The sequence below is a fragment of the Pelecanus crispus genome, chromosome 1, assembly GCF_030463565.1.
Source record: "Pelecanus crispus isolate bPelCri1 chromosome 1, bPelCri1.pri, whole genome shotgun sequence".
Taxonomy (NCBI): Eukaryota; Metazoa; Chordata; class Aves; order Pelecaniformes; family Pelecanidae; genus Pelecanus; species Pelecanus crispus.
In genome coordinates, this window is record NC_134643.1 from 80723297 (window position 1) to 80962595 (window position 239299).

General features: G+C 40.0%; 1 protein-coding gene across 1 annotated transcript; it reads left to right on the top strand.

Annotated features, from left to right (window-relative positions):
• The first annotated feature begins 40395 nt into the window (after positions 1–40395).
• Positions 40396–148445, top strand: ATXN10 (ataxin 10). Its single transcript, XM_075727012.1, has 12 exons — positions 40396–40428; positions 40471–40526; positions 45930–46118; positions 49105–49187; positions 72110–72206; positions 73133–73297; positions 85578–85658; positions 91489–91654; positions 96712–96820; positions 100825–100994; positions 131374–131437; positions 148240–148445. The coding sequence occupies exons 1-12, from the start codon at positions 40396–40398 to the stop codon at positions 148425–148427; spliced, it is 1401 nt and encodes a 466-aa protein (XP_075583127.1). The 3' UTR covers positions 148428–148445.
• The last annotated feature ends 90854 nt before the right edge of the window (positions 148446–239299 follow it).

The window sequence follows — 239299 nt, forward strand, 5'->3', positions numbered from 1 at the left end:
AGTTGCAGTGGAAAGAACTTTGGGACGGCAGAAATCTAATTTTAGGATCAAACTGATGAACAAACTAATTTATAAACTTCTTTCTGTAAAGGAGAAACCACACACCACCACACATGCACCCCCCTCTCCCCTTCTTCTGTCTGCATTTTTGAGTAAAAATAGGATAGAAGAAGGATTACCACTACTTCCTGGAAAACTGTTTTACTACATTGTCCCAAATAATCTTTGAAAATTGCAAGCAGCTTTTTAAATAGTCCTGATGTCATATGAGAACGTTGATCCAGTAGATGATTTCATGTTTTGTGTATAATAAAATTAAAGAGTGCTTAGTGCCATGGTCACTGTGACGTGTCTTAACTTTTAATAGATCAGCATAGAAAAACTAGATAACTCAGTAATGATAGGAAAGATTAAGTATTTCTCTCATCCAGACCTGTGACAATGAAGTTCCATTTGTTGCAAATGGGACAAAGTAAAACTATTTGTAATTTTTATTGGCAAATTGTTAAAGCTGTTCAAGTGGGAGAATGTGCTTATGAAATTGTCACTGAGATCCACTCACTTGGAGGGCTTTTCTTTTGCTGTGCTCTCTTTGGATTGATTAGATCTAAGTTCAAATCATTTTAATTGTGGGGAAACAGAATCACAAGTAAATAAGCATTTAGAAGAAAACGACGAGAACAAGTATAGACTGCCAAGTGTTCATTAGTCTGCTTTTTAAGAGACATCTGCTCAGTCATACACGGAATGATATCATGTGCCTTGGAAAAACAATCGCACACCATTAAAATAATGAGTAATAACAATACACAATTATAGATACTACATAGGATGAAATTACCTGATAAACTATCTTATTTGACACTAGATCAGTATGGAGAGACAAAAATCACTCAAACGAGCAAAGGCTCACAGATGCTGGCCAGATTCTTGACAGGCAGAGCAGCAGGTCTCAGGTTGTTCTGCCAAAACTCAGGCATCCTGCATAGATAGGAAGACTTCTTGTGTGCTACAGGGACTGCTTCCAGGACAAGCCTTATGGCAGGAAGAATGCCTCAGAGTTATTTCCAGTGGGATTAGGACAGTTTGCCCGAGTAAGCATTCAGTGTATGTAGATGGTTCTGAGTAATTGGGGCCATAGCCTTAGTCAAATAAAATAATAACAAACCAGGAATACTGCAGATCAATTTGCTTATAGACTGATGTACTTTCTACTTCTTCAGTTTAAAAATAATTTCTTGATGGATCTGTAATTTATTAGCAGATAGAGAAGGCAAAATAGCATAGTGTATGTAATCCTAGCATAGCTACTCCTTTTACAGAGGGAGGGCACGACAGCCAAGGAGAATAGCAATGAAGGACAAACAAGTTTCGTAACAGCGTTCAAATCAGTACATTCCATGTATGACGGCTGGATAAGCTTGTGCAGTGATGACAAAAGTTATTTCATGATTTGGAGAGAAATACCATGTGCCTTTCCAGGGTAGCTGTCCTAACTACAGTGTATGGTAACTCTTGGAAGCCGCTGGTGACTGACTGTAACACTCCAGCATGGCAAATTGCTGGTCAGCACTGTGAATACGTCCATTATTTGGAGCTCGTGCAGCATTAATGCGTTCCTGTCTAAACCACAAAATCACACTACGCCTCAGTTTGGCCCATGAAAAATATTACGGCATCCACTTCGCCCATGCAGTTCGTGACTGCTCCTGTGCCTGAACACATGCAATCAATCAGTTCTGCAAACATGGCCCTGGTGAAATCTCCTGCCTCGTACAATGCGGGGCGGGGTGAAGAGCATGGCCAAGCTGGCTTCTGGAGCAGAGTGACACCACCACGTGACAGACTGCACTTTTTACAGAAGCAGGTTCAATGCAGTTGTGTTCTCACATCCATGCCGGTACAAAGGAATTAAAACAGAGATGATTTCCAGATTAAATAAAGTAACTTTATAATGATCTGTGGTTCAATTAGCAAGTGTATGCGGATGACAGCCCATGTTTCAAACCAGTCAAAACCATACTTACTGGTAACTGAAGTGAATGTAATTATTATTTAATATCTAATTCTGAAGAGTGGCACAAAGCCACCAATTCAACACTGGCTGCCTTATATCATCTGGAATGTAGGTGCCCCTGTGAAGACAACTCCTTCAAGGAGAGAGATGTTTACATATGCTGTTTGTTCCACTGAACACAGAGAATACGCATCTGCTCATCATGATCTTGCTGCCTCTATTTTTTAAATGAGTATCTGTATTTTTGATCTGTTTGTGAAAATGTTATTGATGCAGGAAAAAGTAGGTGCCAGCGGAGGCAGAAAAAAAGAGCATGGGCTCTTAGAAACATTGTTTGCAAACGATAGCCTCTAGCAATCCTCTTGCAACATTTCGGCAGCTGGGATTTAGTATTCCATAACAGGCTTTTACAGGGATGCTGATGCATGACTTTTCTGTATTCTGTGGTGGAGTTAATCCATATTGCATAATAAAATTGTGTATATGTACGTATTAGGTGTAGCTTGCTAGGTAGGCTCTTCAGAACAACAAATCCGGATGCCTGAGGAGCAATTCACACCTGCTGGAATGGCGAAGATGTTCCTGCCGTGACCATATTGCCTTCATCTTAACCAGCTGAGCTTGGCGGCTTGTCTCCCAAGTCTCTCACTCTTGACCCTAGCAAGATCACTAATGCAGTTGGACAAGAAACCCACCCCAGGGATGCTGTCTATGGGATGGGCTTTCCCAGGTAGGTAGTCCTTCACAGAAGTTAAACAAAGGATCTGTTCCCTTTGCAATCAGGTATGTTATATATAGAACCATTTTAGTGTCACGTATTTTCCAAACTTCCTAGGAAATTGCAGCAAAGTCTACCCTGTGTCCAGTCAGGAGGAACTGCTATTAACAGATGAGCCAGGGGAAGCTCATTCTGAGTTTTTCCTGTTGAATTCCAGGTTTAGAGGCAACTGGGTAAAAATTTATTTCATCAGAAGTAAGGGTGACACACTTAGTACTGTCTCTGTTAAATATGCTGCTAGATTATATCCTTTTTGAGCAAGGCAATAATCTTAGTTGACAGCTTGATGCATTTACTGGCCAGCTGAATCCACGACATTAAAGCCTGGCCTGGAAAACCCCACATTGCTGCTGCTGGAAGCGCCGAGGCCAAGCCCAGGCCATGGGGAGGACTGGCGACGCTTGGCCATGGTTGACGTGGTCAGGCACAGGACACGTACAGCACAGCTCAGGCAAGGACCAAGGCTGAGGGCCCCAGTGCAGCTCCCAAATGGATGTGTGCAGGCCCCAGTTGAGGCTTCTGACAGCCCTTCCTCACACCACTTCCTCCACAGTGGCCGGCTCAGCGTCACCCAGCCACCCCACGTCAGAGCTGGCCTGGAGCACCGGTGGCCGAGCCCCCAGGAGGAGCGGGGGGAAGCGGCTGCAGGGGAGGGTCACAGAGAAAGGCCATTACAGGTTGGTCGTGCTAATTGGAGCCTGTTGGTGCATTCAGGGCTGGGGAGGGACTTGGTACCCTCGCAGCTGCCATTATGGGCAAATAAATCTGATGGTAATGGAGAAATTGAAAAGCAAGGAAAAATACGTGGAGGAGGTTATGAGAGACCAGGCAAGTTGGAGCAACTGCTTTTACAGGTTGCTGAGACAACAGCGACTTGCACCGTGGCAATAAATCGTTTACAAATACCCTGTGAGTGACCAGTGAATAGCACTACAAGGGTTTTGAGAAAGGAACGTCAACTGCTTTAGCTTACTTCAACATGAAGTCAAAACCCAGGTGTCCTGTGGGGATGTCCCTTGCATTTGTTATGCTGGGTGTCACACGGCATGAGTTCCCATGGCATTTGAGAGCCTCCACACAAGTGGGCAATGTGCACCAGTATCAGTGGCCAGATGCACCCTGTCTGGCTCCCCGTGGGCCCTTCACCCCTTGACAGCTGGGCTGCCTCCATGGGAAGTCCCAGGGCTCACAACTCACCACTGGCAGCAGCCTGTTTATGTACCGGGACTCAGGGTCCAGCCCTTCCGTACATGTCAGATGAGCACAGATTCCTCCACATCCTCTCCCGTAGTAATTCCACTTACATCATGTCACCATGCCTTATTTCAGAGAGCTTTTGTGAACATAAAATACTCCTCGCTCTTTCTCTACAGAAATGTCCGAAAGACCAAGGGATGTCGGCTTGCTTGCAGTCAGTAAGTGCCTTGTCTACATTTTGTCTTTGTCTGAATGAGATTGGAAAGTGTCTGGAAAATGATCTTGTCTCTTGTATATGATCCGTGTGCTGTATTAGGTCAGTACAAAAGTAAGAGTTAATGTAGAAAACTGTTTTTTTGGTCCCGTCCTCCTTCCGCCCCTGTATCTGTTTCATTTAATGTTTTTTTGCTAGTAAATTGTGAGGATACCATTTGTAAGAATAGCAGGAAAAATATTGACACAGTGGTAAACTCCACTTTTATCTATTTTTTGCATGATGATCCAGTGCATCTCAAAGTAAGCAAACGATGCTATGGACAGTAGAGTAACTTAAGTTTTGGGGGTTCAGAATGAATCCAAGGTAGTTCCAAGCAGAATTCAAGATGAGGCTGTCAGAATTCAGTAGAATCAAAATAAATAAATGTGCTCCTTAATATTATTTTCCTTTTGAGAAAATAAAAATCTACTATAAAAGCATTCTGCAATGTTTTTCTACTGTGGGCATACCTACTGTCTTGCTATGATGTCTTCTCATTTGAATGGTATTTGTTTTCCATAAGCAAGGTTCGAGTTTGATCCATTGTCTGCTGCTTTGCTTTTGTTTTTTAGTACGTTTAACACCCAGTCAGAACTATTTAAACACATTCCTTTCGACTTGTGAAAAAGGCCATTCTCTCTGAAAGGAAAAAAAAAAACCAAACTTCTCTTCCCTAAGTTCAGATTTTTGCTGGCTCTTTAAAAGATGTCAGCTGAGGTCTCCCAGGGATGCTCATTCCAAGGGTGTGCAGTCAGTTGCCCTCGAAAATAGCACTTGATTGTTCTCTCTTGGCCGAGCCTGAATCGAGCGCAGTTTTGATAAAAACTCCAGAGCCAGTTCTGGTTGGCCAGCACGCCCTTAGCCATTAGTTAAGAAATACCATTTTTCCTAAGGAGAAACAGCGAAAGGGACCAGAATCTGATTTATATCCCAGGGTCCCGAGTTTGGCTGAGGTTCCAAACCTGCCTGCAGGCAGTCCCGCACCCTCGCCTGCCCTCTGCGCACCTCAGCCTCTGCCCATGATGGCCGGGGCTCCCTGGGCGGCCCCGCGTGCCTGTGGAGGACGCCCTTCCCTCAAATTACCAGTCTGGTCTGATGCTGAACGGTCCTCCCCGCTCTGCAACGGCAAGGAATGCCAAAGCCCTTCCCAACATCACTTCTGCTTTCTGAGCTCCTTTGTTCCCTGCTGCCTGTGGTGAGCGCAGGAGGTGTGAGGCTGCGTGGAAATTGCTGCTACTAGACAAGAGAGACATAAAGTACACCCACCAAGTCTCCAAAATCATTGATCTGATGAAAGATTTTTCATTCCTGCTGTGGCTAAGAATGCACTATCTGTTCTCTAATGAGCCCTTTTTTTTGCTTTCACCTTATCCTATTTCATGTCTTTTTTTTCTCTCCTTTTCCCTTTATTGGATTCTCTTCTCCCTCTCCTTGTTTTCACTCCCCGCATCCATCTTTTTCTTTTTCTTCTACCACTGGCCGAGTGTTTACTTGTAACTAAACAATTGAAGTTAAACATGGCCACCAGACCCGGAACAGAGATCTTGAAGAGCTGCAGAAAGAAAACCTGTCCTGGGGTCACTGCAGACAGACAGAGGCACGCTGTGCTTTCATACCCCAAACATTTTACCATGGCACTCTGTATCGCATCTAGATTATGCCAGCATGGACACCTGCATGGGACAGTTTATGGCCACCCTCTTTTAAATTTATTTCTTACAATTAAACCCAGGTGCCCCATCCCTTCAAGGTGCAATAGTCAATGTGAAGCGTGAGGCAATATGGAAGACTCAAAAGCCCTTTTCTGTAAGTTATTCCCATTTGGAATGGTACTTTGTCACTCCGTATGGGAAGACAGGCCACATGGGGTCTCTGAGCTTCCTGCATCTGTGGCAAACACAGTACGTGAATCAATCATGCTTCATCTACGTTGGGTCAGAGGATCCAGATTAAATCCTTGCTGACCGTGGCTAATGCAGAGAAGCAATGGGAGCACCAGATATAAACATACTTTCTCCCTTCTGCTTCCAGATCTGTTTTTCTGAGGGTTTCTCTGTGTGTGCTGTAGATGAGAGAACTGGCTGGTATCTGTTGCTGTCCTTCAAGTGTGCGTGGCCATTTGGGGGACTCGCCACGCTCTTTGCAAGCTTCAGTCACGGGTGACACTTCTGCCAGGACTGCCGAAGCAAAGGGTCAGTCCCTCATCATGGGCCCAGATTAACGTATTGCAGCAAGCGGCACTGGGTCACGGGCATGGGGAGCCACCTCATGGAGTCTGAACCACTTGCAGACACAGGTTCCCCACACTAATTCCCATGTCCTACTGATAACATGTTCTCACTTGCCACAAGATGTCACGGCCCCTCCATGAACTCATGCTACAATCAGGTTCTTAGAAGACATTTGGGGTCTGCTTGTGTTAAAAGGCAACTGGCAGAGGTGGCTTGTCCCATTAGAAGACCTGGGACTTTGAACAACAGCAAGGGGGACGTTCCCTCCCCTCCTGCAACCAGTGCTTGTCACTCTCTGGGTAGATTGGGGTCCAGAAGCACAAGAACAGCTCTTCTCTGGAACTGTGCTTAATCACTGAACTAGGTTAACTAAACATCATGTAGGTAACTATGAACAACTTAGAAGTTTTACCATTATATTTATATATATTTACCAAATACCATATTACCATTGACATATGCCCCAGCTCATGCTGAAATGATGTCTGGTAGTGATAAAAAGCAAGGATTAAGGATCTGGGCTGTTTGATGCTATTCTGGTAACTGGGTATATCATATCCAGCCCCTCCATGCCTTCACTTACACATCTGCTAGTGGCTGTAGTAACCTCTTAACTTCCTGAGCTGACGACCATGAGGAGCAAGGAGCCAGGAGTCACGACTTGCTCCCCTTCGCTTCATCAGCAGCTGCTGGGCTACAGGAGTTCCTCTGCTCTGCGGCGGGAGGAGCAGGTCACCAGCTGGTGTCTGATGATTCATGTGGCATGGAGGTGCAATGTGGGATTTAATGGTACACAAGGCATTTAAGAACCCATGAGGGCCAAGCACTGTTATTTTATGATCACACCAAGCTTAAGTCTGGCATTGGTACTGCTCTGATGGAAATGGATTCCCTCACCCCATTTAAGTTAAAAAAAAAAGTCAAATGAAAGAAAAGCAGTTGTATCTGACGCCATGGGTGATAAATATCTTGGCCTGGCAATTCTCACAGAATGACCTTTGCAGGTTGATTCCTGAGATGGTTATTAGCTCTTCTGTTTTGCCGTTAGCTGATGGTTCTCACATGAGTGAGGTGTGGTGCAAGTAACACAGTGGTGGTGGGGGAGAGCTGATAAAAGAGAAATGCTTTTGCCTTCCCCTAGTCAGACTGACCCTGGCAAAGGCAAGAACAACTTTCTCTGAACTTGCCCTATCAGTGACCTCAGACCTGATCAGAGGGACCACCCTCAACTCTGGATGCAAGGTAAGTTAAATTACATGCTGCTGAATTGTCCTAATACTGCCAACATTTTGGGCAGAAGTTGTAATAATGATAAAAAAGCACCAGTGTAATGGATACCATCATAACTCCGTAACTACAGTTTAGGTTTTGAAAATTACAAATATATGTTTAAGTAAGGCTAACCAGAAAGTACTAGATGGTGCTTTAACTGTGGCCAGCTGTCTAGTATTTAGAAATTAGAAAAGAATGTTTTTTCCTTCCAAAGTGGAAAAATTGCTGTACATTTGTACATATTGAGCTGGTGACCATTTGTCCAGCTCTACCAGGAAGCATCAGGTTATCTGTTGTATCAATAGATGACAAAATACTTTGTAGAACAACTGCACCAAGCTTAAGGAAAAATGGACTATGTAGCCTTCAACTTACGATGCACTTCACCTCTTACGGATTAGAGACCTCATTTGCAGCCACTAAACTTCATAGGTTTCTTTTTTTTTTTTTTTTTTTAATCAGACCCCATCAGTTAATAGGTCATGGTGAACTTTGCATTCTTTAGTAACAGTGAGTTTCATTTTGTCTTAAATGTGTGACACTTATTTCAGTGATATTTCTTCAACTCATGTAGGCAACTCTGTTCTTTCCAACTCATGTACCTTTGGCTGCTGCTGTCTCTGTAAGCATTCATGATTATAATTCCTTTTTACCCCTACCCTTAGTAAGCTTCACACCTGACCCCTTGTTCCACCTCCTTAAGTTTCTCAGACATGGAACAGCTGGGCACATGGAAAGGGTATTTCAGCTCCTGATGTCTGCATCAGTCAAATTGAAATGAGATGTTCTGCCACTGCATTTGTAGAGCTGCTGGCTCCGTGTCAGACAGAGACCCAGTGAAGAAGGTTATATGGATGAGGTGGGCAGATAGATGCAGGAAAACATCTATGTTAACAAGCCAAGAAGCAGGCATTAATGCAGTCCGAAAATAATGTGGGCTTTCCTGAACTACTCCTGGGCAAAGGTTGTACTGAAATTGTCGGTGGTTCAGGCTTGACTTTGTTTTTGATGTCTGGCCAAACACAGTTAGCTGATAGGTGTGGGTGGCTGAAAGATTGCTCTTATTGAAAGGCATTGACAAAATGAGCTGCTTTTTTTTTTTTTTTTCCTAAACCCACAAGATTTCCCAGATCTGCAGACAAACAGTTTACTGAGACAGGGTTGGAGAGGAACTAAAATGGAGCTTCAAGTCTAGGGTAGAGATGGGCTTACCTAGGCAGCAGCAGCAGGACTCTGAACAGGCACAAATGAGTCAGCTGAGGTTGGATCTGGAGATTCTCTCTTCGGTGGTGGTTTTGTACTTGACACTTGGTCTAGAGGCTGCCTCTGCAGGAGCCTTTCCGTAAGGAGACTGGAGGAAGAATGAGCAGTTTAAAGAGCAGTTTGGTCAGCAGAGCCTCTCTGATATCTCTGCAGTGAAACTCAACACCCACTTTCTCTGAACCTCTGTCTCCTCTGAAACATGAAGGCAGTGGGTTGGCAAGATGGACTGGGAAACACCCGGTTCAACCTCTTTTCCATGGCATCAGTTATGTTCCAGTGAAATGGAGAAAACACTCCTACTGAAGCAAGGAGGAGGAAAAATACTAGCCAACAGGATTGATCTCCCAGCCAAGAAGTGCTGGACTGAGCTCCATGGACGGTTGTGTGCCAGTCGGAGCCGGGGTGTCCAGCAGCAGCTGAGGGGAGCTGCGTGAACCCATGAAGGGGAGGAATGCAACTGCAATTAATAGGAGGAAGGGCTCATTGTCTCTGCTCTCTACATAACACCAGGTGTACAGGGAAACCACACTGACTCTGCTTGTTTCCAACCGACTGTGCTTATTGTACCAGACCTGGCTTCCTATCTGCTCGACTGTTGTGGCAGGGGTCAGGAGGCCTGGTGCGGGGTTCCCGAGCTAGCTAAAGCAGTACTATCCAATTACTCTCCACAACTGTAGTAGGGTCAGGACATTTTGACTTTTATTTCATCTCCTGGCAATAATACTAAAAGCCTAAATTGGTGTCCACTGAGGGTAATGAAAAGTCCATGCTTTGTCAGGCACCCAGTATTATAAAGAGACCTTGGGCAAGTGTTTCATCTCTTCACACCATGTTTTACCCATTTCTTCTGTCTATGGAGACTATGTAGATGGGCACCTGAAAAATCCATATTTTGCTGTTTTGTTAATAAATGCGAGCTGTACTGAACCCTTGGGTGGCAGAGACTTCATGGGAGAACAAGAAAATTTTTTTAGTTGGTTAATAAAAATGTTATTAATTGGTTAATCTTAATAGGTAGATTTAACTATATAAAAATGTTAAGACAGTTTGTGGAAATATTTTAAATTCATAACCCAGAAACTTCACAGAAACAGTGGAAAGGCTAGCTGGGACCACTGCAAGGTGGTGATAGTAACTGGAGAGGCCAAAAAGAAAAGTACCTTCTGCAGTCCTGAGCTCTGTGCAGATATCCAGCTTGACACCCATGTTGCTGATGGGTGCTCACCACCATGTGCTAACAGCGTGGCTTTCATTGGCTCCTGCAGTCTGCAGGGAGATATCCTGAGTTGGGAGGGTCCCAAAGGGGTGGTTTGATCCTTCAGAGCCAGTCTAAGGTCTTAATGCCCCATAGTGCAGTACTGCCACCTGCAGCTCTTGGTCCCTGGGTCCCTCTTTCCTTGAACTGACTGAAGTCTTTAAAATGACATGAATACCTGCTTTTTGGAGTGGGAGAGGTAGTTTTCTCCTAGTGAGGGGGTGGGAAACAAAGGTCTACCAAGCAGCAGAGCCAGCTGGTTGAGCATGCAGGCAGGAGGGAGGAGAGGCAGCGGCAGCCTGGGAGACCAGAGACCACGTTGTCCAGCCACCTCCTAGGGAAACAGTGGCTCCCTGGAACAGCCACCTCTCTTCAGTCTGAAAACACCTACCGATGGAGGCACAGGTCTACCTGAAATGCAACTGTCTGAAGTAAAAGTGAGACAGGGCTGTTAATCTGTAAGGAGCAGTCTGGGGTCTCCAAGGAATTTGGTGAGTTGGTAGCTTGTGGTGCCCAGCTGCAGAGGCTCCTCCCCAACATACCAGTCCAACACACAGTATTAGCCCCCTGTGGCCTTCAGCTAGCCCACCCAGTCCTGCCACAATGACCCCAGGCAGACTGGTAAGCAAAAAGAGCCTTGTTTGAATTTGTCCTGCTCTCTCCCACATGGCTCCAAGACCACATGCTGTGAAGGGGGACTGCCAGTCAGAAATACCTCTGTCAGCAAGGACCCGACAGGTGGGATTCAGTTGCTTAACCATGGGGGCTTCTAGTGCCATTTTAGTGTCTCAGGGTGTCCAAGACCTCTGTGTGCAGCTTGGGATGTGACAGAGGAATTCCAGGAGACACATACCCTTCTGGAGGAGGATGGAGACCAGGGGGCACGTAGGTTGTCACTAACTGCCTGGATTTCAGCATCTGAACCCCGCCCCAGTGCCAGGTCCAGGGCACCCTAAAGCACTGAGCCCTCCTGGGGCATGCCCTGGTGGGGAGACACAGGGTGGGCCCAGCTGGCATGGCAGATCTAAACTGGTGGTGCCTTTCTCTCCCCACAATAGGCAAGAGCTGGCTTTATTCATGCAGGGCGGGATCCAGTCATTGGTGTTAACAGGAATTTCACCACTGAATTCAGCAGAATAAAAGCCAGCACAGCTTCATGCTGATGGGCTTTCATAACTATTTGTTGACAAGCCACTGTAAAAGGGAAAGTGAGGTTTAACCCAGCAGAGAGAATAGGAAGATACAGAATTGTGTAGACAAAAAAAAAAAAGCTGTTCTCTGTCATCTTGCCATGCTCCTCAGAGAGGAATAAGCAAAAGCAGATGCTATCAATAGAGGAAGGTGTCTATAAGCAATGAAACAAATCTGGAGGATATTGTTCGGTATTAACTTACTTAGCTGGAAGATGGAAAATGCAGACCAGGAAGCGACTGGGCAAAGAAACTGAAAATGCTCAACCAAGAACTGACCAAAATGGTAGAACAATGTAGGCAGAAAGAAAGATTGAACAAATAGCTGGGGAGAGTTGGAAGTTCATGGTTTTGCTTTTCCCTTTTTCATCTGATTAAAGTAATTTCAGCCCAATGGGTTTACATCTAAGTGGTTGAGTGGCTGCCAGATAGTATCAGTGTAACTGCTCAGATGAGAGAAGAGCATTTGATAGCTACCTGTATGTAAATCAGATAAGTTATTTATAGACCACAAACTCCAGTATATGAATGAGAGGTGCTATTACTTGGCTGGTTCTTATCAGAATAAAAATGAGACCTCCCAGTCTGCCAAAAGGTGTGCCCAGGGAAACCTCTGTGTGAAGTACCTCTGAGGGTCTTGTGGATCTATCAGTAGGAACTAGTAACAACAGACTAGGAAGTTTAAATCCTATTATTTTTCTATTTTGTATGAAAAAGCAGAGTTAAAATAATTTCCCACCCCCATTCACAGAAAGTGTGTAGAGATTATGGTTCAGCATGACTTATCGATGGAGCAGGAATGAAACAACTCCATCTTCTTTGAGATCACTCTCTATTGGTCTCCATTAACTTGCATCTTCTAACTAGTTTTTTTTGTGTAAATGTACATATAAAATATACATAGTCACATTTTACAAAAATAAAATATAATGAATAAAATCATATAGGAAACCACATAAACTGTACGCCATAAAGACCATCAATGTGTTGACACAGGAAACCGTCATTGAAGAAACTTGATCCTATCAACAATATTTGTTGCCCAATGAATCTTACCAGAGGGCCAGCAAGGGTCTGTAACTGAATCTACTTAAAAAGGCTGTTGAACTGAATTCACTTCAATATCAGGGACTTTTTGTGGAAACCGGTGGGAGGTTTAAATGCAAAACCCTAAATCACCCTGTTCTGCTCCATTTGACTAGAATTTGAGGACTTAGAGTCAAAAAGAGGAGTCTGAAAAAATAATCTTACTGTATTGACAGACTGGGAGGGAGGTTGCAGGCTTGATTTGACAGGGAAAGAGAGAGTTACAAATACTTGTTTTCCTATCTTTATTAATAGTGGATGGGAAATGGCTGGAAATCTAAATGGTTCTCTGTGCTCACAGCTCAGGTTAAGGTAACTTGAGGTAATCTGCTCCTGATCACAAACATTTGGAAAAGTAAACACAGGTGAGGTAAATGCAGTGAGGATAGTGCTCATTCTGAGAGAGAGGATGTCATAACAACAAAAAAAAGGAGACAAAACATAGCTATAATCAAATTAGCCATGACTAATTTACAATGCTGTATTGGGGACTATCAGATACAGATAAGTTCAACAAATCGGCTTCAAACCACAGGTGCCTTGCTCAAGGTTTTAAGCCCCACACATGTGAGATTAAAGGAAATTCAAGAATGTAATTATTTGCAGTATGTTAAAGAGTTTACATCAGATTTTTTTTTTTTTGAAGGAGGAGTTTGTAAAACAGGTATATTACAGCCTGTTTACAGGCTAAATACTAACTTGGCAATAATGGTCTGCTTATTTAATTTCCTTCGCAATTCTAATTGTGTACACGAGTCTTCTTCCTCCCTGCCCTTTACGGCTCTTCAGTACCTGCCATGGTCTTTGGCATTTCTCTGGAATATCGTGTAAGCCACTGTGTCGATATAAACAAGCACTGCTCTGTTCTGTGGCTAGTATTAAACTTAATTCAATTCAAGCTCAAACAAGAAGCGCTCAGGTAATTGCAGCCCTGGTTTGGCTCATAAATGCAACGTGCTAAAATAACTGAGTAGCATCTATGTCTGAACTTACACTGCACATATGTCTTGTACAGACAATATGCTTTTATTCTCTTCTTCCAATTGCAGTTCATGGCCTGAATTTGCTTTCTGGAAGTCAACGGAGCGTTGCTATTAGCTTTGACCAGAGAATTTCATTAGTGACTCAACCTCTTTGTCTGTCTGTCTCTCCCCACCCCCTGTTTTCTTTTTGTTTGATTCTTCTACAGTGCTGATGCATTAGACCTTCTATAACACATCAACCTTATTTTTTGCTTACCAAAAAAGAAACTCTTGGGGAGGGTGGGGGAACCAACAACAAATATTTGATAGGCTCTGTGGCTCTGAAACCATTTTCCACATGGTCAGATTTCTGAAGGTCTGCAGATGCCTAGTGAGATTGTCATAAGAGTCAAGACAGATTAGCTATGTGTCATATTTAGGTATGTTAATGCTTTTTTTTAATCTAGTCCTTATCTCCTCAAAATCTCGCTGTATAACAAATAAGAAAGTATGTGCTAAGGTATTTGCAGAAAGGCATTTTTTAAAGTACCATGCTTTCCTGACTAGAACATGAAAATAGAATATATTGGACTTGATAGAAAGTAATGTTGTGCTTTCCTACTGCCCACCCTTAAATTTAAACCAGAGATTATATAAATAAAACTTGAAGCAAATTGACTACAGTGTTGGCACTTCAACTGGGACTGAGGAAGAGAAATGCTGATATCCTATAAGATACTAAGGCAATATGATTCAACTAACTGTAAACCACCTACACAGCAGAGCAAATAATAATTTGTTAAACAGTGGAGGAAAGTTTACTGATGGAATGACTTGCAGCCTCTTCAGCTCACAGTCAATAAATCTCATTCGAAAAGTAATACTGCCCACTTACCCCTTCAGCACAAAGAGACTGTCATCACCATGCTATATTATTTCTGGCCTTGCAGTACTTACACTGCTGACCTATTATTAGTCAAGTTATATCACCATCCATGACTAAGTTGTTTTGTCAGAAGCCAGTAGGTCAAATTGTCCCAGGTCACTGTGATGCTAGCTGATGGAAATAAAAGCACTTTTCTGTGGGAAGAAAGATGAGAGGGACAGGCCCATGTGATGGGGGGCATCTTGTCTGGCTGCAGCTGGTGACAGATCAGATGTGCATCCTGATATGAGGCTATATGTGGCCCAAGATGTTTGGATGCAGTAGGTTATAACTGCCCACTTAATTGTGTTACATGTCTTGAAGAGGTAAGAAGCAGCTCAGGAGGGCTGAGCTTTATCTTCACACTGCCCTTGGTGTTCTCTGTGGCCTTGAGCAAATTGTGTAGGCTTTGTCTACACTAGCAAGCAGTGAAGCATAAAAGGATCAGATCTGGAAACTGAAATAGTGGAAGGCAAGGAGTTGATATTCACCCTCCACAAACACACAAACCCTATAGGTGGGGTTCCCCCCCTGAAAAAAGTCTGGTCTGATCCGTAGTACCAAAGATCCATGAGGCTGGAGCATATTAGGAGCCCTCTTGGTATGCATCTTGATTTAGTTTCATCCAGGCTGCATCCAGCTGTTACTCTATGACCTCTCCATAGTATAAACCAAAGCATAGTAGGTGGGGACAACAAGGAGATTAACTTCAGAAGTGCACTAACGGTGCAAACTGAGATGCCAACGCAGATAACCCTTTTACTCCTCCTGTCTTATAGGGATATTGCTATGCTAGGTTAATTTATGTGTGATCTGTTTAGCTACTATGATAATGATAGTAAATGTGATAGCATATTTTATTTCAGCATTCACTTGACAATATGTAAGCAAGGATTAAATGATGTTTAGTGGGTGCATAATCAGCAGAGGTTAGACTGAAAATGAACAAGGGGGTGGTTTTCACACAATTGGTAATTAAGGTGTGGGGTTCCTTGCTACAGGATATTGTAGAGACTAAAACTTCACAAGGCTACAGAAGTGGCTGCACAGATTCCCAGAAGTAAAATTCAGAGGGATATTTTTTCAAAGACTTTTCCCGTGTGTCAGGAACTCTGACCTGTGAATTGCTGGAGGATCAGAGTGTGTCCTTGGGAAGAATCACTATGTCCCTGCCCCAAGTACCCAGTATTGGCTGCTGCCAGAGATAGGGTAATGGAGTGAGACAGACCTCTGATCTAACATGTTATAACAATTCTTGAATTGATTGCTTCCTTCTTTAAAAGGCTTTGGACTTTTCAAATTTAATCATTCAAATAAAAACATTCAAATAATTTCAATTATTCAGGTTTTGAATTATTTTTATTTGAAATATATCTCTTTGGAAATGATATTGTGGTTCCCCAGGGAGAGGGAAACTGGATATTCCTTCTTCCAGAATAGCTGAGGTCCTTCTACAGACTCAGTCTCACAATAATGCCACAAGTCTTCCCGCAAAGTTGGGAAGTGGTCCGTGAAGGGAAAGGACACAAACTCTGTCTCAATGATGTTGTGGTAGAGTACTGAAAACTGAATATTGCTACTTCAGCCACAACATTTTGGAGACTGAGCATTCATGTTTTTACACAGAACTGTGATTTCCCCAGAACTGAGATGCTTTTTATGAAATCAAATCTGTTCAGTCCAAATCTCAGCATCCCACCAAACAACAGGCAAAAATTGCCTTACTGGCTCACATTGAAGCTTTTAATCTGCCACTGGTAGAAAGCCTCAGTGCACACATAGTGTGCAGTATAAATCTACAGCTTATATGGACACAAGCAACTAGTGTTGCTGTTGGCCAAGCTCAGACTTCTCCATATTCATCAGGGGATCAGATGTTCTGGTGGCTCAAACCAGGTCTGAGAGCAGCTCCGTAATACTCAGAGGGATTATATACCCTGTGACAGGTTTCCTTCTCAAAGCCATTTTGAGAATCTCCTGCTCCTCAGCAATTTTTCAAACCCTGCATGGTGCTTTGCTATCCCATCACTATGGCTGATGAACTCTTTAAGCACTTACATTGTAAAACAGGCCTTTTACATAGTCTGTATTAAAAAAAAGAAATCACTGCTTTGCTGTGTGTTTTAACCCAGGTGCTTTTAACAGTCCAGTATATAGGTCATTACCTTAAAAGATCACATAAGCACAACAAAGCAGCTATAAATAACAGCACAAGTGTGTAAAAAAAAAAAAAAAAAAAAAAAAAAAAACCCAACCAAAAAAACAAACAAACAAAAAAAACCCCAAAAAACCAACCCCCAAAAAACCCCCCAAAAATCCAAACCAACAAAACAAACAAAAAAACCCAACACCCCCCCCTCCCCCCGCAAAACCCCTTCATTTTATCATAGAAATAAGGTACACACATTTTGTGCCTATACTTGTAGGGACTGTAATTCCTTTGTCCAAATTTTGGCCTCAAAGCAAGCAGCCTTCCTCCACAGTCCCACACACAGTTATGTTCTTTGTGCAATTCAAAACGTGGGTAGAACCTGGTTGACATTGCAGGAAATACAGTTTAACCCCTTCTCCATAGACTGGGTGAGGTCTGGCACTTTTTTTCCTTTTGGGTCTGTCTGTCCCAAGCCATAAAACTTTTGCTAGAGTATGGCAATTAGGAAATCCCATCTATAGAAGTGAAGCAGCTGGTACTGATCTATTGCATCCTAGGGATTAATATGTTCTAAGAACAACAACAAAACAAATCATGTCATGTTGTGAGCCTCCTAGTTTGTAAAGCCTGAGTAAAGTTTTTTTAAAGTAGTTAATTTCTGCAGAAAATTCAGAGGTAAGTTAAACCACTTTCTAAAGTTACATGAAAGCACATTGGTTTTCTTTATCAGAGGTGTGTTTATAAGTATGGAGAATGTTGCACAGATCAAAAGCACCCTGTGCTGAAAAAAAGTAAGTATATGGTAATTGACAGTAAGAGGCAAACTCCCAGCTCCTCTTTTCTGCTTTATAGGAGGAGCTGGCAGTGCAGCCTACCATTACTTCTGCTCAACATTTCCTGTTAAATGATACTCTCTTCAGCGCCAGGATTTTGGCAAAATCTTAGAAAATTTCTGCCCAAACACTATGCTTCAGGCCAGTTTTTGTTTTTTAGTCAAAACAAGCCTGATGTTTTCAAGCACAAAGCTGTGGCAAATCAGAGTGACCATAGACCTGAGCGGGTGGGTGCCAAAAGAGGGGATGAACATGTAACCTGCTGCGGAGGAACATATGATGCGCTGCCTGTTGCTAATGAAAAGACTGAATTTGCAGTTTTCCTATATTAAAGTAAGCATGGATTTCTCTCTCTCTCTCTCTTTTTTTTTTTTTTTTTGGGGGGGGGGTGGGTGGTGGTGTGGGGGAAGGGTTTGTTTTTTTCCTGGCATGCTCTCAAGCTGCTGAGCAAGCGCTCCCTAGTTCCCAGGTGGGGTGGCCTTTCTTTCAGGCAGGCAACTTTTTTCCATCTCCAAGAAAATCTACAAATACAACTGAGAAACTTTTGAAAACCAGCAGCCTGCAAATACTCAGTCAATAGGGATTATGTTAGCCTTCAGCACCTAGCCACTACATCTTTTTAAGCAGGTAGAATTTACGTGCACATCTGTTATAGGTGAAACTCGGATCTCACCAAGGCTCTTTGGTATTGAATCATCTTAAGTTTTCACCACCAAGCGCACTAGAAGCTTAAATCTCTGCCATGGAGCACACCCTGAAGTGTCAATCTGACCTTTGAAATTCCTATCTCCTGCTTTAGGTCACAAGGGATTCATGGGTTGGGCATCTCTGCAGCCTCTCAGTTCCCTGGAAAACCCAGTTTGTCAGGTGTGCCAGACCCTTTTCTTCTCAGGCACCGGACTAGACTAATTATATGCCACCTCTAGGATAGGCCCAATATTCTGAAGGGGACCTAGTCATAATTGTTATATAAACTTTGAACAAAAAGAGGTGATAAAAAGATAAGAAGAAATCTTAGAATAGAGAATAGGGTTAGAAGGAAAAATGCCTGCAGCCAATGGGGTTAAAATACTGATGAAATTAACTGTTTATTTTTCAAGGAGAAACATTTATTTATATAAAATCTCCCAAACCCAAGGCAATTCTCAGTCCCAAAGGTTGTCATGTAATTGTGGTATGGCATTCAAGCTGTTCTGCTGCAAGAGTCTGCCTTTGGCTATATTGCTTGAGAAAGATTAAAGGTATCCTATCTAGCTGCAGCGGCACAGAGCTGTGACGATAAATACTGTGGTTACTTTAGCTTAAGCAATTATATTTTGAAATGGGAATAATGAATTCTGTGCAGAGCTGGAGAAAGCTTTGTGGTGACTTTAATTACTCAGTTCTAGTTGTGTAACTGGATTAAAATGGCATTGCAGAGTAGTATCTCTGTACTTGACATCCCAATTTTTCTTCCTTAAAGGGTTTTCCATGTCTTGAGCTGCTTAGTTTTTCCTTGCGATAAGATTCAGAATGCCAGTTTGGATGGGTTAGGTATGTTTCAGCAATATCAGGATTACTTTGTTTTTCTTTAGCTTTTATGTTATATTCATATATAAAATGTAAGACGCCAAAAAAATTACTTTAAAACCATAATACATGTTCTTTTTAGCAACAGATGTGTATGAAAAGCAGGATAGCGTGTTTGTTGTTAAGAGCTGCTTGTAAAGGGATGTACGCAAAAAGCTGTTTGCAATGCATGGAAGGAAGTTTGATCTGGTCCGGGAGAAATAAGTGCCATCTATTGGGATTTTATCCATCAGCAATTAGCATATCTCCGCACACATCTCCCTTCCAGGATGTATTACTATGCCAGTTTTCAATTTGAGGTTTACGTTTTGTGAAATGGAGCTGTGCAGTATGGGCAGAAAATGGCCAGATGTTCAAAGGAGTCAGCAGAAAGCAGAAAACAGTAAGATCTGTAATCTGGAGTAGAGTCCTGGGAGCACGGGAGGGGATGATGCTGTGGTACCATTGAGTTCAACTGCTACACTGCAGTGTATTTACCCATGCATTTATGCAGTATTTTCTCTCGCCAGTTTTGCAGGGCATACAAATGAAGGGCAGAAACAAGAGCCAGAGTATCCAGCCCAATCCCTTGCAGAGGTAATGTTCTTGCAATTAAGGAAATTCACTCTTACTCAGCCAAGGCAGGTAATGGAAACCAGGTTAAGCAGGTCACCATCTCTGCTTGTGGTCTCTGTATTGCAGCTGCTTTCCTGCTTTTAGCCTTCCTGCTTCCCCACTGCTCCCCCAGCCCCAAGGAGACGTTGGGTCTCTGCTTTGGGTATGCTAGCTCCTCAGCCTCTGCTTTCCAAGAATGGTACTTCCCTGGATCCTGGGCTGAGCTTACCTAAGCATTTCCCAGGTATCTGCTTACGCTCTGTGGCCCGAGATGGAGAGCTAGACCTTTGGTCTGACCCGCAGCTGCTGTGTTTGTTGCTGTCATCTGTCAATGAGCTCCTGAGCTGTCCCTGACAAAAAGTGGGATGCAGATGTGTGAAGAGGCATTCTTGGCTGGGGATGTGAGGCAGGTTTAGGAGTCTTGGTCCAGCCAAATTTCTCTAACAAGAAATTTCTCTTGCACACAAACAAAGTGTAGCTAATGCTAGAGTTTTCACTAAACCAAGAGCGGAAAGAATCCTAAAGTCAAAACAAGTCAAGGAACAAAGCTTCCCTTTCTCCTCTGAAGAGTTTAACCCACAGGCCAGTAGATTTAGTTGACAAAAGGATTGGAAAATCTGATACATGCAGACAGATGCAGACATGTATAAGATACATAGTTACCTGTAGGCATAAGGATTATAATACAAACATAGTGATGTTTGTCCTTGCAAAGGTGGGAATGTCAGTATAAATGCTGAAGTGCTGATTTCTATACCTTCATGTAATGATCCGTTTTTGACCCTTGATAATGTACAGGGCAAACTTACTTATCCATTCAGCTGATGAGCACAGAAGCAATCTGCTCCTCTGATGGCACAGTGTTGCCTGGACAGGCTGCAGGTGTCTGAAATCAGCTGAACTCTTTTCAGGACTGTATTGCAGGCTGCCTGGGCTCTGGCTGCCCCTCCAGAAAGGTGTGTACCTTCCATAGCTCCTACATCGCACCCGCCAGCCCGGTGCTGGTATCTCGGCTAGCCTAAATCATCTATTATGGTGCTGCACATCTGTGTTCAGGCACCTGAATTGCTCCCCTAAGGAGCTCTACTGGAGCCTGTGTTCAGAGAGAATTATGGCCAGGCAATAGTGGATTTTCACCATTGGGAAGACCAACACACTGTGGAAGGAAGAAAAAAATTATAATAGATTACATGGGGATTGGCTGACTAAAACGCTACCAGCTGTGCACGGGAGCAGGGAGTTTTGTTACTGCTAGCAGGAAAGGGAGTAAAATGCCCACTTTGTTAGTTGGGGGAGACCCAGTTTGTAAAGTTCAAATCTGCATTCAGACCAAAGTCCAGGGTTATTCTGATCAAAGGAACAAGTACAGCCTACTGCAGAGACAAAAACAATAGCCAGACTGGACTGGCAGAGAGCGAGCTGAAGCTTTCAGCCACCAGCTTCTCATTTCTTGGAGCATTAAGCCTGGATACAGCTGTCCAGGAGTGAATTAGTGCACAAAAACTGCATTTGGGAGCACTGAGGCTCTGTTAGGTAGATAAGACACTAGGAGTAGATTAGATTGCAGTGTGCTGAAGGAACATCTGTTTTGGGGAACAGCAGGAGTAACAGAAAGAAAAAGACAGTATAATGTACAGAAGTTAAGTTTTTGACAGTATTGTCAATTATTTGAATTACTGGATTTCCAATAAAGTTCCCCTTGTTCAGCTGCTGGTGAACTTTCCTGCTGCTCACTGCTGGCAAGGAGCTGTGTCACTGCAGGAGGTGCAAGGAGTTTGCATATAATGGATACTACAGCAAAGAAGGGCCAGTTCAATGGTCATGCTTGATTTAAAGTGGTGAACTGTACCAAAGACAGCATTTATGATGTTGTAAAAGAAGCATCTGCATTGCTCAGGGTTATTTAAGAACTATCTTTATTGAATCACTCATCGGGTCAGCAACATGAATTTAACAGCACAAACCCCTCCTGCTCACCGCCTTTATCTCTCTGCATGATGTACTTTTGTCCTGAAAAAATAAAAATAACTGGTCCTGACAACAACAGTCATTTGAAGAAATAAAAATGCTGACAGGACAGAATTGTTCAGAGGCAGATACCAGTTTTGCACTTAGGGTTGCAGAGGCTACAGAGAGCTCCAAGTGCTGCATTCCCAATGAGGATAACATCATTGATTTATTTCATAATTTCACCTGCCTCTCACTGATAGATGACTGCTTATTTTGATCCCTGGAAAACAGTTCTGCACAATAACATAGGTGCATTGAATGCTCCAAAGGTCAAGCAGCTTGAGCATGGGAAAATATTTGTGAATGAGGCCCAAAAAAAACTACTGAAAGAGGTGATTTCTGGCTCAAAGATTAGTCTTCATTTAGAGACTGAGAATTTATTGCTGCCCAAACCAGCATTATCAGCTTTCTGTCAGCAACAATCATCAGGATTTCCTTTCCCAATCAACGTGAGCTGTGACCTCATCGTTGCAAAGGTGAAACCCTGACAGGGATTAAAGGCTAATAGAGAGAAATGAGGTAGCAGGGCTAAACAAAGAGGAGATTGTTACATGGCAATAGCGAACTCGGGCAGAATGTTACAGCTGAAACATGAACCACTGAGCCAAAGGGGAAAAACAGAGTATTTTTAAGAAGGGCCTGAGTAATGCTGGGTCTCTCCGTCTTTCAGTGGAGAAGGAAGGCAGACTGCCATCCTTGCCATCAGAGATTTTTGAAGCCGGATTAGCATAGCCTTGTGGTTTGTCAAGTGTTTAATTGCAACTCTGCAGGGACGCAGCCTGAAAGACACTGGAAACCAATTTAACAATCATGCCTATCATTATATACACCAAATTGCTCCTGTGCACATATAATATTTAGTAGTCTGAAACGGAGATGCCGAGTCTGGGGGCAAGGTTTAGAACATGAAAAGTGATGAAAGGCAAATACATGTCTGATATTCATCAAAGCAATTCAATCCGCGGCTGAATAGTGAAAAGAGGTAAAAAGGATTTCATGTTGTTGATCTGTGAGTTATTAATTTTTTTTTCTCTCATTGCTTCACTTTCTGGAACCAACAAGTGAGTATATTTATTCTGAGGGGATTCTCATCTCTTAAAGGTTGCTCTTGGCCACCGCAATATCTTTTTATCTTAAAGATCACTGCAGACTTGATTCAAGTCCTAGTGGAAGCAGTCTGTGCCATAACTTCCAGTGGGCTCTGGATCAGTCCCTTTGGCAGTCTCCGACATACACCTGGTTTTTCCAGCAGAGGTAGACTTATGCTGTAGTCCAGATCCGGGTGTTTTGGAAGTTTGTGGCATCCAGGTTGCTTTCTGCATGTTTCAAATGTCTTCAGCCCACCAATACAGGGTAGCATCTTCTCCTCCTCCTGTGTGCTGGGCCCTCTTTAAAAGGGACCAGATAATTTGACCTCCCACTGGAGCACAGAAGTTACCTAACAGTGCTGAAGGTATTCAGCACATTACTGCATGAAGTCTCCAGGCTGCAATCATTTGTGAGCATGCAAGTGGAGGATTAGAAACCAAATCCAACTCAAATGTACAAGAATAGTATTGAATTTGATGTGGACCTGTTATATTTGACATGGCCTACTTGCATCACATCTCAATCTGGCACAATGGTTTCAAGTGAGTCTTAAGCAGAAAGGCCAGATGAAAATGTTCTGATGATGATTATCAGGGTCCTTGCTGATACTGAGCAGCCTTCAGGAACTACTCAGAATAAAAATATCTCCAGCCTAATGCATTTTAGGGCTTTCTGTGAGGAATCAATGCATCTTTAAAGCCTCCAAGGTGCTTTCTATTTCAGAGATTAATGTCAGCCACAAATACAACAAGGTTAAGTCCTTCTCTAGTAAAGAAATAACCAACTCGAGCAACCTGGTTGCTCCCCAGCTCCCAAAAGGTGGAGCTGCAGTAACAGCCTTCAGCTGCTTTTGAAATGTTTTTGAGCTTGCTCTGAAACTTGAAGTCATGTGCAGATAATCCCCAGCCCACAGGGAAGCATTAAGATGCAAGGTTCATATCTGCGGAGGGTAGCCCGACTGAAATTTGGTTCCTAACTAATGATAAAAACACACAGCAGCTTTCAGAGGCTGGGCAAAGTCAGTGCCCTTTCTGGGCTGAATTGAGTGGTTTTGGTATGGTTGAAACTTTTCACTCGAGGGCATTAAAATATTTAATTGTATGAAAAGCTTAGAAATATTAGGATTTAGCAATGCTATAGCTTGAGCTCTACTTTTTTTTTTTAGTGCTATCAGTCTAAGAAATATGAAGCCTACTGGGCTAGATGTATAAAGAGTTCTGTAGCAAACCCCAAAGCTATCCAACATCGAAAGGCAAGTGGCAGGCTTTAGATTTGTTGGACAACAGTTTTCAGAGAGGAAGACACATACATCATGCTGAACTGAAGGGGAAATTTAAGTAGGCACAATGTAATTACCTTATCTGGAATCAGGCCAGGAAACCAGACTGGGATCTTTATTCTCAATGAAAACTGCATGGATTTATGCTTGGCAAACTAATTGCCATGAATAATTTATTAATTTATATGGTCTCTTTTGTTTCAATTTAATTTTTAGTGACTGACCACCTGCAAAGAAAGTTAACTTTTCTCTTTTCTTTTTTTTTCTTCCTATCTTTAGTTGTGATCTAACACTCATTAGGATCCATTTCAGTTGCTGCTTTTCTTGCAAAGTTCTTGTCTTATTTTATTCATGCTATTTCTGCTTCATGGATGACTGGATCTCCAGGCGCAAGAAAACCGAAAAGGTTTCAAGATCTCAGTCTATTTAAATGTCAGGTTTGAACGTTTTTACCAACACCTGAGTTTGGGGGAGGTGGTTTTGCAGACTTTTACAACATGGGAATATTTTAAAGACAAAATCAACAAATATCATGTCACTTGTTAACATGTCTTTATCAGGAATGAACACTGGAGGCTTCATGGTGGCATAAAGCACCTGTATCTTCCTCAAATCATGGGGCGTGCTGGCACCTTAATTCCCACACAGTCCTGTGAAAACTCTTATCCTATAGAATTAAGGTATGTTCCTTTGAGATCTTTGGTCTGCTGTGTTTGAATACATTTTTATTGTATTATAATCAACTTTAAAGCATGCCAGCTAGGGAAAATAGCTGTGCTTTCCACAACATAACCTATTAAGGGCAGAGATCAGCATTACTCGGCTACAACTACCAGAGCCCTCCTCGTTTCCTCCCTCTCTCTGCAAACACACTCTAATTTGGAGTGAGCTGGAACTATTTTTTTTCCACTATATATATATTGAAGACAGATTCAGTGTTTGTATTGGCCCAGGGCCTGACATGGCATTTGTGAGGATGAACCACAAGCATACGTACTCCAGCTAAGCTGAGCTAAGAAAATGTGCGCTACAACCAGAAACTACCTTCTCCCCCACCCCATTTCCAAACTGATAAGGCAAGGAGGAAAGCGCCCTTCAAGCTTCTCCTTTCTAACTTGCAGCCATGGCTTCCTCTCTTCCATCCCACCACTCTGGACGGGCACACACTGAGACCACTTCGCAGCACTAGGGGTGGCCAGGGTTGCATGAGCAAGCTTTGTGAGATGGCTTTTGCAGGGGTGGGAGGGGAGGGACATGGAAGTGGTCATAAATGGATGGCTCTTTGGCTTTTTTTCCAGTAATTTGTGAGGCAACATAGCTGAGCTTCCTGGAGGAGAAGATAATATACCCCTAATATGGGTAGTAATTGAGCATGTTTGCAACTGGAATAAGGAGGAGAGAATACTCCAAGGAGGAGATTATAACTCTATATCCCAGTTTGATCCCTGGCCTGGATAGCTCTGCCCCTAGCCCCAGCTAGCAGTAACTCACATTCACACATTGCAGCAAGCAAAACTCCACTGCGTTACACAAAGACGAGTTCTATAGTAAGATTAGTCCGAAATGGTGTGATACAGCGGTTTGGCACATGAAGCAAATAGTTGAACTGCAGAACTTTGACTTGATGGCCATTGGTTCAGATCTCACCCAAGCTGGTAGCAGCCAAACTCCCCCAGACAGAGACTCTCCTGTTCTTGGGCGTCTTTCACAGAGAATCATGGCTTTCTCGCCGCTACCGCAACATCTAATACAAATAACACCTCCCTGCCTGGTAGCTTGCCTGAGATAGACTGGTCCTGCATGAACAGAGCCGATAACTGATTGTATTTCAACAGGCACCATCTTACGCTTCTACCTCTGCTGAGGGTTATCAATGGAAGTGCTAGAAACTGAATGCCAACCGAGACCCAGGTTATTTCTGTTCTCACTGGGAAAAGCTCCTGTGACACTACCCTGATAGTATTTATGCTATACTTATTCTAGGGGCAAACCCGGACATTATTTTCCAATCAATTCACAGACTGGTGTTAAGGAGGAGATGAAAATTGTGTTAGTATGCATGAATCAAGTCTGATTTAGAGTGTAAGGGCTTTCCAAGGACCAGTCACTATAAAGCAAACTAGCCCAGGTTCAGTCCCTGTGCATTAACTGCTGCTCGGAGCTGCAGGAAGCGATCGGATAGTAAGAAGGGAATGACATCCGTGCACAGTGGTCACAGAGACGCTTGTCCTTGTTTGAGGTCAATGGGAGCTTCTAGATGCCTGAGTAACTTCCATTTTCAAAACCATTTACTTTCCATCTGTGCTCAGCAGAAGGTTGTTCATCTCCTGGAGGTAACTCCTACAAAATACCTTCATTCGCAGTGTAACTGGAAAAAATACTGTCACTTAAGCTCATTAAGCTCATTTGACCAATTCATTCAGTGAAAGTATTTATTTTGCTAAACCAGCAAATTAATTCTGTACTTTTTTCCCCAATATTCCTTGAGATTGTATTGCTGGCACTTAGTATTTGCAGTTCCAGACCTACACGGTGATAATAAAAGTAGCTGTATGTTGTCAATTCTACCTAGATTATGCAGTCAAGGACAGATTAGGATGCAGTCTACTTTCTCTGGTTTTATCCAAACACTGCAAAGCTTTTAATGGAAGTTTCCTTCCTACTTCACATTAAAATGTTCATAAACATTTTTCATCCCCACCTTGAAACATGAATTCTCTGAGGAAAAAAAATCAGTTACTGTTTTTGGCAAAAATCTGAAAAACACTATTTCATCCAAATTAAAAATTTCAAGAGGATAACATCATCCAAAATTTGGAAAGCTTTGATCAGCTCTGAGACAGATAGATTTATAAACTGTCAAAAAGCGGGCATAGTCTGATTGGGTTTTTTCACAGTTGAAACAGATAAAACCTCTTTACGTTTAACATTAGCAAGAGGTAACTGAGATAGTCCACCTGAGCATCTCCTCTAAGTGAATTATTAAGAAAGCAAAGGTAGACACATCGAGAAACTGCAGTTAATGTTTCCCTGATACATTCCTCAGTCATTTACACATCCTCTTTTCGTTTAATCATTAAATCAGTCAATCTTTTCTTTTCTGCTTCACGTGAGTCTAACTTATATTGTTGTGTAGAAATCTCAGACTTCTTTTTCCTCAGAAACCTTGCAGTGATTAACAAGATGGTCTTATAAATCAAAGAAAAAAAATCAAGAAAAGAGTTTTTGTCTTTATACAAGCAGGCTGGCTTCACTTCTTTTGGAATATTTCCCCTTTATACCTGCCAAAAAAAAAAAAAAAATCTACCTACCTACCTCACAGTGAAGTCCTCTTAGCAAGATTCTTAAATGCAAAACACAAGTAGGACGGTGCTTTTAAGAGAGATTATTGGACACGGTATCTGTAGAAGTTGAAATACAACTTTAAAAAGAAGGTATTTTTGAGAACCTTGGCTTGAGGAAGGAAGGTGGAAGCTACTGTCAGCCCAACTCTTTGTTTGCCAGAGGTCAATGAGTGATGAGAGGAGATTACGCAGCAAGTAAATAATATTGAGTAACGTGCTTTGAAACTCTTCTGAAGCTTTAAGCTTGCATTTAAGTCTTTCATTTCTTCTGCATCAGTCTGAATAAGTCTTAATTAAAAAAATCAACATCTGGAACAAACATTGATTTCTCATGTAAACGACAGTGCTCAACAAGTCTTCTTGCTGTTTCTGGCATTAGCAGAGTGCTGTGGGTGAGCATGTGGCTGTGCCTGCACTGTACCTGCTCAGGAGACAGACTCTGTAAGGTTCTCTCCATCCACCCCTTCTCAGGAACATTCTCCCCTGGACCTAGTTCTCCAGAGCCTTCCATTGACTGGCATTTTTCTGTCCTTTCAGACAGGTGTGGGCAGCCCCATGCTACCCCGTGCCAGGAGGGGACAGAAGGGTTGTGGATGGCATTTTCAGGTTCAGGAGCTGCCTGTGGCTTGCTTGGGGTCTAGTTTGGGCTAGATCCGCTGTAGCTCTGGACTGTGTCACAGCACTACAGGTGGCTGGCTGCCCAGCACAAACTGCAAAGTTTATCTTCCTTTCCAGCTCTGACCTGTCTCCCCAAAATCACCTGCCCTGTCATGCTTTGTGGGAAGGATGGCAATGCCAGTCAGCACATCCTGCCCTCTCATGCTCCCTGTCCCTCATTCCTGCAGGTCCCCGTCTCCTCCCTTGTGTTAAGGTGATTGTTGAGCCACCACATGGTGGACCAGCATCAGGAACTAATGAAAATAATGACAAGAATATGAATATGAAGTGGCAAAAGCAGAACAGTCAGATCAGGTCACCAACCCAGACGGATGTGTGGCCACAGAAACGCTCGCACCAGCACAGCATGGGAGGCAGGGAGCTGTGGGACACCAGCAACCAAGAGCAGGCAAGAGGAAGGAGGGAAGAGACTCCTGGAGTCGGCTTTCAGCCTTTCTGCTGGATCAGCCCTCTGAATTGGCTCGTTCCTCCCCTGCTAGACCTCAAACAACAGAGTGAGGGTGGGAACCGGCACCCAGGGCAAAGCAGGACTGTTCCTTTCCGAGAGCTGTCAGCTCCAATATCAGTCTGCAGCCATCGCGTCCGCCTGGCTCAACAACCTGAGCTGGATCGTTGGCAATCACCACCAGCGCAGGAGGGAGGCCAGAAAATTTCAAGGCAGATGATTTAAGTCACCTCTGGCTTTTTAGAGGTACAGTCTCGCACAGGCAATAGCTCTTCCCCCCATCTTCATCTACCTGCGAGGGAATGCCATGGGGCAGAAGTGGGGCTGTGAGGCTCATTGGCAACCTCTTCTTGATATTTGCCACTACACCGAGGGCTGAAAGTCCCCTGAACACTAAGAAGGGCTGAAATATGCCCCAGTTAATGATACCCCAGTAAAATACCAGTGTATCAGAGCAGAGTTGCATTGCCCTTCTTTAAAGGAATATAGGAGATGCCAGACTGTTGAGAACCAAGGTATCCTCTAAAATAAGGAGAGGAATTTCTTAGAAAGGCTTTTTGTGGCATATCAATATGCATCGATATGGGAATAAAGCAGCCCAACACATTTAAGACTGAGAACGTTCTTAAACAGTGAACACAGTGGCTGAGTCTGCTGTTGTGTTTAAAGGGGAGGAAGAAAAGACAAAAAAAACCCAACCCAAACCTCAAAAAGATAAAAATGGCCCACTGACAACAAAACCAGACATTATTTCTTCCTTTACAAACAATGGGGGAAAAAGGGAAAAGTGCTCTCATGAGAACCTGTATGAATTTCCTTAAGAGGGTGTACTTTAGATGGAGAATAAGCTAAATTCTGTGAGATATTGGGGTTACCAAGGTAACAATGCACCGTTTTGAACACAAAAGCAAATAGATGTATAAGCCCAAAGTAAATCATTAATGTGCATCAGTATTTTTGAGATGGGTTGGAGTGACTTATATATTGTAGTCCCTCTTTATTTAATATTTCAAAAGTGGTCTTTGATTTAAAAGCAAACACTTAATAGGCCTCTTTTCAGACAATTATGCTCCCTTTTCTACACAGCACTCTGAGAAGAGACTGGTTATTGATGCCATCTAATAGAACAAACACACAAACCTGATGGAGTCAAACAGAACAGAGGGGCCTTGGTACACCAAGAAATTTAAACACAGGCGTTATTTTAAGGTTGCTAATCATCCCAAGACTGCTCAGTTTCTTGCAAACTTGCATTGGCTTCAGCATCCTGCTGAATTCAGGCTTACTCGGTCAATCTGCATTGTACTTTTTAATTGCAGCAAACAATTTTTGGTCACAGCATTTTTTAACTAAGCCTTTCTATAACAGCAAATGAAAAAGTGGATATAGATAGCTTGGGACTGCACACAACTTTTTCCCACACAATTCTTATCTTCTTAGTCATACCATTTTCCTTTTTTGATACAATTAATTCAGTCCAGGACACCCATTTGTAACTGCATGATGAATAACTCCTAAATTAAGTTAAACACTCAGTCGAGGAGATTTCTTACAGGATCATGACTTGGCCTTGAAAGGTACTGAAACTCTAGTTGCTAATGGTTGCTAGTAAGTGGGAATGATCATTTTTGTCCCCAAGATCCAACCATTGTTCCAACTTCTCTTCCCATTTTCATCGCTATTCTAGTAACAAGTTTGGGCTACATATTTAGCAGTGCTAAAACATGGTCATTTAAAAATGCTACTAAGATGGAACAAATAGAACTAGAGGTACTTAGCTGATCAAAGTTTAGGACCAACAACAGAGGATTATTTCCCAGAAGAAAGAAAATACACTGCACACCTAACATTATGGAAGGGAATTAAGCTATGATCTGTAGTTAGAAAATCTTTGTAATAACTTTCATTAGTCCAGTAGAGAAACAAAATTCTTCTCTGATATGGGAAGTGTTAAATCTGTAGTAATTTATTCAATGCTGGAGTTTTTACAGCTCATAATGCACATGAATGATTACAAAAAATAAGTTTTTAAGAATTTAAGTAGTATTTCTTCCCAGGATTATTTTTGGAAGCTCCCATTTGCTGTACATTATTTGTGTCCCTTCTGTCTTGAAGCATAAGTGACGGCGAGTTTGTAAGCAGCTTGTGTTGCAGGTCTGAAGAACTCCTCTGGTTTCTGCAACTCTGTTAATGGTCTAACAAAACATACCTTTTCGTGAAAATCTTGCCTCTTTTAGACCATCCTGACTACAGCAAACTCCCGCTACTTCCAGACGCAGAGGACAGCCTGCTACTGGGAGCGAGTTGGTTTCCCTGCAAAAGCACCACATTGGGATGCTTCTCTCTTGGGACATCCTGCTGACTGTGCTGTGAAGTGGTGTGCGGGTATAGAGAGCGGCTGCACGGCTAAGGCACGGCACAAAGAGGAGGGGGAATTCCACCGACCTTCCCTGGGAAGCTCCGAGCTGGGTGATGGTGCCACACCACATCACTGCTGACAGTTCCCTGAGCGGATTCCTTCCATGGGTAATTAGCCTTCACGAAGCATGAATGGACTAGTTTTCTATCAGGAGACTGAATTTTAGCTGACAAATTAGACAGATTCCCCGAGGCCAGAGTTATGCAGCTTTGCCAGTCTCACTAAAAATGTGATTTATAACAGATTCCTCGGTACAGGCACTCCTTGCTTCAGGAATGAAGGTGCACACCATGCTCAGACTCTTTGCCTAACATGATGGTCTTAGAAACCATTGTCTTCTGCTACGAAAAACTGACTCTGTTACCTGCTTTTGATTTACCAAGTGACTCCTCTTTTGCCCAACTGAATGCAAAGGTGCTGGGAAACTACAGCCTGTATTCAGAAGTCAGGGGTGCGCAGGTGTAAATCACATTTTAGGAGGTAAGGGGATATTAGTTTGGGAAGTTACACCAGATGTAGCTGGACAGAGTTTCTAGCTGGGAAAGCAACTCAACAGATTTTGTGTAAGATAAGTCTCTGGCTTTCGATGATGTTGGCATAAAACAGAAGCAGCAGAGCAGAGATTGTGGCCCACAGAGTTCAGGCCTCTTACCTTGCATTAATTATACAAGAAATATCTCACCCTGCTTTTGATCCTGCAGCCACCCTGCATGTTCCCCTGCACCGGGCGATGAACAGCATGATTCCCGATGCCTGTTATCTCTGAGCATAGCCCCGGGGGTGTGATGAGCCTGCTATACCAATTCACCCTGCAGGCAAAGATGGCTATTTGATCAGTGCGGGGCGAACACAAGTAAAGGACAGAAATGAAATCTAGCAGACATGAATGCCATATTCTGCTTTATTGCCCTTCTCATCCTGCCTCTAAACCAGACAACACATAAAGGGAGACAAACAAGATGATTTCCCAAAGAATAGCGGGAAGTCCCAGAGTTTTGTGCAATTGCAGAGTCCCACGTAACAAAAATGATGGGCAAGGAGAAAGGGGAAGAGAGAAGTCAGGAGGGGCTTCAGACTAACATAATCCCAGACCCAGTTCTTGCCAACCGAGGCTCCACCTCCGACTCACCACTGTGTTTTCTCCTTATTTACCACTCCAGTGAAACCGGTATTTGTATTCAGTGAGTATCAGCGTTTGCTCAGATCACAAAGCAGGCTCACCCATCCCTGACAGTGTCTTGAACGTGTCTGTGTTTGCACGGTATTAATAGTTAATGTTTATTTTAATTATTAATTTATATTACTTAATAACTGCATGCAGTGTTATTGAGGTACCAGGCACATCCAGAGGCTGGTAAATTATGTGTGGAGAGGCAACTAAAACCCATATAGTCTAGATCTAGTAAGTGGCTAATGTGTGGCAGACAGACGCAAGTACAGTGGGCTGATTTTATTTGTATGAGTTTTGGGCTTAGGGAGGACACTGCACGGTGAACAGATGGACAACCCCCTCCTTCAAAATTTGCTTTTATCTCCATGTGAGCTGGGAAATTCATAGCTCCATAGCATTACCGCTCCCAGGCATTAAAGAGTGTGGGGTTTTTAAATTTAGAAAATCAGAATCCTGTCATGTAAATACAAATAATGACTGCTGCTGAGGCCGAATCTGATAATGAGCACATGCAGGAGGAAACTATCTAATTTCATTTATATTTGTGGCTGCTTAAGGAAGTTAAGATGGTGGTTTAAAAAATAATAATCTATGTATCACTTAACCTTAGTCTACTGACATGATCTTGTGGGAAAAAAACATATAAAATACGAATGGATCAAAGCTTCCTTTCACATGGATAATTAGATGAACTTTTTGGACAGCCTTTACATACTGGTTTAAAAGAAACATAATTTTCTTTTTTCAGGTCCACAGGTATGACAGCAAAGTTTCATCAGATATTTCTTTGGTGTGTTAAGGTTTTGTAATTAAAAGGCAATAAAATATCCTCATATCCACAAATCTTCTGAAATCTTCTGAAGACATTACTTTAAGAGCAATATTTGTTCCCTTTTTTAAAGTTTAGATTGTATGTTTCTTTCAAAGGAATATAAAGCTGGCGTAGGACAATTCTAAGAAAATAAGATCTGAGATTTTTAACTATATCCTCATGAGGTTTCATATTATATCAAAATGAATACTCACTAATTTTCCCTACTCTTTTCTCATAAGTATTAAACTGCTCTTACATTTGCAAAAATTGACTAAAACCTAAAGAAAAAGATTCTGGAGACTTGAAGTTTGAACCCATTATTTCTCATTTCTGTACATGTCATTCAGTCTAACAGCTCCCTGTACATAATTGAATATATTTTATCTTTAGAGAGAGACAGAGAATGTATGTGGCAACTTCTGAATTACCAATAGCATTTTCTAAAATAGTATTTCTTAAGGTGATATAAGACCGGCTTTCATAAATGTTCCAAAACCAAACTTTGTAGGTATTTGTTTCCTAACACCTAAGATAAAAATCCCAGTCCTGTTGCCTCGTCTTATAAAGCTTACCTGCTGACACAGTATTGTAAGTACAGAAAATTTTTTAAGGCTTGTTTTTATTTGATTTAGTTAGATCCTAATCTTATTTCTGTGTAGGCTAAATGAAATGCTGCAAGTTACCTATCATCTCCTGTGATTTTAGTTTACAGTAAAGATTCATAGATTAACTCATGAAATTATTTTTTATTTCACAAATTGAATTAACAAATTAAATGAGCTGAACCTCTGCCCTGAGTAATGTGAACTCAGTATAGCCATTCAGGGGATGATTTTAGGTTGAGTTCTGCAGCCCATCATTTTACCTCCACTAGATGTCAGTCTGTTGACAGAGCTGGAGGGGTTTAATCCCTTTCAGGGTAAGGAGCATGGTCAGGATCACAGCTACAATTCTTCACTTCCAATCACCAGCAGTAACCCAAAATAGGAGATACTCTGAGTCACTATATTGGTTTTTCTTGTTCTTTGCTCTTTTAGCCCCTGTCTTTTCCCTCCAGCAAATTTCTCAGCATTGACAAGGTCCACCAATGCTGATAAATGGGAGCAGCGCCGAGTAACGCAGGATTCCCTGTGGGCATTTCCCTGCGTTCATCCATTCATAAGGGGCCAGGCTTGACACATCTACTCATGAGGACTACTTCGCTTGCAAGTTCCTCGAAAATATTTAAGTGCATGCCTTTTTACTTGCTGACAGCGACCAGGTGGTGAGGCGCTTTTTGGTTATTTCTGTTCCTTAGGAGGGATATTTATTTTTATTTTCTGGGAAGAAGATACAATTTCAGAAAGTATTCTCACCACTCCAATAGTATCTTTATAAGGCAGCTGAAGGAGCCAGGCTTGACTGCAAGCTTAGCAGATGAATTAAATTCCCCAAGCAGCAGAATCAGGATAATATTTCCAGGACCATATACAGGATTTTGGAGGATTTTGCGCACAAACCAGTGGCTTCTGCAGCCCCAAAAAGGTAAGTTTCCCATGTGCAGCTCCGCAAACATCATGCAAGACCAGCATGTCAGGTTTAATGTGCATGTGGAGAGTGACTACACACTGCATGCAAAGGCAGTGAGTGTGCTTGAACTCTCTGTCCTGTGACACCAAGTTACTCCATGTACGCACAAAAGCCTGGTGAGCTCAGTACAGAGCACAGGAGTGATTTATGTGCACATGCTTAATAGAAACTTTTTGGATGCTCAGCTGTCCAGGCTGCTGAAGTCCAGAAAAACTGTTGCTGCTATCAAAACACAGGAAAAGCCAAGATTTTCACATGAGAGATGAGATCCAATTGTGTTTGTATGGGAAATCTGCATGATATGGCACAACTTTCAAACTTAGCACCGCTCGTGGGAGCATTTTCACACGGGAGTCTAGGACTTAAAATAACACTGGATAGTTGGAAAGGTCAGAAGAGGGGACTAGTAACTGCACACTCTCACCTTCACAGTCCTCCTCAAGAATCCTCCTTTCCCACAAAACGTTACACAAAAATACTTGCAACTTTTTTCAGCTATCCTGTCTGTATGCAGCATGATCCATTTCTGGGCATGCCTTTCTGTAAACCTGCTCCTTACTGTCACCTTCCCCACATCCATCTTTTCTGCTTTATCCTCATGGTCAGTGTCAATGGCAGCCTGTCCTGTGGAGAGAGATGTCCTTCCCTGCTTTGTGTATTGCCTGGAACATCCCTGTCCTTTCCTACAGACATTAAACTGCAGTAACAGTATTTTTTCCTTGCCACAGTGTTAAACTATATGACTGTCAACTGACACCCAAAAAGAGGAAAAAATCAGTTGCTTTTTAAACGTTTAGTTTTATCCAAGTTTGCATTACCTCAGTGTACAGGAAGAAGAAAAATGTCATACAGAGCATCTGATGGAGAGTGAAGTAGACTGCATCCCACCTTCTCCTCTATGCACCCATTTCCTATTTTGGCCACGCTCACCTCCCTAGTCATCCTAATCCATACTTACCCTGGCTCTCGCAAAAAATGAGAATGTCACTCCCCATGTGCCGATTTGAGTCGTGATTTAGTGTATACTGTACAATAACACAGACTAACTCCCCATGCTTTTTACACGTTTTTCTGTCTCTGATGAGCCACAGTATTATATATGCAAGCAGGTGCAAACACACATGCAGGCACGCACAAACTGAACCAGGAGTCCACTTCTGTAGCAGTGGGATGCCATGAGCTGCAGACAAAAGGGATCCTGTCATGCCCGTCAGACGCTGGGGTTTTAGGCAGGCAAGCCCTGTACGTGATGCTGCTCCTGCAACACAGAAGTCAGTATGGATCTTGCCACTGGGCTCCTCCCAAGCAGGATGGTAATTAAATTCCAAACTCTCTGTCAAACTCTGCAATAGGGGGATTCTCTATCTGTGAGAATACATTTCTAAACAGAAGGAGGCCTCGCCCTAGCCAAGGTTTTTGCTTTGCTTGTGCCCTGGCAGCATGGGAATTGTTTCTTGTCACAACTACAACAAAATAACAGGAGGTAAGAGGTCTCTGCAGCAGGGGAGAGAGCCAGGAGAAAGTGGAAAGGCAGGTGGAGAGAGGCACTCGTTAGCATCTCCAGAGGATGCCTGGCCAGCTCACATCCGAGTTCAAGCAGCCCTAGAGGTACTTTCAGCTGGAGAATGGGAGAGGTGGCAGCTGGGAAATGCGTGCAAGGTGTGTGGACAGAGTCATGCACCGCACATATGGGTCAGGATGGGGAAAAGGAGGAGGTGGTAAAATAGCACGAGCTTTTCTTCTGTCCTTGGAGGCAGCTGTTGCCAAGGGAAAAGCCAATGACAAGCAGAGAAAAAAAAATGACCCTTCCCTGGGTGTTTCCTGGTCGATATTGTTTAAAATGAGACCAATGGAGAAGTGCAGAGGCAATGAGCCAGGGTGGATGCAGCCCTCACGCTCCCAGGGCTGGCACGTACTCTACTGATGTGTAAAACAATGCGTCCCTTACGCCGATAAAACTGCAGAACTATGTAAGTTAGCGTACACATAGCCTCCTTTAACTTAGCACCGGCCTTCTTACAGTTCAGCTGCATTTTTTGCCATACCAGGCCAAAACCCGACATTAAATTCTACATAATATAAATCAACTGGTACATGAATGAGGTGAAATTCATGTACCGTGAAATTCCCCAGGTTATGAAGGAACTAGACTTTGGGTACCAGATATCCTAAGCAGCATCTCTCCAATCCAGCTGGATAGGGCAAGGACTGTGTCCTTCCATATGCTCATGCAGTTGCCCAACATGATGAGGATAATGCTGATCCCGACAAAAACACTCTGTGCAGATGTAGCATAAAAACTTTGTGAAGGGCAGATGACAGTTAATGAAATTCCTCATTCACTCTGGAAATTGAACTGCATCTAACAAATGAGGGGAGAGCATCTGCAGTGACTCTGAGCCTGACAACTGCACAGCGGACAGCATTTGATCCGTATTTACTTCTTGGAAGACACTATTCATTTCCATGACAAATTGCAAGCACTTTGAACATCTCCTCCAGGGCCTTGCAGGCTTTTTTTCCAGATGGAGGGATCTCTTTCTTATAAAGAATTAAATTTATTTCTGCTATTACATAACAAAGGAGTGACACGTACATCTCAACATCAAATGCGACTGCACTTTTATGGCCCTCGGACACATGTGTAACATCTCATCTGAAGCCAAATAACCTCTTGAGTTGCTGGCTTGGGACTGCAATGGCTATTCTTGGGATTAAGACAGTCTGCAGTATCTGTTTCATATGAATTCTTCGTTGCTCTTGAGTACCTCCAAAAACCATAAAAGCTGTTTTGTGTTCCACCTCTGGTGGTTAAGAAGATGGTGCCATTTCTTCTCAGATGTGCTCTTCATCTTCTTAACAAAGGTGTTCAGAATTCCTCAGGTAATTACTGTAATTTGCCTGGTACAAGTAGGAAACTGAGGACCAGCATGAGGGTACAGCGTGCTCCATGGCTTGGTGGATCTGCCGTGGGACTCACTGCTCAGCAACAAGGGCTAATCAAAAGCATTTTCCCAAGTGCATCAATCAGTTTCACTGGATCCTATTAAATACTAGACTAAAAATAAAAGCTTTGGTCTATAGCTTCAAAGCTTCGTGGCCCAAGTCATACTTAATCTAATACAGGCCCAAAATAAGAGACAGAAAACTAATATTTATGCCGGAAATATAACATGCTGTGGGATTTGCTTCTTTAGTGTAAAGTAACTTTTTCCAGAGCCCAAATTTTCTCTTCTGATGGAAGTTACCTCAAATAAAAAAAAAGGCAAGGCTAGTATACATCTTTTGATTAAACTGAGTGACCATCTCTCAGTATTTGAGACGTGAGAGATTCAAAGTCTTTGACCTGCTTTGCCTCCTGCAGAGGCCAGCGTTTGCTGAAGCGGGAGAACTGTCTCCCTCCAAAGTCTCAGCTGTGACAGATCTCTCTCTGTGTCCAGCTTCAAACACCGGTGCCTCAAGAGGACTGGTCTACCTCTTAATTTGATGCAGAACTCTTAAAAATAGGTTCTGCATCATTTTATTTTCAGACAGAGTTGTCAGCTCTAGGTGGATTGTTTCCCTCCTTGTAGTTGTCTAAATCTATGCTAAGAAAAACGAACATTATTTAGATTGTAAGCTCTTTGGGGGGAAAAAACGGATCTTTAAGGCATCTGCCTGTGTTCACAGAATCAGGCAGATCAGATGAGCTCAAGATATAACATCTGTGAGTAATCTGGCAAAAATTACTAAATTCTATAATTGATATCCCTGAGACCCTGCAAAACTCCCTTATGAGAAGTCGATTTCAATGTATTGCATGGCCTTGTGATAAAGGTGGTTTTGAGTATGTTGTTGAGAATGAATGAAAGCATGGAAAGACTAACATGAGGAAAACCAAAAACACTGTGGCTGTTTAAGGCAGAAAAAAAATTTCAAAAGAAACTACATGCATAGGCAAAACTATTTTTCACATGAGTAATAATCAGTAATAACAATTCAAGAGGCATTTGATGAAACAGGCAGCAAATCTAAACAGGATAAAGCTGGCCTATGGAAATTGTTGGAAGAAGATATCACCAAGATCAGGACTCTGTTAAAGGTGCCAGAAAAAAAGACTTTTCTGTTTTGCGTTGCTTTCTAAGTGTTCTTAAAAAGAAAATATTTATACATGGAGCTGCTGTATGCTATCTATCTAACCTTGCCCCAGGGTAAGCACGAGTTACTTTTGTCTTCCTTTATGTCAGCCGGGGTTAAGTCAAAGCCTTAACAATGTACTAGTTTGAATTAGAAAACTAATGCATCCCCATAGATGTCCTGGACATCTATGGTCTAGTCTATATTTTCAGCTATTTGATCTGAAATATTTTGCAATGTAATTCACCAGTACGCTACATGAAAAATCTGTGTACTTAACGGAGTAAAAGCTGGTTAACAGTCACCTTAAGATATCAGATGTCATTGCAAAAATCCCCAAAGAGAAAAGTTTATAAGGGGTAAAGAAGAAATTCTTGCTTAGAAGATTTGTGTTTGACAAAAGACAGGCAAAATGGCAAGTAAAAGATGATGAAGGTTGAACAAAATTGGACTGCTGGGCACACTGTGTCCCTTCCCAAACAAGGCAGGATAAAACCAAACACACAATTACATATTTGCATGTAATTTTCACAGAGCACATGTGACTATCTTACTGGATTTCAGTGTACTCTACTACTTCCTTCATCGAAGTTGTGATCTGCTGGTTGCCCAGACCTCCTGAATCTGCAGTCACCGCCAACGCGCAGAACAATGTTGTTATGCGCCGCAGCCGTATCTTCCGTGGAGCCACCACCATCAGGCACAACATACTGAGCTGCAGCCAGGACACTTCTGATGCTTCACTATTCTTAGTCTCGAGTTTCACTGCAGTTGAAACAAATTACTCTTTACTTATGAACAGACAATTCTTAAAAGTAATAGGAACTGTTAAAAGGAAGAACTTGCAGGATTGCCAGGGGTCTTGCCCGGCATCTTTTACTTACTTAGTTTCTACTTGTTATTTGAAGCTGTTTTCGCTATAGAGCCGTCAAGAACTGGTTGGTTGTGCATTAGTAATACACAATAATTACCAGGAAGAGGCCTGGAAATGGCACTTACTAACGTACGAGCAAGTTTGACAGCGGACATGAGGAAAAGTCTGCCCCAGTGGTAACCCAAGACACGCCAGTTTATTTCTAAAAGGGGGGTACTGCCTTCAGGCACCAGCCGTGTAGGGACTAGCTCTGGGGTGGCAGCGAGGTCCCCTCTGCTCCCCGCAGCGCCAGGCACCGCTTACGTGGCCTCAGGTACCAGGGACGTGTGGGGAAACTCGGAGGAAGGCGTGAATGGGGAGAAGAGAATCACCCCTGGGTTTTTCTGCCATACGCTTTCTGTCAGAGGTGTTGCTTCCAGATTCCTTCAACTATCTTTGGTAAATTCAATTTAGTACCAGTCTAACAAGGCTTTCTAGAGTATTTCGCCACAATTTGTCCTTTTATCCATGGGAAGCTTGCTTTTTCTCTCCAATGCGTACAAGGTAACTTTTCATACGTACGTTTAGAACACGCTGAAATATTCATTCGCACCGTTTAGAGGCAGGCATCTCTGAAAGCAAAACGGACAAGGGGAAGGATGAGGAGATGAGCCAGGTCTGTGGCGCGCAGCCTTCACCCGGCTCCCCGAGGAGAGCCGAGGGGCCGCCCCGAGGGCCGCCGTGAGCCCACGGAAGGAGACGGAACTGAACGCTGTCCCCACGGTTAGTTTTTCACGGGGGGGGGGAGGCAAGGTTTTACGCCCCTCGACCCCCCGCAGGGCGCGACGCCGAGCGCCCGCCCGCACTCCCCAGGCGGCGCGGCCATTTTACCGCCGGGCCCCGGGGCCGGCCCCGCGGGGCGCCGCTGCCGCGCGCACCGCCCGTCCGCCGGGGCCGGGCCGCCGCCATTTCCGCACGGCGGGGGGCGGAGCTGGGCCGGGCCGGGCCGGGCCGCGGCGGGGCAGGCGATGGCGGCGGCGGGAGCGGGAGCGCTGCCCGCTGCGGCGGCGCGGCTGGGGCGCGCCGTGGCGGCCGCGCCGGAGGCCCGCCTGGAGAGCGTGCGGGCGCTGGCCGGCCTGTTCCGGGAGGCGCAGCCCAGGTAGCGGGGAGGAGGAGGGGCCGCCCGCGGCCACGTGGGCCGGGGGAGGGAGCTCCGGCCGCGGGAAGCGGCGGTGCTGGCGGGCCTGGGTGGTCCTTGCGGAGCCGTGTGCCGGCGGGCAGGGCTCGTCTCGGCTCCGAGCGCAGTCCTGCCCCTCGGGGTGTCGGTGGCGGGCCGGGGGCTCCGCAGTGAAAAGGGCCCTCGGTGCCCACAGAGGGGCGGCCGGGTGCCGCCGGTTCCTGGCTGTGAAGTCTCTGCCCCCCGGGGGCTGTTGGTGTGGAGCCCCGGGGGTCACCTGTGGGGCCCGGGGCCAGCGGGGGTCACCTGTCCCTTCTCCCCTCCTTTCCCTTGGGGTCCCATGAGGAGCTGGCAGCCTGCTTGTGTCCCTGTGCCTGTAGCAGGCCCAGGGCAGGGAGGAAAGCTGTGTGTCTCCCAGTCGCAGGTTACAACAGTTGCCCTCCTAGGCAGGTGTGCGCCGATGGGTGGTAGCTGTGGGAGTAGCCGCTGATGGGGCAAAAAGCTATGGTGAGCCCCGCGGGGTGGCCAGAAATGGGTAAGATGTGCCCAAGACAGGCTCTGCTGGGTGCAGTTTCGTGCTTGCGTGAGGGCGAGGGCATTGGGCCGAGGGTGGCGGCTGTGGGCCTTGGCGGCTGAGGGCATGTGTTGTGCAGCAGGATGGGCTGCAGTGGCTTCAGTGGGAAGAAAGGTTGGATGCCCCTTAGTAGCTTTAAGAATGGGAGAGAAAGCATGGGGTTACTGGAGAAAGCGAGGGGTTGGTATGGAGCATTGCTGTTCCTGTAAAGTCAGGGGGACCTCTGCAACATTGCACAACACTATTGGCTTTGGCAAAAGTTGGGCATACAGAGGTTCAGCTGCACGACTGCGCTTACAGTAAGGGTTTCCACTCTTCCTGGAAGGTGGGAGGCGGCATAGGTTGGTGTGAAGCTCGTGCTTGCTCCTCCTAACAGTAGCTGTTTGAAGATTATAACACATAAAAAAGAAGAAACCAAACTTTTTAGCTTACCATGAAACTGTGGTGGTGGTGGTGGTTGTTCTTTTTTTTTAAATTCCCAATGCTATTTTTGTTAATTAGGTTGACGTTGATAAGTCGGGGTGGGGGGACACAGGGGAAAGATGTACTTACACACAAAGACCACAAGACAATATTTGACCAGGAGACCTTCTGGTGTTCATCTCAATTTCTCTAGGAAGAGAGGAGGACCTGTGCAACTTTTGGGCTTACATGCCGATGCTTTCTCTGCCTGTTTCTTGCCTTCCTCCCTGAAACCTCTGCCACTGTGTTTGACAGAGGAGTAGATATTCCCCAAAATAGCCAAGTTTTGTGGGTGCAGGTGGGCTGGAAGAGAGACACTGTGATTGCCCTTCAGAAGGCTATAGTATTAGCTTACATCCTATAGGATGTGACAGAATGGATCTGAGAGCGACTTTGGCAATAAATTTGTCGACTGTGGAAAATACTGTTGTTGGTGCTGTTGAACCAGAAGACACAACTCAACGTATGTTTGGTATTTGAAGTTGTGATATTCAGTGGCAATTCTTTTGTTATTACATGATTGTTCAATGCTTGTGGAAACAAAATAATTTAAAAACATGAGTTCTAGTGGTCTGTAATTCAGAAGCAAATGAGGTGACAAAAAAATGCCCCAACTGCAAGACTGTGGCATGGAATTTGGGAGGCTTGAATTCAGCTGTGTGCTTTACTCAAGGCTTCCAGTGCTTTTGAGCAGATGACCTGATTTCTTTATGCTTCCATTACTAATCTACAAAAGGAAGAAAATGGCTTTATTCTATTTCCAGGAATATTGTGAAGATAAATACTTCAAAGGCTTTTTAGGGTCTCTGCTTACAGGAGTGGAATTGTGTAAGTACCTAAAACATAGAGTAGCAATACAGAATTGTAAACTCCTGGATTGTTTGCATAATTCCTGGCTAATTTCTTTATTATTGGAGCCCTGGTCTTTTGAACAGGGTTGCATTAATGTTTTTAACATTGTGTTCACTAGGATGTTATCTTGTACAGTTTCTATTTTTAACAGTCAAGGACTTGGATCTTACAAGGAGTGGCAGTAATCTTCCTTTTGGCACGGATACATGAATTCTGACTCTTTGTTTTGACTTAACAAGAAATTGTGCATGTCTTCCTTGTCTGAGAGCTCGGCTGCTGTACCCTTTGCTTTTGCTTCCTTTTGTATTTCTGCAGAATACTTGATGATGAAATCAAGGGCAGGTGGCAGTAGCAAATGTGGCAGTAGCAAATTGTGAAGGTCCTCTTTTAGGTAACAAAACATAGGAAACAGAAGTTTGTGGAATATCCATAGACCAGTTCCGAATGAATGTCAAGGCCTGTTTACCACAGAAGATTTTTTTTTTTTTAATCTAAAAGCTACTTAACAGGCTCTTTGCTAGTTTTATAGATTAATATTTAAAGATTAGGAAAAAGTTATGGAAGGAAAATATTTTCCTTTTCAAGAATACATTTTAAATAATTGTAGCTGCTATTTTTTTCTGTATGTGAATCTTTGTCATACCACTGGAAGAAGTTTATTTTTTCAAAAAGTGGTTTTAAGCATTGCTGTGGAAGTTACCTGAATTCACTCTTGACTGATTTCTTAAAGTTAGCTAAATGCTTCCTGCTGTCCTCACTAATTTGAGAATTTTGGGGTTTGTGCAGAAGGATGATTTTAATTAAAATTCCTTTGTAGTACACAGTCAAATTGCAATGATGTATAATGCTGAAGTACAAGAGTTGCATTTAGATTTTCTCTGAATAGAATCCTGCTTTACCAAACAGCCTTTAAGTCATTCCTTGTTCGTTTGGAATAACTTTTGCTTGTTCACTTAGCTTTTTCTTTTCTGTTGTAAGAAGAGATTTGATTTCTGCCCAGAAGCATCTGGCTTGAGCACATTAGTTTTCTTTCATAGTGTGCAAGAGAGAGATTTGGAGTTCTTTCTCTCCTCACTGATATGTAAACCCCTATATCTGCTTCCATATTCACAGTGAGGACAGGCACTTCCTTGTGTACCTCATATTTGCTCTGTTAAGACAGGCAAGAGTTTAATCTTTGTATTTTACTGGAAACAGTCTTCGGTGGTTTGTTTTGTTTTGTTTTTTTTTACTTTCAATCTAATATTAAAAGTTGTCATAACGGTCCAGTATGTTTGTGATACAGTAGCTGACTAAAACCTCTGTTCTGCTGCATAACTCTGTAATAAGAGTAGAAACTTTTCCAGCATAACTTTAAGGTGTGCCTTTAATGGCAGAGTCACAAGAATGCGCACAAAAGTACTTGCAGCTTTTTTCATTTCTGTTTTACCAATTTCAAATAATTGAATGTTGTACAGTAGTACCTGTCTTGCACTGACCAATGATTTCTGTATTTTGAAGTTGGGTCAGGAAATGACCGGTTTCGTGTAATAATCCAACACATGGCATAGGCAAATATAAAGGAAACTGCAGTTGGACTCAGAGTTTTCCTATTTTATAATAATTTCAGTGTTCAAAAATTCAGCTGACTAACAGCTAATGGTTCTGTATGGCATCTTCACTCAACAGAGAAAACACAGCTTTTGCGTGTCTGGGACAGGGCCTGGCTGGGCGTTCCTTTACCAGACCTTAGCTCTTCCAATGTTTAGAAAAACTTGTGTCTGGATGCATTTACCATGTGTACTGTGGTATGTCCGCCACTGAATCTTCTTTGGCATGCATGCCTGTGATGAAGTGGCAGGAGCCACACCACTTCTTGTAAGTGGACGGTTCAAGTCCCATGGACGTCTTTTCTTATGTTGTAAAAACAAAACGAAATTCCAAACCTTCTTCTGGTTATCTAAGGCTCACTGGTTTCTTTATGATAGTGGACCAGGTCTGCTTTTGGTCTTTCTTCTGCCACTTTGGTATTTTCCCCTCAGCATTACACCACTGTAAAATATAGCTGTTCCCCCCACTCCCATCGATAATTCTCACTGATGGTGTGGTGTTTTATTTTAATGTACCTCGAGAGTGTGTAAGTGTATAGGTCTTGATCAGCTGTGAGGTTGTAGAATAAAATACATATTCCCTGGAGATCTGAAATCTTAAGTTGTAGTAATTTAATGACCTTTGTGTACATGGTTTGTTTTATGGACGTGTGATCGCTTATGATAAAGAATAGGTAGAATTTCTAATTGTGCAAATGTTTAGACATTTGAGGGAGCAGCAGAACACAGGTAGTACTGTATTGTCCACTAATGTTTCATCAAGAAATGTTAAATTTCTCCTTTAGGAAGAGTTTTCTGTGTGAACATATTTTGTTTAATAATACTTTCCATTTCATCTCACTTTCTTTTATTCACAGCTTAGGAGGTCTTTCTCAACGTTATGTCTCAGCTCCTCACTTTCCTGTTTGATCTTGAGTATACAATGAGTCTGTTTAAGGTTCGAGGAAGCTGTATCTGGATTTTCCTTTTTTTGGCTCTGGTCAGAAGTATTGGATGAGTAAATCTATTGAGCTTTCCTGTAGCAATGCCATAAACACTCTTTTGTGTGTCTTTTTTTCACCAGTGTGTAGTATCAAAACTGAGTTAGCAGTATTTGTAATGTGTTGCCCTCATCTGCTTTCGAATATAAAATCAGGGGAGAGAGTATGGTGAATAGCTGTAGTTTGGAAACATTGTGTATAACTGTGTGACACATCATTTGCAGATGTGCACACTGACCCTAGGGAGTTTGGTGAATCTACGTGATGCATCAGCTCTCTCATCCATTCATATAGTATCTCTCTGTGTGCTTATGGTTTTGTACTGTTGTTTTCCTAGGTCTTGGTACTCTAAGAAGTGGCATGGTATTTTATGTGTTGGGGTAGTTGTCTGCTGAAGTAGACAAGAGTTGACTTTTTCCCTTGGCTTTGATTCATGCATTTCAGAATGATGGTAGTGCAGCCACCGGCATCCTTCTCAACTCTTTCTCCCTCTGGTGAAATTTGTGGCAGGCTATGTTATAATGGAGCCTCTGATACCTCCTTCTGAAACATCTAGTCTAAGACATCTAAGCTGTGTTCATTAATTAAATAAATTCCTAATTCTTAAAACAACATGCAGTGTCATGTATAATCATGGCAGCTATATGCATTGGGGAGATTTTTTTTTTAAGATTCCAAAGAGCTGTTGGAAAGCTGTGGGAATGCTGTGGCAACACAACTCCCTCAGCCCATTTTCTGAAAAGGCTGGTGGGACAACTCTGTGCGTGTATTTTGCCCTTTCTAGTTGAGAGACCTTATATACTAAAGATAGTTACGGATTGATGCAGAAACATCTTTGGGTTTACAATAAGAAGCGTAACTGTAATAATATGATGCTTTTTGATAGTGGCACTTTTTTCTTTGTTCACTACAAATTTATTTATTTCAGAGAAATGGCAGAAGAAAGTATATTTCAGAATCTCCTGGAAATCCTGATGAGCGCCTCAAGTGAAATTGAGCAGGCCTACAAGAACTGTGAATTGGTAGATCTAGACACCTGCCTGCTGCTCATAGCAGAGTGTTTCAGATGTCTGAGGAATGCCTGTGTTGAGTGTGCCAAGAATCAACATGTCATGAGGTATAGTTATGATCCGTTTTAACCCATATAAAAATAAAACCTTCTGATGTTTGTGTGGTTTTATATAGAGATTCTTACTTTACACTGCTCTGTTAGTTGATTTATTAACTGGTATTTCCTGCTTGATGCAATCACTCAAAATGAAGTATACAAGGAACAAAAATAGCTGACCTGCTTGTAGGTCAGAGTTTGGGGCACTGATGAATAATAGAACAAAGTGTTTGTGTCCTTAAGTATGAGTTGATTATGCAAATGATATAAGCCTTTTGGAAGTCTGACTGTAGAACTGTCCTTTTTTTCTCTTTAATTTCTTTAATTTTTTGGATAACATAACAAATAAGTAAATAGTCTTAATTATCATTAATGCACGTGTCTGGCACTGACGGCAAGGTATAGCGTGTAGAACTGTGCATGTCAACCCTGATACATGTACGGGTAAATTGATATTAATGGATAATAAGAAGTCAGTCTGGCTCCTTTAGTTATTCAGGCTCTCTTTTTTTCGCCTGTGTCTGTTGCAACATTGAGGGGGATGCTTGGGACACAACCAGCTGTAGTTACTGAAAACCTGGTAGTCTACCTGCTGTTTTTAAAACAAAACAAAACACACACATGCCCACACACGCCCTCCCCCAAATAACCCAAAACCAAACAAAAAACCCCAATCTGTTACCAGTTTGTTAGATCATGAAGAATTGTTTTGGGATACAATCTTAAAATTTTGTTTCTTGGAACTTCTCAAATTTGGTTTATTGAACTAAATAAAATTTTGGCATGGGACAAAGTTCCAGCTTCTGCAACGGGGCAGAATATTGTTAGTGCCACAAAAGTTGCAGGATTTTTCATAGAAGGCTTTAGTTTTGGAATAAGTTAAATTTCAGTTCAGTCTCCTACCTGTTTGTTCCTGGCAGCGCTAGCAATCCTGATCATGTTGTGGGTCAAGGACCTAATCTGAGAGAAAATTTATATACTTGTTCATAGATTTTTGCTGGGTGGGTATTTGGCCAGGCTGGGTTCCTTGTTGTAACTTACTGTAGCTCCATAGTTACTCATGTTAACAAAAGAGGGGGGAACAGAATTGCGTGGCTGACAGTTGGAAGGATTGCCCTTTTCAGTAGCATGACAAATACAACCCAGTTATGGGTCCTAATTTTTCCTTTCTAATGGAATTCAGATAGCCAGCCTGCTTCTGAACAAAAATGGGCTCTGCACTGGTTATGGTTACGCTGCGTACTAGCCCTCACTAGGCAGTTAGCATAGACTTGCTCATTTAGGAAGCTGGATGCTAATAATTGTGCTTTCCTTTAGGCTGGAGGCAGAAGGCCTGTGTGGATAGAAAGTTCTGACCACATTTGTAACAGAGAAGGACTCTGTGGGTCACTCATCAGATACTGTTTTGGCTTTGTAGCAGCATAACAATTTATGCTCTTTTTAATACAGCACTGTGCTTTGAGCCAGCTGTGTATTTTCCATATGTTTGTGTTGATTTTAAACAGTTGCAATTGCACAGCTTGTTTAGGGATTAAATGTCCTGAATGATCACAATTTGTGAATGGAGGGAGAATTATGTGCCTTTGATGTTGGTTTGAAGTGTGCAACATTCACATGTTTAAAAAAAACCCAACAAAACACAAAGTACAAATTGTTTGATCAAAATCAAAACTGATCATTCCTAGGAAAGAATGCAAAGATTGTAAACATGTGGATTGTGTAACAGCTTTTCAACTATTGGGGCACATGAAGCTTTGTTCCTTCCAGGGCCAGTTTTTCTGCTTTGTGTGCTGTGAAGAAATTTGGGGTCTGATGGGAAACGTTTTGATTTTAATAGGTTGTATGTATACTAATGTGCATGTGTATGTTATATATTTATAAATGTATTTTTGGCTTCTCTTCTGTGTTAGAACTTAGTGAGAAAAAGCATATGTTTGTCTAGCAAACATCTGCAGAAGACAATAATTCAGCATTCAATAATTTTTTTAAGTAACTCATGCATGGGAGTGGAGGTTTGGTATTGCCATGTTCTAAAGTTTCAGCCCTTCTATCCTGGCTGATCACTTTTCAAAAAGCTTGGCTACTGAAGTACAAACAAGTTAAAAGCTGAAAACTTCATCTGTTTATACTGTATTCTTTGACTTTCATTTTTTACTCCTGGTCTGTGTGTATCCTGGTATGTATGTTGTCTACCTCCAGAATTGCGGATCTTTGTCTGCAGAATTATTTTGGTGTTTTTGATTCCAAATGGCTTCACTGGTTTATCTTCATTATCACCATGTTTTTCCATGTCTGGAAGTGTTTACAGTCAGGTTGGATGGGGCCTTCAGCTACCTGGTCTAGTGGAAAATGTCCCAGCCCATGGCGGAAGGGTTGGACTAGATGATCTTTTAAAGGTGCCTTCCAACCCAAACAATTCTGAGATTCTACCTGTGATTCCTTCTCACTGGAGAAACGATAAATGATTACTTGAGCTTCCCTGCTTCCCTCTGAGAATTTTGTACCTTTTCCTTTGAACGGACCCTGTTGTTCCTTTGATGGCAGTCACTAATCACTTTGGTATTTAAAATCCTCAATGTATATTACTAAGTAACATGCATTGATGGTATTCCTGAACACTTGAACTTGAAACAAAGCAGAGTTTTTACACAAATAAAGCTGTTTAAATTACAGGAATAATCTGCTAATTTTTAGCATCTGATTTAGCAGAATAACAAAAAGAGAGGAAAGGATACTTAGCTCTGAAGGTACTGTGTCCAAAAGTGTTAATATGCAGGCTGATGCAGTCATCCTGTTCCTTTTGCTTCTGATAGCGGTAGTATTGCTGTCCATGGTCAGGCACAGTTAAGTAGGAGAAACTGCTTTTTATTTTACAGTTTCTGAAGACACTAAAGACTTGCTGTTAACTTTAGTGGAAAGCCTTTTTGCTTTATTTGAGTGTATTTCATATCAAGTGATTTTTTAATTTTTTTTTTTTCCTCCAATTTAATAATAGGAACTTGCGTCTCATCTCTACATCTGTCAATTTGATCAAATTGCTTCATGGAATACAAATCAAAGAAGAATTGTCATTGACTGGTAAGGCTGTGGATTTTGTTAAATATATACACTGCACTATATTTTTTTACATGGAAAGTCTTGTAGTATGATGTCACCTTACTGATGCATTTTTTTCATAAAAAAACTTAATTATTTCTTGAATTGCAGGTAAGAATTGTGGGCCTTCTCTTATACTGCTTGAAAAAAATCTCAGTCCCAAATCTAATCCAATTGTGTTTTCCCTTAACTGTTCCCTGTAGATTGTTAAAGGAAAGATATGTGGAAACTTGTTTAAAATTAACCAGGATATTTGAACTGCTAAAAGGAAAAGTTCCCTCTCTCCATTCAAAATATGTTCTGCTCTTTTACTGTCTTTTTATTTGATCTGTGAACATAGTGAAATGAAGAAATACTCCTTTTTTATTTTGATGACACTTGAAATAATTTATCAGATTCCAGGAAACAAATTTTGGCTGTGACTTTTTTTAAAATTATTTTTTAATTTTCATTGCTGTACTGTGGTTGCTGGCCAGTGATATCTGCCAAGAACTAAGTACTGATTTGAGTAGTGTTCACATTTCCTTAGTGGAAGAGTTTTTTTTCTTTTCATGCAGTAAAGAGAAAATCTGACTATAGTATCCTCCTCCTTAATGGCAGTTATTGCTACTGATTTCTACCAAACTAATTTCACTGGGTATTAAAGCATTTTCAGTAATTCTTTTCACAATCTGCGTTTCCCTGTGTGTGCACGTGGAGCTTGATACAGGGCATTGGACCCCACTCTTTACCATATGTTGTTGCATAGAGTAGGGAACATTTGGTTTCTCTTGCTACTTCTATTTCTTTTCATTCCCGTTACTTGGATGAGGTTTTTACTGGGTTCCTGTTGCTGCTTTTCTATCCTTTTGTGAAAGCAAGTGAAACTACTGTCATACAGTAACTTACCCTCAAACACCTTTATGAAGCTGGGAAAGAGCAGTGAAGTCCAGGATACTGTTTTTCTTTTTGCTGCTATATTTGGCTCAAAATGAAGCCTTTCAGGCATGTGACGGTGTTATGCTTAAGCCACATTCAGTTCTTCACCCGCTGCTCGAATCCTTCTTCCAGGGAAGGATCGGTGATACTAGCACCGCCCTTCAGTGTGTGAGGACCAGAGCTAAACCTTGTGGGTGGCAAAAAGAGGGCTTGCTCAATGACCATAAAGGGCAGGAATTGATAGCACACAGGAGTGACTCTCAAGCTGTGTCACAGGGTCAGACAGGGAGGACTGGGAAAAAGCATGGAGGGCAAAAATGTCCTGCCCCACAGCTGTGAGCCCCTTTGTAGACCAGCAAGAGAAAAGAAAAAGCGATGGGAACTGAAATGCTGGTTTTGTCCAGCCTGACATTGTCTCTACTAGGGTCCTTGACAGCAGTAGGCTCTAAAGGCTGTCCTGGGGAAGTGGACTTCCCACCTTCAGCTTATTCAAAGCATCAGGAATTGCAGTGTGAGAATACCACCTTTCAGTGGTGCACCCCAGCATCTGCAGGAGAGTGAGCAGGATGTACCCCTTGTTAGTGACATGCATGGCCTCAGATTTCCCCCTCAGTCTTGTGGCTGCTGACCCCTCCTTGATAGGTTGTCATATGCATGTGTGCTGCTGTTCTGCTGCTGGGATCTGAAGCAGCAGCAGTGAGTGTTACTCAAAAGAAAGGAGGGGGTGGAACCCAGTAATTTGATTAACTGCTTCAGACTCCTTTTCCTAGCCAGAGGATGTTGTAAAATCTCTTCTTATCACCATTGAAAATTAAGGGGGGCATTGACCATAGAATCATAGAATCGTTTAGGTTGGAAAAGACCTTTAAGATCATCCAGTCCAACCATTAACCTACACTACCAAGTCCACACTAAACCAATCAAGGGTAGACTAGACTAAACCATGTCCCAAAGTGCCACATCTACCCGTTTTTTGAACACTTCCAGGGATGGTGACTCCACCACCTCTCTGGGCAGCCTGTTCCAATGCTTCATCACTCTTTCTGTGAAGAAATTTTTCCTAATATCCAACCTAAACCTCCCCTGGCACAGCTTGAGCCCATTTCCTCTTGTCCTATTGCTAACTACTTGGGAGAAGAGACCAACACCCACCTCACTACAACCTCCTTTCAGGTAGTTGTAGAGAGTGATAAGGTCTCCCCTCAACCTTCTCTTCTCCAGACTAAACAACCCCAGTTTCTTCAACTGCTCCTCGTAACACCTGTGCTCCAGACCTTTCACCAGCTTCATTGCCCTTCTCTGAACACGCCCCAGCACCTCAATGTCCTTCTTGTAGTGAGGGGCCCAAAACTGGACACAGTATTCCGGGTGCGGCCTCACCAGTGCTGAGTACAGGGGGATGATTGCCTCCCTGCTCCTGCTGGCCACACTATTCCTGATCCAAGCCAGGATGCTGTTGGCCTTCTTGGCCACCTGGGCACACTGCTGGCTCATGTTCAGCCGGCTGTCAGCCAGCACCCCCAGGTCCTTTTCCTCCAGGCAGCTTTCCAGCCACTCTTCCCCAAGCCGGTAGTGTTGCATGGGGTTGTTGTGACCCAAGTGCAGGACCCAGCACTTGGCCTTGTTAAACCTCATACATTTGGCCTCGGCCCATCGGTCCAGCCTGTCCAGGTCCCTCTGCAGCACCATCCTACCCTCCAGCAGATCGACACTCCCACCCAACTTGGTGTCATCTGCAAACTTACTGAGGGTGCACTCAATACCCTCATCCAGATGGTTGATAAAGATATTAAACAAGGCTGGCCCCAAAACAGAGCCCTGGGGAACACCGCTCGTGTCTGGCCGCCAACTGGACTTAACTCCATTCACCACTGCTCTCTGGGCTTGGCCACCCAGCTAGCTTTTTACCCAGCAAAGACTACGCCCATCCAAGCCATGAGCTGCCAGCTTCCCTAGGAGAATGTTATGGAAGACTGTGTCAAAGGCTTTGCTAAAGTCCAGGTAAATGACATCCACAGCCTTTCCATCATCTACCAGGTGGGTCACCAGGTCATAAAAGGAGATCAGGATGATCAAGCAGGACCTGCCTTTCATGGACCCATGCTGGCTGGGCCTGGTCCCCTGGTTGATCTGCACTTGCCTGTTGAGTTCACTCAATATGAACCGCTCCATAATCTTTCCCGGCACTGAGGTCAGGCTGACAGGCCTGTAGTTCCCTGGGTCCTCCTTCCAGCCCTTCTTGTAGATGGGCGTCACATTGGTAAGCCTCCAGCCATCAGGGACCTCCCCTGTTAACCAGGACTGCTGATAGATGATGGAGAATGGGTTGGCAAGCTCCTCTGCCAGCTCCCTCAGTACTCTCGGGTGGATCCCATCTGGCCCCATAGACTTGTGAGTGTCCAGGTGCTGTAGCAGGTTGTTAACTGCTTCCTCCCAGATTATGGGGGCTTCATTCTGCTCCCCGTCCCTATCTTCTAGCTCAGGGGGCTGAGTACCCTGGGGATGACTGGTCTGGCTGTTAAACACAGAGGCAAAGAAGGCGTTAAGTACCTCAGCCTTTTCCTTGTCCTCGGTGACGATGTTCCCCCCCACATCCAGCAAAGGATGTAGATCCTCCTTGGCTCTCCTTTTATTGCTGATGTACTTATAAAAGCATTTTTTATTATCTTTTACAGCATTGGCCAGACTGAGTTCTTGCTTGGCTTTTGCTTTTCTAATTTCCTCCCTGCATGACCTAACAAAATCCCTGTACTCCTCCTGAGTTGCCCCCCCCTTCTTCCAAAGGTGGTAGGCTCTCCTTTTTTCCCTGAGTCCCTGCAAAAGCTCCCTATTCAGCCAGGCCGGTCGTCTTCCCTGCCGGTTGGTCTTACAGCACATGGGGACAGCCCACTCCTGTGCCCTTAAGACTTCCTTCTCGAAGAAGGCCCAGCCTTCCTGGACCCCTTTGCCTTTCAGGACTGCCTCCCAAGGGACTTTCCCAACCAGCTCCTGAACAGGCCAGAAAGTTTTTAGCAATATTTCAATAAAAAGTATTTTGTGGCTGTTAACCTACGTAGCCATTCAACAAATGAGTTCGAGTTATAACTAAAATTTGATGTAATGACCCAGGATAGATGGTTTGTTTGATACTGTATGTACTATTGATCTCATTGGGAAACATCTGTGATTAGCATGGCTTAGGTATTCCATTTATGTTACTACAACAAAAAAAATTTCTAGACAAGCAAGTGTTGCTAATTCCTTGCTGAGTGATCTGATGACCGTTGTTCTAAGTGAAAATTAAGCTAGTGCCTAGAGCACCAGCTCCTTCTACAGGGTATACCTCAGAAGTTAACAGTTACATTCAACTGTGGATTATTAGTCATACTTTCAAAAGCAAGGCAGATTGCTAAATTGGACTTGGATATCACTGCTGAAACACAAGAAACCCATGAAATTAGTACGTGTTACTGTGTTTATTAACTATATTTCTGGTTCATGATTCTCCTCCTCATATTTCATATAGGAAATCGGGTCACAGGGCTAGAATAGCATGTATATTTTGTTCTAGCAGATAATTAGGTGTTAAGTGGAATATTTCAAGTTGTTCATTTGGATATGTGTCCCATTTCCTCCTTTAAATGGCTCCTTGGATTTGATGATCCCTCTAGGTGCCTGTTTATATCCTTAAGGTATTTTGAATACCTTCATGTTGCTTCCATAGCAACAAAATACAAGGATAAAGAGGTCATGCTGTATTGCAGAGTGAACAACACTAAATAATGTTTCAGTTTATGTCCCTGTGAAAAATTCCCAGAGCAAATCACTGTAGGCTAAATAAATTTGAAGTTCCAACATTACTGTATTTATGAAGAAGAGAGATTGAAAATTGTTTATACCGACTGAAAGATTATTTCAGCCTGATCTGTGATATGTTTTCACTCTTTTATTCATGGGTAACTGTTAAGACTTCTAAGTCTTGGAATGGTATAGTAATTTTTGTAGGAAAGTTCAGTGTAGTACAATTTGTAATGGAGAAAACGGGAAATGAAATAAAGTATATATTCTCTGGCCACTACTGTGACCAGTGTGGTGGTTCTAAGGGAGGGGTGAACTGTCTGTTCTAACAATATATTAGTGATCAAAGCAGCAAAAAAGGAGGTGCTGTGCAAAGTGGTGGGATTAAAAACTGTTGCTAAGATTCATTCAATTAAATCGAGTCCTTTGCATCCTCTCTAGGAGAAATACTTTTTTTAATAGTTTATCTTAGGCTCAGGTGTTATATACGTAGTTAATTTGGCTTCTCACTTAAGTATGTTTGCTGAAACAACTCTACTGCAAGTTTTCAGCATCTCTCTCTTTTTTTTTTTTTTTTTTTTTTTTAAATGCTATAAAAAGTTAGATAAATTCCTGTATACTTGTAATGTACTTGTCCCAGCCAGCTCTGGAAAAAGCTGTTGTTTTGAGTACATGATGTGCCACTAAGGCAATGGGCCAGAAAACCTGAAGGTGACTTAGTATGTCTGTCCTGGAATAGCTCTTTAAGGCTTCAGATAGGTTTAAAAATAACTAGTTAATTCATACATATGGCATATAAAGATTGTCCAACCCCACCTGCAAGCCAGCCATCCCTGTAATAATAATCTTCTTTCTTTTTAATACATATATTAAAGGAATATTTTTAGGTCTTTCCCGTATGGTGTTGCTACAGATAGCTGTTTGTCCCTGCTCTTCCTCCCTTCTTAACTCCCAAGTTAGTTTTAGTTGCATTCTGTACCCTAGTTTCTCTTCTTGTAATTGCTTACAACACATAGTAGTAATTTGTCTTGAGCAATTCATATTTTGTAGTACTTAGAGCAGGGAACCTGCTCTAAGGAGTTGCACATTGAAAGCCAACAGCTAGATGAGTGCAGGGGGTTGATGAGCAATGATGCTAAACAAGTGTTTAACAATTTGTAGCCCTTCTAGGCAGCCAGCGTCAAGACTGATTTGTGTCAGATAAGTCACACATACTTGTAAATGTGCTCTTTTTTCCTACTGCTCCAGCAGTCCTCCCTCCTTTTCTCTGCAAGAGATAGAACTTACCAGTCAAGCAGAGAAAAATTCAAGTGCTACACTTCTTGGACAGTATCTGAAAACTGGACTTCACCTCAGTGTTCTTAAAACTATACGTTGAAAGTCTAGGAAGGGGGTGACTATGTAAGGAGGTACTTAACCTTTTAGATTACAGAGCTTGGATATTCCTGGTTGGAAGACGGAGAAGATGACAAATGCTGCACCCCTCTCCCCAGTTCAGAATTAACTTGAATAAGGATTGAAGATGCAGGAACTGTACCTACTCATGCGGAAATGCTACATGCAAGAAGGTCCATTACATTTCTTCGTTAACTGATTTGAGACCACAGTCTTCCAACAAATAGCTAATAAGGTACTCAAATTTTTACTTTGAGTCTTAGGAAAAAAATTAAGTTTCTGCAGAATATAGATTTAATGGAATTTTCATAGTACCCTCTCCACATCCCTTTTCTTTTAGTTACTTTTTCAATTTAAAAAGAAAAAAGCCTCATCATAGCAAGCTTTTTTTTTTCCTCCTGCTTGTGGGTACAAAGACAAAGAATACTTGCCAGAGGAGCAGGCTGATGAAGCTGCCAGATGAACTTTAACTGAACTTAAAGCAGACCCAGATCTTTTAAGAGCTAAGAAGTAGTTCAGTATGTTAGGGATTGCAGCAGACATAGGAAATATCCTTGTCAGAAGCCCAAGTAGAAAATCTCCTTCACTTCATAGCATGTGTCTTGGTTTGGTTGTGGGGTTTGGGTTTTTTTTTTTTTCCTTTTTCCTATGGCAAATCTTAAGCTTTCCAGCAGAATCTAGCAGACCTTTGGGAAGGTACGCTGAAGTTTGTCAAGATGATGGATCTTTAGATTCCAGAGTGTGAGATCTGGATTTAGGATTCATCTCTGAAATCTGGAAAAAGCTTTGTTTCTCCTTAATAAATTGCAGTGAGGGCATGCATGTTTTGAAGCAAGCTTATGTTCAATAGGCTGTGTCCTGTTTGATCCTTTCATTGATTCCCACCCCATCCCGGACAGAAGGAGCTTTAATCTTTTTGTTTGTAAACAGATCTTCTCGAACCTTTCACCACTTCAAAATATTGCCGATGCTGAAGAATGTGCTTTGAATGCCAATATAATTGCTTAAAAAGTATTTACCTGCCAAAATACTTTTTTCTTTGCTAGGATGAAAAGGCATTGAATACCTGATAGCTGCCCTGCATGGGACAGTTTGTTGTGCAAGTTCTCTGAATGAGTTGATTGTACTCTCTGAGCACAACTGAGTGCAACTGCACCGTATCAGCCACAGAGCAATACCGTGTTGTTCATGTGTGCCTCAGAGAGGTGCTTTGAGCATCACGCCAGCATTCCTCAGTTCCACGCTGCTGGTGACACTCGAGTTTGCTTTAAACCAAGTAACATGGGTATTGTTATTGTTATGCTGTGCTGATGCCATGCTTCTGAAGTTTTTAGGGGTTTTAACCAACCAGGGTAAGCAGCATACATGGGAGAATGTTAACAGCATATGTTCATGTCATGGGTACTCCTGGAGATCTCGGTCAAAATCAGGGTGCATATGTGCTAACTGTTGTACAAAGGTTTAGGTCGTTCGCTGCTCTTAACGTCATGAAGTCCAGAAAAGTTGAGTAAATTATAGTGGATGATAAGCTTTGAATCCTTGAACAGGAATTTGACTTGCTTCCAATTTTCTGAAAAGTGTTCAGGTATAGTTAAACTGCTACAGATACTCTATTCAGAACAGAACTTAAAACATTCCTTTACAAGCAGTGATGAAAGATGACTCTATGTAGATTTTTAATACTGTGCTTATTATAGTAACTTGAGCATTTTCTGGTAGGATGTTCAGCAACATGAATATCATATGTCTAACACCTGTTCACACCTCCTTTCTTGAGGGAGGATGTGTGGGAAAATACAGAATATCTTGTTTTAAACACTTTTAAAATACTCCAAATGCCATGTACTTACAAGGGAGCTATAAAGAAATGTTTCTTGCTTTGAGCAGAAGAGGAGAAAGCCTGTGATGCGGTTCAGGTAAAGAACGACCACAACGAATCTGAAACTTCTTCAGTGCTTCCTGCTGCGCGCCCGCCCCTGCCACCTGCCAGCAGCATTAATAATAACTGGGGTTCAGCTTCAGTCAGTGTTCTTTAAGTACTCAAACTGATTTGGACCTAATCAGCTATCGTGTGTATTTTCCTATAGTTAATGAAAAAACAATTGCTCTTGACCCATTGTTGCCTTATGGGTTGACTGCGGTCTAGGAAGAAAGTGCATTGGAAAGTACTTTTTAGTCTTTCAGTGTGGAAGAGAAGTACTCTGCAGAAGAAATGGCAATAAGTAACCTTGAAATTCAGAATTCTGTAAAAATAAAAACAACTTCACTCCTTCATAGAGAATAAAAAAAAAAAAAAGCATAAGGGTATACGTGTGCTGCAAAAATAAGAGGTAAGGAACCTAGGCTATATATAGCTTCCAGAGATATTATTTCTTTCAAAAGCCAGATGGGATGGAAGCATTTCATCTTTGATGAAATAACAAGACAAAAACTTTCTCCTGAGGTCTGCGGAAGAACATCACATGATTGAGCAAAGAAGGATACTTGATTTCTTTGTAAACTCTTGAAGGTGAAGGCATGCTGTGTTAAACCACTGAGTTACAAGCTGTAGGAGTTCATGTAGTACTAGAAAGTCATGTTGATGTTTTGTTCTGAGAGTTTCCGGAAAAGAAATGGGGAAGAGGAGATCAGAAATTCCCAGGAGCTGCATTGGGTAGCTTATCCCTTCTAAAAAGTTGTTAATTCAAAGTAATTTTCAAGGGTTTACAGAAAAGGAGATGTGTAATCAAATGTTTTTGTTTTCCTGAAGAAGAATCTGAGTAAAACAGGGAGCTTTGAGTTGTTATGTTTGCACAAGTATTCCTGAAAACAAAAATGAGTGAATACCAGTTAAGTGATTCAAATGATTTCTAGAGGCTAGGAGAAATAAACCTTTCGGTTCTGTCCTCGCTCAGTGAAACAAAACATGAGATGTTTCTTTGTTCTGACCGGTTCCTAGTTCTGCACTCAACCATTTGCAAATTGGAATTGCACTGGAAAACTGAGACTGACTAATTTTAAGGGTATGGAAAAGCAGGAGAAGGTGACATTCTCAAACCTGCCAAAGAACACTAGATTGACTTTCCTTTAGTCTTTTTTAAATGGGCAGCCGTGTGTCCTTAACCATTTCTTGATTCCTGTCAATATTTATTTATCTATCTGTTTGTTTATTTTCTTCCCCCAGAAGGCAATGGCGACAGCAGTGCTGTTACTTTTGGTCCTGTTAAAAAGGCTATGTCTTGGCAATAGGAAAATGAGCTAGAAGTAAATCCTCAGACCTTTTCAGAATGCATCTGAATGTTACCTTTGCAGAACCAGTTAGTTTGAAAATCAGGGCATTTAGGGCTTGCTTACTGGCACAGGAGTCTAACTATCTGTGGCCTATTTTTGATACTTTCTTTTTTTTTCTGTACCTTATCATTTGGAATGACTGGTCATTCAGCAATGTATTTTAAATTAACGGGAAAGAGAAACAGAGTAATCAACTATGGAACCAAAATATTCTTTAATGAATGCCCATATTGACCAAAGGAGTCTGCCTCTTATCTTTTGTTCATCTCTCTTATTTCCTGTTCGGTATCTTTCATGTCTCTGTTTTATTCTTTGAAAAATTTGCATTCTGCTTTTACTGCTTTTTGTTGATTTCTAATCATGTTTCACTGAATGGTTTCATTTCCAAATTATTGCTTGTGCTTTATATATAAAAAATAAATATTTTAAAATATGCCTGGAAAGTGTGATGGAACAGTAAATTTTTACTAGACAGACCTAGCAGAGCAAATATCCAGACCTTAGCCAATGCATTTGGGAAACCATTGCCAACTTTTATTGCCTATAAACAGAGGTCTTTTTGCTGTCGAACAACAAGTGTGTCCACACAGGGTTGGTTATATGGATTTGATTGTAATGTGACTACAGTTGGAGAAGATGTAACTTTTAAATTGTATCCTGGAGACTCTCAAACACCATGGCTACTAAATTTAAACCAACAGAACTAAGGAAGGAAAGTTAATCCTTCCTCTCTTCCCACATCAGTGCCCTCTATATTTATCTCTGGAGGAGGAGGCAAACTGTTTTGCTGGTGTTTTTTTGTTTGGTTTTGTTGTTGTTGTTGCTTTGTTTTGGGGTTTTTTTTGTGAGCAAATACTGTAAATTATTATGCTGCAGATTTGTTGTGCGAGTCATATAGAATCATAGAATCATTTAGGTTGGAAAAGACCTTTAAGATCATCGAGTCCAACTGTTAACATACCACTGCCAAATCTACCACTAAACCATGTCCCTAAGCACCACATCTACAGGTCTTTTAAATACCTCCAGAATGGTGACTCAGCCACTTCCCTGAGCAGCTTGTTCCAGTGCTTAATGACCCTTGAGGTGAAGAAATTTTTCCTAATATCCAATCTAAACCTCCCCTGATGCAGCTTGAGGCCATTTCCTCTTGTCCTATCGCTAACTCCTTGGGAGAAGAGACCAACACCCACCTCACTACAACCTCCTTTCAGGTAGTTGCAGAGAGCGCTAAGGTCTCCCCTCAGCCTCCTCTTCTCCAGACTAAACAACCCCAGTTCCCTCAGCCGCTCCTCATAAGGCCTGTGCTCCAGACCCTTCACCAGCTTTATTGCCCTTCTCTGAACACACTCCAGCACCTCAATGTCCTTCTTGTATTGAGGGGCCCAAAACTGGACACAGTATTCCAGGTGCGGCCTCACCAGTGCTGAGTACAGGGGGATGATCACTTTCCTGCTCCTGCTGGCCACGCTATTCCTGATCCAAGCCAGGATGCTGTTGGCCTTCTTGGCCACCCGGGCACACTGCTGGCTCATGTTCAGCCAGCTGTCAGCCAGCACCCCCAGGTCCTTTTCAGCCAGGCAGCTTTCCAGCCACTCTTCCCCAAGCCGGTAGTGTTGCATGGGGTTGTTGTGATCCAAGTGCAGGACAGTTGGCCTTGGCCCATCGATCCAGCCTGTCCAGGTCCCTTTGTAGAGCCTTCCTACCCTTGAGCAGATCAACACTCCTGCCCAACTTGGTGTCATCTGCAATGGTATGTGCTGATTTATGTGGAATGGCAGAGTAAGTGGTTATAAAACTTGAACCATTTTACTTGTCGTACAGAGTCAAAACATCATGAACTGTTAATAGGTGACATTTGTCAGTTTAAGTTCATATTCATGTTAGCTTTTCTTCCAAGGGAGAGGAAGTGGGAGAGAGTGTTTTTTTGAATGGACCCACAGTTCTTGGGGTTAATTCCCAAAAAGCAGTGTGAAAGGAGCATGCATCAGTTGCTTGGAGGAAAAGAGAATTTAAAAATCTTCACCTCCGTTTGTTTTTGTATTTGGCTTTACTTTTGCTTACTGTTAGTGTGATTAAACTACTTGTGTTTTACAGCTTAAATAAACCAGATACTAATTTAAACAGACTTTTTTTAGCCATATAAATAAGGGACAGCCCTGATCCTAAGAGTTGCCAGTTTCCATGTGTGATCTTTGCTTTGTCTGTCTAGGCTTTTTGTATGGGGGATTGGTGCCAGTACTTTGCTGCCACTGTTAAAGTAAGAACTATAATTACATTGTCAAAATAATATTTATAGTATTTTCGGGGAATAATTGTGGGAGTGTGACGAATATATTATACTCATCAAAGTTTTATGTAAACATAAGCATGAGTTTTTTATTTGAGTTATTGGTGTTGTTTTTGGCCTTTGTGTTTTTCCAATCTGTAAAAATAATATTGGGATTTTCATGGTCTTTGTAGCATTTGCAGAGTGTATGCCCTAACAATCAGTTGATACACTATCTGGTAGAAGTAAACTGCTATTTGCACTTGTATTGGGATTTTGGTTTCATGTTTCCATAGCTTAAGAAAATCCTGTGTTTTTTTGAGTTTTGCTATCCCCTAATTATTATAGCTGAGAGCATTTTACTACTTTACCAAACAGGAAAGTTTTAAGTAATTGGTTTGTTCTCTTGGTACCATTTGGGGTTGTTTGGGGTTTTTTTTGTTCCTTTGTGTTTAGCTTATTAGTTTTTTAATTTTTTTTTTTTTTTTATTTGAAAGTGAGTCTGAGTGCTGTTGGAAGGTGACTGTGAGCATCTCCCAGAAACATCTATGGTAGAAAGCAAGTACTAGGTTTTCTGACAGTAGACAGTTGCCCCTTTGCTAGTTAATGGTATAGACAGGACTTAGGCATTCTTGCTCCTGGGTGATGGCAAATTACCAGGTGTAAAAATACTTCAATCCTGCCCTATACTGTGGTTTTAACTTTACAGCTGCTCGCTCTGTGCTGTGTTTTGGTGAATATTGCCACAGCTCTTTAATGAACTGTCTGTCTTCACAACATCTACAGTGAGGATTACAGCTGTGTAAGCTTCACCTTTCCTAAGTATGTCAACTTGATGCCACCTTCTGTGGATGAGAAGGCTCGTTTGGTCCAAAATCCATTGAAGGCCATGGAAGGACTCTGATTTGGGTGGGCTTTGTTCCAGGTCTTTGTTCCAGGCCTTTGTTCTTTGGCCATTTTTCAGAAACTGCAATATAGGGAGCCAGCTTTTACAGCTCTTTCAGCTGTCCACAGAAGGAAAAGAGACAAACCTGGACTAAGGCGAGTCAAACCGATGAATTGTCCTGAGTTTGCAAACACTGAATTCTCTTTAGGTCTTGTGTGTGTAGTATTGCCCCTGTCTGCAGTGGTTAACTCTTGCCCCACGTACTGAGACTCCCACACTTTGAATCTTGTGCAGTGCATACAGGCACAACTAACTGTGCACTGCTGCCGTTCTCCTGGAGTGGTTGGTTTTTTCATAACTGTGCTCTGCATGGCTAGTAGAGTAAACCATATTTATGTAATAGAGCAGTAGCTGTTGTTTTAAGTAAATGCTGGTGTTAACTATTGTTTTCAGCCTGACACATCTGTGTTTGTGCACATGGCTTGACTGCAACTTCTGGTATTAATACGGAAACTTTATGCATGCCTTAATTTCTTTTTCTCATTTCATAGCATCAGGAGTGGAATGCGGTTTAAGGAGATCAAGTTCAGATCCATTAAAGAAGGGCAGCTTTAGGACCAGGGACGCTATTTAAATGCAACATATTCTTCTGTTAATGGGGAGAGGGAAAGGGGAGATGGGCGTAGTAGTGGGGCTTCCAACTTGAGAATAAAAGCTTGAGGAGGGCCTGCGTAATCATTACTAGACCCTTGATACCACAGGCAAATGTAGGATCTTATGTCTGAATACAGTAAGCTCCAGCTTTCTCTGTTTACCCCTTGTTAGTGCTATGGAAGATTGTTACACTCCCCTCTTATTTCAAAACCTTTTCCTAACTCTGGTCAAAACATCCTACCAAGCTGGAATCCAGTAGTTCGTGATAGTATTTTTTTCCTTGGGCTTTATTGCCTATTTGAGTCGTATTGTTTCTGCAGTGACTGACTGATTTAAGGTGTGCTGAGCTGAATTACTTTATTTACCATGAGCTCTGAGTATAAAAGTGTATCATTGCAGTGGCTTGTTGAGGTACAGTTTGAACTAGAGACCATATCCTGCCTAGTGACGTTCACTTGTCTGATGCTGTTGACATGGATGGCATTGGAAGCAGACTTTGGAATAGCAACAAACAGCTTTCCAACAGTTTGGTATTTGTTGCACTGATGATCAAAACTGTCCTTTCCATAATGCTCATGTGCAAATTTTTTGATTGCTGTACTGGGAGACAGAGGCTGTGACTGTCTCGGAGTCAATGTAAATCATTCTGCTCCTTCTAGGAGAGAGGCTAACCTGAGCTAATGTCCTTAGGTTGTAACAATTAGGAGATCAATGGGCTGCCTTGTAGGGTTCCCTTTTCTAGTTGCTGATACTGCTTTTAGGCAGTGTGTATAGCTGTTTTGGTTTTTTTCCTGCTTCTGCAATTTGGAGGCTTTCTAGTACAGCCTGCCAAGATGTTGCTGATTTATGACACATGCATAGTGGTTTTATAATGTGGACTGATAACCACTTGGAGCACAAAGGAAATAGGAGTTTGCTGATGTCTATTTAATTAGAATGGTTTCTGGTTACTTTGGTTGAGGCTTGAAATTAACAGTAATGCCTATATTTCTGTGGACCTTTAAATACAGTGTTCTGTAAGCCCTTTCCTTCCTTCCTTCCTTCCTTGCTCTTTACTGTCCCCTAGCCTACCGGCAAATAATGTCAACAAGATTCATCATGAGGCAGGTTTCTAATCTACATAAATACATGTGAATCAAAACTTGCAGAAATGTCTATAGATTTAAGATGGTCGCCATTGGTTGACTGTGAAGTTTTGGGGGAAAAAAAATTCTGTTCTATTATGGATGGAAATTTTTTGCCTGCCTTTTTCTTTTGATGTGAAGGCTGTGGCATTTTCACTTTGCTCTGACATTTTGTGCACAGGGCAGCTCTGGTGTGAGCAGGGCCATCATAATTCTGATCACCTTAACTCACAGCAGCTGCTCCGTGGCTGTTTCTAGCTTCCCTCTACATCAAAGGCAGGAAGAGGAACCGGTCTTTATCTCATAACCTTCTGCTAGACTTTGGCCAGAAAAGGGCAGGTATCAGTCGGGTTTGCCAATTATTTACTGTCCATAATAGCTCCTGTGGTTATTGGCAATGATGGGCATAGTTTTTCTGTGTCTTATGGCTGTGATGGAGAAGGAGGAGAGGAGATAAAGGATAAATAATTGTAAAGATTACGTTATGTTCTTATGGGATATGACCCAGATTCAGGTTGTTTTTGTTTTCCGCGGCAGGGGCACTGGGATTGTAAGATCAAGGTTGGGAAGAATGGGGCAAATAAACGTTTTAATGCAGAGAGCTTCCTTAAAGACAGAACATCCTAAATTTAATGTAGGGAGAAGCAGCTTAGCTATTTTCACATGTACCGATAGGAAATGCCCCTACTAAAGAGTCTCCCATGGAGGCCCAAGAGTGCTATAGTTCTTCCTCCAGGGAAAGTGGAAGTTGGAAGGGGGTGGAAAGGAACTGGAGGAAGACCCAGGCAAAGAGAATAATGTGAGGCATCTGCTTGTCTTCAGGTAAACCATTGCCTGTTTGGATCAAAATCCAAGTAGTTATGATTATGTAGAAGTTCACCATGGCATACTTCCAACCTTTTGATTATCATTGCTGTGATGCAACTTCCAGACTATCCAGTTACATGAGCATTGTTCTGATGAAAAAGGAGGGGACTATCTGTAACTGTGGCTTTCCAGACACAAGCTACAAGACTTTCTTTCCATTCTGCAGTATCCTTTTTGCTAGCAGGTTTGAGCTGGGAGAGAAATGCCTCGTGCCTATTCTTCACTTTTCAGTGAGAATTTTATGGAATATTGCCAGTGTAGAAAGGAAAAGTTATATGATTTGTGCCAGGAGACATCAAGGTCTTACCATTTCTTCCATCCTCTGGACATACATCACATGTGACACGGAAGGGACCATAACAAGGCAATGAGAAGAGGCAAGCTGCCTTTATAGATATAAAAAAATAAATTAAAAAAAATGGTAATGCCCAAAAACATGGATGCTAAAACTGTTGCTGTATATTAATGTGGATATACAAGTAAAATACTAAATGTAAGTTTGCTTGTTGATCTCTGTCTATTGCAAAAGGACCACAATCCATTATTAGCCAGATACAGAATATAAATGGTCCAAGGGGGGAAAAAAGTCTGATATCCTTTCCACAGACTTACAGAAAAAGATCATTTAGTTTTTCTAGGCACTTCAGTGGAAATTTTGGTTTAAATGAAACAACATCCACAGTATGCCATCAAAAATAATTGGAGAAATTTGCTCATAATCTTGGTTAGTATTTTACATGTTAATAATTCTCCCCCCGCCCTCCTCTTTTTTTTTTAAGACCTGTACAAGGTATCATGTAGTAGTGTGTCATATGGCTAGATACCACGAATAATGCATAGTGGGTGGCCAGTCCTTTTTGTTATTTTTCTTGGTTTCCTGGCATGGTTTAAGTCCAGGTTGAGACTCCCCAGTACTTCAAACTTGCTGATTTTGCTAGAGCAGGGTCTTTAAGGAGACATTGTCTGTTAGATTTAGGCTCAACTTTTAGGTGGATTCAAGAAAAAGATTTTACATCCTAACGCATGCAGGAAGCTTATAAATGCAGTTCCCAAGTCTGCAAGCACTTACATGTGTTTTACTTCACATAGGAGAGTAATCTCAGGCATGTGTTTTTGCTACTTGTGGGGATATAACAGGAGTCCCATTTATTACGCCTTTGGACTTTAATAGATAATTTATTAAAGAAATGAACACACTTATGATGTTTACTTTCTAAAAATAAAACAATGCAATTAAAATACCAGAAGATAAAGAGAATGGCCCTGTTACTGTATTTAATAAGCATTGCTAATGCGGTATGAATCTGAATCAGTATGAAACTGATCTCATGTCAGGCAGTGGGCTGTCAAACTGACTCTTTTCCTAGTAAATGCACAAGTAATTTTTTTTTAATCTACCATTATGAGATCTCATTAGAACTTGATTTGCATCAGAGGTTAATTTGATGAGTGGTCTGATGATTTCTTCCAGCTTCCTTCTAATTCACTTGTAACGCCACATTTTTAACAGTGTGGTGGGGATTTTTCTTGTCTTTGAGTAAAATTCTTCTTTTTAGTACGAACAAAGTGTTGATATTTTGCCTAGACGTTTATCTTCCAAGGACAGAATCATTGTCCAGTCACTGCACATAATGTTCTGTTAATATTAGAGTTGGCATTTCTGAAGGGAAAGAAAAAAAAAAAATTAAGAGTGTTACTTTCTTTTAGAGGTGGAGGAGATGAGGAGTGGGAACAGAAACTTATTAAACGCAACATTCTTGGTATTCCACAGATGGTAAAAATGGGTTACTAGTCTGCACTGCAGCAAGTGCAGTATGATCAAGGCGGAAATATAATCGGTAGCTAGACGTTCATTTTATTTACAGAAATAAAATACTAAGCACTATTTTAATAACTTTAAATGACAGAGCCCATATATGTATTGTACATTCAATTTGAGTAGTCTAGACAGACTGTTTTCCAAGGAAAATACATTTTCATCAGTATTTGTGGTATGATTCATGGTGGTGAAGAGGCAAATAACTCTTTTTATGACTGGAAGTTGCTTTAACTTGCAGCCACAAGGAAACAAGTCAATGACCGGATGATAGTGGTGGAAACTAACATTTTATAGTAATAGAGGTCTACACCTTATGCTGAGTTGAAGGTTTTATTTTTCCAGGGATGGCAATATATCATAAAACGTTCTGCCATTGTTTACAAACAACCAAAGGTGGTCTGTGTAATGGCTCACAGTCCGCCATTTGGATTTGCAAAGCTTGCAGGTGACTTAAAAGGTGTACAGGCTATTGGGAAGCTGTGATTTGGTCTGAGCAGTTGTAAACCTTTGTGCATGCCCCCAGTGTAGAGGGGGCACACCAGCTATACCTTTCATGCATAGTTAATGGTTAGCAAAGCATTAAAGAGAGATATGTAAGTTTGCTAGCCTTATGTTTGCAGTCTGGCAAGTGATGTTGTACAGCTTCATACATGCTTGGGTTGGATTTATTTTATATCTCTATGTAACTCCAGTAAAGGCAAAGGATTGTACTTATAACTACCTTTGTGCTGTCTGCCCCAAGTAAAAAGAATGGAAATATCTTCTTATGACTGTTTTAAGCCTCTGCAGCTGAGGTCAAGGTTTTTCAAAGTGATTGGTGAGCAAGTTCATGGGCTCCTGTTCTTGACTAGAGAAATTGTAGTAGGAATTTGAAAGATAAGTCTGGTTGTCCACCAGGAAAAAAACTCCTGTTCTGTAAGGAAGATGTAAAAATGTGCATGAATATAAACATTTAAATAATATACCCTACAGCAAAATATGTTGTGTCATAACGGTTGTGTGTAGCAGTTTAATCAGGAAAGACATTGGGGGGGAGAAATTGCAGTTAATCTCTTCTAACTTTAGTATTGAAACTTTAATAAATTTTTTGGAAATATTGTCCCTTAACCATGTGGAGCAGAAGGAAGCAATGTATTACATTTTTAAATCATAATGCTTAAAATCTTTGCCCTAATAACTTCAGGAATTTAAGTTTTCATCTAATACACAATCTGATTCTGCAAATGACACTGTGTGAAATGACGTCTGCATGAGGAGCATGATGCAGGATTAGGCCTGTGAAAGATTTATGTGTGTCCTTCAGACCATCTGAGTAGTACCGCAATATAATCGTTAAATGAAAAGTGTGTGTTAGAGCTTGGTTCAGTTAGTGTGTGATCATAAGAGACTGAAAGGAACAAATGGAGCTGTGGTCTTGAAGGTACTGAACTGCTGGAGTGCATTTAAGCAATCCTTATGAAGGGTCATAAAGTAATATTGGTTGCCTCACCTTTTGCACGGGTGGCATTAAGCAACTTTAAAAGATCAGTTTACATGTAGACAAACATTTAGGTACCAAAATTCATTAGAAGAGCCGGTATTTCCTTTTGTGTATGTTGCCCTGCTGTATAAAGAGGTTATTTTTGTAGAACCTAGAAAATTCTCCATAACCCATTGCAGGCTGGTTGTGAAAGTAACTTGTAATCCGAGTATTTGCATTTGCTAAAGAACATCCTGCTTTTATAGGAAACGTTGAAATCTCAATGGGGGGAAAAATTTCTTCAGCTCTAGGGTCGATCTGTGTATCAGAAGTTACATCTTAGTACATGTAATTTCACAGCGGTTGACCATCAGGTTAAAAATAGTCTTGTTGACCACACACAGCGTAACATTTTTTAAATTAAAATTTAGCTGGGCCGATAGCTACAGAATTATTTATTCAAGTCAGTGCTTGCAGACACCAGCAGCTAGGGGGGTTAAAGATGTTAAATAAATGAGTCCTATGGAAAAGACATACTTTTTTATAATTGTATTTCCCAAATGCTAGCTAATGCAGCTGGAAGGAGTGGTTGACAATTATTTTTAGCTTCATAAAGATCTGTAAGTTTTCAGGGAAAAAGTGAAATAGTCTTGTTGTCTTCTTTTATTCCTTTCTTTTCTTTTTTCTGCTTTTCAGAAAGCACATGGCTTATTGAATGGATGGCAAAATTGTTTCAGCTGGTATACTGTGCAATGAAGTCTGTCTTAATCAGCTTCTAGATTTTCTTGCTTTTGCTGTAAGGACAGTGAAATTGTTGGACAGGAGAAAAGCAGTATCTGTATTCTACAGATTTCTAAGCATAGTTGAATCATATGTTGCAGCAGTCAAGTCCAATAGAGGTAAAACAAAAAAAGAGAAACATGGAAATTGAATGCTAAGAAGAGACTTCCATAGTTGGGAATGCAATGCTTTGCTTCTATTGTAGCATTTGCATTTTTTAACACATGCATACCTTGCTGTGAATTAACAGCTCTAGTTGGATTTTTTTGGGGTTTCTTTTGTAAAGCATAAATACCAAAATGTATGTTTCCAGTGCTCATATCAAAATTCACTGTCTCTTGGTAGCTTGGTGCTAGGCTAGTACATTTTATCTGGAATCATCTTTGGAGAGAAACACTGTGTATGAGACATTTGCATACTCCAGGACCACCAGGTGCACCTGTGGGGTTTTGGGGGGAGAGTTCGTTTGGTTTTTTAAGCGTAACCACACAGATACTACTGTGATGTGATTCAGAGAACATGCTGTGATGAGCCAGTTGTGGTGCTATAATGACTTTTAATGCTGTTTGCCCTCTTCATCATTGACTTTCCATCTGTGACTGCTGGACATGGCACATAGAATCATAGCATGGTTTGAGTTGCAAGGGACCTTTAAAGATCACCTAGTCCAACCTGCCTGCCATGTGCAGGGATGTTTTCCACTAAACCAAGTTGCTCAAAGCCCCATCCAACTTGACTTTGAACACTTAATGATTTGGCATCCACAGCTTCCCTGGGCAACCTGTTTCAGTGTCTCACCACCCTCATCATAAAAAGTTTCTTCCTTATATCCAATCTAACCGTATCCTCTTTCAGTATAAAACTGTTGTCCCTTGCCCTGTCACTACAGGCCCTGAAAATTCTCCCTCCGTCATTTTTATAAGCCCCCTTTTATTTATTGAAAGTCTGTGATGTGGTCTTTCGGGAGCCGTCTCTTCTCCAGGCTGAACAACCCCAACCCTCTCAGCCTTTTTTCACAGGAGAGGTGTTTCAGCCCTCTGATCATTTTCATGGCCCTCCTCTGGACCCACTCTAATGGGTCCGTGTCTTTCCTGTGCTGAGGATCCCAGAGCTGCATGCAGTGCTCCAGGTGGTGTCTCACCGTGTAAGTCTGTGCAGCTTGTTGGTGAAGACCCTGTTGTCCCACTTGATCAGGTGAATCTCATCCGCTGCAGCAGACCTGGCTTCTCAAAGGTAGATCCATGATCATAGAAGCCAAAACATAAGTATTCACACTCCAGTACACAAACCATATTTGGCATATGTCATTGACCTGGCATCGCAGTAAATACTGTGAAATGAGCTTTATTTTTTTGTAATATGAGTTACTTTTTTTAGGGAAAAGTAGTTCAGGCACTGCAGAAGCAGCACAGCAGTTGCAGTGTAGTCGTGACAGAGCACATGAATTGATTGGAGAGATTGTGAGCTAGGTCCTGTTGTGTATAATCTGTACTCCTCAGATTACATAGCTCAATTACCTCAGGTGCTTGTAGAATCACATCTTTCTTTGAATTGCTGAGATTACTTGCATGGGGAAATGCTGCATTATCAAGACATACTCTTTCTGCTTAGTTGTGAATAGATACAGTCGCTTTTGTCTCACAGATTATCTGCTTGCCCATATATTGATTTATGTCCTCTAATGAAAAGCAAAATGTTAATTGTTACTGGTTAAAAACAAGCACTTAACAAATAAAACTGTTTTTTCCATGGTACACGCACTGAATCATGGCCTTTTCCTGGATCCTTCTTGCTTGTTCGGGGTATCGCAATGTAACAAGGACAGTGTTGGCTGCTTTCATAAATGTTGACTCCATTGTATGATTAATGGCGAATTTGTAGGTATTTATTATTGTACTGCAAATGTGTTCGTAGCATTTCGTCACTGTTACAGTAAGAATGGCAACTTTTAAAACATTTTTAACTTTTTTTTTTTTTCCCTAGTCTATAGTATTTTTCTGACAGCTTTGTCTCTAATGACCAAAGTGTAATTGATAGCTGAAAAGGGTCAAGAAAATTTCAGGTACAGATTTGAGTATAAACAACCAATCTCATGCCTCTTTGAGAGATCTTTCTCAATATAGAGTAGGTAAGGAGTTCACCAGGAGAATTAATACCTTATTCGTAGGATTTACTGCCTTGTTAGTTTTTTTTTAGCAGTAGAAGTATTTCCATAAAATGTCTGCTAGAAAAGTAGCGTGCCCATACTTGCTGTCCTTCAGAAAAATTCTGAGTCGGCAGGGTGGGAACCAGATGGATGGGAGAAGCAGAAGTGTAATGATGGGCAGAAAATAATAAAAAAGTGCACATGTACAGGGAGAGAGAACAGAGATCTTGAGAGCTAAAGCATAAAGGAGAAGATAATTCAAAATGCATTATGGAGAGGACATAAATATTTTGGGCTTAAAAAATCTATATGGAAAAAAAAGTACTATTCCCTAAGCTCAAGTGACCTCATTTTGGACTTGCTTTCTTTTTGTTCTTGAGAGGACATATGCCCAGACCTCTAAAGAAAATCTGGCTGCCACCTGGCACAGCACCTTTCAAAGAAACGTAACTTTATATTTTCAGAACCTGGCAATATCAGCCACTTCCATCTGTAATAAGCTGCTGTTTGTCATATCTGTTGAACTGCATTTTAACATTTAATTTTAAGTTTCTTTGCCAACCTATTAATAAAGGCCAGGCTATTAAGACCTGTCAATAAAGCCAAAAAAAAGTGTTTTAATTTTGTGAGATCTGTGGGTTCATGCTTTTGTTTTTCATGAATCTACATCTTTTGGTGGGCTCTAGGATATTAACTTGTATGGTGAAATATCATCTCCCCATATTTTAAGTCTGTATTGAGAGGAGGCTGGAATAAATCCTTTGTAGTGATAGCAGAAATCTGCCATATTAAATTCAGTGTTAAAATTGGAGGCAAAGTTACTTGGAGTACTGGCTTTAATTTTTCTGGGATAGGAATCAGGAGGTATTGAGCACATCATCATATTATATAATTATTTGTCCAGCTAAATAGAATTTAATGTGGGTAGCGAGGGAACAGATTCAGTTCTCTTGCTCTGTCTCTACCTGCTGCAACAAAACTTTCAAGCCGTCTCTGGCCAGCTTGGGGACGGTGCCTGGGGAGATCTCCTAGTAGCAGGCAGAGCTGCTCTTGCAGAGTTCAGGTGATGACAGGTGGCCTATTTGTGTTAATTTAATACAAGGAAGACAGCCACCTCAGATCCGGAAGAGGCAAAATGGCCACTGCTATGTGGCAGCCACTGGTTCAGCATGGGTCTGCTTCAGTTTGTGCTAACTGTAGCTCCAAGCTTTCATTGATTTCACTCTGTGTTAAACCTTGGCAGAGTCAATTAGTTCTTGTAATCACTAGTAACCAATGTTTGATATTCATATAAGTCTAACTGAGGAAAAAAATTTGATTTTTTTTTTTTTTTAATAATTCTGGACTACTTTGTAAAATTATTTGCATTAGAAGGGAAAACAAATTTTTATGTACAGTAACAGTGAAATACTGCACCCAAAGCTTAATTGAGATGGATTCTGTAGTGTATGGCTGTAATGTTGAAAAGTTTGTAATTTATATGAAATTTATTAGTGTTTCTTTGAATTCCTGTTAATATATTTTCTGGGTTTTTTTTCAGCTCTTCGTTGTAGCCTCCAGTTTCTTGGAAACATTGCAGCAGGAAACAGAGATTCCCAGAATAGCATTTGGAAGTGTGCTTTCCCAGATCTCTTCTTGTAAGCATGGATGCGGGTTTTTTTTTATAATGTAATTTCTGTGGTTATATTCAAATCTTTTGTACATGATAGTTGTGCCTCTACTAGCACCATGAAGCTTTGAAAAATAACTTTGGGGAGAATGGGATGGTTGAGACCATATCCTGTAGATGTTTTTTTTGTTAGTCAACCGCAAGGGTCAGGACCTTTAAAAACCTGCTTGTTCTAAACTAACAGTAAATCGATTTTAACAGAAACTGGAAGAAAACTGTGTTTCAAATGATGAGGTTCAAACATAAGCTTTATTTCAGAAGTGTTTCCAAGTAGTTATACTCATTTCCAAGAACATAGCTTTTTCTTTATTCACTTTGCTGCTGTGCAGACCTGTCAGTATTTGTGGATCAGATAGAATCTACAAAAGTGAATTAATCTTAGCATCTTTCAATCCTTTTGCCCTCCTCCTAACCTCACCAAAATATCTTCCTGGAGGTTTGATGACATATGTGTAATGAAATATTATATAAATTGTTTTGTGCAGACTCATGACAATATTGTTGATGTATTTGGCCACATTTTTTGTAGTGAGCTAGTAACGAAGGCACATTCATTCAATTTGATACTCATTCTGAGTGTGTTTTTGGAGTCCACTTGTCAGCACTGGATGTAGAAAGACCTTATGATAATAGAAGCAGATAATTATTATTGTTTCACCCAATTCCTAGATCTCCAATTTAGCATTAGTTTTGTAAATTGCCTGTAAGTTCGACCTTCAGCTAGGAGTTGGATGTTTTTCTTTGCCGATGACTTCTATCCCACTTAGGCAATGACAAACTCATGATTCTCTAACAGACAGTGAAGAACAACAACTTGATGAGCTGAATGCCACTAGTCTGTTTTTCCAGGGTCGGTTTTAACTTACTCTCTTAACTCCTTATTTTCTCTTGAAGAATATGCCTAACATACAATGATGAGAAAATTGTTGCCTATTGTTGTATGGTCCTGTTCACCTGCCTTAATTCAGAGAAAGTGAGAGAACTGCTGGATCCTGGGAACTTGACTGTGGCTCTCCATGTCCTGAAAGTCTACAAAGAGCAGTTGGAGTCTGAGTGGTCGTATGTATCTTTAGATTGTTTTTCTCCCCTCTTAATTAGGTGCTTTTCTAGTGTAAATCCCTGTATTAAAATGTCTAAATTTGTGACACTGCTAAGTAGTGAATGAAGATCTATTTAGAAGTTAGTTATTTGGTATAGAGATAATTTTCATGATACTTTCACTGACTGTTTTGATTTCTTCTAAAACAAGAATACATTTTTGTTAAGGATATAGGCAGGAATTTTAAAATCATGGTCTTTTTTTAATGAAACAGGGTTCTAGAATGCAAACTAATGTATATTTGTGTGCTGGTTTGTTGAGATTTTTGAAATAAAGTTGATGTAGAATATAGTCTTACAGACTTCAGTTATTGGGGCATGCTAGGAAGACTTGTATGACTAATGCTTGTGAGTACTACATAAAACATGGAGGTTTTTTGTTTGGTTGGTTTTTTGTGATAAATCTGTTGTCTAGTGCAACATGTAATCATTTTCATACCAAAACGGAGCAGGCATTTTGTTTGTGAATCTTGTACATTGCATTTTCATACTTCAAGAGCTCCTAATCAGTGGCTTTATTCCATTGAGCTGTTATGTTTTTTTGCTAATGGCCATTCTTGTAAACATTGTTGTCAATTTGAGAAATGTTGCATTTGAGAAATGTTCTGCCCTGCATCACCAAGGATACACGTTCAGTTAATTGCTATATGATGCATTTCAAGGGGAAAAAAAAGGATAGTTTGTATGTTTTTTGTAGCATTCTTTTGAAGGTCATGTTTAAATTCAAAATTTAATTAGGAAGAATTGTCAGGGTTTTACTAGTTATTTGGAAAGTCTCTAAACAGAGTTAAGATGATTGAAAAGTGAATGTCATTTAATAATTTGCTTTTGTACTGAAAAAATTACTTCAAAATTAGTTTGTGGCTGGGCTTTTTTTCATAACCAGGTCAATTTGCTTAGGACATAAATAGCTTTCAGAAAGCAAACTTAAAGTTTCAGGTCAGGCGAGCGGACTTCTATTTCAAAAGTGACAAACTGAGTCTTTAGTTTTGGCATCTGTCAGTATAAACACATGTGAAAGATTGCTTTTCAGATCATTATCTTGATTATCCTTCATTTTCTTTATGTATTGAAGATATGCTGAAATGTATTTTGACTGAGATGTGAAAGCCAGGGAGAGGTGGAAGAGGTTGTCATGCTGTTAAATTTGTATTTTGAAGGTCACTGCAGAATAAATGCAGCATCAAAATAAATGCCCAGGTATCAATTTCCCTGATCTTTGTAGTCTGAAGTGCATTCTGTTGATGTTGATCAATGAAAATGTCTTACTTCCACTATGGATGTTTGATGTGGGTGGGAAATGGTCTCTCTTCAGAGTAGTCTTGAAATTAAAAGGTGGCAAACTTCTATACAAGATATAAGACCGTGATGAAGGAAAAGAGATGGGTAGAAAAGAGTAATCCTACTCCTGCCGTAAGGCAGTTGCAGAATGTTTGCCCTCTAATTCCTCTCAGAATCCTGAGTTCCTCATGCAGTAAATACACAAAAAGCATTGGAATATCTTCCAGGTGTTAAGAAAATAATACATTTATTTGTTTTTCATAGTACTCTAACATTGGCTAGTTAAGTCTCAAAGCTTATCCTCAGTTTTCCCAACTGAAAGAAAAAGTAATGAGTTTGTAGTACAAGTTTCTTGGCATTTTATACAGTCATCTTGAACTGAATTATAAATGGAAATCTTTCAATAATGTCAGCACTGTTTTCAAGTCAAGACAGGTAAAGTGCATTCACAATTGCAAAATCTAAACCAGAAAGTGTATTACAACAGTGCAGTATCGAGCATTGAATAGGTATTCAAACAGCATTACTTTGAAAGTGAAAAAGGTAATTCCTTGCTAGAAAGGAACCGATTTTTCTGTCTCTAGAGCCTTTTTGTTATTTGTGTTGTACCTATTTCCCCCTGTTTCTTGATCCTCATTTAATTTGTTCTTCTAATACTCCATTTCTTATGTCTCCCATCTCAAGTAACACATTTACTCTCTGATTCTCCCTTGTGTTCATCTGTTCGTATTTGTGAGATAATATTTGGCATGGTTAAGGGTAATTTAAATGGAAAAATAAGTTCTTTCTTCATATTAGACTTAAAAAAAAAAAAATCCATCCTGAAAGAAACTATGATATTTCTGTATTAGAATACATGTAGTATCGTTGGTCTACTTGGTGCGGAGAAGGAGGTAGGAAAGTAACATTTTCACATCCAAAAAAGCAAAACGTTGGTGTAAGAGGTTTGTTTTTCATATTTTCAATTGAAATCTGCTAGTGTGTACCTTTCCTTATGCAACACTGATTTAAACAAAGACTTTTTTTTCTGGTTTTGGTTATGATTTTTTTTTTCTTTTTTCTCCCCTCTTCCAGTTAGCCATAGGTCAGTGTGTAAACTAATGTAAAGCTTTTATCTTAGACCATACATGCCTGTACTACATGGTGTATTTCTGTGTAGTTAAAGGTTTGGAAGAGCCTACAAAGTTAGTAGTCTTGTTTCAAGTAGAACAATCATTGTAAAGTCTTGCAATATCTTTTTTTTTTCCAAATTATAGAGTTTTTTTTCCTGTTATCTTGGCAGCATGTATTTCATAGGTAACAAGTTGTTCTTACTTTAGCTTTAATTACAGAGGATATTTGCTTAATCCTATGAATAAGTGACTACATTGTCACAAGTTACCTGCAGCTTGTATCTCTGATTCTTCTTTGCATTTTCCTATCATTTTTCCATTTGTAAAGCACCTACTGTAAGAGTGTTTACAAATATGACACCTGATGTCACACAGCTGAACCTCCCAGTCTAAATAGTTTTCTCTTTTTCCTAGAATATTAGAATTGGTTTGTTTTGAGGGTAGTCTTGAGCTGGGTCTGAAAGCCTGTTTCTTTTATTAGCACTAATCCCTTCTACTGTGAGATAAATGTGGATGGATACAATTGTGTAGTGCAATGGTGATACCTTCTGTTGCTTGCTTGCTTTCTTTGCTTTTTTCCTATTGCTGAGCAGCAGGAAGCAAGCTAGGCAGCTCTTGTGCTGACTTTCTTGTGTCCGGCCTACTCCATCAGTTTTCTCTGCTGGTTCTCCAAATTCAGGGGAAAGCTCTACTGATGCCAGCCATGTTGCATCTATTTTCCATAGGAAACTCTTGTGAACTTCTCACTGCTCTCCATTTACTAGCATAAAGCCCTGGTCTGTTCCTGTGATCAGACAGAGCAAGCAGTGTCCAGAAATGGCTTCCTAACATGTACTACACTGTGAACAGAAAAGCTGAACAGTAAACAAGATTTCTTATTTTGGTAGAAGTAATGTTATTTACTTTGGCTGATGAAAGCTGAAGATTTTTGTCTTGAATATGAGAACATTCTTTGACAATGATAAGTGAAAAGCTAAGCTTTGTTCTTGGGTCAGTGTTGTTCCTTACATGTAGTTCCTTACATGTAGTAATGCTGTCTCTTTAGGACAGCTTTTGAAATGTGTAGGTTTGCATGTGCCTTATGCCAGTATTAGCTATTCTTTCTTTAGAGCCTTCTGTTTCTAAAACATTTTTGGGTATTAAATGAATTTAATTTTTTGCAATTAGGCATGTGAAAGGCAGAGCCATTGTTTGGAGGATATGTTTGGAATAAGTTTGGACTCTGGTGTATTGCTGCTTTTGCTTTGGTGTCCATTTTTATCATTGCATATAATCTTCCTGGTTTGAACTAATTCTTGGTTCATTACTAAAGCACTTTCTCCCCTCCCCCGCCCCATTCAGGAACTATGTTACTTTCTGATATGGAAGAGTATGTGTGAGATATAATCATGTAAAAGTGCATAAAAAGATTTCTGTCCCTTTTCTTATGAAGTCAAAGCTAAGCTTTGGATGCATCTCTGGCTGGACTGTAGAAAAAATATTTTGTCAGCAATTCATTGAAAATTTGGAGCTGTACTTCAGCTCTCACTGAAGTACATACCACTAGGATTGCTTAAACGAATTTACATAGCCGCGGTATTTGCAACACAGCCAGTACTCTGTTGTAAAGATTTCGGTCCCTTGCACCAGAGCTAACAAAGTGCACAGCAACCATTTTTAAGCGGCTTTTACGGCACTATATAGCTTAACCGAGATACAAACTATTCTTCTTCCAGGAGGTTATGCTCACTGCTGGACTAGCAAATGGCTGCAATTAAGATGTTCTTACTTTTAAAGTTAAAAATATTACTTAATTCCTCCCTACCTTCTTGTGTCTCAGCTAGAGCATTTGGTTTCGTATTACGCCGAATAAAAAGTGAATGCCACGTGTGTTTGTTCTTCTTGGCTGGGCTTTCTTGTTGTCAAATGCTGCTTTTAGGTATTGAAAATCTTTCTTTGAATAACCGGGTGAGTTTTGGTTACAGGCAAAAATTTACTCACTATTTTATTCCCTTTTGTTTTATTGTGCACTGAAATTTATGACTTAATGTTCCTCTAAGTTAGTATCCAGTGAATTCCACAAATAAACACTTACGATGCTCATGTTATTTTTGCAGTTGCTGCCATGAACCGTTAGGACAGAGAGAGGACATCCAGGACAAATATTTGGATTTAAGGCCATTGGCTGAACTGTAGTCTCTCCCATGGGGTCCTCACTACTCCATTCAGCTAGCACATGTTGGGTTTTCTACTCTTCACCCATCACAGGAGGGCAAGCACATCTTTCAAATCTTTTTTTGGTAAATTTGCAATTCTTCCTCTGTTCGTGATCCCACATTCATGTTTAGAGTCCACTTTTCCATCTCCAAGCTGAAAAAGTCCTTAGGGAACATTCAGGAGGAACCTCTTTCAAAGTGTGATACCTTTGGCTTCTCCCTCCAGTCTTGCAGCAGTTCTACAGGGAGAAGCCTTTGTCAGAAGAAATCTGAGATTATTCTGAGCAGTTCCTCAGAGCTCCTTTTTTAGAAGCAGCTGTTTGTACCAGACATTTTGACATTCCTCTTCTGTCTGCCATAAACCCCTCTCCCAGTTAAAGAGAGCAGAGGAAGCATCTTTACAGGCAGAACGTAGCCTTCTGGAATTTTCCTGTCACATTTGCCTACTTCTTGAGTCATGAAATGTTTGGTAGAAGACAAGGATCTCCCACTGGGGAAGAGGGAATGTCTGAAGTGTTGGCTATGCTTCCTGAGAGGGGTTGGTTATGGGAGATGAGGCCTCAGTTTAGTGACTTCTGAATCTAATCAGTGATAGAAAGCCAAGCCATCCACTTTCTAACCAGTTTTTGAAGCAGAGGAGAGCTATTTTGCAGATCACCATAGTGAGATTTTGAGACTGTAAGCACTGGTACTTTTTTAAAGTGTTTGTAGATTGACAACATAACAAAAATTGCCTCAGAACTTGGAAGAAAGGGAGGTAACACTTAATGTGTGCATCACAGCACTGTGGCTTCATGAGTGATACACTTGTTCTTAAGTATTTTCTGTGGCATGCTATGAGCTAAGAAATAGTTAATGAATTTAAGAAGGAAGTCAGTTCTATAAGGAATGCCCTGGTCAAATTTTGTATTCAGTCCTTGTATGATCATACCTGTTTATCCAGACCAGATGGTCTGAAGGCTCATATCATTAAGCTTGCGGTTACTTGTAAGCATCAGAAATGTTTCTATCTCTGAAATCTGTGAAGTAGCAGAATGTAATTCACACATTTAATAAATACTTTCTTGATTTAAGAACTGATAGTTCTTCCTCTTTCTCTTTTCGAAGCTTCATCCTCTAAACAGCTCCAAGATTATTTTTTTTAATGTTGTTACCTTTGCTGCCTTTAACACTAGATGCTGAGTGGCATTTTAAAATAGTATTAATTAACCTATATTAGACAATGTATTTTTAAACTGCCTCTACACTTCCAGTCAACACAGCTCCTGAACTTGTTTCAGGCTAGTAATCCTGTAATCTTGAATACTAGGAGCTCTTCCGAGGTTGCTGCTGCTGGTCTCACTCCCAAGAGCAATGATCTGAGGAGGCAGATTGTGTATCTCCAACTGAGGTTCTTCAAAACATTGTCTGACTGGCTGTATACCCCTTTGTTTTGTAGCTTTTGGCTAAAATCTTAGAGCAAGAAGAAACTGGAAGTTTTCAGGACTGAAAGCCGTTGAAACTTACCTGTCTTGTCCTGAATGTTTGGATCTGTAGTTGGGCTTGTGAAGATTGCCCAGAGCCTGCTCTCTCTGAAAGTTTCAAGGAGTATGATGTTACAGAATATACTTCAAAGCGTATGTCTTTGCAGAGACACTGGCTCTGCAGAAACAAGTTAGTTTCCTTTCTTTGGTTTGATTTATGGCATACACTAATTAAATGATCCTATCTCCTTGATGGTTCTTTGCTGTGCAGTTGTGTTCTAGAAAACATGTTGTTCTTTGCAACATGCAGCTACTAAGTAGGCTATTAGCATAACAATTAATACCCTCTTACTTCGGTGAAAAACTTCCATGCTGCTACAGCCTGGTGCATGAGTGACCGTTCCTGTCCTATCTTTAGTCCTGAGACCTTGTCCTTTAATGCAGGCTCCCCCTTTCAGGGGTTGGTTATGATCTGTTGCTTCCAGCTTGCTCTGGTCATGATCACAGTTGTGGGATTAGCATTCACTCTCAAATGCTTCCTTGCCCATGGAAAGCTTTTAAAACTCTCAACTTCAGTTCTGTTGCTTCCAGCCTCTTGTGATATTTTTTTTTCTTTTAGTATTACTTAGTTCTTTTCTATGTTTCCTAAGAGCAGAAGATCTGTCTCTTAAACTGTGATAGGTCTTTCTGCAGTATGCATCTTTTGGTTCTGCTTCCTCCACCCCTATGTTCCATCTTCTGTTTCTATTCAAAGGGAGGAGCATGGTTTTCAAGCCCTTGTGAGACAATAATTTATTTTATGTGTATCTTCCATCTTTCCAATATACCTCTGTAATGGTATGCTGATTTAATTCTTCTGAAGTGTTGACATATTAAGTTGAACATGTTTTAAACACGTAAGCAAATACATTTACTCCATAAGCTAATACTCTTTTTCCAGTGCTCCTTTCTTTCAACAGCTGCTGCCTACCAAAGGATGCTATCTGGGAATTGGACATATTCTTCCTTTAGGAAACAAAGCTGGAATATACACTGTTCAGTATCTGAAATGTATTTCCTACTCACTCTATTTCTATGTGATTATTACCAAGGTCTGAAGAGTCCTCTGTAACAAACTCCCTTGCAGTTCCAAGGGAAGAAGAAAGCACAAGCAGTATCCCCTATCATAGGTGCAGTATGCTGAAAAGGCTTGCCAAGCGCTGCCTTTTTTTTTTTTAGTAAAAGGTTTTTCTTAAAACATGCAAAGAGCTATGCCTTAGGCTCTGGAAAATTGTGGAGGTTTTAAAAAGTCATTCCTCTGTGTTTCCCCACACATCCACATCCACTCCCTTTCGGGTTTGTATTGATCAACAGCAGCAAAGTGTGTCACACAGTTTAGAAGCTACTGTATTTAGAAGAGAAACCAGCACAGAATGCCACGAAATCTATTTTAGAATATTGAACCTGCAAACATATGTGTTTTGTAAAATAATTAGGAAAAAGTAGTACAAAATTACATTATAATTTATGCTAACCGAGACCAATGTGTATTCTAAAAGCTGTTTATTTTAGAAATACTTTGGTGGTTCCATTAGAGATGAGAGTATAGCTTGTGTCATCAGTTTTTCCAAGTGTGTGCATGGGGCAGTGTAGCTACTATGGAAAGAAAAAACAGGTTGTATTTTTTGATTCCTGAAGAGCAAGGAACAAAAATCCTCCATTTTAAAATAAGAGGCGTAATATGCCTTTTGGCTTCCAGAAAAATGATATTAAGAGTGTGGTCAGCTGTTTGGCATTAGAAGTAAGATTTTCTGAACATCCACTTTCTCTTTTTGAAACCACAGCTCAATGATGACTGTAAAGATTAGGATGTGGGGCTCCCCCTCCCCATTTTTTGCTTTTGGTTATTTTGTCCTGGCTTATGGAAAGAAGAAGTGTGGACAGAAACTAGTGCTCCTGTGGCAAGGAGTCTCGCCCATGGGCACAGATTTAAAGGCAAAGATGGAACTCCTCAGTAGAACGCTTGTTGCTTAATTGGTATGCATGTGGTGCAGAAACCAGAAAATGTTATCTTTTTTTTTTTTTTTTCATTTTGGGCTGGCAACTCTGTCTCTTCTCTCTGACAGTTTAGGGTGTCCCCCACCCCCTTCTTCTACTCTCCAGAAAGTAATTCTTATTTTTAATTCCAGGAAAGTTGGAGTTATGTTGCAGGTTCCAAGTTCAACTGTGGTTTTAAATAGTACTGACAATTGGAAAAGTTTCCTTAATTGTAGAGATCTGAGTAGCTTCTACTTTCTATTTGCAGTAGCAGTGTATTGGCACAGATTTCCCCAATCTTTCAAAGCCCAGCCTCACACGTTTATTTATCTTGTCACCTCTTTCTTCTTGTATATTTTGTGGAAAGGGGGGAGCAGGAAGTGATTATATATTGCTAATCATCTTCCAGTTTTTTCTTGTAGCTCCTCAGAAAAAAATGATTCCAACTCTGCATGTAAGTAAAAATAAACCTCTTTTTAGCGCCTTTCAGATGTAGCTATCAAATTGAATGAGAGTGTCTTCTGAATCAGAGAAATATTACAGGCAATCTGAACTCAGTTTTCTAGACCTGCGAGTTAACTTGGTGGACAGTATCATGGCCAGTAAGGAGGATGCATTCATTATGGGTAATGCCTTTTGAAGATGGAAGGATGTTCACTGTTGTGCTTGATTCAGCTCAGGAGAGGAGTATTGTGGTGCTTGATACTTGGGGTTGAGCCTTAAATGTGGAAATGTGTTTCTTTATTCTTCTTTTGAGTGAGAAGTGCTGGTGGTTGAGTGGGATGAGTTACCTAGTTTCTAGAGGTCTTTTTGACAGCACATGTGTTCCACTTGTTATTAAGTAGCTTTATACTTGTAATTGTTTTTTAAATAGTTTTGATAGGATGCTTATATTCTTGTGCAAAGACAAAAAATACTTCTGCTTCTAAAACATGTTCCAGTCCCAAACAGTTCCTCATGAGGCATATTGCTTTTTTAGCATCTAAAAAGACTGGTGACATGGCTTTGAAAGGTTAGCTGTCTAAATTTTCATCTTTTTTTTTTCCTCAAAATTTGGATGATTTGTTACACTTTTTTGTTAAACTACAGTAAAAATAGCTATTTCATTCTTACTAAATATTTTGGATAGAGTAGCATTATTGTAGAATGATGGAAAATGCTTTTGATTTTGAGATCGGAAGAGAAGTTTGCTGATCAAATAGAGAATAGCCATGTCTTTTTCTTCTTTCTTCTAAAACATTTGTGGGGGTTTCTACCTCATTTTCCGAGACCGAGGACACTGTTTTCTAAACTTGCTAATGGGATCAAATCAACTTAATATGGAGCATGACATTTGATGATAAAGTTGATTGCTTATACCCGGCTTTGATTGGAGCAATCTTAGTGGTCATTTGGAATATACTGAGCACAAATGTGGCTTATACCATTTTATCTTGGCTGCTTCTCAAGTTCAGTTTGGTACAATGCAGCCCTTGTGCTATTGTGAAGTCTTTGAACTGAACATCTCCTGCTGTATTTATCTGCTATGTAAGCACTTGATTTTTTTAGGATTTTAGCCAAACAATTTTTAAAGTCAAGAAAATTGGCATATTTAACACTGTTCATTTGTTACTGTGTTACGCTTGCATAACAACTTTAATTTTCACTATTTCCTTCACTAAATTACAGTGGTCCTCAGTTTATCCCAGTGGTTCTGCTGTTGGCCCCCAAAGAGAGTTTAAATCTCCTACCAAAGCCTTTTGTGTGCATCTGAAATGCCATATTCAGTCAGTAACCCAAAACTGAATGTCTTTTTATTTCAGAGTTGTGGATGGTCTTACTTTTCTTACTCTTCTCTCCTGCCCCAAATGAAAAACAGGAGAGCTGAGGAATAAAGATACTAGATTTAATTTGCTGCATCCTTGCTTAACTACCATCAAAATTTCTGGCCATCGTAGCAAGAGTTGAAAGTGCTTTATTCCACTACTAATTCTTCTGTTATCTCTTGGTGATGCTCTTGTACAATATGCTACTGCTCTATTCTTTATGATACAGTAATGTGGGAAGTGGATGAGCAAAAGAGAAACTTAAATATAGAAGTAGAAATTTCTGAGGTGTTACGTCACATCATGAAATTAAAAGGGTAAAAGCATATACAGAAGTTTATGCTCCTTTATAAGCAGAAACTTTATTCTGAAATACTGCAAGCTCCTCAAGCGTTAGCCGTCTAGTCCACAGAGCATGAAAGATGTGTGTGAATAAATACAAGAGTGTAGACCCAAGTAATGGCTGAAATACAGACCTTTGCAATAGTAATCACTAATGTGCACCTATTAGCATTAGATCTTTCTGTGATAATTATTGGTCACTTTTTAACTACAAGGCAAATAGTCAAGATTTCCTCAAAGTAATGTTAATCATGAAAATTAAGATTTAATTCATAGTCCCAACTGCAAAATTGAAAAATCAGGCTTCAGATTGTCTCCTTCTACCATTATTCATTATCAGCTGAAATTCGTACTTTATGAGGCTAAGTACTGTGTTCTGCACAACTCTGATTATTATGCTTTTTTCTTTCACAGCTCCAGATAAAAGCGTTTGTTTCTACTCAAATCCTTAAAAAAAATAAAGTCAGTTGTTACCATTCTGAAGGTTTAACTGTGGGTGGCTCATATGCCATGTATTGTTGGTTCAGGAACTGTAGAAGTGTTCCCTTTGCCCTGCTGATAGCTTGATTCAGTTGTTATGGCTGAGTCTGTGCTGCTCAGTTGGAACACATTTGTGCTCTTGACTTTGGGGAAGTCTGTAGGTTCAGATTTGTGTTGAGAAACTCTTGAATCAATGCTACACTGCTCAGAATGCCAGTTTTAAGTTGATGATTCCCTACGCCTATACTGTTTTTTTCCTTGAATGTGTGTACAAATAAGAGTAAAAAAAAAAAAAAGCACAGCATCACAGCATAAAATAGCTTTTCTTCCTCCCCCTCTTTAAAAACGTCTATTTTACAGTAACTGAACCAGATGCTGGCTAAGTCCACAGTTACCATTAGAAATAGAATAGCTGTTAATCTTTTGGACCTCTTGTTCTCCTATTCCCCCAATTGTCATTGAATATTTGTCCAAAAAATACTTTGTTGCAACTGCAAGGCTTCTATGTGATCTTCCTGTTGGCTATGTAGTGGATTACAGATATACAAAATAAAAGGCTGGTCAGCAAAGTGAAAAGTAGGGAGGAGGTAGAGGGATTGTTGAAATTGCTTGGTTTTCATATTATTTTAGCTATTCTTTCTCAGTAGCTTCATCAGCTCAGAGGATGCTCTGAGATTTGACCTGTAATTATTTTATATTTCAGTAGATGGACACGCTGCTTTAAAAATACATATTTTAGTATGCATATACCTGTGCAGCATATATAACATTGCCAATACTCCTAGGAATGTAATTTGAGGAGAAAAATATTTTTACATACTTTGTTTTTTCCCATTATGTTGAGAGTATGTGTCTGGGTTGACATGAAATGACTAGCATCTGCTGTTGACTGCTGTGAATGGTGCTTGGGAAAGTGATCAGTGTAAATATTGGCATTAGCACAAGGGTGGACTGACCATACCTACCTGACTTGTAGAGCAAGAAGTTAGATTTGGTTATCAGCTTAGGTTCCTATTACGCAAGGAGGGTATTTTTTTGTAAGCTGAGGACAGTATTTTGCTGCCTTCCATCTGACAAAGAAGTTTCCATTTGCTTCGAAGCTTTGTTAGAATTTCTTTAAAAGAGAATTTATTTGGGCACTTTTTGGACTGTTTGGTGGGCTAAAAACAGTATTATGATGAGTAGCATAATAGTTTCGAAGTTTGAACTTAGGCTTTTTGCTGAGATACTTAAACAATTGGATGAGTGTTTTATTATTTGAATTGTGGTGTGCCTTTTGTATAACTGGCAAAAGACTCTAACCAGCTTTCCTTCAGGCATGTGAGTAAAAGTGCACTGAATTGATGAGAAATGGCCATTGCTGTATTAGGAAAAATACTGCAGAACAATGTGCATTTATTTTGTGACAATCTGTATCTATTAGCAAATAGGAACAGAAGCATGCCACGTGGTCATCAACAAGTAAAAATAACCAGCACCATTTGGAGTAAATGTGCTGGTTTTGTAGCACCAGTAACACTTTTTTTTCTTTTTCTTTCTTTCTTTAGGTTCTTGATTGTTACAGACCATTTGCTGAAATGTCCAGAGTTGGTAAAAGCCCTCTATGCCAAACTGAGCAATCAAGAAAGGTAACCCCAAAAACCAGTGTGGCTTTTAGTATTTAGCATTCCATATAGAGTATCCTGTTCACATGATTGAAAAACTGTGTGGTTTCATAGTTGGCACAAAATCTCTAAATACATGTTTCTATGTCAGTAATGGTTTTAAATTGGTTGGTTAACATTACAGCTTAGCCACAACTGGCAGTGATTTATGTAGGGTTGCAGAATCCAGGTTGGCGCCATTACTCGGTAAAGAAATACTTCAAAAAAAAAAAAAAAGACAAGATTTCATGCCTGTGTCTTGATTTCGTAAGAGCACCACACCCTGCAGTGTTTTACAGCTGTATTTGAAATATCCTCAGCTGTTCATACTCCTGTTGTAATTACAAGAAATTAAAAGGAAGCCTTTACTAAAGTTGGAAGTGTATCTAATACTGGTTACCAGAACCTAAAAAACATAGATGTGTAGATGCCCATGATTACTTAATCTTTTACTAAGTCCACTATTGAAAATATAAAATGCTTCAACAAACCTTCACCATGGAAGAAACTAGCTAGTTTTCCTTCAAGCGTTTGAGTAAATGTATGCTGAATTGATGGGAAATGGCCATTGCTGTAATCAGGCAAATGCTCATTTATAATTGCTTTAATAAAGAATCAGGGAAGATAAAAAATTATTTTGTTAGAATAATCAACTTTGGGAAATCCTGTACTATAATTTTACAGCTCCTCCAACTGCTTGAAGATCTTGTGATCTGGTTATGTATTCAGCATGGCTACTTTGTTCCCCATTTGCCCAGGGAAACTGCAAGTTCCCCTTACAGTTTTTGCAGGTGAAAGACAAAGCAGTAAACAAAGCAGTCCCTTAATGTTTTTTTTTTCCTGTGTTTTTTGCTGTGACTAAAGCCACAGTATTACTACAAATGGGGGTACACACGCTATCAGAGATTATAAAGAAACAAAAGGGATGGCAGGCAAAGAAAGAGTATATGATAGGTTGAGAACCATAGATAAAATATCATTAATGTATAGGTATGGGATGGAAAACAAGGGATGGGAATGATAAGGAGGGAAATACTGTCATTTTCCTTTATTCAGGCTGACCAAATGGGAACAAATATGAGCTGTGTGCTTACTGTGCCTGGAGGTAGGGCCTCCTTAACCAGTTAGCAGGAAAGACTGTTTTATGTGAATGAGCTAGATTTAATTCTTGCGGGGGATGTAGTGAATGACTGTTTGTTTGTATGTTTTCATAATCCCTTTGAGGACAGCCAGGACTGGGTTAGGTTGTTCAATTGTACTTAAAGCAATGGATGTAATCAGTTTCTAGAAAGGTCTCAGATGGATTTGTTGCATGCACTGTGGTACAGATGGTGATTGGCTACCTTAACTAAAAGGCTTTTGGTGTGGGCATCATATGGATGATCACATGCGGGATGGCTAGTCACAGCATATTCGCTGAATTTATTATCAATCCCAAGAGTTCTGCAAATCAAGTAAACTCAGTTAAGTTTTTGAAAAACATAATCACAATACAGTTTATTATGAATTTGATACTGCTTAATTTGCTGTCAAACATATGGAAGTAAGCAGTATAGAAGTAGTCCTTTTGCATCCGAGCTATAGAAGAAAACCATGCCATGGCATCTTCCTATATAACGTTAGCATATTTAAGAATGCATTCTTTTGAGATATATGAGGAGACAAATCCAATTCAGATAAAAACATTTTGACTGTCATTAACTGGAGAAAAAAGTAACCGTATAAACCAAAGCATAGGGAATTCATTGTTTCAAAATGAGACAAGAAGCCTTCACCGCAAGAGTTGCCGCATTGGGTGTCCAATAGGGCTGACTAAGTCATAGAAATGAAGAAAGGACAGATGTGGTATTGAGGTGTCTGGGGAAAGCAGCTTGAGCTCATGAATATACAGTATTCTCCATCATGCACATTAAATACACTTACTTTAAATGTATTTACTGAAACGAAATTAAATATGCTAAGAAAGTTTGCGAATACATACGTTAGTGGTGACTCTTAAAGTTGGCAGTTGCCTTAGATAACCAAAGTATATGCAATTGCATAACCGCAGTTATTTGCGCTATTCACAGTATTTGCACTATTCAAAGTATTTCCTGTAATTGAAATCTAGTGCATTTGTGATACTGTGGCCATGGTGCATGCCATGAAGCAGTTCTTGTTGTAGAAGTGGATCTGGAATCTGAATTTCCAATTAAAAGACAAATTCCTAACTTCCGGACAACTTTCTCTTTCATTTCCAAACACGTTTAAGCACTTTGGGGTTGCATGTCTGAGTTTGCAAATGGCCTGAAATAAATACTGTGATAATGTGATCAGCTTTTTTAATGGTATTCTGGCTTTGAAAAGTGTATGATGATGTGACAATGCCTGCTGTTTCTCTGCAAGTGATTATTGCAGAAACATATGGCTACGGTATTGAGCCAAAAGATTGTAGATTCTTGAATTCTTTGCCAGATTTGAGATTTCCCTGCACATGTGTGCAAGTATTTGGCAGAAGTATTTAGAAAAAGCCTGCTTTGCTTTAATCCAGGTTAGCCTTGAGCATGGACAATGTGAGTTAATGCCTTGATAGTCTTAATTACATTGTAAAATCTTCAAAATGAGTACATCTGTGTTGTCACTTTTATGAAGGGGTCTTGCTTTAATTAACAGCAACAAAAATGCAACTGAATAGCTTCAGGTGTTTTTAAGATGCTCAACTACTTGCATCTTTAGTTTTGATTTTTGTGTTATTTCATGTGAATTGTTCTCAGTGAATGATGTAGCCATTGATCAAATTACCAGCAGGGAAACGGGCGCTCAAGTAGTGTAAGTGGTACCGCTTCTTGCTTATGTTCAGCTACAGGGCTGCTAATGTCAGTGTTGTGGTGGGTTTTTCTTGGTAATACTCACAGACACAGGATAGATGAAGGTAGCATTGGACTGTAGTCCTTCACCACAAATCTACCAATTTTCATTTAATAGGATGCTTAAAACTATCGTTCGAAGATGAAAGACTTGGAAAATTTTGAGGAAGGATCTAATTTGTCTCATAGAACCATCGCTGTCAGTGAAGTGTTTCAGGAAAGAAGTCCCAGTCACAGAGAAAGAATGTCCCAGGTGCCTGGCACTTGCTAAGAGGTTATAAACCAAGCACGCTTGATACAAAAATTGTTTGGCGGTGATAAAACTGATAGAATTTTACAATACTATTTTTAGACAGGCTTAGCAGAACTTCACTTTAATTTGCAATAATGAGCTTCCAGATTTAAATTGCACTTAAATTGCACTTTAATGCTGTGGTTTATTTGCAGACCATAGGAGACAGCAATGTGTTTTACTGATGATTGCAAATACTTTATAGTAGTTGTTCTAAGTTCTTGCAAATTTGGTCAGCTTCAGGAAGAACTGGTTTAAATTTGGCTAGGAGAAACAAAAGGCAAGAGATTGACAAAAAGTCTTCCGAAGTGGTGCCTAAAGAAAATGAAGATGACATGGCATAATCATTTCCGAATAGAAATATAATCATAAATATAATATACAAAATTATATTTTAGGTACTGAACTGAGTGTTGCAAAAATTCACGATGAGACATGCTAAAACTGGTACTAACATTTGTCATATCTGTTGTACTTAGCTATAGGCAAACATGTAGGAACCAACTTTGTCATCTGAATGGCTAAACAGTTGTGAGATCGTTTGAAAGAAATGAGCAAATTGCATTGTGTGGGAGAACTAACTTGGAAAAATTGGGGTGAGTCTTGGAAGAAAAATGAGAGAAACAATAGAAGAAAGGAGTGTAAGGGAACTTGCACCAGAACAAAAAGCATTGCTCTCAGGAAATTGTTGGCTGAATGGCAAGACTTGCTTGAAATTCACGGGAAAGATGGGCATGTCCTGAATGACTGTGCCTGGAAGAAAACTCAGGAAAATGGTTTTGACATGAATGCCTAAAGAGAACAGAAAACTTTAAAAGAACTTAGGCACAGGTGGTGTTTTAATGTCACTCCTGTTTCTCCAAAAGGATTATGGTTGTCTAAAAGGGCACCCAATTATATTGCAAGAGGAAGAGTAATGCAAAAAATTCCCCTATAGGCAATAATTTAATCTCACTAATGCAGTTTATGCAAGTATGTGGTGACCCTCTAACTTCTTTAAAGAAGGATTCCTTGTCGTCATTAAATGTGTATTATTTGGACTATTGGTGCAACAATAGCTGACTGGAATTCTGTTATGCAGGAGATAGTCTTGTATTGGAATAATTCCTGTAATCATAAAGTCTGTGAGCAGCCTGTTTACTGAGCGTATGCTTGAAAGGCTCTAAACTTGGTAAAAACTGGCATGTAAAAATGTAAAATGTCTTAGGGATGAATGACATGTCTGTGTACTTAACTTGATTTTTGTATAGTACGCCAAATCCGAAAGCCTTCATTCAGTCAGGGACATTGGGTAACTGGACTCTGGTAGTTTGTAGATGGGCAAACGTGTGGTACCCAGCTGTAACCTGCAGAACAAACAGAACGACTGTTCTGTGTCGGTGCTCCATCACATACATAAGTGAAGCCTGTGAGAGAGGTTACCAGTGTTTGACAGCCTTCTGTCTGGAGTCCACCCTTTCCCAAATGTGCTGAGCGCATTTCTGTGCTACCGTGTTGAAAAAGCATTTTGTCCTCATTCAGATAATTGTTTAATGCAGCTGTATTAATGACATTGAGGGTTGAGTTTAGTAAGAACTGAGTAGCTGTTATGTGATTAATAGGGGTGGGTTCTTGGAGGTTAATAAAGCAGTGACCGTGCTTTTTCCACAGAAAAAGACATTTCTCTTCCCCTTGTGACAACCTGCTTGGTAAATTTAAAAAAAAGAAAAAGCATTTGAACTATTCCACATGTTTAAATGTCAGTCCTTCCATCTGAATTGCAAATATTTTAGTGAAAGAAAACCCTGAGCCTGCTCTTGAATTCATTCAATAAATAGCGCTCTTTCAGGTTGAGAGAATTACAGTGGGACTTCACTAACCCATGGGCTCCTCTGCGCTGGAGTTGAACAGGGAAGCTGTAGGAGGGCCTCTGCCATGATAAAGTCCTGCTTCCACAAAATACTCCCAGTCTGCCCTAACATGAAGGGGTATCGGAAATAAAACGACATTAAAGCTGTTAAAATAAATGACCCAAGTACATTTTATAGAGCAGCTTCGCTATGTATCCACTTACTTGCTGGTTTAATACACTGAATAACTTTTACTGGGTATATGAGTAATTAACCTGGATTTACTGTAGTCTGTCTAGTGGCAATTATAAAACAGCTGTAAAGAACCGAGTGTGCATATCAATTTTTATTTCCCCTGTTCCTGCTCAGAATTGCTTTGGGGTTGGGGAGGAGAATTAGTGAAGGAGCGCGTGCAAGGCAAGGGCTGTGAAAAGCTGGTATTTTCAAACGGAAGCTGTCAAATAGTCTGTGTTTATTTTGCTGAACTTAACAACAGCTTTTAAGAGCTGCTTTGGTGGAAATTTTAGACATACGGAATATGCAGTCACAGTAATGTTATGTTAGGACATAAGAAATTAGAAATTGAAATAGACTTGAGAAAAATATTGACTTGACTGTCTGGCCAGATTGTATTAATTGAATGATGAATTAAATTAATGGTGTGCAGAAATAAACCAGCGAACAGGAACTGATTGTCAGTGTTCATAAGACTTCTTAATTTTTAAAAATCAGCTCTGGTACTAGCATGTTAGTGGTTTGTATCATTTTTAACAACTGTATCTGCTTATTCTACTGATAATTCTCTATGGCTTAGTGAATTTGATTAACACGTTGTTTTCTGATTCTAGAGTTACTTTGTTAGAGCTGATAATGGCGACAGTAAGTGAGAAGAACCCAGTCACCAGTGAAGAAATGGATGTGTTCATGAGACATGCTGACTTCCTTTCTGGCTGTTTCCAAGAGAAATGTGAAGCTGTGCTCAAGTTAACTTCTGCAGCAGATGCAGAAGATGAGGTATGACTGATAAAAAACATTATAGTACTAGAATCTGAAGTGGTGAGTCTTTATTGCCACTATTACCCAAGTGGCACTTGTGTACATTCCCAGTTTACTTTATATTGGGAAAACAGTGACAGAGTTCACAGGAGAATCTGTAAGACAGCAGCCCAGTTTTGCTTTTAATTTGAGGATGACAAAGAATATGGTACTTTGAGATAGAAATAAATCTACCATATTGTTAAAGATCTCAAAATTTAAAAAATGGTCAAGTTGTCACATGTTTGGATGTTTTATTATGTTCTTACTAAGGATCACTTCTATAATTTATTTGGGTTGTGAATTATATTTTATTCAAATAGGAATAAAAAATTAAAATATTTATTTAATTTATAGGTGGGAAGCGGCATCTCCCCCCCCCCCCCCCCCCCCCTTAAAATTGGGGTAAAAATGGAGTAAATGCTTTTTCTTCCTAGTAGTACTAAAGTAAGTAAATCTTGGGGGGTGGGGTGGGTGTTAAACTTCAATAACTGATGATAATTTGATAACTAATACATCATTAAGGTCCCAAATACTAGTTCTTTGAAAATGCATTTGGCTACTTGTAAGACAGGTATTCCTGATCTCTGTTTGGGCCCTGGAGCATCAAGTTCTGATCATGGAGAGCTGTGGCGTGTGTGTGATTGGCTCAGCGCAGGGGAGCTGTCTGAAATGTGTAGTGATCCTCCCTGCAAGCGAGGGCTTTTGTTACTGACTCTTCCCCATTTCCCCATGATTTGGGGCTCTTTGGTGGACCTTGGATGGCTCTGAGAAGGCGACACTCCTGAGGCCCGCTAGCATCCACAGCATCAAGTTGCAGAGCTTGCTGGGCTCTTAGTGACAGAGGGCTCCTGTCTCCTGAGCACCCAGACACTTGCCCCAACTCCAGTCCACTTGGAAGAAATCTGTTATTGCTTCAGACTTAATGAACTGGTTCTGTTGAGGATGGCCACAATGAAGTCCATTTGCAAGCTAAATAGGAAGGCTTTTATGGGTCAGAGATGGTTTGTGGGTTGCACTTTGGGAACCTCTGATGCAGTCCTGCATGGCCTTATTTTATTTCTTCTTTATGAAGTATCCAAGAGTTGCTGGCTACTTGCCACACCATGTGGTGCAGCAGGGAGGTTTAGGCCATCTAAGGGTAGAGGTCTTTTCAAATAATCTGGTGTTCTATTTTTCCTCTTACTTTCAACAAGCTGCTTGAAGATCTAACAACGCCTTTGGGAATACAGAAAGCAACTTGCACCATAACTTGCAGTGACCTTATTTGTGCTGTGTTAGGTCACTGTACTGTGAGCAGGCACTGCCAGGTTATATTAGTCTCAGTTCTTGATCCCTCTCATATAGATAAAGTTTTAATGTTTTCAGCTGATTTGGGGGCGAGTTTTGTTCTGTTTTGTTTTTTTAAGACAACTAGCCAGAAAACTAAAAGCTTAAGAAATTTAATACGTTTTACTCAAACATAGAATTAGTTAATCACTGATTCTGATTCACTAATCACTGATTAGTTAATCACTGATTAATCATGCTTAGTTTCAGAAGTGTAATTAACATATTTTCTTAATATCTTAAAAGGATATTGAAAAGTCACATCTAGCTTGCCAAGGGACCACAGTGGTATGTTGAAATTGTGTTACCCAATACATGTGTAGTCAGAAGCATTTTATTGTTAAAACAAAACTAACCTGAATAGTTTCATTTGTAGAAACTCTTGAGAACGGCTGTCACAACTAATTTACTATCAAAGTGAAAAAAATACTGATTTTTAAATGCTTTTATATGATAATGTTACACAATGCTGTACTTGACTTTGTTTGTTTGTTTAAATGGGCACAAGAATTTTAAATGTATGTTGAGAGGTGTTATGGGAAGGTATTAAAAATCACTTTATGAGGAGGTGATAGTTGGATGCATTAAAAAAAAAAAACAACCACACAGCAATCTCTTCTTATCTGTCCAAGAAGCACAGCTTTCCCACACACACTCCCAACTGCTTAGTCTAAGTTATGTTAAAAAACTTAATTGACTACTTCTGGAAAAGGTATCAGCTTGGCAGGAAGAGGACACATACTGAGACAATTCCATCTTCCCCCGCCCCCTTCTCTCTCCATTGCTCTCTTTTTTCTGCCCTTCCCCTCTCCCCCTGCTTTTTTTTAATCCTGTGTGGTTACTTTCCAAGTATTCTGTGGTTTCAGTTCTTGGAAAAAAACATTTGTTTGCGCCTAGCAGAAGGAGGTCTCTGTCCAACTTGAAGGTGCTGGGACAGCAGTATTGAGAATATTACTGTGTAACTTGCCCTGCTTGACACTGACTTTTTATCCTTCTCTCACATAAACTTGATGTGTGATAAGTTGAGTATCACTGGTGGGAAACATGAATCGTTTAACAAGCGCAAAATATAAGTCGTAATAGCTGAATAAATGGAGAGCAATGACAAGAATAGTTTTTAAAAAGCGTGGGTATATGCATATTGTGTGTATACATTTATTCATAACATATGCTTGCCATGGGAAAAGAAATTCCAGCTTAAATTCATAAACCAGTTTCTTTTCTTACTAGAAATGGTCAAAAATTGTACCGATTTCTCCTTGATTATATAAATATTTTAGTTTTTGCATAAGAGTTGTACTTAACTGAAAAAAATGCAATTGTGCATGTAGAGTCTGTCATTAAAAATGCTTTAGGCAACATCTGTGATATTAAACTAAACTCTTCCTGGACTTTTCTGTGGCCCTGAAGCCAAGTGCCTTGGTCAGGCTATGTCTGTACTAGTAAGCTGTCTTAGCCTCCAAAACTGGGAGGCCACATTTGAAAACTGTCTTTTGGGAACAGTCCTTGAACTGGCCTGACTCCCAAAATGTTGTCTGGGTGCCCCATCCGCTGTTTAATTTATTATATGTGGACACTGCCTTTTTTCCCTAGGGAACCTCAGGTCTTGTCGCTTCCATCTCAAACCAATGAAAAGCTAATCATATGCTTCTGCAGTGCTTAAACCAATGTTTAAAATAGCTTTTCCATTATAAGCCTGACTTCAACATCAGTTTGCTTTCACTAACTTTGAAGCATACTTGCAAACTAAAACCCTTCCCTGGATTCTAAGTTCTTATTTCATCTCTTTGTAAGGAACATCTTTTCTGAGTCTCTCTTGAAGTATGTTTAGTTAAAAACTCTTCAATTATTTCCTTATTTCCTTATCAGATTATATCCACATCAAGATGTCTGTCAGATTTCAGAATATTTTGGGGTTTGAACAGCATCTTGTTGCTGAACTTAAAAAGGAAGTATTCTGCTTTATTGCCTTTCTTTTGTACAGGTGGAGGCAAAAAAAAAAAAAATTGTAAAGTTGGGGCATGGGGGTGTACCCAACCAGAGATATTTAAACAGTTTTTGAAAGTATCAAGTTTCAAATATAGATAAGAATTTGGGGGTTCTTTTGTGCATTTTACATAATCTGTTCCTCTTCTCAAATCTAGATGGAGCATTTGCTGAACTGAGCCAGGTGATGGGATAAGAGAAAAGGAGAGGTGGTAGTATAGCACCCTGGGAAGAAATATGTAGAGGACAGTGAAGAAGGGCATTTAAAGAAAAAGGTGGTGGGGGGAGGTGAAAAAGGATAAGGCTGAGAAAAGAAAAAAACACACCTCAAAGTGTCTGCTGCTACAGAGCTTGCATTATGTGTGTGGGTAATGGGGTACACATGGGCAGCAAGAGCTGTTGTACCTTCCTGGTGTGATTTATAGTTGCCTATTGATACGTGTTCGCTTGACAGTTGTAAAGCGTGTAACCTTTTCTTGTGCAAAGGTGTTAAGTGAAGGAGCTGAAGAGGCTTTTGGTTAAGCTGCTGTCTTGCGACAATGCAAAATGGCTTAAAAATTGTGAATACCTGCTTACTGTCTGTGAAATACAGTTGGGGTATTCTTACTTTATAACAGGACAATGACCAATGTATTCAGAGGCTGGTTTTGTGCTGTTGAAAGGAATTTATTTAATAACTTATTGAATTATTTATTGAATAACTTAGGGCAAGACCTGCACCTTCCTGTATGAGGAAAAGAGTGAAAATACAGCTTTAGGATCTGGACCTTCTATCAATTTGTTATCTTCCAGGAGCATAGGAAGGAACAAAGAATAGATATAATCGTAGTACTTAATTACTGAACACTATTGTTGATGAGTTCAATTATGTTATATTGATTATATGGATTCAAAAATATACTGTTGGTAAGAAAATGTCTCTCTTTCCTGGACCAGACAAGGCAGGAATAGTTACTGTGACCTGTGTCAGAGCCTTTTCAAGGCTACTTGCAGTTTATGTACCACACCTTGTGTGGAATCATCTTGTTCTTGAGCAGTATGTGGTGTTCCAAATTATGCCATATGCTCTTCAGGTAGTTTCTGTAAGTGCTGGATTGTCATTATAAGCACGCATCAACATAGTCTGTGAGAAAAAATAGTTCTCTGGCTGAATAAATAATATGCAAATAAAATTCTGTGTCTCATAGCTAACCAAAATGCTGCATCTATGATCCCAATCCTATTTACCCAAGAATAATGTAAATTCTCGCAGCCAAAGTTCATTTGACCACAGAACTTTACAGAATTCCTGCGGATAACAAATTGGTGTCTTGCAGGCGGTGTTTGTGTCTTTAAAGTGGGACGCTCCTACTGAATAAACTCAAAGAAAACATTTATACAGAAATAATTTTCTCAGCTAGTAATTTTCTGCATTTCTGCTTTTGGAAGCTACTCTGTTTTTGTTAAAATTTTATCCCTTATGGCTCTGTTTTGGTTTCCCCATGATTTTTCAGGGCACATATAACACTGTTTGGCTGTAGAAAAGAAATTATTGCAGTGTAATACATTATTGTTATTGTAGAAAGATGTCCTCATTTTATATAAATTTATTCTTGGCAGTTTAGAAGACCTGCAAAGAACCTGAGGTGCTGAGAGTTCCTGTCCTCTGTTTAGATCGTCAGTTTTATGTTCTTCTGGTTTCCTTCATAAGCCATTTCCAGAAATGTAATTTTCATTTACAGGAAGCACTGGTTACAATTCGTCTTCTTGACGTTCTTTGTGAAATGACATCAAACAATGGACAGCTAGAACATCTACAGGCTTTGCCTGGTTTGCTTGAAACAGCCACAGGTGAGTGAAAGCCACAAGGTTTATTAACTGTTGGCTTGCTCCAAATCATGTTGCTCAGTGAATGAAAACATGTTTTTCGCAACTGGTGGTAATTATGATTCTGACCTTTTAATAAAATAAGTAAATAGGAGATTGAGTTAATCTACATTTTCAAATATTTGATTTGTTCCTGGAATTTTTCTGCTTCTCTACTTGCTCTGTTGGCTCCTATTACCCAACAGAGCCTTGATTCAACTGTCAGCAATGTGCTATTTATACAGTAAGAGTTGTGCAAAGGACAGCTGCTTCTTACGTTCTTCCACTGGCTGAATATGTGTGGAAGAATTTCCTCAAGAAGTAGAAAAAGGACTTTTCCATGCCTGTTCCTTCTGTTTCCCAAATTCCTGTAAACTGAAACTAAGTACAGTTTGAATGTTCTTAACTAAAGTCAGCTACTTTTAAAGGTCAGTTTGAAAGAAGCTTTCTTCTGCTAAGAAACAACAAGCAAAGGCCTGTACACAAAGAAAAGTAAGCCAGGATGGTCCAGAGAGACCCTATATATTTGGGAAGGAAGGAGGAAGAGACTTTCTGAGACTGATGCATGCCACCATTTTCTGAGAAAATTGTGAAAGTTTATGGATTTTAAAGAGAAATGTGTAGTATTTTGGCTAAAAAAAAAAAGAAAAAGGCTGAAACAGCTGTTAACTATGACTATTTTGAGATGTTTGGAGGGTCCTTGACATTAAAAAAAACCCCAAATCCCAAAAAAAACAAAAAAACCCAAACCAAAAAACAACCCAACCTCCATTTTTTATGATAAGTTCAGAGCTTTATTGTTTACAGTAAGATGACTAACAACAAAAACTATTTTGTGCATGCGTGTGTTTTTTGAGGAAACTCAAAGTTATGCATTGTGTTGTCTGAAAGCTTGTATAAGTCTTCCAACTTAAATGGGAATTTCGAGGAGCTGCAGATCAGTTAAGTTTAGCAGCCTATAGGCCAGTCCTTCTTTCCCTAGCTGTGCACAGACTGACTTTTCTCCCCAGCTGCCTCCAGGCTGATGAAACATGGGTGCAGGCTAGAACGTTGTTACCACGTGCATCCTATGTATTTCCCACAAGCCCTCAGCCAACAGGAATTTATCAACTCGTGTAGTTTCTCTTTAAGACTACCTTTTGGCTACAAGACTCCTTCAAGCCTGGATTAGCAAAAAGGAAAAAAACTGTATTGATGTGTTATATCAACTTCAGTATTTAGTTCTGAAGACCAGAAGAATAAGGATAGATAGTGCAAAAGATTTTCATCTAATAGATCTTTTGATAAAGCAGTTCTTCTCTTCAGTTTATATCATGAGAAATTTCTATTGGAAATTACTAAAAGATTGATTGAAAGAGCTGAAAAATATGTGAATGATCATTTAAGTATCAACTAAGGAGTGTGTTTTGCTATTTTCATTAATTGTTGGATTAAGTTAGACAGTAATACTGCAGTGTTAATATCTTTAGCACTGTTAGCAGCTTGATTGCACAGTGTTTGGGGAATATCATCAGGGAGGTAAATGGTCTTTTGGATTGAGGGGCATTTTGGAAGAGTTGCTCTTTGGGATAATGAGAGAACGGCAGACTGAGGTGTCCTTTAGTTGAGAGCATGGGTGACATCCCGGGAGCAGTTGCTGTGTTGTGTTGATGTGCAATGTTTGAGAGGAGCACTGTTCTCTCTGGGTTGGCATCATGCATGGAAGGTGGCTGCTTTTCTTCCACCTTTTCCTGTACCTCTCTTTCCAGGTAGGTGCATTGCTTATTGCATTTTTGTCTGCACTGTAATAAAATTTGAAGAGTTTTGTTTACTGTTTTGAGGGTCTTCTGTTTTATTTTTTGGTTTCAATCCTTTTGTTCAGGGCTTCCTCTTAAGGGCAGGCAGAAGGTTTGGGAAGACCATGGAATTCCCTGTTATGTGTTTATGTGGGGGGAAAATACCATGACTATCAGGCAAGGAAGCACACAAAGTGAATGCCATGAGAAGGAATAGTATGGCCAGCAGGAGCAGGAAAGTGATTGTCCCCCTGTACTCAGCACTGGTGAGGCCGCACCTGGAATACTGTGTCCGGTTTTGGGCCCCTCAGTACAAGAAGGACATTGAGGTGCTGGAGCGTGTTCAGAGAAGAGCGATGAAGCTGGTGAAGGGTCTGGAGCACAGGCCTTATGAGGAGCGGCTGAGGGAACTGGGGTTGTTTAGTCTGGAGAAGAGGAGGCTGAGGGGAGACCTTATGGCTCTCTACAGCTACCTGAAAGGAGGTTGTAGTGAGGTGGGTATTGGTCTCTTCTCCCAAGTAGATAACGATAGGATGAGAGGAAATGGCCTCAAGCTGTGTCAGGGGAGGTTTAGATTGGATATTAGGAAAAATTTCTTCACGGAAAGAGTGATGAAGCATTGGAACAGGCTGCCCAGAGAGGTGGTGGAGTCACCATCCCTGGAAGTGTTCAAAAAATGGGTAGATGTGGCACTCTGGGACATGGTTTAGTGGGCATGGTGGTGTTGAGTTGATGGTTGGACTGATGATCTTAGAGGCCCCTTCCAACCTTAATGTTTCCTAGTTTTTACTTTCATTAAAAAATAATCCAGCCACGAAGCCAGGAAACATGAAATTTCTACTCTACCCTTAATTGGTTTAGTGATGGACTTGGTAATGTTAGGTTAATGGTTGGACTGGATGATCTTAAAGGTCTTTTCCCACCTAAACGATTCTATGATTCTATTCTATGATTCTATGATGTGAGACACTGCTGATTTTTATGAATTTACAAAAGCAAATAAATTTCTATGAAAGAAGATTGTTAAAAGCTATTTTGTGATGACATTTTTTAGGGGCAGTCAGGAGATTGATTGTATTTTCCTAGTTTAAAATATAAACAAATAGAAGTGGTAGCTCTCATACGGGAGGCCTCTAGGCCCTGTTACAATTTTATATTTAAAAAAAAAAACCTACCAAAAATGTAGTTACCTCCTTATCAGCACAGAGATTTTTTTCTTCTGTATCAGCCATCTGGGAGTGAAACTATAATATGAGGACCTATGAAGTTACTTCTAATTTAAATCCAGGAAATCTAGTGCCTATTCCACTACGCATGTTGTCACATCTGGAGCAGAAGAAGCATAGGGCTTAATTACTGCCCTGTGCTACAACCTGGGTTTGCTACATCTTTATTGTTCCAGTGTAAGTTGCATGAAGCATCCTGAGGATGATGGCATGCGAGGCCATTTATTAGTATTGCAGGTCACTTAGAGGAGAAATACTTCATAATTTTTAAATACAGGCACAGCCTTTAGTGAATTGGCTTCTCAGCTGTATGGGCTCTCAGGTGTTCACATGATTTCAGCTTTTCTTCTGGGTGTGGTCTCTTTGTGGAATGTCTTTTTTCACAGATTTTGGTTTTCCTTCTCCCTGATTTCTCTCTGGAGCATTGTAGAAAAAATCCTAGTTGCTGTCAACTAGCATTTACCATACAGGAACACTAGTATTTCTCAGCTGACAAGATTATGGCACTGAAGGATTTGTAAAGATGTGTCAAGGTGCTAGATGTACTCAAAATCTTTTCTTATACTACAGAGCTAGGAAAGGACTGGAGAAGGGAGAAAAAAGGAGTTCTGTGATTAGTATGTGTTGCTGTGACAAGTTTGAACTGAAGGAAGTTTTCTAAAAAACTTGGGTTTAGAAATATATTTACAGTGCCAGAATCATCAACAGCCTACAAATTCTGACTCTTCAGGTAGAGACCTATACCACCAGACTTCAGACTTAATGTCTGAACTATGTAAGTGTGTAAAAAGGATGCAAAAATACATTCTGACCTTGGGATGGCCTTTTATGGTTATACTACCACAAATTAAGAAATTAAGAAAACTTTCAAAGTTCTTTTGACATATTGCTGAATGTCTGAAATTATGTTGATTAACTTTGAACCTAAGAATTAGTAGTAAAGCTCTGTACAAAGTGATACTAATTAAAATATTCTTGTTTTCTGTAGATACCCTGAGATTAACTCATATTGCTGGGAAACAGGCTGTAAATATTTTCACTGCCACACATGCTATGACAGGGCAGGAAGAAATTTCACATCCAGCTGTGGGTTTTAAATCTCATCTCATTCGTTTGATTGGAAATTTGTGTTACAAAAATAAGGAAAACCAAGACAAGGTAAGTTTATACATTTTTTGTCTGGCAGAACTCTGATGTGTGAACAGATGTGTATGCCTGACCATGACTTTACTGATGAAAATATATTGTTGATCTATGAATAGAGATTAGAATTGGTCATGTAAAGGAGGTAAATTTTTTTTAGTGTCTTTGAGTTTCTGTAACAGGTATGCTAACTTTTTAATAACAATGTGATATGTGCCTGTCTACCTTTTACTTCAGTCCTAAAGAATGCAAGCCGGTGCCTAATTCCTTTATTGTTTTCACATTTGCACTTTCTTTGGAAAGAAAATGTCTGAGACTAAACCTCGACTTCACTTTGAAGGGAAATGGATGGGAATTGTTGTGTGAACTTTATTTTAAATCCTTGAATTAGTCTCTAATGCTTTTTCCCTTCTCCCTCCTTAAATTTTTTCATGCCACTTCAAAAATGTAGGTCTGCTTCCATCAAATAACTTTGAACCCTTTATCTTCAGAATTCATGTATGGAAAATTAGTTTTGTTTCCACAAGAGGAAAAAGAGGAAACAGCAGCATGTTTTTAAATATGAAACCTTTTTTTTCTTAGAGTGATAAAAGATGTGGCTTTCCTCCAGGACTTGTTAGACTAACCTGATTTCAGCAAGAAAAGCAGTCATGAAATAATGTTGTCTTACGGTTCATCTGAGCACTTCCAAAACTCAAGTAGCTTACTTTTCTCATTTGGCCTAAGCAACTATGTAGTGTATTACAGTAGCTTCAGCTTAGTGAAAGCTTTCTGTTTCTCTTGTTCTTCCTTGTGAGTTTCTTGTTGTAGAGAAACCCTCTGTTGATTCCCATATCTTTCTTTTCTCTTATAAGTGTCTTTCCTTATGGCAGCCTTGTCCTGGAAGGAAATGATCATCCACGTCCCACGTAGTTAGCGATAGGATGAGAGGAAATGGTCTTAAGCTGCGCCAGGGGAGGTTTAGGTTGGAAATTAGGAAAAATTTCTTTACGGAAAGGGTGGTCAAGAATTGGAACAGGCTGCCCAGAGAGGTGGTGGAGTCACCATCCCTGGAAGTATTTAAAAAACGGGTAGATGTGTCACTTCAGGACATGGTTTAGTCTAGTCTACCCTTGATTGGCTTAGAGTAGACTTGGTAGTGTGGGTTGATGGTTGGACTGGATGATCTTAAAGGTCTTTTCCAACCTAAATGATTCTATGATTCTATGATTCTATGATCTTAAGTAGCTACCACGACAGTAGCCTTTGTTATTGATATTTGTTATTGAACAGGGAAATTTGGGATTGTTTTCCTTTCTTTACTTCATTAATTTGAATCAATGTTTTCTCAAAGCAGCAATTTATAGGCTGGAAAATGAAAAACATAGAACAAAGGCTGTATTGAAGGAGTAACGGGGATAATGGAGTATTTTTACTTCTCTCTTATGATGTCAAATGAGGCCCATGTCAGCAAGTACCAAAAATACAGTAATTAATACTAGTTACTCTGCAGGAAGTTACATATGATGACATACTCTGAGTCTGATTCTGTGTTGCCAAGGAGCTGTTGAGACATTGAGTCCTGCAAAATCAATCTCTGTTAGAAGCTTGTTTCATAAATATTTTTGTTGTTGTTGATTACTTCATTTTACAAAGATAATAGATTCTTTTCTACTGATGCCATCAAATCTGGTTTCAACTGCTGCAGTGTCTACCAGTTAGACTTTTATAATGGTAGGAGGCATTTTCATAGTGTATGAGGGGTGCGCTCCCATTTCCTTTGTTTTTTTTTCGGCAGGGTAAAGAAGTGGAAAATCTGAGGAATGCTACCCTCTTTGTCTGACAAATGCTAATAGTGTGGGCATATAGATGGACAATATGGTAATGATCCTCCCTTTCCCCATTCATATTACAGTATATAATAAAAGATTTCAATATTTCTGAAAAAATATTATGAATCCTATTAATCACTCTTGCATAGCTCTGGCTCTGACCCATTATGATGTAATATGTGTTTATGTAAGTGAAATACATTTTTGTGGAATACCTTATGATAGTGAAGGGGAGGGGGTTGCTTTCATTTTGAAAGGGTTGATTTACTGCTTATTGTTCATTTTCACTGGGATTTTCAAAGGCCCCTGGAGCAATTAGGCATGCAGGCTTAGTGCTTTCAATGGAAGTTGGGTATTAACTTGCCTTAAACTGCCTGCAAATATTACTGCTTTATGCTGTCTTGAAAATTACTTAGATTCTTGTGTGTGATATCATGGAACATTATTTAGGTGCCGTTGAAACTTCAGAAATGCCAATAACATGATATCCTGTCTGTACCGTCAGTTTATTTCGTACATTTAAATTGGTTCTAATAAATGCACTTGTCATTTTTAAGGCAGTTTGCATACATAAACACATGCTTGTGAGGACAGGGTAAGCAGCTCATATCATTGCACAGATAAGAAAAACTGAAGTTTTGAGATGGGAGTGAATTGTTCAAAGTGGTGCATGTGTCAGACCTAAAACTAAATGAAAATGGGGTTAGTTCCTGGGTTCCCATGTCTCTCTTGAGAGTAGTATCTCACAACATAGGTCTTATTTTATATCTGTTATTGGATTTCCACAGTGTTTACTTTATTCAGTCAAAAGTAATGTAATACAGGGTAGATTGTGTTTTTTATATAACAAGCCAACTGACCAATACATCTGAGAGACCTTGCCATTACCATGGGCTGTTGCTTTTGTGTGACTTACCGTCTGAATTGTAGGCACAGGCTGGGTAAGTGGCTTTCTCTTCAGTCAGTTTAGCTGGTTGCCTGGCATGGGGGGGCTGCACATCACTTACCAAAGCCTCTTGAACAGCACTGTTAGTATTCCAATTCTTTAATGAACTTAGGCTTTCACACTTGTTTTCTCTAATATTTTTCTGTAATTTCCAGTCCCAGTAGAGCTCTTTTCCCAGTAACAATGATAACACATTAGTAAAGTGAATAAGAGCACACTACTGCTAATAAATAATAAAAAATCAAAAATATAGCCCCTATTTTTATAATATAACCTTAGTGCTTGGTGTTGGTCTGAAAACTTGTTCTGAAAACATAAGTAGTCCCCACAGACTTGGGGCTTGAACAGTGACTTGGGCTGAGCCCTCTGAGTGGACACAGTTGCATCACTGTCTTCAGGTTCTTCTTCAAGAGTTGACTGACAATGTGCTTGTTCTCTGGGAGGTGGGTCTTGAGCAGCCTACACCTCATGCGGCGTGTGTCTCCTGAAGTATGATGGTGCAGCCCTACTCCATGGGGTGCTAGTGACAGATTAAAACAACAGAGAATGCCTGGAGTGAGAGGATAATTGCTCTGCAAAGGCTGCTTCTCTGTCTCTGTTTATGGTCTCCACCTGCTATAAGAACAATAATTGCAGGGGATTAGTGCACTGGTTTATTGGCAGTGGTGAAAAATCTTGTAATGCTTTGGAACAGAGAAATATCTTACTAGTGCTTTATTGCTCCTTCACTTTCTGTTTAATGCCATTCTTTGTTTTTAAAAAGCATTCTTTAGTTTGTACTCAGTTAGCATTAGGAATGCATTCTTTACATCTTTTCTTCCTTGTAGTTTTATTTACACTATAGTGATAAGTTCTTAAGATATAAGGAAGTTGGCAGACATTTAAGCCGTAAACTGAGATGCAGTTATTAAGATGGGTCTTGCCAGGCTTACTGCCCACTTGCATGTTTTGTGAAGCTGGATGGGTTGGTATTTGTAAGAAAAGTGTCTGATAAAATGTTCATTTTGGACTGATAAATGTTGGGTACATGCGTGTCCTGAGTTGCATACACTCTTGCATGAAGAGGAGAGAACAACAAGTGCTGTACTTAGGACACCAAATGTTGAGCTGGTTCTGTGTTGAACCTGCTGAGAGCCTACAATGGATATGCAGTTCTGTGCTTTCTCTCTCTGTAGGAGGAAGAGCTGTCAAGAGTGGTTGTCATACATGTGGGGCAGTCCTGTGGCTTGTATTTTGTTATGTTTCCTTCACAAAGATGCATTGTATGTTTTTATCAAGTATACTGGAAGAAAGAGCGTGGGTTCTCAGGCTGAGCAAGGAGTGGAGGTTTTGGCTGGTAGTTGATGAATGAAGCTATCGGAAGGAAGAAGTGAAAATTCCTCCATACTCCCCTCACTTTGTTTTACTTGCCTTCTAAACACCTCAGTTTTATCATCTGGACAGAATTTATACTGTTTTCCTTGGGGGGAGGCTTTAGGCACTTATTTTCCACTCTCGCTTTTAAAGCTATGAAGCGATGGATGCAGTGTAGCTCTTTCTGCTGGTTTAGTATAGTAGGACAGTTTTAATAAAGAATAAAGCTTATGGAAAAAACCCTAATGAATGAAGTATAGAGGATATAATCCCTTGTTACCTTTCCCTAGAACTGTTGTTTATGTTGTGAGGTGTTTATGCAGTATGACTTGTTTAAAATACTTGATTTCATTGCAAGTGTCATCAGTACTTGAATAAGCAATGGAATAAGGTAGACCTTATTTGGCATTGTTTCCCTTCCTCTCTCGTAAAGAGAGGAGTTGCATAGACTTCAATCACATAACCTTGCTGGAGTTAGTAAATAGGGAACTGAAAGGAAGTAGAAAGCTTGACAAAGTTTAATTGCAGTCTTTATTCACTGTTTGCTTTAGTTCACTATTACCTCTGAGATCAAACAGGGGAATCTGAATTGCCTGGGGGTTCTGTCCTGAGAAAACTATTCCCGAAGGATGCAGCATTGTGTGGAACAAGCTAGATGCGAGGCATGAGCTGTGTTCCTTGCAACGGGGGAGCAGCCAGCTGGCAGAACATTGGCGTGCTGAGATCATGCTGTACTGTTGGCTTTTGAGAGAGATCCTGAAGGGAGAAATCGTGACGTTTCTGAATGTGAAGTTAAGCCTAACTTAGTAAGAACAAAGCACTTAGCTTGGGTTTGGTGCTGTAATTTGGTTGCATTGGCTTTGCCGTCTTTAACTGACTCTTGTTACTTATAGGATAAGGTAGTTTATTGCTACCTGCTTACTTTGTCTAGCAATACAATTAGTATGCTGGGACAGTTTGATACACACTGAGGGATCTCTGTCCCCTGCAGAACAGTGAATAAGCACAAGTATATTTTTGAGATGTCTCTCTTTCTTAATCAGCCTGTTAAAACCAAACCTGATCCTCTCAGGTAAAGAAAGCAATCCATACCTTATGCCAAGGACATTTGAGATACTGGGACCCAGTGATAGGATATTAATGGCAGTATGTGTATGTTTTATTGGTAAGTTGTTTATGTAGGGGAAAAATTTTAAATACAGAGTTGTCTTTGGTACTAGTACCTGGCACCTTCTTAGCTAAATGGAATCACTCTAAATAGGTGAACAATTTAGGAGGGAAATTTTTTCATATGCCTGTTTTTTTTTTTTATTTGAGGTGGCAGCAGTGCTTCCTCTAATGCGATTACATTGGGGTTTGTCAATGCAGAGTTGAGAAAGGAAGTCTTCTGGGAGAACAGGGAAAAAAAAAAGCTTCTACAGTTAATCTTAATAAAAGTAGCAAGTAAAACGTCTGAATGCTGGTTAATGTGTTTAATGTAACTTGGGGGTTTTTTTTGTATACGTCTAAGCCAAATTGTTTTATATAAGACTAGCTCCCTAATTTGAAGACTGTTCTGCCTGAAAGTATGAACAAGATTTGACTTGTTTGGAATTCAGTTTTCTGTTCTTTTTTTCACTTGGGCAGGGTGTGCAATGAATCCAGTTAGAATACAGTTAGAAAAAGGTGCCAGCATATATAGATCAAATTGTCACCATTCAGATCCTTAACTTAATCTTCTTGCTGTAGTGATTATAAAATAGAAAATTTCAAACTAAAGACAAATACTTTGTTTTATTTAACAATTGGCTCTTTCTCACCTAAGGTTTTCAGAAAGACTGTATGAGCGTATATGTTCTTTTTCTTCAGGATTAGTTTAACTTCTTAAAGTAATTACACTCTTCCTGGCGCAGCAGGATTTGGAGTTACTTGCAATGAAGAGCATCCCACATTTATCTGCATATGCTGTTGAGAGAGAGAGAGGAAAGAAATAAACCACTTTGATTCCTTCATTAGAAACCTACATAATTGAGATTATTTTCTTTTCCTAATGTTAAACATAAATGTGAAATGGAAGAGATTCTTGGTTTAGAGTTAAGCAAAAAAGGATGAGCCTTTTGGATCTGGATGCTCTGAAGTGGTGAGCTCCTGTATACCTAACTGTGAAGTTCTGCATCGTTCCACTGTTTGGATGGGGCTATTTTAATGTTGTAGCTATCTGTATGTTTTAATGCTTTGCTAGATAGGGATGAAACATTCAGGGTGTTGCAGAACTGAGCCCCTTAATTGTTAAGTCTTGTCTAGGTATAGCACTGTAAAAGTCAGCAGTAAAGCTTAAAATGGACTTTCTCACAGAAGTGCTTTAAAAGCCTAGGTTTTGCTGTGGAAACGAGATCTCTGCCTAACTAGTACAGAGTTACCCCAAGTAGAAAAGCATCTGTGGCTCAAGAGCATCTTTAAAATTATCTGTTGCATATAGGGTAACTCTGTCTAGTCCTGGTCCCATACGGATTTTATGTTAGTCTTCAGCTCTGTTGCAATCGTGAATCCTTAGTGAAGTGCCAAGATTTTCATCAACATGCTAGAGACTGTTAAACAAGAATCATGAGATCTCTAAGTGGTGGGACAATATGAGTGACAAAGGGTTGGTGTGGAGTTCGTTTGCCCTGAGGTCAGAGATGCATGCCTAATGCAGTATAGTTTGTAAAGCGCTGAATTATTTTTGTAACAATGTGATTCGTTTGTTGTTAGAGAATAATACAAAACTTTATTCTGTTGTGCTGCCCCTCTATAGGCAACAAGTTAATGTTCCCTCCTGTCCTGCTCCTATTCCCCCTTCTGCCCCACAAATTTTGGCAATTGATCCAGTTGTTCCTTGTGACTTGTTCAGTTTGACCAATTTCACTTGAAGCCTTGATCATACAATGCATAGAAAGCTATCTCTTGCAAGGAACTCAGAGGCACTTAGGTACAGTCAAAGTTTCATATTAAAGGTGATTTTGATAGTGTATAAGCTCTTTTTTTGTTTTTCTTTAGGTTTTATTTTAAACAGTTTCCATTTGATATTTAAATTGCATACTATATAGAGACATCTTCACATATTGTCTGGATATCAGTGATTAGGTGAAGGCTGACATATGCACAGTATCATACTTCCCTTCTAGTACATTAGTGGCCTGTGGAGGATTACCGTAATTACCATCTAACAGATAAAGGGGTATAAAGATCAATCTGTATATTATTATGTTCTTGTGAATCACAGGCTGAGACTTTGACCAAACCTTGAAAATACATAAATGTAAACTACATTGGCTTCTGCCAGAATGAAGATGTCTACAGAATGATGATTTTATGCAACATACGTTTGCCAAAAGCAAGAACAGGACTTGGGTGTTTTGGAATATAAGAAGGATTGTGGGAGGAGGATTATTCTTGTGAAGTTCATAGTGTTTTAAATTAAGATGTCGGATAGCTCTAGAAATTAAATTAATTGCTTTGATTTATAGTGAGAGGGAAGATAGGAAAGACTAAGATGACTAGATGTCTTCTAACATTCAAAATTAAAACAAGCTGGCTCTGCATACATTTCCAAACAGTCAGTACCAACTTATAGGCTTGTTGGCCTCTTCTTGACTCTGAGCAGTTTTTTGAACCCTATTTGGTGTTGAACCATATTACCATTGCGGCACAGCACAGGACCCTAGCCCTTTTTAAAGGAAAGCTCAGCATGCTCTTGTCAGCCATTTCCAGACCTTTTTCAAATTCATAATAAGCACTTGTTCTAAGTGTTGAAACTGCATCTATAGCATTGATATTTAATGCACCAGTTTAAGATGAGCAGCTCATGTAAAATACTCATTTAAAGCCAGACTGAAATCTAAGAATAAGGTATTGACCTTTATATGGAAGAATTCTCAGGGGTTCCTGTGACTTCTTTCCTGGTCCGATGGGCTGAGTAGTAGTTATCATACATGTAGCAGACATGAATTAAACTTAGTGTTCATCAGAGAGTGTTTTGTGCTGTTGCAGGCTTTTTAGACTTGCTGGTTTGCAGAATGGTCTGATGTACTATTTACCTGAAAGGTGTATTGTGTGGCAGTCCTCGCTGCTTGGAGTCACTTCTGTAATGAACCAGTGCCTGTACAATGAGGGGGTTAGAGCTGTGCTGCAAATATCGCAGGTGGTTCTTCATGCGTTATCTCCTTTGTAAAACAGAGGAGTGTTCTCCTGGGCTTTGCAGGCGCTTTCTCTCTTCAAGAATAGCCTCAGCATCTGTTGGGCAAATAACCTGGTTTAAAGTCCACTGAAATCAGAAAATGTCTTTGCTTTCCTCAGCAATCTTGATCAGCCTCGTCATTTCTTTTTCCGGATGTATATTTTGAGGCCTGTAAAGATGGGAGGTGATGTGGCCTAGCTTCTAGAAAAAGGAGTCTAGGAGTCATGACAAATTTATTTTCCTTTCTCCAGCTTGGATTCAGATGCTTTAGTAACACATGGGATGTTGAAGTTCTAGTAGCTTGCAAAATATTCTGAGGTATGAAGAGATTTTTGTTGTTGTTGTTCCATATATCATTATCAGTTAAGAGCACCGTATCAACCAAAAAAGTTTATTTCTAATTTACTAGGTGGTGAAGAACTGAATTTGTTTGGGGTACTCAATGTTAGGAATACTGTTACTAAAATAGTCACCTTCTGATGTAACTAATATAATATTAAAAAAAGGCTCAGAAGACATACAGTACCCTGTATTGCAGGAAGGGCGTTAGTCTGTGTTTCCTGCTTTTTGCCAGCGTTATTGATTGCTGGGGGCAAGACCACTATATGTGGAAGAATGTCTACCTTTCTGAATACTTTTTCTCCAGCTCAGATCTGAGCTGTTAATCCAAATTCTTTCCACTTTTACTGGTGTCAGATACAAGTGACGTATATTTTCCATTACTATAACAATGAATTTCATTAGTTTTCTATGTTGTTTTTCATGTTGTAACCTCAGCACGAACTTGGGAGTTTCCCTGTCTTTTCTTAACTGCCATCCCACATACAATTTCTCTTTTTTTTTTTTTTCTTTTTTTTAAAGCTGCACCAGACTTCACAATGGGCTGATGTTATAATGCTGTGAGTGTTGAACGTAATCCCTTTTGGATACTAAAACTTTCTCTTCCTTTCCACTTACAAGAGATTGTGTTTGCTCTTTTAATTACCCTGCAAGGCACAGGAATCAGTCACCTTTTCATGTTTCCTGGGTAGTCACTAAGTTTTAGTTACGGTGAGATACTAAAGTTTCTCAGCTTGTATTTTTATGACAATCCTAAAGTTTGTAAACATAGGTACAGGCAAAAAAAGTGAAGATTTTCTGTTTTGTTGGGTGCTGAGATTTGGCCATCACTACTTGTGATCTGTCAGTTCAGTTCACATTTTGGAAGCACCAGTAAAATAGTTTCATTGAGGAAATAATGAAACATGACATTTGTGATAGACTACATTTTGTGATTAATTTACTGCAGTAACTCTTGGGTTTAGTGTACTACTATGTAGTACATTCAGGGTGAGGAGGGCATGAAGAAGACTTTGTGTGAAGGCTTGTGGAAGTGGGTGGTAGAAGATCCCTTACCATTGATCAGCAAACAGGATGCTGAATGCATGCCACTGAGTCCTGATACTAACTTTCTCACCAAAATCAGAGAAGCATCGAGCTAGACAGAAGCTTACAAATGTGCTTACAGAAGTCTGGTGTCCAGTTTCTGCTTCATCGAAGCGGGGTTCAGTTACTTAACTCCCTCTGCTCCTGTGGCAGCCCATAATCAGGTTCAATACAGGTGTAATATCTTGCAGGCTTCAGCCTGGCTTTGCCTTATCAAAACAGCAGCTGTGAGCCTTCAGTTCTCTTTGCCTGTGTGCCTTCGAGCCAGCATAACTTCTGTTACCAGCCCTGAAAATTGGTTGCTAAAACTCCTGTTGAACCACATGAGGCCATATCAGAGTACCAAGTCTTCAGATAGAGACTGAGCATTTGGTTTTCTTAGGTTTTATTTTTTCACCCTTTCTCCTGTTTTATTTTGTGTCTTTGGGAAGAGGAAGGAAACTGCAGTGACTGTCATCTGCCGTTTTGAATTTCTGCCATTGGGTGATGCTGTTTGTTCTAAATTGTAGACCTGCATTATTCTGCTCCTTGCTGTTCAGTGTGGCAATGCTTGAGCAAAGTTTGGTGATGACGGTGCCCAAAGGGAACCAAAGTACTTGAATGGTCTCATTTTTAAAGGCCGCAGAACCAGAAGGGTGGGGAGAGGGAGAGGCAGGTGGAAATCCCCGTTTTTTTTTTTTCTTTTTTTAATTGTGCTCTGTTAGACAGTGAGGGTCTACCTGTTTGAGTGGTAAGCTTGTTTTTTCCTGCATGTCATAATCATGTTAGGTCATAGAGGAAATGAGTCTGGTGAAATTGTGCACCATTTCCAACATAAACAATCCTCTCCAGGATTGTTTTCTTTTCACTTACTTGTTACCAAGCTTCTAAATATGTCCCCAAAAACGGGTGCCTCACTTATTGTAGAGGGTGTTGATATTAAAATGTCCAGATACTGGAGCTTGACTTTTCCTGTTACTTTGGAAGTTTCAAAGTTTTCTGTAGAGCTCCTACATTGTTCAGATTTGTAAAAGGAAAAATACCTATTTCAGACCTGGAAAATAGTTCCAATCCTACATAAGCAAATGGGGACATTAAATGACTGTGTAGTGGCTTGATTTTTCTACATTTATTGTGTTTTGCTGGTAGTAGCAGTAACATAAAATTAAAGAGTGAGAGATACAATGCTAAAAAAGCCTTCTTTTTTTTCTCCTAAGTGAGCAATTACACCAACAGTTCATGTGCTGTATTTGTCTTGTTCTGGTGAAAAATTAATTTATAATCTACTTGGTAAGTCAAAAATAGCAACAAAAAATTTTTCATTGTAGGCATTTGAGAAGTTTATGCACCTCAAATCTTTTTTATGTGTGTGTATTGTAGTATTTAAAATTTGAATCTGTTGGCCATGATTTACATTTGAGAAATATTAAAGAATGAAAACGGGTGGTTTGTTTTGATACTTGCTGAAATGAATTGATATACTGATGTCACATTACTGTTACAGTATATAATTTCTTTAGCACATGGGCAGACAGGACAGACTGTGATTAATGGCTGTAAATTTACACTCTTTGGATCATGATTATATAAGTAGGAAAAAAACCCCACACCTCACTTTTGTCTGTCTGGGCTTCCTGACCCTTTTGGGGCAAGGGAGCAGTGGGAATGGAAAGATGGAAATGCCTAGGACTGTGCAGGTGACACACTTTCCTCCTTTGCATCCTTGAACAGGTTAGTGAGTTCACGTGATTTCTGTGATTTCTCCATGTCAGGATAATTGCTGGAAGCAGGGAGTAGAGCAAGCTGCCCCTCTGGTGCTGAGCTCTTGGTGCAACTTGTAGACCTCTTAGATGCATAGCTCTGGAGGGAGGAATGTCTCGCCCGTCATGGAGCGCAGGCTGCTCAAACTGTCTGTCCACTTAAGGTATATTCAGCAGGACAACAGCAGTTAAATAGATCTAAAAAAATTACTCAGTTGGGATTTATGTTAAATGTGGAATGACGTTCTAGTATTTGAGATGCAGGTAGCCTGTTTGTCCTGCTATCTGTAATCTGTATCATTCTTTTATATATATATATGTAGGCATGTGTGTATGTGTATATTTAAATATATATAGAGAGGCACCTGTGTATATATAATATACAAATATGTACATGAATAGAAATATATAATATATAAATATATACATGAAAAAGAAGCATGGCCAGCAAGTCAGGGGAGGTGATTCTTCCTCTCTGCTCCATTCTCCTGAGACCCCACCTGGAGTACTGTGTCCAGCTTTGGAGCCCCCAAGGTAAGAATTTAGATTGGATATTAGGAAAAATTTCTTCATGGAAAGAGTAGTCAGGCATTGGAACAGGCTGCCCAGAGAGGTGGTGGAGTCACCATCCCTGGAAGTGTTCAAAAAACGGGTAGACGTGGCACTTTGGGACATGGTTTTAGTCTACTCTACCCTTAATTGGTTTTATTGGTTTAGTGTGGACTTGGTAATGATAGGTTAATGGTTGGACTGGATGATCTTAAAGGTCTTTTCCAACCTAAACAATTCTGTGATTCTAAGAAAGACATGGGCCTCTTAGAGTGAGTCCAGAGGAGGACCACAAAGGTGATCAGAGGGCTGGAACAACTCTCCTATGAGGACAGACTGAGAGAAGCTCTGGGGAGACCTTATTGTGGCCTTTCAATACTTAAAGGAGACTTACAGGAAAGATGGAGAGAGAATTTTTACCAGGGTCTTTAGTGAAAGGACAAGGGGTAACTGTTTTAAACTGAAAGAGAGTAAGTTTAGATTGGACATAAGGAAGAAATTCTTTACTGTGAGGGTGGTGAGACACTGGAACAGGTTGCCCAGAGGAGTTGTGGATGCCCTATCAAGGAAATGTACAGCGTTGGGTTGGACGAGGCTTTGAGCAACCTGGTCCTGGTCTAGTGGAAGATGTCCCTGCCCGTGGCAGGGAGATTGGACTAGATGATCTTTAAAAGGTCCCTTCCAACCCAAACCATGCTATGATTCTATATACATGCATACATACATAGGTATATGTGTATACATATACATGCACAAACTGATCAGTTGTCTCAGTATACTACTGTGTGTGGGTTTCTTTGGAAAAAATACAGAAGAGGGGTGTTATTTTTGGTTGAAACTAATTGCATTTACATCTTTGATTTACTAATCTTCCTACAAGCAGTGTTTAGATCATATTACTCATATATACTGTGAAAGAGATGTTCAAATATAAGACTAATTAATCTCTTGAGTAAGAATTGTAACTTCTGTTGCATTCCTGGGAAAAAAGTTGAAGTGTTAAATTAAAAAAAAAAAAAAAAAATAGAATAAGTTCTGTGTACCTTGTTAGATAGATCTTTTTTCATTGGTGGCAAGATGTTGTCTTTTGGCATCTCTCAATGAAGTTAAAAATGAGCTATGGAGCAGTCTTAATGATGTGAAAAGGAAAAAAAGAAAAACAACACTGATACTTGAAAACATGAAAAATTTTGTATGAACGTAAATTATATGAATTTACAGAGGCTGAAAAATCTTACTTTGCAAGGCAGCAGTACTTTGAAAACTATGAATGCCAAAAATGTGCGAGCCTTGAACAATGCATGTATCCCACTGTGCAATTTAGATATGATACAAACCATGGAAATTATATTCCCCTGATGATGGTTTCCTGAGGAACAGAACACCCAGTGTAAGGGACCTATTTGCAATATGAATGGGTATAACCAAGGCTGTTGCAGTATTTTGAGTTTGAGATACATTCTGCTTGTATAACTTCAGAAATATAATTTGGCTGCTTTTAAGTGTAAGAAAAAATTCTAGTTGACTGCCTCTCAAGTAAAAATACCCAGTGTGCTTCATTTCAGTCTAATAATTTTTGAGGCAGTATGTGCAATATTTCAGATTGCTTTAATATTTTTAAGTTATTACAGTCTGACTGATAGTTCAAGTGAAATATTGAAACTGGATTTACTCTTAGGATTAGCTTCATCTTAAGAAAATAAAAGTTTCTGTGTTCTTCACAAACTGAAATAAGCATTGAGTTGCTTGCTTTTTTTGTTTATTTTAGCATTACAGTCTGCTCTGGTTTGACAGTAATCTTACCTATGACAAAATAAGGATTTAGATTTTGGTCTAGAAATTATTGTCTAGAATTTACTTCTAGAAATTACTAGAGCACAATTATGGAGCTCAATGAATTCATATTGGAGTTGGTGACATTTCTGTTGAGCTTTAGTAAGGCTAAACTGCAACATTTACCTCCAAATCGACTGTTTTCCTGCCTTTTTAGAAAAGGAGGGGTGCTACCCATGGAGCTGTTCAGGGCTTGGAATTTTCCATAGGACAGTTTCCAACTTTTCTAAAAACCCTTTCGCCCTTTAGTCCAGCAAAGTTAAGGTTGTGCATTTGGCTTTGGAAATATTGAAAAGCATTATTTCAGGCAATTGTTCAGTAGTGGAGTTAAAAAAAAAAAAAAAAAAAGCAGTGTTTTGCCTGCAAGAAAAATGGAAACAGTTCAGTGAAAGCCGAAGTGGACGTGTTGGTCGACAGCTGGCTGAACATCAGCCAGCAGTGTGCCCAGATGGCCAAGGCGGCCAACAGTATCCTGGCTTGGATCAGGAATAGTGTGGCCAGCAGGAGCAGGAAAGTGATCGTCCCCCTGTACTCAGCACTGGTGAGGCTGCACCTTTAATACTGTGTCCAGTTTTGGGCCCCTCAATACAAGAAGGACACTGAGGTGCTGGAGTGTGTTCAGAGAAGGGCAGCAAAGCTGGTGAAGGGTCTGGAGCACAGGTCTTATGAGGAGCAGCTGAGGAAGCTGGGCTTGTTTAGCCTGGAGAAAAGGCAGCTCAGGGGAGACCTTGTGGCTCTCTACAACTACCTGAAAGGAGGTTGTAGTGAGGTGGGTGTTGGTCTCTTCTCCCTAGTAAGTAGCGATAGGGCAAGAGGAAATGGCCTCAAGCTGTGTCAGGGGAGGTTTAGATTGCATATTAGGAAAAATTTCTTCCCCAAAAGGGTCATTAAGCACTGGAGCAGGCTGCCCAGGGAAGTGGTTGAGTTGCCATCCCTGGAGATTTTTAAAAGACGTGAAGATGTGGTGCTTAGAGACATGGTTTAATGGTGGACTTGGCAGTGCTAGGTTAATGGTTGGACTTCATGATCATAAAGGTCTTTTCCAACCTGAACAATCCTATGATTCTATGAAATTAATAATAAACTGGTAAGTTCCCTTGAACTTGCATCTAACTTATGTTCCCTTAAACTTACTTAGACATCACTACCTTGGTATTTTCCAACCAGCTCTGTTTAGTTGTCTGATTTCTGCCTGTTCCCCACAGCTCGTCATGAGAAGCTGACACAATTTGAGAGGACATTACTACTGCCAGTTCTTCTGGAACTTGCAATCCAGTTGGAGTATTTGGTGGTTGGGAGTATCTTCTTCTAATTCCATCTCCTGAGTCATAAAATTTCATGAGCACCTCACCATTTAATGCATTTTTTGAAAGTGCTTTTAGAATTTGTAGCTGCTGAGGAAAAAGCTTAAAAAAACTGTCTTAATTTCAAAAGTAAAAACATAATTTTTAATGCCCCTACAATAGATCAATCTGGTGGCAGCTATTCAGGTTCTGATGCAACGCTTTGTCTCCTCTCACCTTCTGACCCACCATTACTGTCAAGCTGCTCCTGCAGGCTTTTCTATAAAAGCGTCGACCTGTGCCTTTGAAAATCAACTTCAAAGAAGAGTGTTTATTAATAAACTCCTATAGAAGTTTTCTTTGTTCTTTAAAAACAAGTAATAAAAAGAGTGACTTGTCGATCTTAAGAATTTTTAAAAAGTGTTTCTAATTTTATGATTTCATTTATTTTGGTACAAATTTCAGCTACTGAAATGCACCCTCCAGCTCTGTTCGTATGAGATCTTTTTTTCTTTAATGGACTTGCTAGGAAGAGTTGCTGTGCATGTGTAGGTTTCCTTTAATGAAGTTTTAATAACATGGTGTGTATATATATATTTAATGTAGAGTAACAAAACTGTGTCTTGAAACAAGAACTCTTTCTAGTTTTCAGTTAGAACCTGCAGTCTTGACTTTAGGGGTAAAGACCTGTAATCAAATTAATGATCTGTTGCAAGAAAGGAAATAACAGTATAAATAAAGCTAAACTGAATATTTAAAATTTTATAAACAGTTGGCTCAGTGCCTGAGGATATATGTACATGTCTTGTTCTGCACGATAATATTTTCATGTAAATTGACCATATGAAAGGATACATTTATTACGGAATTTTTAAAACAATTTGAACAACGCCTTTACAAATTTAAAGAATTAGAATTCTGTTCATCATGGATATATGAGTGCAGCTAGAAGCTGGGAATTTTCCTTTCATGGTACCTGCAGTTGTTATTACCAGACAGCAAGACACATTACCAGTTAGAGACACAAATACTCAAAAAAGCCCTCTGGTAGTTGTAATTTAGAGGTAAATTAAGAAACTAGTATGCAATCTCCTTATGTACAGCTTCATGTATCATCTCGCTCAGTAGCCTGAGGCATTAGCAAGCTTTCAGCATGAAATTTAGTGTTAGAGCATGCATACCTGAGTTATTGTATAGCATGCATACTAAATATATGGCTTTTATAGACAAATAAATCACAACATCAGGATTCTTGTGTTTTCTAAATGTAAAGTTGATCTTAATCTCAACAAGGTGGCTAAATTTATCTTAATAAGAGAATCTGATCCTGTGCAAAGGTTATGCTTGGTGAATCATTGAAAGAAAATGTGTATTCTTAGAATTTCAGGTAAATGTAGAGAATAATTGCTCAACTTTCTGTAAGTCTGGATTGTCAGCAAAGAAACACAGTCAATGTCATGTGAGGACTGAGCCAGTCCCTAGTGGGTGCAGCAGTTAAAACGTGTTAGGGACCATTTCTAACCTTGAGGGCAAGTTGCAGAGTTTGGCATGGCTCACATCTGCATGATAGAGTTCTCCATTATGGGCTTCTCTTCCTTCACCTTTGTCTTCCTCCACCAAAATCAAATCACAGAACTGCCTTTCTCATACCTCTCCTTGGGAAGAACCCATAGCCTACACTATATACCCAGCCATTCCTGAATGTCCAGAGGAGTGCTAGTTGTCATGAGCCAGCAGCCCCTCAGGGACCATCCAAAAAGTACAGCAAGAAAGGGCAACTGCAAGCCAGTGCTGAAGCTCGGCATCCCAGCTCTGCTAATCTCTTACTAATGCAATTAGAAGCTCTGCTGAAATGAGTTGGAATTACCCAATTTGTTGCAGCTTTCAGACTTCACTAGTGTAGTGTTCACCTAAGATGAGGTTGATGATTCTTTTCCTTCCTCCCACGCTATGTTCTGCATCTCCTGTAATGATTCCTGTACTTATTTTGATCACAATAAGAGGCATTAGACCTTGGGTCCCATTGGCTTGGGCCATGGAGATCCCCACGTCAAGACGTTCTGTGTAGGTAAACCTTTGACAACTCATTGCTAGTTCATTTGCAGATCCCTTGAATTGCAGCACATGGTTTTGAAGCTGCTATGCCCTGCTCCTGTATTAACCTCATGACATTCTCTAGTTCTTAACCTTTTCGGTGGTTTGTTTTCCTTGAGAATAGTTTTCAAAACACAGATAGCTCTCAACCTGCAGGAGAGGTTTGTTAAGTATTGTAATTATCTGTCAAAGGATGCTCTAGGGGATAGGTATTTGGAGTCAGCAGTGGCATTTCAGAATGCAGTTGAGCTGGGTTATGAAGCAAGTGGACTATGTCATTTGATAACTGATTTCCTCAGCTGTCGTGGAGGTATAGTGTAAGGTGCAAGGATTTCTCTGCTCTTAACGTATTGTTATATTTGTAGATAACTGCTGGAAGGGGCCAAGTGTTCAGAGAAGGGCAACGAAGCTGGTGAAGGGTCTGGAGCACTGGTCTTATGAGGAGCGGTTGAGGGAACTGGGGTTGTTTAGCCTGGAGAAGAGGAGGCTGAGGGGAGACCTTATGGCTCTCTGCAACTACCTGAAAGGAGGTTGTAGTGAGGTGGGTGTTGGTCTCTTCTCCCAAGTAGATAACGATAGGATGAGAGGAAATGGCCTCAAGCTGCGCCAGGGGAGGTTTAGATTGCATATTAGGAAAAAATTTCTTCATGGAAAGGGTAGTCAAGCATTGGGACAGGCTGCCCAGAGAGGTGGTGGAGTCACCATCCCTGGAAGAGTTCAAAAAACAGGTAGACGTGGCACTTTGGGACATGGTTTAGTGGGCATGGTGGTGTTGGGTTGATGATTGGACTGATGATCTTAGAGATCCTTTCCAATCTTAATGATTCCTAGTTTTTACTTTCATTATATATGATACAGCCACCAAGCCAGGAGGCGTGGGGTTGCTACTCTACCCTTAATTGGTTTGGTGTTGGACTTGGTAATGTTAGCTTAATGGTTGGACTGGATAATCTTAAGGGTCTTTTCCAACCTAAATGATTCTATGATTCTATGATTAAACTAATGTAACCTAGAGTATAATTTGGCTTGCTTTCTGAATCCTTTTGTGGTTTGCCATTGGCAATTTGGGAATTTCCAAAACTATAATGGAAAAGTTATAAAAACTTTATGCCACCAGAATCACACTTTGTAATGACTGTCAGTAGGAAGACTCTCTAGCAGTTATTTTTATCTGCAGTTACATTAGCAAAAGGGGTTGCAAGTATCAAGAACGATGAACAGTCATAAAAGGATCAACATTCAGATTTCTTTTTCAGTTAAGAATGAAACACCATTACTAGCAAAATCCTGGAATTGTTGAGGATTTGGTTCTGTTTGTATAAAAGCTGTAAAAAAGACCCCAAACCAAAGTAAAACTGTTTTTGTTCTGCAATGTGAGGAACATTAAGTGCTTGAATAGCATGTGTGCACAGGGAGTTCCCCCACTTATTTAGTTAAGCTAGTAAGAATAACACTTTAATGCAACTATACTGGTTTACAAACCTTAGGTTAATATTTTTCTCTTTAAACAACAGAAAAGGCAGGTTTGTCATCTTCCCATACATTGATATTTTCAAGTTTCATATTAGCATACAGTGCTGCTAGCCACTCCATAATAGGTTGGCAGTTCGAAACACCTTCATTAGTACATCCCTACTTCTCATTAAATGACTAGTTATATAAGACACAGCTTATGAGAAGTCAAACCAAAATGGATTTTAAAAAAAATCAGAATTATAAAACAACATTTGTTGAAATAGTCATTGCTTTTTGCAGGGTGCCATAAAGTGAGAAGAATGGACACACCATATTACTGATTGTTAACTTGAATATAGCCTCTCTTAATGTATTTGAACACTTTTTCCATAGAAAAGTGTTTCTCTCATGCCACAGCTTCTCTTGCATTAATATTATGAAATCTTTTAAATACATCAATGAAAGTCTTCTGTTTTCATTTAATGTTCAGTTTCAGTGTGTGTGCGAAATCATTTAGTCTGTCTGGGATACTCTGCTTTCAAGAGAGTATCTTCGGGCAAAGTTCTTAACCACAGGATTTTTTATTCATAAAATGTGCGACTATCATTGTCTTAGTAAAGATGTGGCTGTGGCATTACTTCAGTCATGAAGAAGTAAATTCAGTCTGACCTGTAAACAATGCTAAACTGAACCAAAAGTTACTCTGTACATTTTATAATCACTTAATTTATGGTAATTTCTTATTTTTGACACTGCTCACAATTTGTTTTACTTTGCAGTAGGTGCTTTCTACAAAAGCACAATACCAAAAAGAGGCATAAGAAACTTAAATATGTGAACCCCAGCACCTGTTAGTCAGTCTGTTATTGCTATGTATGAAGCAAATGTGGTAGGTTTTAATCGCTGTTCTTCTGGGTAATATGGGCAGAAACTGATAGCTGAATATATAGAGCTTGTGAGAGAGGATTGAAGACAACTTGGTGTTTGATCATGTTTAAAAGAGGACGTAGTCTTCGTTATGAAGTTAAGCTGAACACTTCAACCTTCTCTTACCCTTCCTGCATGTTCCAGTGAAAGTTGTTGGGATTTATTTGTGTACTAAGCATTAAATAAATAAAAATTGTACTGACTTTGGTTATAAAATTACTTGGAGGAAGAAATGAAAGGGCTTTACAGGGAAGTACTTAGACCAGGATTGATATTTTGTACAGGATTATAAAATAAAAAGGAAGCCAGCAAATTACTTTTGAAAAATTAAAGAAAGCATGCTTGCTTGGCTTTGTATTTGAAATGATGTGCCACCTGTTCTATTTGGGATGAAGAATGCTTTGTGACTTGAAGGTATCATAAAGGAAAAATTTATTTGGTCTCAGCAGACCAGTGTATATCTAAAGCTTCTTTCCTCCCAACTCAAGACTTGATTTGCATCTGCATTAACCTCCGTTTGAAACCATCACCAGTAAGCTGTATATATTGCTCTGCGGTAAATTAAGACCACATCTGTTAGTCCTGAAACAAAGCAATTATTGTAATTGCAAGATTTGGGTTTTTTTTCTTTCGAAAGGACTGTAGTTCTGTTATTTATATGTTTCTTGGAAAATGTAACATTTCATATAAAATGGAGCGTGAAATTAGCATTGCTCAGTGAGAAGTAGTATTTACTGTGGTGTTAAGTGATGGAGTTGTATAGCTGGCTGCAGACTTCTGAAGGCTTCCCTGACTGGTCTGATTTAAAACACAAGCAGCAAACACCATTAAACTGTCTTCCGGCTTTAGGAGTCAGCCAGGTCCCGCAGTCTACCATTTACACTTTCTATAGAGTTCTAGAAAGGCATTTTACAGTCCTTTCCTGAAACACTTGCTTTATTTTACTATGCTTTAACCTAGTGAAAAATGTAATTATCAAGAATAGCTTTATACTTAACATGTAATGGAGTGCATGTCCTTTACACACATGCTAGAAAATTAATGGTTTGTTCTTTGACCCATCACTAAAATCTTGGAAACTCTGCATATGAGGGAATGTGGAAACAGAGAATAGTGAATGCCATTAATAATGTCTATGTGCTGTTTACAATCTTCAAGCCCACTAGCTTTCTCCTTTTTTCATTTCTCCCCACCCTCCTTGGCTGTGAATTTTGGGGTGATAAAAATATACTCAATAACTTACTCTTTACAGTTCCTTAAAAAAATTTATCACTACTAAAGTCACTTCAGAATTGCAGTAGGAAACTCTGGGGAATTATGGGAAACTGCCACCACTTGGGTGGTTGTAGTACTTTGCTTTTAGTCTTGAGTCTGCCAGTGCGCTCCAAGTCCTGCAGTTCAGTGTGGCATGCTGTTGTATTTAGCTGCAGAATTTTACCATGAAATGCAGCAATCACCAGCACAAATCACTGTAGGTTTTGAAATCATCCTAGATCTTTTCTCACACATTATTTTCATCGTTAGAGTATTGTGTGTTGCTGTCTTTGCCGCAGATGAATTTATATGTCTGACATTGAATTTTTTGAAACGCTTTGTTCAGAGTGAAATAAAAGGAGAATACTAAGTAATGCTGGACACAACAAAAGTCATCATTAGAGCACAGAACGTCTGATTGGCATTTATTTTTGCTTGCTGAATTCAGAAGTTTCCAAGGAAGGGTTGCAATCCCTGATGTTGGGAGTGGAAACAATTTTGGAATACAGTAGTAATGTGGGAGAGTGATGACACATGTGGCCTCAGTGAGGGTGTGTATTCATCAAAAGAGGGTATGAATTTGAATTGCTTTTTCTCCTTTTCCATTCCCACTCGCTCTAAGTTTTAAGCAGCTGGCTGTTTTGGGGGATATTTCAGCTGAACTGGCTTTCAAGTAGCAATTGGAATATTGAGAGTAGGTAGCAGCAAAGCAGGTGTGCAGGCTGTTGGTGGAGAAATGAATTAAGTACCAAAGCTGGCATGAGTAGTAGAGTGAAGAGGTTAATAGAGTCACAAGACTGTTGTGCTGATTTTTGGCTAGAAGAGTGTGTGATCACGTATAGAACAGTAATGAGGAAATCTTCAACAGAAGCATTCTGTGGTAATCTATTTTTCTCTCAATGTCAATGATTTTCAGAATTGGGATATTTTATGGAATGCCTGGAATTTTGATCCAGAAAGCAAGCTATTCCAACATAATATAAAATGTGAAACTGAAAAGAAAAAAACCCAAACACCTCCCCCCCGCCAAAAGACAGTACTTGCAAACAACAAAACAAAGTGCCTCATTTTAATTGAGATATGCTTAAAATGCTTTGTTAAGCTTGACATGGAAAACAAAAATACTGTAGCCACCAAAACAGTGGCAGTTTGCCAGAATGACTTGGAACTTCCTATTGCAATGGTGATTATAATGGCTGAAATGAATCATGTGACTTATCCAACCTTTATTTCTGTATTTTTTCAGAACTTTGGAGTAATTTGAAGTCTTCGGTTTTCACACTGCTTTGGAACAAAATACAATTTTGAAATTTTGATTATCTTACATAAGTTGTGTCCTCAGCCCAGTTCTAGTCACACAGCTAATTCTTACATTTAAGTCCCTTTAACTTTCTGCTTTTGTTGTGGTGAAAGAAAAAAATTAAGAGAACCTCTATAATAGCAATGATTTGAAAATAGCAAATTAAGACCGTCTGATTACTGGTTTTAGTGGACTGAGAATAAGGTAGTGAGTGACTAGAAGTAGAGAAACAAATACTCTGTTGTTGATGCAAATTTGTACAAATTCAGCTGACCTGAAGCACAGGGTCTTAATAATGGATGATGCTTAGCACCATTGTTTTCTCTTACTGCTGCTGCCAGGGTAGGTGAAGACCAGACTAACAAATATTGGGTGCTTCAAGCAAAATCCATCTTGTGTTGGACCTTACTTTATCCATCTTAAGAAGCAGATCTAAACCTAAAAAGAGCTGAGAGCCTGTTCCTCATAGCAGCATCTGTTTGTTACTGAAAAGTGGTTTCTGTTTCAGGAACTGTAAATAAGTGAATGATGAAAGCTGAATTGTTTAAAAAACAAATGAACCAATTGTGTTACTGTCTCTTGCGGGAACCTATTCTGAATTCTCAAGTGTTTATATTATCATCTCAATGGCTGGAAACTCCTATGTTTTGCTCTTGGAAAGACTAGTGGAAAAAACTATTCAGCAACTGAGATGGCTTGTTACCCTCTCCTAGTAGCTGGACACTCTAGCTTCTGCTTGTTTTGGCTCAGTCTTGATTGTGTGCTTGGTACCTTCATGTACTCTTCCCTTCCCCCTCAGCAAGGCCAAAACCTTCACCTTCTAAACCAGTTCTCTTTGGAGAGTTTTAGGACATCACAAAGGAATCCCACTTTTAGATTCTAAGATTTTTTTTTTTAACTTGTTTGTTTGTTTGTTTATCTCCCAGAAAGGAGTAAGTGTCACCTCTTTGGGGAGAGTTGATGTAAACATCATGTCTCTCTGGGAAGTAATACTAAAAGAGGGAGAATGTATTTGAAATTAATGTAGCAGGACCAACAAGTTTTGTTGCCGTGATTTCTGAATTTCAAACATTAAAATGTTAAATACATGCTTACCTAAACAGTGTAGTAGGTGGAAGAGTATTCTGGGGAAATTACTAAAATGGACCTAAAGATCTCTCTTAGCTCTCAAAGTCATTCACACTGGTGCAAGGAGCTCTCAAACTAGCTAAGCAAGTCTGCTGTGATGTCCTGGAGAAAGGAGCCTGTGTCCACAAGTATTTCAGTAGATCTGCAGGATGTGGTGAACTCCAATAATAGACTTGATTGCCGCAAGCCACAGCTGCCTCTATTCTAAGCCAAAGTGCCTGTAGTCTGCAGTAGACCTAGGAATCCACTAGCACTAAGGGATTAAAGTGTTCTTTTGTCCTTTTGAAGTAGAATCTCCTGTGTATCTCCTGTCACTTCTGCTGCTTGGAAAAACAAACAAACAACCTCAAACCCAAGATTCACAGATGAACAAAATGAAGTAATATTTTTCAGTACCACCATAGCTGCAGAGGAGCCAATTAGTGAACCTAACCAGTTAATATATTCCTACTCTTATTAAGCGGCTCTGTTATTCAAATCAAATGCTGGATTCTGCCCAGATGTCTAATTAGTAATTACCTATCTTGTTGAGCAGGTCTTCGAGGAAAACTGACTCCTGTTGGTCAGCCTGTTTGGTGGCAGGGCCTGAAGGATATATTTTTCATTACATAGTCATTATGTAGTCCTCATGTGGTACATTCAGAAGGAATAAGACTTAAACATATCTTTAATGATGACCAAAGATTGGCAACAAATCCCCAATGTGTATTTCATTGGATCACTTTTCTTTGGCATGATTTATTCTAGTATGATTTTCTGTCTAAGTCATGCAGACTTAGAAACAGAAAGGACTCAAAGGGTCATAACCATTCACCTGTCCAGAGCACGACTGGTTAGAGTATTCATGATTAAGATTTGTCAGGTCATTTTTGGAGACTTGGAATATTGGAGACTGCTCCAGGAGTCTTTGAGACCCATGTTTCAGTGTATTGCAGTGCTTGACTAACCATTACTGTGAAAAATATTTTCTGAATGTGTAATGTGAATGTTCGGTTCATTAGGCCCATTACTTCTCGTCCTCCTGGATGTAGATAATAGATCATACTTTATTCCTTGAAGCTGTTTTTTTCTAGAACTCTTTCTGTTTGTTACATACTCTGATAAATTGTTTCTGACAACTTTCTCCAGCTTTATAACCAAGAAAAGGTCGTATTAGGGTAGAAAGAATCTGGTCTTGAACTAATGTGAGGAAAAGAATGGACTTATGCTTCTTTCCATGGTCTTAGCCCTTCCATTTTTGTTGGAGTGAGATGGAAAAGTCTTAGACTCGCACAGTCATTCAGGTGGGAAGGGATTTCGGGAGGTCTACAGTCCAACCTCATGCTCAAAGCTGAATTCAGAGCAGGTTGCTCAGGGCTTTATCTAGACAAGTCTTGAAGACCTCCAAGATGCCCACAGTATCTGTGGGCAACCTGCTTCATATCCTCATAGTAAAAAATTTTTCCTTCTATCCACTCAGTAGCTGCTCAGTTTAATTTTTATGACCATATTTTCTCTATTTAAACTACTGTGAACCCAAGTCAGGAGCGCAGCTCTGTCTTCTTAGTAAGCTCCTTGTAGGTATGGGAAGGCTGCCATCAGGTTCTCCTGAAGCCACCTTCTCTCCAGGCTAAAAAAATCAGGTTCCCTTAGCCTCTCTTTGCATGGCATAGCTTCAGCCCCTTGAGTAGGTTGCAGCCTAATGAGTACCAGGGAGAATAATTGCTTCCCTTGATCTACTGGCTATGCTCCTGTTGATACATCTTAGGATGCTGTCGTTGCATGTAAGATGGATGTTAATAGCTTGATGATTCAGCTCTTGAGAAGTATGTTGAAAGATAATTTCAGTAATCTACGGTACTAAGAGCATATAGAAAATATATTCAATAGGTTTGTTTTCTGCGACCTCAGTATGTTCTTTAGGTTTTCTGTGGTCATACCATCCCAGCTGTGTTATTCTTCCCCTTATGCCTTACTTTATTTACCTCCTCCAGCCTTAACATCAATTAGCCAGTTTAAATCAAATTTGTCAGAGAAATGTCAGTATCAGAAATATTGTTATACTCCTACTTTTTGCCTCATGAGAATCAGCAAACAGGTAAATGAGAAACCCAAAGTAGCGCTCCTGAGAGGGGAAGTTGGATAGCGGCAGCTTAATCCCTGATCCACTGCAAACTAAGGCTGATGTTTGGCAACCAGTCAGCACACCTGTACTGATGAGCCGTGTGCTGCTACTTGTGTGTTTTTTGACACTTTCAGTTGTGTGACAGAACTAGGAGCACTGCAAAGAGTAAAGGAGCCAACTCCATAAAAATGTGCAGTTTGCCAGTTTTGTTGCTCACAGAAACCTTTTTTCTTTTAAGTTCCATAATGTGAATTGAAATTTAATACTCTGGAGCTAAACATGGTTGGAGACAGACTTTTTCTTTGGTAGGAAACTGGTGATCTGTAAAGAATGTCGTATTTGGAATTTTTCCACATAAATGGTTCCTGCTTGTTTCAATTTTTTGACTTGTTTCTAGAGTATGTGTTTCCCCCCCCAACTGCTTTTTAAAGTAGAAATATGTCTTTTCCATATGTCAATGTACTTGTCAGTAACATGTAAAAAGAAGAAAAGTGTTAGCATGGATTACTCAAACTGTTAGTAGTCCATTTCTGTTTCTAAGAACGCTTTTCCTTTTGCTTATCTATCATTACACCAAACAAAACTTCTAAGAAATAGAAGTATTTCTCTGGCTGAAACAAATATATTTCTCATTCCGCCTTCTGCATCGATTGGAGGCTGAGAATCAGTTGCATTCTGGTAGAAGAACAAGAAGAAGTTCAAGCTGTTATTATCTAAAGGCATAAATGCACCTTTTGCATAATACTATTCTTTTAGTTGACTAGGTGATGTTTCTAATGCCTGAAGTGTTAATGATTCTTTGAAGAGAGTATTTTTGCTGGAGGCTTTCTGTTACTGTCTGTATAGTTGCTGGACCTGGAGACTGTAGTTGCATTTTGCTAGATCTATGCAGATTTTTTGTTCAGCAACAAGCAGCGTCATGCTTGGAGAATTTGCATTCTTACCCCCAAGCTTGGCTCCATTGCTGCTAGAGGGAAAGATTCAAGAAACCATCTACAGTTAATTTCTACTTTCTCTGGGCTCTGCTGTGAATGATTATGTTAATGATAATTACTTCTGTGAACTTCATAAGAAAATACTGGGAGATTATAGGAGGTAGTTCTATTCAGGCAGATGTCCTTAATTATGCTAGTGACCTTATTTATATATTGGTCAATAAATGTGAATTCTGTAAGATAATATAAAAGCTTTAATTTGGTCTGAATATTTTTGTTGGTTATCAAGAGAAAAAGCATAGCTTTTTTCCTCAGGACTGACACGTCCCAAACCATCTGAATAAAACACTGTATTGTTCCTTGGCCATGAGAGCAGTGGTGGGTGTATATGGTCCGGGCTGGTCACTTTCGTGAGCTCTTATTTAGTATTTATATAGCATCTCTGCCTACATGGGCTTCTCTTTAGTGTCTGGTTTAAGTAATTGAAATAGATTATTAAATTCCAGGTACAGAGAAAGAGAAATAACCTAGTACTCACTTTGTGACTGGGAAGGCATTTTCTTTTAAGTGTAATACATTTAAATGTCTCACTGGCATGATACCGATCTTCATTATGTTTCAAAGGCAAGTACAGAAAACAAGTGGGACAGCAATATAAAGCTGTGTTGTGAAAGATATCTTTCTTAACTGGCGGAGGCAGACACCTGCCTTTGAATGCTGGAAGTTCTGTTTTTCTGCTTTTTAGAAAACAGCTTCAGAAACTGACACAATAACATTAGGTCAAAATTTTTGGTACTGACTTGACTGAAGCACTAGAGATGACTAGTGCAGAGCTATATGTTTTTAATTTTTAACTTGTCTTAAGTAACCTTTGTAATTAACTTAAATGTGGTCGAGATTTCAGCCTACACATAGGTTGCAGCTTTCTTTATTGTTTCAGTGTAGTTCAGAATAAAGTATTGTAGTTCATAATAAAATAACCTAGTAGGTTTTTTACAGTCCAGTGCAGTTCCATGTTACTGGTCAGCTATGCTGTCAGTAATGTAAATGGAGAATAGGTTTGGTGATCTTTTGTAACACAGGCCAGTATGAGCAATTATGTTTATAAGACAGACACCAGAACTGTCCTGTTCCTTAGTTTCTGTCTCTCATTTCTTCCAAATCCGGATGGATTACAGCCAGTTTCACACCAGCCACTACCTGTTTTCTTCCCAGGATATTTTTGTACCTTATTTAAAGTGAGATTTAAGGCTTGTGCAATGTTGACTCTTTTCCCAAGCCCTGCAGAAGATCCCTGCCAAAGGTTCACTGCCTTACTCTGTACTGTGCATTTCACAGACATGTCTCTTCAAAGGAAAAACTCTGAGGCCAATAATTAGTTGGAAAAATTCACTAACCTCTTTGTGTTGGGCAGTATAGTTCCAGTAAATCTGTGTAAGAGGTTGAGACCTAGGATGATGGTTCCTCGATATTTAAAAAAAATCTGCTGGTGTGGGAGATTACAGGTAGATGAGAGTGAGAAGATTTGAGACACGCTCAGCATGCAGGTGAGACAACCTGGCAAGGGACAGTGATTCCTTCCTTTGACTATCTGTGGCACTCTGATTGCAGAAATGGCTCACTTTGCAGCCCAGATTATTACAGTACACTGGCATGGATTTTAGGTTACCACAAAATGCTGTTTTGGTGGATCACTGGTGGTTCACAAACAGCTGGCATGGACTGGAACTTCTCTAGCAGTGGTTGCTCAGGAATCGGAGCTCTTTGCCTCCCGAGTCTTCAGAGAAGTGTATAGATTTGTCTTGGGTGGGTACATTGTAAGGTTTCTTTTCCTTGCTTCATTTCACTGTGTGGTAAGTAACAGGGGACATACTAAAGCTGGCGTACTGGTGACAAAAGCTATAGCTAACTTGGTCAAATTATACATACAGTTTAATTGTATGCTGTTGAAGAGACTCTCAGCAGGTGTGAGGCAGTGGTAGTTAGCAACTGGTGTTTACATTAAGGTATCACTAAGGCTGTGGTTTGCTGCTTCTGTTCCTGCTTAACTTTGAAGGAATCTCATTATATTCCCACAGTAACTTTTTCAAGCAGGTCTGGATTTTAATTAAAATTTTACTTTCCCCAAATACTTACTCCTGAACGTCTCATTTGAATCGAACTGGAACAGATCGCATAGTTTATTTCAGTTGACAGCACTTAATTTGATTAATTTGTACTGTTCAGCATTTCACTGATGGAAAATAAAAGGTAACATTGTAGGCATATCAGAGTTTGGCTACAGCGTAAAAATCATAGAACTAACATTTCCCAAGCATACGCAAGTACTATGTTACGGAAAGGTCCCTGTTTGTTCAAGCTTTGAAGTGTGACATCATACATGATACATGACCTTTGGAAAACACACAAAAGTTCTGTGGAAAGAATGGATATTTTAAAACTTGCCTTATTAACTGTAGTTCATTTAGGTATAGTTATGCATGTTAGCACAGACGTGCCAGTTAGGTCTCAAGAGCTAGCAATGTTCTTTGCTTTTCTTACATGTAAGCCTTGCCTGTTTGTATATCTGTCTCTGTTACTGTTAACTTTCTCACATTATAGCTTGAGACTCTGCAGTAAGATATCCAAAAGGAACTTTTAAGAGGGATGTGCTCAAATTAGTCTCTGAATTCAGATAGTCTGTTTTGCACTTCACATCTAAATCTCCTCCTGCCTTTCCTCTCTTACCATAGAACTTGCATTTCAGAAAGCTGAGCCATCGTGCAGCGTGAACTTTGTGATTTGTTGTTTTACATGTTACATAAAAATACGTCTTATTTTGGACAAAAAAGATGGAAGAGAGAATCCCATCATCAAGCCACAACCAAAATTGACATTCTCTCTGAATTCCTTGACCTGCCAGTTCTTGGTTTGAAATTAAATTTTAAGGGATTAAAGAATTTAAGATTTGGACAAGTACGGTTTGGCTGTCACAGAATCACAGAACAGTTGAGGTTGGAAGGGTCTTCTGGAGGAACCTCTTGTTCAACCTCCCTGTTTAAATGCAGCTCAGGTTGCCCAGGACCATGTCCAGATGGCTTAAAGAATATGAATAATATAGGGATATAAGAATATAAACAATTTATCTTCAAGCTCTCAGGTCTTTTTAAAACTACTTTTGTAATTTTAAAAAATGCTTATATGTCCTAAGAAGGTATTTCCAAGGCTGAAATTTTGCAGATAATTTAGAACAGATTTTCATTTAAATAACACTTTCTAAAGCTTGATGATGTATGGTGTTACTGTGTACCTTAGAAGTCTAGATAAATTTCTTATGGAATATACTTTTCTTAAGATAATTATGCTACATATTTATTGTTAACATCAGCTTGTCCTGAGTTCTTGGTAGTGTGGGTGTGTATGTATGTATGAGTCTATTAGGATTATACCTTATTGTCTCATCCACACACACAAATATATTAGTGTAATTTGTGAATTCACATGTGTATGTATATATAGAAAATAAAAAATGACAGACATCGTCTTTGCTGGTTTGCTAATAACATAATGAACACCTTATCAAAAGATAAAGTCAGTGGCTATTACTTGACATAAAGAATTCGTGCTTAGGTACATACAGGTAATACATTGCTTTTGAAGGTTGCACAGATACAGAAGACAGAAGTCACATGGCCCCATGCTAACTTGTATGCATGTGTATATGTATTTTTCAACTTTTTTTTTCCTATTTTTTTCACTCAGTAGTTTTTCATGGTGGTTCCTTCTGGAATCAAGAATGAGCTGTCAATAAGCATAGCTTTTCTGGCTCAGTGTGAGAAGCACAACACAGAAAAAACCTCTAGTCAAACAGATGCTCAATGAAGGAAGCATGTGAAATTTGTGCCTGCTTGTGTTACTATTTTGTGATACTTACTGTTTATAATACCAGATTTGCTCTGCAGTTTATGTTAATGTTTAATATTTTTGATGAAACAAACATCCCTGTTATGTTTTTACATATTTCTAACTAACATCATTAATATTGTTGAGACATCTGTTAAATTAAACTTTTGTTTTTATTTAGGTTTATGAGTTAGATGGCATCCCCTTGATCCTGGACAGCTGCAGCATTGATGACAACAATCCTTGTATCCTTTACAAAAGAATTCTAATTATTGAATATGATTCATAAGAAAAGGTGTGGGGGTTTAATATATTTGTGCCAGCATTGTTTTCACTTGGTACCTAAGTCTAACCGGCCTCATGAGTTTTCTAGGATATATTTAAATGCTTGGTTCAGAAGTGAGCAAACTTACAAATATGCTTTCATGAACTGGATTCTAAGTTGAATGGTGGTTCTCTTCTGTTTCCTAAAATAATAAATATTACTGGTTTACAAATGTCAACTCAGAGAGCAAACTGTGATAGAAATCTGAATTAAGACTATGTTTGGTCATAGTACACTGAAGTAAGTACCCCATCAATTCTGTATTAAATTATTAAATCTGTCTGGAGAACTTATTCTAAGCACAGAGGCTAGCAGGCTGTAATGAAAATGTGTATAATTGAGAGACTTAATGATACAGCTTACTGAAATGTTGGGGAAATTTTAGTATACATGGCATTGTGCTTCATATTGGAGATTTTTTTCCTGGGGTTTAAGAGCAGAGACTTTCCAAGATAGATTGCTGTTAGAGGGAAATAACTTTATATTGAAGATAAACAGTTGTTAAGCAGGCTTATCCATCTCTTCATGAACTGCATAGTAATCCTGGTTTGTTCAGTGGGTGGGCTATTATTTTCTGTCGTCTAATCATTAGCTCCTTGTAGGTTTCTGATATGTGCATCTGGAAATCAAATGCCTTTCCTGTCTAGAGTAATGTCAGCTTTCTTATACTGAATACGAAACAGGTTTTTTAAATTGTCAGAATAAAGCTCACTTTTTAACAAGTGTCATAAAAACAAAAAGAATTTGTTGAAATGTTACATATTCTCATAATTGTGTGCTGTAGAACATCATCTACCTATAAGTATATCTTAAAAGGATGAAATAGTGTAGGGACAGGTGATAGTAAAATGTTAACAAGCTGGGTGGAGAAGCAATGGGTGTTAAGTATCCTGTGAGTTACTCACTTTGTTGCTTTATATGCAAGGTTTTTACATTCATCACTATTCCTGTAGTTGGAGACCTGACAGCGTGTCTCTTGACAGTGCATCGAGTAGCAGAGTTGTACTTCCACGGTCCTGGTAAGGGACACTGCTGGATGCGATGGGAAGGGCAGGGAAAGTTTCCTGAAACAGAAGCGCAGCCCTGAGAAAACTTAGTAAGGAGTTTTGATCCCGAGTTACTCTGTCTTTGCTGGAAAGCCCAGCTATGCAATGACTTTTATAATTTCTTTCTAGGATTAATCCTTCATTTTAGCTGTTAGTAATAGAGGATAGAGTTTGAGGCCTTCAAAGGGTAGAGTTGTAATTTACTATCTTGAATGAAATGAAAATAAAATACCATGGGAGCCTTTACTGCATTTTGGGCAATGTGGAACTTCTTACACCTTTTGGTACAGGCTGACATTTTATGGTTGAACTATAAACTTCTTACCAGAAGATAAAACTCTGCTTACTTGGTTTTAAAGACTTACTAGACACCTCTTAATATGAGCTTTCACCACTGATCCACCACTGATAGTGTAGAATATTCAGGTATACGAAAAAGTGGTAGCACTTGGGCGGAGCGGGGACCAGCATGCTGTGATGAAGTTTGATGTGTCAGCTTTTGGAGCACAGCTTCTGGCTACTACTCTATTTATCATTTTTGACCTAGAGCTATTCCAGGTGCTCTTGTGCTACATGAAGTTAATGCCGCCATGCTTCTCTCCTGCCTGTAACAGTTCCTCACCTGCTGCATTCTCAGCATGTCTTATACAGGGAAGCAGAAGAGGAGTTTGCACGTTGTATCTGTCTCTACTTTCATCTGCTTTGCAGCATATTCTACTACTTCTAGACACCACAAACCAAGTCCTTAGTAGCGTGTAGGTGCCTGACTCCATTGCATAACATTCTGTTGAAGAGGTTCGACTGTTTCTCTCCTCCATCTGTGTACCCAGTCCTGTCTGGCACAAATATGTTTTGTGAAGCTTGTAAACCAGAGCAATGCTCTTACTAAGATTTGAAAGCCTACTTGCTTAAAATTGAAACATTCGAAAACTGCATTGTAGCTTTGTGATCCAGAGTGAATATACTTCATCTCTTTTCAAGGAAGATTAATTAAAAGGAAGTATTTAGGCAGCTCTTGAGCTGGGTTTTGAGAGAGTTGCCGAAATTCAAATATGATCACTCAGTGGTGCTGCAGTTTGCCAAGGTGATGTAGAAAACTGTGAGGGACAGCTTGGTGTAGCTCTTCAGCCAGGGTTCTTCTGGGGAGTCTTGTCCAGAAACTTCTCTTCACATTCTTGTTTCTAATGCCTGCTTTTGTGGTTTCAGGCTGTGTTACTCGGATTTCTCCTTGGATAAAGCTGACTGGAAAAAGTTTCATCCAGATTCCTTTTATATAAGAACTTCTTAGATTTCTTAATAAAGTCTTTGTAGATGCACATTTTTGTTTGAGCTTTATCTGCTTTGGAGACACCCAAGCTCTACAGTTAAGATGTTGTTATGTTTTCTACTGAAAACAGAGTTGATATACTGATTTTCTGCATTTTAGCAACTAAGTTCTCCCTCCAAATTACAAATTTTCCAAAGAAAAATGTAACTTTTGTGGTAAAAGTGATGGGATTTTTTTTTCTGGATGGGAAAAAAAAATAATTTCCCTAAAGTATGCAATTCATCAGGAGAGCTGGACTGCCATGTTAGATGTTAAAAGAGCTCTTTATTACCTTTGAGAGGAGAAATCCTTTGATAATCTTTTTATTTGTAGCGTATGGAAGCATACTGAAAGAGGAAATGGGTCTGCTCTTATCCTAAAATAAATTCCTTTGTAAACTTGTCATTACCTTAAAATTGCATCCTTTGAGATCTTGAACAGTTCTGTAATGTGCGTAGAAATATCAGGAGGTTTATCGCTTTTGAGATTGCTAGCTGAAGTTCAACTGACATATTTGCATTGCTTTAGCTTTTTTGCTTTGAATTCATCTTTCAGTGCTCAGTTTGGGAGAACTCTTACCTTGTCTAATTACATCTCAGGTGGACTTGTATCTTTTACATTTTTACTAACAAATAGTACCTTTTCCTTCAGGATATTTAATGAGTAAAAGCAACAAAAAAAACCCCTCGTTAGTAACATACATGAAGGTGATTATCAACAGTTAAGAATAAATTTTCTGTATCTCTTGCAAAGATTATTTGAATTGTATTTTAAATTTTCAGTTACTGTAACTTTCCATGGTTCCAAATACATTCAATGGACAAATACTGAAAGATGCCAGATTTTCAACTGTTAACTCTCAGGCTTTTAGCACAGGGGAAAAGGTAAATAGAGTAAGACTGGGGAGATGGAGTTCATTATAGACCTTGGGGTCTGAAGAGTTAAACTTCAGAGAAGGTTGAATGTCACGTCAACTTTTTCTATACCATTTAAATCTTACATCTTGAATTGGCTGCATCCTAATCATAACTGTCCTTCTGTATTCAAAAGAAAAAAGTGTGTTTCAAAATTCAAGTGGACTTGTTTGCCTTTAGATTAAGGAGAGGTTCTTCCATGAGATAAATTTTTAGTTTTGAAAATTTAGTTCCTTGTTCTGCTTCTGAAAAGCTGGGAGTGTTGTGCTTTACATATGTAACCTGTGTTCAAAAACAGATAAATTAAACCTGCCACAGAATAGCAGAGTGGGTTGGAGATGACTATCTGGGCAATACCAGTAAAAAATTTACTCCAGATCCTGCTTTTCAGGTTATTTGGGCTGAAAAGGTGTTCTAAATTAAAATATCTTCTATTGTGCTCTCTGAGCCACCATCTTCCTCATCTCTGACAGGTTCTAGCATCAGACAAGAGCCTGTCTTTTTGTTCTTGTCTTTTACCTCATCCTAAGCTCTTATTGCTCCTTCCAGCTTCATTTCTGACCTTTCACAGATTCCACTTGCTTAGGGCAAACATAAGGAGGGAAGCCAGCCCATTCTGATGGAAAGACTATTGACCCTAATCATACAGAAAAAGTACTTATGAAAGACTGTAAACAAACTAACCTGTTTATTATTGAAGACTTTTTAGTTTACCTTAACTAAGTTGTCTGTTTTTTGACTCCTTCCTAACATTTAGGCTCATGAGTAACACAAAGATGTGCCTTCTCTCTCTCTCTCTCTCTCTCTCTAATTTAATGGCTGTCCTTAAAATTATTTATTACTATTTTAGGAAAAAACACGTTATCCAAAGTACTACAATGTAATAGCTGTTAATTAAACTGGTAAAACTTGAAAATCAGAAGTGAAATGCAGTTTTGAAGATGGAATATTCTTGTTTTTTTCAGGATGCTCGCCAAGCCTACCCTTTTGAGATTCTTATAGTAAATTGATTTTGTGAATGTCTGAATTTAATTGGAATGACTGTATGTAAGTGTCTATATTATATTAACCCCTAATCAGGCATGTTTTTCTGTTAGCCGACATACTTCAAGAAAAAATATCCTGCTGTGTAGTGCATTTGTGTATGTACACACACATATATATGTTTATATATATGAGTAAACACTCAGCTGGCTATGTTTTAGGGGTAAGAATTTTCAGCATTTGTGACAGGAAAACATGTGCTTGCTGTGGATTTCCATATATAGGCCCCTTAGTTTGAATAATGGATGAAAATGTTGAAAATATAAGTTAATTTTCAGATACTCCTTCCCTAAGCTTCTTCTATTGTATTCAGTCTGAAAGTCATCTGAGAGGTAGATTGAAAATACTTTTGACTTCATGGCAGCAGCAAGTATAATTGTGGTTCATGAAACTTCTGGCTAAAGCTAGAAGAAATCAAGTTGCTATGGTCTACAACAATGGCAGTTTGTTTTTGTGAGATGCCAGCAAAGACTTTTGGGGGAGCTGACAGACATTTTATTTCTAAGTTACAGAGTGCAACCTAAAACAGGCCACATACTGTAAAAAAGCCTCACAGCTGAATAGAAGCCAGTAGAAAGCAAAAATAGGAGTGTGAGTTAACTTTTTAGAGTAAACCATTGTACAGTTGAACATTTTCACGTAAATGTGGCTATCTCATGTGTGTTGGCAAGAAAATACAGCATAATGTTACATCAATAATGGTTGCCTTTCTTTGGAAGGCTCACTTTAGGCACTGCCAATGCATTTAGCAGTTTGATGACCTATTTGATCCTGTGTTTTCATAAGCATACATAAAATCATGTTATTTCAGTGGATATGGTCAGTGCAAAAGACCTAGACCACTGAGGAAAACAGCAATGACCTTCTCATGCCCAGTCAAGTTCTGCCCGCTTGGAAAAAATTAGCCTTTTCCTCATCCCATTGATAGTTGCCCTGCTGCACAAGTAAGTCCAAAGTCTACCTGGGCTGAATGGAAGTGTATTCTTTGGTAGATGGCTAAAGTTTTGCATTATCACAGGTTGCTGTTGCTGCAGCCCTTATCCTCGGACATAGAGCACTATTAGAATCTTATTTTCTGTAAACCAGTACTGATTGTCACTATGACTTTAACAAAAATGTAGATAGTAAGCTTTTAGTGACCCAGCAGCGGTTGAGGATGGCAGTGGAAGAATGGGGCTTGTCAGTGCAGGTAAAGAACAGGAATTTCTTGGCCTGAACCTTTAGGTTCCTAGTGCCAAAGACAACATAAAATGCCAACTGAGTGGCAGCCAACTACCATAGATGGAACTAGAATGAAAAAAAATGGTCAAGCAAGAAGAAATCACTATGTTGCCATACTCCAGTCCAATTAAACTCCTACGTGCTGAGAATTCTTGTCTAAAACCCTGGAGAGATTGGAGGATTTCTGATTTGTGGCATATGTGCAAACCTTACCTCCTGCCCTATCCTACAGTTACGCTCAGATGAACTGGTCAGACTAGAAACTGGAACAGGTAAAAGTGTGGTTATTCATTGAGCAAGAACAGTCTCTGAGAGGGGCTTATTTCTGTCACCTTATTCAGCAGACCAAATCCTATCCTGTTCCTGCAAGTTGCTGTGAATTCTTTATAGCTATATTTTGTTAGATACTAATGGAGCCTAGGGGTCTGTGTGGCTCACAAGGGAATCCCTCAGTGTTGTATGATAAGGGGTCTTTTTAGCTGCAGTAGTGAGCCAGTTTCCCAAATGATTCCCAAGCAGCTTCCGCATTCTTGTTATTTCTCATGGTGAAACGGGAAAAACACAGCTATTCCCAAACACTGCTTTTGGTTTTATTTGGGAAGGTCATTTGCCCACGAGTGCCTATTTCTGTCACTACGCATCAGATCGTCTTCACACTCTTAAAAGAAGCATTGGAAGTAACCGGTTTTGTTCTTACAGAAGCATTAATGGACTAAAGAGGTCTGGATTTCATTCTAAGTAGGATTTTTCTATACGATATTGAGTAAGGTCTCCAAAGTGGGATTATTGTAAAGCTCTGGAGGGAGAGGAACTAGGTGCGTGGTCCCTGTTGAAAAGGGTACAGGAGGCATTCGTGTAACCTAATCCTATTTTAAATCACTCTTGATACTGGCTTCACATCTGAAGAGTTGGGATAATACAACTTCCATGTCTTAACCCATTGTTTATCTTTTCTGTATGTTGCAAACTCTTTGGAACAGAACTCACCTAAAGGTGAAGAACCAGGAAAAAAACCTACCACATCAGGATTAAGCATATTTGGTAGATTTAACTTCTGACTCAGACTGCACTTCTGAAATGTTTGTTGTAAGAAAATGTTTACTTTAGAACGAAAACAAAAATGTCAAGTTTTCTTGTGAGTTGTTCTACATCTACTAGTTATATCAGTAACTCACACTGTTCCCCAAGAACAAATTTTCTCTTGTCAAATGCAAAGTTAACATGAAAAAGTCTAAGACCACAGGAGGAATGCACTGTGCAGTACAGGAAAAGATACTCTGGGAAATGAAAGCACTGTCCCTTTTTTTCTTCCAGAAATGACCACAGATTTAATTTTGTGTTTGGACATTTAACAAAATTGAAATTCCTAATGGTATATTTCAGGTTGCTGATGCCATAATTTCAGGATGCAATTTATTTAGTGCATTTGCAGAATGACTTAAAATACTGAAATTCAGAGTTTGGGGGTGGGAGGGAAGTATTCATTTTCTTGAGAGTATGTGAATTACTAAAGCAGATTTGCAGAGATGTAAATGTGAATTCTGTTCTTCAGCATCTCACTTCTACCCAGCTCTAGTAAGTGACAACTACCATCATTAAGAAACCTGTGTGATGTACAGGGTCCCTCTTAGAGCTGGAGAAAGTTTGAGAGGTATACAGAATGCAAGAAGGCTCTTTCAAATGTTACATTATAATATTTCTAATCCCTTGAGAAGAGTAATCTCTGTAGGCACCAACTCATGCATGTAAAAGTGAGGAATTAAAGTTAATAACTCTATTTCTAAACCAAATATTGTCATATTTGTCCTCTGCCCTAATCCTCTTGGTGGATTTAAATCCATGACAGGCTTGAATTCTTGAAAGAAAGCAGATCTTTAGTTACCAGAAGCACCAAAAAAAAAAAAGAAAAGAAAAAAGAAAAAAGAAAAGAAACAGAGAAAATATAATATTTCACTGCTTTTATAGCTCAAACAGCTTGCTTGATTTTTCTGTAGACTTTCTTTTGAAAAATTCCCCTCTGGGCTGAGACAGAGCACTAGAAATTTGAGACCCAAAGGTTTTTGTTTTTTTTAAATAAAGCTAGGAGTGGTTCAAAAATATTGTTGAGAATGGAATGCCTTCTACAACTGCCTTATCATATTTCAGTCTGTCTTCTTGACATTGTTTCTTGCATGCCTCCAAAGAATATTCAGATGTCATATGGCCAATGCTTTGCATTATGTCTTTATACTGACATTTTTCTGTTGTCCCATTTTCAGTCACTATTATTAAAACAACCTGTAACGTTAGCTGGCAAATGCATTGTCCTATGTAGCTCCTTCCTGACCCTTAAATCGTTTTCCCTCACTTCCCCAGACCTTTGTTTAGACTTTGTTCTTTCTATTTCCAAAATGGTTTCCAAAATCTAACCTTTCCTTTCTCACTAAGGACATGTTTGCAGTCCATTCCACTGGCCTTGTTGATTTGTTCTTGTCTCTTGGTGTTCTGAGATTTCTTCAAGGAGATGCAACCATTTCCTGAAATTGTAGCAGATATAATTGTGGTTAATGGCTATTCTGCAAAACATGGGAGAAAAACCTTAGCTGGTTATAATTTAGCTGCATCTTTGAAGTCACCCATTTATTTAACCGTTGTTGGTTTTGGATGCACACTGGACATCATCTGGTGTCTGTGAGACTGGAACTGGAATTTCATTTACCTTCATTGTTTTGATTATTTGTCATAAAGTGACGTTTGAAATTACCAAAAGCAGCAGGGGGGAGGGAGTTATGCCACGTAAGTTATTCAGAGACTGTGAATCAATAAAATACTCAAGTACAATGCCGATAGATAAGATGGCATACAGATCCTTGTTCAATCTATATAAATAGATTAATCTCCAGAGATTATAAATAGAAAAAGAGCTTCTGTCCAAATTGTGAGTCAGCTTATCTTGTCATCTACCTTAGAGTGATAAATTATAATTAGCTTGACCACTTCTCAGGTATTAACTAGGTTGGATTTTTGAGTCTAGTGCCAATTTTTTGGAGGTTTTATTTGACTTCTGTAATTTCTGTTTTAAAGCATTTTAGAAAAACTGTTTATTTCTACATGTATGCATATAATTCTTTACATGTCCAAGGAAATTTAAAATGCCTACAGTCTGCCTGATATTTAATCAGTTTGTGAACACAATTACCATCCCCCTATGCTTTAGTGCTTTACATCTCAATGTTTGTGGTAGGTTTTAATAGTAATTTGATACATGAGTTTCAACTTAATGGAATTTTGCATTTTTTTCTGTACCTGGGAAAAGAAGATAAGCTAAGGCATTTTTAAGTTAGGTAACAGCAATTGAAGCTTTTTCTTTTTAATGCAACAACCTGCTAACTCTGTGGTACCTCTTACAGATAACTAACAGATTTAGTTGTCATGAATTCTTAAAATGGGATTAGTGTAATAGAAGGGACTGTAAGAACAGAATATTGTAACTGTGGAGCATTAGCTTGAGATTGATCAAGAGTGCGATTCTTTCTGTTTTAAAGCCAGATGATTTATAGTTACTCATAAATTATGGGTTTCTATTAAAAATGTAAGTCATAATTTTAAAAAAATTGGCAGCCTAAGCAGCAAAAATGAATGTGTCATATTCATGGTTTTAAGCTAGTATTACAAGTCTGAGTATAGGAAAAAGTAAAACAAACTAGAGGTTATGGCTTAATTTTTTTTTTTAAGTTCTGTAAGTTTTGGCATAAGAGACATTATAATAAAAATAGCCTGACATAGCTGAACATGTGCTATGGCTTTTGTAGCTCTGGAGTACTTGACTGAAATTTTGTGTTTAATTTCATAGTATACTAAGGTGTGTTGGCACTGTGCTTTTAAGTCCCACAGAGCATGAAGGGAGGCATATAGAATATGGGTTAAATATGTAGCTGGCAGGCATTAGACTAATAGCAATCTGGGTATATAATACTGTTCAGTGCTGTCTTGTGTCATCTGTTAACCTAGAAATACTAGTGATCTGGGGAGAAAAATCCCCACATTGCTCTACGTAAGACATGTCTTAGTAACCCAAATTGCTGAAGTAGTAAACAGCACTTGAATGAACATTGGGTAGTATTTATCTGGAAGTCGTGGAAGTGAGTATGTAGTTAAAAGCAGTCAAGCCTTGGAACTAAGAATGAGCCTCATGATTTGGGTCTGGGTGTCAGAATTGGACAGTGTTGAAAATGTGTTTCTGAATAAGCTGGAGAAAGAGCTTGGACTCTTCTTGTGGGAGCGTAGGTAGGCGTGAGAGGGCAGCTGAATGTTGTGAGCTTTTGTTTTTCACTTTTTCTGAATTATTAATAGCCAGAAGGAGCAGGCGACTGCGTTGCATCTGTAATCAGCCACATAGCAAACTTTGGCAGAATTTGTTACATAGCTCTGGTGCCTGTGCTTCAAAAGGGATGCTGAAAAACACAAATGGAGGGAAGAGGTACAAAAATTATGCAACGCTTGGAATATCTCCCTCAGTTTCTCTCTTTAGTTCATGCAAAAGATGCTTACCGAGTGCCTTGATTATGATCTGTGATTTTATTTTATTTTTTTTTTTAATCTGTAATGAAAATCAGTGTTTGGAAACAATTCTAAACAAATCTAAACCAGAAATAATCACAGGCTGTAATGAATGAGAACCCACTGGAACAGTTTATTTAGGGACACAGTGAAATCTTCCGGTCAGGATTGGATGTCTTTCAGAAAAAGGCATGAAAATATTTTGTACATGAAACAGAAGTGAGGGGCTTGATTTAAAGAGTGACTGACCTTTGGTTGTCTCTGTTCTGTGCAGAACTATTGGGCAAAAGAGGTATAATTGTCCATTCTAGTATTAAAGTATATTTGTTGGCCATAGATACTTAAATGGGTGAACTTTCACTGAAAGTTATACATGAGATATGACATGCCTGTCTGATTACACAGAAGATATCAGTCCCATTTTAAAGAAACCTGTACCCACAAGGCACACTGTAAGAAAAGGATTCATCATTACAGATGATAGGTAGGATGTTCAGAGACTGGTATAAATACAGGTAGCCAGAAAGATGGTGTTTGTCTGCTGGAGGAAGAGATAGCTATTGGCATGGGACGTGAGTGAAGGCATGGGAACTAGAAAAAAAAAAAAAATTAATGTGTAATTATTTTCTGCTACGGATGTTGCCTAATTTCTGTAGGCTGTGAATTACAGAGAATGTTGCCTTAGTATTGAAACTGGTTTGATTACTTATAACTGAGTAGTTTTGCCCATTTCTTTATTCTGAGATGGTATCATTTGAGATCTTTCTCTGGCAAAGCAATGTTCTTCTACAGAGTGGAATTTGAGCTGCAAACCCTGGTTCAGGTTTTTGGGGATAGGCTTTCTGTCTTTACCAAATAATTTTGTGGAGGCAAATTTGTATGGGGCGTGCTTGCAGTAAGCATCAGCAGCCCACCCTGCTCTTCCTGTCCCAGTAAGGAGTAGGAAAGGGCTGGCTGCAGGCATCTTATTTCATGCACGTCCAGTGAAGCTTTGCTGCCACGTAGTGGTGGAGATTGAAGCTTGTTTGGCGGTGGATGGTCCAACCTGCCTACTGATCTCTTCGACCAGGTGAGAGTTACCTGTAGCAGAAATGAACCTCTGCTTTAGGTTCCACAGTGTTACAAATCTTATCCCTGAAAAGTGTGATCAGGAATAAATGCCTCTTCCAGCATCCAGTGGTGCCTCTCCACCTTAGAGGCTTCTAGGTGAGTTGTGCTTTGTCTGCTCTGCAAGAGCCAGGTCAAGCAGGGGAAGGAAGAACATTCCCGGCTGGTACGACACTGCCTGTTTCTAGCCTTTAAACCCAGAATGTGCTGACTGCAATAATAGATTATAACAACAGATATGGAATAAATACAAATACAGGCAACCGAAATATTTTAGACCTTTTTATTCTAGCTTCTAGGCAGAGTATTTTAAGCTTGTATAGGCTGAATTTCTGAAGTTTTCTGATGCTGATAATTTAATGTCAGGAATAAATAGAATCCAAAATATTAATTCTAAAAGTATGAATTAGCTTCTTTAAAAAAAGGGAACTAAATAAGGAAATAAAGATAATACCTTTAGTTCTTTACATTTGCTGTGATTAGTTTTTTAGTGACATCTAAAACAGAGGTAAAAGTTACGGAAAAAACGTAAAGGAGGAGTTGTAAGGAATTGCTATCATTTTATACAGCTTCTAGGACTTCATAAAACTGCTAAAAACCCCCAATGAGAAGAAACTGGTAGAGCTTTGTAGGCACTTTGGCTGACTGTGAGGGACCAAAAATCCTGACTGTCCACTATGTATAGTCAATCACAACACATTTATCTGAACTGTGATTAACAGTTGTGGTAGCTGTCTGGAGACCTCTTTTAGCAGTGAGAAGAATTATCTTCAAGTTTCTGTGAAACAAAAGTACTTAAAAGGACTGAAAGACTTGAAGGGGAAGTGGTTTGTCTTTTCAGTGTGGTCCAGTCAGGTCTGTAAGTGGAAGTGATTCTTCTAACGTGACGCTTTAGTATTTCATTCCTGTCTACTGAAGTTTTAGTGATAACTGGATTACTTGTTGAAGACCAGAAAGAAATATAATTAACAAGAATTGTATTTCATGATCTCTGTTTTTTAGCCCTATAGACCTGTTCCAGAAAAGCTCTTAGAGAAGTTGGGTGGCTTTAGCTGTTGCATAAACACCCCGTTTGACTAGGGTTCCAACCCATGTGCGTTGTCTTTCTTGCTAAGGTTTTGTATCTCTTCCTATGTTTGATTGAAATTAAGTTAATATTTAAATAGTCAAGAATCTGATTTAAATGAGGTAATAGAAATGGGCAAAGAATATCCTCTTTTTCTCATTAGGCCAAATGACTCTTAAGGAAGAGAGTTTCCTAAGTAATCATTTAATTATTGAAAATCAACTGTAGTGCAGGAAATGGTCTAACTAAAAAAAAGTATCTACAGTATGTAATAAATCAAACTCTTCACCAAGCATGTTATATTTAGAAATTCCTCAGTATTAAGAAATATCAAAGGGACTTAAGAAAAGAGATGTACATATTTCATTCTTCTTGTCATCACTCTTCAGTATCCTATATTAGTTAATGATAACAACTATTAAAACTTACTACTTGCCTTTCTCAAGCAACATGCTTTCAACGTTACTTACATGTTGCTGTATATCAACCTCATCAGATTCAAACCTCTAATAATTGTCTAGTGTCTTTCATCCATAGAATCCAAATTGTTTTATAGAACAATTCATAGAGGTCCTGATGGCTGCAATAGACTTCAATAACATTTAGTCCAAATTGGACCTACTGATATGAGAATGAAAAGCTGGAATACTGTCTTTGAGAAATGGTTTGTAAGTCCTCCTCTCCAGTAATAGGATATTGGTTAGCGACTCCTGACAGTATGCGGTTGTATTTTCACACACCGTTAAACTTACAAAACAGTCACTGTACTATTGCTAGCACTGACTCTAGCAACCTCTTGTAGCAGAATCCATATGAAAAGAAACAAGAGAATTGTGAAAAGTTCCCTTTGCAGTCAATGGCAAAACTTCCACAGGATTTAGAGGCATAGATTTTCATGGTTTATGTTGATTCCAGATAGTAAAATTTTTCATCTTTTAGGGCAGATGGCTAGAACATTTTCTCCACCTCTTTTCCTTTCTCCCTGTGTTCCCCCCTCCCTTACAATTGAAGTTACAACCCAGAGGAGTTTAGATGATAAATTTTAAATTGTTGTATGAAGATGTTACACAAGTATGGAATACGGGGCAAGTTGATTCAGTTTTGTTATTGCTTGTGTAAGTCAAAATAACACAGGAATCCCATAGCATACAGTACTGAAAGATTTTGAAAAAGAGTTGCTATAAATGTGTACAAATGTTTGCTTTCATTTGCTGAACAGAGGTAGTCTAGTAATGAAGCTCCTGCAAAATAAAGTTAACTTTTTTTCTTTCTTTTGTATGCCCTCTGTACTGTGACAGATACTGTAATCTTCACTTGTCTATAATATTAGTTAATTTGAGAGTGCAGTATGTCCTGGTGGAAAAATGTAGACAAGTCCATGCAATCAGACCTACCGTGCTTGCTGCATTTCTTTTCTTTTATGCAGTTTCACAACAAATAGGCTCATGCTCTTATTTGTAGTAACTATGGAAACTTTAGAAGCTCTCTTTCTAAAGCTGAGCATACAATAAAGTGCTTAAAGTGTTGGTAGGATTAGAGACTCTAGAATATGTTTAATTTTCTCTCTGTCTCTATCTTTGGAGAGGAGCAAGAGGGTAATGTGAATATTAGCTGGGGACTAGCTTTAATCTCTGCTGACACTTAAGTCTGTCTAGGTCTGCACACAGCCATCCAAAGGTCTTAGCCTCACACAGCATGCGAACAAGAGCAATCATGCATATTCATGACTGAATTTACAATGGAAAACCTACATACAGAAAGGAGTTTTTGAATGAGTGAAAACGTTATTGAAACCATTTTGCAGCTTCAGCTACAGTAGTCAATAATGATAAATGCCATAATGATGATAGAGTTCATAAGATAATGGGGATGTCTTAGATATTATGTAAGCATGAATGGTTATGATAATAGGAAAACATCATTTGCTGTGGGGTATAGCAGTGTTTTTGTGTTGAAGGACATAAAGATGATGGTAACAGGATTATTCCCAAGGCTAATACACACAAAAAATTTTTTGAGAGTACTTTTTTCTCTGTGTGGGACTTTGCGTGATTGAGAACTGTCACTCTTTGAAAATTACTTTTATTTTTTTTAGGAGGTGCTCTTTTATGCAAGTGCTGTATTTTATGCAGAGCAGTATTTTAGCAACACAACAAGAGAAGTCTGCTCCTCATCCCAGGAGCAGAGCCAGGGAGGGTGGTAGCATGTTTCTCACAGCCATTGAGAGAACATCATGTTACTTTTTGGCACTTGTGAAATGCCCTAAATCAGACCTCGGAAAGACCTGCCTAGGTATCAGCCTTTGTTCGTCTGCATTCATCAGCTTGCATACTTTACTATTCTGAAATTTATTCTCACCGTTGGAACTGATGAGTGAGATTCTACTCATATATGATTTTATTTCTTTGGTATTTAATTGTTGTTTTATATGCTCAAATGTACTCTTCAATTGAAATATTCAGTTTATGTAACTTAAATGTAGCTTGGCACTTGTCTTTTCACTTAACTATAAAGTAGTGATGCACTGACAGAAGAGAATACATTGATATTCTGTCATGTTCACGTATTAAGGCTTTGATGTGATACATAATTATTTTTTATTTCCTCTGTCATTACCTCACACCAGAATTTTTTAAATGAGGGAGGTGTGCAGCATGTTTCCTGACAAAGTCTGAAGAACTCTGTCAGAAAAAAAAGCCCTATAGTTGTTACTGTTTTGCCATTTTTGATTTTCAGTTCTGGGCTGCTTGAATGTGAAAATAAATATAAACCGCTATTAAAAGGCGGGGGGCTGTTTCACTGATGCATGCCAATACAGGATTGTTCCCTAGCATGTGTGTTTCCTGTGATGTTTGTCCAAGCTACTTTTCATCTGAACCCGTCTTTCTCTGTTGAGGATTCCGCGTATGCTTTTTATTTCAGTCCCTTCTCTATTCTCTTTTGGCATCTAAGTAGCACTGTGGTTAGGTGTGGTCATAAACTCTTTTTTTTTGGTCTCCCGTATTCTCAGTTTATCGATTCCCCTCTCTTAAAATGTAAGCTTGTGAAGGCAGGACCTGGTCTTACCTTAAGAAAACTGCTTCTGGTACATGCTGTTGTTCATCCACATTGCCTGGTGCATCCAACAACCCAGAATGAAAGACTGCCTCTGCTGCAAGTGTATACGCCTAAGGGGTAGTTGGAGGTGGCAGCAAGGTAGGCACAACAGTCAGTGCAAGGTGTGCAGAGAAAATGGCAAGACTGCTATTGTAAGAATGTGCATGCAGTGGTGCTGGATTTTCCAAATGCTGTCATGATAGATTGTGTAAGAAAGTCCAGTTCCTGTATTTTACTGTTTTGGCTGAAGTTCCCGTCTTCCACAACTAAGGAGTTTTCCCCTCCAGTCACCCCCTGGCATTTGCCCGTAAGAACACTGTCTTATCTCTGTGCTTCGACACTGTCCAACCCAAAAGACGTCAAGGAGATGAGTAAATTATGCATATTCTTCTGCTGGATGTGAAGCTACATGTAGTAAATAATTGGTGCCCTGCAGGCAAACCACTTTGGTGTGATTCAGAATGGCTTGCCTCCCATATGGGTAACTTGGGAAAGATTATATCATAGCTTTTCAGCTGCAGAATTGGGGCTAACATCTCTGACGCTTCATAAAATGAACACTGTACTTCACTTGGAAGATGCCTGACTGATAATCCTGGGAGTTTAAATCCTTTGTCTACGGCCCTGACATGTGCCTCAATCCTGGCCTCAAGGGACCACCTTAGAAGGTGAATGAGTTGCAGCTTGTGCCCATTTAAACACGAGCAGGAGCTACCTGCTCGTGATCTTAGTGTCTGTGCTGTTGGCAAGTTCGTAAAAGCACCCAGGCACAAAGAAACGAGTTTAGATAACAGTAGAAGTTAAATATTTTTAAGTGTCTCCCACATTATTTGTGCTATTTTCAGTTGTTAACCTGGATAAGATGTGTTTTTCTCTTTCTACATTTCTTCAACTTGTACAGTGAAAATAATAGTTGTCTTCTTTCTTGTACCTGATTTACAGTTCATTTTGTTTGCCAGTTCTTGGAAGTGTAGTGTTGAAGTGTTCACATTGTAAACACAGTGACTGACTTTTTTTTTTTAATCTCCCTAGGAAGATCATTGGAACATTTCAATTAACTGTAATTTTGGGTTTAAAACAATATGTCCTTTTAATTTGTGCAGTTCCTTTGTCTTTTTTTCTTTTTAATTCAAGATAAAACCTAGTAAACTTGCCTGAAGTTAATGGACATACCTCATTTAAACTTAAATTACCTCATCTGCAAGTATTTGCAGGTTCAGAGTCATTGCCTGTAAATGTCTTACTTTTTCTAACCCTGGATTTCTACTGTTTTTCTGGGTTTGAGGGATTGGGGGTGGTAGGGGGAGGGGAATGCAGTAATAAATTAGAATAAGTGTTGTTTCATCTTTAAATAAATAAATGATCCTTAACTTTGTCCAACAGTTGTGAACCAGTGGGCAGTATATGCTATCCGAAATCTCACTGAACAGAATGAGAGAAACCAACAGCTTATTGCACAGATGGAGGACAAGGGGCTGGCAGACAATTCTGCCCTTGAGAGTATGGGTTTAGAGATAGAGAAACGCGATGACAAGTTAATTCTGAGATCTGTCAGGAAAAAGCCCTCATGAACAAAATAATTAAGAACAGTCAGATCATTAAAAGATGATTTCTCTTTTAAAATATATTTTCCCTGCTCAGGCAATCAAGATTTCTTCAGTTTTAGTTCCAGTCTGCTGGAAGTGTTACATTCATTCTCAGAAAAACTGCCAAATGATACTTTTGCCTCACTGTTGTAAACAGAAGGACACCTACACATTTTCTAAATACCTAGGTAAATTAATCTATGGAAAAAGATTCTTCTTTTCAGATGGTTGAAATTTCATTACTTACTTGTTTCGTTAGTAGAAAGATGTCATGCGTGCAGTATCGAGTTGTTATGATTTCCATTGTTGAACCTGGAGAATAACTATCATTAAAAACTCAACAAAGAAATAACTGCTTTGCAGTCTGCCTTCTCTGTTTAAAAGATCTTTGCCGAGTCAGGGCTAAACAATGAAAGTTACTAATTTTAAATCATAGTGCTTAAGTATCTCTGTTTATATAAGGATCAGTGGAACATTGGATGTACATAAATATTTAGTGAATTAAACACAACATGCCTTCTGTGTATTTAAATTATTGGTAAATTGTCTTTTCTACCTTGTTACCTTTCAGTCTTCATGACAAGTGTATTAAAAACAAAGCTGAAGCTGTTGTGGCAACAGATGCTACATTCCTTTGCACTGGGGCATGTCTCTGTTTTGGAGACTTGGGTGTTTGTTTGAATTTTATTTGTTCCTTTGGATGGTAAGTCAGCCCACTTTCCTTTTATTTTGCACTTCTCATGGGTTTTCTGAACTCTGGCAGACTGCTGAAGAGGTAGTTTCTCACTGTGATTAATTCTAGCAGTTTCTTTTCACCCCTCTGCCTTTCCAAAACATTGACAAAACTCATTTCCAGTTAATTAATTCAAGAGAGGCAGAAGAATGGAAGGCCCTGCCTCTTCATTTTGGGTACCCTCCTATATTGTTGTTGGACCCTGCCACTGTGGAATGTGGCATGAATGAGATGGAGAAGAAGGGGGGGTGAAGAAGGCGGGGGGGGGGGGGGGGGGGGGGGGGGGGCACGGTTAACTCCGTGTGTGCCATAGCTTTGCCCTGGTAGCCAAGAAATGTAATCCTCCATGCCTAAGCAAAACAAGAATTGCAGCTTAATATTACTAGCATTTGTATATCCTTGCTGTCATTTGGTTATCTTCAGTTGTGTCTAACAGGAAGGTCAAGAAAAGTTAAATTGTTCATGTTGTTGTCATAATTGAATGCCATTCTTAAATGGAAAGGCAGGTTTATGTCCTAAAACTACATGTACATGTAATGGACACTCAGTCAAGTGCATCAGCTTTTGCTCCTCCAATTTGTTTCTTGATTTAAAAATGAAAAAAAACACGTGGTACTTTGAACTATGAGAAATATATAGTAATGCTTAAAACTGATGGGGAGTATAGCCGGACTACTAAGATCTTTTGAGGTTAACCGTAAGACTTCAGTGTCTACCATGCTGACCAGGTGGGACTAAATTGACCTAGTGGGATTTTAGTCACCTGTTGGTTTTAAAGGCAATGATATAAAACTTCTGCCTTTAACTGTTTATTAAGTAAAGGATGTATGTAAAGGGATAATGGCAATAGGAACAAAGACTGTAACTTTTGTTGCTTGTGGTGACTTCTTACTTTAAAAACAAATGGGGGCGAAAAGTGTTCTTTGAGCAAAGAATAAATATGCATATAAGCAAAGTGCTTTATTTACAGTTTTAAAATAATTTGACAGGAACATTTCAGAGGATATTAAAAACTGTTGTGTTTAAATGCTGGTTTATAAAGTTATTGCTTATACAGGTAGGTGCCTTTTGCTAGCTGAATGGAAAAGGGTGTGTTTTAGGTTCTTCTTGAGTACATGCTCTATCAGATTGTGGTTTCTCAATGGTTTCCATAAGCCTTAATGCTTGTGTTTAGGCCAGGATTCATTTAGCAGCTTAATTACTGTGTCACATAAGATTTACAGCTGGTTTTGTTTGGGTTTTTTAATCTTTACCTCCATAACACAATGGAAAATTCCTACTTCTAGCACCTAAATGGCAAAAAATAGAATTCTACTCTTAAAGATTTATTTGGAAGGCTACATCATTCAACTTTAAAAGGAAAGAATTACATTTTTGCTAACAAAGGAGCATCAAATATAATAGCACTTAGAAATAAAGTGAAGTAGTTTTCAATTGAGTAGTTATAAAACCTCGAACATTTTTATTTTAGCACCACTACTTAGGAAACTCATGTTAGATAATTTAACAAAGTGAGAAAAAAAAAAAAAACATAATTATCCTGAAAAGAAAATTAACTTTGTTTAAGGAAAAAATGCAAAGAATTTCCTTCTATTGAGGCTAATAAAGAGTTAAAATCCTGTTCACAAAGCAAATCCAGAAAGAACTTTGGTTGTGGAAAAAGCAGTGGGAGTCCCTTTTTCCTTTTAAGCAGTTGGGAATAGACGGGTTGGGTTTTTTTTTTAACTTGATGGTTGTGTACCCACCAATGGAATATGCACAAACCCATAAATATAAGCCAAATAATAACAAACACAAATAAATAAAAGGGTTTTGTGTGTTTCAGTACATAATGGACTAATAGTTGTGTTTTCTAAATGGGAAATGTAGGGCTTTCACAGTGGAGAACATGCTGATTACTGTATTGTGAGTGGCTGGCTTTTGATTTTCCTAGATGGATTAATTCTCAGAACACAACAGCCTCCCTGTCCTCCCCCAGTGGCGTCGCAGTCTCCAATAGGCTTGTTTTATATGCTAGGGGATTAATACAGCGCAGCAATCAGTCATAAAAAGCAAGCTTTATTGAGTTTGTAAAAGGGCAGAACAGTCAGATCAAGTCTTGTGACCATCTTATTGCTTTCGAGTGCTTTCAAACAATAGTGATCAGATCTTTTTTTTTAAGGCCTATTTGATAATAAAAGGGAATAGGGAGTTGGTTTTTCATCATAAGTGGATGGATTTTTAGAGAGCTTTCTTGCCAATTGTGAGAAATAAGCTTAAATGTTTGCAAAGTTCTGAATTTTTACTGCTTCCAATACTTTAGGTTTGTTTTGCCTAAAGCACGTGTAAAATACATTTTTAAATGCAACCAACAAAAAATAAAATCCCAGGTAGTTAATGCCATTGTCACAATCTTTATATAGCGGTTGATTTTGTATTTTGAGGTTGGTGTGTTTGCATAGCGAGACTCTGAAAAACTGCCCTTTATTTGCAAATGAAAAAGTATTAAAAACGTGAGGCTGTACCCAAAATTACCTTCAGTCGTTGTTTGTGCCTAGCCTTGTCTATGGCATTGTTTTATGTTGACTTAGAATGCGCTGTCTTCTTACAGTACTCGAAGTAGACTTCTTCGTTATTGAATGTCGAGGAGCGGGGCAGCGGGGGCGGGGGGGGCGGGGGGGTGGAAATGATGAAGTAGTGCGGAAGAACAGAATTTCCCTTCCTTTTTTGCTTCCTTCTTAAAATCCCCAAGGCCTCCTTATGCAGCATACACCGCTCTGGTGTGTGAAGGCAGGGGTGGCAGCCGGGGTGGGGCGGCAAGGTGTGCTGGCTGTGCTGGGGGCCAGGACGTGAGTGGCCGTGGCCGTGGCCGTGGCCGTGGCCGTGGCCGGCGCGGCGGAGCGCGGCGCTGGGGGAGCCCCGCAGTGCTGTCCAAGGTTCTGACAAAAGTGCCCACGGCTCTGCGGGAGGAGAGCTCTGCAAACCTCCGGTGCCCTTCGCCTGGAAAGCAGTTTCATACTTGCGTTGCCACCGTTTCCCTAATTCCCTCTAGAGTTTCTCTACAGTGTGCTGAGGTCACAGCTGGGTAACAGTGTGCGTGCTGGTTTTAAAGTATACCGGCAGGCAAATGTTTCGTACGGTGTTACACGTGGAAGATATTTAGGTCTTCGTTGTTTACAGGCAGACCTGTTAGCCCTGTCTCTGTTTAGTGTTAAGTGATGCTTTCCGTGTTAAGGTCCCCTTCCAGTTGCTTGTAGCTTGGCCAAAGCGTAACCATTCAAGTGGAAATTTTCCATGCTGCTTTAGGCTTAACTGGTTTCTGTACGGGAACTTTCTCTCACAGCGATTTGTGATAAGATCCAGTAATTTATGAGGATGAGAAACTGGCATTGTTTTTTTTGTATATGGTAATCGTATCTCTAAAATAATTGTTTTAAAGACTAACTATTCCTGATATAGATTAGGGTTATGCATTTTCCACTGTCATAATCCAGTCCAAATTCGGCCACATTGTAAGCTCTGGAAATCCTTAGTTTATACATTGTAAGTAGAGACTTGTGAGAGCTGAGCTGCTAAATTTGCTGAATTTGCTTCTACATTGTCTTTGTCCCAGTCATGAATCCAGGGTCTGTACAGGGCATTTTCAACAACTATTGCTCCTCACTAGTGTGGTGCTGGCAAAAGAAATCAAGAACCGAGAGATTCTCTGCGCTTCTCTGTGAGCTGCCTGCTGATGTGCATCTAACATGGAGTAAGGAACTGCTTAGACTGGAGATGGCAGCAACAAATAAAAATGGATCTCGGAGGGTGAGAGAGTGGGGTAGTTCAGGTCCAAGAGAGAACTTCTGGCTGAAGGGGAACACTTTATCAGTCTGTCTGTAAAACAAACAAGGGAGTATGATTATTTAGCATCATTTCTCCTGGAGTCTGACAGTTGCAGAAGTTTGCTATCCAAAAGGTATCCATTAGGAAGAGCCGCCCCTCTCCAGACTAAGATCGAAGCAATGTCTACTTTCACCTCAAATTTATTTTGGACAGGATTGGCTCTGTACTGCATTTAATTGCCTTATTGGAATCAAGGATGCTCTGCTATCTGGCTCAGCATTTTCTGCAGCCTTAAAAGTAGTATATAATTCAGAAAATACTTAAATACTTAAAATATTTCAATCGAAAACAGAAAATATATAAATAATCAGAGAATTCTAATTTTTCATGTCTTTTCATAGGAAAGGAAAAGCAGCTGGAGGTAGAGACAGGTGGAAGTCCAAAGCACTTAGAATCAACCTCATCCTCTTTTTGCTGCATGGCACCTCACCTCTGCTTAGAAGCACAGCTAACGCCTCACCAATAGTGATGTGGAGACATCACTGAAGCTCCATTAGTAAGATGCGCTGTAATTTGCACTTGGTCTTATTTAAACTTCAGGTGACTTCCATAACATATTTATGCCAAACTTAAAATTTCCTATCATTTTTTAGTACAAGCAAACATAAGTTTAGAGACACAATAGCACAAAAGGGATTTCTGTTTGAATTTTTACTTTGGCATTCAAGAAGTATTTGAACCTGTCGGTACACTTGTGGAGTTGTTATGCAATGCCTTTAGTTTTTTGGTGGGTTGTTTGGTTATTATTATTCGAGAGTGCTGAACATCTTAACACATTTTGACATTCATAGTCAATATTTGTTAGAAGATGAACAGTCCAGTCTCTAATCTTTTTTTTTTGGTGGGGTTGTTTTTAAGAGGTTTTCTTCTCATGGGGTTTTGAAAATGTGATCAAAGTAGGCACAAAAGCTATGCTGCGTAAGGAAAAAAATCTCAAAAATACATCTGAAATGTGTGAGCTGAACAGGCCTCTCAGTGGTAATGTTAGCTCTAAAACATAAGCATGGCAAATGTTAGTGATGATTGCTATTCTACTGTTGACCACTTTTTCAGAAATACATGTTTATGTTGTATTCACAGCACAATAATAAGGAAAAAAATATGGATTATGTAATTTATCTTAAATATCAAGTCCTGACTCTGGGTATAGAGGGGATTTTCAGCTGTTAGCCTGGGCAAATTGGGTTTTGAAATTGTGTTTACTAAAAGTTATTATAAAGCATAATCCTTCTATTATTACATACCTTTTAATATCTGTTCTTCATAAGCATTTAATGAATGCTTATAAAAGCATTTTCTTGCTTTTTCATGATAAATCCTTTGTATATTGCTTGTTTTAAATATATTTAAACAACTTTAATGAGAAATTAAATGAGTTTAAAACTGAGCATTAGCATGTAATGTGTTGTTTGACACATTTCTCACAGAACAGATCATGCAAAAGCCCCAGTATGTGGGCTTTTGTAAGATAAATCACTTATGGGCAAATTGGAAAAAAATGAGGGAAGTATGCATTCATGACAAAGGACTTTCTTGTAGCTAATCACTTATATAATTCACAGCTTGACTAGCTAAACAATAAGTGATGATCCCTTCCCAGTAATTTCTGTAAATATTTTGTTATTGGGAAATGTCAGGAAGTGATACTGAATTTGGGTAGAGCAACGCCTAGGAAGAACAGTGGGAAGAGTGGTAAGAACCTATCATGTTCTGTCTGGAGTGCATGGGCTTACACTCTCACTTTGCAAGGTCAGTGTCTTGTGCTGGGCTTTGCAATGGATTTTTTTTATTTGTGGGTTGGGGGTTTTGGGGGAGGGGAGGAAGGATGTGTTTGCTGCTTCAGGTTACCTGTTCATTAACTGTGGATGAAGTTGCCTACATTTGCTACAGAACTTTTTCAGCTGTTAATGTTACATGTAAGAATTAAAGTAGAGGAGGGCAAGCGCATGCAGGAAGAATATATGAGACAGGCTGACTAAAAAAGGTTAGATCTAAAAATACAGATCTAAACAGTCTAAGTTGTCTGTGTTTAAAAAAAAAAGTGAAGACAAGCCTTGCAGATCAAAGCCCTCTGACAGGGCAAAAGTAGCTTATTACTTTGGGGGTGATTTTAAAAGGAAAGAAACAAATTTTTGATAAACCAATTTAGAAAAATCATATTTTCCCAGACATAGGTTGTAGAGCAGGTGATACTTCAGCTCACTTCCTTACCCCCCTTTATTCTGCACCATGCATTTCTTTTCTTCTGCACATCATAGACTGTTCCTACTTTTGATTAAAAGTGAGGTTCAGTAGGCTGATTTATATGAACAAGGGAAAAAAAAATGCAGTATTGTGTGTGCATGAATAAATGGGAAAACATAGGGCCAACAATATTAATGAAAAGAAACATACAACTGTCTTCTATTACCCCGTGTTCCCCTTCAAACTCCTGGGGCAACCCTCCTGTTCTGCTTTTTAAAGCACATCATGATAGCTTCTGCCAGAAGTGTTAGTTTGTCAACAAGACTGAGCATCAAAGGCAGCCTTCCAGCCTTGCTCAGAATACTTAAGATAAAAGATTTAAACCCAGGTTCTCTGTGAGATATATGTATTCCCCCTGTCTGTGTTTTCCCTCAGTTCAGTTTGAGATTTGTTTTCTCAAAATGTTTTAAGAAGTCTTGGCACAAATGTCAACAAAACCACTTTGTAAGAGAATAATGGATGAAAATGCCTAGCATTTTCATATTATTATATATTATATATATTATTATATGAATATTATTATATTGGGGAAAAAAGCACCTTACTGACTAATACCCGTGAGGAGCCTCATCCTTAATGTCAAGTCTTCTCAGCTGAACCAACAGGCTTGAGTACATAATTTTTACCACTCGCTGAGGGCAAAGTGCATGCATAACACTGTTAAAATCACCAAGGGATTTTACTAATACTGTCATTAAAATTACAGCACATTCTTTGTCGTTCAAAACATTTGTGTATTGTCCAAGTCTTTGCAGGGTGGCTTCACTCTTTTTCTTGCCTTGTAAATTCTTTGTTACAGGAGTTGTTCATTACTGCATTTAGACAGACCTTGGCACCTGCTCTCTACTCTTGACTGCTCTCTGGACCAACATTAAATATTATTTAATAAGCAGGGTTTTTTTAGCCACGTACTTTATAAAGTGGTGCATCTTCCAATCTTTGGCCCAAGCCCATGTCTATTTAATGATACCAAGATGTGCCTGAAGAGTGTCCTCCTCAATTCTGTGGATTTTGCATTGTCAGTGCTTGATTCTAAATTGCAGCCATCCGTTGTGAGCCTGCACTCCATGGGTTAAAGTGTATTTTGATATTAGAACAAGCTCTCATTATGTTTTCCCTCTTTCTCCCCTCTCACTGCCCGCCCACCCCCCACCCCCCCAATTTGGAACTTTAAGCTTTCTAGTTAAGCTATTATGGTGGCCATAAACAGGTGCGTGCTTTACAGAGGGTCTCATTCTGTGGTTTCCACTGGCATCCCTGGCCTTCTGAACTCCCCTTTGCTACCTCCTTCCCCCTCAATAATTTTTTATGAATGATAGCTTTTCAACACCCTGGGAACAGCTTGTTGGGAAAAACACTCTTCATGGGGTGCAGTCAAATCCTACACATTTCTTCAAGGGAGTTTCATGAAAGGAATGGTACTGTGCTGCAGGTATGACGTATGCGTGGACCCCCCCTCCGCGCTTGCTCCCCTACCCCCTGCCTCTGTGATTCACTGTGATAAATTTGCTTTTTAATAATGCTAGTAGACTCTCTCACCACAGGTGCTTCTCAATTAAAATCCACTTTGTTTAAAAACTGGAGGCTTGTTTAACTGAGCCCCTGGTGAGAGTTGTCAGATCCCAGGATAGGTGACAAAAATAGATTGGTGGACCTCTGGAGTTGCATTGAAAATACCATATCCCAGGGTACCAGAGGGCAGCGTCGCTCTTAAAAACAAATCTGCAAGTTTGAGAAGCCCTGGGTGGAATCCCTGGGAGTTGTTTTCAGCGTGGGGCTTTTTTTAATCCATCTTTTAGCATTTTGTTTTGTTCCTGCTACCCTTCTCACACCCCCACCCTCAAGTGCTTTCCTCTTCTTTCTGCTATCGATTTGGCTATTCAGAAAATACAAAGGTAAAAGGAATATTACTTTTTTTTTTCCAAGAACAGTCTCTCTTTTTGTAGTATTCTAATGGTATTTGCAAAAAATGAATTGAAATGGGAAAGCTGGGTAGGGGTAGGCCTTTTTTTTTAAAAAAAAAAAAGCAAGCTTAAAGTGTTAGAATTGTGATTTTTTTTTTTCTTTTTTTCCTTTATTTTCTTTTTAAACAGAAAGGAAAATTTACTTTTGGCTGATCTGATCTTTTCCCTGCCCTCTTAGACGTGTATTTTTAGCATTTTGAACACATGTAATGTCCTCAGATATTGCTTACCAAAGCGCTTTGAAATAACTATAGAGGGTGGATGGGATGACTCAGGGGACTGGTAATTGAATATGGAGCCTTTTCACCTCGAAGTCACTAGTTTGAATCTAACCCAAGTTGCTAGCGACCTAGTGGTTACCCTCAGATGGCTGTTTAGTGGCCTGTCTGAAGTGAGTTGGTGGTCTCAGTCCAGCTTTTCGCAAACAGCTGTCCACATCACAGAAACCACTGTCACAGTTAGTACTAATTAGCAGCCTTGTTGGCAGTATCGGTAAGTGAGGCGAAGGACTGAATTAGCCATCAAGCTGTCTTCTGCTGTTAGAGGTGGTCTCTCCAAAACAGAGCCAAGGCACCCTGCTCTTGAAGTCTTGCAGCAGCTTAGTTTTGACACTGTCTGGATTGTGTGTACATGTGTGTTTTCTCCCTCTGGGGAGACTGCAACTTTTCCTACTCCCGCGATATCAATCTGTCAGTCGTGTCCCCATTTTGGTTTGGCTTTTCTTTGTCCTCTGCAGTTTATCGATTCCTGGGTTCAAGGGCATCTCCATACCTGGTGGTTGGACTTCCCCACGCACCCTTTATCAGTTAGATTAGTCCCCTAATATCTCTGCTAAATCTACCACAAGTAAGATTCTTCACATTTCAGTCCATTTGTTTCATAATAGCAAGCGCACCGGTAGTAGCTGTCAGTTGCAAAAGTTTCCATACATACATACCCATCATTTTGCAGTCCTCTTTCTGAAGCATTTTTACATTTTATCTCTGCAAGAAGTTTTGTTCTTTTCTGAAGCTAAACCAAAATGTAGCTATTTTGAAGGTGTGAGGAGAAAATAGATAATTCTGACCTTTTAAAATATGTGATAGCTTAAAAAAAGAATCTTGCAATAAATGTCCTGTATTTTGGGGGTTTTAGAATACAATCCTCATATGTACTCTGAATGGTGCGTTAATGGATTCCAAGAACCACAGAGGATCCCTCTGCTGGTAGTAAGATTTTGGGTCAATGCATAGGTCTGTATCTGTGGTAATCCATTTGCAAGATCATGAAAATTTCCACATTTAAAAAAAGTTGAAGTAAATGTGGTTCACAGCATTTTAAGCTGTAGGCAATTCTTTCTGAAAATGGGGAATTCAGCATGCATACTCCAAATTCTGTGCAGGGGAACAATAGTAACAGAAGTCTAATCAAAACACAGTGTTTTTCTTCCCAAGTACTAAACTAAGACCTGTAGGAACCCATTTCTGATTTTTTCCCTGAGTTCTAATGTTAACAGTGGTTTCTGCAAAAATAAACATTCCCTCAAACTATTGGCAGCCCAAATACGAAAGCTGAAACTGAAGGTAACAATAATGTCCTTATTAGTTTTTCTTCTCTAACTTGAAAGAAATGGCTAAAGTGAAGAGCACAAGTGGAAACAGGTAATGTAGATTTTTAAGCTTTTGATTCCTGGTGTTGGTAAAAGGGTAAGGAAGAATCTGTATAATAGGGGATTTATGCATTGCCTTTTGAGGTGGAGGACAGGGTCACAGCTTTTGGCATCTGTGGTTTAGGTTAGCGGTATCATCGTGCTACATGCTTCCAGTAACCAGTTAGGGTGACTACCATTTCATGGTTTCTATTCGTGCACTGATAGATGATTAGGTCAGACTTCACTGGGACTGGATCTATGTTGTGTATCTTTCTGGAATATGGGGTTTTTTTTAGCCGGCAGGAAGATACAAGGCAGGCTGGTGGAGAGCAGTGCTCTAGCTGGGAGCAGCACGACTGGAGGCAAAGGGAAGCCTAGCTCAGGGCTTTCTCTTACATTTCAGATGAGCTTGGGAAATTAACTCTCAAAAGCTGATTGGAAGGGTCCAGGAGAATCCCACACTGGCTGGTATCTTGAGCAGTCTGGAAAAAGAGGCAAAAACGGTTGCTGTTTACAAGTTGGGAAAAGTGAATTAAGCCAAGAGGGTGTTTGAAGTGATTTGCCTCAGCTGTGAAACAGATGTAGAACTAATCAGCTGACAGGGGTAGAGCATTCCCTCTTTAAAGCTCAGGCAGGAAAGAAGACTGTACACAACGCCCTGAAAATGTGTTTTTGAATAAGTGTTCATAGTAGAAGTACTGCAAGTCTGGAGGAGATGAAGTCTTCTAAATAATGATGGTGTTATGGAGGAGGTCATGCTCTCTTCTCAAGAAGGAAGGAGATGGAAAGAACTGAAGTGGAAACAGTTGGCAAGGCCACTCTGTCTTGTTGTCACAAGAGTGGCAGGAAGGAGGCCTCCAAACAAACCGAAGCCCTGGGAGTGAGGCAATTACCGTTTCTTCCTGCTCACATCAAATTCTTGTTCAAGACATTTCCAAATAAGGATTAGGAACTGAGCGCTGCAACCGCAAGATGACAGTGCAACGCTGTTAAAACCAAGACTCCTTTTTCCTTCTACTTAAAATAATCTATGTCCAGCCATGAATCAAAGCGCCTCTGTAACCTGCCATGCTCTAAAATAGACTGACAGAAACCTATACAAATCCTCCTGAAAAAATAAATGATGAAAGCAGCTTTAGCTGGCAATTCCAGAGTAAGAATGATTAGCAAATTGCACTGTTGAGTTAACAGATTTTAATCATGTGCTGCTTGTTAATCTCAAAAATGCCATGATGTGTCTGTTGGGTGAGCAGAAGGCACACAAAAATCACATGACAAAAGTAATTTTTGCGTAATGGTACCAGTAAAAACAAAAAAGAAAAAGAGAATGAGGAGCAAAATTTGCTGGCTAATGAGTTAGCCTGAGATCAGTGGAGCTTTACTCATCTGCGCCAGCAAAAGTCTGCTTTGTTACCCATTCCCTTGAAGCCCTCCCCTTTAGCTTGCCAACGTTACAGCAGCAAAGAGCCATGGAATAGTTGTTGAGATGCCTTGCTAAAGTAAAAAGCAAACCAATATGATACTGAGGAAAAGAAGGAAAGGGCAACTTCAGCATTTAAGACTAGGAGAGTGCTATCAGGACTGGAGCAGCTTTGAGTTGCCAGTACTTGAGCCCACTTTCACTTTGTATGAACTTTTAAATATTTGGGAAACCTTTCAGTGATGTTTTGATTTCAGAAGCTATCTGGTGGCCTACATGTGCATACCCAACAATTAAATCAATAAATTCAGAGGCTAGTCTTTAAAGTTATGAGCTTCAAATGCTGCCACTAGTGCATTATTCATGGATTTGTTTTTTAACTTCGATATCTCTCTGTGGTGTGATCTATATAGCAGAAAAGAACCCACATCTGTCTGTTTACACCACCCTGGAAATTCCTGTGGGCAACCAAAAAAGTCAACCACAAATAACTGCTGGGCGACCAACAAACATAGGATCTGGAGCGCCTCCACCCACCTGCCTTGGGCAGATTTTTAAATCTTATTTGAAAATGAGGAAAATCAGATTGGGATGGTGGGAAGAATAGATGGAGGGCTAGGGGAAAGGACCCATTTGAAAAACTAACCTGAAATTAGCTAAACTAGTATAATTGTTGTTTGTGGGAGGAAGGGGCTAAGTGTAGTAGGTTACATATGGGCCCTGAGCTGAGCGTCACATCATGACACAGTGCATCACATTGAATCAGATCAGTTGACTTGTGAGGTTTGGGGTTGAACTCTTTGTGCTAAGGGTGGGCAGGTTCTTCTGAGCTGTGTCTTGAGGAAAGGTGGACAGAAAACATTCCGTAAACCATTTTGAAAACTCAGGAAAAATTCTCCAGTTGGATGTTGGGAGAGGCTTTAAATTCCAGTTCTGCCCTAGCCAATGGGGGCTGTCTGGTCATTCTCATTTTAACCACAGGGTCTCTTTACATTATTATGGGTCTCACTGGAGTTACAATTTCCATGGGTTTGAGAAGCTTCTAAACACATCCAAAGGTGAATTCCTAATCAAGACCTTCATTCACCCAGTTTTTTTTATGCATGTACCCATACTAAAGCAATTGGGTAGCCTTCTCAAAAATCAGTGAAAGGAGTTACGTATTTAGAAGTAGGCATCCAACACGCTGAATCTCATCCTATGACTCTTTGCATCCTTGAGAAGTATGGAAAATATTCCCTTTTATTGAGTTGATCCTGCATTGTGCTACTTGATTTGCAATATTCAGTGAGCTCTTAACTCTGCTCTTGACTTTTTTATCTCACACCAGTATTCAATCAGTCAGATGTTCCACTTTAACTTGATACATGATTGAAAAAATAAAGCCACAGTGCAGACGGTACGAAGATTTCATTGTCCGTAAACAATTCTTCAGTCAGGTGTTGTATCTGGTTTTGAGCCTTTAATTCTTGGTGATGTAATTTCTCTCTGATGCAGATCATCTTATGTACTGGATTATACTGCACTTATGTTGACTTGTCCCCTTCGAAGTTTATTACTCTTCAGCTTTTATTTCCTGCATCTGGGTAACAGTTTTTCCCTTCTAGTTGTGTTCAATTTTCTGAGAAATACGTTTTTCTTTTTTTTTTTATGAGGAGACATTTACATTTGCTAGGATCTTAAGGCTAGGTGGCAATACTCTCTACATCCTGGGCCCCTTAAAAAATAAAAATGAATACTTTTTAAAAAGTTTTTTTTTAATTTGATGTTTTTTCTTACTCTTTCTTTTAAATCAGAAACTTAAAAACTTGATTTTTTTTTTTTTTTAAATCACTAAACCTCCAATTTATTCATGTCAACTGAAAGTCTAACAAATTTTTGGATTTGGGGTGCCTTTTTAGCTCTTCCTGACTTTCTCCCTTGTTCTGTTTATCCTTATTGTGGAAGATGGCCACAATTTCTCCATTTCGTGCAAATTAGAGGTAGTGCTGGGGTCCCTGGCAAGTTCCCAATACAGGTCTCAGATGACTTAAATCCTTCCCATGGGTACATCGACACATTATTGAGCAATTACATTCTCTTGTGGCAGTCATCTGTGGAATAAGTAAACTCCCTCTGTTAGCCACACAATGGTATCATGCACCATAAATGCATGCTTGGCCTCCATTGTGTCAACAATCAGTTACATTCTCAAAGGAAGAAATGCGAATATAATTCTAAAACTACACTGACTAATAAACAGGTTAGTTTTATTACTTGTTTCTACCTTGAATGGCAAGATTAAATTTAATTTAAAAGACTACCATAGAAGGAGAAGGCATACAGGTAAGCATGAAGTTATTATTTATTCACTGTAAATATATTATTAATTTTTGGCTTGGGGGTGGAAAGGGAGGCCAAAAGAGGAGAGTGACTTACATTTAGATCTTTTTTTTTTCCCAGTGACTGAATGAAAGCTAGTCATAATTTTCTCATCAATAACTTTTGCAAGACTGTGACATACATTACTGATCATTCATGGATCTGCTTGCACAAGCAGAATATTTATGCAACAAGATGTCAAGTAATGCTTGCTTGAAAATTAGGACATCTCTGATTACGCAGTATAGTATGCAATTAATACTGTAATGAGTCTCTTTTTTTTTTTCCCCTCCCTTTTAAAAACACATATGTAAATATTTTGTAAAGCTTTGAAAACTTCCAAGGGCAGAGTGTATCTAAAAGTTGACCTAACTTTCTGGGTACCCTTTAATAGCATGCACTAGCTATCATTAATCAGATAACCTGTGCTTGGATGGTTTCTTCAGCCTTTGTGTGTCTGTGTGTCATTTGGTGATGTAGTTGAGGCTGATCACTCTCACTGATATGGTATTCTAATTTGCTACCCTGTGAAACTGCATCTGGTGATGCCTACATAATGTGAAGACTGGCTTCCTATACACATTCTAGATGGGATGAGGCTAGCAAGTATTTTTACAAGGGAGGGAATTGGGAAGGTTTTAAAGCTTCATACTGTCCTCAGATAAATTTAATGGCCACCAGGTGGGTTGGGACCTCTGAAAGGGAGAAGCCCAACACTCCTTCCTGCCTGGATCACCCTGAAGATGGAGGTGGGCAGCGCTGGGTGTCCTACATGCAAGGCCAATCAGGGTTTCTTTCCCATGCATCTTGTGTTCTGGCCAGGGGCAGAGCAGAGATCCCAGTGTGCTTTTCAAGGTTTTGAAGTATTTTTCAGTGTGGATGAATGACTACCCCTTGCTTTGTCATCAGAGAATATTTATGACCATCGAAGCAAGGCTGAGTTCCTGGAGACGGGATAACGCGTGGCTTTATGCTGCCAGACACAGAGTTCCTTTCGGTGGTCACACCAATGTTTTTTCATACTCCCACGGACACCACAACTTTTTTGGATAAGGAAGAAGATGATGGAACACAGATGAGGGAAAGAAATGGCCTCAGAGAACTTGGATACGTGGGGGTATTTTTACCCTTTGGGGTTTTTTCTTCCTGAATTTCAATGAGTGACTTATTGGAAACTTCTTTGGGTTTGAAGTGTTTTGTTCTTGTTCCACACACACAAAACAGTTTTGGGTTGTTTTGTTTGTTTATAATGCAGCTGAGATAGAGTGACTTGATATTTTTAAAATAGAAAACTGATGCTTTCTGAGGGGATGGGGGGAACAGAGGAGGGCTTTACTAGCTGGAAGCGTGGGTCATGCCAAGGACAACTTGTTGCTGTGAAGGGATGTGTTGGAGATGGGGGGGGAGGATTGTGTGGAAGCTGGTATGGAGGGAAGAGTAGTGCTGCTTCTCCTTGAGTACCCAGTCCACTGACTGTCCTCCAAATCATAGATGCTGGACGCCAAGGGTTCCTCCACCACAGTCACATATCTCCTTTTATTTATTACCCTTTTTTTTTTCTCTCTTTCTTTTAAGGCAAATCCTAAATTAAATTCTTCCAACCCATGACATTAGCAAGTATCAAGCACTGAATGTGAAACAGGTACCTTCTATTTCATTCACTGCTGTCCTGCTATCTCCTATCACTCCCTAAATAAAAAAAAAACCACTAAAAAAAAAAAAAATCCAGTACCTCATACTTTGTTGAGGTAACAAAATTAATGGGATTACAAATCTAATTGTGTGAATTGCTACACAGGAGAACCCTCACAGGAAATGTTCAGTATCTTGTCCCTTCTCATTTCAATCATTACTGGAGCTTATGAGGCACTGTGAATTTAGGAGCATGCTGTTTTGGAGCCTGCTACAGACTGGAGGCTGCCCAGTGCACCCAGGTGTAAGAGCAAATTGTGAGAGAAATAAATTGTTAATAAATTGTCAGATGTGTTGCGGAACAGGAGGATAATATGCCAATGGCAGAGTGTCTTCCAGGGATTACTGATCAAATTAACAACATGAGTCTCCACACAAGACCTGTTTGTTTCCACTTTATGCTTGTTAGGAAGAGTGCTGTCCTGTTTTCCATGTTGTGCAACTAAATTCATGAGTAGCACGAGTAAGGTATTCTATTTTTTCAAAATGATCACCCCTGGAATAACTTAATAGTTTCAAATTAATATTTCCTTGGCTTTTCTATGTCTATATTATAAAGAATATGGCAAATGCTATGATAATGGAAGGCATAACTAAAATATTGACAAATGATCACTGTAAGGGAAGTCTCTTTGATAATCATCTTTTCCTTATCTGCTGTCATTGCTATTCCACAGCATCCTCACTTTTCTATGGGAACTGGTCAAACTGGAGACAGGGACCAGAAATTAGTGGTACTATTGAAATAAACTCCATTGTTCTGAGATTTCTGAAACACATTCCCACTGGTGCTGGTAGGGTTCAAATGCAAATTCAGACAGGCTTTGCTAGCTCCTGCTGGTGGGCTAAGAGGGAGAGAGAAGGTGGCATTGGCTTTGCATATCCATTATCACCTAATTTTGATTCTGTTTTTCAGAAGTAGTTGAGATTTCATATATTTTGAGAAGTTTAGCAAAGGTACACTTTGTGCAGATTCACTTCAAACATCAGCAGATGCTGAGAGAGCCAGGAAATAATGTTGGATGGGGCAGTATTACAGTCATTCTTTCTACCACTTCCTTTCTAACTGATGTAAACAAATGCATGTTTTTATGTTCTTTCCCTTGGGAAAGGGAGAACGCTGAACTCAAATGATCAATATGTGGTTTTTCCATGGTTACTCAGGAAACTTCATCCCAAAAATCTTTTTTAATCACAAGTTGTCTGGCATCCATTGACAGGATCCAGCTTTTCATTTTTGGTTCACTGTAAATTATGGAATCTGGCTAATAGGAACAAATCTGGATGAACTGGTTTATGGAACAATAAACCCAGGTATGTGTTTGTGAAAATTAGAGGATTTTTTTTAAAGGGAAATGATCACTCTTTTTAAAATGGTGATTAATTTTAAATTTTATATGCACTGTAGACTTCCATATTCATTTATTGCTCTATACAAACATTCTTCGTGTTTGTTTCTTTTTTTTCCTTAGCATTTTTAGCAGATTTGTGGAAGCTGGATTTGATGGCTTCTGAACCACTGTGATTTCTTTTCACTTAGCAAGAACCTGAGGCAGTCCACGTGTGAACACGAGGTGCAGTGAGCCGTTTTGTGGTGATCAGTGCCAGGACACAATGGTATGCAGTTCCTGGATTGTATTTCTGGTGTGTGCTTTGCAGCTCTAGACAAATCACATCAGAGGGGCTTTCAAAGATACACGTCTGGTATTTATTTCCCATTGACACGCAATAACATGAAGCGGTTAACAGCCAGTTGTATTTTTCTGAATCCCTCCCATACAGTCTTTCTGTTTCCAGGTTCTCGGTTATCCCAAATAAAAGGTGAACATTTTGGGATTTTGTTCCCTGGAATTTAAGTTCTTCAAAAACATACTTGCAGAGGTGACATTTACCGTATGGTCCTTCCAAGAGCACTGGCACTTACTTCTGCGGCTGGAGCTGGCTGGTTGAAACTGCTGGGCACCAGGGTGAGCGTGGACCTCCCAGACAAGAGAGGAAAGGGATTTCTGAACCACAAATACGTTCAAGACACTAATGGACAGAGAAGACTCACATACTATGCTTAGTTGGGCAGCTATGCTGCCAGATTTGCAGGTTTAGCAAATAGATTGTGAGGTAGATTGCGTTCGAGAGGTGGGGAGGAGGTGGGATGTCTGTGGGAAAGTGTTCATAGGACTGGCGAGAGGTGGGCTGTCAGTGCTGTGTGTCTGGGAACAGTGGTGGAAGGGCTCCTGGACCTCCATCCAGGTTTGAGGGGGGGTTAGGGCTTGTAAGGCTGAACATGGGGGTTATCGGAGATAAGAACGGGTGTTTTCTAATGGTATCAAGAGCTCTTTTAGTAGAACATGGTGAGGGAAAACAATATATACAGGTACAAAATAATAATACAAGTTGGAAGACACGATAGTCTTGTGGTTCAGGCAGTGGATAGGAATCAGGAGTTCTTGGATCAGTTTTTGACTTTGCCACAAACTTCCTGTGTTACTTTAAGCCAGTCACTTAATCTCTGCATCCACCATCTGTGAAACAGCAAGGCTTGGAACAGTTTGTGTCTCTGAAAGCATGTATCTAATTTAACTGTTATTATAAAAGTTAAATATTAAGGAACTGTTACATTATTGTACGATAAGACCATGCCACATCTATATTCACTGCGACCTTTGTTCTTTTTCACTACGTAAAAATAAGTTAAGCAGGAATTCATGATACATGCCGTGAGAGCCGTACTTGTAGATCTGATGTCTGACACTGAAATAAGAGATGCACATTAAATGCCACTGGAAAGACTTCAGAGCTGATTGTTCAGTAAAATGAAGCACAGGTCTGGACACTGAAAGTAAACAAATAACATCAGGCTCCGTAGAGATCAGTCTCCCAAAGATGTTCAGAAAGTTCATTCACTTGTGCCTAAATGTAGACGCTCCTCATCCGCATGTCGACAGGCATGCTGCTCTGAATTCTTTGTTCAAATTTCCATTAATACTCTGTGTCAGAGAAGAGAAATGACTTAGATAAGATCAATTTTCAAACATGTTTCTTCAGGAAGGAACTAAAGAGCGATCCTGAAAACTACCACCTGGAATGTTAAAATTCTGATCTTTGGTAAAATAAAGGAACTTCTGTGTGAGATTAAAATATATAAATTTGGAGGACAGGTGAGTTTGTTTGCCAAACTTGACTTATTTGCAAACTTCAAGTCTGTCTTTTAATGCGTGTAGTCAGTTTGTGAGGAGGTGCTTCCACATGTAGGAAGCACTGATTAAAGTCAAAGCAATTTATGCTATTCACATTATGAAACATGGAAGCCTCCTGTGATGGCTGGCCATGTGTCTGTGTAGGGGAGATAATGACAGACACTTTTGAAAAGGTCAGTATGGGTTTAATTCTATTTTTCATTATTAATTAATACTATGGGAAGAGGTAATTACTTAGTAGAAGACTGGGCTAGTATATCTACCCAGCAGAGCTGAAGGAACATCTGTAGCACAATTACAGTGCCTAAACTGGTAGGGAAGCAGGCAAAGTGTGGCCATACATGTGCCATTCAAAACCAGCGGTCCAACCAAGCCAGCTCTATCGGTGTCTTTGTTCTAACTGATAAGAAATGTCACAGCATAAAGGCAGCTTCCAAAGGATGTAACCCTGAAAGGCACATCTCTTCTCACCTGCCCCTCCCAGCCCCAACCTAGCAGTGCAAGCCTAGTAATAATGACCTTAGCGTTTTACAGAATTTCAAATATTTTACCTGTGTTGTGTCTACATTGTCACACGCACTGATGTCTCATCCCCAAAGCATTTGTATTGCTGTATTAAGTACCCTGTCTCAGCTATGTCAGCTTGTTCTCTGGATTTTTTTTGTGTGAAATAGTCCTTGGAAAAAGGCCTCACCGTTTTTCTCCACTGAGTATTTAATATGGTTCACAGACTATTTCAGACTGGTTATGAACAACTCCAGAGCAATGCTTTTGAGAACTTTTGCTCTGAGATCTGTAATGTAGGTCTCTTTCCAAAAAATCCAGAAAGCATGCCTAGAACCATCAAATCAGGGAGGTATTCAGTTGGAAAATCATTTACCTTTAGTGGAAAAAAAATCATCCGTATTCTTTGGATGGCCTTTTGTAATGCAGGGACTGTTACAAACCTCAAAACCAGATTGCTCCTTCAGCTTCTGAAACTGCTGCAGATTTGCACAGTTTTGTTCTTGGATGGTTTGGCACAGCTTTAGCAACGCGGAGCCCTGCTCCAAGACGTCTTTGTATCCCTGCGTTTTCTGCTGGGACAGATGTGTTTGGTGATGTCTTGAACCCACCGTGAATTACTTGTGTGCCTTGCTGCAGTAGCATCTTCCACAACATAGGTTACGTTACTTCTGCTAATAGAGGTTATATTTTGTATCACTGGAGTTCAGTGATGGCAGATCATAGCAGATCTGGCCGCTGCTTGTATCATTCTGTGCAAACTTGAGTCTCCAGCATCTAAAATGCTTGGGATTTTTTTTTTCTTCCTTTCTGTGGAAATGTCAGGAACCAAACATGGTTAGAAAGCAGGCATAGTTTGAAGCTAATTAAATTAAAGACTTCAGATGGAGGTCTGCTACACCTCATGACTCCACTTGGAGTTGCACAGTTGGAGCCTTTTAGGTGCCCAGAGCCCTGCAACAGTAGACAAGGGGCACAGAGATCCCCCCTGCAGGAGTCCCATTGCCAGTAACAGCTTGATTTGTGCAGTAATCTTCCAAAGAAGTAGCAGAAGTCATTGCTTGGAAGGGCCGACTAGACTTTATACATTACTAGTGTCATATACTTTGGAAAGACATATTCTAATGGATCACGTATGATCTAATAGATCCTTTCTACCTGTTTTCTCCGAGACATGTGCTGAACCTTAAACACCATATGACACTAAATCCACACTATAAGGCAAAAGGCTTCATTTTACATTATTCATTCAAAGATCAAACAAATTCTGGGCCTGATGATGTCTCTGACAGTGGAAGGCAACAGAATATTTTAATTAAAAAGCTAAAGCAAAGTACTAATAATACATGTTATCTCACCAAAACCACAGTCATCTCCCCTGCAGCTACCGGATTTGCCAAAAAAATAAAAAGCCGTAGAATAATGGATTAAAGATGCTTTCCAGCCTGAAAGCTTTAGACAATACATTACCAAAATATGATTCTCAATAGGAATATTGTGATGAGCATCATCATTTAGAAACCTAGCCATCAAGCATCAGATTCATCCTTTTTTTTCTTTTTTTTTCTTTTTTTTTTTTTTATCATTGCAGTCTGGCAGTACTTCTCTCCAGATGTACCATTTGGCACATTAAGCAATTCTTTTCTTAGAAGGGGAACCTATGGTTTTGCCATGTAATGCAAAACACCAATGGAATCACTACATAAGCAAAATGCCAGTAATGGTATAGTGGTCCAGCCACAAACATCGGTATGTTAATTTTGTTTTATTTTTCCCAGTGTGTCATCTGTAGTACTGTATTTTGTATCAGGACTATGGCTGGGCTGTTTAGTATCAGATTTTACAGTGCATTTTCAGCAAGAGATTTAAGCTAGGAAACTAAAGGTTTTGATACTTAAAAAAAAAAAAAAAAAAAAAAAAAAAAAAAAGCTGTACTTAATATGGATCTAACTATCATTTTAGCCTGATTTTAGAGACTAGGCCAAATTTTCCCCTCAATTATAGCTGTTCAACCTTTCAGCTGCATGCATGCACTTTTGATAATGGTATCCAAATACACTGGAAAGCAAGTAGTTTACGCTAAGGCTGTGGCTTATACTTGCCATTGCTTCCTAAGACTAACTAGGCCTTCAAATAAAATTTTGATTTATTTGTAAGAAAGAAGTTGAAAATAATGATAGCATAGTCAGTTTGCATATGGAAGGCAGTGACTGGCCTCTCTATCCTCTCTGCTATCTTAGTTCTATAATGGATCATCTCATTGTTTAGTTCTTGCAAATGCAGCAGCAGTAGCTTATATGTTGTATCTGTTGTATTTCAGCTTAATTTCCAAATTTGTTCTATGCTATTGATGTTGTATGGAAAGGAAAAAAAATTGCAAAGAAATTGTTTTCAGTTCCTTTGTTTTTCTGGCAGCAGAAAAAGTGGGGAGGGATTACATAGTGAGGGATTTTATCTATTATCTCTCTGTTTTTGCATGCAGAAGCAGAATGAGTTGTTCCTTTTTTCATTTGACTTTTCTAGGTGAAGATGGGATTTAACTTACAGATTCTTCTGTAGACCTTGTTGAGGGCCATCCAAGACGAGGGCTTGTTCATATTAAGTGCTGTTCATGTGTACTGCAAGGCAGCCCTTGCCCAGGTGTGCTTCAATCTAAAGAGCAGCAAAAAAGGGTTGGGGGAAGGAGGGCGAGCCAGGGTAGGCACAAAAGGATGGTGGTTTGCACAGGTCCATGAAGCACATCAGCAGGAGTATGATCTGGTTTTTTTCTACATCCCGCCCTGTAATACTCAGGTTTGCTGGAAGCTTGAGAGGGAATATCTCAAGGAGGATTGTTTTATTCTTGCTATGTTTCTGATACACCTACCCTAGGTATCCGCTGCTGGATACCATCAGAGGCAGGATACTGGGTTAGGCAGTGGTTTAGTCTAACCTGGCATGCTCTTATATAGTAGTTTCCTAAGCTAGGAGCTGTTTTCTCACCCATCTTATGTCAAGTAATCATAGAGCTTCTTCCCTTTTCCTAGTGCCTTTGTCCTGCTGTGATACTTCTGATGCTGTTAGTCTTGTTTCTGGTTTGTATGTTGTAAGAGAATTGTGGCCATAATCCCTCATCAGCTGACCACAAAGTACGGCAGACGATAGGCTGAATTCCAGGGATTGAGTGCATACCCTGCAGTCCCATGGCAATCCTGCTTCTTGCTGCGTTAGACCAGTCCTGGGTGTGCATGGAGTCCTGAGTTTCCCAGCTTCCTCTGGTAAGGACCTTTGTGTTGGTCATTGGGAAGCATTCTCTGGATGATTAGACACTCCGGATGGTAAGAAATGCTTTTTCACCTTGCACAAATGGTGACAGCATTACTATAATTTCTTTCTCTTGCGAGTGAAGGACAGCAGACGAGCAGGGACATTCCCAACTCCTTCTGTCACTATATGCTGACTTTCTATGTGTATTAAGAATATTTCTTCCCATCAACAGGCCTGCCCTTTCCCCTGTCTGAAGCTTTTTGAAGAATCTCTGCACTTCACACAAAACATTTTATTTTCAGTTCCCTATATGAGGAGGGAGCAGAACTTCCCATAGGACCATAACCATGAACAGCAGGACAACTGCCTCCTCCTAGCCTTGGGGCCAAGGGAGAAAAAGGAGGCTGGCTATGCAAATAATAAATTCTTCCTTGGCAAGGCTGCTCTTTGCAATGGGGAGAGAGCAGCAACATACTGCCCAGCCTGACTGCTGGCTTGGGTTCCCTAGTATTTTTCTGTTTGTTATAACAAATATCCTGTAATTCAAGCTCTCCATAGGTGGGGTCAGACTCTGCTCAGTAGAGTTTCGGTAGATAGCAGGTTTCTTTCTATTTAATATGACAGGTGTTTAGTTTTTAACTGGCTCCTGCCATTCACCATAAATCTCACCTTTTCTCCTCCCAAGTTAAATATGTCAGTTCTGGCTTTTGCCTGTCCACGCAGTCTGAAAATGACAGCTGCTGATTACCCACACATACAAAGAGGTGGAAGATCAACAGTAAAAAGAGTGATTTCTGTCCAAGTTTCTGCTTAAATTAGGTTGTGTGGCCTTTCCAGTTTGATTAACTATGTAATTAATAATGACCAGGTGTGGCAGGGTAGGCACTTTATTCTGGCTTTTTTTTCTGTCCTGTGAATGCTGGGAAAGAATGCAAGGAAGGCATTTAGTTGTGAGAACACTTTCCCTCTCCTGTTGGTTCAATTCCTAAAATCTCGTCATGTTTTAAACTCCCAGGAAGAGGAACAAGCAAAATTTCATTATTTCTCTTCAGGCCTGTAAAGGCTAAAGGCTAGAGGATTTCTGAAAGGAGGCTAATCCTCACTCCTGGTCAGCTGCAGGAGTGAAAAGGACAGTGCTAATGCTGTGCCCTGTTTTGCTTTTTCTATTTTCTTTTTTTCTTTTCTCTTTGAAGCAACCCAGGGCAAAATATGATTGTGAAGGTTTACAACTACCCTTGGAGTTGAAGTGGAGAGAGTCACCACCGTGTTGCTGTGAGCTCTGCCATGCTGATAGAGCATGGGGGGGGAAACGGGATACGTATTCAAGGTAAATTATTTTTTAAAAAGTTGCTAGCTAAATGTTTCAAATCATATTTAGGCTTTTCTCACTCCCATTTATGTTGCAGAAAGTGATCCCCTCCCAGTTGTAGGGTGCCTAGGGTGGGGGGATTGAGGTAGACCGTGAGATTACTATGGGACTGTTTCTTCTTTGAGGCAAATATGTTAACTACAGTTAAAGATTGAATTGGCGTATGAATGTAACTGAAAGCACAGGCACTGCTTTACTCACTGGTATGCTATGAGTGAGAGTGCATCCATGAAAGAAATGTTGATTAGGCAATCAACCTGTGTAAGACTTTTCCCTGTGCACACCATCTAATCTTAATGTTTGCTATATTTTCATAAGACTTGGGTAACTGAACTTACATATTCTCCATTCCAAAGTCCATTCCATTTTTTAATACTTTTCAGTTAGAGGTGGCTGTTCATGCCTGGCTGACATCCAAATTGCATGTTGAAGGCATTTTTGAGGAAACTTGAATTTTTAGAGTGTTAATAAAGTGTTGCCTGCTAAAATAAAGCCAGATTGGTTCAACATTAATGCTAAAGAGTATGTAAATAGTAAAGGCTGAAATGTCAAAACAAATAAAGATAATTAAAAAATATCACCCTGTGCTCAAGGTATGTTGGTGACATTTCATGAGCTATTTTAGTGAAGACTATTAAAAATGATGCATTGCCATATGCTGAATGTGTCAAGCTTCCCTTCTCTACTGCTGCTATTCGTATGTCACAGGATTCTTCTGTAGTCATACAAAATCACATATTATGCTGTTTTCCTTCAAAATCCTCCTTGAGCCTGCACTGCAAGAGTGCCTACAAGGGAAGTATTGTCTACAGCTTGTTACATGTACTTTTACAAGGCTGTTTGCCTCCTTTGTCCCTGGGCATCTTCTGTCCTTTACCTGTCTGCCTGAATCTACACCTTCTTTTGACCTCTTTATCTGGAAGTTCTCTGAGGCAAGAACCAAATTTACTTTCTAGGTGCGTACAGCACTTAGATCCTTGCCCATAATTAATGCTTACTCTCCATACATCCAACAGCACATGGTACTTCCTAAGAAGAATGAGTCCTTTCCTTAAGAGAGGAGTTAGGTTAGTCTTTTATAAGGTTAGTCTTTTAGGTTAGTTATTTATTTTGTATGTTATTACAGCTTTGGTACAAAAGCAGTGGTCCCTTTACATGAGGTTTCACCTAGAAGAGATGGCGAGCTCATTAGCAGAACATAACTCTGCGGGTTTTCCCCTTTACCTCTGCCCCACACTCTTCCACATGCTTTTGTCCAAAAACCTTGGGGCTGTGGGTGCAATGTGCAAAATGGGGTTGTTGGTGCTTTGTCTTCCTGAGTTCTTTGGGATTATGCCAGGCCATTCCATGGAGACTAGCAGAGACATCAAGAGGAGAATGATTCTGGTGCTGATTCCTGACCGACTGAGATCCAGTGGGTACATTTTCATTTGGTTTACATGATTCACTGACAAGTATTATGCTACTATGTTGTTGCTTTCCAGATGAATGAAACCTTTAAAGTCTTTTCATGTATTAGCAAAGAAACTGGGTTCCAATAACATCCAAGACAACCTTTACCACTTTTTAAAGATGCCTTGAAGAGCATGTAAAATGAAATTTTACATCAGTTTTAATATTCTTTCATACTACTAGGCTCCACTTTAATATCAAAAGCAACTATTGAGTGAGGTTGGATTTGATGTAAAGAATAGCATTATGTCATCAGAAAGGAAGGTGCTGCTTAACCACTAAAATCTTTTTAAAATATTTTTCTGAGTAGATTTGTTACTGATTATACTATATAAATTTAAGAGTGGAAATTTGGTTTCTCCATCATCGTAACTTGCCTGTCTAATATTTTGCACTGAGCTTTGGAGTGCAGCCGAAGTGCAACTCTCCCTGGAAATTTGTTTTTAATATAATCCCATTTTCTAGTTAAACATTTCAAATCAAATATACTGAGCAAGAAAAAGAGGGCTACTTTGTTTGGAGTACTCTATAGGCAGAAGATTGCCTGAGGACTTCCTTATTGAATGTACCTTATCTTGCTATGTATCCAGTAACAGATCAAGTTGGAGTGTAAGGTACCTCAAGCTCTGTTTGATTTTCTTTTTTTCTCTTTTTTTTTTTCATCTCCAACTACATGGAATAGAGCTATTAAGATGTTGGTCTAAGTCACAGGAGTTTTGGAGACCGGAAATACTTGATTTCAGTAGTTGAATTTAAAGTTATCTGAAGGTAAATATCCCTTATCTAGACGGTGTGTAAATTGTGTATTCATCTGATTTCCTTTCCTTACTGGATATCATTTTCCCTTGGTGAGTGGTTCATTTGGCTTCCTAAGCAGAACTACACAAACTCCCAAATCACTTCATGCTTTCAGTGAGCTGTGTCACCTTTCTTTTTTTTATTTTCTTTTATCATTCTTTTCATGCTTCCGGAATGATTGAGCTGCAGTATTGCAAAAGTTTTACTATCATCTTCTGTGTGCTTGTCTCAAACTTCATATCTTAAAATTAGTGTGTTTGCTATTCAGCTACCATCTCTCTAATAATGCATGCTTTGGGGTTTGTGATTTCTATACGTGACTGCAAACATTACCTTTCTAATGATACCTGGTGTTGGATTAAAGGATGAAAACACTAGAATTGTGAATACTAAAGTTAGGTACCCTTACCAGTCTGGGCAGCTGCAACCTACTGCTGTAAGTTCTTATTCAAGTTTCCTAAAGTTAATGCCTTGCCCAAATCCTTTATTAAATGGCTGTTGTCTATTGTTAAATAGTTTGTGGAAGTCCAAAGCTAAATTCCAATGATAGTCCAAGTTTTCAAAAAGGATATGTGTGATGGATACTATACTTGTATGGGCATTTTTACAAGTTCCGTGTGTGGATACACATGCATATTTGTTCTAATAACAAAGTAATTATCAGCAATATCAATAAGTACCAGTAATATATTAGTTAACCCAATGCTTTCCAGGGGACACTTCTACTTTAAAAAATCATTCTGAAAAAATTTCACCTTTCCTCCATACCATTATTGCTTCATTACATACCATTGTCGCTCCATAACACACCATTATCAGCAAATACCTGATAACATATCCCTATATGCTTGCTGTTGTGAAAGAAATTAATATTTACTACTTTTATTACTGCAAGCATTGCCAAAGTGTGCAGCTGTCTCAGTTTTGGAATAAGTCTTGGCGTTGTTAACTATTTTGCTACTGTGGATGCATATCCTGCTTTTCATTTACCCTTGTACCTTATTGGAAACAGGGAGTTGTCCACATTGAGTTGAGGGCAGAGTTTGGCTCCAGGAATCTCTGTTACTGGTGGTGCTATGTAGGCCAAATGAAAACCAGCTTGACTTCAGTCAGAGTCCAGGGTAACTTTTCTCAGCTGGCAACCAAGTACCATGCTGCTCAATAAAATGGTATGAGGAAGGATTGATGCACTAATGTTGCTAGGTTGACTGTATACTTTATGGTTATACAATTAAAATTGCTAAAAAACCAAAAATTCTCACAGCAGCGCTAACTGGATCTTCTTGCAGTCCCTGCCTGATCTCTGCATGTGCAAAGCTGCTGATTCTGTGTTTACTAGGATAAGGAGCATAGAAAGTACTGCATGGAGACCCTTGTTCTCATCACAATTCTTGATGCCCTTTCAGAACTATGAAATGAAGAGGCTGACATGTCCTCCTTTGAAATCCCAACGGAGGGATGGAGGTTAGAGGTGGAAGTCCGGTACCACCCACATACATCTCAAACCATTTAAAAGCAACAGGAATTTGGAGGGACTATAGCAGCACAGAATGTAGGTACAGTCTCAAAATCACGTGAAGCTGCCACTGCTTTAAGGATCTGTCTTAAAACTCTGACTATGCCAATGTATTAATTTACCAGCTGATGGACTTTGAAAAGCCTCATTTTCAATGTCAGTCATATGGAAAAAACAGGGTCAATACTCCAGTTCTGTGGCCTTTTGTACTATTTTTTCCTGCATGATGTCAGGGATGGTCTCCACTGCTGCATGGCCTTCCTGAATAGGAATATTGATAAACTTCCAGTTAGGCTGAGACAGTGATTCACTTTTTGGTGGCATTTGTGCAGCTTCCCCTGCCCAAGTTGTGCAGCTGCTTTGTATTTCATCTTGGGAGTAGCATTTCCTTGAAACCAGTCTTCAGGAATCCAGTGTGTAACTTGGAGGTGGGGAGGGTATCCTCAGTTTCATTAAAATCATATCCAGGACTTCTGTGGAGGAAAAGGCTTGGAGAAAGGGAAGAAGCCAGTGTGCTATTAATGAAAACATTAGATTCCTTGCAGAACACCCCTTTCCTCGCAAGGCAAACACCAAAAAGAGGAAGAAGTGATTCCTGGGTTTCTGATTTCTGTGGCCCTTTGAGCTGATTTGCAGCCATGAGAAAGGTGCCAATATCCTTGTATTGTTTGGCAGGGAAAAGATTACCTTGTAACTCATCTTGTCTGGCTATGGCCTGGCACTGGATCATGACCAGGTTGATGGCAGCCTGACAGTTTTAAAAGAATATGTTGGCATTTTATGAAAAGGGAAGTTATTACACTTGAAAGGAAGTAAAAACAAAAACAGAAAACCTACGCTTGTCAGTTTTATGGCAGAGAGGCAGTAAAAATTCTGGCATGTTACTTCAGTCAATCCCTGCAACAAATTAGTGAACTAAATTGATTACAAAATCAAAGATGAATTTACATAAGCATTTGTGTTTTAGTTACCCTGCTCCTACAGTGTGTCAGACACTCAAGAGAGTCAACCCCATGCCCCTTACAGTTAAAATTAGTTTACAGCCTAAATTTAGATGTGTGGCAGCAAGAAGGGAGCATGGAAAGAAAAGAAGAGCATGGGAAGGGATGGGACCTCCTGGGTGACTGGCTCCAGTCCCTCCCAGTCTCAGGAAACCACATTGTGTTACCCTCTTTCAGACTGTGTTACGATCTTGACATACCGTTAGATGATACAAAAGATGGGGGTTTAAATTTACAGATTTGTCCCAGTCCAGTATAGTTTTCCTCTGTCTCCATTAGCTGTGGGATTGGACCCACGCTGATGCTTATCACAAGTTTCTACTGGTGGCTGTGTTCTACAATGGGGCAATGTGCCAGGGAGCTGGGGACTGTGGAGGGGAAAGGCAGCGACGTTAACGAGCAGAGCATGAAGAATGAGGAGGATTCAGGGTAGCTGTTCCAGCAGCCAGGAGGAGCATGGAGTCGGAAAATAAGGTTTCCAAACATTATTTCTCTTTCTGTTCCCAGCCTGCTGTCAGAGGAGTGAAAGCAGATCGCCTACCCTGCAGTGCAGCGTAGGGTGAGCCAAGGAGGCTTGGGTGCTGGGGACAGCGTGCAGTGGTGCCTGGGGAGCCCCACACTGTGCCGGCTGGGTGGTTTTCCATTCCCGTGCTAGCTCGAGTATCCCTACATTGTGCACTATGCCATCCTTGGAAACTCTTTCTCATACCATCCTTCAAAATCCTTCAATGAGTATATTCACCTTCATGCTCGTGTGGGACTTCAGTGTACAAATAAGGCGTACAAAGAAGGGTTCTTCAGCGAGTGCCATGGCCTCAAAAGTGGTTGTGAATTATTTTGCTTTGTCAGTCAGAACTGTAAACTGCAACCGTATGGCTTTAGCTCCGGAGAGGGCTGAGTGGAGTTCCTAGCATTATAGCGTGTTTTTACTCAGGCAACGTAGCCAAAGCAAACGATGAAACCAGACTTCTTCTTGTGGTCAGAAAGAAACAAACAATTTGTTTTGATTGAAGGCTCGGTGCTGTGGAGAGGCCTAGAGTTATGAGCAGCTGCATAGGAAGCACAATGATATGGGCTGGTGGTTGCCAATACGAGTTACATCCGTCGCAACTGAACCTACGGCGTGATGAGTGGCTGGAGTGCTGAGAGCAAGGCTTGCAGCTGAGGGAGAAAGAGATCTGTCACTTCTGGCAAGAGGGAGGACTTGGCCGAAGCGATCTGCTTTTCTTAATGCCAATCAAGATTTTTGAATATTGAATGTAATTGCCTGAGTAGATGCATATAATCTTCAGAGTGGCAGTAATTTTCTACAAGAGTAATGTGTCCTGTTTTGGAAAGGAACAGCACAACAAGGAGTACATTGAGTCAGTAACACATGCTATTACACCTTCCTGTGGCCAGAGAATTGGTATTGCTTATGCCTCCATCCCTACAGTGCCTGCATCCTCTGGATAATGCAGCCTTGTGCTGTCTGAGGCTGGCAGCTTTTTATGCTTGTTTATTCTTCTGTGGGACGGGACTTTGTGCCTGCAGCTCAAAGCAGTCATTGCCCCATCTCAGTTCTGCCCAAATGGCACTGGTGTCTCCTGTTCAGCTAAACCTATGGAAGATGCGACATACATTTGCATTTAAGAACAACTTTAGCTCAGTTTAGAGGATTTAGGTAAGGCAGAGGTCTTAGTGAAGGAGTTCCTGCCTTTGTGTTTCACTTCCAGTTGCTTTCTGCTCTCCTGTAATATGCTATTGGACCAAAGGGTGAACATTTGTCCAACCTCAGTGAACTCAGTCTGCAAAGTTTCGCATGATAGTATAAACTGCAGTGAGTCGGGTGAATAAAGCTAACTAAAATGCCACAGTAGTAGTTGGGCCTCCAACACTGGGAATGCACTTCAGCTTCTCTTTTAATGCTGTAGATCCCCTTTTACTTGTTTATCATTGCCTTTTTTGCAATATGAACTTGATATCAAAATGCTCTTGCAGTGGATTTCTGTTGTACTTGACAAGGGCATACTGAGCATAAAAGTTCCTTAATGGTTAATGGTATAGGTGGAACCTGAAGCACGTTAAGTGAATACTTTTTATTTATGGCATGTGTGCAGAAGACAGAGCTGTGATTTTAAGGCATTCTGTTGTAAAATTTCCTGGGAGTTTCTACCAGAAATACTTGTGAGCTCAGAGCAGGGAGATGTGCCCCTGTATATTGGCAATGTTCTGTGGGAAGGTCACCATTGTTCCTCTCTGAATGCACCTTTGAGATTGAACTTTGTTGTTTTTATGTTGTAATCTACTCTGAATCCTGTCACATTTAGAAATCATCTCTGTTGTCATTTGTTTTGAAGGTGGATTTCATCTAAAGCTTTGTTCAGGTGATTCAGACTTGCTAATTTATCTATGGTTTCATTTTGGAGGGTTTACCAGATGTGAATATGTTTTCTTTAGATGCTAAAAACAAAGTCTGTTGTGTTTGGTATTAAGCATGTTTGGGTATGCTCAGATTCCTTAAAGGATGTTAGGCCTAAGGAGTCCTCCTAACTTGCAATTCCCAAACAGGCTTTTGCATGAGATGAGAATAAAGACTCCTTTTTCTGACAAGAAGGTTGCAGTCCTGTGCAAGCACAGTGGAAAACTTAAGGTACTTAAAAATATTTTTTCTACTGACAAAAGTTTTGTTTAGGCAGTGTGTTAGTGAAAGATGTGCTCAGATTTTGAGAGTCCAAATTTCATCTCAAACACATTAGATGCTTATGTTCAGACTTCGTCTTTTATCTTGGGGTTGGTGGGAAAGGAGGGGAGTATCTGGCCCTTAACATCTCTGTGCCTATTTTACAGATGGGAAATTAATAACACTTCTTAACCATTCAGGGGTATTGTTAAGACAAATATTTGAGCAAACAAATAGCATGGTAATATAGACGTCGTACATATGGTGAAATACAGCGAGCACCTAAGCTTCTATCTGTCATAATCTCTAGTTGTTTCATGAAAGCGTAGGTGAGTAAAAGAATCAGAGCTGCCATTTAAAAATAAGATTTGCATAAATCTGTGTTGAAATTGCTTCCTGGGAATTTTGGCAAAAGGAATTTCTGCAGAGCTTGTTGTTAAGGAAATCATGTTAGAAAATGTGCTAATTTTTGCTTTGAAGCTCCTACCAAGAACTAAAACATGAATAAGTGAAGTTTAGACTCCACACTTACTTGCAGAGCTCTACTACCCACCAGTTGTCTATTTGTAAGTTAGATGTTTGTCTGTCCCTGTAAATCTGCGTGATGAAATATGGCCGAGACCAGCAAGAGCCGTGTATCAGGTTGGGAATTGCTTGGCAGGCCGCCTTGCTGCTCCAGAATACCATCAAGCTGTTCAAATAAAGATGAGCCAGGACAATGTAACAGCTGGCTGAGATGAGCATGGGAAAGAAAAATATGGTGACAAGAGATGCAGAAGTGACTCGGTGTGTTGGCATTCCTTTCTTTTCAGGGCAAGGATGTGTGAAAGGGCTTGTCACTGACAGAAAGACCCTCTCACGTTCTATTGTGGTGAAACCTTCAGCCTCCAAATAATACCACAAGTTTTGTGTTTCCAGATGTAATTGGCATACATGTGTTCTCACACTGCAGGACTTTGTCTTCTCACACCGCAGCCTTGGTGACTCAAAGATCTGCTGTTTTGCTCTGGCAGAGGGTTGGTGGATTGCTTATTTTATATTTTCAAATGCGCATTTCTGGTAAGTTGCTTCTCCTTTTAGCATTAAATTATATGCAGGCTGAGATCCTTCTCTTGTGATTGATTAACTGAAGCTCGTTGGTAATCTTTAAAATGAGGTTTTCCAATTTCCATAGGTTGACTGCACTATGGGATGAAGAGACTCACCTTGCACCTCTAAGTGTCTAAGCTCAAACTTTTAGTTTAGTGTAAGCAAAGCTAATTCCAGGGAAAAGTGGAACAAAGGATGAAAATAATAGTATTTCTAAGGAAAAAAAAAATGTAATATGCAAAAGGGGTTTTTATCCATCTCTATTTAACATGAAAGCCTGTGTTGATTAGGGGCTTTGTGAAAAGTTGATTTTCCAGTTCAGCAAAACTTTTAGAAAAAACACTTGCTTCAGATCAACTGCAGCTAGTTTCCCTCCCCCTCACTCATTAAAATGAAAAGCAAGTGTTCCCACCTCATTCAGCCTTGAATGACCTGTTTGATCTAAAGCAGAGCTTCTCCCAGAGCTAGGTCCTGGTCACCCGAGGAGGATTCTTAATTTCTGTGGTTTCGAGGGGTCTTTAGGTCACACATAATTAGGCCCGAAAACAACGAATGCAGTCCAGGGTCCCACCCCTAGATGGATGTCTAACCACTGGGACATCAGGGCTTGTGGGATGTTTTCATCAGCCTCTCCTGAGGAGCAGCTTCACTTTATATCAGATATCTGTTGAGCCAGAGAGTTAGACAGGATGTCGATCTGTAGCTGATGGAAAGGGAAGGTCGAGAAAACAAATCCTCCAACAATTACATAAAGCAGAACATTGCCAAGTAGTATTAAGATGCTGTCTTAGAGCACAGAGTGACGTTAGCACCTGAATGGGTAGAAAGGGTCACTAGATTAGATTCACTGTTTGTGGAATAACTTTTCCAGATGGCCATAAATTGACCGTTTAATTACGATGTTAAGGAAGGTTTATTTTTTCAGTAGTAATTTTGGTTAATTTTATTACAACATGTTTCACTTTTCAGTCTAGTGATCCTCAATGCTAGTAGAGTAGCTTCAAAAATAGAAGGGAGAAGGGGCACTTTATCAAGGAGGGTGTCCAACCCTTAGCCTTAGGAATAGTGTCACAGAGTGTGAGAGCTTACAGAGCAGGCAAGACAACATTTTTATGAACTTATTTGAAAAACCTGCCTTCTACAAGTCTGGAAAGAGAGCTCTGCTCCTCTTCATGATGAAGCAGTGGTGCTGAGGTGCTCTTGTCACATCCAGATCGTTTACTCTAGATGCTTCGGGTGTGATCACATGGGTTTGATATTGTGCCCAAGAAGGTATGAGATCATACCCTGATCTCATACCATCTGTTTAACAGATGGATTTGTATAGTAAGGCTAACGGTTAAGAACCTGGCTCCACTTAGGTCAGTGGTATCAAGATTTTACCCATGATTGGAGGGGGAGGAGAAAAAAAAGTGCCCAAAGATAGGTTTCCTAAATCACTGCTGGGAAAGCCTGTAGGCTTCAGAGCCTCACTTATTTACTGTTCTGTCATTTGGCTGATAGTTATTTATGCTCGGCCCTTGGGCAAAGTATTTGATCTTTATGCCTAAATCTGAATGTTTGTTGATACAGACTGTTAAAATACAGACACATATGTGACTGTTGAAAGATATGGAGGAAATACAGCTCTTATTTCTTATGAAACTGTGATTATTATTGACTTGGCTGGTATTGATCAGAATCCTGTTTGTACATATCTGTTCTGTAATGAATCTAACACAAGTATCAATCACATATATTGATAAGTTTAGATGTTCTGTTTGCAGCACTAGACCAGATGGTTAGGTTATTTTCTTGTCAGCTGAATTTGCCTGTTTTCTTTTCTCCTCTTTAAACTCCCAACAACACATAAATCTTCCCTGGATTTCTTTAACCCACGGAATACAATTGTTCTACCCTCGCTGAAATGTTAGAAGTAGTTTGTGGACTGGAGCATGACTGGGTGGGGCACTATTCAGTTTCCAGCCTAAAACCCAGCAATGGGTTCTAAAATACAGTCCTCGATAGATTAAGTCCAGCTGTTGCACAGGTGCACTGAGGCTGTGCAGCAAGGAAGTTTACCCATTTATAAACTTCTGCCTATGTGCATCATTAAACCAAGATATTTTTGGTTCTCAAATATATACTTTTTGGTTTTTTGATTAGGCAAGGCAAGTTGTCTTCATTAAAGCCACAGACAGCAGAACGGTTTCATCTACACTCATCTCTCTAATTGCAGAAAGACAAATACAAGTATCCTAATGCTCTGATTCCTCCCCATCCTGCTCATTCAGCCATTCTTATCATTGGAAGTGAAGCCTACAAAATCTTAATTGTTTGTCTAATTTTACACTTTAACATCCAGTCTGCACTCAAATAGTTTATATGGAGTTACTTTTTACACATTTTTGCCATTGACTCTGAAAAATCCGTGATATCACATTAGGAAATGGCCTAGGGAGTCAAATTAGTAGAAATGTTGTTTGGAAGAAGTAGGACAGTGTATTTATCTGAGTGATTTTATGTGCAGATCCAGACTTCTCTGGCCTCTGAAGTGTTCTGTTGGATAAATAATGTGTACAATAAAGAGAATTGTTTTATAGCCAGGAAATACTGACTACAGTGTATAACTTGCCCATGTTTACTGCATGTGTGATTTTTCCAACACTGCAGACATGGCATATCCTCCTCTATACTCTTAATTATTGAGAGATACACAGACATATCTTAATGCACCTTGGAACACAACGTTACTGAATTTATCCTCCAGGAGATTCTTTCTGAAGCTGAACTGATCATCAGCACTGAGGCTTCTCTCTACCCTGTCCCATGTCCTGTGAAATTACCTCCTATCTTTCTGAGCAGTGAAAGAGGGGCCTGCTCAGGAAACCCACGTAGTTGCAACCCTGTTTTTTCTTACTGACTCTAGCTGGAGGTGTGGCTCATTAGCAAGGGGAAGGAAAAGCCAATTAGATCCCATACCTTTTTTTTAAAAGATAACTGTTCCAACGTGTGTAGTGGCTGTGGACTGTGCAGCAAATAATGGTGAGGCTAATTGTAAGTTTTGCCATACCTGGCTTGAAGACAAAGCTTGTCACATGCAATGGCTCTTCCATGGGTTGCAGCTACAGTCTGGAGGCATAAAGCTTAGCACTTTCATAATGACTAAGGATGGAGAGAGATTGCAGTTTTATGCAACTATCTATTTTCATGCCACTACTTGCTGCCTTTCTGATTATCAGCTTGCCCCTGAAGAGCACAGGAGGAAAAAGCACATGCCTGTGAACAGGGATCCCCTAGAAATTGCATATTTTCCTTTAGATACTTGTTTTGCTGCTTCTTTAAGGTTATTTATATTAACAACAACATCTCGTATTGGTTGTCCTTACTATATATGTAAGGCTTTTTCACTGGAGAATCCTTGTTTCAGTTCTCTTACTAGCCATAACAATTTCCATGCTGAGTCACACCACATGTCCTTCTGGCCCAGTATCTTGTTTCAAGCATGGGCATTAATGGGTGCTAGTTGTAGCACTGTACTTTTCCACAACACCCTCCCAGGTTCCAGCTGTCAGGGGCATAGGTACTTTCTCAGCCACAGGTTCAGTCTGTACTACTGTTTTTACAGCTGCTGACAGATGTATTGTCCGTGGGTTTATCTGAAGTCTTTTTTATCTCAATCCCAAAACCTCTTGTATCAGTGAGGTCTACAATTTAATTATGTGTTCTGTGAGAAAGTACTTCCTCTGTTTTTTAAACTTACTGTCTGATAATTGCATTGGATATACATTTATACTGTATTTAGAAGCAGGCTATTCTAATAAGATTGAATTTAATGGGATCCAAATAGAAGTAAAAGTTTACCATGCTGATTCAATTACATGTCTAGGATCTACGTGCTACAGATTGTTGAAGATCCTGAACATGCTCAAGAACATTTTACAGTCACTGAAATGCATCTACTTCTAAGTTGAAAATGACAGCATGGCAAGACCTTGGCAATAACAAAGACATATCGAACCAAAAGTGCATGTAGGTCTTCATCAGGCTGTCATTGTCTGAATTGGAATTTGGTGCAGAAATCCCATCTGGTAATTTATATTCTTGCAAAAAAAAATTATGAGGAATTTAATGCTCCAAAAGAATCAAGGTTTCTGATTAATTTTCATCAAAAAACAAAAAAAAAGCTTTCAACTGGAGTATGAATGGAGGAGCGGGAGCTTGCTAGTGGGGCCAGTACTCTCCTTGAAGGCATTACAGCATGAGGCCTGCTTAGATTCAGACGCTTACATTGTGCACACACTCTATATAACAGTCAATGGGATTGTGATCAGCTGCTTCAGACACATTGAGCTGATACCTGATGTTTCTGAGGTGGGCATCAGCAAACACGCAACTTAAACTATGTAGAACCTTTGCTCTTGCAGCAAAGAGGCTTTTAAGAGCCTTTTGTTTTAAAGACATTTTACTTGTTTACCATGCGCTGCTTTCTTATGTTCCCATTTTAAAATAGAATAATGTATGGGTTTTAACTTTCATTACATATACATTAATTCTTATTTCACTGTTTCCAGGTAATCAAGCCCATAATTTGTTAGATCATTTTCAGAAAAATGTAAATCCTGGTACCTGAGCCTCATGAGCAGTGACAGCAAATAGTGATGGATGTGAAAGGCTGGTCTCAACTGTGGTTTTGGTCCTACTCTGGATCAAATTATTAAATGATAATAGCATAGTTCATAAGTGACTCTATTATCTCCTACTCATATTTTCCAGTTCATGAGATCTCCCTATTCCTGGACAGGTTCATAGGCTAGCTGTGCATCAGTTGTCCTTCTGACTGTCCTCTCACCTACAGAAGTCAGGTGTGCTTTTTCTGAGTCCTTTTTCAGTGCAGGTACTTTGAGGGTATTTCTTTGTTTCTGATTTGTTTCCACCCTTTTATTTTCTAACTCTGTGGAGAAGTTGTTTTCCCACTGTAACTTATCTTCCCTCCTGTTCTAGGAGCACTAGAGTGAAGACTCTGTGGGGTATTTTCCTGGCAGTGCTTGTGGCTTTTGAACAGATTCCGTTTTCTGTCAGGTCTTTTGTTTCTATTATAATATTTTCCTGTGATTTTACCTTTGAGTAAATCCTTTAATTTTTTTCCACCGTGAAAACTATTGCCCCCTTTATAAGGGGCTGGAGAGCTGGATTTTGATCCAGCTCCGCAAGTGACATTTTGCTGTAGGCTGTAGATATTAATATTGTGAAATTAAATTAAGCTGTTGTAGGGACATGTTCTTTAGGTTCCTGTATTATGCAATAGATTTCACTGCATGGGAAAGCTGTCATCAAGGTGTCATATACCTTGAACTTGAATTCTTCAGAAAACTACCTATAGATGAAGTTGTGATAGTATCAGAGAAATAAATGTTTTAAATTTACTTTTGTGAATGAGTGATAAAATCAGTGCCACAGTCCTTATGTGGGTTGTTTCTTTGTTTTTATTAAATTTTGTTTGAGCATGGGAGTGGGGACCCTCTTTTTAAGATGGTGTGGGTCACTCCATTGTCCTCCTTTTTCTTCATGGCTGATGTTCTGCTGAGGTGCATGTAACATTTTGCATGACTCCAGTCTTGCTTAAGGCAGACCACAAAGTCAGGAAAACAAATTTTGTATTAATTTAGGTAGCCCTCCAAAATACAAGCCTACTATTGCAACCGTGGCAGAGGCGGGTGTGTGTGTGTGTAGTGATTGTTCTGGTTTTATTTAATAAAAGCTGAGATTTTGGAGCAAAACCTGTAGCCAGTGATGAATTGTGCTGCAAACGCCAGCACTACAAATGATTGAATTCACAGCGTTCTGCGTGTAGCTGAAGCGACATCAACTCTCAGAGCAAAACTCTGTTCGTTCCCATTCCAGTTTTCCTTAAATTCTCATATGGGGAAAAAATCTTTTCATTTCTAGTCTAAAACCATATGTGAACTTTTTCGGAAGGTTGGTGGAAAACACTTTCAGTGCCTTGAGTTACAGCAAAGCGCTCTCTTTTGCTGTTGTCATTTGCAGCTTTGGAATACCTGAACCAAGAAACTCGTGCTTAGCATCTGTCTCCATATGAGAGTGTTTCTACTTCATTATGTGTCTATGTGTCTACTGTCTAGCTGAGAATATCTTTTTTTTTTTTTTTTTTTTTTTTTGGTGTCTGTGTCTGTGATTGAAGGAGAAAAGAGCAACAGGAGTGAAAGATCAGGAAGACGTTATTTGCATTTTGTCATTTTACTTAAGGCTTGGAGTTTTTTTAGTGTGGTAAATGTAAAATCCATACTCTGATCAAAAACTTGCCATTATCTCTGACTTTCCTTATTTTCTGCATTTCCCTTGAGGTCAACAGCATCAAACTTTTTAATATACCTTCATACAGAAATATTTTTGTACAACAAATCATTTCCCTAACAGCTATTTTTTGTGGGGATGATGGTAAAACATATTGCTAACCATTTAATTTAATTTAAAATACAGTGTCAGAGATCGGTTTCTCTGTCATCATTGCTCGTTATGAGGTTCTCATCAGATTTTTTGGAACAATATGTGAAGGTACTCATCAAAAATTTATGAGTTTGGACAAATAATAAATGTGTCCCTGTTGAGCTAGCAGTTAATTTATATTGCTTGTCACTGGACTTCTTTGTGTCAGGTGATGTTCAAAATTCTCAATGAAGCTATAACATTACACTTCTGTCTCAACTTGTAATGACCTCTGGTATTCCAGTCCAGGCTTTTTTTTAAGCAAAAATTTCCAGTTGTGCAAGATTGTATGGTGGTTTTTCAATGTTGACAGGAGTCCACTAGGATGCAAACCACCAAATTCATTTTCACTGTGACCTAAACCAGGATTTAAGCTGAAGTCTCTGGAGGTGAAAAGCTAGACTACTAACAAGTGACAGGCGAACTTCAAATAGCTTGGTTCAGATAAGAATCTAAAAGTTTAACTTTTCTGAAACCATTCTGGTCCAGAAATCAGCCTCCTAGTCCCATGAGATTAGTCTGCCTTTTCTGATTTATTTCATACCCAGATTAGGACTGGATTTCTGAGACACCATAAAGACAGCTTTTTTCATAATGCTTTTGACTAAAACTAGTAAGTGAAGACGTGCATTAAAACAAAGCAAAAAAATATCTCATGTTTTGAAATCTCAAGTACTGGATTTATTTTTTTTAAAAAAATCAGGTTTCCTTTTATTCAAAATTTTGTCTTCCATAATAGTAAGTGGCAATGGTAGAAGGAGAACTGTGGTCCTCACACTAATGGTGGTTAGGACAAGAAGGACTGGGTTTAAATAGACATTAGAAGCAGAAATTAGTAGTAAGAATAGTGAATCACTGGGACAAGAATGCCTGGGAAAATGATTTCATTTCCATCACTGAGAATGAGAAAGGCTAGATAAAAATTTTGAAGTACTGACAAATTTAGGGCTGGTCCTGTCCCAGGGTGGGAGTGTGCGTTGCATGATGTCCTCAGATGTCTTCCAGGTCTATGATTCTGTGATTACTTGTCTCATGCAACAAAACTTCCAGGTATATTAATGTTCATGTGAAAAATTCTCAGTGAAAAGAAATTGGTCTCTTAAAGATCACTCATAGTTTATTTAGAATAGTTTAGCAAAGACTTCTCTGGTGAAAACATGGCAGCTTTTGCTTGCTGGGGCTTCTCTTTGTGTCTTCCACAGCACCTTTGCACAAAGCAGTTGGGAGATGCTAACAGACTAGTATCTATATTGTGCAACCGCTTTTCAGATTTTAACCCCAAAACAGTGGTTTATTTTGCCTGCTGGAATGAATAAGGTGTTCCCACTTCCCTTATTCTTGATACTTGAAAATTGAAATATGTGTGGGAGAGACATTCAGAGGAAGAACTGATGATGTGAGAAGTATAAGATATGACTACTGGAAATGATGGTTCCAGTAGATGAGACCCACTCAGATAATAAAAATGTGAGTCAGCTCTCACTCATGTGCTAACATGGTAAAAGTAAAATTTTCTCTGACCAACTGTTTTTAAATTTTCTACATAAACACCATGATGCATCAGGATATGCCTAAAAATAATTTTTCCTCCCCCCGGCGGATATATCCACAAACCCTGTGCAAAACCACTCATGCTTCTCAAACACAACTACTCTGCTATGAAGCTGTGGGTGAGTGAATGCACTTGGCTAAGACGAGTTTTAATCAAACCTTAGCTAAAGATGAGGAAAAAAAATAGTTTCTAGAATGCCGGTTCCAAAAGGGAAGCAAAGAGCTGAACGTGCCACTGTGGCTGCTTCTCACTACCATTCAAATACAGTTTTGTCAAGTCTCACACTGTTCATCAATGTGATGTATTTCCCTGAGCTTCTCCTATTTTTGCTAGTTGCTGGATGTGCTGTATCACTCTTAGCACTGCTGTTTGGCTTTTCAAGAACTATTAAAAGTGCCCCTCATCTGGGCTGGGTAGTTTCATGCAAAAATTTCATTCAGCTGAATCGGCACCTGGCAATAAGGTCACAACACATGTGTTTTGCTGTGGTCAGCTCTGGTGGGAGCTGGGTGAAAGGAGGCTGGAGGATAAGATTTGGAGCTGAATGTGGTGGAGGGAAAATGGTGTTACGCTGGAAACCAGGAAACAGGCTGTTTTTTCCATTTGTGGTTTTTCTTATTAGTAACCCACTTATAAACTTTTGTTGACCTAATATTGATCTGTTGATCTATTGCTGTTTAGTTCCTTGAGATGAAAGACATTCTGACTGTCCACTTTGCGTTGCCATGTTAGACGTGACTCGTTGAAGTGTGCACAGATGGTGGTGCTTCTACTGGGGACTGTATGGCTGGGGGTTTGGGGTTGGCTGTGGTGCTGGCTATACACAGAGCGGGAAGAAGGATGTGGAAGATGGAACAGGGCAGCTTTGAAGTTTGTCATTGCATGGAAAACCTGCTCTCTTTGAACCACTGCAGTCAGTGACAGGCTTTCCACTGACCTCTGTAGGAGTTGCTCCTGAGGACCATCAGGATGGCGAAAGGTACCAGCTGCTATTGAATAACATAACCTCTGTAGAGTTTACTTAGTGGTTTGTTTTAAGCTAGCCATAAGCAGTTCAGCTGCCATAGCTTCACTGAAAAAAACAATGCTGGTCTTAGTGGAGTTACAGCTTTTTATGCCAGCTCACAAACTGTCACGCAAGCTGTTCACCAGGCTTCTCTCCTCCTGCTGGTATCTCACACCAAAGCCTGGGTAAAAGCCCGGTATCTCTGAGCTGTTATCAACCCAAACATCAAAGTTCCCTCTTGCATTCTTCTTGAGACCTGAAAATCTGTATTCTCAGGAGTGTTAGTTCATTACCTGGCAAAAACAAGCTATCAGAGCCTAAATGAAGTAATAGTAAAGATCAGCTTGGGATTTTCAGAAGTGTTCTATGATGACCTAATTCTGCTCCCATTTAAGCCACCACTGGGATTGAACAGGGCTAGAGTTAGAGACAATATTAAGTGCTTTCAGAAATCCCATCCTAAGTACAGAAGAAGAGTTAGAGATATCAATGTGGAACAAAAGAAATAAAAAAACAAACAAAAAAACCCCATTTGAAGTATGACTTCAACAAATCTTGTCATTTTATGCAAACGGGCATTTCACAGATATGTACAGTTTCTACAAAGATAACTTCAATAGTAAAACTTGAAAGATTAACAATAATCTTTAACAATTTAAAAAATATATTTTTGCTGGCTGGGTTTTTCAAAGCAGTTTCTAAATTTTAAATATAAAATAGTAAGTGTTGCATGGATTTTATTTTGCCTTAATCCTTGAGTGCATAATCCTGAAATAAATTTTGAGCTAAATCCCCTGTGACCAGAAACATTCCTTTAAACTCTAGGGATTCAGCCAGCTATAGTTATATTTTATGCCAACTAGCCAGATGTATTTAAAAGAAAGAAAAATTCTATTCTAAGTAAAATAAATTCAAAACTCTTTACCATAAAGTTTAAAAAATAAAGCTAAAAAACAACATAGACTTTCTTCCCACAAGAGCACAGAATGAATATGAAAAAAAGACATGTCAGATGGGATCAGAACTGATGTTTATGCATTGCAGGGTATTGCCTCAGCAAGGACCGGTGCAATTGCCTGGACTCAAGGAGGAAGTGAATTGGTGCAGGCGTTTTATGATTGATAGAGGCATCTCCTCTCTTGTGTAACACTGAATCCTTTTTTGGTCAAGAAACTGAAATTTTTGCAACTTCCAGTGCTTGGCTGAGCTTCAAGAAGCTCTTGTTCGACCAAAAAGCTCTAGATAACAAAAAAGGAGCACGAGGCTTGATAGAGTCTGATTCTGAGTGCAGTGAAGCTGATGAGAGTCTCCCCTGACCTGCCTAGCCATGTAAGTATTGGGATTTACATGCACAGCTGACTCCTAATAGTGATTTATAAACAGGGGTTTAGAATTGTTCTGAAGTTACATCCTCAAACTAGGGTGGAGCCCTAGTTTTCCATCATTTTCCTCCACCATCCTTTCCTTGCATTCCCTTTTCTATATTCCTACACACACACACACACACCCCCCGCCACCTTTTTCCCCTGCATTTGCTGCCATTTAGCATTACATCAGCAGAAAATCACTGCAGTAGTGGCTTCCATAAAGCAGCAAGTAGACTTAAAATCAAGGAACAGTTTCAAAGATGGGTTTGTTGTGTTCCTGTGAATATATCATAACTATAATGAGGGTTTGGAATACATCTATGCACACCATAGGGGTAACCTCATCGTTACCCACCCATGGCGACTCGGATCTCGAGTGATCTCATTCCATATCCTCAGCATAGTTCTGGCATGTTCCCTCTGCATGGAGGGGGGAATAGAGAATGACCTTCCTTTGAAATCCTAGATGTATTTACATGAGAGCATGCCAAATGCATTAACAAGTGGTGGAGTGAAACCCCGAGTGAGTAAACATGGTCAGCCCAAACACGTGTAAATAAATCTAAAATTTCGGAGGATGTCATGCCTGCTTTGATTTACACCACAAACTATAGAAGGAAATGTCAGGACAATGAGAATATTCTCCATTTCTTTTTAATTGCTATTTTGTCATGGCATAGCACGTCAAGCTCTCAGGGAACTATTTTGTCTCCTCCTTGCCAAGTAGATTTGGTTCAGGTGACAACCATTTCATTGTGACTATAATGACATTTCCTTGCATGTAGTAGCAGCTTCTGGCAGTGGATATTTGGGATATTGCACTCTCTGTATGCTTATCTCTCTCCTCATTTGCTGCATTCTCACTCAGAGAAAAAGAGAAGGCTGCTGCTACTAAGCTGGAAGCAGATATTTGGCTGAGTGCTTCCCTGGTTTTGGACGGGTGTTCCTACTTTTAGCAGCATGCCTAGACTTTGAGAGGTACCTTATGATGAGTGAACAGCTATATGAGGAACTTTCAAACTTTAAATCGTATCCAAGGAACCTCCGGTAATAAGGGCTTCAGCTTATACCCGCAAGTGGTCCTGCGGGAAAACTGGTCTTTGGCTTTTATTTCCTGAAAGGAAGGATTGTATGGCAGTGTTGGGGCTTCGGGGTCTGTATAATCAAGGCTCGGCATGATGAATTTGATGTACTGGCATCTGTTCTGTATGCTTTGTAAGACTTCCAATAAAATATGAATAAAAAAGAAATATGCTTCATATGTCTATATAGGACATATGGCAGTTAAAGCTTTAGATATGGCATTTTTGTTGAGTTAGGAGGGATATGTTAGAACACACGTAAGTGGCACAGTTCTTCCAAAAACAAAAAGGCAGGGAAAATTTAGGAAGGCAATCAAGGCAGATCCAACCTTTTTTATTATTATTTTTTTGGGGTGCAAGGGGTTGCTTCAAGCTTGAATGCACCTTTGAAAAATCTGAAGCTCCAGACAGCATCGCGTTACTGTATATAATCCTTCAAAGAGGGCAAGGTGTGAAAACAAGCCAATAAACGTGTAAGGGGCGAAGGAAGATTTTTACAGATCAGAGTCAAGGTTGCCAGCTTTTCCCAACCACAAAACCCCAACGTCCTTCTCCAGGAACTCGACCCAGAATATTATTTTTGGATGACTGCCTCTGCAAATCAGTACAGTGCAGATGAGGGCCCTCCCCCATGATCAACTTCACCCCCTCTGTAAGTGCAGAAAAGGCAAAAATAAAGGATGAGGCTGGAGTTTGGGTGATTTTGGTTTGTGACAGATTTTCCAGCGCTATCAATGTGCCCTGTCTTCCAGAATGAAAATTAGAAACACGATTAGGTACATCAGGTGTTTCCTATCTTGCTTGTGCTTTCGCTTAAAGCAAAACCAAACAGTAGCTTTTTCTTCCTCATGCTTTTTCTTCAGCTGCTTCCCCCTGCTGCTCCTCAGGGCTTGCCTGCCAGTGCTCCAGGGCAGCTCCGATGTGGGGCAGACACCAGGGAAAGAGCCATGGTGGGAGCCTTGCCAGGAACCTCCCCGCATTCCTCAGGGGTTGCATCTCAGCCCAGCCCTCACCCTTGGTCCTGCAGCTGCAGGCACCGGTATGAATCTTACTGCACGATCCACAGAGCCCTGTCTGGGAACAGAGGGAGTTTCAGTGACCCCTCAGAGGAGAAAGTCCTTTGAAATTTGGGGGTTACACCTGTAAAGCAAAGGGTTGTTATAGTTTTCTGCATATGAACTCTCCGATGCCATTTGTAGGTTTCTGAAGGAGTTAACAGACAGAACTGAAAAAGAGAGAGCTCTTTCCCCTGGAGGTGGTCCAAGGGAATATTTGTGGAAGATACTTCACAAGCAACGGGTAGCTTATGAATCCCCTGCCTCAAATTTATGAGACGTATTGGACAGAAGATGAAATGCTTTGTAACATGATTTGGTTTCAGTCATTCAAGCTGATCATGAGCTACCCACTGTTCAGATTGGCTGCTTGTGAGAGCAAAATAGCACCCTTATTCAGTGCACTAGCCTGGCAGAAAACACCTTATCATCAACCTGTGCCTTCCCATTGGAGAGCGTCCTCTGGACCCAGCACCATGTGGTCTCTTCCATGCAGTCCGTGTGGTTTTGCTCTTGCTGAATCCCCCAAGCCTGTGAAACATCTGAGTTCATCCTGCTTTTCTTCTGGCCCAGAAATGTCCTTTCCTGCACTGCAGCTGGGACATAACTCACCGTAACAGCACCAACCCATGTTCCACAATTAGAAACAGTCTCCTGAGGACAAAGACCAATTGCTGCTTCTACTTCCCAGTCCTCTTCAGTGTATCGGTGGCCTGGAGCCAGAACCCTTTGAGGGAGAAGAACAAAAATTTCATTTCTCTTTCAGGGTAGACAAAGAAAAAAAGTGCAACTAATTTCTAATAGTGAAGTAGAGCTAGAGGAGGAAATTTTGTGCAATTTGGACTGGCTGGAAAAGGCAGTCATTTTCTGGGACTCATCTAAGGATTCCCTTTCCTGGGAAACGCATCAGAGCCACCAGCCTGTGTGGACTGCTGTGGTGAAAGGGGCGGTGACATGAATTATTTTCAAAGGAAGTGGAGACATCAGGTACTCAGCTGATGCAGAGCAGTACAGCTGCCATGGCAATGTAATTTATGTAAGCTCTAAGACCTTTTATCGCTGGAAGCAGAAACTTAATGAACAGACAGGCAAAAAGCTGTGCAAGGTGAAGGAATCCCCTGTGAAGGAGATGGGAAGAGACATAGAAAATATTTCCAATTATTTTATATTGAAGCAGAAACCATCTACTCATGGTATATGTAATAGATTCTTAATGCCTGGTCAGAGGTCTCTGGATGCTGTCAGAGTGCAATCGCATTCATTACCCATTCCTTTCACTGGCACAGCTTTCCTCCCTGCAACCTTCTTGCAAGAGGATATGGTAGCCATGACTCTTGGCCTTGCTTGTCACAGCTCAGTATCGCGTACGTACGATCCCATGAAATGAAAACATACTCTCAAAGAGCTCTTGTACTCCAGGGCTTCCACTTCAGGAAGGATATTAGATTTCAAAGTATATTTACATATTTACTATAACACTTCCAAGAGCAGGGTTTTTTAAAAGGTTATAGCAACATCTGTTTGCCTTTGATGGGGACAATTCCTCTTGCTTATGTTCCCTAGACTGTTGAACTCCTGAATCTTACAGAAATCTTAAGCATTTTAAATTGTCTAAAGGTGTTCTGGTTTTTTGGTTTTGGTTTTTGGGGTTTTTTTTTTTGGTGTAAGAGGTTAGAAACCAATTGGCTGCAGAGTATCCATAGATGAAACTAATAGTAGAGCAGTGTGCTCTAAAGACCTGAAATTTATGCTTCCAAGTGTGTTGCATTTGCTAAACTTAAGGAGGAAAAAAGCAGCCCGACTGTATCTGTGGTTCATACTGTGTTGTGTGTGGTATACAGTAGCACAGAGGAGAGAGAGAGTTTTCTGGTTACTCCATAGCAATGAAGCAGCAGAAAGATGTGGAAGAAGTTCCATAGTCAAGTAGCTTTGTGAGTCCTTTGTGGGATCTTAAGTGTTCAGGAATCATGAGTCTAATAATATGATTGGATTAAAAATTTGAAATGCAAAATATGAAACTGGGAGGGTTGAACCTTGGAAACAAAGACTGGTTATACTTTCTAGCTATTTTTTGCAGCCATCCAGTTCAGTAACATATTTTTCTTTAAAAGTCCATATTGCTGTAAAATTTATCAACATCGAATACTGTGATATATATCAATACAAGTCAATAGGAACAGATTAATGCCAAAAAACTTTGCTCATTTATCAGCTTTGCAGTCCATGTTCACCTGAATATAGGAAAGCACTTTATAATAACTTACTGAAGTATGCTGATGTGACAGACGTTATTTCTATGCGATTTAAAGAACTACTGTAACATTACACTCTCAAAAAAGGTTAACTCTTTTGAAATCTGTTAATGGAAAGCGAATGCATTAGTCTTATCTTCACCTCAGCTGCTGCGTGGTTGTTCTGTTGATAGCTTAGCATGAACTGTTCTTTGGGAAAGCTAGTGTTAACATTGCTTCTACACTTTTCAATTTGTGTGTGCTTTGGAAACTCTGACTTTCAACTGGAAGTACATATGGCAAAAGACCAGGGTATTCTTTTGGGAATTATGGAGGGACAGAGTAAATAAAGCTGGGCAAGCTGGGTCCAGCAGTGAAAGGAGAAAAAATGGCTTGGCGTGGCTTTTTTGAGGTTTCCCCATCCCCTTTCAGCATTAAGATCTGAAGCTTCCCGAGACAACTCATTCTCAGCCAGCCTACTCAACCCCAGAGGCATGGGTATGGCTCACAACTATCAATGGACATTTGTGATCCTCCAACATAAATTCTGTTTCACTGGCAATGAAGGTAGATTGATGCTTAATTGATAGGAAAGGACACTATCCAGACTCTTGAGCTCTCTTTTAGCCCTTCAGAGTCTGGTCTTCTTAAAGGCATGAAGTGGAAAAACCTCAGCTTTTCTTTTACCCTATCCCTGCTGCTCAGCTGGCAGATATTGTGAAGGTACCGTATGGACCCACATTCCCAGGGAATCTCAGCTGTCCAGCCTCATATGAGGATTGTTTTGAGTTAGCGCAGTACAGACAGCAAGAGAGACGCTCGTCCCTGTACACTGACCACAGCTGGTGGTAAGTTTGCATTAGGTGGTGCTCTGTGGATCAGAGAGTCTTGTGTGTGTCTGTTTTATCTTTTCCTGTGTTTTCCTCAAATAGGTAGGCAGAAGAACTCAGTTGATTCAGATCACTTGTAATCTGTCGAACTGCACCTGAGTTTTCCAAGTTGGGCTTGAGGGGTCTTTCAGGTGGGGAAGAGAGATGGGGTTGAAGGGTCCGTAAGCTTTGGGAAAGTATCTGATTTGACAGCAAATGCACAACTGTAAGACAGTCATTCTTTGATGTAGAGGAGCGGAATTGGCGAAATGTGAATCCTAGTCCCAGTTTGGAATCTAACTGCAGGTGCTCAGAGGATGGATTAGGTCTCTGCTCTTTACTTTGAACAAGAAAACCACGACATAAAAGTATCATTTAGATTCACGGCTGCTAGAGCTGTCCCAGCTTTAAAAAACATATGGCTACCAGACCTCATGATTTCTCCTAGTTTGTTCTTAAGGCAAGTGGAAAAAGACTTGAAGATTTTGTTTATTTGTTTGACAAATTCTTTCAGTGAACATGGAGGAATGTAGAAATTTGAACAACGCAGGGAGTTAAGCTAAATCTTCCCAAATACTGACCTGTAAGTGAAATTGCAAATGTGATGTTTTTATGTTGATATGTGCTGGAGTGGAAGTAGAGATAGAAGTGGGCAGAAGAACTATGGTTCTTAGGTTTTAGGTCTATTTCTAAAATACTTGTGTTTTCAAGTGGTGGATTAGAGAAAAACTTTGTTTAATTAAAGATGTCTTATATGTTGGCGGATCATACCTACCACACATATAGCATCTTCCAAGTTCTAATGGCATAAATGGATAGTTGTGGAGTTAGAGCGTTAGAAATCAGCACAAGACAAGCCTGCTCTCGGAAGACATCTTGCAGAGGGCTATTAATACACTTGTCTGGGGAGGAGGAGGAGGATGTTCTCTTACTTGTGCAAGGCATCTTTTTTGGTCCCTTCCTGTACCCTTGAAGGGACTACAGGTTACCCTGTGTCTTCCAAAGACCTGAAATAGTCAACAACTTACATTTGCTGGACTTTTCTTTTTATTTGTAATCACCTTTCTTTTCTATTTTAAGAAGAATGAAGAGAAGAAACAATTTTTGTAACATCTGAATGAAGATTGTTTGTTTGGTGCAGCTAAAGTTCTTAATCCCACAGCTGCAATTATTTTAAATAAACAAAACATTGTGGTTTTGTCCCATAGAAAGAATTTCTATTATTTTCTGTATGCTAAACCATCTCATTTGAATTATGTTGGGGATTAGCCTGGGAAATGTTACGCAAATGGCTGAATTTTTTTAATTTTATTTTAACAGATCAAAACCTCTTTTCAGTTTATGAAAGCCTTTTTCCCATAATTGATATTATCCCTTCTTTTTCTTTTAAGTCCTTAGAGGATTATGAATGCCAGTATTAGAATAAAAGGAAGACTGCTTTAGATAATTTTATGTGCAGGGCTCTATTCCAAAGGAACCAAACTCAGATGGGGATCTTTGAGAACACTGGTAAAGGGACATGATAAAAATAAGGTGGGGGTGAAGAAAACCAAAGTGGGGGAAGGAAAGGAAGAAAAATCTACAAATCAAACTCAGCAGAGGTTTCTAATATCGCTGACATTCTGCACTTTTGGTCATTGCAATCCATCTGGAACGTTTTGATGCTGTAGCATAACGTTGGTTTAAGATTGTTTTCACTTAACACTGATGATTTTTTTTTTTTTTCCTGACTTCTGTGAAGCTTTCCAGTAATTGGAGTAGCATGATGTTATCCTAGATTAACACAGGACATGACTGTAGGGAACTGAAGGCGTTGACACTGCATCCCTAAGACTGTAATGTCTAATGCCACAGTTGTTTTCTGACTCAGGAGCAGCAGATGAAACTTTGAAGGACAATTCCTAGTGTATAAAATCATATTACTTTAGTTCCCGCAGGAGAAGACGTTACCCCATATCACAGAGATGTCATGTTAGCAAACCCCTCACCTACAGCTAGAACAGGAAAGAGCAATGGCTCTTTTAAAAGTGGCTCTTCTTAACCTGATCTTAAATCCATCTTGAAGGCTGCCTTTTAGTACTTCTCAAAGAGCCCTTCTGACGAATGTTTCCTCTCATCTCCACTACCTGTGCCTGACTAAGCAACATCTGGAAAGACTAACTATACCATAGCACTGTTGTGTGACCAAGCAGGGTCTGAGGGCAATGAAGAGCATCACTTGGCACAGAAATATATATTGTATGACCCCTCCAACTGCGGAGGGGACACAAGATACCTTCACCCTCCTCCCACCAGTAAATCTGCATGCTGCTTCTGAAATGATGTGTTTTATTCTAAGAAGTATAAACAGTCGTTCCGTGCAACTCATCTCCCTGTGGCACTGCCGGTGCGAAAAAGACTTAGTAAGTAGAAATGAGCATTAGAATGCCTTATTCATCAGATACCTAAAACAATACATAAGAATAAATATGCTTTCCTCTTTTCTATGATGTAAATGTTTAGTAATGTTTTTGAGATGAAATGCAATATGGTTTGAAATCATACCTCCTGATAAAAAACTACAGGGAATAAGCTTGTAGGACATCTTTTGCCATTAATTTGAGCAGACATATGGGAAATGTCCTAAATGTGTACCAGTCATCCTACAGGTTTTTGTTGGTAGGTAGTGATCAACATTAAGTTTTCCTCCAACTTTTTAGTGCATTGGCTGTAGCTACCTTAGAGTAGCAAGGAGAGAGTTAGGGATGTGAAAGAAATCTAATCAGCCTCATGCAGCTTTCTAACACCGTCCTGCATCATAGATGATGACAAGGGTGCTCCAAAGGGTAAATCTTTGGGGATGTTTATGAAGTTTCCCCTTTTCATGGGGAACCTCTGCCAGGTTGTTGTGTCTAGCCCATCCAACCCAGTCCAAGTCTGAGTGACAACAGTAGCATAAAAAGAGAAAGATAAGAGTCCGTTGGCCATTTTTTAGGTTTTGGCCACTAGTGCATCTTGCACACACACCAGTCTTAAGGAGGCCGATGGAGAGGACCCCAGTTTGTGTGGTGGGGACATTGATGTCCTGATCTTGTCCACTGTCCTGGAGGCCTCACTATGGTCAAGGTGCAGCCTGTGTCAGGCAAAGTTGCTGAGTGCAGCCCTTTTGGGATGGGGGTGGATCAGGCGCAGAATTTGTTAGACTTCAAAGAAACGCTCCTTTTCTCCCTGATAGAAGTTATCCAGCAGGTACATGAGGAGGCCAAGTCTCTGTTTGGAGTCCAGTTAGCAACTGAGAGTGTTGAGAATGCAGTTTGGTTACCATCATTTTAAAGTTTCTGCCTGATTGATAGTTTAGTTGTCCTGAAGCTGGAACTTCTGATGACAGGAAGTGACACTTTGCAGTGATTGTTTTAAGGAAGTGTAGATCAGAAGTCAGGACACTGGTTAAGAAGTGAAAGAGCTGGTTTCCAAGCTCAGCTTCATTACAAATTCCCTCTGTAACCACAAGGGTCATTATCAAGGTATAGTGGTCAAGACAGCAAAGTTAGCCCAGGAAATTGGCCCCTAAATTAATGTAGCCCAGTAGAAGCATTTCCACAGCAAAGTTTTTGTCCACATGTTATTTCTACACTACTGTATGGGTACTGGGCCATATTTTATTTTTCCTTGGGCTGAGGTGTTTTTTCCTAAATACCTGTAGAACAAATTGTGGCTAAATAATGCCCCAGATGATTTAGCCACTTCAGGTTTTGATACTGTTAAATCTGCAAAATGCCATTGCATTTAGAAGCTGGAGAACTGTCAGCCTAAAGCCCAGAAAAGCAATGAGCTTTACTCTACGGTAGGGGTAATAAACCAGACTGATTCTAAAAGTTAGTGTCTCAGAAAGTTAAGGTTAAATATATGAAGTATTTTTAAATAGATCATTATGATGGCGGAACATACATATATCAGATGAAAGTTTGGAATCCCATTCTAAAGTAATATGCTAACAGTCCAGAAATACTTAGAAAGTTGATGAAGTTTTAGAACCATGATGTGGCATGCACCTACTTCTGGTACCATTTAGAGGTCTTCTAAATATTTCCATCAGACCCAGCTTTGTGCCATGTGGACATCTCTTAACATTTTGATCCTGCACCATCTGGTTTTACCCAGTTATTTGCTTCCCAATGAGCAAATTGTGTGACTGGTGGAGATTTAAACTGTTTATGACAACTTGAGCAATTGCTGCCAAATAATGTGGAATTATAATTCAGTGGATAGGCATTCTTGTCAAGATCTTTAAGTCTGCGAATGAAAACCTGTAATTCTAATTTCTTATTTAGGAACATGAAAACAAGATCCGTGTTTTCCATAAAGCTAGGCCTGCACTTGATATCTCCAGTCAGAAGATGCCTTATACTCCAAATCTTAGAAAACCAAAGCCAATTACCAAAGTGCTCAAATAAGGGTTTAGGAACTGCGAAGCAGGCACCAGTTTGGGAAATTTCATCTCCAAACAGAAGGAGCTTGGCATAAAACAACCTTGACAATGAAATAGTAGAGTCTTCCCCAAAAGAACTGAAAGATGGCATGGGAGCTGGCCAACATGGGATCAAAGCAGTGGTAGCAAGGCTGGAGAGAAGTCAGCTACAGATGAAAAGCAAAGATAAAAAACTTTGCAGATTTTCCTCTGAAGACCTGTGAGTTTGCCTGCATGTGGATGAGTATTGCTGATTTTCTGATCAGTCACTGGAGTAGCTGAAGCAAATTATTAAATGAAGAGTAATGATGTGTTTCAACAAAATGCTAAAGGAAGCAGGGTGTCCTTAGTCTCCTGATGTCTTCAGACAAAACCTTTTCTGGAAGATTGGCACTGACAAGATGTAAATTACCAACTCCGGTGCTGGGGGAGTTGAGGGTTATTGGCTTGTGTTACAGGGGAGATCCTTCTGACCTTAGGACCTGATGGGCTCCTCAGTGAAGAGGTGACTTGGGTACAAAATTATGGTCCAGTGTTAAACATTTGATTCCTCGGCTGCATGGTGGGAATAGGGAACAGAACCAGGTCAGTAAGAGCAACAGCAAGAAGAATCATTTGGATGTGCATCTCTGACAACTGGCTGTGGGACTGAGGGGCTGCCAAATACCCATTGTATCGCTTCTTTGGCTATAAGGGGGGACTTTTGTCTCATTGGCCTTGTCCAAATAGCTCTTTCACAAGTTTTCTGGTCATAGAATAAGCTTGGGTAGACTGTTACAACCACAAACTGGATGTTTTCCAAAGCCGTAATTGGATTAAAATTCTCCAGGAAATCACCCAGGTTGTGGATACCCTCTGAGACTCCCACCTTTACCCCTGGGCAGTGATAACTTGGATGAGCTCTGTTGCATCAACGGTTGTTTTCCTCCTCACCTGCTTTGCTGCATCAGAGCATAAGTGACTTCCCCTGCAAGTCTATCAGAAGACAGTGCATAAAATTCAGAGTATCTCACACTCTGCACTTCCCACTTCCCACATCCCACTGGCAAAATTGTTTCCTGTTTTATTGAATCACTTTATTGCATTTACTTCAGAGTAGTTTTGCAGCACTTAGACTGGTCTGCACTTCAGTATGTGCCTTTCTTCAGTAAGAAGGAATGCAGTTCTAACTAGCATCAATCACAATAACTGTAGTTTTACCCTTAATAATTTACAGTTGCTTCATGACTGCACCTTAACACACAAGAAGGACTGGGTAAATCTACAGGGTCCTGGGTAGGAGGCCGTTCTGGTTTATGTGCAGCTTTCAGCAAATTAGGAATACAATTCACTTGGGGGCTTTTTCTTCTCTTTTTCTTGAATGGTGAGATTCATTTCAGCAACTGGAAAAACTTAGATTTAATGCCACCATGTAGATTTTGCAGTTGGACAAAATGATGCCATTGCCTTGTATATTATTATAAAAAGACCACATCAAACTATGCAAGTGTCCTGTAATGTCATGATTACAGTGTTAGACTCTTACCAGTTGAAAAATATGACTAATTGAGTATTAGAATATTCCTTCAATTATATGTTTGGCTGTCCACACAGATATAGGCAGTCTGTTAAAATACTATGTCAATTTGTACTATGGCAAGCTTGGGAGGTTTCCTGAGCAGGAACGGGGAGGCTGGAAGTGCAGCCTTTAGCATTTGTTGTGGTATCACCTAATCCTGCCATCTTATCAGAGCCTACTCAGGGGGGAAAGCAATGTGAAAGAAAACGCCACAGGAACACCCAGGTGGTGCCGGAAGGTGCTGCTGGTCATCAGGATGAGGGCTGCTTTTCCAGCCCGAACCCATGCCTCGCTGTGGCAAGAAGTGGCATCCTGTGGCAAGAGGAGGCCTGTTTTCGATGGTGGGAGAAACCAAGGTGCCAGTCACAGCATGGCTCCTCTAAGTGTCTTTTTGCAAGAACTTGAAGCACTTTTTGAAAGAACCTGATTTCTAATGACAAATTACAGCCTGTGTAATTATATTCTGGTTGCCTTAAGTACTCCTGCAGTTTCAATTGAATGCACAAATAAATAAATAACGTGCTTTAAAACTGCTAACTGGGCAGAATGGCTGAAGGCATGGGGGTGCAGCCATAGGGGTTGAAAAAGCATACTTTATTTTATTTTTTGATACTTTTGCCTGAAATAGCCTCATATTTTCAGTTCAGCTTATGGCCAAGAAAAACACAAATCAAACCAAAGCCCACAGGAAACCATAACAGCCCTAAGAAGGGCCAGCGAATGAAGGGTGTAGAAAAATCACTGTGAATGATATCATTGACCACTGGCAGTGGGAAACTCTGAGGACTTGTAGCTGCTCATGAAGAGGGGTTGGGGAAATGAAATGTTAAAATATTCTGGATTTTTATTTATTTGTCTTCTGTTTTCTAAGAATCCTGGGAAAAACAGCTTCGTTATGATTGCCACCCATTGCTTTCTGACTTTTAGGGTCTCATGGATGCAATTTATGCCTCTGAGTTGCTATAGATGCAGGGGATGAAAACTGTTCCTGCCCTTGCTAAAGTTGCTGGGAGTTTTGCCATTCAGTAAGGGACAGATTTCACCATAGATTTTCAGTAGCACAATCTTAGCTTCTAACAAAGACAGAATAAGTCAAAATGCTGCCACTTCAAGAGAGCAACACTTTGCAAAGGAAAGGAGCACCCATTTAAGTTTGTGGCTTAGAATCACTTCTGTTACTTTATCAGCATTGCGTATGCTAGCACAGAGTGAATTAAGTGCACGGGATAAGAATTTGCATGTTTAATTAGCAGCAGCTTTCTCTCAGACGTTGACATGGACCTAATGCTAGAAAGCAAAAGTGAGGAAGGCTAGAAGCAAATTGAGAGTGCTTCAGGTGGATATTGAGCTGGACTTATTAGATCACAATCACCTTCTGATGATACAAAAGGGCTTTGTGTTCAAGTATTTTTTTATGACTGGCCATGATCTTTTTTTAATGCTTCTGAATGCACTGGTTTGTGGGCTGGGATTGTATTGCTCTCCTTTGCTGCCTTCCAGAGGCTTGATTTCATTCATGTGGTAGACTACATTTTAACACAAAGCTTGTATCACAGATCACCTTTCCTACTGTTTCTGAGCACAGATTGTGCTTCTGTAGTATCTGTTGCAATGATTTTAATTGAAACATGATACTGGGAAAGCAGAAAAGATATTGTATATCATCAGTTCATGGTTTCCACTACTCAAAAGTCAAGGAGCAAATACCATGTGATGAGGCAATTCTCAGCAGACCACAATCTGGGGAATGTGGAGTGTAGCTGCACTACCCTGATGCTTTCCCTGTGGGAGAGGGGGGGCAGCTGGCTTCTGAGCTGTTTCTGTGCCTTGGTGTGTAGGCAACCTCCAGTTAGTAGTTCAGGGCACAGCCTCCTTGGTGCTTTGCTACTGCTGTTTGCTTTTAGTACTGTAGCACACAAGAAACCCCAGCTTGCCTTCAGTTGGAGATAATTCTACAAAAGCATGATTCAAGATTACCAAAGCTAAAATTGAAACAGAGGCAAAGTGAACCAAGGTCACAAGTCAGCAGTAAACTTGGGACAAGCTCTGTGTCCCCGTCTTAATGCCCTGTCCACCAAACTCGGTGGATTGGCATACAGTGCTTCTTTCCCAGCTTCAGCATCTGGCTAACACTGGAATGAGTTGGCTAAAGTTCAGTCCAAACAAACAGAAGGTGACGTAGGTAACTGTTGGTGTGGTTCATCTCATAGAGATGGTGAAGGAACTGTGTTCAATACCGCAGTTTTCTCACTATCATCATTCCCCAGAGTCACAAAATACTTTACAATGTTAAATTATCTGTATTAAAACAGTCTTTCCAGTGCAACTGGAGACCACCCAGAGCTGATCCTAGATACAGCAGCATCCTCTCCAAGGAGATAGGCTAAAATTATTTGGAGTTCACTGCCCATAAGGCATATTCTGGGCTGGATATATGCACGCAGGCAGTGCTCAGGGGATGTGTCTCAGAGTGCTCTGTTTCTGGTGTGCTTTGTTTGCATTTGTGTAATGGAACCATTTAAAGAATAAATAACAGTTTAAAAATAAATGAGTGCTCTTCATATTTAATGTTTATCTATGATAACTGGCATCCATGCCCATGCTAAGAAACCTTTACTGGCTTTATGAATCTGTTTATTCAAGTATCTGTATTTTAAAAGAGGCTCATAATATTTGCATGTTAAGCAGCACACAATTTCTTTTATCAAGAAAGTTTCTTCCCTATATAATTCTATGCTGAAAAGAGGATGTTGTTCTTTATAACAAAGCTTTCAACTAGATTTGTCAGAGTCTCAGTAGCACGAATAGCTCCAGTGTAGTTTTGCTTTGCCTTAGAGTCTTTCGTCATAGACTCCAGACTTGGTGTAAAATCAAATCAAGAACCTGGCTATTTGAAATAATTTATTCTTTTGTTCAGCTGTACCTGAAAAAAAAAAAGTGTATACTGATGTCACCAGAGGACTTCAAAGAGAGTTTTCTGTGTGATTTTTAAATGAAAGACAAATGACTTATCAGGTATTGATTCTGTATGTGCAGTCTTCATGTATGGTCAGAGGCAATGTAGATTATTAGAGGAGGGTTAATAAAAAATTTAGAAGATCAGAAGATCTAAGACACACACCTTTATCACCAGCTCATTCTGGATGTCTCTGTGTGGACTGTCCCTTGATTGTACTTTAGGCATTTGACAAATTGACAATATTGTCCCAAATGTTCACTTCCTCAATGGAACTGCCTCCATCCAAGTCCCTTTTTGGGCTGTGAGTGTGAAATGTCCTTCTGCTGAAATAGTCCTGATACTCATTTCAGCTGTGTAGGAAAGTTAGCTGGTGTCCATGGTGCTAATATGAAATACAACACCACAAGTGATGTAATTTAATTATCTAAAGCCATTTTGAAAAAGCTTGAATCTTTCTTAACCGGCCCTAGTGTAAGTTGCATTGGAGTGAGCTTACTGTGGGGATTTGAAAGACAGTCACGGGGATCAGACACCGAGAGTTCATACCCGTACGAAAGGAACAGAAGAATTACAATGGTCTGCGGAGCTTTGATTAACTGTCTCCAGAGTAAATACAACCTCTGGAAACAAAAGCTTTCTCTCACACCAGGCCCCAGAATTGGCAACTTTAGCACATTCTCTTTGTTCACCTCCAGGATGGCTGGCAGGTTCAGCCAAAGGAGAGAGACTGTAAATTACAACAAAAAGGGAATTAGAAGATGTTATTTTAATCAAACTACTGAATGACTTCATTGCCGAGCTAGTGCACGGTGTGCACAGTAATCAGACTTCTGTAGACCAGGCGCAGTAGCTTTCACTGTGGGGTTGTGCCGAAGAAGGCTCAGAAAGAAATCTTTCAGCACACCCTTACGGTTGAACGATCAGGCAAGTCCTGTATCCCTTCCCTTGTACTCCTATTGTATCTACTTCAGATCACTCTTTGCATAAGCAATAAGGCTGAATTCTTTTAGCCAGGACATCAGGCACCAATTTTGCAAAATGGGATCTACTCATGTGGACCCAAGTGCCCACAGAGAGTCCAGCATCATTCCAAAAGAGGGTCAGGGGATCCTCGCTAGGAGCTGCTGTTGAATGATTGACTTTCACCCAAGTCCCCTGCATTATTTTCAGCTCTGCCCTCATTCTTATAGAGAAATGCAAAATATTAGAAAGTGCCTTGTACTGTGCTATGTTTTATGTTGTCAGAGCTAAAATCTCACCATTAATTACTGGATTTAGCTTCCTGCTCTGCCATAGCTCTCCCATGCAGGCAAGCTGAATTTCCTTGCAGTATTTCAAGTGAGACATTTACTGCCAGTGTTAGCCAAAGAAAGGATTTTTAAATGCTCCCTTATTTTGAATTATTTTCCCTGTTGATTGTATGCTTCTTCACACTCACTTTCCCTAGGCTCTAAACATCTCTCAGAAAAAGCAATCCCTCTTTCCCACAGCGAGGTTCAAGAGTTGTCCCTCAGAGTCTGTTCCTGGGAGTTGGTATGCGTGAAGCAAAACCAAATTGCAGGATTGAATTTTTCAAGGGAACATGCCTGCCATTATTTAACAGAAAAGAACTTTTTCCATTGAACATTGCCGTCACGTAGACGATTGAACAAGAGGCAGCAAGACTAACAGACTGTAACATAGTTGGAAACTTAATGAATAAAATTACTAGCTGTTCATCTATTTAACAGGATAATTTACAGAAGAACATTAGTCTTCTGAGTGCTTCTGTGTAGCGTAGTGGAGTGGATGCCATGAGTATCTGAACCTTCTATATGGGGAGGAGAAACCAGTGGTGCAAGTCAGGAATATTCTTTAGTGCAAGGCTTTGTATTTGGAGAGACTGCATGCACAGCCCTGTTTCCCAGGTGAAGATGCACACCACCATCAGCAAAGGAGGTCCACATGTGCCCTCCCTGCTCACTCCATTTTCTAAAAGCTGTGGTTCGGTGCAATCTCATTGTTCACATCTTCTGTTGTCCACTCCCTCTTGCTAATGCCACTGACACATGTACATGCCCACTAAATTCACCATGCCCAGTAGCTCTTTGTGTCACCAGGCAAGGAGAGCTTCACTCCACAGAATTCAGCTTCCGAGTCAACCTTGTCATGCAGCACATTGCTTTGCAAATTTATTTGTACTTATTCCATTAGGAAAGTGGCTAAATTGTGCTTTTTTTTTTTTTTTTTTAAGTTGCTAGTTGGCCTATAATTTTTTATGAGGACTATGATTATTCTAGACTGTGTTACCTCCAAGTGTTGTGAATCATCTTTTACAACAATATAGCAGATTTTCCCCTTTTTTTATCCTTCCCATGAAATTCCAGGGGCAGCAGCCTGTGTTCTGCAAAGTCCCAAGTGCCAGTCAAGGGGCAGAAAAAGGAGCACCAGGTAGGGAGCTTGTGAAGCAGCAGGGACTGGGTGACTTCTGAGAAGAAGAAGGGGCAGATGCATGCTGAGGGACTTCAGGATGTGCAAGCCAGGTAGGTCCTACCTCACTGTAAGCAGAATTATGGATGGTGAAAAGCAAGCAAGCCCCAAAATATCCACCCTGCAACAACACAGGCATCAGGCAGGGAAATAATTACTTTTAATCTGTTTATCCTGTTCTGCCTCACTTTGAGGACTTTTGCAGGGGCAGGGGAGTGGAGAAAATGAACCTAGCATTTGAGTGTAAAAGCCTTATAAGTATTTTCAGGGTGCTTAGGATAAAAGCCTGGGCAGACCTGTCTCAGTGTCATGCTTCTCTGGTTAATGCCTCAATATCTGACATCGCTTTTGTAGTCTCTTTCATCGCTAGAATTTTTAAACTTCTGTCATTGTGTGTGGCTGATACTATCAAAATCATGTTAGTGTAAGGTGTAACAACCAGTATAAGCCTCAGTTTGCAGAGAGAAGTTATCTAGGGAGTAGATGCTAAAAAAAACCCCACAATTCAGCCTCCCTGCCAACCCCACCCCTCCAAACCCCAAGGACAGATTCGTTTAATGTAAGAAGCAGTGATGCCTACTATTGCATGGGGCCCATGATACAGCTAAGGACTTCTCTTGGTGAAATGTTGATCTATATAGAGGGTTTCCACAAAGCCTATTTATCCTAAGCCTCCCATAGGCCTGATTTTGAGAGCCTGAGGTTATTTGTTTCCCTCAGAGTGTTTTCCAGGAGGGTACATAAGCCCAGACATTGCCAGGAGAGAAGCAGACCTAACCTGTACATCTCCTGTGGAGGGAAAAAGGACTGCTGCGGAGAAACACGTGAAAAGCCTTTGTGATAAACTGTGCCCAGAACATGAATATAGCTGTGTGGCTTCATTGAGGGCCTAAAGGTTAACGATAAAGCGAGTTTCTGTGGTGGTTGTGTGGAGGTTTGGATGTCCTCTTCTCATGGGATGTTGCCCCATGGCGGTGTCTCCAGAGCTCTTAGTGACTGTCTTGGGAGCAACCATGAGTGCAACACACAACTCTCTGGTGCGCTTCCCTGCAGAGAGCCTTTCCAGTCGTACCTGGCAGCATATCAAGCCACTTTGTCTCCTCAAGTATGTGAGGTCCCCTTTGTCATGGAGGGACAGCGTGGAGCTGCATGCTTGCAGATGTGTGGTGCACCTGGGCAGCAAATTGGATCTTGGCAGCAGCCCCAGGTTGCTTCTCCAGACTCAGTGTGAATGTTTCCCCTGCATGGTCTTTCACGGGTGTCTAGAGAACGTCTTGAAAATCCTAATAGTTTCGTCAGACTGTGCTTAACCCACTGACTGATGAAGGCTAAGACTGATTGGCCCCACATTGATTTGTCCTTCAGCACCTTGGAGCCAGGCCACCCCTTTGGCAGGGCAGGGGTCTGAGGCATTAGGAACTCTTGTTTTACCACTTCATTACTTACCTGGACAGCCATCTCTTGCAGCATATGGTTTGCTATTGCTGGCATCATACTAGAATAAAAAACGTATTAAAAAAAGAAAATGCCCACATGAAAAGCCAAACCCAAACCAGAATTCAAGGTTGCTCCTTAAATTTGGGACTTTCTGTTGCTTACTTGAGAGAAATGAGGGAGTTGGTTCTGATCCCTCTCCCTTACCCCTTCTTCTATTTTCTAATTTCTTCTGGTTACATTAGTTTTCTTTCCCAGTTGCAGTTCTCTCATCTTAAGCCTGCATTAAGTCATGAGCCAAGGGTGCGTGTTGTTCATCACACCATGAGGACCTCGCTAGCCGTACATCTTGATGCAGTTTTGTATGGATGACTGCAGAGTTTGCAGATCCTTTTCCCCCTCCCACATAGCTGTTTGTGAGGTTTTGAGCCCTTTTCTTCTCTGAGCCTTGCTGCCATGGTTTTCTTTTCAGTGGTTTGGATGCTGAGGCTAGCATTAGCGCCAGTGCCATATTGCTTGTTTTCAGCAGCACTGCTAGACTATTTAACTTTTTTCCTGATTTGGATTTAATCTCACAGTTTGGTTATCTATACTGTTTGAAGTCTGCCTCCAGCCATTGTGGAGGAGCTTTGGGGTCCTGTGGGTACTGGACTGCTACTCTTATATCAGCTTCACTGCTGACTTCCTATGTGATCTTGGAGAAGTAATTCTGGATGCAGTTTTCAAAAGCACTGTTGAAAGTAAGTGAGGCTTCTGCTCCTAAGTTACTTCAGCTTTTCAGAGCATTGTTCTGTGTCTTTGTCATCTGCTTGTCTTCCCACCTCTCCTCCTGATGGCTTGTTCAGGCTGCCAGCTCTTTGGAGTACTGCTGCTTCTTGCTGCTGTTTCTGTCTCTGTGCCTTTGGCCTAATGTGGTGGGATCCTGGTCTCAGTTAATAGCAACAGCATCTCGGGGCGGACAAATACAGGACCAAACTGGAGCTCGCTGTGAATGAATCTACAATCTAGGCTGGAATGGGCTGACCAGGGGATATTTGTATTAAATGTTTTTTTCTGTTAATCAGTTACATACGGTGGCCTGAATAAATAGGTGTATGCAGGGCTGGGTGCAGCCCTGTTTAACATTCAGGAGAAGGAGTTTACATCTGCAGACCTGGGTCATGAAAGGTGAGCTTGGAAGTACCAGGATTCTTTAATGAGCCCACGAGTCATGGATGTGTCCAACCCATGTGGGCAGGGCAGAGGCTGCTCATCAGGGCTGGCAGATGCTGTACACCCAATTGCATCTAATGCCCGGATTCAGCCAGCCAGCAATCCAAGACCCAAAGCAATGTGCTGCCACAGCCGCTGCAAGTGGAGGAAGGAGAGAGTAAAGACCCTAGCCGCCCTTAATACATCTGTACCCATCTGTGATATAAAGAAAGGTGCAGAAGGTACAGGTGGGACTGTGGGCTAGTGCAGATTTTTTTTTTTAATCTCACTTTGATCGAGGAAATAGAAAACACTGCTATGTAAAATAAGACAAAATATATATTTTTTTAAAGATAAATAATGCTGAGGAGTTTATTCCTCTAGCATTTCCATGTACATGTTAAGATATTTGAATCAATATTTTAAAAAGAGGAATTTAAAGCAGAAAACTCAATACGTGAGTTTACCTAGATGAATGATGAGTATGCATCAGTTCTATTGGAGGTTGATCTGAGGTGCACAGGAGGTACTACTGAGTAGTGGGAGTTGTTGCTCTCTGTGCTGTTTCTTTGCAAGTGGGAATTTGGTGTCTCAACTTTATGGCTCTGTTTTGTAAATCCAGTACAGCATTGCTCACTGGAAAATGTTACAATCTATGCAAAACTGTAAGTATTCTGTGCCACAAGCCTCAGATTTTCATCACTTGACTATTACACCACCTGTGTGTAATTAGCAGCTTGATATCAGATGATAACTAGAAAGTTACATTAAAATGGAAAACCTAGGCAACCAGATTTTCTATTTTCATTTTAAACAGACAAGAATAGACACCACAAATGTATACCGGTCCCTTCTGTGGACATATTCTTTCAAACATTTCTTAGCAGCTTTACTCTTTTAACCAAGGACATAACTGGCTGAATGCGTATCAAACGTGATGTTATTCATGTTAATATTTTCAAATTAGAAGCTATCTGTGGTATATTTTACAGAAACTGTTTCAGTGCTAGCCAAAACCTGAAAGTTGCAGTTACTGAAGGTCTGGCAAGACAGAAATCTAATGTTGGTTTAAAGGAGCAATGTGTTGTTAGTGCTTGACTTGTCTTCAGGAGCAGTTCTGACAGATGGTAGGTTTTAAGCTTATTAACATTTTAACTCAGGCAGATGGTTTAGTCCCTGTGTTGTCCATGCTGAATGAACATAAAACTGTCCCAGAAAGGCTGGGCTGAGGCAGAAGGTCTGCTCAGAGCAGGAAACAAGGGGGACACCTCTGTGTCGTGGCTCCTGGCTATCACCCATGTTTCCAGATGTGCCTAGGGGAGCATGGCACCTAAATCCCATTGCCTTGCCTACTTAAATGGCAACCAAAAAAAGTGAATGCCAGCCCTGAAGCACACACACCCCCCAGTTTTATGATCCTCCCACCACTTACTTTCCCCAGGACTAGCTTTGCTGCCGCCAGACTGCACGCAGCACAACACAACCACATGAAACCCGTCTGGCCAACTGCGAGGTTTCTGGTTACAGACTCAGCTTCAGAGTGAACTTGGCCCCTGCTGCAGAGTTAATTGGAAATATTTGTCCAGCGAACTTGCCTGGAGGATTTCGTGTGCTGTTTGATTTCCTCATTCTTGGTGTTTAATCTGTCATATCAGAACATGTAGCTTAGTACAGTTGGTTGGTATCGTCTAGAGGAGTGGGAAGGGTGGCGGGTGAAGCCAGCAGACGGTGCAGCCCCAGCAAGGCAAGTCCCATGGATCCCCACCTGCTGGCAAGCCTGACAGGGACAAAGGGGGTGAGGTTTCCGCCAGAGATTTTGGAGGAGGAGGGTTGATGGACGGCCGCCTGCTGACAGCAGGGGCTGGTTGGATCATTGGCATTCAGTACAATGCCCTCCTTTGGGTAAAAGGGATAGAAATAAGGTATCTCTGTGCAGGATCGTTGGCTGATTACCCCAGTGTAACTGCCAAGCCATCCTAATTGCATTTGTCCTTTAATCCAAAATGTTCTTAATGAAGTCATCCAAACCTTTAAAGTAGAAGTATTTGTTTCACTGCTGCTCTAAAAATAGGTGAATCTCTTCTTCCTTGCTCTTTTTAAACTAGTTGAGCAATACCTTGACTTTATTTTAAAGCCCTTTTGCCAAGTTTTTGTCTTAAGCACCAGTGACAAGAATACAAAAGGAATTAGAAAATTATTATGGGATTAAGACAGAATCCTGCTCATACACAGAAGACATGTTGATTCCTTGTCCTTCAAAGAGAGCAGTATAGGTTCTGCAATTAAATCTAGCATAGCAGAATACAAAAAGTGTTCACGTGCAGTAATGTATGTGGTAAGTACGAAAGTAATGCACAGAACAAGCTTTGATTAAAAAAACCAACCACCACCACCCACAAAACAGTATTCAATGGAATAGCCAAAAATCTCTTTCAATTTTTAGTGAACTGAAGAAAAAGTATTCTAGTTAAAAGCTGTCCCTGCTCACTGCAGGGGGGTTGGGCTAGATGACCTCTAAAGGTCCCTTCCAACCCAAAGCATTCTATGATTCTATGATTCACCTACATTTGTGAAGAAATGGTTATTTCTGTCTATGGTAAACAACAAAAGTGGGTACACTTCTGACTTACTGATTTTATAATGTGTTGTTTCTGTCTCTCTCATCAGCAAAGAGGTGCTTTGCTGCATAGGCAGACATTTTTCCAATTCCATGGTAATATCCCATATGGAGTAAAATTAGATGGGATACAAAAATAAAGTATTTGATACTTCTTTGAGAGTTGTCCTCCACATCTACATTTCAGCAAATAGAAATGCCCCCTCCATATCCTCTTCCTTGTAACCACAGATATGTCCACAGTTTTCATAACAAAGCCATATATATGAGAAGGAAATTTTTTTTTGGAAAATGACATACAGCTTTCTGGATTCCTGTTTGTTACAAAATCTGACCAAAAAATAATTACTTTCAAACTCTACTGAGTGGACTTTCAACTATTTGAAACTCCCAGCTAACTGACAGTCAGTCTTAAACCATGAACTCTAAGCTTAGTGCTTGCAAACCGTAAAGTCAATGTTTAATGGGAATCTTGCATCAGTGAAGACTACAGGATGTGGCCATGTGCATTACTCTGTTGCTTATTCCAGTTCCTGTTTTCTCCTCCCTTTGAAAGCCCCATTTGAAGTTGCTTCTTAATCTCCTAAGTTGTTGACTTGAAAGTGCATATCAGCCCTCTTAAGTATGAGTCACACCAGCCCTCAGTCATCAGTATTGTCCAGAAATGTAATGTTTCCCTTCTCATCTCTTCTTACCCCCTTAACCAAGGGCAGCTATGATTCATATTGTAAAAGGGCTTGATTTGCATTTGATATGAGTCAACAACTAATTCAAGATCGAGAAAGAGCATCAAACAGGCCGTACAAAAAGGGAAGGAAGCTTTCTTGTTTACTGTGGCTGATTCAAAAATAGAGGCATAAACGTTATACTTGAAAAATCAAAAGGTAGGTTACACTGTCTTGAAAACCACTTCACACAGATACTACAAACGTTTGAAGAAAATAATGTTAAAATATACTATGTTCCAAGCAAATCAAAATGTTGTTTCTTTCTTAAACATCCCTGCCCAGGAAACATTTCTGCTTTTATTTCTTTACAGAAATCCTTGTGCTAGACTCTTTGCAGGTGAGCAAAACAAGATGAAAAAATCTCCCATAAGAAATCCTTTTAGGAATGCACTTAAAGTGTACAAATCTCATCTTTATTTCAGACATAAGTAATTATGTGCTTACCTGCTATTGATGTCTGTAGGCTTTAATCACCTCTTTAAAGTTAAGTACATTTATAAATTATTTTCCTCCATTGAGGTCTAAATGCACAAAACAAGGCAGAGATCTAGGGAGGGGTCAAGACAGACCAAACAGCTATAATAAAACCTTAGGTCTCTGCTTGCCAATCTACAAATTTACTTCAGAGATCTTGAACTACTACCATTGATCAGTTCTGGATAAGTAATACAGCTGAGCAGGAGCAGACCTTGTAGGATGACTGCACCCTGTAGTCTCAGGGCAATTTTCCTTGGAGCAAATTAATATATGCACTATGAAACTTTTCTGTCTTTTACCTTCTCTTTTTCAAAACTTAACTTTGCCCAGAAGATCACCTGTTTCTTTAAACCATCTTGAAAGAAGAGGCTGGAGGAGATAGAAAGGGGAATTCTTAATAACATAGTAAAGGAATTAGCATGTCTGTTTTCCGTCTGCTTGTCTTTTAATATTCAGCTTCTGTTGCTCCCCATTTCCCATGTGCCATCATCACAGTTGTCTCCCTGAACTGTAAGTTCCTTGAGGTTAGTCTTGTGTCTTTAGGTCGCGGTCAACAAATCACTTGGCATTTTCAATGTAAGCTAATGACTGCTCAAAGGAAGAGTTTGGAGAAAGGAAGATGGGTACCTGATGAAAGTCAGGCTGCTTACATTAACAGCTGTAAAATAAGTGAGAAAATAAGGTGTCAGACCTCACCAAGGACCCATTAACCTTTCATTTCTCCTTGAAGCAGGGGAAAAAATGTAAGTGACGATGCAGCAAATTCTGCATAGCTCTCCATCAGGCTCTGAGCTGGTGCTCCTTTGCTTGTAGCTCTCCACAGTGTTTTGTTCAGTCCTTTAAACCAATGTTGGCTGATCCCTTCTTTCTTTTCTAGTCTGCTCTGGTTTGGATCTTGGAGCTTCAGGATGTTTGTCTTTCCTCTTTCTTTTGTGCAAATTTAAGGTGGGCACTATTTGTGTGGGCTTTCTTAGTAATCTCCTCAAAGAAATGAGTTTTATAAAACAAAACTTGTTTTACAGGAAACAAGTGATTTTTATGACTGCATTTGCTGTCAAATACCTTGTGTGTGCTATTTTGTGACTACAAAGACTTTAAGTCATGTAATACATTGTCACAGTATGTCTTCTGCTTCAATTTGTTTCAATATATTTATAAAACTTTACAAAAAATGCACTAATAGCATCATTGGTTCTCCAAGGCAGGTAACTTCTATGCAAATAGAAATTTTATGTGTGAGATCACATATTTCATGGTTGCATACTCTAATGGTGGTATTTCTGGAAATTAGGGATAATAATCCACAACCAAAACATGAATACTTACTCATCTATGTAGGTAAACCTATATACACCAAATATGGCCTATAGGTCTAACCCTGTTTAAAATTACAATCACAGAGGTTTTTTTTCCCTCCACAGTTTCTGAATTTTTCTATTTTTGACATTTGTTGTTGTTGAAGGTGGAGGGGGTGGTGTTCCTCTCCCTATATCTGCATTAATTCTCAGACAAATGCTACATGTTTCTGATCAGTCTTCTCTACTCCTGGTATCCTCACACATTTCATGTACTCACTTTTGTATTTCCTGCATTAAAATTTTACACACTACCGATCTAGAACCTTTAAGTAAAGTACCATCTGCAACGTAAATTTCTCCTCCAAAGCTGTTAAAAGGAGTAGGTTTATGTTTGGAAGGCCAGCCGGCCTTAATCGCTGGTATTACCTTTTGCAAAGTCTAATTTTTGCGTTATGGTCTCTTGCAGTGACAGACCGCATCCTGTCTGAGACCGAGAAAATTTTCTCGAACCTATTTACATGAACAACATCAGACTCTGGTGTTTGTACTACCTCTCTTTTATTGAAAGCTCAGACAGACTGTCTGCTGACACAAGGTCTTTTCCAGGTTTATATTCTAGCTATAAATCTTCCAACAGTAATTGAAAGAATAACCTTTTCAAGCAAAGTTGTGTTTGTGAAACCCTTTTCTCCACCATTGTCATAAGCAGTTTGCCGTCTGCTTCTGCAAAAGAGGAACTGGTTTTTTCGTGCGTGCATAAGCACCAGAGACTTTTCATTTTTCTGTCCATATTCAGTGGCATTCAGCTTAAGTTAGGTTTCCTGCAGCATAACTACAGTCTCTGGCAATTCCCATTGTTGCAAAAATGTTGATGCGAGGCCTCACATAGTGGGCTCAGTTGACAATTGTGCATAGCAATTACCATCAGAGAATCAAATGAAGGGTGACTTGTTCATAAACTGTTCTTTGGCTAATTATTATGATTAGCATCTGTCATACACTATCCATTTTTTGCAGATTAAAGTTTTTAGATCAACAGTTGTGGCAGCCAGATCGGATATAATTTTTTCAGCCAAATTTATCATTCCTGTGTACTTTCCTTCTCTGTAAGTAAAGAAATATTGATAACCATCTATAAACCCCCAAGGCCTAGCAGGGCCCCTAGATCAGTCCTGGTTTTCCTACGTAAGTTAATTATTCACCCCCACGTTTACACTGCCGCCTGTCAAGTTTCAAGCTTACACCGCCGACTCTGTGACCATGATACCGTTCCCTTCTTTATACTCACAGCAAAATGCCACCAAGAAACTTTAGTATCTTCCCATGCTTGGATATACTTTTGTGAAATGATACAGGTGCACAGTGTAGCCCAAAAGTTACGGTAAAGCACTGTGTTCAGAGGGCATAAGTTAAAATTTCAGAGACATGTGAAATTTTCTAAAGAAATTTTCCAAAACCTGGTTGAAGTGCTTAGGGTGAGATGACAGGGAGAGGGGCAATATACATTTATTAAGAAATGTCTTAATAATCCTGATAGATATGTGGGGTTCTGTACACAGGCATTGGCTCGGCCCCTTAGGAGGTAGGTGTAGGTAAAGAGCTTCCCCTTTCTCTTCTGGAGCTGGTACAGGAAAGAGCCCTTCTAAAGGTGCGTCAGTACTCTCTGCTAGATTCAGAGCAATAAGTCTAATTTCTTCCTTAAGTTTTCATCTAAGTACACTTCTCAGTATGTGTTGGCACACATATAACAGTATAACAGGGAAAATGAGTTCTGTTAACTTTATTTTGTATTCCGCTGATAGCTTTTCTATGCCATTAAAAACATCTGAGAATATATTTTCTACCTTTTAGTGGCTTCTGTCCTCCTACTGTATTCACTTTCTTAACAACCTAATATCTGGCATTTTCACCCCTGGAGTAAGTACTCCCTTTCCTGAAAATGTTTTATAAGAAAACAATTATAAATGTTATTTCTTCAAGATTTTGTTATACTTTCACTTGGAGTTCATATCCACACATAACAGTTTGATTTCACTCTAGTGTCATCAAAGAAAGCTTTTATCAACTTGTTTTCATATAAATATGTTTTCTTTTCAAAACCATTTTTGTAACTTCAGCTAACTAGCAGCCTGTACACATTCTTTGGGTGTGAGAATAACTTATGCACTGAAGTCTAGCCTACGAAAACATGGTATTTGAGTTAGTGGTTGTAGCTGTATATGAAAAGAGTCCCACAACGTTTTCCTCTCTCTTCCTCTTCACAGTATGTGCATGCACACTCTGCTTCTTCTTGTCCTGGGGTTTGACTATGTCAAAGCCTTGCTAAAACTAAGGTATACAGCACCCACTGCCTTCCCCACCGCAGTTGTCTACAGGGCCAATCACCTTGTCAGAGAAAACAATGAGGCTGGTCAACATGCTTTGCCCTTGGTAAATCTATGCTGACCGTGCCCAGTCACCTCCTTGCCTTTCCCATGCCTGGAAATGGCTTCTATGCTCCACAACCTCCTGTGCTGGTTTTGGCTGGGATAGAGTTAATTTTCTTCATAGTAGCTAGTATGGGGCTATGCTTTGGATTTGTGCTGAAAACAGTGCTGGTAATACAGGGATGTTTTGGTTACTGCTGAGCAGTGCTTACACACAGCCAAGGCCTTTTCTGCTTCTCACCCCACCCCACCAGTGAGCCGGCTGGGGGTGCACAAGAAGTTGGGAGGGGACACAGCTGGGACGGCTGACCCCAACTGACCAAAGGGGTATTCCATACCATATGATGTCATGCTCAGCATATAAAGCTGGGGGAAGAAGAAGGAAAGGGGGGGTGTTCGGACTGATGGTGTTTGTCTTCGCAAATAACCATTACACATGACGGAGCCCTGCTTTCCCGGAGATGGCTGAACATCTCCCTGCCAATGGAAGTAGTGAATTAATTCCTTGTTTTGCTTTGCTTGCATGCACAGCTTTTGCTTTACTTACTAAACCGTCTCTATCTCAACCCACAAGTTTTCTCACTTTTACTCTTCTGATTCTCTCCCCCATCCCACTGGGGTGGGGGGAGTGAGCAAGTGGCTGTGTGGTGCTTAGCTGCTGGCTGGGGTCAAACCACAAGACCTTCCCAGGGACCTAGGTGAGCCTGATTGACCTGGACCAACCTCCTCACCACCTTCTTGCAGAGGGGTGTGATATTTGCCTTTCTCCAGTGATCAGGAATCTCCCCTGACTGCCATGACCTTTCGAAGAGGACAGAGAGCATCCTCACAATGACAATGAGCTGCTCCTTCAGCACCTCCGGACCCATCCACTCTGGTACATGGAGTCCTGTTTGTCCAAGTGGGTTAAATGATCCCTAATTTCATCTTCGTCTGCTGTGGGTACTGCTTCATGCCCATGGACTCTTCTAGGAGGCTCAGGCACCTGGGGGCAAAGCCTACTAATGAAAACTGAGGCAAAAAGGCATCATGTAACTTAGCCTTTTCCATGTCCCTTGTCACTAGATCCCAATGAGCAAAAGGCTCATGCTTTTTTTAGCTTTCCTTTTGCTGCCAATGTACTTAAAAAAACCCTTCTTGTCCTTCACATCCCTTGCTAGTTCCAGCTCCAGCTGAGTTTTGGCTTTCCCAGTTCCATCCTTGCCAGCTCAAGCTCAAGTGTCTCTGTTCTTCCTGGGTAGCTTGTCCCTGCTTCCACTTTCTATGGACTTCCTTTTGGTATCTAAATCAGATCAGTCTTCCTCTTCAGTTTTGGCTCTATGATCCACAGAACCAAATCAAAATCTGATTAAAAATTTAAGCAGTCACAGTCAAAAAATTGTTATAAATACCTCAGAAGTCTTTCCATCTTTCTATCTCTCCTAGGAATTTCTATCCCTGTAGCGTATTTTTTACTAAAACTGTATCATTGTGATTTCTGTAATTTAGAATGACAACTAGTTTGCTCTTCTCCTTAATAAATCTAGTGTTTCTGACTATATATATACTATAGCTACTTCTGCCTTCCCCCCACTCATTGTCTTCATAAAGAGGAAAATGTTCCTTGAACCTCTTCCAGTTGTGCACCAGATGTATTGGAGCAGTGCTGTGACTGACATAAGCCCTGCGCTTACCCCTTTATTTTTGACTCAAGTTCTAGAGGCCACCTCCAAATTTAATGTACCAGATAATGCTCAGGAGTGATCATCAGTCTAGTGAGAATTTTACATTGCAACTTACAAATTATAGCGAGTCTTTTATAGAATAACCAAACTGTGAAAAGAGGGAATTTGTGAGAAATGGAGGCAGACAGGGCTCTCCACGAAGTCAGATAAATCTAAGGGCAGGATAAAATTGAAACGCTCCATGCCTTTTAGAGGGCTAGTTCTCTTCCAGAACGTGTCTTCTTTGCTCTAACCCACAAAAACATTGCCATTGTTCTTGCAGGAGCAATAATATGGGCTTCTTTTTAATCATGTTCCAGTTACTTTTGTGCTTGATCTGGAAAGGAAAATACAGGAGGCCAATACTTGGCAAACTCTTTTGGTATAGCAGTTAAGAATAAATAGATGTACCATAGAGCCAATAATCAGAGAAAGTTTATATCCAACACCAATTGTGAAAATATGTATTCCTTTTTTGAAAATGTTTCCAAACTTACTTGTCTTCTGCAATATTCAAAGAAACTGTGTTAATTCAGATTTCCCCAGTTTTCTCTGTGAACTGTCTTCCTCCCTGAATAGTCCACAGACTTTTACTGAAGGTACTGATACTTAAGATGACATTCTGCTCTTTGTCAGGGACTGGTGCTTTGACAGGATTGTTTACATTGCACAGATTATATTTTGAATGTTTTTTTGGCATGCATTTTGAAAATTATTTTATTGCAATATTCAAGTTTTGGGGAATTCATCTTTTCCCAATAAGTTTTGAACTGCTTAAATATTAGTTGAAGGACAAGAATTAATCATAAACAGAATTGAGTAAAAGTTATTTACTGATCATCTCACCCACTTTTGCAGTGTAGAAAGGGGGAGGCACTTACAGATAAAACCTCAGTGCCAGTAAGCTCATCTTTTATTTGTATAGGATAATGCGACTCTCATTCTTACAATTTCAGGAGAATGACACAGAACAATTTATATATATTTGTCTGTAATACACAGCATAAGTTGTAAAGTCAGACCAATTTTGATTAAAATAAATACAAAAGAGAACAGGTTGAAGAGATCAGCAAAACCTGAAAAGTTTTCTACATCAGCACATCAGTCAGGTTTTACAATATATCTCTGCTCTGATGGCTACAGTTATGCTTATGCATTGCTCGTCAGCTGTTTCGGTCTTGCATTTTCACTTTAAAGAAGTTTACAGAAAATTTTTGATTTATTAAAAGATTAGCAAGGTTCATACCAGTCCTATGGAGAGTTCAAAGTACTCAGAAGTTAAATGGATAGCTTGAAAAATGTCGGGTGAAATGGCACTTTTCAGTGTTCACGGCTGATTTTTTTGTTTTGGAGCAATGTAACCCTAAGCCAGTGTGTCACAGTACATGAAGTTCCTATGAAAGTCAGTCAGGATATATCCTGTAGGATTGTTATGGAGCATGCAACCACGAAATATGGATCAGAAATGTAAAAATGGACCCAGAAATCTGCAACTAGTTAGAGCTGTGCAAGTTGTCCACAATGAAAACAGAAACTGCATGAGATTTGTTTAGTTTGAGGATTTGTTTAGAAATTCAGAATAAAAACTGTGTTTGTCCGAATGTTTGTCCAAGTTCACTAACTTGACTCCTGACTCTAAATTCATTTTCAAATAAACCTGGGTTGATTTATAAACCAGTGTCAAAATCACGCTAAGCTTGTGGTTTTGTACAGTTTAAACTGGCCATGCTACTAAACCAGGTAGCACTCAGTGGTTTTGGCTGGGCTTGACTGGCTATTTTGAGTTCATGAGAGCCCCAAGCTCAAGGTGGGAAGCCTGGAGGTGCCAACCCTGCCCTGCTCCCCCCCCCCCCTCCCAGGAGCCTTTGGCAGGGCTGCAGGCGTCGCGCAGGGGAGCCAGGTCAGCTTCTGCAAGGGCAGGACTGTGAGCGAAAGAATCCATCTTCCTCTCAGGAGCAGAGGCACTTCTGTGCTTGATCGCAGAAGAAAGCGTGTGTGCGTGTCTGTAAAGAGCTGCAAAGCTGATTTGGGGAGTATGCGTTCAGGCGCAGGAGTTACTGCTGCAAGTTCAAGACTTATTTTTTTCCAGTTGTGAGTTGAGAGTGTTTCTACTTGCCTTATTATGTCTATTAGTTTTCACCTCTTTCTTCAACACGTGCCAGATTTTATCAGCGATACATGTTTTGAGAGACGAGGAGCTATTTTTTGAATGGGGCTTGTGTTTCCATGACCGCTTCTTCTGCATCTGCCTTTGGTGATTCAGGAGCAAATTCATCCACTTGTCTTCTCTGAAGTATAACCCACTATGCTTCTCCTATTATGTGCAGAATTTGACATATTAAGTTTATTCCTTGTGCTGTATTTATTTTAAAACTTTATTCAGTCACATGTCTGTGTGTATTTAAAAGGAGCCACAAATATTTGTGAGGAAATTTTAATGCTTACCAATTAGTTTTGTGCGGCTTGGTGTTAGATTGGGTACTTAATAACTGTGGTTTTATCAACCTTGGCTGATATTTCCTAATTATTCGTATCTAGAAGTGTTATCAGCCACCACAGAGTGTAACCAGCATCATTTTAAGCTCTCTTCACCTTCTTCAGTCTGGGTTTTATTTGAAAAGCAGACATGCAGTCCCCAGTGAGAATTAAAGTAGAAGCATTAGCTTGCAAAATATATGCCAATGACCTAATGATTCTGACATTTCCACAATACAAGCTTTACAAGAAGGCATGCAGACAGCAAAGTCTGTTTTTCTATCTCATATTTTTTTAATGGCTAAATGTTTGGAGGAAACAAAATGGATTTATTCTGCTCAATCCAGGGTATAATATCAGGACTTATCCGGTTCCGGGCCCCAGGGCTTCAGACAACTAACAAAACACATCTTACTTCTGCTCTGCTAGTTCTCTGTTATGCTTTTCACATGCAGGAAGAAAGAGTAAAAGCATAACCCAACTGAATAAAGCAGCATGGCCTGCTATTCTTTGCTTATGAAGCATCACATGATAGACACCAAATTAAGAAGAACCCCCCACCTGTGGTTAAGTACGTATGCAACTGTCAAGCCGTTTTATATAATATAGAGGGAATTTTACCATCCCCTTCACTGCCAGAGTATAAGAATATGTTTAAAATGTTAATGTCTTACCAAAGCACGCTTCATTATTTTTGAATAATCCAGTGATTTTACAGCATTTAAATAAAATCGAAGATGCTGCTCCCCAACTTATTTTGAAATGTTCCAGCTTTTCAAATCTTTTGCTCTGATACAGTGAAAGAAAACTAGTCTGAGGTTCTTCTTGTAGAATTTAAGTTGCAATTTGTTTTTTGGCTACTCAGTCACTGTTTATGTAAGGATGTATTGGGATAGGGCTGTCTGCCATGATATGGTAAAAAAAAAAAATCTTTTCTAATAAAAATAAGATGCTATTTAAACAAGAAGTTAAAGGAAATCTATCCTCTCCATTGACCTTTCAGACTGTGGTAAGCATAGAATATATAGTGCCAAATTTCTGACACAGTCGTGTCAAATAGATCGTATATGATATATTTTAGTTGCGATTTCAAAGAATGTTTTGGTTGTGAGAGTTAGAAGGAAAACTCATTCAAACATGTTCTTGTTACTTTTTGTACAGTAACTTCATGGACGAACCAGCTAGCACCTAAGACATGCCATATGCAAGAACATTCTCTTAACCACGGGGGTTTCTGGTTCATTTGCTTGAAGTACTCTAATTTTTTCCTGTCGTTGCCCTGAGAAGTTACAAGCAAATCTGACGGCAATGTCAAAGTCTTAGAGGTGTCTGGCATTTGTTCGGATACTGGGCTGGCAATTTTGTCTTTTGTGTTTTTCCTTCCTCTGCCTCTTTTGCAGGCTTTATCTACTTAGGTGATGAGTTTGTTGCGGTGATTTCTCGCATCTATGTATATTGGGGTCCTTGCAGCAAACGGGCTTAAATTTCAGAGGTGGCCTGTGTGCATTAAAGCCCTGTAATTTGGGTTGTTTTCTTGTGATACAGTGTTCAGTAAATAAGCAATGAAGGAATCACTGCAAATTCATTAGAAGGATCCATACCACAGTTGCCATTGCTGACTTTTGTGACACAAATATTTCAAATACCTGGCTATTGACCAAGGAAATGCAAGCTTCAAAAGTGGCTTGTCACTGTGTGTGAAAACCCAGTTCTTGCAAAGCGTAAGAATCATCAGTTGCTTTAGCCTGGAATTAACATGACTCCTTTTCTGCTAAAATTTCTTCCCTGCAGTTGCTGTTTCTCTCTGTGCATATAGAGGAAAAGCATTGCTAGCGCCATCATCAGCGTATGGCGTCCTTTTCTTTTTAACGTGGGCTTCTATTTGCTGCAGCGGTGAAAGCTGCGGAAGCCTTCTGCCTTTGAAGAACTACTTAAGATGAAATGGTTCTGAAGTGCATTTAAGGGCGTTTACTTTAGGCACTTTATTTTTTTCTTTATTTTTATTCCTATTGGAATTGGCTAATGTTATTCATTAAACTAACAATTTCTCCCCTGCCTGTTCTTAAGTGTGACTTGTGACCTTGCAATCTGTGTATTTTGTCATCACAATGTGTTACCATGGAACTGATTTTGATGTCATGAATAAGGGCATTGTGAGTTTCCACGTTCCCAAGCATATCTGAGACACAGGTTTGGAAACAAAAATGACTTCATCAGTTAAATATTGTTAGATCCTATAGTATATCAAAGGTAAGAACACTTGTGCCCTATATTCCTTTACATAGAAGAATCTAAGGTTAGGAATTTCAAAGCAGGTATATGCAAGAATGACACTACAAATAACATTTCACAAGATTAAATATTTTGTGAGGGCATTGAACTCTAACCCCTTTATGTTACTGTAGACAAAAATCTTTCATATTGTTCCTGGAGACTTCTCAGACTGTCTAATATGGAGCCTATATAAAGAGGAAGAAACGCTGTGTGCATAACAGCACTTGGATGCTGCTGGGACTTAACTCCTTCAAGACAATAGTGGCCAAAGGGAATTTTCCGCCTGAGATTGCTCACAGGCAGACAGAGGGCAATGTAACATTGCTGGTTTTGAAGCTGAGAGTAATATTTGGGCATTTTTCAGAAGAGAGCCTTACACAATGCACAAAGGAAAAATATACTTTCCTTGTGCAGCAGAGCGCATGTATTGCGTGTCTTAAATTAAAAAGAAAGCAGGTTCCCTCAGCGATCTACCTACCAACATGAGGTTAAAAGAGTTCAATTGAATCCCTTGTCAAGCTGTTCACCAGGGTGTTTAATTCATCACAGTTAAAGGATTGGTAAGATTCTGTAATAATGAAAAATTTTGAAAAGCCTTGAGTGAGGTTAAAATCCAGGGTTGCATAAAAAGTGCTAGTATAACAGTGTCCTCAGATGCATTTCTGTTTATTTGCTCTGCTATTTTTCTTTTCATTTGAGACTTACCCATCCTTTGCATTTTACACCCCAGCTCAGTACCATTTTGCTCCTGGCACCAGGCAAATGTGTCCTCATTAAGTAAAATTTATGCTAATACCATTCTGATTAGCCAGCAGTCATTGATATTCACTCTCATTAGCTAAATTGGTTCGCTGGAAGATATCCCACTGAGGATTTTTTTTTCCTGTTTTAAGTGGAATATAAAATGTATGGATTTGCAGAGATGACAGATGATGATAATTATACCCTGTGTTTACTCGAGCAGGTTTTTTTTATCCTAAAGGCTCCCAAAGTACTTTGCAGCATTTACATCTGCAGGGAGAGAGAAGACTCTTTTTTCTCCCCTTCTGAGAAAGAGCTGCTGTCAGAAATATAGAAGCCATTCTGGTTTCACTGTTATTAGGACAGATTGCACAAAGGAATCTTCCATTCTGAATTCAGGAGCACTTTTTAATGAGACAGAATGCAGGTCAGTTCATAGGAAATCTAGCTGGGAAATAAACTCAGTTCTTGCAGTAATGGGACTTCCCATGTACAATCTTTTTGGAGTAACCTTGCAACTGACTTAACATCTCCGGGAGTTTTGCCTGCAGTAGTACTGCGAAATCAGCCTCAGTGTGAACCTTTCATCAAAATTACAAGGATTCTGTCAGTCCGCTCTTACACGTCTTGGTTAATCATAGAATCATAGAATCATAGAATCATCTAGGTTGGAAAAGACCTTTAAGATCATCCAGTCCAACCATTAACCTACACTACCAAGCCCACTCTAGACTAATCAAGGGTAGACCAGACTAAACCATATCCCGAAGTGCCACATCTACCCGTTTTTTAAACGCCTCCAGGGATGGTGACTCCACCACCTCTCTGGGCAGCCTGTTCCAATGCCTGACCACCCTTTCCGTAAAGAAATTTTTCCTAATTTCCAGTCTAAACCTCCCCTGGCGCAGCTTAAGCCCATTTCCTCTTGTCTTATCGCTAGCTACTTGGGAGAAGAGACCAACACCCACCTCACTACAACCTCCTTTCAGGTAGTTGTAGAGAGCGATAAGGTCTCCCCTCAGCCTCCTCTTCTCCAGGCTAAACAACCCCAGTTCCCTCAGCCGCTCCTCATAAGACTTGTTCTCCAGACCCTTCACCAGCTTCGTTGCCCGCCTCTGAACACGCTCCAGCACCTCAATGTCCTTCTTGTATTGAGGGGCCCAAAACTGGACACAGTATTCCAGGTGCGGCCTCACCAGCGCCGAGTACAGGGGGACAATCACCTCCCTGCTCCTGCTGGCCACAGCATTCCTGATACAAGCCAGCATGCTGTTGGCCTTCCCGGCCACCTGGGCACACTGCTGGCTCATGTTCAGCCGGCTATCTACTAACACCCCCAGGTCCTTTTCGGCCAGGCAGCTTTCCAGCCATTCCTCCCCAAGCCTGTAGCGTTGCATGGGGTTGTTGTGACCCAAGTGCAGGACCCGGCACTTGGACTAATGGGACTGATAATTTCAGCTGAGAATTTTATTATGTTTTCTTGTGTTAAAACATATATGATTAATTCAAACCATGGCTTAATACAGTCTGGTAAGATGCTGTGATGAATTATCATCCATTTTCTGCTAACTCTCTTAAAGGGCTCTTGTTATGCAGGATGACCAAGTAGGAAGCTGTTATTGCCAAGGTGTGATAATCTTGTCATTAACACTCTTAGGGATAAAAATATGTTTGTTTGCATCATAGCCTCCATTTCAAGTGCCAGGTGGAAAGCAGTGATCTTAATGCCTTACATTCTTAGTTATATTAAAAAAAAGTCTCGGTACATCTCTCTCTCTCTTATGCATGGCATGTCTTTAGAAACTCTACCCCTCTACTCGTCTGATAAAGCTCTTTTTACTCTTAAATACTGGTACTGCATATACTCTGTTTTCTTTAAAGAGGAAAAAAATTTCTCTGGCGCATTCAATCCTTGACCTCACTAGAAGGATTATAAACAAAGATGTCTCTTCATACTAATTTTTTACCTTTTAAATCTGTAATCAATACTACTTCATTTAGGCTGCCAACCAGCAAGCAGATGGCAGCAACCATTGACCATCAGCAAAGGCAAGATGGGAAACGCTGGCCTACAGTGACCTTCGACTGGGCTTGAAATTCCTCGGTTTGTCTTTGAATCTCCACCGCTGAATATTTCACATCACTTCCGTGCAATAATTGCAGTGTTTTCACATGTGCTCTTCTGTTTCAAATCGTCTCACTCTTATATTGATCTAATCTTTTCTTCAGTAATCAAAACCAATTTCACATCCAAAAGATGCTTTGGAGGGGAGATCTGTGACCACAAACAGTAATGTGAAACCACCCAGATGCAGAAAAATTGCCATTCTCCCTCACTGCACAGAGAAATTGCATCCTAATAGTATGGCAATTACTTTGTTTCCATGGTGATGTGTGTGTGTGAGAGCGCGCTATAAATTACGTTTGATGTGTATAAACAATTCAGTTTATACTGAATTATACATACTATTTGTATGCTAATATCTGAGATGCACATCTAGTTATCTCACAGCCATAGAATAGCGAACAGAAAGCTGAAAGTTTGGGGAGCACTGCAGTGAACGATGTAATGATTTTTTTTTTTTTTTCCCCGCATTTACGTCCAAAGGAAAAACTACATGAGCCAAATCTATTTCCTTATCGTATGGTATACACTTAATAACTGGAAAAAAAAAAAAAAAAACCTAGAAAGAAGAACTCACAGAATTAACAGATTTTTTTGCTACTTATCATCATTACTATACCGGGGGTTTGTCCCAGAAGGTACAAAATATTTTGGTTACAATTCAGCAAACTGTTTCTGTGCATGCTCATTTTGAAGCCTAAGATAAAACATCTTAGTTCTATGTTTTAAAATCCCTTTTTTCCCCCCCGTTATTGTGTAATAGCAAAATATTTTCTGTGTTTTCTTTTTGGCACTAAATTTTCATGAACACTGCAAAACCAACAAAGAGCCATCAGCATTTGCTCAAGTAAGGTAATAAATTCACATCAGTAGAAGCTTGTTTGCTAGTCACAAATAATTGTCAGGGAAAAAATGAGGCTATTACTACTATTTAATATGGTTGCAAGAATAGTTGCGGTGAAGGCACATTTTAAGAATACGCATGTGAATATCCACTGGCAGGTAGAAACGTGCAGACAAGGGCGCAGATCTAAAATGAAGGAGCGCTGTTGATAGCAACACATTAGAGGCATGAAGGGAATCCCTCCTCCTTCCTCCTCCGTGGCTGGGGAAGCACAGTTCACTTCTGCAGCTCCTTGGCCACCGGCCAGTGTGATTAAAACGCTGCACCCTACCTCGGCGTGCTTTAATTGCTGCCTACACACTTTGCGAGTGGTATTTGTACTTGTTTAGCTTGGGACCTTTGATAGGCTTAGCAGCCAGGCTGGAAAAGGGAAGCAAACACAAGCGAACAGATTTATGTTAACAGACGGTAAGTGTTCATACTGCATAACACCTGTGGGCAGACACGTAGACAGCGGTGGGTATGCCATTTAAACAGCAAGAGAGTGCCATTTACCCATTGTTTAGGAGTAAAAGAAATACATTGCATTAAATTTGTTCCTTGGCAGTCATCCCAGTCAAACTGCCATGCTGGTTAGCCATGGACGCCCCTGTATTTACATTAAAATAGTTTGGAAAATTTCGCCTTTATTCATGCCCTGAGTATGCAAACATGGTCTCCTCAGCGCGAGCTGCAAGCGAGGCGGCGAGGTGTGCCGAAGGCTGGGCTTACGCCTCTCCGGCTCCTTGGTCCGCGCTGTGGCTGTTTGCTGGCGGCTGGGCCGCCTCCCAAGGGCAGCAACCCCAGTCTGGTCCCCTGAGCGGATGGGGTCCCCTGTGCCTTTGATTTCCTGATACACGCCACTGCCAAAACAACATGAATGGAATATTTCCTTTATCAGCTAGGGGGGTTGTTTGTTTGTTCGTTTGCCTCATCTACACTTGGAGTGACTTTGCAACCTATGCTGAAGATGTGTAACAACACACTGTCATGGCAGTATGTCTATTTTGCACTGATTTGTTGCTGGGCTTGAAAAGACAGACACTTGCCACCGGCTTTTGGGAAAGCACCAAGAAAACAAATATGACCCAAGCCTTTCTAATTACTAGAGGCTAAATATTGTGGGATTCAGTAGGGAGCTGTTAGCGTTATGACAGTGCTGCAGTGTCACTTGAGAAGAGCTCTGTGCTTGGGCACCAACTGCATCTCACTCTTCTCTCTCAAATAATTTCTCCATCACTGGCCACCAAGCATTCTCCTGCAGTGGCACTGTGATAAACAGAAATGACCGCACTGATGCCAGAGTGCTGGTTTTCCAGCAGTTTGCCTGCAGCTCCCAAAATCAAGCCTTGGAGACTTGCCTTCTGCCCTCTTCTCCCCCAGAGGATGCAGAAGCAGTCACCACCCGATGATGCGGAGAAGTCGAGCACTTTTCATGGCTGAAAATAACTCTAGCCATGAATTGCCTACGGTGTGGCTGTTGGTATGAGTATTTTTGTGTTTCACAGCTGCCTGTGGTGACATTAAAAAAGCCATGTTAGTCTGTGCATTGCCACACCCGGCATGTGCTCCCTGGCTTCCCAGGTTTGATTTGGTGTCCCTGAAGTGTCCTCTGCTACACCTGACCTCCGGATCGAGTTCTGCCACAGTTTTCTGAATGACGGAAAAGGGGACATTATCTAGTCATTGGGCAATATTTCACAAATGAGGTCTCAAGTCTGGCCAGTAAGCTCTTATTTAATCACTTGTGTTTATTTTAAAACTGTGAGAGAATATGACAACTTGGCCTTGTTTTAATATTAGGCTTCTACTACTTAAATGCTATTTTCTGTGGGGTGGTTTTTTTTCTTTATATTCCCACTACCTTTAAAAAAATACTTTTAACATGCTTTGGCTTTATATAGTTACCTAAGATTAAGATGACAGTATATTCCAGTTTTGTCTGTTTTGGGTGTCTGAACTCGGAAGAATGACATAATATATAGTATATAACTGAGAAGGCTTAGAGAGAAGAAAAAGAAGGACCTGTCTTCTTTTGGAACTGAAATATGAAACTCCACCGCTGTCACATGGTCGGTCTTTTTACCAAAGTAGGTGGGGAAGAAAGATTATGGGCTCTATTTGAAAAGGAATGTTCAAAAAGATAACATACTCCTTAAACTAGGAGTAACATGATTTTCCCATCACGCACACACACAAAAAAAAAAGAATACTGAAAAGTATTCTCTTTCCAAGGGAGCACAAAAATGTATAGTCCTGGGATTTCTTGGATCTAAGATAGGGTCTGGTTTGGACCAGCCAACTTATTTCATTCTGGTAGTTGTGAAATCTTTTTGTTTCTATTTTTGTTCCCTTTTTTGAGCTTTTAGTTTAAATATGTTAAAATACATAATTAAAATTAAATAAAAATTAAGACCTGGAGGAAGCCTACTCCAAAGTTTTCTCAGTTGCTAGTGTCCCATTTTTGCGATCAATTTGAGAGATTCATCCCAACTCTACCTTATTTTGGTCTTGGATTAACCTCTTTTTTTTCACCAAAGAAAATTTTTTGCAAAGTTCTCTCACAGATTTCGGGTTTTTTTAACCAACCAACGTAAGCATGTGAACCTGTTATAGGACAGATAAATAACCCTGTCAGCCCCATAACTGTTGCAATTATATACTGAGTAGGATCTGTGCTAACATTACTGTTCTGTATAGACTCCATCTTTTCAGTATTTCCAATTTTTTAAGCTTCATGTGACTGCTTTTATGATTTCTTTTTTCTTTCTGGTGCTTCTGTTGAGTGTGAGAGCTACATTATCATTTTGAGACTAATCCTGAAAATCCGTTGTTGAGAGGTCTTTTTTTCAATAGCTGAATTACTGAAAGGTAGTAAAACATGGGAATTACACTAAACACAAAGGTTTTAAACTAAGTGTTTCAAAATTTTCAAAACTGAAGTGGGATATTTAGGATGAGGTGTTAAAAAGTCAGAGTCAGAAGGATTTAATCACTTTTGAACCTGGGCTTAGAAAACACTCTCATTTAGGTCACGGCATCCTCTAGTCTGGCCCTGCTGGACGTAGAGTCGGAGCTGAATTTGGTGATAACTGTCACCTTTGACACGTTTCAGGTCAGGAGCTTGAGCAGGGCCTGATTTGATTTATTGCTCCCTTAATTGATGCGGCTTACCTTGCAGTCATCTGCGGTTGAAGGGTAAGCTCAGTTCCCTCCTCTTTCAGCTGCAGACGATGGGAGCAGGCAAACACTTCACGGCTCTGAAGTGCCACCAGAAAGGCTTTCGGGACTGTGGCCAACACCCTCTACAAGTACTTTTTGGATCTGTCTCAGCTTGAGTAGAGACATTTGAACAGGCATTAGATTGTGAGGGAGTGTAGCTAACTAAAAAGCTGGAGAAAGAAGATCAAGTGAACCCATGTAGGGAAAAGAGGTGTCTCTTGAATGCAGAAGGTTTTAAACGGAAAACTGAGGGTACAGTTTTTAAAGGAAAGAAAATGGAGGTCCTCGGGAAAGCAGCCATTTGGCTGTTTTTTTAAAAAAATCACTTCTGTGTGCTCTTTTTACTGGTGGGTAGTTAGGGATGGGGAGAAAATTTCAGGAATACCTGAAAATAAGATTTGTCAGTGCTGGTACTTTCACTAAATGTGTTTTACATATACATGAATTGCTTATACAGAGCCAAAGACTACAAAAACAGTTCAAATACTAGTAGAGGGCATCTGACTTACTAAATCTTAATTTCTACTTCAGGAAACCATCACCAAAGGGTTGTATGACCTCTTATTATCTGCTTGCAAAAATGCATTGAATGAAAATTAGTACTGCCCTTCATTTTAAAAAGTGATATGATTTGAAAAATATGCACTGATTAAAAATAAACATTTTCCATACATACATTATCATTTTAACATTAAGTTTGCAAATACAGTCAAATCCTTGCTTCCTACTTCAGGTCTTTGGGACTGAAAGTTGGTATTTACACATACCTCTAAAATGGTGATACTTCTAGATGAGCTAATGTGAGCATCATGTGCACTCAGGAGTTGCTGTTTTATGAACCTGAAGACTAGAGAAGCTGAGAATTAGTAAAGCAGTATATATATGTGTGTGTGTATATATATATATATAAAAATTAGTAAAAGAAACAAGGAAATTTGATGTTCTGGCCTGATGCCTGTATCCTTTTACTATTACTTTTTCCTTCTATAGAATGAATTTGATGATTTTATTGGATATCACTTTCTATTTCATGAAAACTTTTCAGCACAGAATATATGGGCTGTTGCAAAGGGTTTGGAGATGAGGAGTGCTGGGGGTATAATTAGTCAAAATCAGTGTGGGTGAAAAAAATCCAGGATATTCAACTTCTGTAAAGAGACCTTCAACCAGGATAAAAGAATCTTGTTCAGAGGCTTATACCAAGAATAAAATGTATTATTAATGCTTAGGAGTGGCTCTGTTTGACTAAGAAAATGCCATTAGAACCAAGTATTTATGACTAAACACACTTGAATAGAAAACATGTAGAGAAAACTCTTGGTAGTTCATTTGTCAAAAGCTGGCTGAACTGTAGCCCTGTAATAATTATGTACTGGATATCACAGGCAGAAAAGCTGGTGACCGCAAACTGATTTCCTCATTCCTTCTCCTTCCTCCAGGAGTGGTTTGGATTAGGTAGTCAGCTGAAACTTCCAAGGCACATATTTTCTTACCACGCTGCTGCGACCCATCTCCAGGTATTCCTTGCTTAGATTGCTACTAAATGCTTCCCCCTCCCCTCCCCCTTTTGTCCATGAAATGAAAAGTTTATTAGTGCATTGACTTAGCTAAATGCTTCCCAAGTCCCCCTGCATGCACGCACACAAACACACACACAAATGCACAGAGAGGAAAGCAACCTATGCACTGAAAAAAGACAACTCGGCATGGCTGAACATAATCCAACTCCTCTCTTGTTCCTTGTCCTGAACAACAGATATTCTGTATCACCTAATATTAACAAACAAAAGACTTTTTCCCACGCCATTATATATTTACATTAGCCTACTGTTTAAGCCTGGCATGTTGGCTTCCTAAGACTATTTGATCCCAGATGCAACTCTGTGCCAGAATTGCTGGAACAAAATGCAGTGGGTGGACAAACCTGTCCTGCTGCATTGCTTCTAGCCTTTTAAAAACAGAAAGCATTTATCTGACTCATTACTGTAAATCTACTAACAGAGCATACCGGTGATGATTTTCTGACTGAAAGTGCCTGCATCTGCTCAAAAGGTTAACATGGGTGCAAAGTAAGTGCATATCATGACACATTTGTTGATACCAGCCAGGGGCAAATATTAAGTAGCTTATCTTTTAAAGAGAGAGATAAGGAAGAAGGGTTGTGAGGTGCTTGCCAATAAACGTATATTCATCACAACTGACACTCCCGTGCATTGCAGTAACCATGGCGGGTAGGGCTTTTAATCAGAGCCCAGACCAAAAACCAGGACATCTGAGTTGTAGCCCTAACTCTTGACTTTTGCTGGGGCCTTTGGCAAGTGATTTAGAGCTAAATTAGGCTGCCTCCTCTTCCCGAGTAGGTGAAGGGGGGGAGGTTTCACACATCTCCACTTTCTCCAACTGCAAAATGAGAGTTTTTTTGCTTTTCTTTGAGACCTACAAACAAAAAGACCTACAAATGAAAGAAGTGTTATCAGGTGTTATTATGGTGCTGATGACACAGTACATCTGGAAGGAAATGTAGACATTTTCTATCCCTGTATTTCAGTTAGAGGCCACAAAATCCACTTCCCTTGAAAAAGGAAAAACTGAGGAAGGATCTTGGAGAAACTGCTCTGAATATCTGCAGTGTGTGTTTTTTCAAATATGCATACACATCTGTAAAATTTTTAATATATTTACATATATTTGTATGTGTGTATGGAAATACATGTATGATGTATGTGCATATTAGGCTTTTTATTTGGGATATACGATGCAATTGGAGGAGTGCCTTTTTTCCTCTCTCTGGGTAGGTTAATTTTTTTAAGTAGTTCTGTATGTATTTCTTTGTCTTTAAAAGATATAATTCTTACCTCAGAAAGCTGTTGAGACAAGTAACCATATTCTGTGTGATGGCTAGCATTACTGAGAACATGTGACTTTTAAATTTCACTGCCTTTTTAACATGCAGGTAATTGGGGTGCAGCTGCTGCGAGAGCCTTTTGGCATAGCCTGATGTGCTCCACAACAGCAGCGTGGATGCACTCTGGTGAAATAACCAGGAGAGCATTGCGATGCATACCTGTTAGGATCCTTCACAACCAGTATCATAATACTGTTAAACCTTCACCCCATGGATTAAAGTTGTCTGCACAGTGCAACTCCTAAGAGGAAGTTAAAATCATAAATAAGCAGCTTTGTAGGAAACTGCTTCATCAAATCACTGGATAATAGCCTGGCTTCTACAATTCTCTTTGAAATAATTTCTGCGGGGAAATAGTTCATGCATAAAATCAGGAGTCAGCGATTGGTCGGAAGAGAGGAGAACAGGGTGGCAGTAGAAAGGAAAAACAAAGCCAATTTCACTGACATAATAGAGCATCTATTCCACAACATGTAAAATAATAAAGCTTGCAGTTAAAAAAAAAAAAAAAAAAAAACCTAAGGAAAATACAATTAGTGCCTAAGAGCAGCTGAGGCAAACAGTAGAGGGGAAATGGGAGTTCATTAACACGACACAATTTTTGGTGCTTAATTTCAGCAGATAAATTATCTGTTGTGTCTCCCTGGGGTTTTTCTTGAGTTGAGAAGGAGGAGAGGGTCCATCTAATGCCTCCCCTGGAGCAAGTTCACTCTCCCTATTGTGGAGGGAGTCCAGAGAGGCTGTCAGCTCACTTAGCCCGTCTTTTAGTCTTTTAAGTTGAGTGGTGTGAATAGTCTTCAAAATGCCTTTGGGTTTCCCTTTACCCAAAGATTGAGGGAATGCTCCTTTTCATTCTCAGCCACAGGAATTAAACAATAAGATCAAAATCTTGTAATCTCCTTGGGAATTCCTTTTAGCTGTATGGGATCTAAAATGCTGGTTTTCCCCTAAATTGCTGGGCAAATGAAGGCAGAGGCTAATCATACAGCTGGCTTTCGATGCAAATATTTCCAGTGTCTGGTGCGGTGACATTTGTTTGAGATCACCTATGAAACAAATATCTTAATCATTTTTAATACCTATGCCAAGTTTAAATGTCATTAAGCTGTTTCCTCATTGATCTTCTGGTCTATTTACAGGGAGAATAAGAGGACCGGGAACCAAAGTAAACTTTATTATTCCCATTTTTTTGGTCTTTCATAATACCAATTTATGGGAAGGACCATCCTATAAAATAGAATCACACTAGGGTCTCCAAACGAGTAATATTTAGTGTATTGCTTTCAGTAAAAACAACACGACTAAAGATTTTGAATTTACAGCAGTATTATTCCCTCTGCCTCAGTGCTCTGTGGAACACATTACAGACAACCACCATGTATTATGTGAAAACTGCCATCTTTATTCTTCACCAAACAAATCTTTTAAAGCACATATATCTGTACTGCAGGAATATGCAGGGGGGAAAAATCGTAGATCTTCATTTAAAAAATGAGATGCAAAATTTAAATTTGCAACTCCATCTCCCTTCTCAGAAAATGATCCCATATATTTCCTAACAGCAGCTAAAACACAAAAGGAAAATACTTGCCAACCTTTGGGCCTGCTTGTTCTCCAATGAAACAGTCTGCATATGCAGAGATGCAGACTTGGACTTTGGATTCGAGGGGAAAGAAGTTTGTGGGTGAAGTTCAGCCTACAATGCGGTTTGTTTTGCATGCAGGAGGTCTCTTACAATACCAGTATGACAAACCGAAATTGCTTACAACTTCCCCTGCCTTTGCAACTTTGATGATTTTTTTTTTTCCCCTTAGACATAGTTTTAGTGTGTATATCCCACATCTCCTTGTGGCCATCACTTGGAGAGAAGAATGTTGGGTCTTTACTGTACCACCTTCGCTGTGGGAACTGTCATTGCAACAAAAGGTCTGAAGGATTGGAAACGAAACGTGCAGTCATTCTGTCCAGTTATGAAAATTGCTATGAGTGCAAATTATCTCTAGCATTATAGAAAGCATTTTCTGTTGAATGCCAATAGCGTCTTCAATAGTGAAAGGCATATCAAGTTATTCGCATGGGAAAGCTGGTATAAGGGATTTGTTACATTCAGTATCACATTGGGGTTTTAACCTTAAACTAGGAAAGAAATCCATGGAAATATGTCTGAAACTTTAAGTGACCTACTCGCAACATGCTTTAGATTTGTTAAAAGATGTGCAAACCTTTTGATGAGTTTCATCTACTTTCCAGATGTCATCGTAGAAATGAATATAATATTACCATTTGCTATAAAAACTTCCTGCAGCTCTATTAACAAGTTTCCCATGATGTAATTAGAAAGAAGGTGCAGTGTTTTCTTTGGCATCCGTGGGTAAAATGCTGTGCATACTTATACTGCTATAAACCCAGGGCAACTCAGTTCACTTTAATGAAGTTATTTTGGACTTAGTTCATGTGGAATTTGGCTATACCTTTATCTATAGCTGGATATCTTTCCCAAGGGGCAAATACAACAAAGGTTGTGCATTTTCTTTAGATTTCATGTAGGAAGACACTGTTCTCGGTATCAAGGAGGTTACTACTATTCTGACCAAGGTAAATGCTGTAAAATATTTTAGGTCCAGATTCAGCTAGATTTTCAGATACGTCCATAACTTGCTTGAATAAGCTGGAGCATGGGCAAATGCTGAAGTCTGGGCCTTCAAGCGTCTCCTCTACATCTCATATTCCACTCTCTTCGCTAATCTGTTACGTGAGGTTCATGGTTGAGAACCATTTTTGATGCTACGTTTCTATCACAAAATATTTATTTCCTCCTCATTTGGGCCACCTGAAGTCTCTGGTAGTAGAAAGGTTGGTGCTAGTGCCAGTTTCTCTGTACCACTGGTGTAGGTGGATAACTTTGATACCAAACACAGGCACAGTCATTACTGTTTCTCACAAAACACAAAAACTGCTTTGGACTTGAAATCTGCCTATCATTTCTCATCCAGAGAAGCCTGTACACAAATGCCCTTTGCATAAGGCCTTGTTGCCCTCTTTCTTTTTTCTAAATAAATAACAAACAAAAAGAAAGGGAACTAGAAGGGGAAAAAATTAAGTTTTAATGGAAACACATTTCATCTTTTGTTTTTTGCTTGCCATAAAACATTAACATAGTAAACAAATTGATCTTTGCTCTTAAATTCTTTAATAACATACAGTATTTTGAGTTTTATCATGGCTAAGGTATGGTTAAACCACATTGTGTTGCTGGTCGCATTCAAACCTCTATTGTCACAGTTCTTTGACATCAAACTACATTTTTAAAATGAAAGTTGTGTGTAACCCACTTCTGTTCATAGACACCTTCGTTAAAAGGTTGCCATTTTTTTGGCATGTTTCAGTACGTTAGTGGTAATGGTGTTTTCTGACCAAAACTGCTTTTTCTTGGGACATAGTTCAAAGTCCATGCATTTTTGTGGTCAGCCCCTGCTTTGTGCCATACAGTACCTTTCTGAATGCTGCACCCCCACATGAGCAAAGCTTTAATAGGATGCTCTGAAACATTATATTCTAGACAACTAATCCAATTGTAGGACTGTTACAATGGTGTTACAGTAGCTGAAAGAGCTATTTGAAATACGGGTATGTAAAAAAAAAAGAGAAAGTGTCACTTTGGTCCACTTTTCAGAGTGGTTGGTGTTATAATATATAACCTTTTTTTTCTTTTTTAACGCAGTGTAGTTCACAATAATTTAAAATACTCTATAGACATTTAAACGATATACAATAATATAACTTAATTGGATTCCTCAATTGTACTTAACAAATACTATTCTAATATATTTACAGTATCTAGTACCATAAGACTGTGCATTACTGTGCTTGGGAGCTTTATTTGCTTCCTGTCAAGAATGTAGTGAAAGTACAGTATATCACTATTATTCAACAATACCCATGAATCAAAGGGACTTTAAATTATATGGAGTGACTCTAGCATTTTTGGGGGCCCCTGTTAACTTCTGTGGAGTTGCACTTGTTCACACCAAGGCTGGTATTTAGAAACCAACAGCAACAATGAAAAAAACGAGCTCTTTAATTTTGGATTGCTCCATGAGAGACTCATCAAAGGGGTCTGATTTTCAGAGTGTAAGTGCTTGGGGTCAGAAAGGCAGGTCCTCACGAGTGTTCGAAGGAAGGTCCCCAGGTGATGAGTTACTTTTGATGATACATGTCCATAAATTACGGAGGTAATCCTGGCTCATTCACATATCCAGCAAGGTAGCTGGCAGAGCGATAGCTCCGCCAGCCCCTTGCCCAAAGAGCACCATGTGGTGTGGCAAGTGCTCCCATGTCAGGAGGGGAGGGCTCATGGCTGTACAGCCCCTCAATTAAAGTAGTAAAATGAAACAAAAGCTAGAAATGCAGATATGCAGACATTAGGAAATTTTTAACCCAAGTTTTCAGAAAATCAGGTAGGGACCCTTGCTGCAAGCAAACATTTTCGTGATGTGTTGTAAGTGGGCATACCTGGTTCTTGGGGTTAAAAACACTAG

Excerpts from the sequence above, each read along its gene's own strand:
- ATXN10 (XM_075727012.1), top strand. The coding sequence starts at position 40,396 with ATGGCGGCGGCGGGAGCGGGAGCGCTGCCCGCT. Across the intron at positions 40,429-40,470 it reads GAGCGGGAGCGCTGCCCGCT|GCCCGCCTGGAGAGCGTGCG; the intron begins GCGGCGGCGCGG and ends GCCGCGCCGGAG. Across the intron at positions 46,119-49,104 it reads AAGAATCAACATGTCATGAG|GAACTTGCGTCTCATCTCTA; the intron begins GTATAGTTATGA and ends ATTTAATAATAG.